General features: G+C 47.7%; 1 protein-coding gene across 4 annotated transcripts; it reads left to right on the forward strand.

Annotated features, from left to right (window-relative positions):
• The first annotated feature begins 9,181 nt into the window (after nt 1-9,181).
• Nucleotides 9,182-240,587, forward strand: FSTL4 (follistatin like 4). Of its 4 annotated transcripts, XM_071570400.1 has the most exons (19): nt 9,182-9,288; nt 10,320-10,475; nt 45,037-45,130; nt 45,803-45,979; nt 51,217-51,352; nt 59,768-59,801; nt 102,947-103,174; nt 133,840-134,030; nt 139,301-139,421; nt 196,743-196,909; nt 208,202-208,322; nt 217,518-217,679; nt 219,573-219,707; nt 221,236-221,262; nt 225,954-226,072; nt 229,462-229,611; nt 230,152-230,259; nt 233,169-233,278; nt 237,151-240,587. In XM_071570400.1, the coding sequence occupies exons 5-19, from the start codon at nt 51,224-51,226 to the stop codon at nt 237,845-237,847; spliced, it is 2,499 nt and encodes an 832-aa protein (XP_071426501.1). In that variant the 5' UTR covers nt 9,182-9,288; nt 10,320-10,475; nt 45,037-45,130; nt 45,803-45,979; nt 51,217-51,223; the 3' UTR covers nt 237,848-240,587. The 4 variants fall into 4 exon arrangements, with proteins under 4 accessions (XP_071426501.1, XP_071426505.1, XP_071426504.1 ...); XM_071570404.1 differs by lacking the exon at nt 221,236-221,262; XM_071570403.1 differs by lacking the exon at nt 45,803-45,979.
• The last annotated feature ends 46,109 nt before the right edge of the window (nt 240,588-286,696 follow it).

Consider the following 286,696-nt stretch of genomic DNA (forward strand, 5'->3'; position numbering starts at 1 on the left):
AGCAGCCCATGTCACTGAGTGCACTGTCCCTCTTGGTTTTCATCAGGGCATTGAAATGACCCAGTTTCCTCCTGCCTTGCATTATCCTCCCTCACTTACAGGAATGGGTGACACTTAAAGTCATCCTCCTTTGAGGAATGTCAACTGCTAAGACATCAGGACAGGTAGTGGAAATTTCTGATAGGGAAAAGCATCCAAAAAAGGGTTTCTGGGCTGAGGGATGGAGGTTTGTGTGGGCAGGTTCCTTGGCTCTGCCCCTGCCATGGTGCCCAGGGCTCGCAGCTTTCCAGGACAGCCAAAGGCTCTGGGAAGGTGGCAGCAAAATAAAGGTGTGGGCAACAGCAGAGGTGTCACCATTTCATCTTCAGACCTCATCCAATACAGGGAAAAAACACTGATATTAATATTGCATAAAAATACCATATAACCAGCTGCTATTTTAGTCTATTTCTGCTTGAAATTCAAATGTTTGGGGCTGAAATTCACTCCATATATGCTTTTAAATAAAGTTAATGTGTTCCCTCCTTCCCTCTCCCCTTACTCTCTACTGTATCTTAATGAATAACAGGCTTAATCACTGTAGTATCAGGATAGGTTTTTACAGCCCTGCAAATGTTCTTTGGTGTATAATTTGTACATGCTTCACTCATCTATTATCATTGTTCTTCCTAAATGAGAAAATGCAAATGTTACACCAAGGGCCCATCTTCCCAGCTTACCCAATATAATTCCTGACAGCAACATGAAATTGTTTAGCATAATTTTCCTGTTAATAAACTGCCAATTACAGTAATTTAGTTCTTCATTTCTGAAGACCAAAAGGTATAGGATGATTTCCAACACTCTCCCAATTAATGTCTCACTTTATTATTTTGGTGTGTCTGAGAAAACAAAAAAAAATGAGGAGGACTCAGTTGTTTAAAGATAATACCAGTGCAATTTCCTTCCAAAAATTCAGCAGCTTTTCACATCTGAGAAGCAAACTGTGATTTGGTGGGTGTGCACTCCCCCTGGGACCTGCCCATTCCTCCCTCTAAAAGACTCAGAGCAGCATCAGAGGTATCTGCATTACACAGGAATGGGAGTCAGCTTGAAAAACTACCAAATTAAACTTGGTAAAAGCTCTCACAAACACCTGCCAGCAATGAAAAACTTTTTTTTCTTCTGCCTGTAACTTCTGTTTGTTGTTCAAACTCAGATGGTTGTGCAGCACTTTAATAAAGTCAGTGGGAAACACTGCGAGGGAGGGAGGGGGGAGAATATTTAAAGAAATGTTTATAGTTGCTGGAGAAGATTGAGAGGGATTATGTTTAGAAGCAATTATGTTTCGAGCAGCTCTTCACACACAGTGTTTTCTGTTCTCATCTCTTCCCAACTTTTCTTATTAAACAGAATTTGCATGAAAACAGAATCCTTGTTTCTTAAGGAGGTGATCTGCTCCTCCTGCTCATTTCCCATCTGCTCCTGAAATCATCATTCTCTGTGATACAACTGAACAGTTTCTGAGGCAAGTCAGGCTGATTTTTAATCGAGGATAAGCAATAGAGGGTGTCTTGGGAATTAAAATCCTACTTTCAGTGCAAGTATCTCAGTGGGTAAATGTGGGAAACGAATGGTTTGGTTTGGGGAGAAGCTGAAGGAAATAAGTGAGATGGATGGAGCCCTTTGGATGTCTTGGTTTGGGTACTGACTTTTTCCCCCTCCTATCTGCAAGCATTTAAAAACATGTCTTTTATTTTCTGATCTAATACTTTTTTCAAGAACACATCACAGACTCTGTGAAAGAATTTAGCAAATTTTGTAGCAGGTAATTACACCTCAATTAAAGAAAAAACAAACCAAAAAAAAAACCCACCAAAAAATCACTCCTAAAAAAATAAAAAAAATCTCTCCTGAGAGTCCCCTCTCGGTGCTGCTGAATGGTCACCCAGGACCTTCAGCACCTGGACCCAACAGCCCCTGTGCAGAAATAGCTGCTGGGCCCAGCAGAGCAGCCTGCAGGGCCCCCAGAGCTGAGGGAGCTGTTGCAGAGGGGATGGCTCTGTCCAGGGTCCTGCAGCACCTGGACGGGACAGAGAGCTGGGGTTGCTCAACCGGGAGAGGAGAAAGCTCTCTGGAGAGCTCAGAGCCCCTTCCAGAGCCTAAAGGGGCTCCAGGAGAGCTGAGAGAGACTTGGGACAAGGGATGGAGGGAAAGAACACAGGGAATGGCTTCCCACTGCCAGAGGGCAGGGATAGATTTGATCTTAGGAAGTAAGACCAGCAGAGCAGCCTGCAGGGCCCCCAGAGCTGAGGGAGCTGTTGCAGAGGGGATGGCTCTGTCCAGGGTCCTGCAGCACCTGCACAGGCACAAAGGGCTGGGGCTGCTCAGCTGGGAGAGGAGAAAGCTCTCTGGAGAGCTCAGAGCCCCTTCCAGAGCCTAAATGGGGCTCCAGAAGAGCTGAGAGGGACTTGGGACAAGGGATGGAGGGAAAGAACACAGGGAATGGCTTCCCACTGCCAGAGGGCAGGGATAGATTTGATCTTAGGAAGTAAGACCTGCAGGGCAGCCTGCAGGGCCCCCAGAGCTGAGGGAGCTCTTTCATGCAGAGGGGATGGCTCTGTCCAGGGTCCTGCAGCACCTGCACGGGCACAGAGGGCTGGGGCTGCTCAGCTGGGAGAGGAGAAAGCTCTCTGGAGAGCTCAGAGCCCCTTCCAGAGCCTGAAGGGGCTCCAGGAGAGCTGAGAGGGACTTGGGACAAGGGATGGCGGGACATAACACAGGGAATGGCTTCCCACTGCCAGAGGGCAGGGATAGATTTGATCTTAGGAAGTAAGACCTGCAGGGCAGCCTGCAGGGCCCCCAGAGCTGAGGGAGCTCTTTCATGCAGAGGGGATGGCTCTGTCCAGGGTCCTGCAGCACCTGCACGGGCACAGAGGGCTGGGGCTGCTCAGCTGGGAGAGGAGAAAGCTCTCTGGAGAGCTCAGAGCCCCTTCCGGAGCCTAAAGGGGCTCCAGGAGAGCTGAGAGGGACTTTGTGCAAGGGGTGGAGGGACAAAATACAGGGAATGGCTTCCCTCTGCCAGAGGGCAGGGATAGATGGAATATTAGGAACTAATTCTTGACTATGCAGGGTGGGCAGGCCCTGGCACAGGTTGGGTAGAGAAGCTGTGGCTGCCCCATCCCTGGGAGTGTCCAAGGCCAGGTTGGTCGGGGCTTGGAGCAACCTGGGCTGGTGGAAAGTGTCCCTGCCCATGGCAGGGGGTGGAATAAGATGAGGTTTAAGATCTCTTTGCAAAGAAATCATGTTGGCTTTGAGGAAAAATCCAAGGGAGCTTCTCTGGAGACTTCACTCCAACATGGAGATCACTGCTGAGCTGATGTTGATGGGGTTCACCTGCTCAGCCAACACCTCCACAGGGCAAGGGCTCCAAGAGAGGTTCCTCCAAGGCTCTGACAGCTAAATTGGAACTCAGCTCTTGAAGTTAAGAGACTTTGAGAAGGTGCAAGTGTGTGTGCCCGTGAGGTGCCTTTTGATAAGTACATACTATTAATAGCACTTTAAAAACCCAACTCAAGATCTGCAGTTATAGGTATTTTTCAAGATACTCTTGACTATTATGAGATTAATGGAGATGGGGCAGTTTGTAACTGGTCCATTAATTTGAATCTCTTGGCTCGTTTGTATTAATGAGGGAGAAGTGGGTGAATCCTACAGAAAGAGGTGAGAATATGCACCTTCAAGGCATGTGTGGTGATTATGCATTTTGTGTTCAAAAATCATTGCTAAGCACTGGAAATTACTGAGAACTGGATGTCTGAGATGGACACACCAACACACAGGGCAGAGCAGGATATCTGGAACCACAGAAGTGCCACTTCTCTATCAGGTTAAGCAAGTTCTGAAATAAATCTGGGGAGTGAAATAATTGTATTTCTTCCCCCAGAAGACCTTCCTCTGTGCATGTAGGAGAGTGCAGGGATAGATTTGCCTGTGCTTTTACCATGAGTGTGGGTTTATGAGCATGTTATGGGGTTTTTTCATACACTTGAGTGTTTGGACAGAGCTGAATGAATCAGATCAATCATATCCCTTTTCAAGTGCCTTTGGTATAATTTTTTATTTTTAAATTTATAGACTTGAGACTTGGAGCTCTGTGCTGTTTCCTCCTGGTCTTGAAACCAGCAAGGGCTCTTCTTTTCCAGCCTGACTTCCCTCTCCTGCTCTCCCTGGAAGCTCTTTGCCACAGCCCCAGGCTGGAAAAGGCTGCCAAGGGGCTGCCCTGGCACTGGTGTCAGAATATTAAAGGGAACAAGGAGAGAGCTTTCAATGGGAGTGACACCCCGAGAATCTGACCTGGGGCACCACCTCTGTGCCCACCCATCCATCCCCCCTGAGTCACTGCTGAGGATGCAGCCAGGGCAGGGCAGGCAGAGGGGCTCCTGCCACCCCCAGGGTGGGTGCTGTGCCAGCCCAGAGGTGATTGAACATGATGGCATGGCACAGGATGAGCTCTCACCACTGGGAAGCCTCCAAATGTTTGTAGTTATAATTAGGAAATGTTCTAACACTCCTATTAACCTGATTGATGTGAAGTCTTGGTTAGGTAGAAAACTGATTTTTCCCCAAGTGGCTGCAATAGAAGATCCATTTAGTTTGAAATGGAACTTAAAAGGAGTGCAAATTACTGATGATCCCTGTAAAAGCCACGAACAAATGATTAGGTGGAAGAATGATTAGATGGAAGAAACCCCCAAAGAGAGTGTGTGTTAGGAGAGGGTGACAGTTTTTGTCCTGTGGGTAGGACCACAAGAGGGTCTGGGTGGAGTGTAGAACCACACCAGGCTGTGCCACTGGTCCAGAGCAAAACTTGCTGACATTGTCCCACCATCACCCTCTACCAAATTCAGGACATGTCTGCCCTGAAAGGATGAGATTGTTCCAGAGTTGTGAGCAGAAAAACCACATCAAATCCAGGCTGGTTTCCCAGTGCCCTGCCATGGGTGTGGAACTGAGGACCAGGCTGGTTCCCCAGTGCCCTGCCATGGGTGTGGAACCGAGGACCAGGCTGGTTTCACAGTGCCCTGCCATGGATGTGGAACTGAGGACCAGGCTGGTTTCCCAGTGCCCATGGGTTGGAACTGAGGACCAGGCTGGTTTCCCAGTGCCCATGGGTTGGAACTGAGGACCAGGCTGGTTTCCCAGTGCCCTGCCATGGGTGTGGAACTGAGGACCAGGCTGGTTTCCCAGTGCCCTGCCATGGGTGTGGAACTGAGGACCAGGCTGGTTTCACAGTGCCCATGGATGTGGAACTGAGGACCAGGCTGGTTTCCCAGTGCCCTGCCATGGATGTGGAACTGAGGACCAGGCTGGTTTCCCAGTGCCCTGCCATGGGTGTGGAACTGAGGACCAGGCTGGTTCCCCAGTGCCCTGCCATGGGTGTGGAACTGAGGACCAGGCTGGTTTCCCAGTGCCCTGCCATGGGTGTGGAACTGAGGACCAGGCTGGTTTCACAGTGCCCATGGATGTGGAACTGAGGACCAGGCTGGTTTCCCAGTGCCCTGCCATGGATGTGGAACTGAGGACCAGGCTGGTTTCCCAGTGCCCTGCCATGGGTGTGGAACTGAGGACCAGGCTGGTTCCCCAGTGCCCTGCCATGGGTGTGGAACTGAGGACCAGGCTGGTTTCCCAGTGCCCTGCCATGGGTGTGGAACTGAGGACCAGGCTGGTTTCCCAGTGCCCACGGGTGTGGAACTGAGGACCAGGCTGGTTCCCCAGTGCCCTGCCATGGGTGTGGAACTGAGGACCAGGCTGGTTCCCCAGTGCCCTGCCATGGGTGTGGAACTGAGGACCAGGCTGGTTCCCCAGTGCCCTGCCATGGGTGTGGAACTGAGGACCAGGCTGGTGTTTGTGTGGTCGAGCTGTCTGTGCCACCCTGGGTCAGTGCTGTTTCCAACACTCTGCACCTGCCATGGCACCACAAAGCTGTGCCCTCACTGACCTAACAGAGCAATAAAATCTGCTCTCTTTGGAATGGAATTCTGGGGGGAAACAGCTGCTTTTCAGAACTGAAATGGTTTCTGTTTGAGGTTTCCCTGGCACAAATGCCCCAGTGATGCAGCCCTGGCTGGGCACTCTGGCACACAAGGCCAAGTTGATCACTTAAAGAAGAGCTTGAGTGCCCACAATGCCAAGTTTCTGACTTAAAGAAGAGCCTTTGTGCCCCAAAGCTTTGCTGTTCTTCAGGTGTATTCATTGGTTTAATAAGAGCTTGGAGCTCTCTGTGCAATCCTTGCTGCCTGTGCCATGAATTAAACTCCTGCATTCCAAAGGATTTGGTGCTGACCTTGAAAACCTTGAAACCTGTAAGATGAGGAGGACACAGAGCCAGGGTGGGTCGTGCTTTACCTGTACACAGGCAAACAAAGTTCTGTAATATAATCAAAGGATAAAAATGAGCTCTAAGTAGATGCAATAAAGCCACAATGACAGTTATTGGACAGCAATTTGTCCCGTGATTATTTATGTATTAGTTGAAGCCACAATAGTATTAAAGTCACCCTCACTAAACATACAACACTTTGTATTTTGACAGCACTTCATAAACATTAATGAATTAAGCTGAAGTAAACACTTCTCTAATATCAACCTTTCCTGAACTGATGTGCAAAGGCAGATTAAAGGCAATGAGGAGCACATTGCAGTTCAAGCACATAAAACCCATCAGCACCTGTTCAGGACTTGAGGGGAAAAAAACTTGGACCTTCTATTGACTACACACCCACTAATGAAGTATCAGAAGTGACTTTTATGTGCCCTGTCATTTGAACATTATACTATGTAGGGTAAGAAGGTTCAGGATAACAATATGGGTCAAAAGCTCAGGGAGTTTGGACTAACAGTGACAGAGAAAATCTGTGGTTTTGTGCAGGGAAGGAAAAAAAGGAAATTTTAGCCCAAGCAAATCTCATATCTCTCTGGTTGTTGTCAAAATGCAGGTGATGCCACACTCAGGGTCTGTAGTCTTGTAAAAATAACCCAAGGTGTGAACTAAAAGCACAAGCAGCAAAGGATGTGGGGACAGTCAGCAGGGCCAGTGAGTGCTCAGCAGGGGGGTTGGTGTCTGGGGGAAGGTGCAGAACCACTTGCTGTCCGTGTGAGGTTTGGCAGCAGCTGGTTTGGGGTGATCCCCATGCCCAGCAGGAGCAATGTGCCCTTTGCTGGGAGCTGGGGGTGCCACTCTGTGCCAGGGAGCACCAGGCTGAACACAGGAGGGCCCAATTGTTGGAGAGTCCTTCACACAAAAGTACAACTTGCCTGAGTTTTGGCCAAGCAAAACTCAGATATCTGAAAGTTGGGGTTTTTTGCTGAACACACAGAAACTCCTGAGAGCAGACTTAATTCCCCCCAAAATACAGACAAAAGACTTTCTTAGCATCTTAATGATCCCTTTGGGAAAGCTGGCCAAGTCAGACAGTAACATTCTGTAAATCCTTGTTATCTGTGCTTGCTTTACTAATGAGCCTGAGTATCATATTTAAATCCCTGTAGCTGCCTCTCTTATATTGGCTGCCATGAAAACAAAATATTTCCATTCAGTATTTGCTGTAAATCATGGGCTGTGCTCCCAAAATGCCTCTCCTGTTATTTGGGTGTTGTGGGCCTTGGAATGGTCACTGTGATGGATGGGCTGGTGGAGCCCATCAGAGGGCAACAATTCAAACCCCAAATGTTACAGCTGTTGGAGGGTAATCGAGATACTCTGTATTTACACAGGTCTGCCTTGGAAATATTCCTTGAGCAAAGGCTACTTTTGATTAAGGGCTTTGTTCCTCAGATCAGGGCAAAGGCAAACTCAAAGAGCAAGAGGAAAGAAATAGAAAGGGGAGCTGGCAAAATAAAATGGGCCATTTCCAGCATAGCCCAGCTCATGAGTGTGGGTATTGTTTGGAAGCAGATGGATGAGATTCCATTCTGGAGGGGATTTTTCAGTGATAAGGCCAATTTTCTTTTGATCAGATTGATCAAGCAACATTTTCCTAAAGGATTATTTATGGTAGGTTCAAACTCTAGGAATGAGCATTTGTTGGGTAAGGCTCCCATTCCCTGATGTGTTTTGCTGCTTTTTCAAGCTGAATTAAGAGCACCAAATAATTATTTGTAGCTTTATGTGGGTCTGGGTCCCCTCAGGTCATCAGCAAAGCCAACAGGCTCAAAGCTGTGCTGAGGTTGTGTTTGGGGAGCTGTGCCTGGTCCCCCTGCCCCAGGCAGGGGAAGGAAACAGGATTTTAGAGGCAGAACACCCAGACATCCAGCAGATAATCACATTTTTAACTTGCAGCCTCTGGGAATGCTCCTCAGGGAGCCAGAGGAAGCAGCATGGGCGGTTATGGAGAGGCTCCCAGGGAGGGTGGTGTGTCCAAGGGAATTGTTGGCTGGGAGAGCACAGACTGTCTTTGTGTGCAGGAGTTTTTATGTCCTGCTGCCTCATTATCTCAGCGACTTATTAGAGTTTTATGTCTGTGTTGTGCTGCAAATGGACTGCCCATAATCCCCTTTTTATGGACTTAATCTGGTGGGTGAGAAACACCTCTGGAGTCAGCTCAGCATCTTCCTCCTGGTGCTGGGGTCACAGTGTGGGCAGTTCCTGGGCAAGCTGCAAACACCCCTCCTGGCTGGGTGTTAAACCCCCCTCTCTTCCAATCTCACCTTGAAGGGGAGTTGGTGCTGACACCTCTGAGTGAAATACAGGGCTGTGTTTGCTCCTGGAAAGATCCTCACCAGCTGTCCCAGCTGCAGGGCTCTGTGTGCACACTGATAATCTAATTAACAGCCCCTTTGGAACCTCCAAGTTACCTTTGGACAAGACTCTCCAGCTGGTTTTTGAAGATTTTGGGAGCTCAGGTGCTTACTGAGACAGGCTGGATGAATTCAAGCAACTGCCTTCTCAAACATTCAGTGAAATAACTATTAGGATCTCACATTACCTGTACACACAAGGCAGTTAATTTGTTTCCAGTGAACATTTGTACAAGTGAATTATTCACCCATCTGCAATATTTATCTTTAAAATGACTAGACAATTCAGCTCTGTGTGGAGATGTGCCTGTGTATGAATTCATAAATCCACGGGCGCTGGCAGGGCATTTTCTGCAGCAGCTGATCATCTATTTATTCTCCCTTTTCTTCTCTCCAAGGGTTAGCCCAGGCCCTCCTGCTTTGACATGAACTGCAAGCAGACAACTTGTGGAATATTTAACCCTTGCTGGTTGGAATGTGAAGCTCCAGGAGTGCTCCCCAGCTTGGCAGGTGAGCAGCCCCCAGATCATTACAGAGCAGCAATTTGGGGCTAATTTTTTTCCTTTCACAGAGAAGGCATAATGAGCAGAAGGGATTATGTGAGGAGCTGAAATTCCTGAGCTAAATGTGGAATTGCAAATGCAAATATGGAGCCTTTGCTACTATGAATGGTCAGCTCTGAGCCCTCTAGAAGAGGGAGCACTTCTGGGAAAAGGTGTTTCTTTCTGTCAGAGGTGCTTGGAGCTCCCACGCTCTGGGACAGCACAAAGAGGATGCAAAAGGACATAAAATCACTGGCCTTGGTATGGAAAATAACCCCACCAATACTGCCTTTACTGGGATTGACCCAGACCTGGCATTGCCCAGGGCTGGCACTGCCCCTGGCAGGGAAACAACTGGAATTGCTGTGTATGGACAGCAAATGCCTTTCCAGGAGGAAAAATGGGAAAAGTGGTGCTGGCAATTGATAGTTGGTTAAACTAATGATTCAGAAAGTTGTTTCAACAGCTTTACCCTGAAAGAGTCTGGGCTTTAAAGAGCAGGGAGAATCTTTTCTGAATGGCTTTGCTGTGGGGTCATTAATAAAGCCCTTCTTGGCCAGGGAAGATCCTGTGCTTGAGGGACCACCCCATGAACCTGGAGAGCTGGGGCTTGATCTCAGCTTGGATGAACCAGAGCAGTTCCAGCCAAGCAAACAGCAATTTCCAAATCCTCAGGAGGTAATCCTGAATTTCCAGTGCCCTGAGCTGTCTGAGCTTTTACCAGCAGTTGGGAAGTGTTACAGTGACACTCCAGTCTAGTGGCTGACACGCAGCAGACAAAGAACTGGGCCTGAATTTCTCTCCAAGGAGTCCCTTTCCTGAAAAAAAAAAAAAAAAAGAGAGAGTATTTTCTTCATCTGCAAAGCTGGATTTTTCCCAGCTTTAAATTATCCTGGAATGACTCATGGATCTTACCTTGAAAGTGAAGTGGTTCTCCACATTAAAGAGACGTGTGAAGGAGGCAGCTAAAACGCTGTAACCCATTTCCACCCATTGCAGGACTCGAGTTCTGCTCATGCCTGTGTAGCCTCTGTTAATGTCTACATGGAGGAGAGAGTGTTTTACACTTGAACTTCAGTACCTGGAAGTGAGAGCAGTGCAGCTGCAGCTGTAGGCACACAGCAGAAATGATCATACCCACCCTGGCTCTGGCTGGTAAGTACCCAAAAAATCCCCTGCTGGGGAGAAGGGAAGTCTTACACCGTGACAGGGAGGATGTGCCTGGTAAGGGAGAGTCTAAATTAAAATAGTCCTGGATTAAGCAGCCCCCAGTTTTCTAACCTGCATGGTGGTGTTACCTGAGCTGTTCCCTCTCCTGTGCCCCATCCATGCTGCTCTAATTAGAGGCATAACTAACGAAGCAGCGTGACATTGTTAACGGGGATGGGCAAGTTGAGCCAATCATTCAAATGAGCTTTGAAGTTTCCTGCAGTCCTAAAGATTTTATGGTAATTTTCCATCTCTGCACGGGCATATTTGCATTTTGCAAGACAGTTTAGCTGGAATCCTCTGTCAGGTGTTGCCAGTCTGTTGTCAGTCGGGTAGAGCCACCACCTCAGACAGGGTTTAATATCACTGTGCTTGTTGTCTTCATTGGGCATCTGGAATTTGGCTCCTGGGCACTGATCATGGGTATTCCAGAGCAGAAAGGGCATCAGGGCATCAGTGTGACCTAGTGGACCTCCCAGACCCAGTCTGCAAAATGCCATGGGCAGGCCAGCAGCGGATGGAATGTGAGTGACCACTGCCCTGTGGAGCATCCCTCACCTCCTCCAGCTCTCCACCTCTGAGGCTTCTCCTTCTGTCCCATCCCTCTGCAGCCCCACAGTGCAAACCCCTCTTTCTAGAGCTGTGGGCACCACCTGCCCCCTGCAGACACCACAGCCAGCCCAGCTGTGTCCCCAGCCCTGCTCCTCTGGCCTCCTCTCCCTGCTGCTCAGCAGGATGGTCCCTCCAGCCCCTTCTCGTGGCTCTGGCACATTTTCCTGCCTCACTGCCCAGTGCATTTTTAGATCATGCAAAAATTCACATCAACTCAGAGCTCCTCCTCCCAGAGCCCCAGCTGAGCTGTGACCAGGTGCCAGCCAGCCCAGCCCTCATTTGTTAATCAGTGCCTTGTCCAATTGATTATTTCTCCAGCTTTGCTGTTTGAAAGCTCTACTGAAGTTCATGTAAATCCTTCTCCAGTCTCACTCTTACCCTCTCCTTCTGTCCCTTCCTCAGGCACACAAATCAAAGATTATTATTGGCCAGCATTTAATGCCAGGGAAAAAGAAAGTCTGCTTTCATGTAATATGAAATATTAACAAAACGTTAATGAGGGCAAAGGAGAAGGTTGCAAACATCATGGGCAGCTCTTTCCTCCTGCTCCAACACAGGACTGAGACATCCCTGCACTAGGCAGGGCTTTCAGCTGCATTGAAATCTGAATTTGACTTCTAAATCCAGATTTGGAAAATCAAGGGACTTACAACTCAAAAGAACTGACTGAGAGCCCTCAGGTGCTTTTATCCTCTGTATACACAGGGTGGTCTCTCAAACAGCAGTGCTGAGAATTTGAATATCAATCATTTGATCAAAGTTGGGCAGGTGAAGCACTTCTAAATGCTGTGCCTCGTTTAGCCAGACATTCACTCCTGCTCTGCTGTGAGTTCCCCATGAAAGGAGAGTCAGATTTCTCATGGCATAGGCTGGTGCTCAGAAAGCAGCAGCTGAGCTCAACTGGTCAAGGGGGCTTTGACAGGTGAGTGCCCATCTGGTTTCAGAGAGACCTGGCCTTGCTGCAAGTTGTTCCTCAGGAAACCCTCAGGGTGGAACTCACATGCTAAAAGAGCCTTCCTGTTATTCTCCTATTAGCTTAGGAACATGGTGAGGGAGAAAATAAGGAATTCAGGTGTAAAGAAAAGAACTAGAAAGTTAAAGCAGTGAAATCTGTTTGGGGGATTTTGGAATAAATCAGATCATTTTGGCTTCCTCATAACCACAGCAGAGAGATCCCACCTGAGCTGCAGTGAGACAAACAGTCCCACTCTGCTTGAAAAGGGGATGCAGAAACAGAGCCAAGAGAACACAGAAGGGCAGGAAAAAGTGAAAAATGGAAGAGAGATGCATGATGAGCAGAACAAAGAACACAAACATAATGAGAATTGCATCTGTAAAATCAAAAGACCCAAGAGTAGTCAGTTGTGAAATGAGTTCTTTGTTGGGAGATTGTGGAGTGGCTCCACCAGACACATCAGCTCCTCTGGCTCCACAGGGCCCTGCTGAATGAACTCCTGGTGCCCCGGGTTTGATGCTCCCCTGGGTTGCACCTGCCTTTGATGTGGTTTATGTGGGGTGTGTGAAGGAAGATGATGCACTCTGAGAGTCATTGTCAGCTAATGACAGTGTACAGGAAAAATAGAGCTAAGAAGGTTATGGGAGTGCCCAACCTGAAGATGTGTCACTACACTTGAAACATCAGATCATGCTTGGAAAAAAAAAAAGAAAAATCCACTCTTGGCTTTTTTTTTATCATGAACTTTGAAGAAGCTTCAGTGTTTACCAGTACCTGCTGATTGTTTGATCTTCAAGTTAAGTGTAGCCCCTGATAGATTTATGAGCTGCTGAGAGAGAGAGAAGCAGAGTTATGTTTCCACCACACTCTGGAGCACCCAGAGATGCTGCAGACTTTTAAATCATTATTGCTTGTTGGGGAAGCTTTTGTTTGCTCTGCTGCTGCCCGACAGTTCATCCTCATTTTGCTGTCTGAGGATCCTCTCCAACCATGACCCACACTCTGTGTAAGGGGAAATGTAAAGCAAAGGACACAAAATCAATATCAATTCAGGAGTGTGTTGGATTTTTTCCTCCTTTTGTGACGGGTGTTCCTCAGGGTGTCACAGAGGCTGAGGAGCTTCCCAAGGCAGACTCTGGGACTCAGAGGGATGTTCCTGAGAGGGCACAGGCAGTGCCTTTTGGGCCACAGTTGTGTTCTGGGCTAAGACACATGATGAGATGAGATGAGATGCCAGGTTTGTGTTCTTGATTTTCATCAGAACTGGTTGCTGCAGTTGTTTCCAAGACTTAGAGAAACCAGTCTAAGTTTCAGAGCTGTTTCACCCAGAAATCTGTTGAGCAACTGCTTGGCTTGGTTAGTGTTTGAGTAGGATGGGTCTGGGCTGGGTTTATTTTGTTTCATTTTTGGTGGAAGGAAAGGTAGAGAAAAATATAAGTTTGTTTTGTTGCTGGGTCTCTTTTGGTGGAGCTTTTTAGGCAGGTCTAAAGTTTGGCACTTGTGAACTTAAAATCAAGACTAGACTTTCCAATAGTCATAGCAGAGATATCAGAGCAAATTTGAAAGGAAAATCAAGCAGATATTCTGAGATTTTATTGAAATTTCTCCTCCTATGTAAGAGGTGAAGTGGGAGGAACCCCAGGGATTTGGGAAAGAAAAGCTGAGGGGTCACTGTGGCACTGAAGTCCCTGCAGGATGCCAGATATATTCACATGAACAGTTTCCTATTTAAAGACAAGAATTCACTATTTAATGTAGATTTGAGCAGGTAACACTGGGAGGACTCTGAGAGGAACTGGCTGTGCAAAGAGCAACGAGCCAAGATGGTTTTAGGGGCAACAACTCAGGAGACTGAGGGGGGAAATGCTGAAATGCAGATAAAAGGGGGAAAGCTTCCAGTCTTTGATCAAGCACTCACCTAAACAGCCCTGACAACAGAGGTTTGAGCTCAGGAGAGTTGGGGTTTATTTCTGGCTTTGCAACTCTGAACCTTGAGCAAGTTGGTTCTTTGCCCTCAGCCTGTTTGCTGTGCTGGACAAAGGGATTTGTGGCACCCCCTCCTTCCCTGCACACTTTGCCACCCGTTTCATGGAGGGGTGTCATGGAAGTTGAGCACTCTTTGCTGCACCCAGACAGTGCTTTTCCAGCAGCAATGGCCACGGGGGAGAGAAGGCCCCTCATCCAAGGAGGGTGAGGATGGAGCACCTCCCTCAGAAGTGAGAGGAGGGTGAGGCTGAAGGCTCCTGTGCAGGTCTGCCCTCTGAGAGGGATGGAGGAATTCAGTTGCCAGCACTGTTAACTTGGCACCTTTAACCAGGTATCTATAAAAAGTGGAGGGGAAAATGATGAATCATCAGTCTGAGGTGCTTGGCAAGGGCTCTTGGTGGAGCCTGTTTGCAATGGCCCGTGGCTTTCCCTGCTCAGAGCAATTCTGCTCGTCCTCTTGGCTGCCCAGCAGATGAGCAGAATTACTGACAGCAGAAATTGTCCAAACCAGGGGATATTAAGCAAGCCCACTGATGACTGATGTCTGCTCTGCTCCCAGTGCAGTTATCACTCATGGGATTTAAGTTCACTTCAGTGACATTTCTGCCCTTGAGGATTTCTCTCCTCCTCTGCAGAACTGTGTGCACTTTACCTGAAGGTTTGGGAAGAGCCAGGCAGGGAGGACCTTCCCCCTGCAGGGCTGCCCATCCATCAGTGCCACAGGCAGGAGCCAAGCAGGGTTTGGCAGTGACAGCAAATGTCACAGGTACCCCAATGTTTGAGTTCATTCTCTGCTGGCCACTTGGCCAAAGCTCAGTCTGATGTCACTGCAGAGTCCTCATTGCCCTGTTGGGGTGTCCAAACTGAACCAGCAGGTTTGGGCAAAGGGGAGTCAGAGAGACCACCCAGAAAAAGGCAGTGGGAGAGGCTGGGGAGGATCTTTAGCTCCAAACTGGGTTTTCCTCCCACAGCTTGGTGGCTTTCAGGACACACTGTCTGGAGTGGCATTAGGGGGGTTGCCACAGCAGGAACAAGGAGAGAGAGGAGCTATTCCTGCTATCTCGGCCAAGGGAAGGAAAAAAGGGCCTCTTCTGACATCAGCCTGTGCATCAGAGCCTATAAATAGATGAATCAAGGAAGCTCTTACAGTATCAAACTAGGAAAATGTGATGTAACAGCTTCATTATCATATTTATGTCCTCCTAATCACTCTCTGCTGGGATGACTGCAAGCCCAGGATGGATTTCTCTCTAATAGGATCAAGTGTATTTGATCTTAAGCCATTTTGAACATGAAGCTGAAATGAAAGGTGAGAATCAGGAAAAATCATTAAAATTATTGCCTAAAGTTAATACCAAAAGTATTTTCTTTTAACAGAATTTTCTTGTTGTAAATGTGAGACCCATTTTCTACCCCATGTTTTAGAGTCCATCTGTAAATTTATCACCTTCTGTGGGAGCTGGGACTGAAGACCAAGGGTCTCACAGGTTGGGGTGGCCACGTGCTAAGAAAAGCAGCAGGTTTTGGGGGAAGTGACCTGTGGCAAAGGGGAAAATATGGAAAATATGCCTCCTGCATAAGCTGTAATATTGACTGATATCATGCCAGGATCTGGACTCAGGGTCATCTCCAGCCTTGAAGTAATTTTGCCTTCTATGCTCAGTATTGGTTTTAGTCACTGGTGATTGTGAGTGACAGTTCTCAGAAAAAATACATAGAATTCCTTATTTATGGGTGATCAGCTGTTGTAGCAAACAGCCCAGGAAAAGGAGCTGCTCTCTATCACAACATGACAAAGTGACACACAGAGTTTAGGAAAGGATTGTTTCAAACTTCTCCTTGCCCTCCTGTGCTTGCCAGAGGCATGTCTTGGAGGCTCAAAGTGCTGCTGACAAGATTGAAGGTGTATTAAGGGAGCTGACTCTCCTGGGCATGAAATTATTCTGACAGTCACCAAGGAAATGTATCCCAGTAATCTACAGCTGCAAAGAACTGGAGATTGCCCCAGCACAAGTAACATCTGCATTAATCCTGGGCAAATTGGTCAAAAATTACCTACTTGCCTTGTGCAGCACTCAGGAAATGGAACCTCTGTAATTAGTGGATGCCCTTTTTTTTCAGTGTGGGCATATTATTATTTTCCCCCTTTCACAGATGCAAACACTGAGCTCACAAAAGAAGAGACAACTCAAGAAATCTTTATTTCTGTTGTGTGCTCATCCTTTGGTGTGCACTTTGGGCTCTCACCCCAGCAGGGTCTCAGGCCCTCAGCCACCCCCCTGGGTGACTGTCCCTGTGTGGGCAGCAGTTGGGGTTGGCACACAGGCTGGTGAGGAGGGTGTGCCCTGCAGGATGAGAGAGCTCCAGGCTGGCACCACTGCAGCGGGATGTGCAGGACAGCAGCTCCAAGGGGTCCTGCTGCCAGAGGGGCTTGTGTTTGGGACAGTCAGTGAGGACTGGAGAAAATGAGTAGGAGGAGTTAGAGGAGCCACACTGAAGAGTCTTATGGAGGTTTTTTTATTCAGTTTTAGTCTTACTCAAGGCTGCAGTAAGCATGAGCATTGCTGGGAAGATGGGCAGAGTTCTGGCTTTGGGAGCCATCACTCAGGGTTAGAAAACAGTCCATTGGCTGGATCAAAACAAGCTGAGAGAGAGAAGGGACATTTGGATTAGATGTCTGAAAAAAATTCTTCCCTGTGGGGATGGGCAGGCCCTGGCACAGGTGCCCAGAGAAGCTGTGGCTGCCCCAGCCCTGGGAGTGTCCAAGGCCGGGTGGGACAGGGCTTGGAGCACCCTGGGCTGGTGGGAGGTGTCCCTGCCCATGGCAGGGGTGGAATTAGAGGAGACTGAAGGTCCCTTCCAACCCAAACCATTCCAGGATTCCCTGATTCCATCCCCTGCCATTGGTGCCCACCCAGCTCACCGTGGGCAGCCACGGGCTGTGCCCACCAGGGGTGCTGAGGGATTCCTTCAGCCCAGCTGTGCCAGCTGTGCCCCCTGTGCAGCACCCCAAAGTGCTGCCAGCGTGGTTGACAAAGCTCAAAACCCCTTGGCATAAAACTTTACCAAGCTTTATCCTGCCCATAAATTCATCCAAGGACTGGGAGTGTTTTAAGGCACATCAACCTAAGGAAGTTTTAGAGAGCTCTGGAAAAAGAGCTTTAGAGCTGCAATTTACAGCCAGGAACATTCACCTGGACAATAAGAATCCTGGTGCACTGAGCTGAAAAATATGCTGCAGTGGATGGTATTGGCTTGTTTGCAATAAACCACTGGCCCAGTAGATTTTATTGGGTTTACAGCCATTTACTGTTTTGTTTGCAGAAATACAGTATGTAAGCAAAAACTGATAAAAGGGTTTATTGCATAGCCATTGTTCCAGAAGGGAAAGACCTATCACAAGAGGTTTTCTCTTAAAAAGTATTCAGTGGGTCTCATGTTTCAGGAGACAAATTGGAGGGGGTGGTTGGAGACCATCATGAGATGCCACTGTCTCTAGTGGGGCTGGATGGAGAGTTTTTCACAGGCCAGTTGCCTTGGGAGCTTTGTTGGTGGGAGCTCAGAGCACAAAGCAGAAGCACAACATTTGCTATTGGTTGTTTATTAGGCTTTGTTTAAAAGGTTTCAACTACCCAGTGAGAGAGCAGAGGGAGTCACAGGACACCCAGGAGAGCAGCAATTTGGTAACACCTGTTGCTGTGGTTCCCCTACCCCTTCCCTGGGCATTTTTCTCTCATAATATTAGACCTGCTTGTTTACAATCAGTTCTAGGCTCTCCAGAACCTCCTCTGCTTGCTCCTCTCCTTCCCTGGGCAGATGTGTTATGACAGGGCATTTTATGTTTGTGTGATGAGGCTCTTGGATTTCAGTGTCTGTACAGAGAGACTTGTTAATGACAAAGGAGTAATTAATGTCAGCCTTACAGGACCAAGTCTGAGGAGATGCTGAAAGCAAATCAGAGATTTTAGGGTATATCAGATTATTTAGGGTAGAGTTGTTTACCATAGTTTATGCAGGGAATTTAACCAGAAACCTCCAGAAATGGGCAAAAGACCAGATAGTCTTGGAATCTTTTTTTTTCTCTCCTTTGTCCCTGGTTAAATAATTTATGTCAGTCTCCAGGTGCTCCAGAGCAGCTCAGCACCAGTGTCTGTGTATTTGCAAGAGAAGTGTCTCCCACTCTGCCTCCTCCAGCTCAGGTTCTGGGCACAGCAGCACTCAGGGAGGACCTTTCCCAGGGCACAGCAGAGTTTTGGGAGGTGTCCATCCTTCCAGCCCCATTGGACAAGACTCTCCTTCTTTATATTTCCATGTAGGTCAGAACAATCAGAATAAAAGATGGTGCAAACAAACAGCCCCAGCATTTCCTGACCTCCCAAAGGTGCAGGTGGTTTTGGTTTTGGAGATACAGAACAGTCATGAACCACAATCCCCAGCTTTGGACATGCAAGTTTGGACTATCAGCCATGGAAAGAATATCCCCCAAATATTTGGGAAACCAAATTCCTTCCGGACATGTCAAGAGCCTTAATTAACTTCCATCCTGAGCTGGGTCAGGGAGGAGTGTTTGGTGCTCCCTGGGTTCCACCTGCAGCCTTTCAGCAGCTTGAAAAGTGTGTCCTGGGCAGCTTTTCTGCTCAGCTGTTTGAATTTGAGCAGCTTTCCCAGCCCTGCCTCCACAAGCTCATCCTCCTGCTGCAGGAACCATCCCAGGCTGTTACTGCCCTGCTTAATGACCCTGTGCAGGCTGCTGTGGAAGAGCAGCCCTGGCGTCTCACCCCAGGGATTAAATGGGCTCGTTCATCAAAGCCAAGCCCTGGTAATTCCTTTATTTCTGGTGGCATTTTAAATCACACAGAAACCAGGGGCTTGTGAGCAGGGAAATGACTTCCTGCCATCAGGCAGCGCCTCTGGCCGACCAGGAACGCTCTGGAAATGTGGATTCTCACTCAGAACTGATGGCTTGGGCTGGGACAAACAAAGCACCGTTTCAAATGTTGTTTCCCATCAAAGGAGCTGCTTTCAACAGTGTGTTTCAACAGTAAGAAGTTGGGGTTTTCTTCTTTTCTTTTCTGGGTTTGCTGAGTTTCCAAGCCCACATGCAATTCCATATTGCTATTTCTGTGTCTCTGGGACCTCTCACACCAAACCTTTGCTTTACTACACTCTTCCCTCTGTGCCCACATACTCTGGGTTCTTCTGTCTTTTTTTTCTTTATCCTGTGAGTCAAAGATTCATTGTAGTGAGTTCTCATTTTCAAATCAAAATGAGAACTTCTCATTTGAAGAAACAATCTGCATCATGGCAATGATGGGCATTTCTGAGAAGCTGAGAGCATTTCAGTAACAGCACTGCCATGGTTTGTCTCAATAGATGTTAGTTCATATTTCAGAGAACTCCTTTCCACACTCCTCAGACCATCCTTGTTAAAATGACAGATTTTCTGACCTGTTTCCCCTTGGAAGGATTTTCACTGAGCACTCTTGTTCTGCAGAATAATTGTTGGTGGCACCCCTGAACTCCAGGTACTTTCAGCAGAACCTCTTGCAGAGTGAACCTCCTTGTTTCCACAACGTGAAAATCTCTTGACCCTCGTTGAGTGCCATCAGAAACTGCTATAGATGCATTTCTTTCTAAATATTGTTGTATAAATAGAAGTTTATTGGAAAGGCAGGAGAGGATGATACAGCTCTTTCCTTGGGATGATCTTTATGGGGTTCAGAGTTTCCCATGCAGAAGGGCAGGAGGATGGAGCCTGGAGAATAAAGTTGTCTTCTGAAAAGAGAGAGGTCAAAAGCAGTAGGGGGAAGAATTATTGTCCAAAAGTTCTTATTCAAGCAAAAAATCAGGCCTGGGTTTTATTTAGGATACAAGCAAAAGCTGGCAGGAGACTAAACATGGATGGAGTGTTAACATGAGGCTTGTTGCACAATGAATATATTCCAGCATGTTCACTGCTCAGTACTATTAATGTATTGGAAATTAACTCACTGATGTAACTTCTTTACAAAAGTCTGTTAAAATTTCTCAGCATCAGACCCACAAAAACTTGTGCTGTGTTTGGTCCTGATGGGAAAATATTTGTAAATTTTTTTGCTCCTTGATCAAACTCTGCAACTGATGAATTCATTGTGTGTGTTTTGGATTCTGCTGTTTTGAGACCTAGAAAAAAAAACCCCCAAATGGGTCATTATAAAGTGTTGAAATATAATCACCCAAATGGGTCATTATAAAGTGTTGAAATATAATCACCCAAATGGGTCATTATAAAGTGTTGAAAAAATCATGTTTTTAGGACAGTGAGATTAAGGGTTGAAGGCAAAACAGCAGCAGCCCCTGCCTGGCTACAAATATTGATTTTCTTGGTTCATGTTGATGGGGCTTTGCCCCTCCTTGGTGCTGCCTCGTGCCAGGAGTGCATTGAGCCACTTGTGCAGTTTATTGGCCTGCATTTAATCTCAGCTTAGAGCACAGCATTGTCCTGGGGGCACCCCCAGACCAGGCAGATGTCACAGACTGGGCTCAGTGGGGCCACGAGATCCTCCTCTGAGAGCTGGAGACCTCCTGAGGATTTCAGAGCACAGACCAACCCAGAGATGGCAGGGCCCCACAGGGACATGCACCTAAACTTTGGGCACCTGCCAGGGATGTGGGTGAGCAGCTGAAGGTCTCACTGGGTGCTTCCTCCTCATGAGGAGCTTTCTGGACCACAGACATGAGTGAGGGTGGCAGTGCCACGCTCTGCTGGTGTGGCAGTTCCTGGGGCAGCCCTGGTGCTCCCATGGCAGTCTCAGGGCTCTGAGCAGGGGCTCTGTGTGTGTCCTGAGCCTGAACTTCCCTGCTGTGGTCATTGCAGTGTCCAGGCCATGAGGACACAAAGCAGTTTCCCACCCAACACTGGTGCAAGCAGAGCAGCAGCTCCCAGAGCCTTCCCTGTGAGAGCATCAGCCACATCAATTTTCCCCACCATTTTCTCCATGATATGTCCTGCTGCCAGGTCATCTCCCTCTGTGCCCACACCTTCTCCATGGTGGCTCCTTCCCCCTGGCCAGCAGAGAGGTGGCCGTGGTTGCCACATGTCCCTGCAGGAGTTTGGCCATGGACACACAGGGATGGACAACACCCTGAACTCCTCCACTGGTGCTTCCACTCCTGGTGCCTTGAAATCCACCATGGCTCTGGTCTTTCTTTGTGCTCAGGTTGATTGAGAGGGTTGAATCACATACAATATTCAAATTGCTTTTATGCATGAAGAGATTTCCAAGAAATCAATGCACTCATTGAGTGACATAATTAATACATGAACTGGCTGCCCTTTAAAGACAGGAGGAATGTTCCTCCCCAAGCCCAGTGCACTAATAGTACATTCAGTAATGTACTTCCTCAAAGCTAAATTCTTCATTGTTGGTATTTGAGTAGGACACAGAATTAGGCATGCTGAGCTGTATTTATTAGCAAAAAAATGATTATTATTACTGACCAATCTGCTTTTTAATGATTCACTGAGCATGTGTGGGTTTTATAGTAATGAGGACGGGGCTCTTCATCAGGTGATCTGACAAGGGTGCAGTTTGCCTGGAAAATTATGCTGGACTGAGAGTGGTTTTATGAAGAAGAAAAAATGGAAAAGAGCCTATAAAATGCTGGCATTTAGAGGAGAAAGAGCCAGGGAATGCTGGAGGAACAACAGTGCAATTTGTTGTGTCTCTCATCTACATGCAGATATTTGGCCAGAATTCCCAGTCAGGATCAGGGTTATTTCGTGCCAAGGTGATTTTCAGGTCTGGCTTTGCTGTTTTCCACTGGAGGCCAAAGGAGCAGGAGCAAAATGTTCTTTACAAGCAGGAGGGTAATGTGATACAAAGAAAAGCTCCTGTAAAATCAGATGTTTTCAGCTCCCTTGGGCTCTGGGGGCACATTTACCTTCTTTTAGTTAAAAAAAAGAAATATTTGTTTTTACTTTGAGTGCATATTTGTCTCATTTTAACCCCCTCATGTGCCCCTAAGGCACATTGGTCTTTCTGCCAACCTGCTCTGTTTTCTGATCCTGCCCTTCTCTTGCTCCACATTCCTTGTCCTCCACCCTGAAGGATGTTGGTGGGTCTTGGGGGCTGCTGCTCCCTCTCCTCGGTCTGGGCAGGTTTTCTCTGAGAATTCTGTGAAATGAAACCACTGACTGACACCTGACAACAACAGGATCAATGAGGCTCCTTGGAGACCTTGATGGCCTTTGATCAGCCAACAAGGAGTCACTGTCACCAGTGACCTCTATCAAGGTATAACCTGAAAAATGAATGTATTACTAAAAAATACATCAAACCTCTCTTCTTTTTTTATTTGCCTTTATTTAGCAATCCCTGTCCCTGTTCTGCTCTCTGTGATTGACTGGGGAGCACATTGTAGTTCCTTCTGGTGAGCCACTTGTAAGTGGGTGCCCAGTTCTCATGTTCTTTCCATTCTCCTTTGTAAAGAGAGCAAGCAAAGCCCATTTTTAAAAGATTGATCCAAATAATTCATCCATGGAAGACCCAAAGTGGTAAGAAGTGACAAGAAACTCTCCAGGGAGCAAATTTTAGGATGAATAGTCCTGTTTTTCAAATCCTGGTGAAACACCAGAACTAACACCCCAGTTTTGCCATGTGTCCTTCACCTCCTACAGCATTTGGATAATGGATATCAGTCTGTGGCTGTTGTTTCCCAGGTCACTCAGCTCCAAAAGGCTGAGCAAAGGCTCAGGAGTCAGAGTGAGGAGCCCCATGGACTCCAGGGTGCTCTGTAAGCTCTAACTCAGCACTGGTTATTGTGCACAACTTCATCTCAGCAGTGAGCTACCTTTGATTTATAAACTTTCTTCTGAGTCTTAGGCATCATAATTTAGGGGAATGTCCACCAAAGCCATTGCAAACTGTTTATAAATAAAACTGTTGGAAACCAGTTGCCTGTTGCATACAAGGCCAGGTATATCCATCCCTTTCTCTCCTTCCCCGTTTTCTCCTCATCCTCTCCTTCCTCCTGGTTTCTCCTCATCCTCTCCTTCCTCCTGGTTTCTCCTCACCCTCTCCTTCCTTCTGGTTTCTCCTCACCCTCTCCTCCCTCCTGGTTTCTCCTCACCCTCTTCTTCCCCCTGTTTTTTCCTCATCTTCTCCTTCCCCCTGGTTTCTCCTCATCCTCTCCTCCCTCCTGGTTTCTCCTCATCCTCTCCTTCCCCCTGTTTTCTCCTCATCCTCTCCTTCCCCCTGGTTTCTCCTCATCCTCTCCTCCCTCCTGGTTTCTCCTCATCCTCTCCTTCCCCCTGGTTTCTCCTCATCCTCTCCTTCCCCCTGTTTTCTCCTCATCCTCTCCTCCCTCCTGGTTTCTCCTCATCCTCTCCTTCCCCCTGTTTTCTCCTCATCCTCTCCTCCCTCCTGGTTTCTCCTCATCCTCTCCTCCCTCCTGGTTTCTCCTCATCCTCTCCTCCCTCCTGGTTTCTCCTCATCCTCTCCTCCCTCCTGTTTTCTCTTCATCCTCTCCTTCCCCCTGGTTTCTCCTCATCCTCTCCTCCCTCCTGGTTTCTCCTCATCCTCTCCTCCCTCCTGGTTTCTCCTCATCCTCTCCTCCCTCCTGGTTTCTCCTCATCCTCTCCTCCCTCCTGGTTTCTCCTCATCCTCTCCTTCCCCCTGGTTTCTCCTCATCCTCTCCTTCCTCCTGGTTTCTCCTCATCCTCTCCTTCCCCCTGGTTTCTCCTCATCCTCTCCTTCCCCCTGGTTTCTCCTCATCCTCTCCTTCCTCCTGGTTTCTCCTCATCCTCTCCTTCCCCCTGGTTTCTCCTCATCCTCTCCTTCCCCCTGGTTTCTCCTCATCCTCTCCTTCCTCCTGGTTTCTCCTCATCCTCTCCTTCCTCCTGGTTTCTCCTCATCCTCTCCTTCCCCCTGGTTTCTCCTCATCCTCTCCTTCCCCCTGGTTTCTCCTCATCCTCTCCTTCCTCCTGGTTTCTCCTCATCCTCTCCTCCCTCCTGGTTTCTCCTCATCCTCTCCTTCCTCCTGGTTTCTCCTCATCCTCTCCTTCCCCCTGGTTTCTCCTCTTCCCCAGCCCACATGCAGAACACTTGATTGGGACTTTAAGGTAACAGGTGTATTTTCTTCATTTGCTTTGGAAAAAAGGTCATCAAAAGTGGCAGAGAATGGACACAAAGCATGAAAAGATTCTGCTCTTAAAGAACTAAATGGAGCAAAGAGGCAATTTCCACTCCAGTCTCACAAATGCCCTCACTCTTTTCCCTCCCAGGTTCAGTATTATTTTTATATTGTGCACTGACCTCATCCAAAGGGGGTGTGTGGAGCTGGTAGAGAATAAGCACCATCAGTGAATCAATATAGTTGAACTAACTCCAGAAGTAAAAGTGCATTGGAGAGAAGCAATATTACATTTCTTTTGTATTGTCTGCAACACCTGAGCCTTGAGCATCATTTGGAAACACAAAAATGTCCTTTTATCTGTACTGTGAACCTGAATGGGCTCCCTGTCTATTTGCTCTTTGTCATCCCGAGCTGCTGTCCAGGATTGCAGAGGAGTTTGTATTGTCTTCTGTGAAACTCTAAAATGCCTCTTTAGATTGAATGGCTCAAATGAGCAGCAGGTCAATCAGGGCACGTTGTGTTTCCTTCCAAGCCCCAGGGGGCAGATGCATCACTCAATACCATCTTTTCCCTATATTTCAATTACAAGGTGCTTTAGTGTTTGTGTTCCACCATAATGAAAACTGCTCTTTTTTTTTTTATTTTATTTTCCCATCTCTCTTGAGAGCCACTTGGTGGTGTGAAATTTGGTGTAGGGATACTATAAAGCTCAAGCTGATAGTTCTGTGTGAGTCAGTCACTGATGTCACCCACAGTGGCCCTTCCCAAGGAGTAAATAGCCCAAACCCTTCACTGTGACCTCCATCCCCACAGGCCAAGCTCCCTCTGCTGCTGCAGTTACTCAGTGTGGTAGAACTTGTGTCACTGCCAAAAACTGGGCTGAGTTGGCCCCAAACTAAATCCACCCAGGAGAGTGCTCTGAGAACTCCAAAAAGACAAGGCAGCCTTGGGTGGTTTTCAATCATCTCACATCAACCTATGCCTTTGTAATTGTTTCTTTAGAGAGTGATAGAACAGAGTCTTCAAGTGTTATGATTCCCTGTTGTTATTGGTTCCCCCAGGTGGGCCTAGATTTGGGCTCTGAAGTCTGGACTAGGCTAAAGCTGTCAGCTGACTTGAGCTGGGCTGAGCTGACAGCTGACCTCTTCTAGCCAGTAATTTTGTATTCCATACCACATTATGGCATCATCTCCAGGGAAGCAGGAACCAGTGTGGGAGTGGTTAAGGCAGTCGCTTCTCAGCCCTCCTCTTGGGAGGACACACGATGCTGTCCCAGGGGGGATGGAGAGGACCAGGCCCACCACTGGCTCACAGGGTACCTCAGGAAAGTAAATTGTGTTGTTCTGGCTCTCTCCTTTCTGCTTGGGTTTGTCTCCCTGGGGAATAAGCTTCTTCTTAACTAATGTGTAGTTAAGACAGTAGAATTTGTGTGTTCGTTAAGAAGTTGAGGTGGGGAACTTGTTGTTGCAGACTTGTGTGAGTGTATATTTGTACTCTCTTCCAATTGTCTCTTTCTTTCTGTGAAAAATATATGTAGATTTAGTATAAATGCAGTTTGAAGTGGTTTTTTTTCTTTCCCCTCTCTTTTTCTCCCTTTCCCTGGTGTTAGGAGGGAGGCTTTTCTCTCTGTGCTTGGGGGGGTTGGCAGTTGCTTATCTCAAACCAAGACACCTGCACATCTTAATATCTTTATGGTCTTCAAAACCATCTGGGTTGGAACTACAAGACCTTAAAGTCCCTTCCTAACCATTCTATGATTCTAGAACACTATTTTCTAGAGAGACATCAGTGGTGCTCTGAGCATTTCTACACTTACAGCCCAGGAAACACCAGCTCAGCTCCTCTGAGCCCCCTGGGCTGACCCACAGCCATGGCCTGAGCTGCTGCCCTGGAGCTTCCCAGCACAGCTGTCAAACACCCCCCAAAGCCCTGCCTGGCCCTTGCAGGAAATGTTCCAAGTGTTTACAGCTGCAGGAGGTGTGTGCTTTGACTCTAAAACTGATTTTGAGGTGCCTTTAATAGTGTAAAACACACAAAAAGACGTTACTTAAAAATAGAGCACTTTGAGCCCTGGGGAGTGAAAGATTCCAAATGAATCTTTATCTAGGCTGGGCCTAATGAACTCATGGTTTGCATTATTTATTTTGAAGGTCAGCTTTCCTTCTTTCCAGTGTGAGATTTTAGGCATTCATTGTTTGCACACAAAGGAATAACTTTCCAGTAGTGACAAATTGGGAACCAGGAAAGAGTCTCACCAGCAAAGGTGTTTTGGTGTTTGTTTTTTTTTTTTTACAACATTGTGTGATTATTTGGATGTTTTGTAGTGAAAACCAGTAGGAAATACAAATGGGGAACTGGAGAGCTAATAATTCTTTTAATGTAGGTTTGGTAACAGGAATATTGTGGGAATGATTTATTTTAGCAGGATGTTTGTGTTGCTTTCCCTGTGGAGCCCATGGATGGTGCTGCTCCTGGAGGTGCTTTGCAGCCCTCTGGATTTTGGTCCATATTTCAGTTGTACTTGGAAAACTTTTCTCTGCAGTTCATGGTTTTGTCCCAAGGTACATATTCCCTTTTCTTTGCCAACCTTCCTGTTCCCTCCTGAGTAAGAGACTATTATGGCAATTAAGTAGCCATGAAAATAATCCCTTTTCTTGGCCAGGCAAAGGTTCTGCTCTCCTGCCTCTGGACTTTTGGGATAATGTACATGTTGCCAACGTGGATGATGCAATGCTGTTCTTGCCTTCTGGAAAGTACAGGGCATAAATCAGGGGGGTTCTGTCACAGCCAGAGGTGGCCCTTGGCACACCCAGCACCCCCTGGGTGAAAGCAGAGCTGCTTTGCCCACCTCAGCAACAGCTGAAAAAACTGAGCTGCCAAAGAAACAAAGGGACAAAAAGCTTGATCTCCTCTGCCACAAAAAATCAACCGTGCAAAGTTCATAATTTAAAGCTGCCCCAGGTCAAAAATAAATAATTCAGTCCTGATTTACATGCAATTTCTCCTTAATGTAGAGCCAGCCCACCAGATTTTTGCAACAATCAGTCCACAGACCCTTATTTTATATACCTGTGTGCACGTAGAGATAAACACACACAGATACATAACATGTAAATACACAGAGATATATGAAATCTCCTGTCACAGTCGTGATTTACTTTGATTTCTCAGGGTTTGCCTTTTGCCCACAAATGGTTCTCTTGGGGGCTCTTTGTCCTACATGATCTCCACCAACCCCAGCAGTAAAATGGGATTTCCAAGAGTGCCTGGGCTGGATTTACTCCCATATTCTGGGTGTGTGGAACAGCAGCAGGAAGCAGTGAGAGTTATCTGGAACAATAAAGCTGAAAAGCATCCTCTGCCAGGAGCCTTAATTCCCCCTCCCTTTCCCTTCCCAGGACTGCCACTAACAGGCAATGACTACTTCTTAATTATTATTTAAGCTTAAGAGCTGATTATTATTGCTAAATTATATTGATGCTTTTAGCTGCGGTGGGACAGAGAAATCACTCTGAATTTCAGGTTCCTGAATGGAGGTGTTTGCAAACATTTTGCCTGGAATGTTTTTATTTAGGAAGGGTTGAAATCGACATTTCCGAGTCCTTTAAATTCCTTTTCTGCAAACAACGTCAATTGCTCCAGGAAAGGCAGTAAACAATCCTCAGATATGAGCAAAAATAATTTCAAATTTGGATGTATATAGGCTCATTTCTCTGCTTCGTGGCTTCTTCAGTTTTATTTGAAATAGAGGAGTGTATATTGAATTAGGTAATAGCTTTGTTGGGAAGCCTTTGTCACTCAGCAGCTCAAGCTCAGACTGTGTGGTTTGGCTCATCCCCCTCACGTGGGGATTTAACTGAGGCTCACAACAAACCCTTGGGTTTGGCATTTGCCAGAATTGCCCTCCTAGGACAGAAAAAGGCATGTTATTGTCTGAAAAAAACATCTCCTTCCCAAGTGTCCATGACCTAAAATGCTCATTTTCCTTTTCCACAAACCAGAAAATTCACCTCTCTGGACCCAAAATCCTGTATTAGCCAACCAGCCTCAGCCTTGTCTGAGGAAATAGTGGATTTGGCTCCTCCAGAGAGGCTCAGGCCATTAATCTGGGAGCTCTTCCACAGGAGAACCACAACACTCAGATTTGCTTCTTGTCCCTGCCCCAGCTGGACTTCGGTGACCCCCAGACAGGCAGGACTGACTCCCACCCACCCACGGGGTCTCTGGGCTGCCACTGGCCTTGCTCAGCTGGGATAACAACTCTGGGGCTGTTGGCCACCCCTTGGTTATGAAATGAAGTAACTCTTCATCTGAGCTGTCAGACAGAAATTACTTGAAGTCCCAAAATTTCAACCCTAAATTTCAACTGGAAGGTTCAAGGTGAAGGCTGAGAACTTCCTCACCCATGAAATGCCTCCTGAAGCCATCCAAGCTTATTCATTTTCAGCTAGGACAGTGTTTCTGCACTCCTGTGCTGGAGAAAGTGTTGTTTGAATGTCAAAGCTCCACGGCATTCAATGCAATAAATCCTGTATTTTAGGAGGTTACCTCCATCAAAGTCAAGGCTTCATTTCTTTAGGCCAAATTCTGCTCTCCCTTCCTCCTCCTGTTCAAGGCAATAAATGCTTTAAATAAACTCAGGGCAAACTTTCTGGCCCCAGGGCAGTAAAACTGAGAAAAGGGATCAAAACTTGATGCATTTCTAACATTTCATTAGGCTTAAAATTACCTCCGTTCTTCTCATGTGAACGTTCAGGATTTATTAAGCAAAGGGAAGTCTTGTCATGCTCATTATAACATATTCCCCCTTAAACCAGTGGAGTGCTGAGCCCATGAACTTTGAGGGGTTTAAAGAGGTGTGGAAGGAGCTGGAACAAGACACTGAATGTCCACGGGCTCTGCACAGTCACACACTTGAGGATCTTGGCACTGGGATATTTCCCTTCAGTGCCTTTTGCTTACACTTCAGTTTTAGTCAAGCATGTTGAGTGCAACCCAAAACAAGAACCTTCCCTAATGCTGAGTTTAATGGCCCTTTTAATGCCAGCAGAACTGGCCTCCTTCACTCCCTGAGCTCTTCCCTCCCAGCTGTGGAGCGTTAAAGGTGTCATAAAAATGCCTTCTTGGTACGGTCCACAAATTCCCTGAGAGGCACAGAGAGGCAGTGGAGTCACCCAGCATGAAATCAAAATCTAATCAAGGCAGATTATGTTAGATTAGCTAAGCAAGTAAACAATTAGCCAGGTTAATGTTACCTACCATGTCCTTCAGCACTGAGCAGTTAAAGAATTTGTCTTCCCAGACGTGTTCAGTTCCAGCTCTTGGTGACATTGTGGGTTGGGTGCATTTTTCTAACTCCTTTCTCCTGTCAGTGCTTTATTTTTATCCTGTTGGGAGTCTTGAACAAAAAGGGAGGAAATGTTGGTGGGAAAAGGGGAGTTCCCAAGAGCTGCTTGGGCATGAATTGTGGGGTTTGGTGGGACCCCAGGATGCAGAGTGAGGAACTGTGCTCAGCTCACACACAGCATTTTGTGGGATCATGTGGGGTTGTGGAAGATGGTGATGCTGCTCACTCCTGGTGGGGCTGAGCAGTCCCCATGAGCCACCACCCCACTGTCCCACGGGCAGAACTGCTCTGACCTCACAGGAAAGATTTTTGGCAAATATGAAGACAAAAATAAGCAGTTGGGTTTGGTTTTTATAAAATCTGGAATGGTTTGGATTGAAGGGATCTTGAAGCCCATCCAGTGCCACCCCTGCCATGGCAGGGACACCTCCCACTGTCCCAGGCTGCTCCAAGTCCTGTCCAGCCTGGCCTGGGACACTCCCAGGGCTGGGGCAGCCACAGCTTCTCTGGGCAATGAGGCTTGTCTGGGATTGTTGGGGTGGGTTATTATCATTTTTGTTCACGTGTGTGTGCAAGTGTCTGACTCCTCCCTCTGAACTCCCCACACTATTCAGACCAACTTTGCTCATTAAGGTCACAGAGAAAACGAATTTAGCAGCTGGACTTCTGGTCCAGCCAAACCTGCCCCAGCACTTGCCCTTTCCTTCAGGTCTCCTGGCACTCACTGATGGGCTTTGGTGTTGGGTATGCACAGGCCTTTCCACCACACTGCACTTCACCTCTGATTTGCTTTCATTTCTCTTTGGATTAACACAAGCACACCAACCAAAATAATTAATTTAACAATCTTAGAACAGTGTCAGAACATCTGTTTGCAAATATTGTTACCAAACTACAGAAGAACTGTGAGTCTGACTTTAAAGTTCTCACAGTGATGTAGGAATTAAATCCAGTGAATTTGCACAATTAATTCCCTAAAAACAAACATGATCAGTTTTTAGCTGCTGTTTCTACAGTATTGTTAATGAAATGGAATTCATCCAGTGGTCATATGTAAAATATGAACAGAAGCTGTTTCAATTCTTTCATGGAGCAGAGAGGAGCAGAGCAGCTTCTGGTCTGGAGCAGGTGCCTTTTGCACCCTGAAGGTCAGAGGACTCTGCAGGCTGGGAAGTGACTGTGAAGTTTGTGTGCTCTGATTCACTTCAAACAATGTGTTGTGCAATGACTGCAAAGAACAAAAGCCTATCAATAATCAGGGGGTTGTGGTTAAAAGAATTAATGGCTCTCAATATAAAACGGGCTCTCCAGGTCCTCACTCATCCCCTTCAGCACCAGTTTGAAGCCATCTGAGGTAATAAAAGACCTTGCTGAAATAAAAGACCTATCCAAGCTAATAAAAAAGCTGACAGAGTTACTGGGTGTCATCTTGCAGGGAGCTGTAAGTAGTGCCTTGTAGGAGCTGAGAGGGAGCTCAGCAGAGCCCAGCCCTGCCAGAGCCTGGGCCAGGCACTGAATCACAGGGACCAGACCAGGCACAAAAGGCTGTGCTGGAGGTTAAACCCATGCCAGGAGCTCAAAGCCTCTGCTCTGTGGAAAAGGATGGCACAGACAATGAGTTTCATTGAGAGACTGAATTCATTAGCCAAGGGAACAATGAGGTTTTGCTTTTTTAATCAAAATGCAGACAAGTAATTTCTTAGGCAAGCAGAGCTCTGAGTTATGCTGGGGAAGATCCAACGTGAGTAAACAGTCCTTTCTGTAATACAGCCATAAAATATTATATTATACATATACATGAAATAAAGAAGTGATTGAACTTGTCATGTAATTGTATTATCAGATTTGTGGCTTGTGAAAATGTCAAGGAAAATAACACAGCACATAGGATGGGTCAATTTATTAATTGTGGATAATTTTTGAGCCCACTCCAGTCAGTGCCATTGTATTTCTTATTTATAACTATTCACCAAGTTGCTTGGATAAATAATTTTCAACCAGCACAAGAGTTTTTTATAGTCCTCCCATTTTCTTGTGCCCTGGTGGTTTAGCAGGATCAGTAACTGGTCTCTGGGGTCCCACAGCATCTTTTCCACCTGGATATCTGTTACTTTTCCAGTGGGAGATTTGCCTTCAGCACTTGACCAGCTTGAGCCTTTTGATAATGTAATATTTGTGTCACTCTGAATATTTGCAACCTCCCAAAGAGCAGAAGAAAGGGGGTCATTCATTAATCCAATTTTTTGCAAGTCTTGCCCATTTCCTCCCAGCTCTGGTGGCTTCATTTGCTCCTTAAAACTCAATCACAGAGTAATTCCAGTTAGACCAGTTGAACTGGGGGCTCAATCTTGGTCCAGTTATTAATTTTCACTCCTGCAAAAATTGGGAGCTTTATATTAATAAGAACTTAAGGATTCAAACCTCTTAACTGACAAAGCAAAAATCCCAGTTGAAGCTTGAACTGGGATTTGCTGATCTTGTCACATCATTAAGTGATGAGAGCAAATTGGGGGAGCTAATTGGGAATTCTTCATTATTGCCAGGAGAGCAGCTCCCCACGAGGGTCTGACAGCTCCCCACAAACTCATCCATCCAGGATGGAGCAAATAATCTCTTTTGTGAGGTGGAAAGACATTTGGGGGCATGGAGAGCAGAGCAGGAGGTGCATGGGCAGCTCCATCCACTTCACATGGGAATGATGGTGTAAAAAGAGGCTTTGTCCTGGTTGTAGAAGTTGTGTCTTTGTCCTGGTTGTAGAAGTTGTGTCTTTGTCCTGGTTGTAGAAGTTGTGTCTTTGTCCTGGTTGTAGAAGTTGTGTCTTTGTCCTGGTTGTAGAAGTTGTGTCTTTGTCCTGGTTGTAGAAGTTGTGTCTTTGTCCTGGTTGTAGAAGTTGTGTCTTTGTCCTGGTTGTAGGAGTTGTGTCTTTGTCCTGGTTGTAAAGTTGTGTCTTTGTCCTGGATGTAGAAGTTGTGTCTTTGTCCTGGTTGTAAAGTTGTGTCTTTGTCCTGGTTGTAGAAGTCGTTTCTGAGTTTCATGAGGTTCATGCCTTGACTCCAGCACCCCTAGAAAGGTAAAGACCTCTAAGCTTGGCCGTATTTCCTCTTTATGTGGCTTTTTTTTTAAAGCTTAAAGCTCGAGTTATTTGCAAAAACTTGTTGCTTGATGAGCCTGGAGTGAACAATTTTCCTGCTTTTCAGATTTCAGTTTGGGGCCCGAGGCAGGGAGAGAATATTTAAATGCAGATATTTGATGGTTCCCATTGCCCCAGGGGTGACAGGGTTGCAACATCTTCATTAAGGCCGTGTGAGAGGTAAAAAAAGACAAAAGGTTTCATTTCTCCCTGTTATTCATAGACAGGAATACATTGTCTTGCATATTAGCTGTGGGTCTTGTCCCTTGAGGTTGAACAGGCTGCCAATGAGGAGTTTGGAGCAGGTTCCCAGCCAAGAGGGAGTTACACAATACATGAAGGAGGTGAGATGAGAACAGGGACTACACCTGTCCCCTTTCTCTATTTCTTCCTGTTTAAAATGCATTGATATTAACAAAGAATAAAAAAAGGAAGAAAAGACAAAAAAACCAGAATAGCAGCAGATTTTGTAACCTGTCAGAGGAAGAGGAGAAACAAGATCTCCACAGCCTGCACTTGACACTAAGTTTTCCTTTTCCACCTGAATCTGAGCTAATAGGAATAGTAACTATTTCTTCTGCCCACTGACCCAAAGTTGTGTGTTATTGTGCTAACCCACTCCTGGCATGGACTGCTGGTCTCCATGGCTTGCCTGGCAGTGCCAGGAATGAGTTACCCACGGGCACCAATGAACCCCTGCCATGGTTTGCCCAGATGGAGCTCTGCCACCCTGGCACTCATCAGTGCTCACAGGGGACTTTCACACTTCCCTTTTGAGGGTGGAAGGACATGCAGTTCCCCCCTGGAAGAAACCCCCTGCTCAGCCTGCAGCACCTTCTGGGCTGTTGCTCTTGCTTTGCAGTTCTTTGGGGTTACACAAATTAAAGCCTGTTCAAAGCCAGCTTTGCTTTTGCTCCTTGCTATGGAAACAAAGCCAGAAGTTAATTGAGGGTCGTGGTGCTGATGCCTTGGTGACACTGAGGTTGTTGCACTCCCTCAAAGCTCAAATTAAACTGAGACAGCACAGCTCCTTCCCAGCCTGTTTTGTGCTGCTCCTCCTTGATTTTCAGATGGATTAGTTCATTATTTATGAGCTGCCAGATGGAGAGAGTTCGCTGACTGCAGGATTTGTGTCGGGAGTGAAAGAAGAACTAAGTCACCTGTCAGGCAACTTCCTCAGGATTAGAGAGACCCCGTGGTGCCATTAAAATCCACAAAAGAGGGATGGATGTGCCGAGGGTGCTGCTGAATTGTGGAAGTGAGTCAAGAATTCAACGGCAGCACAAGTGGCATTTAGAGCCGAGTCAAGAACTCTCAGGGTGAAGGGAGCTCTGAGAGAAAATTCTTGAGGATGTTGGGTCTGCAGGTGGAAATCTCTGCTGCAGCCAGTGGAGCAGCATCACCCAGAGCACCCACGAGCACAAGAGAGCAAACAGTGCAGGGGAAAGAGCTCAGCTCAGACCTGGTCAGGAGCCACCCCAGGGCTGAGAGGGAAGGAGGGGATTTTTCACCTGTGTTCATCTTGTTTAATGCCACAGCAGCAGCTGTTCATCCTGGTGTCCTGTGTGTGATTTCAGCAGAACTTCTGCTTCTAGACAGAAATCCAGACTTTCTAGATCAGTGTTCACTATTGATTTAGAACCTGAGCCTCTGTTTTGCTCCTTTAGAAGTCAGCTGGGGCTTGTTACTGTCAGTTCAGATGAGCCTTTATTCCTTCACTGAGGGAGCTACAGTGCAGCAACTGTCATTAGCACAGCATAACTATACAGAAGTTGGTTTTATTTTAATTATTGTAGTATTTTCTCCATCTGTGTTTGTAAGGAGCCAGGATAGGAAGCAGTAATTGTGCTGTTTGCTTTTATACAAAACTTCTGTTGGGTCTGTACAAGCTGTACACTTACAGTTAAGGTGGCCTGTCATGTTTTGGCTTTGGCTGTGACCCATTTGGGTTCCTTCCACTCTGGAATAACCCCCAGCAGTGTGACCCTGCCCCTCCTAAAGGCAGAAGAAGCTGAAGCTGAGGTTTATCCTGAGGAGCTGACAGAGAGGCAGGAGAAAGCTGAAAGGATGCTGAGAGAAGGAGTCTCTGTCCCAGCACTTCACCTCAGACTGTGAAGCAGCCCCTGCTTTGGGTGGTGCACCGAGGGGGCACGTGGGACTGTGCAGCTCCCTCAGCTGTGCCAGCACAGGCACCCCCATCCCAGTGCCCCCACTGAGCTGTGCTCATGGCACAGGGGCTGTGGCAGCACAAGGTCATGGTGCAAACAGAATAACAGAATGTGCTGAGCTGGAAGGGACCCACAGGGACCATCCAACCCAACCCTCAGCCCTGCCCAGGACCATCCCCAGGAGTCACTCCCTGTGCCCCAGAGCATCATCCAAACCCTCCTGGAGCTCTGGCAGCCTCGGGGCTGTGCCCACTGCCCTGGGGAGCCTGGTCAGTGCCCACCACCCTCTGGGGAAGAACCTTGTCCTGAGATCCAACCTGACCCTGCCCTGGCACAGCTCCAGCCATTCCCTGTGCCCTGTCCCTGCCCTGGCACAGCTCCAGCCCTTCCCTGGGTGCTGTCCCTGCCCTGACACAGCTCCAGCCCTTCCCTGGGGGCTGTCCCTGCCCTGGCACAGCTCCAGCCATTCCCTGGGTGCTGTCCCTGCCCTGGCACAGCCCCAGCCATTCCCTGGGGGCTGTGCCTGCCCTGGCACAGCTCCAGCCATTCCCTGGGTGCTGTCCCTGCCCTGGCACAGCTCCAGCCGTTCCCTGGGTGCTGTCCCTGCCCTGGCACAGCTCCAGCCGTTCCCTGGGTGCTGTCCCTGCCCTGGCACAGCTCCAGCCATTCCCTGGGTGCTGTCCCTGCCCTGACACAGCTCCAGCCATTCCCTGGGGGCTGTCCCTGCCCTGGCACAGCTCCAGCCATTCCCTGGGTGCTGTCCCTGCCCTGGTGCAGCTCCAGCCATTCCCTGGGTGCTGTCCCTGCCCTGACACAGCTCCAGCCATTCCCTGGGTGCTGTCCCTGCCCTGGCACAGCTCCAGCCATTCCCTGGGTGCTGTCCCTGCCCTGGCTCCAGCCTAAGTACCAACCTGTGAGCTGTGGTGGCACATTGGCATTACAGCACAGATGTACCCAGTGGAACAGCACATCCAACTCTGCAAACATCTGGGCCCATTAGATGCGGTAGAAATGTTGTTATTGGATCCACCGGTCCTTTATTTCTTTATTTTGCATTATTTTCTAGAGAAAATAAAAGTCACTCCTGTGATGGAGTGACCTGTCTGAGCCAGTCCCAGCTCTGACCCACAGGTTGGTGGCTGAGCAATGACAAGGCTGCTCCTGTGACTTTCCCAGATTTTATGCTCTCTCCAGGTCACCATTTATCATTTTCAGAATGGGAAATTCAAACATCTGAAAGCACCTAATAGGTTGAGAGAGACAAAGCCTTATAAAAATGTTATTGCTATTGACTTTGTGGAAGATTTGATTACATGGAATTGGCAGGGAAATGATTTAATACTAAACATTGACAACTGTAATATCCAAGAGTAATTCTCAACAATAAGAGACAAGAGGAAAAAAAATGCTTTTCCTTTTATTGCAGGAGAGGTTGTTGCTAAAGGGATAACAGAGACTCAGTGCAGTAACTGTTGAGAGTGATGTGTTTGTGTTGGAAGAATCACAGTAGAATTTTGGTCAAAACAAGAAAAATGTATTAGGAGAAAATAATTCTATAAGCAGCTGAAACAAATCTAAAAATATCTTTTTACTACTTAAAACATTTTATCAACAACTGCTGCAAGTGAGTTGCCACAAATAAGGCAAAACAACCAAAAATGAGTTGTCTGCACAAGGTTCCAAGATGGATTTGTTGGAGCCTTTTAACTCCTTACTTTCTCATTGGTGTGTGCTTGAGCCTTAAGCATGAGGAATTTCGACTACTGGCTCAAACTCTGGTCCCAAAAATTCTCTGTCAAGCTCCATTATTCTCCCACTTTCTCTCTCCTCCCTTGCTTTTCATCCCAGCCAGAGATTTCTAAGCTGTTGTTCCAGTTCAGCTGAGGATTGTGCCACAGCACAGCCAAATGCTGCCCACAGCAAAGGGGAAGGCTCAGCACTACCCCAGCCTGAGACTCTTCATCTTCAAAATGCAGCATTTGAAGCCTGATGTGCTCTGCTTTTAGTAGCTGTTGATGGAGGGTGCTCAGCTGGCAAGTGCAGCACCTGCCACGAGCTCCTTGAACAGCCTGAGTGCAACTCTCCCAGCCTGGGCACCAGTGCCATCTCCCAGGGCACCAATGCCATCTGCCAGGGCACCAATGCCATCTCCCAGGGCACCAATGCCGTCTCCCAGGGCACCAATGCCATCTGCCAGGGCACCAATGCCATCTCCCAGGGCACCAATGCCATCTGCCAGGGCACCAATGCCATCTCCCAGGGCACCAATGCCATCTCCCAGGGTACAACTGCCATCTCCCAGGGCACCAATGCCATCTCCCAGGGCACAAATACCATCTCCCAGGGCACCAATGCCATCTCCCAGGGCACAAATGCCATTTCCCAGGGCACCAATGCCACCTCCCAGGGTACAAATGCCTTTTCCCAGGCCACCAATGCCGTCTCCCAGGGCACCAATGCCATCTCCCAGGGCACAAATAGCATCTCCCAGGGCACCAATGCCATCTTCCAGGGCACAAATGCCATCTCCCAGGGCACAAATAGCATCTCCCAGGGCACCAATGCCATTTCCCAGGGTACAACTGCCATCTCCCAGGGCACCAATGCCACCTCCCAGGGTACCAGTGCCATCTCCCAGGGCACAAATACCATCTCCCAAGGCACAAATAGCATCTCCCAGGGCACCAATGCCATCTTCCAGGGCACAAATGCCATCTCCCAAGGCACAAATAGCATCTCCCAGGGCACCAATGCCATTTCCCAGGGTACAACTGCCATCTCCCAGGACACAAATACCATCTCCCAAGGCACAAATAGCATCTCCCAGGGTACAACTGCCATCTCCCAGGGCACAAATGCCTTTTCCCAGGCCACCAATGCCATCTCCCAGGGCACAACAGGTGGTGCTGGAAGTGGCTTTGCTGTTCCCAAACTTCCAGCTCCTCCAGGATCCGAGCACAGGATGCCACCCTTTCCTGGGCAGAGGGGCAGATGGCACCCTGGGCACTGCAGAGGGCAGTGGGCCCTGCCCTTCTCTGGCAGCCCCCCCATTTTCCAGGTCAATCATCCTTTGCCCCCCCTTTCAAGGGGAGAGGAGGGGCTGCTCTGGTGGTTCAGAGCCAATCCTTCAGGTGGGCACAGCAGGTACAACCCCTGCCCAGGAGGTGACTCTGCATGGCCAGTGACACTAATTTATCATGAGAGGAACACTCCAGCCTGAGTGGTGCCCACTGAGTATAAAACACTCAGTACCACTGACATTTGCTCCTTCTCTTAGTGGTAAAATATATTTATTTCTGAAGACAATCTTAATCCATCTCAGAACAGTGTTTTTGGCTTTTCCCAGTAGCACTTACAGTGATTGAAAGTGTAGGCTGGAGAGGACATCTTTCCATAGCAATGAACAAAAATAAGAATAACTTTTCAGCATTACCATTTATCAATAGCCAATTATTTTTGTAAGGATGGGTTCTGGCTGGCTGCTAATGGACTGACAATGAGATAAGTCTTGCAGGAGAGAAACCAGCCTTTTAAAGATGGACTGGCTGGCCTTTTAATTTTAAGGTATTACCAAAATCACACCTTTCACCTTTAAAAATTGTAAATGATCTCAGCCTCGTTCTAAATCATTTAATTGCTGTTTGAATTGAGCCTGGCTCGTTCTTTGCAGGGGTTTGTCTTTCTTAGCACTGATGGTGCCACTTAATTTCTTAATTTTTCTTGAAGAAGGACACCCTCCTTGCTTGTGCTCTGCCTCCCAGCTGCTTGCTGGCCATCTGTCTGCAAAGGCAATTTTAGGAGCCCACAGACAATTCCCCCCTGCTCATACGTATTTCTGGAACCTGATACACAGCCCAGATATGCACAGGCACAAAGTAAAACCCATTAAACGATGAGATAAAATGCAAAATGCTTTAGAGAACTTTTCCCAGCCTTTCAGATAAAGCAGGCTCACATTTCTTGTTGGTTTTTTTCTTCTGCTTTGGTGCATACTCTTTTATCTTCACCTGTTTCATCCATCTGCCTCTTTCTCTCCGGCACAGGGAGTTTTGATGACTTGGATTAGGAGTCTCGTGTCTTTCTCAAACTCTGCTACAGCTCCTCACTTTAAACTTCCTCTTGAAAACAAGGTTGAAAGAAAACCCACCAGATGCTCCAGAATATGCACCAAGTCTTGCCTGTGACTTGGCTGTTGGTGCAAATAGCCAAGGAGCTTGGGAACAATCTAAACACCTCCTTGTTATCCCTGCCCATGGATCAAAGAGCTTTCTTGTCTTCAGATAAACCCTGCCCACTGCCTTTGGTGATGCCTGGGAGAAGAGGCCAAGGAAATAGTCAAAAATGGGTAAAATGAGGCAAATTGGTGCCATTCCCAAAGCCACAAGTTGGAGCAATGGCCATGGGAGCTGTTCCTGCTGGTCCCACCATCACTCATGTGGTTCCCAGGGCGATGGAGACAGAGGGAGCTGCTCAAAACAGCCCCATCAATTTGAGTTCAGGTCTCTGGGGCTATTTCTGTGCACACTCCACTTGTCCCCTACACAGCCCCAAGGCAGCTGCTCTGACAACCCCCAGAAATAAGAAACGTGCCCTGAGTCGCTGTGACATTTTCTATTCCAAACTTTGCCCGGCAGCTGCTGGTCCCTCCCCCAGGTGACATATCGACTGTGGGTGCACAGAGGGTGACTCTGATTGTCTGCAGAGTCTTGAGCTCATCATCTGTTATCCCATTGCCATTGTCAGCCCAGGCCCAGGCACTGTCAAATTGGAAGCAGCAGCGGAGAAAATTACGAACAAATCAAAAAAGAGCAGAGCTGTGAAATGAATCCAACCACCAGTTCCACCTCTCGGATTTCCTTGGGTAGGAAACAGCTTTTCCAGTGGTTTTTTTGATTATTCTGCACTCACAAAGGCAGGGAGGAAGCCCTTCAATCCAAACACAGCAATCCCTTCCTAACACAGCATGAGGACACAGAAGGAGCTCCTTACCCAGACCCATTCTCACCACCCAAAGGACATTCCACCACAGAGGCTCATCCATGGGCATTCCAGCTGGGAATGACGTGGGAGTGCAGCACCCAGAGAAACCTCCTGCACCTTTGCAGCTCTTGACCTTGGTCCTCTCCATTTGCTGCATCTCAAATGGGGTGATGTGAGCAGAGAAGCTGCTCAAGTCCAAGCTCCATGTCAGCTTTTCAGAGCAGCCCCTTGGTGAGCAGGCTCTGGGGGTGTGTGTTTGTATGAAGATGCCCACATTAAATTTAAGCAGAAATAAATGGTAATTTTACTGGCACAGATACACAAGGCTGACATAATCTCTAAAGGTTTGAGGCTGCTATTAAATTTGTTCTCCTTATTAATTTGTGAGCAAGAGGATAATGAAAAACTGGCAGCTCTAGAGTTGACATAAAAAGTAGGAGATATACAGTTGGCAGGAGAATTTTATGTGCTGTCAAAGTGAAAAGGCTCTGCTAAATGTGTGTAGGCAAAGATACACACTGTCATCCTAATGAGCAATTAAAAGATGGACTTCTAATAATTGAATCATGACTCTCGTCACATTTGTATTTGTTTAATATCTCTAGTTTGGGTTGGATCTGGGTTTGAGTTCCAATCTTAATCAGGTCTGCTTTAGGCTCTTGGTTCAAACAACTCAAAGTGCTGAGCATGAATCTTGTTGTCCTGTTCCCTCCTCAGCCCCTCGTTTCCAGTGAATCCAATGTTCTCATCTTTAATTACTGCATTGAGCAACACAACTGGACAAGGAGGGCAGGTGGGTGCTTTGCTGCCATTCAAGGTCTGAATATCCACAGAGGAAACTTCCTCTCCCTCTTCTGAACATCACTTACTAGACTTTGGAGGTACTTCAGGTGGCTCAGATGGTTACCAGTGAATTCCTTTGGTGGTAGAGCTCAGGGAGTCTTGTTCTGCTGGGCTGTTTTTTCCTAAATTAAAAAATAAAAGCCCTATAAGAGAATCACAGAATCACAGAATGGATTGGGTTGGAAGAGACCTCCAAGATCATCGAGTCCAAACCTTGGTCCAACTCCAGTCCCTTTACCAGATCATGGCACTCAGTGCCATGGCCAAGCTCAGCTGAAAAACCTCCAGGGATGGGGAATCCACCCCCTCTCTGGGCAGCCCATTCCAATCCCTGAGCACTCTCTCTGTAAAGAATTTTTTTCTGCTCTCCAACTTCAATTTCCCCTGGCAGAGCTTGAGCCCATCGTGCCCCCTTGTCCTATTGCTGAGTGCCTGGGAGAAGAGACCAACCCCCAGCTGGCCAGAACTTCCCTTCAGGCAGTTCCAGACAGTGCTGAGGTCACCTCTGAGCCTCCTCTTCTCCAGGCTGAACACCCCCAGCTCCCTCAGCCTCTCCCCACAGCACTTGTGCTCCAGTCCCTTCTCCAGCCTCGTTGCTCTTCTCAGTTGGATTGGAAGAGACCTCTGAGATCACCAAGTCCAACCCTTGATCCAACCCCACTGTGATCACCAGCCCAGGGCACTCTGTGCCCTGGGCTGGTGATCACAGTGGGGTTGGATCAAGACATGTTGGATTCTCTGTCCCTGGAGGTGTTTCAGAGGACACTCAGAGCCACATCCAGTCCCTTCTCCAGCCTCGTTGCTCTTCTCTGGTCTCGCTCCAGCCCCTCAATATCCTTTCTGTTCTTCCAAACTCTTTTCCTTAAACTGACTGCCATGGTCACCCCTGAATGGGATTGTGTCTTCAGTGACACCAAGCTCTGCCTCACCAGTCTGTTCAAAAATTCTCCTCAGATTCCTGAAGTCCCATCAGTCAAAGCTGACAGGAGGTTCCACATTTCCAGCTCCTCTCACTGAAGTGCACGAGACTGAGACTGGTCCAAGCCTCTCCTTCTTCACAGTCCTCAGATTTGCCCACATCAGACTAATCTATTGTCATTTACAGCTTCAACTCCTCAAAACTTTCAGAGTTTGCTGGTTCTAATATATATATATATATATATATTTAACAGTAGGAAGGGGAAGATGCTTAATTCTCATTACAGTGAACAGGTTTTCCTGTGTTTCCATGAAAAAAAAATTACGTTTTTTCTGCACAAGAGTCTTTCTTTACTCAAGTCTGTCTTTAAAATCATCCATTTTTCTCTTTTTTCTAACTCCAATCACTGTTTTTGGGTCTCTTCAATTCCCAGTTGAACAGAAAGCAACAATTATTTTGCTTCAAACTCCCCCAGCCCCGAAGATGAAGAATTTATCGGGGTTTTATTGCCAACCTGCTCACTTTATTTCTCACTTCTATCAGAAAGTTGTTTGCTCTGCCCAATTTTGCTGGTGAGGGAACCAGTACAGGGAGAGAGCAGAATCTGCACCCAAAACCTCCCACAACATCCTTTCAAACACACCTCTTGGGATGCAGAAATATTCCACAGGCTTTTAAAGGTCTCAGGATGGACTGAGAGTGTTTGAGGAAGAGGAGGCTGGAGCTGGCTGGGGTTGAGGGTGCAACAGAGGTGCCTGTGGCCACTTTTATAAACAAGATTTTCAAAAGGTTGGAAAACATCAAAAGATTTTGAACCAAAATATCAGAGAAATGCGAAGGACCCAAGTGGGCAAGAGAAGACACTAAAAATGCCTCTTGGTTTCTGTTTGTGCCAGTGGTGGGTAAGGGAAATCTGGGCATCCTGAGGTACCTGGGAACTGATGGAGGAGCAGACAGTCCCTTTACCTGGGCAGAGCTGCCCAATGCAGGGTGAATATGCTCCTTATTTCACTGGTGAGATGCTCAGGGGGCTTCTTAGGGGTTCAGGAGCAGGTGTGGGAGCAGCAGGACCAGCATGGACAGTGCAGGGGGTGGGTGAGCCCCAAGAACTCCACACAGGGACCCCACAGCCCCTCACTGGGGTTGAGGAGGGGGCACCCAGCTCTTAGGGAGGGTCCAGAGGAGGGCAAGGAAGATGGGGAAGGGCTGGAGGGGAAGTGTGTGAGGACACTGAGGGCACTTGGTGTGTTCAGCTGGAGAACAGGAGACTGAGAGGAGACCTCAGTGCAGGGACAACTCCCTGGGGAGGGGCAGAGCAGGGGCAGGCACTGATCTCTGCTCTGTAGGACCAGGGACAGCTCCCAGGGAATGGCTGGAGCTGTGTCAGGGCACGGACAGCACCCAGGGAATGGCTGGAGCTGTGCCAGGGCACGGACAGCACCCAGGGAATGGCTGGAGCTGTTCCAGGGCACGGACAGCACCCAGGGAATGGCTGGAGCTGTGCCAGGGCAGGGACAGCACCCAGGGAATGGCTGGAGCTGTGCCAGGGCAGGGACAGCACCCAGGGAATAGCTGGAGCTGTGCCAGGGCAGGGACAGCCCCCAGGGAAGGGCTGGAGCTGTGCCAGGGCAGGGACAGCACCCAGGGAATGGCTGGAGCTGTGTCAGGGCACGGACAGCACCCAGGGAAGGGCTGGAGCTGTGTCAGGGCAGGGACAGGGCACAGGGAATGGCTGGAGCTGTGCCAGGGCAGGGACAGCCCCCAGGGAATGGCTGGAGCTGTGCCAGGGCAGGGACAGCCCCCAGGGAATGGCTGGAGCTGTGCCAGGGCAGGGACAGCACCCAGGGAATGGCTGGAGCTGTGCCAGGGCAGGGTTAGGTTGAATATTAGAAAGATGTTCTTCCCCCAGAGGGTGGTGGGCACTGACCAGGCTCCCCAGGGCAGTGGGCACAGCCCCGAGGCTGCCAGAGCTCCAGGAGGGTTTGGATGATGCTTTGGGGCACAGGGAGTGACTCCTGGGGATGGTCCTGGGCAGGGCTGAGGGTTGGGTTGGATGATCTGTGTGGGTCCCCTCCAGCTCAGCACATTTGGTGGCAGGGGGAGGTCATGTCGGGCTCATGGCACTGCCACCCCACGCCCTCCCACTCACCCTGGCACCAGGTGGGTGCAGGAACACGGCAGCTCCTGTCTGTGCATCCAAAGCTGCATCAGCTGATGTAAAATGAGCAAAATGTGCCTCCTGCTCCAGCAGGGTGGTAGCAAGTGTCACCCAGGCAAGCTGGTGGTGGGGAAGAAGCTCCGTGCCCTGCAGTAGGTGTGGATATAAATAAACACAGGCTGTGCAGATCCTTCAGATGTCTCCTAATGCATCTTGTATTTATGTCTGTCTTGAAGAGATACAGAGAGATTAGTAAATACTTCAAATTGACAGCATAGACATATTTTCATAGAATAAATGATGTTGGTAAGTGGTGAGGCTTTTCTTCCTTCCCTTCAGGAAATGGGGAAGGGTTGTTTCCAGTGATATTATTTCCAATTTTTTCCCTGAGGAAAGAGAAAAGATTTCACTGACAATAACATATTTGTCACTGATTAGATTTCAGTGTTATTTTTTTAAAAGTTCAGATCTATTAAACCTATAGGGCACCTTTGAAATACACACTCATTTCTTTAGGACACTCTGCAAGGACCTGTTACATTGCCCAGGTACAATTCATGGTGCAAACTCCCTTCCTTTATTACATTTTTGATTTCTTTTTAAACCCCAAACTTAAATCAGCAATTTCAGATCATCCTAAAGAAGGAAACCATAAAAAACCAAGAGTCCCTCCAACCCTTTGTGCATCGTTTGGGTGGAATGAGCTCCAATATTTGTAAACACTGAAAACATTTCGGTGATGTTGGTTTTAACAGGCCAGAACTAAAGTTGTGAAAACTTCTGGAAAACCAGTGAGTCTGATCATTTGGTATTTCCTGAAAAAAATTTGCAAATAAAAAAGGAAAAATAAAAAACCCCAAAACTTATTCATGAAATAACCTCTTCTGCAACTGTGTGAATGAGTTTTTACTAAGCAGATTTTCTCCTGGACCCAGACCCAGTTTCCCAGAGTAGTCCATGTCTCTTTAGCTGTCAGAACCAGGGGGTCCTGTCCTGTTCACACTGAAGCCAATGGCAAATCCAATTTAATTCTACAGGATCCAGTTGTAAGATTCTTCATAGGAAGAACCACAAAAATGACAAGTTTTATCAGGTCTTTTAGACTGCCCCTGTCCTGTTCACTCTGGGGGTTCCATTCCTTGCAGCCTTTGGAAGAAACACCCCAAACCCTCTGGTTCTGCAGTCCTGCCATGCCTTCTGCTCCTGCAAACATCCAGCTCTTTCTAAAAAATAGATGAGAAATTACTATATTGATCTTTCTTTTATTTCTTTTTTATTTTTTCTGGAAACCAGATGTGCTGGTGAAGAGGAGAATGAGTGAATTTCGACGTTCACCTCTCTGTGTCAACATGGAGCCGTGGGAATAGAAGGAGCAGCTCCCGAACAGGTCTGTGCCGTGCTGTGCCTGCTGGGGCGGGTCACGGTGCCCCACGATGTCCCCTCCTTTGAGGGGCACGTGGAGGGGGGTCAGTGGTCCCGTCTCGCCCAGCTCCGAGACCCTCGCCCAGCATCTCCCCTGCGCTGCCCGGGGGTACCAAAGCGGGGGCTCCGCAGCAGCGCCCCGAGGCACTGCCCACCCCGCGGGCTGTTCCTGCCCACCGACGGTGCCGCGGCTCAAGGGATGCTCCCGCACGGCTGCCCTTGGCCCCGCAGCCCCGAGGGGGGTCCCCTCTGCCCCCGCAGCCCCGATGGGGGTCCCCTCTGCCCCTGCAGCCCCAAGGAGTGTCCCCTCTGCCTCCGCAGCCCCGAGGAGGATTCCCGCTGCCCCCGCAGCCCCGAGGGGGTCCCCTCTGCCCCTGCAGCCCCAAGGAGTGTCCCCTCTGCCTCCGTAGCCCCGAGGGGTATCCCCGCTGCCTCCCAGCCCCGAGGTGGGTCCTCTCTGCCCCCCCAGCCCCGGGGGCGGCTCCGCAGCCCCGATGTGGGTCCCCACTGCCCCGCAGCCCCGATGGGGGTCCCCTCTGCCCCCGCAGCCCCGATGTGGGTCCCCACTGCCCCGCAGCCCCGATGGGGGTCCCCGCTGCCCCCCAGCCCCGATGGCGGTCCCCTCTGCCCCCCCTAGCCCCGGGGGCGGTCCCGCAGCCCCGCACAGGTGCCGGCATTGGGCGGAACATGCAAATGCAGCGCTGACGTCAAGGCTGCTCCGGCCCGAAGAGCACAAATAGGGCCGGGCTGGCCCGCGCCCCGCACTGCCCGCACCGCCCCGCAGAGCCCGCATCGCCGCCGCGCACCTGCGCAGGTGAGTGCCGCCGGCAGCGCCCCGCGGGGGCCCGCACGGTTCCGCACAGCCCCCGCACGGCTCCGCGTCCCCATCCCCGCCGCTGCCCGTGCCGCCCGCACCCCCGAGCGCTCGCTGCGGTAACAGGTGGGCGCCCGGCGCGGGGCCGGCGGAGCGGGTCGGGCTCGGAGGGCTCACCCCTTGCTGGCCACGCGTGTCACACCGCGGATGTGCCGCCCGCGCGGCGGGGGCTGCGCGGCCGTGCCGCTGGAGCGGGGGGTCCGAGGAGCCCGCCCGGGTGTGCGGAGCTCCGCGATGCCCACCCCGGTCCGCAGTTCCCCCCCGGTGCCCGCCTGGGTTCGCGGTTCCCCCCGGTGCCCACCCGGGTGTGCGGGGCCGCCGCGGACGCGCGTGGGGCGGGCGGTTCCCCCCGAGGCCACCTGGGGGCGCCGCGCGCCGGCCGAGAGCGCCCGTCGGGGCTGGAGCGGGACCGGGACCCACCGGGAATGGGGATGGAGCGGGACCGGGACCCACCGGGAATGGGGCTGGGGATGAAGTGGGGCCTGGACTCATCGGGGCTGGGGATGGAGCGAGGCCGAGACTGACCGGGAATGGGGATAGGAATGGAGCGGGACCGGGACCCACCGGGAATGGGGCTGGGGATGGAGCGAGGCCGAGACCGACCGGGAATGGGGATAGGAATGGAGCGGGACCGGGACCCACCGGGAATGAGGATGGAGCGGGACCGGGACCCACCGGGAATGAGGATGGAGCGGGACCGGGACCCACCGGGAATGAGGATGGAGCGGGACCGGGACCCACCGGGAATGAGGATGGAGCGGGACCGGGACCCACCGGGAATGAGGATGGAGCGGGACCGGGACCCACCGGGAATGGGGATGGAGATGAAGCGGGGCTGGAACCCAGTGGGGATGGGATGGGGCTGAAGCGGGGCCGGGATCCACTGGGCATGGAGATGGAGCTGAAACGGGGCTGGGACCCACCGGGGATGCGGATGGAGCGGGACCCAGCGGGAATGGGGCTGGAGCGGGGCAGCTCCGCCGGGAACGGAGGTATTGCTCGGTCGTGAGATCCTTGGATGGCTTCCCAAATCCCCGAAATGCTGCAGCTCCATCGCTTCCCGGCGGCGCTGGCCGCTGTGTGCTCACAGGAGGGTCACGGGAGGGATGGAACGGGACTTCTCCGAGTGTAACCTCGGAGCAAAACCGTGTCTGAAACGTATTCTGGTGTCGCGGGGAGAGCCGTGAGCACCACGGTTAAATCACTGCGAGGTTCGGGAGGTTTCTGTTAGTCCTGCATCCCTGCTGGGATTGATGCTCCCAAGGTTTCTGCTGGGAGCACTCAAGTGTTGTGGAGAATTCCGCAATCAAATGAAATATTTTTAAGTAGCTTTTGCTCAAATGAAAAGTCGGGTTTGTACTTAAACATCACAGCTGATTCCAATGAGTACATCCAGACTTTCGAGTATTTAATTGCAAACAGCTGACCAAAATCGTTATTTGGCTTCACCATGTCTTGCTGAAAGGTTACCTTAGAGTGGATTTCCCCCTTCATTTTGTAGCACTTAACAAGAAATTATGGATGTTAAAATTATTTTGCCAGCCCTAGAAATGCTGTTTAGATAAGGCTGGAGCAATTGGGAAGGTGGATGATAGGAACTAAGGACCAGATTCTTATCTGGTGTTAATAGAGCCAGTTTGTATAGAAGGAACAGTTATGTCCAACACTTTCCTTTTGCTATAGCAACCGTCAGAACTCCAGGTAATTAAGTTTAACCTCTTTCTTTCTAATGTGAAGCTTGTTGGAAATGATTGAAAGCCATTGCAAACCACTGATTTCTCAAATAAGCTGCAATATAAGTAGCCCTGAAAACAAAACCAATAACTGCTTTTGGCCAATTCCTTAATCTTATTACAGCCCCCATAATTGAATTCTTAGAGCTTTTGTGTTGTGGAGGGAAAAGTTGTGGGATCTCTGCAGTGATTTGGATGTCAGGCAGCTCGTGTTGCATGGCACAGAAGTGCTTTGAACAGTTCAGGTTGGTCTCCGCTCCATGTGCTCAGTCCCTGTCCTTTTTCAAGGTGACCTTTTTTTGCTTGAATAGCTCCCAAACCTGTCCCCTGAACCCTGTGCTTGTCTTTGGCTTGCACCTGATTGCTGTTTCTCTTCTTGGAGTGGAGACATTGCACCCATCTCCTGTGACTGAGGCTCTCCCTGTGTGTTGGTGCCTGTCCAAACCCACCTGACCTTGGGCTGGGTGTTGTGCCATCGCTGGTGCCACCGTGTTTGAGTCTCCAGGTGACAGGGTGTGTGTCCTGGTGCTGCTGTGCTTGGGAGTGTTTCTTGCTAGAGCTCCAAGGAAAGCTGTGAGGCTCTTCTAGCTCAGGGGAAGAAACCACAACCTTCAGGTAAACTTTTTGGCTTTACATAGTATATTCTTTATCATAAGAGCCAAAATTGCTTTGGAAGCAACTCCCCTAAATCAAAGGAAATGTGTCACAAGGGAATGTGATGCTCAACTTCATTGACTTTAATACAATCTAGTTTAATTCTAGTATCAGCATTAAAAATGAGAATTCCTGCATTATGGAGCAGATTAAAATCTGTCTCTGCTCACATGCATTGGCAAGAGCAGATGTGTGATACATTCCCCCTCCACCCCCAGCTCTTGAGAATCTGCTGGTGTTTAGCCACAACTGCATGTTTATTTTTTTATTTTGAGTACAACTGCCTGTTTTATGCAGACATTTCCCTGTGTGAGCTTTGATTTATCTGGGCAGTGATGTCCATCCAGGCTCACATCCTGCAAATCTGTCCCTCCCTCAAGCATAGAGAAGACACTGGTAGCAAAATTTTTCTGTGTTTACCGTGGTGGTCCAGATCTGTTCAAGCAATTTGAGTGTTTTGTTGACTTGAGGGAGCTGCAGTCCAGTATCTGAATTGTGGGCTGCAGCTGCAGGGTGGGTTCTGCAAGGAGCCTTCCCCTCTGCTCAGGGTGATGCTGAGCTGTGGTTTAGGATGCCAAGGGACATGAAAATGCTTTGGGAGTGCAGAGTTAGCCTTCACTTGATATTTATGGTGCATATTTGTTGCTTGGTTGAGGCTATTAAGATCTATAATGTATATTAGTGTGTCCTCCTCTTACTGTGAGTGAGAGCAATTAGTGTCCTGTCAGTCAGCCTGCAATAAAAATAAGTGATTTCTAAACTGACTGGAGAAAGATGTGCTACAAATTCTATTTATAAAACAGGCAGAGTTTCTAGCAGGTGGAGGCTGCCCTTTCAGTTTCATCAGTGGTACAGATCCTAATCCAAGCACCTTCATGTTTTCTGGCTCTCAGTTATTTGCTAAATATACATTAAACTCGGGAGTGCCCTGTTTTGCTCCAGGATTGTGATTTCCAGCAGGATATGAGTCAGAGGTCTCTAGAGCTGTGAAGTTGTGTTTGTTATGATGGTATCAACTGAGCATACAAAATGCCTCTATAAAAGCACAAACACACCAAAAACCATGTGAGGAACAGTCTTGCTGTGCAAGAGCAATTCATAAAGTAACAATGGGCTTGTCGCTTATTGATAGAGTGACTTGGGGTTATTAAACATTTATTTGTAACCCTGGTAGCATTACATCTGAGCTTTGTAATTGGAATTTAGAAAGCCTAATAAATTGTGATTTCATCCTGAATGCTCTTCATTCAGGGTGTTTGCATTAGGCTGAGAAAAGGCAGTGCCTGAGCTCTGTAGGGCTGTGCTTGACCCAGTGATGGGGTGTCTTTGGGCAAACAGAGGGCTGGGGCTGAGCCAGTGCTGGTGGAAATGGTTGTGGCTCCAAAATGAGGAGTGATGCACCAGGGCTTGGATTTACCCAGCAGCAAATAAACAGCATAAAAACACTGTAAAATGGGTCCTGTCAAGGCAAGGTGTGTCATGGTGAGTTAATTCAGCTCGGCTTAATTTTGCCATTAGCAGGTGACCCTCCTGATTGGGGTGTGCTGCTCAGAGCAGGCAGCAGCCTGTGCCTGCAGAAATGCCATGGCTTGCTTCATTAAGTGTCATTATACTTCGTTAAGGCGTCTGTGTTTGCATCTCAGCTGCTGTTGGGAAAGGTCACAACTCCCCTCAGCCCCCACAGAAAGGGTTCCAGCCTGAAGACTCCTTTGGTGTTTTAACTGGAGAAAGTAGTGGCACAATCCTGTGTTCTTTTGCCCACCAAGTTCAGAGGGAGCAGCTCCTGGCTTGGCTTTCAGGGCACCAGCACAGGGTTGGGATGTGCAGAGCACCAGAGTTCCATCTCACACCAGCTGGAGTGACTGCACTGGCTTTGCTTCCAAATTCATTAAAAAAACTGCACAGGACAAGACCCACTGCTTGGGGTGGATGAGTTGTGGTGGAAATCCCTGCTGGAATCTTCCCAGTTCCTCCCAGCTGATGTGGGGCTGTGGTGGGGCACTGCCAGGGAGATGCTGCTGCTCTTGTGTGGGGTGACCATGGGAAGGATTGGAAATGTCTCTGCCTGGGACAGAGGCAAATGAGTGGAGAAACCACAGCCCTGGGTGGGACTCAGCTCTGTCGTGGCTGGAGGAACAGGTCAGCCCTCTTCAGCACTGAGTTTGATTTGTCTTTCAGTTTGTGATTTGTCTTTCTTTTGGGTGGGTTTGGTGGCCATCTGGGCAGGTGTCCTCCTCTGGAGGAAGGGTGGCTGTCCCTGCACACCTGATTGTGCCAGGGGGGGTGGCAGTGGCTGTGTCTGCTCGAGGCAGCGTCACCCCCTGAATCGGGGGGGAAGAATGATATTTTCTGTCACATTGTTGGGAATCTTCAGTGGTCAGAGAAGCAAAGGGAGTGTCTGGGGTTTCCTGAAGATCTGCTGAAGATACAGGTGTGAGTCCCTGACTGTGAGAGACCTTGTGCTGCTGGGGGCCTCTGGAGAAGGGATGAAAGTCACCCTTTGGCTTCTGCAGTTCCACAATATCACACTTGGATGTGGTTTGCTTTTGGCCACAGTGGTTACAGAAATCCCAGGACTGCAGTTTGCAGGAGCTGTGTGGGAACAACATGTCCTGAGGAGGACAGTTTTGGGGTAAAACTGCAGTGATGTGGGGCTGTGTTGCTCCATGGGCACTGACCAAGCGTGGATGGCCCCCCTCAGCTGGACCTTCTGCCAAGTTACTGAACCTGAGCTGGGTTTTGCTCTGAGATGATTGTTTTCTGAATGTTCTCTTTTTTTTCTTTCAACAGACTTGAAATGATGACATCCAGAAGCTTTTGGTGCTCTCTGATGTTGCTTGGGGTGTTCCCTCTGGCCACGTGGGGATGGATGGACATGGACAGGAGCAGAAGGCTGTTTGCAGACACGGGGAGGTTGCATCAAGAGGTACAGGACCCCCACTGCTGCTGCAGCTCTTGGCTTTGTTCTGTGCTGGGCTCAGGCTCTCCATGCTGGAAACAGAAAACAAATGTGGACTAACTGTTGTGTGTTTGTATTAAACACCTGCTGAGGAGGTCAGGGAGGAACAGGGAAGCAGAAGCTCTTACACTTATTGAATAGACTGACAAGGGCTGGGAGTGAAATTGGGCATCTGCCTCTTGTGGAGATGCTGCCTTGGCCCCAAAGACTTTAATGTGCTCTGTGCTGGGGCTAATGAAACTAAATTTAATCAGCAAGCTTTGCCCTGGGTTTTTGCTCACTGGGCTTTTAGGTGAAACCTGAAAAAGGCTCTTTTGCTGCTTAAAAAAGGCAACAGCCATAGGTAGTTCTGAGGGAATCAGCAAAGTTACTTCCCAGAGTGTTTCCCTCCTGACTTTGTGATGTGAACCTCCTGTGAAGCACAAAATCCACAGAAAAGGGGCTGGGGACAGTGACTGAAGAAAGGGATGACCTTCCTCCACCCCTCACTAGGGTCTCCATGGGCTGGTGGGACTCCTCATGCATGAGGGTGTGGTGCCCTTCCCAGCTTCACTCCTGGGCTTGTGGGGCAGGAGAAGCAGCTGGGCTTGTTCTCAGTGCTGGGGGTGATGACAGTGGTGGCTCTGGCTGTGGTGCTGGGGGGGGCAGCAGGTGCCCATCCCGGGGACCAGCAGGTGCCCGTCCCAGGGGGCAGCAGGTGCCCGTCCTGCCCGTGCTGGGGGGGGGCAGCAGGTGCCCGTCCTGCCCGTGCTGGGGGGGGGCAGCAGGTGCCCGTCCTGCCCGTGCTGGGGGGGGGCAGCAGGTGCCCGTCCTGCCCGTGCTGGGGGGGGGCAGCAGGTGCCCGTCCTGCCCGTGCTGGGGGGGGCCAGCAGGTGCCCGTCCTGGGGGCCAGCAGGTGCCCGTCCTGCCCGTGCTGGGGGCAGCAGGTGCCCGTCCTGCCCGTGCTGGGGGCAGCAGGTGCCCGTCCTGCCCGTGCTGGGGGCAGCAGGTGCCCGTCCTGCCCGTGCTGGGGGCAGCAGGTGCCCGTCCTGCCCGTGCTGGGGGCAGCAGGTGCCCGTCCTGCCCGTGCTGGGGGCAGCAGGTGCCCGTCCTGCCCGTGCTGGGGGGCAGCAGGAGTCCTATCCTGGGGGCAGCAGGTGCCCGTCCTGCCCGTGCTGGGGGGCAGCAGGAGTCCTATCCTGGGGGCAGCAGGTGCCCATCCTGGGGACCAGCAGGTGCCCGTCCTGCCCGTGCTGGGGGGCAGCAGGAGTCCTATCCTGGGGGCAGCAGGTGCCCATCCTGGGGACCAGCAGGTGCCCGTCCTGCCCGTGCTGGGGGGCAGCAGGAGTCCTATCCTGGGGGCAGCAGGTGCCCATGCTGGGGGGCAGCAGGTGCCCGTCCTGCCCGTGCTGGGGCCAGGCTGTCCCAGCAGGGTGGGGGCTCTGCCCCACAGCTCAGTGCTGCTTGCTGAAGGATGCAGGCTCAGATTTTCACATGTCTCATGGATAAAGCTGTAAAAATGTAGAACTCTGAGTTTCATGAGCAGTAAGTGATGGATGCTGAAACAATTTCAGTTACTTAATTAGTTCCTGGTGATGATGATGTGTTTCTAGCTGGTTGCTGTGGAAGTGGGAGGTGGTGGGGGAGGCCAGGGAAGGAGACTTGGCTGCTTTTGAAGTGCCAGTACCTCCAACTCTGCTGTCCTGGCAGCTCATCCCTCAGTGCCTGGCTAAGGATGGGCCCCTGATGGATTCGTGTTGCAGTTGGGTCTATTTAAGCCTCAGCATTTGGGTCTGGCTGGAGAGAGCCATTTCTCCCAGTCCCATCCCATCACCCCCAGTTGTCTGCATTAGAGTTGAAGCCAATTAGAAAGCTGCTTTTTGCTGCTTAGCAGAGCTCCAGAGTCATCTCAGTGCTCTGGGAGGTTCTGCATCCTGACTCCTGTCCCAGGTGTACTCGATCCATCCTCTGATCTGTAGAAGTGGAGAAAAGCAGTTCCTGTCCACACCTCCACTGTTGCTTTGCTGCTCTGTAGGGTCAGGGAGTGCACTGGCACTCTGATAAACATGTTCCTCTAAAGTCTCAGATCATTTTTGCTTTTTTTATTGAAAATAATTAAATATTTTGTATGCTCTTGCAGTCAGAAAAAATCTCATTCTTCACTAATGCACATTAGTTTTGATTTTTTAAAAAAAGTTTCTCTGAGGAATTAAATTCATTACTCAAATAATTTACTTTAACATAAATCACAGAACTATTATACTACTTGAAAGACATAATTCATTTGATCTTTCTCTAAAAACCGTGACTTTATTGTACCAATTACTTGATCTTGCTTGAGGTGGAAGAATCTCAGCCAGAAATGTATTTGCTCAGGTTTGCACAGAATTTAACAGGTGTGAATATTCAAATTTTGAATGCACAGGGAGTGCAATTAAAAGATCTTCGAGGGATGGAAGATATAAATCAGGTTTTTGAAAGAACAGCTGTGTGAAGAACTCATTTCCACAAGAAATAGCTTTTATTCAGTGTGGCACCAGACACCAGGATGAATCTGAAAGCCCTGAGCAAACTCTTGGGTAGGTCAGGGACAGAGTTAAACACCTTTTGAGAGGGAAGAGCAGATATTTTTCTCTTGCAGAAAACAGTTGAGCCATAACAAAAATCACCTGAAATCCTTTAGTAGAGCTGTTGGACTTTGTTCAGTTTGTGGAGCTCTTTATCCACGAGAAATTTGTGAGGTGCCAAATTTTATGGCTTGATTAATATGCAGAGCCATTACCAGGCATTTAAAAACATTGAATCACAAACAGAAACGCTCCTGGCAATCCACTAAAATTGCCTGAAAAATGAGTAAAGGGTTAATTTACAGGTCAAGTAATTTGAAGTGTGCTCTGATGGAAAATGCCTGTGAACTTCATCAAAGCAAACACTTGGGTATGGGTCACTGACCCTCACTAATACTTGTTCTGATCTACACAGGAACAAGTTGACTGAATCAAAAACATTGTTTAATTTATGTTCCCGTTGCTAAATCGATTTCTTCATGGTTTGTGGTGGAATTATTGCAGCTGTGCTTTGCATTTATACAGGAAAATAAGGCTGCAATATACAGACCTGCTGATGAGGAATTAACTCTCTAACAGAGCAGTGGTGGTGGGTTTTTTTGGCTTTTCATCCCTCCAGTTTTTGGGGTGTTCCTGGGAAGATGTGTGGGTTTTGGAATATTCTTAGTCTTGATTAGAATAATTAATAACTCTGTGCATGCAGTATGAAATTCCAGTGGTGTGGAATGAGCTACAATAGAAAACCTAATTTAAAAAAATGGCAGCAATGGTATTTAAGTGGAAAGCTCCAACTTGTCTGATTTGTCTTAATTTTGGAGAATTTTACACTGTGAAACTTCTCCCAGGCTGGTTCCAGAGGGTGCTGGGAAGTTACTGAAGTTTCTGGGCATTGCACATGGACTTGGGTGCAGCTTCTCAGGGCTGAACCATCCCGGGACTAAACCTGCTGAGTGGAAGATGTGCCAGAATCCTTAAATATATCCAGGTCACCACTCTGGGGGGTGGGTTTGGGCAGGTTTCTGCCTCTGCCTTCAGCAGGGCTGATTCCATGGTCAAGTTGGATGTTTTGGGGGTGACCAGGATTCGTGGGCAGTTCTGTGCTGGCTTCCCAGGGCTTTGAGATGCCCTTGAAACACCAGGTGTGGGACTGGGGTCACCTCTTCCTTCTGGGAAGGAATTTTTTAAAAATGGAGCTCTGTGAGTCCTTGCCAGTGGCAGTGGAGGGAGTTTCATGAGCAGAAAGGACACAAACAACTTAGATCTGAAGTAACCCTGGAGTTTGGTTTTGGAGGAGAACTTGGCCAGGAGACTGATGGAAAGCCAGGGCTGCTGGTCCTCCCAGGCTCTCCTTGGAACTCCACCCCAGTAGCTCAGGCTGATTTTCAACCTTCTGGGTACTTTTCAAAGGTTTGCAAGTCCATATTGAGATTGGACATCCAGCTGCCCTTCTCCCTCTGGAGTGCCCCCACAGCCCCAGCTGTGCCTGTCTGAGTATCAGTTACTGCCAAAATCCCTCATTATATTCAGATGCTTAAATGTTGCATCACTTTCTGCAGCATCTGAGGAGCACAGAGGGTTTTCTGGGCAGCAGGGGAGTCATAGGGATGATTTTGTGCTCCTTCCCCCTGCAAAGTCATCTTTCCTAATCTGACAGACTGGAAGGGAATGTTTTGCAAAGCAAGCTACAAAATTGCAAAGACTTTTATCAAAAGCTTCTGCTTCTAATTCAAGTAGAGACATAATTTCAGAGCACAAGTTTCGAGTAAGACAGGCAGAGTACATCATATAAGCAGCTGAAAATCTACTATTCTGGTATTTATTTCAATCATTATTATTATTAGTAATGTGTTCTTTGCCATGTCAATGCTCCTTCTGCTTTTCAGTCAGTTTGTAGAAAGGAAAGAATCAGATTTTATTTAAATTTGTATTGGGCTATAGACAGCTCCTGTTTTAAGCACTAATGAAGGTACAGGGAGACAAGACCCAAGTTTATTTCTGTACCACTTTGGTATGTAGTGATCATTCAGTCCTTGTTACCTGCATTCAGGTGGTATCTCTAACAAGCTGTGGTTGCATTCTAGACCTTGACTGGTGTATTATCCCTGTGCAGATGAGGGGCTTTTGCTCTGAGTGCTGGTTATCAGAGCACTTCAAGGTGCTGTGGGATGTTTTAGGAGTGTTTGTATCCTGATTATTGGTTATATAGATTTGTTGGGGTCCTTTCTCTGCATCCCCAAACCCCACCTACCTTTTTCTGTGTACTCAGAGGGTTTATAAAAGCTGTATCTTATGGGAAATAAAAGCTGTATCTTATGGGAAATAAAAGCTGTATCTTATGGGATGGCACCCAGAGGGTTTATAAATGCTGTATCTTAAGGAATGGCACCCAGAGGGTTTAATAAAAGCTGTATCTTATGGGATAGCACCCAGAGGGTTTATAAATGCTGTATCTTATGGGAAATAAAAGCTGTATCTTATGGGATAGCACCCAGAGGGTTTATAAATGCTGTATCTTATGGGAAATAAATGCTGTATCTTATGGGATAGCACCCACAGGGTTTATAAAAGCTGTATCTTATGGGATAGCACCCACAGGGTTTACCAAATGCTGTATCTTAGGGGATGCTCTTATGCTTGAAGTACTAAAAATGTGAAGGTTGTGCTCCTTGGAGCAGAGCAGTTATTCTATAGTAGAGTAACTGCACAGAATTTGAAGAAATGTGATTTACATAAATGGGTTTGGGTCAGGGATTGTCAAGATGCAACTGTGAAAAATCAGACCTAGATGGGGAAATGCTGGTGTGTTTCTGGAGAATAAAACCAGAGTAAAACATGTTGCAAATAAAAGGGCATATCCAAGGCAGTCTTGTGTTGTGGCAGGGGGTTACACTTTCTGATATTCTGTTCAGAAGCCACTTAACCTTAAAAGGCTAAATATTGACTAATTTTCTTGCATATTCTCCCTTTAGAAAAAGGCTGTGGCTGTAGTTTTTAGAGGAAGACAGTTCTACTTAAAGTAGAATTATCAGGTTTTTTATTAGCCAGACACATCTGCAAATTTTGGGTTTCTATAAACAGCCATCCCATGAGTTTTCCCCATGTGGCAATTTATGGAGCTGTACCTGGGCCTCTCATGTGAAGTCCAGAGATAGTGGTGAGTGAAATCAGAGCTGCCTCCTGGCTGAGCTGATGGTGTGTGTGATGTGAGACATCAGAGCTGCTCTGAGTTTGCACCAGACAGGACAGGGAGTTGGTCTCCACACTGGCTGGCACTGGCTGGGTTGGGCTGCAGGAGATGGAGTTTTTCAGCATGTCTGGAGAGAGGCAGAGCTGGAGCAAACATCATCCCACATTGATTTCCACATAACAATGATGAGGCACTTCACCTGCAGAGCAGAAGGACCTTTTATTCTGTACTCAATTGACTAAACATTAAAAAGTAGGAAAATAGGTGCTAAAAGTGAACCTTGACAAATAAAACTGTTGTGTTGCATTAATGAAGTGCTGTTTGAAGCAGTACATGAAGAAGCTCTTTGGAAGGAATGGAAAATCCAAACCAAATTTCTCCCTTCAAAGCATATGATTTATGCTCTGATAAAATTAGATTTTTAGTTAAAGGAATTTGCAGTCATTAAATGGTGCCCATGAAATAAGTCTCATTTATAACCATCTGCTTTATGGCTTCTGCAGAAGAGTATTCCTCAGGCAATGCATTCGAGAGCTTTAGTGTCATTTTTATCAAAATAGTTTTGGTTCTCTGCTGGTAACACTGTTAAAACCTCAGTGTGATCTTCTCTTATCTGGAGCTGTGTCTGACAGTGAGGGCCAGGTCTCTGCCTGGGGCTCCTGCTTTTCTGTGCTGTTCTCCAAGCCCTGCTGGGCCTGCCAGGTGTTTTCCCATTTTTCTGTGTGCTGTCCTGGAATCTCGAGGGTTCTCAGTGTCATTGGTGTGTTCTCCATGGAAGGGACATTTCGGGGACACACCAAGTGCTTCTGTTTGCCCAGGAATGAGAAGGGATGGCTTGAACTGACCTTTTGTTCTCCTCTTGCAGTTCTAACAAGCTTTTCCTCTGAATCCTGGGTCTGTTTTGGGGGGAGTTTATATTCATTAGAGCTTATGATTGTAATTATAGAGTAAAAGAAGGGAAACTTTGAAGACCATCCTTTGGTTTTCACACTGCCTGTGCAGACATGGAAATACCAAAAGGGCATTTAATAGCAGTGAGCTGACACTGGGATTTTTTTTATGGAGTCTGATTGTCTGTTTTCTTTTGATCAATATAATAGTTATAATTAGTTTTAGTGGTTTTAAGCTTTTGAACTGCAGAGAATTCAAACAGCTTGTTAAAGTGAGGGACTCTGGGGAGCTTTAAAAGGACTCTTCCCTTGTTCACATACTCCATGTACTCAGGATTAACCACAGCAGTTGGGGCTGAGGTTGTTTTATCCCCTGCCCCACCTCTCAAAATAATATTTTGAAAAGCTCTGAGAGGTCCCTGGAGTAAAACTGCCTGCCCAGCTCAGGAGCTTTGCTGCCTAAAGAGGATAAATGCTTTGAAGTCTCTCCTAATCCTGAGTGCCAGTGTACATGTTGCTCCAGATCACTGAGGTGGTGGCATCCTACAGGGAATAATGACAGGAGTTTGAGAAGCAAATCCCCAGTTTTTGTGTCTCCCCCTCAGCTGCCTTGGAGGGAGCTGAGGAGACCATTTCTGATCCTTCTCAGGTTTGGTGAAGGCTCTGTGTTTGAGAAGGACAGCTTGGGGTTGCCTGGAGGAAGGAGGAGAGCAGCATTTGAGACTGGATGTGGCACTGAGTGCCATGGGCTGGTAATCAAAGTGGGGTTGGATCTGGGGTTGGACTTGATGATCTCCGAGGTCTCTTCCAGCCCAACTGATTCTGTGATTCTTGCCTGCAGAGGTGATGCCAAAGGACACGGGATGAGCTGTCACTGCTTTTGGAGGAGCAGGGACAGGAGGGGGGTGATGTGGGAGGGGCTCTGGGACCCCCCAGGGCTCAGAGGGAACATCTCAGAGGCAGTAAAAGTGGGGTTTGTGTCTCCCCAGAGCCTTCTCTCCTCCAGGCTGAACCAGCCCAGCTCTCCCAGCCTGTCCCCACAGCAAAGGGGCTCCAGAGGGTTTTCCAGCAGTCCTTCATGATTCCACTATTGCCAATACTCATTGCAAGAAGTAACTCCAACGATGGAAATTGGACATACTTGTAATTAACCCATAAATAATGTCACTGCTCAGAATTAAGTATTTATTCCCCTCAAGTCTCCCCATTAGGATAAGCAGATAGTGTTGTCTGGGAGTGCAGCACCATTTGAGACTTTATGCAGTGGCTTTTTAACAGGGGTTTCTATATTAGAGGTGGTTGGGATGCAAATCCTGTAGTTGGGCATGTGTTGAAATCAACCCTTGTCCCGTTGCTTTAAAATTATTCAGGTATTTGAACAAGTCTCTGCTAAAAATATCTGCAATTGCTCCTCCCTCCTCAACCCCAAATCTTTGGTGTAGTAATAATAATAATCCTCCTCACTGCTCCCTTTTAGTGTCAATAGAGGGAAAAAAATCCATTTGAAAGAAAAATGTTGTGTTTTACAATGTCACTTATCCCCCAGTGATGAATCATTTTAGGTGTTCTATTTATCCATCAAATATCTGTGGACAAACTGAAGTGTATCCTTGTAATTACTCTCAGTTATTGTATCAAGCTTCAAAGATGCTTCCCTGGGTCAGTGACTGATGTTTTTAGGGGGTTTTGCTCATCCTGCCTTTGAACAATTCTTTTATTTAATAAAAAAAGCCACAAAAATTTCTCTTTTTCCTTGTAGGACTCCAGAAGGTTTGAAGTCACAAGAAGAAAAGGTAAGAGACCCAGTTTTCTTTGTGTGTGTGTGTTGGTGTGGAGTGTTCTTGCAGTTATGTTTTAAAACAAGCCTGAGTTTCCCCACTTGGCAGGTTGTGCTGCTGGAGGTTTTCAACAGTCTCTGCTCATCTCTCAGCTCTTGGTGTCACAAATTGTACTGATTTTTTTCAGTGATAATTTTTTCAATGATATTTTGCTGGTAATTGTTTTTACCTGAGGAAATGAGATGATTGGGAAAAAAATCGAAGGTGGAAGTTTCTTTTTTTGTTGTTGTTCCCTTAGTGGAAGTTTTGGCCTTTTTCTCCAAAAGCTGAAAACCTTTAAATCTTAAAAATATCTGATAGAAACCCCCAGAAGGGTGAGAGCTCAGCAGACTTACCCTGTGCCTGCTTTTATTATCCCCTGCTCAAAAATGATCCAAGATGATTAAAAAAGGAGCTTTTGGTGAAAGGAGGGGCAGTCCTGGTTTACATTCTTCAAAGTTTCCCTTTATTTTGGGACAAAAGGGTTGAGTTCTTTAGATTTAAAGCAGACCCTTTTCAAAGGGAACAAAGCCTTGGTTGTTGTCAGGTGTGCAAACACTTTCTTCCTATTTTAGCTGAACTTTCTTCCTATTTTAGCTGAGCTTGAGTGCAGCTCAACCAGGTTTTTGCTTTCCCAAGTGTCAGGATTGCATTTGCTGGGGAGATCCTGAACCTGCTCCAAAGCCCATTCCAGCCAAGGGAGGGTTTCCCTTTGACTTCCACGGGCTCGAGATCAGCTGTAATTACATGATCTTTTAATTGCTGTGCTGTGGAGGGGAGATGCCCCTGCCTGTTTGGAGCCTGATTTCCTCCTGGATTGCCATGGGAATGCTGGAGAACTGTTCTGTTCCTGGGCTGTGTCTCTGGGGTGCAAATATTCACCTTTTTTTGGCTGTTCTGGTGGCAAGAACTGATGGTGCAGCTTGTGGAGCTGAGAAAATTCCCATTTCTGCTGGCAATGAGGGGCTGAAGGATGCTCAGAACAGAATAAAGTGCTCAGTGTAACTCCACCCCAGCACACCAAGCCCTGAGTCAGGTCTTCAGACACAAATCCAAATAAGCAAAGCTCTGCTGGATTAATGGCCACCTTTGCTTTTTGCTGTGTGAGGGTCTAACCTGAGCACTTAAAAGTTTGAATTTGTTTTTGTGTTGCTTCCCACCATCCATTCCACAAATTAGTGTCAAAAGATGCTTTGGAAACCATTCAGCCAAGAAATGCTCAAGCAAATTGCTTCTGCTCTGACCATCTAATATTATTAAATGAGATGCAGCTCCAGATTTATTCAGACAGGTGACATCACACTGCCATAAAGTACAAACTTTAACTACCTGGTTTGAATTAAAAGGGTGACACCTCTCTGAATTTTCACAGGCTCCGTGTTGTGGGTGCCCTGTGAGTGTTTTTGTATATTTATTGTTATTGTTACACCCTGTTTTCCAATCACAATGAGGAGAAATAGAATGGAGCACACCCTGAGCCTTCCCAGGTTGCCACAGTTTTACTGAAAATCAGTTTTATTGAAAATCAGTCAGCAGTGGTGGAAGGTCCAGCCAACACTAAAGAAGTTGTTCCCCTCAGACTCTTCAGGAGCACAACATGATTGGCTGTAATGACTTTTGTACTTAATCACCTATTAATTTCCCATGCTGGAGGCTTTTTTCCCTATTGATGGAGTCCAAGAAACTCGGGTTTGTTCCTTAAAAGTTGGTCAAATCCCACCCAAATCAGCAGCTGTGTCTTTGTTGCTCTTTGGAAGCTGCTGTACCCCCATGGCCTTGGTATTTATATGTATGTGCTGTGCCCTCAGGGCAGGACTCAGAAGGTCAAAGGACAGGTTTTACACTAAAATTACCTGTTTTGTTTTGTAGGGTCACAGGTTGGAATATTTTCCATGTTTATTATACTGATTTTAACAATTAGTCAAAATTTCATTTCTGTTCATCTCAATTGCTTTATTTTTGTGGACATTTTTATTATATCTGTCTCTTCAGGGCATGTGTTGTCAGTGAATACCAATCTGTTACCTAAGGAAGGATATTTGAGTCAAAATATTAATCTGAAGTTTGACTCCTGTAGTTTCTGAGCTTGAGAAACTGCAGACTTTGCTTTGGCTGCATCTTCCCCCCCTCCAAAGCACTTTCCTCCAGCTGACCCAGTGCAGCAAAGCAGGACTGGTTTGCACTGGTCTACCACAGCCTGTCTTTAAGAGGAGATATTTTCAGACAAATGGGCTTTTTTTAAGCCTCCCTTGCAGGGACCAAGTTGAAATCCACAGTGAGATCTGAAGGCATGTTGGGTGTTGTTCTGGGTGCTGTGTTGCTCTTTCTATGAAAGGCATTTTTTGTTGTCCAGGCCCAGAATGGAGCTGAAATGCTGCTGTTACACAGCACGTGGTGTGATGTGGGAGCCCCTGAGACACACTGAGGGTGTGCAGGGCTTGCTCATGGAGAGGTGAAGGTGCCCTGGAAACCCTGAGTTTGCAGAGCAGCTGTAAAATAAAGTGATTTGTAAGGGGTGAATAAAAGCTGGCAGCAGATGTTTGTGATGAAGTCAATATGATGCAATATGCAAACACTCTTCAACAAATCAGTTTATCCAGCATGTCTCAGAAATAAGCAAAAAATCTCTGAGTCCAGGATCCCTTATGGGTCCAGTCAGGTTTCTGAGTCGTGATTTTTGAACAGGGTTCTGGTCTAGTTAATGTATCAGACCATGGTGCATTTTCAATTTCAGACCTATTAGGTTTCAATGTGCCATTTCCTCCTCAACTGAGCTCTTGGGTTAATATTTTCAGAGCTTCATCTCACTGCTCAAGTAGGAGATAAAAAAGAGAGAGAACTGACCCTGTTGGTGCTGTCTTAGTCCAGGTGCTCACACCCAGTGGCCGTGGGCTCTGCCTGAGGGTGGTGAAGGGTGCTGAGCTGCTGAGCCTGGCTTAGCCCAGCTAGAGGGGTGGTTTAGAGGCTCCACCAGGGCTCTGGTGTCATCTCCTGGAGGTGAGCAGGACACTGAAGTCACATCAGTGGTCCTTGCAGTGCTTGCCTGTGGGTCTGTCATTTATTCATCCACCACATTTTCTGGATTCACATCCAGAGAATCCCAGAATGGATTGGGTTGGAAGGGACCTTAAAGATGATCTCATCCCACCCCCTGCCATGTGCAGGGACACCTCCCACCAGCCCAGGGTGCTCCAAGCCCTGTCCAGCCTGGCCTTGGGCACTCTCAGGGATGTATCAGCCACAGCTTCTCTGGGCACCTGTGCCAGGGCCTGCCCACCCTCCCAGGGAGGAATTCCTTCCTAACAGGCTGTGGAGAAGGAACTGTTCAGGTGGTTGGTGCCATGGCCATGCCCACGTCCCTGGGCCATGCCCACATCACTGGCTGCTGCCAGAGCAAGTGCTCTGCTTAAATTAGTGGCTTTCAGGGGGCCCTGCTCTGTTTGTAAATGTTTCCTTTGGACTTCACATTTCTGAGCAGGATTTCAGCTCAGTAATTAGCAGGTGTCAGTGTATTTTTTAATAAGAGCTCAGGAGCCTGTGAAATGCTCCAGTTGTTCTTGGTGCTTGGGAAAGGAAAATCTACTGTGTGTGAGGTAATGTAATTACTTTTCTAAAGGAGTTTTTATTATGCAGCTAACTGCACATTTACTGTACTTGATAGACCCAAATAAAACCAAAACAGGATGAATAAGCCAGTTTGGTCCATTGGGTAAATAAAACAGCTAAAGCATTTATAAATATGTATTTAGTCAGGAGAGCTGATTGGCCACTCTGCAACTGCTCTGGTGGCTCAGTAATCCAAGTTTAATAGCCTGCCATAAATATTTCCTTGTTTGTCACAAGGCAGGAGTTATTTATCCATGCCATGCTGCTTGTTGTGTTTGATGACATCTGGGGAAGGATATTAGAGAAGTTTGTTGGTTTGCATACAGCAGGCAGTGGGCAGTGTGTGTGTGAAGTGGCCTGAGGGTGATGCTCCTGTTTTGTCCCTTCTCCTCCTTATCCTTTCCTCTCCCTCTCAGGGGGGGTGTCTTTGTCATCCCTTTGACTCTTTCAGTGTTGGTGAGGTTGAGATGAGCTGCTGAGCTGCTGAGCTCTGGCTGGTGCATCCCCCTGATGGGGCTGAATCTCAGCCCAGCTGCTTCTTCTGATGGAGAGTAAAACTCCTGCACATTTATCATGGAACTCACCCAGTAACACGTTTTACCAGGAGGAATTCAGCACATGTGAAAGGTGATTCTGGGCCTGGAGACTTCAGAGCTGGTTCCTTCCCAAGGCATGAGTTGGACTGTGGGCTTTGAATTTGTTCAGCACTTTGGTCCAGCTCTGTCAGAGTTATCTCTGTGTCTGTTCCTGTGCTTTGTGTGCTCAGAAGTTATTGTTGCAAAGGCCAATTCCACCTTGTGCAGCCAGCAGATAAATAGCTGGAAGTTGAGCTCCAGCTTGGAAAAGAAAATATGCAAGAGAAAAAAAGTGTGTTGTGTGTTCCATCTGCAGAGGTGGAAGTTTTTCCAAATGTCACTTAGAAGATTTCCCTTTAGTTTCTCATTGCAGCTGCAAAGCAGGTGACAGTGGCAGAAGTGCCCCTGCCTTGGGTTGGAATTCTGTGCTGTGAATGGCCTGGAACAGGATCATTTTCTTTGCTTTTCATAGCTGAGCTTTTTCGTATTATTTTAGAGAATAACTTCTCTCTGTTTTATTTGTTATATTTTTTTGTTATCCTTTCTAAGCTTCCTGGTTTGTTTTCCATAGAATTCTTTCTTAGTTAGCCTTTTTCATTTTTCCAAAATTATTTCCTTCTTTTTAGGTATATAATAGTTATATTTAGCTTTTAACTCTTATTGTCCATTAAATACCAAAGTTCCTCAGCTGCTTTTAGCAGAATCAGTGTGGTGGCAACACTCATTCCCTGGGAATAGTGTCAGTGAAGCCAGAAATTGGAAGCAGCTTCTCTGCTCTTCCCAGCTCTGTTGGCACCCCTGGCAGGGAGGGCTGAGCCACTGCCAGGATGTTTTTATGGGGAAACACCAGTTTGTGGCCAAAAGGGGTGGCTGTGACTGGAGCAGATGTCCCAGTGTGAGAGGAATAAGCCAAAGCCCTTAGAACAGGTGCATTAATTTATCCTGGAAGCCCTGACTGCTCCTCAGTGCTACAAGGGGTCTGAGTTAGAGGGAGGTCTCACACAGGGGCTGCAATAAAGAATGAGAATCAGCAGAGCCTCTCCTTTGCTTTTGGAAATACAAGAATTGCTTCCTGTGTGGGGAGCTCTGCATTTGGTTGGCATCTCTAAATATATTCCAAGCAGGTCAGCAGTAGAGACAGTGCCAACTGAGCATTGGATTTGATGATCTCAGAGGTCTCTTCCAACCCAGTTCATTCTACTATTTTTGATAAGTCACAGTTTGTTGTCACTGAGCCATCCCAATGTGTCCTGGGAGGAGTGGAGATGCTGGTGAAGTAACAGAGCTCTGAGTGAACTTTGGAAAGATTCCTGAGTGTGAGACAATGCTGAGAATGGCTCTTCACCCCCTTTGAATATTCTCCCAGCACAAAGAACACCCCCAGACCAACCCCTGCCTGATCTGTGTCTCAGGCATTGCAATTCCCTCTTCAAGAGGGGTTGTGTTCCTCAGGCCCTGTTTGTGGGAGCTGAGCTGTGTTCCCTCTGAGGTGACCCCATCATGGTCCAGGCACCTCCAGCTGAGCACCCTGTACTATTCTAGAACAGAACTAATAACTGCAGCCCCCTGCCCTGCCCTTGCTCCCCCCCCCCAGCCCCCCTGCCCTTGCTCCCCCCCCCCAGCCCCCCTGCCCTTGCTCCCCCCCCCCAGCCCCCCTGCCCTTGCTCCCCCCCCCAGCCCCCGTGCCCTTGCCCCCCCCCCAGCCCCCCGTGCCCTTGCCCCCCCCCCAGCCCCCCGTGCCCTTGCCCCCCCCCCAGCCCCCCGTGCCCTTGCTCCCCCCCCAGCCCCCCGTGCCCTTGCTCCCCCTCCCCAGCCCCCCGTGCCCTTGCTCCCCCTCCCCAGCCCCCCGTGCCCTTGCTCCCCCTCCCCAGCCCCCCTGCCCTTGCTCCCCCTCCCCAGCCCCCCTGCCCTTGCTCCCCCTCCCCAGCCCCCCTGCCCTTGCTCCCCCTCCCCAGCCCCCCTGCCCTTGCTCCCCCTCCCCAGCCCCCCTGCCCTTGCTCCCCCTGCCCTTGCTCCCCCTCCCCAGCCCCCCTGCCCTTGCTCCCCCTCCCCAGCCCCCCTGCCCTTGCTCCCCCTCCCCAGCCCCCCTGCCCTTGCTCCCCCTCCCCAGCCCCCCTGCCCTTGCTCCCCCTCCCCAGCCCCCCTGCCCTTGCTCCCCCTCCCCAGCCCCCCTGCCCTTGCTCCCCCTCCCCAGCCCCCCTGCCCTTGCTCCCCCCCCCCAGCCCCCCTGCCTTTCCCAGCAGGCAGGAGCTCTCATGGGATTGTTGTGCAGGATGGAGTTTGTTCAGAGGAGGGTGATGCTGCTCTCACTGACAGTGGCACTGCTGCACCTCTGACAAACAGAGGTTTCTCTGTTTGGGGATCCCGTGGGGTTATTTTCAGTTCCAAATGTCACAGCAATTAATAGTGGGAATGATACAAGCAAAACACATTTTATTGTATTCATTTAACAACAGGAACATGATGAAAATCATTAAGAGCATCCAACTCATTTTCCTGTGTACGGAGGAGCCAACATTGATTCGGTCCTGGAGGAGTTTCCATTTCACTTCCCTGTTTTGCAGCAATAATTTCCAGACCTTCCTTAAACTGAACTTGCTGTTGATTCTTGCAGTGTGTGGCTGTCAGAGCAGCAGTGCCAGCCCTGCCAGGGGGCAGGAGGAGTGTGTGGCTGTCAGAGCAGCAGTGCCAGCCCTGCCAGGGGGCAGGAGGAGTGTGTGGCTGTCAGAGCAGCAGTGCCAGCCCTGCCAGGGGGCAGGAGGAGTGTGTGGCTGTCAGAGCAGCAGTGCCAGCCCTGCCAGGGGGCAGGAGGAGTGTGTGGCTGTCAGAGCAGCAGTGCCAGCCCTGCCAGGGGGCAGGAGGAGTGTGTGGCTGTCAGAGCAGCAGTGCCAGCCCAGTCAGGGGGCAGGAGGAGTGTGTGGCTGTCAGAGCAGCAGTGCCAGCCCTGCCAGGGGGCAGGAGGAGTGTGTGGCTGTCAGAGCAGCAGTGCCAGCCCTGCCAGGGGGCAGGAGGAGTGTGTGGCTGTCAGAGCAGCAGTGCCAGCCCAGTCAGGGGGCAGGAGGAGTGTGTGGCTGTCAGAGCAGCAGTGCCAGCCCTGCCAGGGGGCAGGAGGAGTGTGTGGCTGTCAGAGCAGCAGTGCCAGCCCTGCCAGGGGGCAGGAGGAGTGTGTGGCTGTCAGAGCAGCAGTGCCAGCCCAGTCAGGGGGCAGGAGGAGTGTGTGGCTGTCAGAGCAGCAGTGCCAGCCCTGCCAGGGGGCAGGAGGAGTGTGTGGCTGTCAGAGCAGCAGTGCCAGCCCTGCCAGGGGGCAGGAGGAGTGTGTGGCTGTCAGAGCAGCAGTGCCAGCCCTGCCAGGGGGCAGGAGGAGTGTGTGGCTGTCAGAGCAGCAGTGCCAGCCCTGCCAGGGGGCAGGAGGAGTGTGTGGCTGTCAGAGCAGCAGTGCCAGCCCTGCCAGGGGGCAGGAGGAGTGTGTGGCTGTCAGAGCAGCAGTGCCAGCCCTGCCAGGGGGCAGGAGGAGTGTGTGGCTGTCAGAGCAGCAGTGCCAGCCCAGTCAGGGGGCAGGAGGAGTGTGTGCCCCCCGTGCTGATGGGGTTGGAGAGCCCCTCTGGAGACCTCCAGCTCCAGCAGGAGAGCCATTAATACCCCCCTGCTCTGGCAGGGAGAGCTAAACACAGTGCACTTATTTAATTTAGACATTAAATCTTTTCCTTAGCACAAACAAACACTCCTCTGCAGGCTCAAAATTCCCCTCAGCAGCTTTGGGGCTGGAGGTTTGTCTGTGAGTTTGGCTTGGAGAGGGAGATGATGCTACAAAAGTGGAGATGGTGAGGCTGGAAAGGCCTCCAAGGTCCTGGAGTGCAGTCACTGATCCAGCACGTGGGAGCTCTGCCAGGCCCTGTGCTGGCTGGGCCCTGCTGGGCAGAGGGCTCTGTGTGTCTGTGCCATCTCCAGGGGCTTTGGGTTGTTGAGTAGTGGGAGGGAGTTGGTCAGAACTGCTCTGCTGAGATGACCAGGCAAAAACCCAACCCCAAGCAGATAACCAGATGTTTTCAGCTCACTTGCAAAATCCCATCTCCAGCATGGAAAGGGCACCCCATAGATCAGTTACAGCTGAAGTCCATATGAGCAAGGATTAGATGAGTTAATATTATTAAAACTGGGGTTTGTGCTGACTTCAATACAACAAAGTGGGGTTTTGTTTTGGGGTTTTTTGGTTTTCTTTTACTTCTGCTGAGAAGGGATGAGTTCAGACTTTGCTTCTTCATGAACAGGGATGAAGCCAAGCTCTGTCTAGATCTACAGTGAAATAAATTCCTCACCAGTTGGTACTGTAAGAATAAATGTTACAACCCACAGACCACCTATACCAGTATTTGTTTTTAATTACTGGAAACATTTCTGGTGCTGCCACTGTTTTCTTACAGGCAATGCCATGTGACGAAAAGATCTGAGGTCTCCAGGAGCTACAGGGAATGATTTTTGAGAGCCAAAGGGTTGGGTTTGTTTAACAAGGTTGTTAGTCCTTGAGAGAACACACCAACTTCCTTCTTTAAATTCAGATAAAAATCAGTTTTCTGTGTTGATTCTTTATCAGGCAGTAGAACATGAAGGTCAGGGTTTGTAGGGAGAAGAATTATCTTTTCCTGGGCCAGCTGAAAGAGGGAAGGAAATTTGGGAAGCTGTTGAGCACGGCAACTGTTCATCAGGTCTGGAACATTAATGGCAGTTGTCAGGTGGTGGATTCACTCCCTTTATTCTTGAACAGAATTTGCTGGTTTAGAAGTTCCTGTAAACAGTCTTTTTACTTGCTATCAGAACCTAATGATGTGTGTTTGGCAGCTATTAGGATAAAAATCGCTTTCAGGTCTCCCATCCTTATCTTTTTTGTCTGTCTTTTTCTTTTTTACTCTTTCCTTTTTTGGATAAAAAAATTAAAGATAACTTTGGTGGAGAGTGTTTGATGTGCTGCTGAGTGTAGGACTTAGATAAGGGTTGGATGTGGCAGCAGAAGCTTTGGGGGGACACTGATGGGGGGCAGAGCAGTCTGAGATGGGCATGTTTGTTTTCTACTTTATTTGCTTTATAGTTTGGAATTTAGACTTGTTGGGTTGAAATTTTGGTTTTGTGTTGGCAGGGACGTGTCCACCTTTCTGTGTAGGGGTGAGCTGTGCCCCAAGGAGTGCTGCTGCTTCCTGCTCTCCCAGGAGGTGCTTTAGGTTGGATATCAGGGAACATTTCTGCACTGAAAGGGTTGGCACACCCTGGCACAGCTGCCCAGGGCAGTGGTGGAGCCCAAACCCCCCCTGGAGGGATTTAAAAGATGTGTAGATGTGGCACCTGGGGAGATGATTTAGTGGTGGGGAAACAGTTGGAGTTGATGTTCTCAGAGATGTTTTCCACCCTCAACACTTCTCTGTTTCTCCACCTTGTGTGCAGGGCAATGTGGGGCTGCAGCTGAGTGCCCAGTGCCAGGCACCATCTCTGCATTTGCTGCCTGGGGGACTGTTCTGCCCAGAGTTAGATCTTATTTGGGAGTTGGGTTGTTGGGAATTAAAATTCCTGGAGCAGCTCCTCAGCCTGGGTGATGTTTGCCAGGGTGTGGTGCTGCATCCCCAGGTCTCTGCCCATGGGTGGGTGCTGTGGGTGCAGCTGGCACTGAGAGCTGAGGGGCTTAGTTTCAATTCCCTATTTATTTCTTGCCCCAAGATCTCATTCAGGATTTAGTAGGAATTAATTCTGATAGAAGTTCAAAAGTAATAATCACTTCTGCAGATTTCCTTCTGCATCCTCTGATAGGAAAAAGCCCATGACAACAGAGTTCACTGGAGTGCAAACATCACCAAAGCTGCTCTGATTTGTGAGATAAAATCAGCTGAAAACTAATTATGATCATATTTAACTTCATAATGCTATCACAAATGTCAATATCCTGTAATCTGATAGTCAGGACGTGCCTTTTCCATTGCAGAGGGCAGTGAATCCTTTAGGTCTTGCTGCCTGCCAGGGCCAGTCTGTCATCCTTGCTGATCCAGCCCCACTGGCTCAGAGTTCTAAATAATTAAAATTGGGTGCATACATTAGGAAAAAAGGCAAGAAACTGAAGTAGCAGAATATTCTGCAACACTTGGGTGTAGCTTTTAGTATTTTCCCTGTAATTGGGGTCAATTAATTTGCAGGCAAGATGTGAGTCCTGGAGTGAGAGGGGCTGCTGTGAGTGAGAGCTGCAGTCCCACAATTATTTGTGTAATGGCATCATTATTTGTCTGGAAAAGGGATGTTTTTTCACATGGTGAGAAGAAAGCTCTTCCCTCTAGGTGGGACTGGTGTGTGGTGTGTTTTCAGTGCACCTCCTGGAGGGGTAAAATGCACAGGAAGGAGCCCCTGCTGCTCTTTCTTGCTGTTGTTTGTGTTTTGTTTGAGATTCAGGAGCACAGCAAAGTGGCTGAGCTGTGCAGGGCTGAGAGCCATGACCCTGTCCCTGCCAGGTTGTGCTAAACCTCTGGAGGAACAACCCCAAACCCCATGAACTCCACTCTGTTGGTGCCCAAGAGGCTCCATCTGTTCTGGTCCTTCCAGCAGCAGAAGCAAAGAAGAAATTTATGAGAGTGGTTCAAAACACTCCTCTTGATTGCTGGAGCTCTGCTGGGCTGATTCCTCTCCACACAACCCTCCCTGGGTTGCTGTTTGGGGCCTCTGTCCTGGTTTCAGGGAGGGTGATGCCCATTGATGTGTTCCAAGCTGTGGGTGGGAGGCAGCCTGGCTTTGGAGGGAGGTGCTGCTGCTGCTCTGCTCAGTCTGGGTCAGCACTGCTTGTGCTGCTGAACATATGGATTTACTGTGTTTGTGTGTGTTAATTCAGCAACAAATTGCTTTACTTTGCCAAGTCAGGGTGTAACCAATAACCCTTAATAGGTTTGGAGGCCCCAAGCTGATCTTGTCTATTGTGAGTCTGACAAACACAGCTGAGTGACCCAGATCCAGAAATGATTTAATTCCTATTTGAAAATAGCAGAATTTTTTCATGTATTTATGTTGACTATATACCTGTTCTCAGATGCATTTCAGGCTGGTGAAGGGACTGGAGCACAAGTCCTATGGGGAGAGTCTGAGAGAGGTGGGGATGTTCAGGCTGGAGAAGAGGAGGCTCAGGGGAGACCTCATCACTCTCCACAACTCCCTGACAGGAGGGTGTACCCAGGTGGGGGTTGGTCTCTTCTCTCAGGCAACCAACAGTAGAACAAGAGGGGCTGAAGCTCTGCCAGGGGAGGTTTAGGCTGGATATTGGAAAGAAATTCTTTCCAGAGAGAGTGGTCAGACATTGGAATGGGCTGCCCAGAGAGGGGGTGAATTCCCCATCCCTGGAGGTTTTTAAGATAAGGCTGGATGTGGCACTGAGTGCCATGATCTGGTGATCACAGTGGGGTTGGATCAAGGGTTGGACTCGATGATCTCGGAGGTCTTTTCCAACCCAACTGATTCTGTGATTTTTATATTGAATTTTATCAACTGGGTTTTTTTTTACCCTAAAAGCCACTGAGTTATCTTAATCAAGGCAGGGACCTGTCTCATGTGTGAAATGGGGATAACACTGAGCAAACTTAGAAACACTGCGTGGGGTGGGTGGAGTATTTTGGTCTCTGAAACAGAGCTCTGTGTGTGCCAGGGATGTACTTTGCTTTCTGCTCAGGTTCAGTCAGTGCCACTCTGTGGGTTGGTGACTGGGGCAGGTACAGCAAAATTCCTGCTGCTTGGGGAGCTGGGGCAGAGCTTGGCTGAGGTCCATGTGTGGGGTTTGGATGTTCCTCAAGGTCTGCAGGACACCTGTGCCTTATTGAAGCTATTGGAACAGGCAGAGAAACAAAGGTGCTGGAGGTGGAGTATCTTTGGAGCAGAACTTGCTGTCAGGCTGGGTCTGACTTTTGTGCTTAGCTGTGCTGAATTCCCTGGGATGGATGTTCCTGTGGCACAGAACAGCCTCCAATGGCTTTGTACCTTGTTGTGATACACAGCTCTGCAGAAGAACCTCCTGCAGCTCTCTCTGGGGAGGGCAGTGCTTTCCACCCAGCCAGAGATGAGATTGCAAGGGCTGCACTTGCCTTCTTTAAAAACAAATAAAAACCATTTCAGTGCCCTGAGGTAACTCAGTGTTATCCTGGTATTTTGTAAAATAGAGAGAGGCTCTGTTAGTACCACAGGACTGGAGCAATACTCTGCAGCTGACATTTGCAAAATCTCTTCAGTTTTGTATTTCATTATTTCAACAGAACTTACTTATCCCTCAAGGTTTTGCTTTAGTTTGAAGCCAAGGCAGGTGTGTGTGTGTGATCAGAGTCCTGAAAGAACAACATGGGTGTGCACACTTGGTTTTTTTCTTAAAATAGCAGGTTCAGACAGAAAAAAAAGCCTAATTTCATGACCATCTGTGCTGTTCCATTCAGTTAAACCAGGAGAGCCCAAATCCTGGGGGTGCAGGAAGCAGGGGATGGGAGCTCGTGCTGCATCCAGAGTCAGTGTGTAAGAGCAGTGATGCCTGAGCCAGAAGATGTGGCAGAAACCCACCTGCTCACCACCTTTTCAGTGCTGCCTGTCCTGGATTTTCCTCCTGGTTCCTTCCCTGTAGGAGGTGGGAGAAAACTGAATGCTTTACAGATCTGTCTGTGGTCGGGGGAACACGGGAGAGGGCAGGTGGTGGCATTGGCAGGCACAGCTCACGGGCACAGCTCCTTTTCTGGGGCTGGGCGAGATTCTGCCTCCAATAACTCATCCTGCTCTGGCCTCCTCATCTCTCCCTCAGCCCTGCAAAATGTGTATCATGGACACAGGGTCTCCCTGCTTGAGCCACTTATCTGCCTCTCAACAGCTACTTGTGTTTCCAAAGCACTCTATTACTGCTTGGATTTGATTTTTATATATATCCAATTATGTTGCTGTTGTGCTGCTTGTGTGTGGATGCAAAACTGCCTTAAGCTCCATCTCTCTGCAGTATTGATATTTCTATACATGATGGTAAAAATAATTATGTTCTCTATTTATGAACTAGTTTATTACTCTAATTACTTATTGCCACTATAGGTAGATTGATTTGGGCAATATTTAGTTCTGTTTCAGTAACTTTTCATTTTAAAAGCAAACTGCTGGTTTGGGTTCATTGGCATTAATGACCTGGTATTGATCAGTTTGGCCTCAGATTGTGTGATGAGGGAAGAGTGGCTGTGTGCCAGGCCAAGCCTCCAGAGCAGAGTGTTCCCAGAGAGCTGCAGTTATTTCCCTGGGAATATGTCTTTGGAAAATGCATCAAGACTTAGAGGTGTGTGAGGAAGGTCAAAGCCCCTCAACAAGTTCTGTGGCTTGAGCTTGTCTTTGGAGAACAGAATAAATCCTGCAAAACTGGGAAACTGCAAACCCCTCCCATTTTGTACCTCCCTCAGAACATTCACATGTGCCCTTTGCTGCAGAGTGTTCTGGTGGGGATTGATAATATGTGTAGTGGTGACATGGCATCTCCTGCTCTGCTCTCCAGGCTGAAGAGCTTAATTGCAAACCTACTAAAACCAATTGGATGTTTTCCTCTTTCATTGTACCTATTTCATGCCATAGCTCCAGTAATGACTGAATGGCTTTTCTCCCTGTCCTTGCTTTGTGCTGACTGTTCATGAGTTAAAGACCATCATCTTGGAAGTAGTTCCTCCCTGTGAGGGGGTGTGAGGCACTGGGAGGGTTCCCAGAGAAGCTGTGGCTTCCCCACCCCTGGAAGTGTCCAAGGCCAGGCTGGATGGGGCTTTTGGAGCACCCTGGGACAGTGGGAGGTGTCCCTGCCCATGGAAGAGGGTTGGAACTGGGTGAGCTTTAATGCCCCTTCCAACCCAAACCATTCTGTCATCTTGGAGACTTTAATGCCAGTTCCTTTGGTGTACAGTAACTTCTCTGGTCACAGTCCTTCTCTTTGGAAGTGAAGAAGGTCAAGATGGTCTAAAGGTTGGGGGTCTTGCCAGGTGGTCATCACAGTCACAGGAATGGGGTTGTTTCCAGCCAGTTTGAACTTGTGCCAAGCTCAGACCTCTCCTGAGGCTGAGCCATGGTGGGGGGAGTGCAGTGCTGCCCACCCTGTGGCTGGGGCTCTGCTCCACTCCAAGGTCCTTGTGTTGGGTGTGGGCACAGCCATGGTGGGGGGAGTGCAGTGCTGCCCACCCTGGGACTGGGGCTCTGCTCCACTCCAAGGTCCTTGTGTTGGGTGTGGGCATAGCCATGGTAGGGTGAGTGCAGTGCTGCCCACCCTGGGGTCTGCTCCTCTCCAGGGTCCTGTGCTGGGTCTGGGCACAGCCATGGTGGGGGGAGTGCAGTGCTGCCCACCCTGGGGCTCTGCTCCTCTCCAAGGTCCTTGTGCTGGGTCTGGGCACAGCCATGGTGGGGGGAGTGCAGTGCTGCCCACCCTGGGGCTCTGCTCCTCTCCAAGGTCCTGTGCTGGGTCTGGGCACAGCCATGGTGGGGGGAGTGCAGTGCTGCCCACCCTGGGGCTGGGGCTCTGCTCCTCTCCAGGGTCCTGTGCTGGGTCTGGGCACAGCCATGGTGGGGGGAGTGCAGCGCTGCCCACCCTGGGGCTCTGCTTCTCTCCAAGGTCCTTGTGTTGGGTCTGGGCAGCTGCACTTTCATCTCAAGTGCAGCACTTGCTTCTCCTCAGATATAAAATGCTGTAGCTCCCTGTGGCTCTCCTGCCTTCCAGAGGTGCAGGTTACCCTTTCTTCTGTTCTTGAGCTCTTTCATGGAGAAGTGAAGGGTTGAGGGAGGCTTTTGTAACCTTCTCCTTCCTTCCTCTGCTGAGTATCCTCCCTTTATTCCCTCCCCCAGTGGGTTGTTTCCAGCATGTGCTGGATGCTGAGCAGCTGCTGCCTCTCCAGCCAGAGGTGGCTGCAGCAATCCTGGAGTGCCTGTGCAAGCTCCCAGCAAATCCCCAGGGATGAAGGGCTCTATTAAAAATGTAAGATCATTAGCACTAATCTTGAAAGTGGACCAATGCATTTAACATATATGATTATAAACTTTGCAAGGAGATGATTTCATCTGGAGGAGCATCTGGGAATTGGTTTTTCATTATCACGTTTCAGAGAGTGAAAAATCTTCCTATTTTCTCGGAGGATTTTGTGGGATTAGTTGCTGCTGTTTGCTGTTGTGTATTCCTGCAAATGTTTGTGTAATTATGCACATCTCTAATTCTCTCTGCCTCCTTCTGGGCCTTTTGCAGGGCCTTCCCCAGTGATGTGCTGGGCTGGTTCTCTCCAGAAGGCAGGGAAAATAAAATAAGGAGAGGCTTTTCCCGTGATCAGTTGGAAAAACGGTCTGGCAACGTGTGCAGGAGTTTATTGATGTGGCAAAGTACTTGTTGTGCAATCAGCGTGGGAATAACCCTACAGACTCAGAGAATGGCCTGATAAAGTGATGTGCATGAGGGTATTTTCAGTATGAAATACAGTAGTAACTACACACTGACACCTTCACCAAAGGGCTGCCTGAGGTCCCTCCTCAGCCCCTGACAGCAGGTCCTGCTGTCCAGGCAGCAGCTCTGACCACACATTTGCAGAGGTCTCTGGTCCTGGCCATTGAAAATGTTGCTTCATGAAGGAAATGCTTCCTCAGTTGGATTTCAAGTGGTACAGACAGTCAAAAGTCTCTCTGAGATTGTGGTTTTACCTGTTAAGAACAGCTGGTCCCATTTTGGATTTTCAAAGTGTGAGACTGTTTCTGTTGGAGCAACTGATCTGTTAGAATAAAACCCAGTAAAGGCAAAACCAAAGCATCTACATTTGAAATGAGGAAAGGCATAATTTCATCAATAGCCTTAATTCCTTCTCTTTGATACTGACTTTAATGGGGTTGTTTTATTCTCTGTTTATCTGCCTGGTTGTCACTCCTTATTTTCAGAGCTTAACTAGAAAGGAGAAGAGGAAGAAGTCAATAGTCTGGGAAGGGGAAGGAAAGGGAGAGACTGGTGCAAATTCCACACTTGGCTGAGATACTGAGCTGGTGTCTTGCCCAGTTTTTTGGGAGTGTGGGACCACTCCCAGAGTGGTGGAAACACATAATGAAAAATGCTCAAGTTCCTACTGAGGATGGACCATGGTAGGTTCACCTTTTTATTTTTCCAAAAATAGTCCACTTCTGGCCAGCCAAGCGTGTTTGAATTAGATCAGTGCATAAGGCTCTTAAATCACATTCTTTTATTGGATGTTTTAAGGGTATTACATATTTTTCTGGTGAAATTGCTTTCCTGCTTGCAGAGATGCTGCTGGAGGAGGAGGCAGAGCGAGGTTTCTTGGGAATGGGGATATTCCTGAGAGTCTTAGAAGATGAAAGTTCCTTGGGAAGTTTCTCCTCACTCTTGCTGGGGAAGGGAGGTGGGTCCCAGCTGCCTGGCACTGGGGGAGCTCCAGTTTCTGTTCAGGAGGTCAGAGAAACCTCTGCCCCCCTCTGGGGGCCTGAGGACCTGGTGAGAGAGAGGATGGAACAACTTTTCTGCTGGTGCAGACTTTGTGGGAAACAGCTTTAAGTCTGTCTGTCTTTTGGGTGTCCCCTCTTACTCTCTGATAAGATCATGCCAGTGAGGATTTTCATTGGGATTTATTGTCCTTTTTGGATAGAAATGCTGCAGAACCCAAAGCAAAAACAGTGGCAGAGAAATTTGTAAATAATCTGAGCAATTTGAGTGTGTGACCTCTGAGTGTTTTGCCCACATTTCAGACACCAAAATGCTGCTGCTTTACTGCAATGGCTCTGCCAGCCTCGGGTCTTGGTGTCTTGAGCATTAATGATCTTTTCCCAAAGAAGATATGAGCAAAATAGGGTCTCTCCATAGACTTTTAAAACATCATTATTTTACAAAGGTAAACTTAATTAATAGACTCAATTCACACTTGCAGTTGAACTGGCTAACACATTACCTTTCCTCAGATGTTTAACCTCTAGTAATTAATGCTGTTTTACTAAAGCATCCCTGAGTTAGTTCAGCCAGGGGGTTTCTTTTGTGAGATCTCAGAATCTGGACTTGACCCTGGAGGTTTTGTCCAACATAAATAGTTCTGTGATTTAACTATAACATCAATTCCAGAGGCCAAATCTGCCCTTTCACTGGGAGTTGCCCAAATTGCAGAGAAGAAAAAGTGTTTAAGGAGCATTTCTAAGGTTTTAGTGGGAGGCCTAAGTTGCCAAGTTACTGATTACTCAGCCTGATTGCACTGAGCTGTCTCTGTGGCTCCACATGGAGCTCCTTCATTCCTCCACAAAAACCCTTTCCAATCATGTCAAAGGCAGAAATTTGGGAGCAGATACAACATATGAAGCAGTGCAGTGATTGAACACTATTTAAAACAGAGGAACTCCTGTTATGCCTCTCACTTCCCTTTAAGCAATTCCATCAAGAGCATTTGAAATCAATGACTTGAAACTCCCCAGTGCACCTGCAGGTCTCAAGGAAGGAGTGAGGATGTTGCTGCAAATTTAAATAATGACTTTGGAAACTAATAGAACCCTGGAATGGCTCCATCTGCCAGTGCCTGCAGTGCCTGTGTGCACAAGCCTTTAAAAGACACCTGGCAAGAGTCCCCTTGGTGGCTCTGCACGTTGAGTTGTGCTTGTCTTGATACAGGTAATTTTTAGGGTTTCTTTTCCTGTAAGCACAAACAGGTGGTTGAAGTCAGGTGAGGTTTTGTGCTTGTACAGTGGCTTGGTTTTAACTTTAAAACGTGATGGTTAATGAAAAAGCTCAGAAGTAAAAGGGGATATTAATTTTAGTTGGTCTGCAATATTGTGGTAGTTATGGTCAATCATTTGTTAGACAGAAGGCTGTAAAATACAACCTGTGATGAGGTTACAGTAAAACCCAACATCCTCATAAATAACAAATCCCTCTCTTTATTTACTGATCTCTAAATAGGGTGTGATTGGAGTAAATATGAAGGGAGACATTTAATTAAACTGAATGAAGGAGTGTTGTAAACATCACAGCACTGCAAGGAAACCAGAGCATGAATGTGCTGGCAGACCAGTAGCTGGGACTCTGAAATGCATCTCTAGCTCTGTCCTTTTGATAAATGTTTCAGTGCCTCTGTGAGTGCCTTCCAGTTGATTCAAGGACATCCAAGTGCCACAGTACCTGGCCCAGCCTCTGTCAGGGCTGTTGTGCTGCTTCTTTTCAGTGGGAAAATTGCAAGTGAGGAATGTTTTCCATAAGGAGCAAATTGGCCAATACCCACAAGTCCATAAAATGAAAATACAGTTTGCATTGGAAGGATTGATGAGTGTGTTGCACAGGTGTCAAACTGGTATGGTCTTGGTGGCAGTAAACCTTTTTCTGAGGATTGCTTCTTTTCTCTCTTTGATATTTTCAGTAAAAACATCCCAGTACATTTTAATTGATCCTCTGTTTGCTGATACAGTTCTGCTCTGTGCTCTTGTTTTATTTTGGTATTGCTGGATTCAGAAATGAGGGAGGATTCCTCCTGTGCCACAGAGAGGAAACCTGGTCTAGGATGCAGCTCTTCCTACAGACATTATGTGGAAGGGCTGATGAAACTCAGCCCAAAATCTTCTGCTTTGCTGCAGGAGAGTTTATTTCTTGTATCCACAATGTGAAACTCCTCTGTTGCCTCTCTGCAGATCCCCCCTCCCTTTTTGTGTCTTTTTTCACTTTTTCCAGGGTGATCTGCTCAGTCATGCCCAGGTTCCAGTTCCCCACTGGACAAGCTGTTGATGCCTCGTGATTTGTGGTCCCCACGAGGAGCTGCTGTGGGTTCACTGAGTCCAGCTCTCAAATACCTTTCACATGGGGACAAAAGCTTTGAGTTTCTTTGCTGCTTTCCCAACCAGACCAATCCCCAGTTAATGGGAAGCCCATGTGCAATCTACAGATGTTTGTTCCCCCAAAAGACCAAAGGTCCCTGTTGCACACAAGATACAGGGATTGGGATTCATAGGAGGTGTCAGAGCCTCAAGCATTCCAGGCTGGAGAGTCCTGACCTTGTGCTTTTGGAGGACTTTCTCCATAAAACCAGGTGGAGGGGAGCTGAGGTTGGAGCACCAAGTACACTGCAGAGACAGGTGAAACCAGAGGCCATGGAGGGCCCTCTCTTGGAGTGCTCTTTGTGAGAGCAGCACATGGAATCCCCCACTGCAGGTCCCTATTTGGTGCTGATGGAGCTTTGAGCACCACAGGGCAGCATTCCTGCAGTCTCAGGGCTTTATCATCCTTTTCTCAGTATTTCCACTCCTTCTGTGGGAACCAGATTCATCCTCTCCAGTATTTCTAATTTTTTTTTGGCCACAGAGCATGTGGATTTTGTGCCCAGCAATTAATTTCCGTTTCTTTGCTCCCTTCTTACCATCTCCCCTGACCTGGACCAAGAGAGATGTGCCAGATGCCCCCCAGGGGAAGCTGAGAAGCACAACTATCTACTCGTTTGTCTCTCCATGTGTATTGAAATGAGTTGGGAGCAGAGCCCTTGCACTTGACATTTCATCAATAGTGCCTTCATTAACAGTTCCTGTCTGTTCTCTGAAGTTCCCTTTTCAGATGTGTCACTGCCCAAGTGGGAAGGGTGTCTGGAGGGGTGGGGTGTCTGCATTAGCTCTTGATGTTGGAGATCCACAAAGAAGTGAGTGACACCAGTTGACTGATGTTCCCCTCCCACTGCTGGAGTTGGTTCAGGGCCAGGTTAAAGCTCTGCAAGTTAAGACCCATCAGCAGTTTTGACAGGTACCCATCAGCTGAGCTTGAAACAGTGGGTTTCATGGAGCCCCAGCCTTCTTCTCTCCCCTCCCCACATCTTCCTTTTCACTGGCTGGAGGGCAGGCAGGGCCATCACCCCACCAGGGCCAGTTTAATTCAGGATGTGTTTGTTCAGAGTCCTGTTCTTTGCTTAAATCCTGTCTGTGAAACTTCATCTGATGATTCCTGGATCTCATCAGTGTGATGACCCAAAGGTTACTGAACTACTAAGGCCACTCCTAGGAAGACATTCAGGCTTCTTTAAATACTTTAAAAGATTCTTTTAGCTATGAAAGAAGTCATAGTTGCCTTCCCCTAAAACATAAAGCAGTGAAGTTGAATGTGGAATATTGGCTGAAAGCCTCTTACCCATGAGAACTTCCCTATTTGCAGCACTGTAAGACTTCCCATCCTGTGCAAAAATGAGCTGTTGGGGGTAGGTGGTTGCTCACCCCAACATGCAGAGCTGAAGTGCCAGGGCCAAGGTGCTGGTGTGATGTGTGCACATGCTTGAGGGAAGGACCCAGATTCCCCTCCCTCTGAAGTGACTCTGCCTTGATTCACATTTATTAAGCTGTGATAGAAATTCCTGGTGGCTTCTTGAGAACCAAATATAATATTAATGTTGGCAATTAACCCAGTTGTTCTACCATGCAAAAAGGTGCAATTTTCCTCTTAATGAAAAATTTAGGTCTGCTTTGATCATTTGGAAAGTGTAAAGTCAACTAATGAAGCAACTTGAGGACGTGAATTCCAACGTTCTCAGTAGGTGAATACACAACATCACTCCTTGTGGGCCCAGAAGATCCAACTCCAGCCTCAAAAGAGAACAGCCCAGAAGAAACTGCAGTTAAATTGCAGTGCACTCAGAGAGCTGGAAGAGGACAATGTCAGGCTTGAAAGTGTTTCATTTATTCCCTGTGCTGGCACACACAGTCTCCTTGCCCTCCATCAGAGGTGGCACCAGCTCTGTGAGTAGAGAAGGTGGCACAAAGGAGTTTTCTTGTGCACTGGTGGAGTCGGGCACAGGTTCAAGAGGCTGATAAAACAAACTGCAGCTTGTGCAGGAGGGTGTCTGGGGGTGCAGCAGGGGAAGCACAGGGGGGTGGTGGGACAATACCATGGCCAGGGTGTGGGTGCATCTGGTGAGGAGAAAAGCCTGGGGGCTGTCCCAGGGGCACCTGAGACAGGGCAGGAGTTGGAGGCTAAACCTGCACATTGGTTTGCTGTAAAAATTACTGCCTTTGAAAGGAAAAGGGGGATTTGCTATAAAAATTAATGCCTTTGAAAGGAAAAGGGGGATTTTGGTGCAAGGAGTCTGGCAGGGTGTTGCTCGTGGTGCTGGCACAGAGCTGTGGCTCAGGCAGCCTGAGAGCAGCCTCAGCAGGCCCTTCTGGGCAAGGGACTGCAGGTTGCCCAAATCCCTGATGCCACAGCCTGGCTCTGCCTCATTGGGGTTTAAGTGGCTCCTTCAGGAATGTTCCTGCTCCATCTGTTCAGGGGAAAGGGCTGGCAAATCACAGCAGTGCTCACTCATGGCTGTGGGAAAAGTTGGTGTCACTTTTTGGTGAGGTTGGAAAAGACCTTTGAGATCATCAAGCCCAACTGTCAACCCACACACCACGATGTCCACCATTAAACCATGTCCCCAAGGGCCACATCCACCTGTTCTTTGAACACTTCAGAGGTGGGGACTCCCCCACTTCCCTGGGGAATCTGTTCCAAGGCATTGATATGTGTAATTGAAGGAGAAAAGTGTGGATTACACTCAGAGAAAAGTGCCAAGGTGTACTTGGAAAAGCATTCAAATATTTTGATAAGTTCTGGAGCACCTCAAGGGGTGGCTTGGGTTTCTTTCACAGCTTGACTTGATGTGAAAAGTGTCTCTGCAACGTGAAAGGAAGTTGTGTCTCAGAAAGGCATCTAAGCTGATGTCGACTGTCATTTTCATGCTAATGGGTTATTAGAGCCTGAGTTAAATTGCAGACAGAAAACCTTTAGGGTCTGTTTAAGGCATTATGAATATGAATACTGCTGTCTCTTCATGCAACTCTATTTTTATTAAGGAAAAAAAAGTAGAGCCATCATTTATCTTTTAAAGACCTTACTAAGAAGAATGCTTAGTATGTTCTTTTATTTTGTGTTGGTTTTTTGCCTTCTCAGTGATGTGGTCCCACTTTGTGCCCTTGCTTTGCCCCAAGGCTGCTGATACAAACCTGGTTGTGGCTCCTGTGCCACAGGAGGGCCTGGCTGTGCCCTGAGCCCTTGGAGCAGGGAGGGCTCTTGCCAGAAAAGCAGCAGGGAAGCTCTGCCCACCTTCTGCAGGAGGTTTCAGTTGTCCCCCCTTGCTCTGCAGTGTCAGGACCCAGCAGTGTCAGTGATGTGACATCTGCCATCCTGTCAGTGGGCAGAGTGGGACTGGAAAGCAGGAAAACACCTCTAGAGACAGATGAGTCCTACAGGATTGACAGAAAGTGAGGTATGGACACCTGTTCTTTCAGCTGGCAAGGACAGTGGTTCTGTTTACTTGTGGTCTTTTTTTTTACTTATGGTCTTTGGGTTTTTTTACTTATGATCTTTACTTTGTTTTTCTCTTGTTCAACATGGAAAAAAGCTCCAAGTCTGGGCACTGGACTAGTTTGGGAAGAGGAGAAGCAATCCACATGTGGTGCTTGAGATCTCTGACCTCATCACTGTGCCAAGAACCCCCTTGCCATTAGTGGTGCATTTTGATGAGGTGTTTGTGCATTGTCTGAAAAACTCAGCCCTCCTGGCTGTTGTCAGAGCCTTCCTCCTCCACCCTCTGCTGGCACAGTGTGGGAGATGGGACTGGAAAGTGTAAAGGGCCCAGAAGGGTTTGTTCACTTTGGCTGCCCATGGAAACTCCTCCATTTCCTGACACCCTCCATGCAGTGGTTAAAGGGAGTTCATATTTACGTGGTGTTTGGAAGGGGCATGGTGAGAAATTCCTGCATGATTTCCCAGAGATAAATTCAATATGGAATCCAGGAACAAACAACAACCCCCAAGCAAGACAAAGTGAATGGATATCAGCATTTTGCATCCCTGCCCCTCCTGCCATCCACCCTTCTTGCTCCTGCTGTTTGGGAAAGCAAAGGGAGTGGAAGTTGGGATTCTCCATCAAAGGAAGCTCCTTACTCTTTACTCTGATTTCTTTACTTTGTGCTGACCACTCTGCTAGACTTTAGCTCTGTATTAATGGATGTTTGCTCATCCTTCCAGAAATAGATCCTGGAGGTGATAAGTAGTTCTTTCAGAGTGCAGGTCGACACACTCAGCAAAGCTCCACACTGAGACTTGCCAGGAGCAAAATCAATTGGTTAAACTTTGAATATTTCAAAGAACTTCAGTGCTGCAGGTGAACAAACATGCTGGAAGGCACTCAGGCCATTTCTCTGGGTGTGAAAGCACATCTGCTGGGGAACAGAGTTGCTCAAACGTGCAGCATGAAGGATGCCACCCAAAAATTAACTGTGAAAGGGGCTGCTCTCAGCCCTCCAATAATCCAGCTCAGATGCAGGGCTTTGATTGTCTGTAAACTTGGAACGTGACTGGGCTGCAGAGCTGGGAGGGGTGGATAATCTGGAGCACATTCCCAGCTGGAATTGGCATTGGCAGGGTCCTGGTGGTGCCAGTGCCAGGGTTGCTGCCAGGGTGGCCAAACTCTGCAGGGACCTCCAGCCTGTGCCAGGGCAGGGAATCTGCACGTTCCTGCTGTGGCACCACTGAAGCTGCTGCTGCCAAGGTGGCTCAGCCCCCTCAGGGCTGTGGACTGGCTGGATTCAGCAGGAGCAGGACCCAGGAGTGTCTCTTGGATGCCCATCCCATGGGGATGAAGTTCCACCTGGTGGCCCAAGGGATTCCCCTCAGTGCACAGCCAAGCTGATGTGCTGTAAATCTGGGGAAATCTCAAGGAACTTCTTTTATTATTGGTTTCATAAAGGCCCTTTAGGAGGGTCTTTTTTAAGGATTGTTTTATGTTTTTTACTGGTCCCTCTGGTTTGTTACATATCAGCATCTGGAAGGTCCACAATGCACTCCTGTCCTCCAGCAAAGCACTTTCTGTTGTAGCTGAAGATCCATCTCTTTCCCTCTCCACATTCTATTCCAGTGTAACCTGGTTGGGGTTTTAGGAGAGCTAAAGGGAGAATACCCTGCCCTGGGTTTGTATTTTAATTTAGGTCTGACAGAGGACCTTGGTTTGTCCACTGTCTTCTTATTGTGTGTGTCTTGTTCACTGCTCTTCATGAACAGTCTTTTCAATCTTTACTACAAGTTCTTAGCTGTGGTAGAATGTATTTAAATAATTTTTTGTCAAAGGCATTAATTTTATTCCTTATATTCTACCAATTTTTTATTGGAGGAGACATAAAATAATCTTGCAGCCTTTTCTGAGTTTCAGGGGGATGACATTTGCTTCCCAAATGCCCTGAGTTTGGAGCCTTTCCATCCTCTTTGCATACAGCTGTAAACATCTTCTCTCCTGTATCCAGTTAGTTTTCAGCAGCAGGAGATTAAATCTTTCCACTCACATGGATTCTGCTGCTGCTGCCCACAAACCCTTGGCTGGAACCCTCTGCCTTGTCCCTTTGGATGTCAGGATTCCCAGGGAGCCCAGCAGGGACCAGCACACAGAGCTGCAATTAAAAGCAGTTTCAAATGCAACCAAACACATCAGGAAAAGCATTTTCACTGTCTGGTTTTTGGCATTTGCTTCTAAGTGCAGTTGTGTTCTTCTGAACTGAGCTAACCTGACCATGAAAATGCTGCAAAAAAAAGTCTCCCCCATTACCCAGAGCTGATTACAGAGTGGCAAATGGATGCCACAGGCTATCAGGTTTCTGAAGGCCGTGGGGAGGTGGTTGCTGCACTTGTGAGAGTTTTCTTTGACAGCACAATGTGGAGTTGTGGCTCAGTATTATTGCTTGGAAACCTCCTGTTCTGGTGCAGAAAGCAGAGTGTCCCAGCTGGGATCATCCTCACTGATGAGGAAACTAATTCTCCATCCACCAGTTGTGCTGTGAGGACATCCCTGTTCTCAGAGAGGAAACAGTCATGGAATGGTTTGGGTTAGAAGGGACCTCAAAAATCATCCTGTCCCACCCCCCTGCCATGGACAGGGACACCTCCCACTAGCCCAGGCTGCTCCAAGCCCCATCCAACCTGGCCTTGGACACTTCCAGGGATGGGGCAGCCACAGCTTGTCTCTCCTAGTTCTTATTTCTTGCCCAAATCACAGAGGAATTACAGCAACACTGTCCTGGGCAATTAATTTTTCTCTCATCCCTCTTTTCTGTTTCCCTTTTTCTTTGAGCAAATGCAACAGTTCTGGCAGAGGCTGGTGCTGCCTCTTGTGATGCTGATGGTGTCTGACACGACATTAATGTGGACTCAGACATGAAAAACAATGCAAGGAACATTGATTTGTTGTTTTCCAGGTTGGTTAAGTTCCTTCTGATTGAGGAAAGGCATTTAAATACAGCTTGGCAGGCTGGAGGCAATAAATGCAACCAGGAATTCTTGTTCCCACTGATATTAAATGATGAAGCTCCCACTGCTTGTGTGGGATTCTGGATGGGACCCTGAAATGCTTCCAGAAAAAAAAAAGGAGGGGGTTTGGAGCCCCCACTCACACCTAAATCCCCACCAGGAGCTGATGCTCACTCAGTGTGGCAGGGGAAGGTGGCTGGGGATTCCTCACTGAGATTCTTCTCTGGGTCCTGGAATAAAGCAGATAAACCATAAAAAAACATAGATCACAATCTGCCTCCTTTGCAGATTCCTCTCCCCACCTCGGGTGAGGCCACACCTTGAGTGTTGTGTTCAGTTCTGGGCCCCTCAGTTGAGGAAAGAGATTGAGGGGCTGGAGCGGGACCAGAGAAGAGCAAGGAGGCTGGAGAAGGGACTGGATGTGGCTCTGAGTGTCCTCTGAAACACCTCCAGGGACGGAGAATCCAACATGTCTTGATCCAACCCCACTGTGATCACCAGCCCAGGGCACGGAGTGCCCTGGGCTGGTGATCACAGTAGGGTTGGATCAAGGGTTGGACTTGGTGATCTCAGAGGTCTCTTCCAACCCAACTGAGAAGAGCAACGAGGCTGGAGAAGGGCCTGGAGCACAAGTGCTGTGGGGAGAGGCTGAGGGAGCTGGGGGTGTTCAGCCTGGAGAAGAGGAGGCTCAGAGGTGACCTCAGCACTGTCTGGAACTGCCTGAAGGGAAGTTCTGGCCAGCTGGGGGTTGGTCTCTTCTCCCAGGCACTCAGCAATAGGACAAGGGGGCACGATGGGCTCAAGCTCTGCCAGGGGAAATTGAAGTTGGAGAGCAGAAAGAAATTCTTTACAGAGAGAGTGCTCAGGGATTGGAATGGGCTGCCCAGAGAGGGGGTGGATTCCCCATCCCTGGAGGTTTTTAAGGTGAGCTTGGCCGTGGCACTGAGTGCCATGATCTGGTAAAGGGACTGGAGTTGGACCAAGGGTTGGACTTGATGATCTCAGAGGTCTTTTCCAACCCAATCCATTCTGTGATTCTAAAAGTCCATGTTGTAAATGATGACCTAGAAAAGAGGAAAAAAAAAGATAAAATTCCCCCCTAACTCAGGGGTCCTTTATCCATGGGATGATACAGAGGGAGCACTCTCAGCTCACTTGGGCAGGGAGACCCCCCCTATCTCCTGGGCACAGAGACCCCCTCCTGGGCATGGAGAACCCCCTCCTGGGGAGCCCTGGAATGAAAAAGTGCTGATGCTGCTGAGGACAAAAAAGAGAGATTGAGGCGTTTGGGGTTTTCTTCAGTGCCTGGTTTCTGAGGCTTCAGCTCTGCCTGGCTTTGATATTCAGTGTAAAAGAGAGCAGGAACCAGCTCTGTCTGTTACCTGTGCCCACCAAACCTGCTCCACTTTGCTGCTGACACTGTCAGCTGAGTCAGAGGAGGAAAAACACCTTTTCTTGTTGCTTTCTGCTTACCACGTTGTGTTGCAAGATTAAATAGGGATGTGTCTCTTCATCTTTGTGCCATGGACGTGCTGAATCTGCAGAGGGATGTAAAAAAAGGGCTTCTTGAGTGAAGATTCAGTGCTCATCCTTTGGTTTTTTTTAATCACAGCTTAGCTAGACTTGCCAGCTGAACCCAACAGGAAGGAAGGAAAAACCCCAAAGCCTCAGAAAATCTGGAATTGCAGCATTAACTGCAGGAAAGTAGTCCTTGGACTGGTGATGGTGCCCTGATCTGTGCAGGGTGCTGTGAAACCAGGGGATTTTTCATTAACTCCTTTGACTTCAGGGATTCCTGTTTTCAAGTTCTCACTTAATGTCTGCCAAATTCCTCTGCTTGGCTTGGGCTTTCTTCAGGTCTAATTCTGAGGTTTAAACTTCACCAAGTTTAATTCTGCACTTGTGGGTGGTATCAGTGATATGAGGCCCCTTCAGAGTCATCCTCTGACTAATTGCAGAGGGGCTGATGACACAGAGAATGAATCAGTTGTAAAAGCTCATTTACATGTGCCCCCTTCCCAGTGCCTGACCCAACTCCCTGATCCTTCATTCCTGTGAAATTTAAGTTTTCCACTGAAAATAATAATCTGTGGATGGTGGGGGAAAGCAGTCACTGCTCCAGCTTCCTTTTGTTCCCTTAAGGAATATTGACTGAAAGCTGGTTTAGGTTGAGTGATCAATTAATACCCCTCAGCGTGCACACACTCACTGAATTAATGTGATAATCCCTCGTGTAAAGAAGAATATTTTTTGTTAGTTTACAACAAGAATAAATTATATCCTACAATGGTAAATGTCATGATATTGATCAGGATTGGCAACAGCATCTCTAAAACTTGATACTTGTTTTTTCCTTTCTTTCCAACCAACTCCATCAGGAAACTTTTCACGGTGTGGGGTTTTGGTTGGGTTTTTTCCTTTTGTTTTTTTTTTTTTCCTTGCTGTTTGTGCTTGGCTGCTCCTTGCTGGTGGAATCCTTCTGCTGGTGGGGCAGTGTGGGGGCTCCCAGCTGGGGCAGGGGCTGCTCCCTCAGTCATGGAGCTAATGGCAATACAGCTGTGGCTGCAGCTGATGTTAAACCACCCTTAGTTGAGCTTTATGATGCCAGAGACTGGCAGCTCTCCCACTTGCAGCCTATAAATTATGTCAGTTGTTCATGGACTTTTTTTAACCCTGGTTTCTCTTGAATTATGGATGACAGACAGGGCCAGAATTTGCTTTTAGTGCTCCCAGGTGGCTGCGTGTGTGCTGAGTGCGCCGAGCACTCGTGATCTCAGGGTGTGCAGTCAGGGCATGTGGAACATCATTTGGGGCTGGGACCACATCATAGTTTGAATCCCAACCACTGAGGGAGCTCAGGGGAAATTGAAGTTGGAGATCAGGAAAAAATTCTTTGCAGAGAGAGTGCTCAGGCATTGGAATGGGCTGCCCAGAGAGGGGGTGGATTCCCCATCCCTGGAGGTTTTTAAGATAAGGCTGGATGTGGCACTGAGTGCCATGATCTGGTAAAGGGACTGGAGTTGGACCAAGGGTTGGACTCGATGATCTCAGAGGTCTTTTCCAACCCAATCCATTTTGTGATTCTATGGATGTGGCACTGAGTGAGAATCCATGTCTTGATCCAGCCCTACTGTGATCACCAGCCCAGGGCACGGAGTGCCCTGGGCTGGTGATCACAGTGGGATTGGATCAAGGGTTGGACTTGATGATCTTGGAGGTCTTTTCCAACCCAATCAATTCTATGGTCTCTAACCCAGAGCTATTTCAGGGCAGGGTGGGTGTTTTGCTGCCAGGTTTGACCTGCTGAGGCCAGAAGGTTTCACTGCTGTGAACTCTGTCCCAGATGGGTTTTTGAAAGCCACTGTGATGTCCCCATTGAGGAGAACCCTTCAGTGTGGGGATTGGAGCCTGTGTGCCATTGTGGGAAGGGACAATAGCCATGCCTGCAATGGAAACATTATGATTGCCATGCTTTGAAGTTCCCCAGCCCAAGTGAGTGCTGGTGAAGAGCATTCAACAAGCCACTCACTGAGCTGCCTGAACTCCCTTGTGTGGGTAGGGATGGGTTTGAATTAAAGCAACTCACTGCAGGGGCACTGGCACCTGCCAGGCTGCTGGGCTGGCTCTGCTGTGCCTCTTGTCCTGCTCCTCACCAAGGGAAGCCTTTTCAAAGGCTCTGTGTGGACACTGTGCTGCTTTTGTAGAAGGGAGTCAAGGCACTGCTGCTTTTAAGATTATTTTTAAGATCATGAAGGGAAGTTCTGGCCAGGTGGGGGTTGGTCTCTTCTCCCAGGCACTCAGCAATAGGACAAGGGGGCACGATGGGCTCAAGCTCTGCCAGGGGAAATTGAAGTTGGAGAGCAGAAAGAAATTCTTTGCAGAGAGAGTGCTCAGGGATTGGAATGGGCTGCCCAGAGAGGGGGTGGATTCCCCATCCCTGGAGGTTTTTCAGCTGAGCTTGGCCGTGGCACTGAGTGCCATGATCTGGTAAAGGGACTGGAGTTGGACCAAGGGTTGGACTTGATGATCTCAGAGGGTTTTTCCAACCCAATCCATTTTGTGATTCTATGGATGTGGCACTGAGTGAGAATCCATGTCTTGATCCAACCCTACTGTGATCACCAGCCCAGGGCACTCCGTGCCCTGGGCTGGTGATCACAGTGGGGTTGGATCAAGGGTTGGACTTGATGATCTTGGAGGTCTTTTCCAACCCATCAATTCTATGATTCTGTGATTTCCACAGCCTTTATTGAATAATGTGTGTTTGAAGGTGTACCAACAGCAGGTGTTTGTAAGTCATGTGAAGCAGCTACAAACGGTGTGTCTGCACTCCCAGTCCTGCCTTTGGGTCCTCCATAAAATTTGAGAGTTTTTTTCTTGCTTAAATATGAAGAAAGCTTTGCTCTCTGGCATATTGATTTTACAAACATTAGCACTTTAATCAAACAGCTCTGAAGTTTGGCACTTCATTAACTGATCTTTAGGAGTAAAGTGCAAACTGTTTGCACGGGGTGAAGCCTGTCCTGACCGATGGCACTGGAGATGCCCAGAGCTGGAAAGGGTTGGGCAGGAGCTGAAGCCAACAGAGGTGTTGGACCAAGGGTTGGATTTGATGATCTCAGAGGTCTCTTCCAACCCAACTGATTCTATGATTCTTTGATTCTAAGGGGCTGGGTGCAAGAAAGGAGTGTGGTCAGGAGCCATGGCAGGTGTTGCTACAGGAGAAGCCACAGCACTGCCTGGCACAGCTGCCCAGGGCACTCCCAGCCCTGGGGGGATTTAAAACCTGTGGATGTGGCACTTGGGGACATGTGCTGGGGGAACATGATGGCCTTGGAGGGCTTTTCCAACCTTAATGTTTCTTTGATTCTGTAGTCTCATAGGAAAAGACTTCCAGGCTTGTGAAGTTGTTTGGAAGCAAATCTTAGTTTGGCTCTGGGGAGATGGGATGGAAAAGCCTCTCCTGTGGCCAAAGAAATCCTCCTGCAGGTCCTGTGGCAGAGGGAGGTGCTGCAGCAGGACTGCAGGCTGGACACTGCTCCCAGCCCTGCTGTATTTGTAATTATTGTATTTATAATACTCTTTACAGCCATAATTATGAGGCCTTATTAATACTAAGCATTGTACAACAAACATGTCTTCATAATGTTGCCTAAATCATTGCTTTGAGTGGCTCCAACATTACCTTATTGCAGTAATGTTTAAAATTTAAATTGTGCCACCAAAGCTTTATTTTCTTCTATATTTCTTTTATTTCCTGTTTTCCTATTTTGCTTTCTGCACTGCTGTTTTGACATTTAGGCCTGTGCAGACAGTCCCAGTAAGATACACCTGCTAAAAATACTCTGGAAACACTTTGGAATTGTTGAGCTGTGCCTCCTCACAGCTGCACTGTCCCTGCCACACAAACATGTAAACCACGGTGTTCTGAGGCCATTTAATGGCTGTAGTTCATTAAGAGTGTCCAGAGAGGTGCCTGCCATGAGGTCCCAGAGATGCTTTTGAGCTCAGAGCTCTCCAGAGGAAATCCCTTAATCCTTGGGTGAGCAAATATGCTGAGACTGTGCCGTGCTGTGTTGTGTGCTATGATCTAATTGAGATTTAATGCATTCTGCCCTGGCCCTGCTGTGGACTCCCTTTGGACCCTCCACTACAAAGCTTGGTGTTAGCAGCTTTTTCTTCTGCATCCCAATTTATGTCTTCCAGGATTTTTGGGCATTTTCAGAGTTTGAGAGCATGGAGTGGTTGTGCTGGGGAAGATGCACAAGGCAAGGAACGAGATCCTCAGTTTTCCTTTCCAAATGCAGTATTTGCTTTAGGAGTTTTGAACTGGGATTCTTTCATACTCCCACCCCTCTGTTCAGTAACTGTGTATTTGCTGCTGGTTGTGTTGAGTCTGGTGTCTGATCCCACAGCAATATTTCAGTACAAATGCATGTAACCAATCCAGTGGGAGGAAGTTGTGGACAGTTTTTGGGGAACAGGAGCTCCATAATCCTTTCTGGAGCCACAAAGCTGCCTGAGCCAGGTTGGGCACACCAAGCCCCTGTCCCAGGTGGTTGCCTTTTCCTTGCTGATCAAGGGCATACATTGAGTTTCCACATAAAAAATACAAGAATTGTCTTTCCCCTCTGCCCTAAACTCCATTCCTGAGAGTCTCAGTCCTGTTTCTAATGGAGAGACATTTAAATGGAAAGAGATGCTGCAATTTTGAACTTTTAATGTTTTACCCACTCAGGTGGGCACTGTTGAAGCAATTATGGCTTTAAGTGGAAACTACTGGGAGACTGGACTGTGGTTCAAGATCACTCCTGCCATCACAGAGAGCACTTTGCCTTTTCCTCCTTTTCCCTGTTTCCCCTCTCCCCTCCTTGCTGGCTGTTCATTCACTCCATTTCACAGGGAGAGCTGAGGGATTTTTTTATTGTTTTTATTGACAGTTTCAGACGTTTTTCCCCCCAAAATGGGCACTGTGCATGTTCTTCCACCTGAGTAACCTGGAGGCACCACTCAGTGCCTGCAGGTCGTGTTGGAGTCAGTAAATCACCCTGTGGGGACCTGCTCTGCCAGTGCAGCTCCCACTGGCATCAGTGAGGATTGTGAACATGAGTAGTTGGCAGCTCTGGGTTGTGCTTTAGGTGGAGACAAATATTCCCATTAAGAAGTGCAGGTTTGGAAGTCAGAGCTGTGCTACATTATTTAGTGTGGAAACCCTTAAAATTAAATAACACCTTTGTTGTTGTTTGGGTTTTTTTTTAAACCATTTGCTCTGTCTGCTGGACACCCCCAGTCTGCAGGAGTTGTTTGAGTCTCCCATGCTGGGTGTTAATGGGAACAGGAGCAGTTGAACACATGCACATCAATAGCAGAGTGGGAAGCATAAAAATTGAATTCTCTGCTGCCTTTTCCTTCCCTATAGAGAAAATAGGCCCATTAGTCCAGCAGGCTTTGGCAAGGTGGTGTTTGCAGTGCAGGGCTGGAAAGCAGCTCCATCCCCAGCGTGTTGTTCAGCAAAGGGCTTCACTTTTCACTGCTGCCACTGATCCTGTTTGCAGTGGGCACAAAGGCCCAGCTGGGTTTGGCTGCTGGCTCTGCCCCCGTGCCAGGGATGGACTGCCCCAGGTCTGTGCCACGCTCCATGCCATGGAGCTGCCACGGGCACACCTTGGGGACCACCCACCCTTTCCAGGCCACTCTGTGGGGTGAACAGCCAGGCTGGAGGGCTTCTAACACCACTTTGTCTCTAAAGCAAATGTTTTTGGAAGTGAACTTTCCCCCAGGCACATCCTCTCACGCTGCTCATGTATTTCCCTTGCAAGCTTTGGGCTCCCCAAGCTGAGCTGGAGAATATTCCAGCCCCCCAGGCCCATGGGATGGCACTGGAGGGTCCTGTCTGAAGGGTGGAGGGACCTGGGTGCCTTGTCAGGGACAGTACCAGCTTCTTCTGTACTTTATAAACTCCTGACTTGAGCTTGATGCACTGAGGGAAAAGGGCTGTTTCCTGAGCACAGGATGTTCCTATTTACTATGACTATTAATATTTATTTATTCCCTCTACTCTTCTGGTGTCAAATAGAGTGACTCTCTCTCACTGCTTTTTCCCTTTCTGGTCAGTTGTCCAAAGTGACTGGAGGGAACTCTGCCCCTCTTGCCCCTCTTTTGATCTGATTCCCCATTGCCTCGTTCCCCCAAAGCTGCCCGAGAGCTCCATGTCCTGATCCAAAGGGACAAGTGGGGCAGAACCTGGAGAGACAGACCAGGGAGTGTCTTGAATTGTCCCTCCACTTTACCATGAGTAGATTTGCTTCCTTTTTCTAAGGCACCAGGGAATGGGCAGGTAGGAAAGCCCAGTTCCAGCCTCCAGTCCGAAATATGGTGCCTGCCTGTTCCTGGTTTGGGATGGGCACCTCATGTCCCTGCTGTAAACTGGTGGCACTGGTTTTCTGGGGCCTTCATGGGGCTCATCTAAGCTGTGTTCAGATGTAGCCCCTGCCTTGGCCTCCCAGGTGTCTGTGCACACCTTGTGCTCCTCCATGGTGTGGCTGTGCCATATCCAGGTGGGTCAGCCCAACACGTGCCACAACCCTGCACCCAAATGCCTTTTGTTCCACTCCCTTTGTTTAAAGAATAAAAAGCCCCATAATGCTGCCTTTGCCCAACATGCTGTGATGTTGATGGCTGATGATTGCTGCTCATTCCTGCTTTTCATCCCAGGCTTTTCCTCTCCTGCTCTTAACTGTGACCCTCTTGTTTTCGTTGGGTGCTTTGTACTCGTCCTGTTGGTTTGAGCAGTGGCTGCTGGTTTGATTCTGTGTGCAGAGCACTTTCAAAGGGAAGGGAGGGAATACATGCACTTATTTTATTATATCCACCCTTTCAGGTCCAGCTCTGCCCAAGCTTTGTTTGGCACCAGGATGAGCCCTGGGTGGACTCTCTGCATGGCTGTGGGCCAGCACTGATGCCACAAAAAGCTCATTTCCCCCCCAAGAAAGAAAGAAAAAAGGCAATTTCCTGGACCAGATACCCAGCTGTACAGATTAAGAAAATTCAGATTAAATTAAGAGTATTTGAAACAAAAATGCACCCACTGCAGGAATCCTTAATTGGCTGCAGATTTTTCTCTGTTTTTCACCTCTTCTGTTTTTTTCTTTTTAGCTTGTGCCAACCTGAGAAACCAGTGATAAATTCTACTCCTCAGAATAATAATAATAATAAAAAAGGCAGCTAATGTTAACATTTTGGTGCTAATGCTCCATTTCTGCACTGATACCCTTCGAGCCAGTTTGAACATTATGTGAAGTTTAAAGGCTTTTCACTTTCAAAATAGCTTTTTAGTAGATTTTTTCATCCTCCTGCGTTGTCCTTTCAGTAGCCTGTAACTCTTCCATCAGGTAAATGCAGTTTAAAATGCCTCCTTCAGCACAGAGCAAAGGCAGAGGGAGGAAAAGGTTTGTAATGCAGGAGAAATGGCATTAATTCTGCCACCCTCCTTTGTAGGAGAGCACGGGGAGAAGTAACTGCTGGAGGGTAAGTGGGGATAAAAAGGATGACTCTTTGTTGAATTTAGAAACTTAAGATGTCGATTCATACACTTAACACAGCTTGGTGCAGGTTGGGGTGACGTGGCAGGACTGGGGAAAGGGAGTGGAGGTGCTCTGGAGGTATGAAAAGATCCTGAAATCTGATATTCAGGGGAGATAAATCTTCAATCACAGTCAGGACAATTTCCTTCATTGCTGCAAAAGTGAAATCCTGAGGAAGGGGGTGAGAAACAGAAATGTCCTGGGGGCAGAGCCTCAGAGGGGAGGGTGTTCTCCCTGGGCTGCTTTTGCTGACACAATCCAGGGGGTTCTGACACACTCAGGGCTTGGTGCTGTATCAGGTGAAGGTTTCTGTGTGTCAACATTGGAGTTAAACAAAGTGTGGCTGTGCTGGAGTGTTTTGGTGTCCTGGATTAGCCAATAAATAGAAAATTAGAGCAGTGGAGAACCACAAACTTAGCAGTAGGTGTAGAAGAGCTGCATGCCATTGCTTTAAAAACAGAGTTTCTCCTTATTTCTTAGTCTTGGAATAGGAATTCCTGAAAGGGGATTGCCAGTTGCTGCTGCCCTGTGGTGTCTGGGGAGATGTTCCAGCCTGGTTTCAGCTCCCAGAGCATTTGCTGCTCCCTGGCACTGCCCAGCTCTGAACTAAAGCTTGGGGCACTGCAGGTTCCTGTGCCAGAGCCCAAGGAGCTGCTGGGGCACAGCTGGGGGCAGGAGTTGGGAGGATGGTGTACTTCTGGTGTGTGTTGGAAACACTGGAGTTAGAAGTGACTCCCTTCCCTGGCCACACACACCTCTGGAGGCTCCATGGAGTGGCCTGAGCAGGGTCTGAGAACACCCTCGGAGCTGCTTAACTCCAGTGAGGGGATCAAGCAAAGAGGGGGGACTTTAAAGAGTCATTGGGAAGAAATTCTTCCCTGTGAGGATGAGGAGGCCCAGAGAAGCTGTGGCTGCCCCATCATCCCTGGAAGTGTCCAAGGCCAGGCTAGACAGGGCTTGGAGCACCCTGGGACAGTGGGAGGTGTCCCTGCCCATGGCAGGGGGTGGAACAAGATGCTCTCTGAGGTTCCTTCCAGCCCAAACCATTCTCTGATCCTGTGCTTTAATTGCTGTATGTTTAGGTTGTACCCACTAACAACCTTCAGCTTTTTCTGGTCTGGTGTTTCTACCTCTGAGACATTTTTGAGCTGTTTTTTAACCTACTTTAAAGATGTTTGTCAAGACTGTGCCTTCATTTGGGAGGTTGAAGGGTGGGAGGTGCATCTCTGAGAGCAAAGGAAGTGCTGACACTGCCATTGCTGTGCCAACACTCACTGAGGGTTCTCCTCCATCACCTTGAAGCCTCAGCAGTGGCACCTGCACAGTTTGGTGCAAGTCAGATGGTTGTTTTTCTTTACTTAGAGCTGAATTCAAGAGTAATGTAATAAGGAAGCTGAGTGGATATTAATTATAGAAGCTTTTTATCTGTTCCTCTTCCAACCAAAAAAACATAATCAGAATAATGTTCTTTTTTTTTTTGAAACAAACACAATGATGGGCTTTCTGTTTCTGTTCTTTTTCCTCAATGAGCCTTAAAAACTGAATGAGAAAACAAATAGGAAACTGAAACCATTTTTCTCTCCAGTCTGCAATGACATTGTGTTTGTGCATGAGTAAGGGGCAAAGAGGCACACAGTAAACAATTGGATTTATTTGCTGATAAATGGTCTTATTACAAAGCAATGAGTTGAAAAAATAGCAAAAGAAGAGGTTTCTGTGAGGCTGTGGATGCTCCTCTGGTGGGAACTGGGTGCTTTTTCCCTTTGACCCCTTGTTAATCCTGCAGGATGCTTTTAGAGGTGAGCCAAGTGCTGGCTGTGCACGTCCCCTGCCACTGCAGCCCAGCCCAGCACACTTGGGGCATGGATTTCACCCTCCTCCAGGTGGGAATGATCCAAGTGAGGGTGAAATTGTGGAAATTTCGGAATGAGATGTTGAAAAATAGGTGGAAGTGAGAGCCTTGTGCTGAGGAGCTCTGAGGGCAGAGCTGTGCAGAGGGTGGGGGAGCCAGGGGAGGTCTGAGCATCTCTGGGGGGAATTTCATGGAAGGAGCAGCACAAAGAGATGTGACACAAAGGATAAAAGCCCTCTGAAAACAAGGAAGGGAAGCAAGGCTGGTCCTGAGAGGAGGAGTGAGGAAATGGGGCAGGCTGAAGATTCAGAGCAAGATTAAAGGCAACAGGAGGGAATTTGAGCAGTGACCTTATGGGAATTTCATTGCCTTCATTCAGAAGAGTCTGTTCTTCTGATATGGAGTTGTACCAAAGAAACCAAAGTATTAATGTCATCTGTTCCCTCCAGAGCTGAGGCTCTGAAGTTCCAGCAATTCTGGGGGCTGTGGAGTGCTGAGAACATTTAAAACCATGAGGAAGGTGTGCAGATGGGAGTCTGCACTTTGCTACTGCACTCAGGGCTTGCTCACAGCACTGCAAACACACATGGCCAAGGAAACATTGAATTAAATCACAGAATCATGGAGTGCTTTGGGTTGGAAGGCACCTCAAAGCTCACCTTGTTCCCCCTGATGGCGTGAGTGACCCCCCCCGGGCAGGACTCTGAGCCACGTTAGTGCAGGGTAAGATAAAAAGTAAAGGTCCTTTAATAACACAGGGCCTACAGCCCACAGGAATACAGGATGACATCCATGTGCCCCAGTTCTTGTTTCCATGGCTTTTATAATAAGATCCCTCCAATCATTGCTTTACACATTTCTCAGTCCAGCCCCAGTCCCACCCCTGGTCCAACCCCCTGGAATTGGGTCTGGGGTCATCAGGACCCTCTGTCTTCATCAGCTCTTCTTCCTCAGGCACACAAAGGTCCCTTGGAGTTCATCCAGTTCTGGCTTTTGGGTCACTCTGACCTGTGTTTATGTTTCATTCTGTGGGCCTCTGATATCCTTCAGCTCTACCTTGGAAAGGAGTCTAAACAAGATTATTTAACTAAAGGAATTTGAGCTCCCTGTTCTGGGACAGGGGTAGTGATAGAAAGGCATTAAACTTAAACTGTTAGAAATAGTAACCCTCTAAAAATCTACAACTACTGTGTTCCTAAAATCTACAAAATGTGAAAATCAGAACAAAAACCCCTTTGGCATCACCCCCTTGCCATGGGCAGGGACACCTCCCACTGTCCCAGGTTGCTCCAAACCCTGTCCAGCCTGGCCTGGGACACTTAATCCTTTTGATTAATGCAGGAAATAGATGAAATTTCTGCTGAGCTGGGGCTGTTTCTGGGCTGGCTGGTTGTGGCACTTGGCAGACTCAGCCTGGGGGTGATGCCAAGGGGAGTTGCTCAGGTTCAGGTTTGTGTCTGTACTTGCTGCTCAGGAGTAATGCAGTAAAATTGCCTTCAATATGCAGCACCTCTCTGAGATAACTTTGGATAAACATTTAATAAAGAGCAATTTTATGAATTGTCTCTTTAGCAGCTCTTCCAAGAAGAGAACAATCAAACAAATTGTGCATGGTGGAGTTTCATGGCAAGGATCTAAATATATATGGGCTCATATCTGGGTTGGTGTTTCTTCCTCAGTAATCTCTGTATTTGCTTTACAGAGTTGGGATCTTTTGATCTGTTTGTGTCTTTTGTCTCTTTTTTCCTCTTAGTACCCCCACAGACCACCATACCATCAAAACAGTATTTGATGAAGCTTTTGATCTCACTGTGGTTAAATGGCTTTGAAATGGGGCAAAATGGGGCTAATTACACTAAAAATAACATAGTTACCTGTGATTTTCAACAGCCTTTTCGTGGTATGACCTCTGATGGGTTCTGTGGTTCTGACAGATACAGAGAAAACACTCATCCTGTTTCCAGATGTAAAGATTGATACAGAAAATGTTCCTGTAGCCCTGAGTGCTTCCTTGGGGTTGTTTGCAGAATAACTGCTTGTGCTGAGCAATTCCAGTTTGTTTTCATTAGATATTAAACTGCAGACACACATTGAGCAGTTCCCTTTGTTCTGTTTGTCACAACTCTCCTTTTCAGGGTACATTTTCCTTTCCTTGTGGTGTTGGGTTTGTTTTTCAAACCCTGCACCTGAAATAATGTGACTGCCTGGGAATTCTTGCTGGTTTTGCTTCCAGGGAGCTTTCCACATCATCTGCCTTTTCTTTAATGTGGGGCATCTAAATTGGGAAAAATGATTGATTTTCCATCCTCCTCTTCCAAGGCTGATGTGTCTCTCTCCATCCTGCTCCAAGATGTGCACACTCAGTCACACACTCAGAGTTGTCTCCTGGACCTTGAAGGAAAATGGTTTGCATCTACAGCAAATCATCTGCTTGATTCTCTGTGTTATTCTCCAGGACAAGTCACCCTTTTTGCTTTATAAAAATAAATTATGACAACAAAGGCTTGTAATGGAGACAAAGAATGTTAGAAGGGTTTCAAAGATGTTTAATGTGGGAAAGCAAAAAGCTGTTGGAAAACTCATGTCAGGATGTTGGATGAACAGCTGGTGACCTCTTTATCACCAGGTAAACTGAGTTTAGAGAGTGAATATTTTTATCATGTCATAGAGGGTTTGATTTTATTTTTATTTTAATGCACCATTTGCAAGGTGCAGCCTTGCCTTGGAAGGACTTGGTGCAAAGCTTCCAGTTTCAGTTATAATCTTTATAATTAAAGTTTCTAGTTTTGGCTCCAGCCCTGATGTAAAGTCCAAACTCTTTCCTTCCTGAATGCCCAGCAATAAACCTGGATGTCCAGCTGGAGCTCACAGGGGCCAAACTTGCTTTTTCCATGTAAATACAGCAATTTCCAGTTCTGGGGTGTGTGAGCCACTTTCCATGAGCAGAGATATGTCAGAGCTGGGTTTGGTTTCCTGTCTCTGCTGGGTTTCTCTGGTCCATTCTAATTGGAGCTTGTCCTGAATCCAGCCTTGCTTGGAACTCCTTGGGAATTTTGCTGAAGGAATAGGATTATATTTGGGAGTGGAAAAAAAGAGAAAGCATGTGAGGGTTAGTCTGATCTGTACCATCTTTAGTGGAGTGCAAAAGGAAGATGAGGGCTGTGTCTTTATGAATTAATGAGTGTGGCAGGAACATCTTAATTGTCTGATTTAAGGCTTGCTTTGAATGCAGGCAGCCTGTTAAGCAGCCCTGTGAAATTCCTGAACTCAGGTATTTTCTGCCTGCACCAAACTCTATTTGGTTTTCCACTGGAATTCCAAATTTCTCAGGGGCAACCAGGAGCCAATTTGGGAAGCCAAGTGTGCTCCTGGTGTGAGCCCCTGAACTGCCTCCCTCCCTCCCTCCATCCTCTGGCTCTGGGGCAACACAACCCCTCAGACTCTCCCCATGTTGAGTGAGCTTAATTAGCATTGAAAAGTGCCTTGTATTGCAAGATAATAAATTTTTAACCTAAGTAAATGACTTTGTTTGCAACTAATGAATGGACTCAATGCTGCCCGTTCCGTGCAGCTCAGCGAGGGTCACAAACACTGCTGGGGGTTTCACTGGATTACCCTCCCCATTTCTGAGTCTAATAACACTTGTAAGAGTGAGGAGTGCAGTCACCTCTAATGATGTGTCCAGAAAAAGCAGTGGAAGGCACGTCTGGGTGTCCTGCCCATGGCACCCACCTGGATGGCACTGGGGAAAAATCCCTTTGCATGGCAGGTGCTGCTGCTCCACATAAATGAGTTATCTGGGTAAAGACAATAGAGCTTTTATATCCAGCTGCTTCCTTTGCTCTCTGTTTGTTCTGCTCTGTCTCACACCCCTCACTGTCCCGGGGTCTCACTCAAGCTGAGGGGGCTTTGGTGCTTTAGTTCTTCAGAGGATTATGCAAATAATAATTGAATTAAAGAGCTGCTGTCAACATTACAAGATTCTGGCAGAGACATCCCTTGTTAACACTCTGCTTGCAAACACAGATTTCAGAGGACTTGGATCAGGACTCCCAAATACTTGAATCTTTCCTTTCTGGCTGTTTGCCTGCCCTTACCACACTAAGCTGTGTTTAACCAGGAGTTGTCCATCTGGGAGCACAGAATAAATTAAGCTCTGAACAAAATGAATGAGGCATAAACACAGCCAGGCTTTGTGGGGTTTCTCCATGGATGGAGGAAAGATTAAGGATTTTATCTTTTTTTTTAATAAGCTGGTGCTTAACCAAATCTTGGATGTATCATTAAAAAATTTCAACACTCTGTTCTAATAAGAATAGTGTTTGTGTTCAGTAATATGAATTCTCTATTAAAAATTAAAATACCACAAAGACTTGAGGCTCTGGAGAGGGTTGTTGCTGCTGTCAGGGCAGGGGCAGCTGTGCCCTGCCCAGATGGGACCTGCTGCAGGAAATCAGAGCAGCCCACCCTGAAGGAGGAGGCAGAAATAACTTCCAGTGCCCTGCAGCCCTTGGCTGGGGTGAGCTCTGAAAGATCAATTTTCAGCCATCAAGACAGCCCAGGATGGGCTTGGCTGTACTTGTAGCTGTATTACATTGATATAGAAAATAAGAGCTCCTAAATCTTGATTTTTGAATGCCTTTAGTAGCAGGAGAAGCCTCCAAAGCATTGTCTGTTGAGGCACGTGGTGATGGAGAAGCCAAGTGGCTGGTTGGATGCAGGTCCTGCCACCAGAGGAGGAGGAAGAGGAGGAGGATGCTTGACCAGAGCTTTTTCAAGCCCTCATCCTTTGTGCTGCTCTGATTTACAACAGGCACTATAAATAATATCACCTCGCCAATGAGGTCTCCCTGAGGTCACAAAATCTGAATTTCTGAGGATAATTTGCAAAAATTCTGCAACAATTAATAAAGTAAGTAAAGGATAGGCAGATGCTCCTTCCAGGGGCTGTACTTCTTGCATTGCTCAGAGATGCTTTGACCTTCTAGTTTATTACAAGTCAGGAAAAGTCAATATTTCTGAGCTTGCCAAGTTGGAGGAATTTTAATGAGTTATTGAGTCAAATAGTTAATCCTCCAATAACAGCCTTTTTTCCCTTTCAGATTTACAGTGATAAAAACAAAGGCTTAATTGGCACCAGGAAAATGGGGTTTTGTTAGGAACTTGTGCTTGTCTTTGTGCCCATGGTTTAACCCCTTGATCACGTGGAGATGAAATGGAGCTTCAACACTGGGGAATTTGGTGTTGGCATGAAATGCTGGGCAGGGGCTGTGTTGGTGTTAGTGGGGAGTTCAGCAGCACAAAAAAGGATTGATGGGTTGAAGTAGCTGGTGCTGCTGCTCCTCACACCTCTGTTACCTGTTACCTTTGGGTGAGCTCTGCTCTGTGCTCTTTGTCTGAACTGAAAAACCCTTGAACACGAGAGCCCTGGGTGCATTTGGGGCACCTCTGAAAGCTGGTGCCCACCAAACCCTTGCCAAGAGCCAAACCTCCTTGTGGTACTTGGAGAGAACAGGGATTTGCTTCCAAAGCATCTTGCTGGTCCAGACCGAGTCCCTGGCACGGGTGCAGCTGGAGGCTGTGGTGGCTGGAAGGCTGTGCCAGCCTGGCAGCAGGGTGGGCACTGGGAAATGCTTATTCCTGCTGTAATGATGCCTTCTGCAGCCTCCCTTTGTAATGCTCGACTCTGTGTGCTCCAATTAGCATGGAATAATCTAATTTCCTGAAACTCTCTTTGCTGAGTGTAATGCTAATTATTGCTCTGAGTAGTGGCTTGTTTGCAAGTGCCCTGTCCTGTGTGAGTTATAGTAACACTCTGTGTGAGCCTTTCAGTGAGGAAACTCCTGAAGCAGAAAATGCCATAGCCCAGGGCAGCTTCCTTGCCCCTTCAGTAGCATCAAACAGCAGACAGTGCAGAATATTCAGGATATCATACCCAGTGAATGCCTAAAAGCAGCAGTAGAAAGTTATTTTTCACCATGTGCCATTATTCAGAGTGTAGGGATAGGTACTAATGGTTGATTTTCCAATGAGGAGCATTTCCTGTAACATTCCCTTGACTTCAGTGAGGGTCTTTCTGGGGATCTCCCTGTGCCTTGGCTGTCATTGTGCCTTGGATGTCATTGTGCCTTGGCTGTCACTGTGCTCTCTCTCCCCATGCCATGCCCCTCACTGTGCTCACTCTCCCTGTGCCATGCCTCTCACTGTGCTCTCTCTCCTCGTGCCATGTCCCTCACTGTGCCATATCTCTCCCCATGCCATGTCTCTCACCATGCCATGCCCCTCACTGTGCCATGTCTCTCCCCATGCCATATCTCTCCCCATGCCATGTCTCCCTGTGCCATGCCCCTCCCCATGCCATGCCCCTCACTGTGCTGTGTCTCTCCCCATGCCATGCCTCTCACTGTGCCGTGCCCCTCCCCATGCCATGCCCCTCACTGTGCCGTGTCTCTCCCCATGCCATGTCTCCCTGTGCCATGTCTCCCCCCATGCCATGCCCCTCACTGTGCCGTGTCTCTCCCCATGCCATGTCTCTCCCCATGCCCTGTCTCCCCCCATGCCATGCCATGCCCCTCACTGTGCCATGTCTCTCCCCATGCCCTGTCTCCCCCCATGCCATGCCATGCCCCTCACTGTGCTGTGTCTCTCCCCATGCCATGCCCCTCACTGTGCCGTGTCTCTCCCCATGCCCTGTCTCCCCCCATGCCATGCCTCGCCTCTCACTGTGCTGTGTCTCTCCGCAGCGCCCGTGCCCTGCGAGCAGAGCCCGTGTGCCCGAGGCAGCAGGTGTGTGCTCAGCGAGGACACTGGCCAGCCCCAGTGCAGGTGTGTGGAGCACTGCAGTGCCACCTTCCTGCCCGTGTGTGGCTCAGATGGCAGGTTCTACGAGAACCACTGCCAGCTGCACCGAGCCGCCTGCCTGCAGGGGAAGAGCATCGACATCGTCCACACCAAGGACTGTTTCTTCAGAGGTAGGTCCAAAAGAAATGCTCTTGTGGAGCTCTCATGGCTCGTTGTAATCCTGGTAAACAGCTGAATTTAATGTTTTATTTCTAAGAGCTGCATTTTTTCAGGGATGATTTATGGCAGGACAGCACAGAACACACACAATGTTTTCTGCAGCTGTTAAACCCCCAAGTGTCATCACTGTGCACAATGTAATCAAACTGGGAGCTGGTAAATAATTAACATCACTGTGTGCCTTGTGTGCACTGTAGTTGTGCTGCTCAGTGCTTTCAGCTGCCAGTGCAGTAACTTTTTACAATCCAATTCATTTGAGAAGGCTTTGAATGAGATAAAGACATTAAGAAAAAGTGGTAGATAATAATAACAGGAAGTTGTTTGCTGCAGCAGTGAGGAACAGCATCAGACACAGGGAAGGAAAGGAGCTGTTAAATGAAGTAAGAGGAGCGAGGAGAGAGTTTTAACTAATTTTAGGGACAGCTCTGGTTGCCAGTGGGATGCACACACTTCTGCTGCTCTTTTACTGGTTCAGCAGCAAACTTCATTATCATCATTGCACCAAATCACCAGGCCTGTGTCTGTCCTTGTCCCTTCCTGTCACCAAGGGACACTGCAGGAGCAGAAGTGTGTGATGAAATGCCAGGGAATGGAAGAACTCATAAATTCTTTTTCTTCTAATGAGAGGTCTCATAAAGGCCTCACTGGAGTAAATCTGGAAAGCTCATTGTCAAAGATGACTCCATATACCTACAGGAAGATTTGAGTGGGTTGTTGCAAATACATCCAGTGACATTTACGTGATCAAATATGAAAATAATTCCTTTATCTTCAGCTCCCTTGAGCCCCCAGGAGATTGGTTGTATACAGAGCTATCCATCATGGGCTCTTGTTTACTAACATGATGCTGGAAGAGCCTATTAAAGAAACAGGATTCCATGTGAAGAGTCTTATTAATATATCCTTGTGATACCCTTTGGAGATAGAAAAGCATTACCCTTCTTGTGTCTCACAGGAAGCCTGGAGGGTTAAGATCCAGCCCCAGATTTTTCCAGAGGTGTGGAGGCACCGCTTTGCATTGTGTCCCCATTTTTTGGAGGTCTGGCCATGGAGGGGACAGCAGAGCTGGCCAGAGCACTGGCCAACACCAGCAGAGCTGGGGAGGTTTGTCACAGGCAGCCTCTGCATTTTCCAAAGCAGGGAATTAGGTCTGGGATCAACAGACCTTGGACAAGTTAATCACAGAAAGGGGTCACCCGTATCTTGAGGGACAGCACATGAGCAGAGCAAGGCAAGGAGGGATTTTTGCTTGTGGTGTTAAAAAGAAGCAGCTAAAAAGGGCACTTGTGCCTTGCTCCTGGTGCTGGTGCTTCTGCCTGTGGGTGTTGAGTCAGGTCAGGGTGTGGGTGAGGCTGGAAAGTGCCTCCATCCCTGGGTGAGAGGCAGGTGGGACTCTGCAGTGTGAGGAACCTCCCAAAGGAAGGGCAAGCCTTGATCTCAGAGATGCTCAGCACTCAATTCAGGGATTTTCTTCCCCTGACTGCCAAAAAGTGTCTTCAGCTTTTTCAGTCTTGACATCACCCACCTTTTTAACAACAATGCTCCTGGCCTGGGTTTTTATCCCTTCCTTATCACATACAGTGTTAGAGAAAATGAGTTCTCATTGCAGTAATCAGCCCCTGCAGTGGCTGTATTATACCTAATGATACAATGTCACGCTTCAACACTTCCCTGAACCATGAAATTATGGCAGAAAAGTAGGAGTTTGGTGTCCCAGTTTAAAGTAACCCTCCAACTCTTGCCATGGAGCACTGCTCAAATCTGCTTTTCAGCAGAATAACAGCTTTATGGAAGGCAAGAAAGAACCAAGCTCCCTTCTCTTCCCACGTGAATAAATAAAAATGTGCTTCCCAGCACTGTCTGCAGAGATAACACAGAGAGAAAAGTTACCTTAAGGGGGAATAATCCCACAGAGTGGGACTCCATGGGAATATTGGGCTTCAGCCCCTTTTTCTGTCATGCAGTTCCTGAGTAGCCTTCTGTGTATCCCTCTGTTTCTTGGTGGTTTAATCTCCTGTTTGTAAATTGAGAGTGATGGTGGTTTCTTTTTAAATCACAATTTTCAGTAAGGAATTAAGCTACAGGTTTTTAAGCACCGTTATAACATGAAGTGTAAGGCTTTGACTGGAGAAAAATCTTAAAGGTGCAAAATGACACAATCCCAGAGTGGTTTGGTGTGGAAGGAGCCTCTCAATCCAACCCCTGCCACGGGCAGGGACACCCTCCCCTAGAGCAGGTTGCTCAATGTGCCTCTGTTTGCTTTCTGTCAAGGAGAGAATTTAATTATTTGAGTTCAGCCAGGCTGAGGAGTGGCTGTTCCGTGGGGTTTTCTCCCAGTTCATTTGTTCAAGGAAGATTCTAATTCCTGTTTGGAGCATTGCCTTGTGTGCTCTGCCCCTTTGCCCAGTTAGCACCGACAAGCTGGATGGCCCCAAGGTGTGACAGAGACCTGAGACCCTGAGCTTGGTCTGTCCCCAGTCAACTGATAATAAGGCAGACTGCAAAGATTTGTTTTCTGTTGTGTATTTTAGGACAGGATTCTTTGGTCCTTCAGCATATTTGTCAGTGCTGGTGGTGGCAGAGCCTCCTGGGTGAGCAGAGCCATTCTGTGTGACCAGAAGCACAGCTTGGTTGGTGCTGCCTCAGCCCTCTGCATTCTGGACCAGCAGTGGTGTTAGGAAGAGCAGAAGAGAAATTATTTTCTGGACAGATCAGTGATTTCTCCTTGGCCCAGCCTGGAATGAAATGACTCCTTGAAATCTTGAGAGTCCAAAATGTCAAAGGAACTTGTGGGAATGTGGGTGAAGCAAAGAGAGCTCAGCAGGAGTGACCCCCCCAGGCTCCATCCTGCAGCCTCTTCCAGTTCCCCAGACACTAAACTGTAAATGCCATTCCTTTTCCTCAGATGAAAAAGCAAATGATAAATGGGTGGAAAACTTCCCTTGGGAGGCTGAAGCCCCAAGGGAAATACCATAAAACACAAGTCCTACATCCAGAGGTCTCAGGAGAAATGTCAGAGCTGTTCATCCTCCCTGATCTGGTTGTCTCCCCTGGTAGGAAATACAGTTTGGTTTTCCCCCAGGAAAATGTTCTGTTTAGGACTTGTCTATGTGGTGGAATTTTTCATTTTTTTATTTTCACAGCTCTGTGACTTTGCACAGTCATTTGACTGGAGTGTTGGTCATTTGTACTGGGAAGCAAAATCCAGGAGGATAAAGTGCTTTTGCTCCGTGCCAAAGTGGGGAGGATAGAAGGTTTTCTTCTCCAAAAGCCATCCCAATACCCCTGAAAAGTGGAAGGATCTCTGTGCCCCTAATGACAATTGTCCCACAGATGTCCAGAATGAGCAGTTGGCCTGGAAATGTTCCTATTTGAATAAATGCCTGGATAATGCAGTAATCTCATTTTAGCACAGTGATTTGGACTGGGCTTTGCTTTCCCATAGCAATGGTCCTTTTTTTTTTCCAATTCATTTTTCTTTCCTTTTGACTCTTTACACCCACTCTGTCTCTTCCCTCATTTTCTCTCATTATTTTTGCCCAGCAGAAGCTGTTCAATAGTTTTCCTTCCCTCCTCCAGAAACATCAGAGCAATGCCCTTCCCTGGCAGTTTCCACACATTAGTGGAATTCTGGTTAGAGCTGTGCTTTTCCATTTCCAGCATTTAGGAGTCATTTTCCCCCTTCTCATTTTCCCATCCTGCTGGTTTTCTGCCTGGTCAGCAGTCCCAGACCTGCAGCAGGAAGGCAGCCACGTTGCTTGCCCAAGCTCATGCCTTATTTTTGTGGTTCTGGCACCTTCCCTTTATCCAGGTGAATTTTTTTAATAAAAAACTCAGTTTTCCTGTCTGGGCTCTGGAGCAGTTTGAGCTGCAGCTGCTCAGGTGGACTTTGTGCTCTGGCATGAATTGAACCCAACTTGGTTGACCAAACCCTTGAACTCCCATTATGTAATTTCACTGTACCTGTACCTGTGCCTTAATTAATTCTTTCTGTCCATTCAGTCCAACTTGTACTAAAGCTCCAATTTTGAGATCTGACAGAGTTTTATGCAGAGAGATGGGGCACTGTAAAAGCCTGTTCATGTCTGGTATTCCAGTCCCATTCTCCTCCTTCCTCCCTTCTCTCCTGAAATGTCAGCACTATTTTTTTCAATAATTTGGTCCCACTGCTTAAAATATATACCTTTTTTTTTCTTTTAAGCAAGTATCTGATGGTAATTTTCCTCCTCATACTAAGTCAATTCTTTTCCCATAATAAATGATAATTTTGTACAGATTTTGTACAGAATTTCAAAAGAAATCCCTGTGGAAACCCACCTGCCTCTGTCACACACAGTCTTTCATTTTTACCTCTATCTTCCCTCCAGTTCTCAAGAAGTTTCTTTCTAATCAGGGAAAATGATAATCTGCACGTTGGCAGAACATTTTCTGTGCTTGAATGTAAATAAATTACAAACTTGGTGGAAAAAAAACCCTCAACCAACCAGGGGAGGCTGATAACTCCTATCACTGCAGGAATCTCAAACAGGTACAAATTCAGCCTCAGGTGGTGGGGCTTTATTTCCTCTGTACTTTATTTGTTGTCCACGTGTTATTTCTGTGCTTTGTTACTTTTCAGGCTGAATCCTCTTAAATGTGATGGATAAATTGCCAGTTTATAAACAGACTGCATCAATCTTTGGGGTAAATTATGGAAATGCCATTGATTTATGGCAAACACGGGGCAATCTACTCCTAGATTTGCTAAAAGGAATGTGCAGGAATATGTTTAAGGTCTTGTTTGAGGAACTGTTCACACACTGAAACAGAAAATCTCTCTGTGTCCACCTCACTTTTCGTTGCAAATCAGATTAATGTGTCTTGTAAGTTCATTTGGGAGCTTAAGCCAGGCTTAAATGTTGATGAGCCTCATGTAGGACATAGTAAAGACAATTTTTGCTTTTTCAGTGTGTTGAATTTAATAATAGCTCCCATCATTCCATCAGCAATTTTCCAAACCACTCTGGGTGGTGTAAACGTGGAGAAATGCCAGCAAAGTGGGGCATGGTGTTGGCATGATTAAAAAGTGACACATTCCTGACCCTCTGCACTGCTGGACTCTCACAGCCCTGGAAAGAGCTGGGATGCAGCAGAGGTGGCCTGAGGTCAGGGGAATGTGGGTTCCAGTGAGCACTCCACATGTGCCAGTTTTGCATGTGGCACTGAAGCTGTGCCCTTCCAGGTGCCAGGGTGAGGGTATCTGCCTGCCATGAAAACACTCCCACAAATACAAGCTGGCACAGGGAGGTGAGGAGTGATCTGCACATTAGGGCTGTGTGATCATTGCTTGAAAGCTCTTCAGGTAGGAACTTTTTTTCTTGGTGAAAACCTGATTAATGGAGGTGAATTTCTGTCCTTGTTAATTATCATTGCAGCTGTGGGGATGGGGGTTGTGTAGGAGCATCAGAGAATCATCATCTCCTTCCAACCCCCTGCCATGGGCAGGGACACCTCCCACTGTCCCAGGCCACTCCAAGCCCTGTCCAACCTGGCCTTGGACAGTCCCGGGGCTGGGGCAGCCACAGCTTCTCTGGGCACCTGTGCCAGGGCCTGCCCACCCTCCCAGCCAGGAATTCCTTCCCCATTTCTGATCTAAATCTGCCCTCTGTCAGTTTAAAGCCATTCCCCCGTGTCCTGGGGGATTTGTGTAGGGCTGGGGTGTGGGATGGGTTCTCTGGGGGTGGGCTCAGTGCCCCATCCCTTCGCCCAGGGCAGGTTCAGGTGCTCCTGGTGCAGTTCGGGGATGCAGATCCAGTCCTGGCTCCTTCCTGGGAATCAGCACTGCTGCTCTTGCTGGCACCTTCCTGTGGGGTCTGCTCTGCTGCTGGAGCCTCCCTGTAAATCCCATTACTTCTAATTGAGTGGGGATCAATCACAAATTAAGGAGTAAGAGGAAGGTTTCCAGGTGAGATTTAAATGCAAGGCTTTTACTGATAATATTTTGCATTTTCCATCAAAGTGTCCTGGAATGCTTTACAAAGATTAATGAATTAGACCTCACAACACCTTTGCATGCCAGGAACATGGTAATCCACCCATTAAAGGGGAGGAATTGCAGTCTGGAGGAGACACAGTGACTTCCTCAAGGTCACAGACAAAAATAGCAGAGCTCTTGTGGAATCATCCCAGTTGCAGACTCCCTGACCCTGCAGGCACAGGTCAGTCTTGGGGACAGGTCATTCCAACACCAGCCAGTCTCCTCCCCAGAGGTTTGCCATGAAGCCACGATGCTGAATGCCAGCCATCACTGGAGTTGTGGTTTTTTTTATTTAATCTAGAGCCAGCCAAATACTGCAAACATTTATGGTGACATTTAGTTGCATTGTCGTAGTGAGCATTTGGCTGCATCCATGGCCCTGGAGTTTGCTATTCATGAATATTTTAGCAAATTGGTTTACTAACAGGAATGTTGCCAGGAAGCCAATGTTCCTGAATATTTGTGGAAAAGCAGATTTAGCTCTGTGTTTGCAGTCCCTTGCAGTGGGAGTGTTATCTAAGCCCCATCTTAACGCTCCTCTGGGAGCACCAGCAGAGCCAATTAAAGCAAATCTCCTTGGGAAATGTGATTCTCAGAACCCACCCACCCATAAATAAACCCTGATATAAAGAGTTCTGTCTCAGAATAAAGACTGGCAGGCAGCAGGGCCAGCTGTGTGCAGCTCACCCTTGGCACAGCACCTGGCAGGTGCACTGGGAGCCGTGGGATGCTCCAGGAACCTCAGATATTTGGGATGCTCCTGCATGGAGAGGAGAGGTTTTGGTCCACTCAGTGTGGAACAGCATCTCTGCCTCAAAGACTCCTTGATTTGAGCTGTACAGACACATCCCTTGAGTGCCAGGGGGGTGCTCAATGCCAGCAGTGGGGGCAGGGATTGGATATTGGGCAGAAATGCTCCCTGTGAAGGTGGGCAGGCCCTGGCACAGGTTGGGCAGAGAAGCTGTGGCTGCCCCAGCCCTGGGAGTGTCCAAGGCCAGGCTGGAGCAACCAGGGACAGTGGAAGGTGTCCCTGCCCATGGAGGGCGTGGGTTTGAATGAGCTTTAAGGTCCCTTCCACCCCAAATGATGATTCTGTGAAGTCACAGCACCGTCCCTGTGCATCCACAGCTTCCCATTCCTGTCCCATTTGTTCCCTTCTGGTTATCATCAGACTTCCTCCTTCCCCTGCTGGAGGTGTGAGAGATGCAGGCGTTTTGGGGATTAATTTATTCATAAGCACAGCTTCCCATAAGCAGGAACTCAGGGGTCAGCCCATCTGAATGCAGCTGGTACAGCCCTTCCAGCGTTTGGAAGAGCTGCTCAGCCAGCACTGAAGAGCTCAGCACATCTGGAAAACATCTGTCTTGGACTCGTAATACAGCATTGTCATTCTTGGAGTGACTGCAAAGCAGGGCCTCGTGGAAAATGTTTAATACTCCTGGACACATTGTGGTTTGTGTTAATGGTGAAATAGCTTGTTAGGTCCAGCCTAAGTGGCAGAAAATCCTGCTGAAGCTGAACAGCACTGAGCAAGGAAAAGGCTGTTAAGGCAAAAACCTCAGCCCCTGAACCCAGGAGACTTTGGCTGGGTTTTTACTGGAACAGAACTGAAGGCTAATGAAGGCATTTTGTGGCCCCACACTGGCTTTCAGCTGCCTTTTATTTTACATAATGAGTCGGGGAAAATTGGAGTGCAGTTACTTTGGGCTCACTTCAGACAAGTGAGCAGGTTGCAGGCAGCTCTTGTGGGCTCATCACCTACAGCCAGTCCCTTTGGCTCCTCTCACAGGGAAATGCTGTGTCTTCTTACCCAGGGCTGCTCCACCACAGCCAGCCCAGGAAAACCATGGGAGTGGGAGCCCTGCTCTCCTGGCAGCTGCCCCACAAATCCAGCTCCTTTCTGGCCTGGGGGGATTTTTGGCAGGGTTTTTAACGTCAGGTTTTGCCACTTTGTTAAATTGATGGAGGTTTTTTAATGGGTAGAAATTGTTCAAATGGCTCCTCTTTGTGTTTTCAGAAGCAGTGGGGTTTTTTTAAAAAATACTCATTTATTTTCTTCATTCTCAACCCAAGACAAGCTGAGATGTTTTTCATGTTATTATATGAACAGACATCTGGCTCTTTTTTATTCTTCTTTTCCTTTTCAATCTTAGTGTTTTTATCTACTTAACACTTCCTTGCTGTCACCTTTGTTTTGGAGGCTTCAAAAGAGATCAAGATTTGGAGAAGTGTTGAAGAAATCCTTCATTATGCTGTTTGATACTGTTACACCCATGAGAGTGGATCCAGTTTGCTCTGACATCTCACCTGTGCTGCCTTGTCTGCACAAGTGAAAGTCTTTGCTAACCTCAGCTCTGGGATTTTTATCCTTCTTAAGATAAATTCCCATTGGCATTTGGGGTAAATTGTAGTGTTTTTTGAGGTGAACTTTATTGACATTGATACATAAAATTCTATCAGTTATCCCCAAAGAACACTTGCCAGTGGCAACCTACCTAAGGAAAGGGGCAGTCCTGAATCCCCAAATCTTGGCTCCTTCCTCCTCAGAAAGGCTCCAGACAAAGCCCATCATCCCCAACAAGGAGCTGGGGAACTCTGACATTTCAGGGTAATCAGGTAGAATTACTGCATCTCTGGATATCTTTAACCTGTTTACTGACATTTCCCTCACATCATTTCCTGATGTTCATTGGATCAGAAAACAGCCTGGAGCCACATGTGCAAAATGCTTCTTGGAGTGTTTTGATCTGGGCACGTGAAGTCCTTGTATAAAATAAGATCTATCCTGTGTCAAGATAATCCATTGGGATATTGTAGTTCTTGACTTTTTTTTTAAGCTTCCGTGGTTTTCCCCATTTATTTATTACTTTAATTTTCTCCCCCTGCCTCTTCCCAAGTTCAGAATTGTGCCCAGTGGCAAAAGGCATCTGCAAGCAATGAGTTCAGAGGGAATGGGAATAGGATTTTGTTGGTTTTGAAAAAAGGAACACCAATCTTTAGTTAAAATGAAGGAGGAGCATTGTGGGGGCACTGGAAGTTCTGCTGGAGCTCTGCAGGTGGCTGTGGCTCTCTGAGTCCTTGGGCAGGACTGCTGTGGCTTTTGCATGATGAAGTTGGAAAACCTTCCAAAAACTTGTCCTGAGGAAGGTAAGAAAATAATCTCGCTTAGTGTGTTGAAGAAAATACTTCAAAGTGTTGTAAAAATAATGTTGGGATTTGCAGTCTGGGTCTGAATGAGCTTTTGAGTGAGAAGGTGCTGTCTAAAGCCAAGCCAGGTGAGGTCTGTCACTGCTGAGGGAGTTCAAATGCTGAGCAAACAGGAGGTTTATTCAGGAATTACTTTCTGTGGCAGGTCCTGCTTTTCTGTACTGCAGGAAGTTGTGTGTGTTTCTAAGGTACATTGGCAGCACCTGAATTAATCTTCTTTTAAAGGTTTAGAACAAAGGAAAGCTGAGTATTCACATGTCTCTTCCACTCTGAGATGAGTGGGAGATACTCTGGAGTGATCTTGGAGGTTTGTTCTGACCTTTCTGATTCCATGTGAGGAAATTCCTGAGATGTTGGTCTTAATTTTTCTTTCATTGCTGCATTTGCCTTGATGCTTTTTACAGTAGGAAAAAGCAAACCCCTGAATGTTTCAGGACAGAGAGCACAGAATAAGTAAAATATCAGCTATGGGTTTATTGCTATTACATTTTCAGTCTCAGTTCACAGTTGTGGCTGATGAGAAAAGCATGAGCTCAGTGATGGAAAAAGCTGTTTGGCACTAAGAGCTGTTTGTAGGAATTTCCCACCTGTGGCAGGTACAAACTGGAAGGGTTTCCCCCCCTCTGTGCCTTAGTGCTGTGAATTCTCCCCAAATTTTCCTGGCAGTGAGGAGCTGAGAGGGTGAGGGATGCCCCAAGCAGGTTTTTGTCAAGCCAGTGCCGTGCGTGTTCTGGTTCCTGCTCCCCCAACTTCCATAAAAACTCTGATGGATAACAGCAAAATGGAAAAACAAGGTTTTGTCAGTGTGAAACAGGGCTGAGAATTGACATGTTGCCTTTTTTAGGCCAGTTTCTTCCCCCTTTCTGTGTATTTTTTTTGTGATAAGGGATCAGCACTTCTGATCCAAAGTTTTGATCTGAGGGATCCAGGACCCAGTTCAGGGGTCTGAGGTGACTCCAGGACCCAGCCCAGGGGTCTGAGGTGGCTCCATGACCCAGCCCAGGGGTCTGAGGTGGCTCCAGGACCCAGTCCAGAGGTCTGAGGTGGCTGCAGGAGACCCAGTCCAGAGGTCTGAGGTGGATCTGGGACCCAGTCCAGAGGTCTGAGGTGGATCTGGGACCCAGTACAGGGGTCTGAGGTGGCTCCAGGACCCAGTCCAGGGGTCTGAGGTGGCTCCAGGACCCAGTCCAGGGGTCTGAGGTGGCTCCAGGACCCAGTCCAGGGGTCTGAGGTGGCTCCAGGACCCAGTCCAGGGGTCTGAGGTGGCTCCAGGACCCAGTCCAGGGGTCTGAGGTGGCTCCAGGACCCAGTCCAGGGGTCTGAGGTGGCTCCAGGACCCAGTCCAGGGGTCTGAGGTAGCTCCAGGATCCAGTCCAGGGATCTCAGGTGGATCCAGGATAGAGCCCAGGGATCTGAGGAGGATCTGGGATCCAGCCCAGGGATCTGAGGAGGATCCGGGATCCAGTCCTGGGGTCTCAGGTGGATCCAGCTGAGATGGGCACCTTGGCAGGCAGGAGGCATTGGGTGTGCAGTGGAAGGACCAAATAAGGACAAAACAGGCTATTTCTTGTCTGCTTGGGCATTATTGACCCATTTTTAGCAGCTTGTCTTGAGGAAATGATGATTAATTGTGCATTTTAATGAGCTGCCAAATAGTTCCTTAGTTGATTAATTAATATTTCTTTATTGATGCTGTCTCCATCCACTGTGTCAGTGCTGGTTGCAGCCTCCCAGCTCTGGAGAAACTCTGGGGAATGGGCTCTCCCTTCTGCTCCCTTCCTTTTATTTTCAATTCTTCATGTGGGTTTATGCTCTATAACTTTTTTCTTTATAAACTGACTTGTAAACATCAGGCTGAGTGATGGAGACTCTGCCCACTAAACCAAGGCCCTTCTGTGCAGGTTTTTACTCCCGTTGCTCTCTGGTGAAAGGCCTGAGGGCACCCAGGGCTTTTGTCCTGCTTTTCTGTGGATGCTCTTCCCAGGTGTGGCCCTGCCTGTCTCTGGCAAAAGGGATGAGCTCAGGGAGGGAGGAATTCCTGAAGGCACTTGCTGTTATGTGAGGAAACACAGAGGGCAGGAGTGGAGTGTTACAGAAGATGCTGCTTCAGTTCTTCCTCAAGAGGAGTGGTTTTTTCTGTGCCCACCCTCTCTTGCACCACAAACTCTTTGCACCCAAAATGTTTTATATAAATAACCCCTGTAGGAAACTCAGGTGCTGGTTTGGAGCACTTGTTTTAAAGACACCATAGAGTAAGATGGGAAGGAGGCAACATGAATAAATATATATTTACATGTTCTAATGATGTAGGGGTTTCATTAGGCTTGGGCTTTGGGGGCCTTGTACAACTGTAGCAAAAGTTGGGGTTTAATTTTTTGCTTTGGAGTTTTATTATGGCTGGAAGAAACCCTGATTGTTGAGGCTTTTCAAAATTGCACTGCAATAAATACCTGAAAAAGTGAATGTAAATAGAGCACAGTGAATGAAATGTGAATATGTGTATTTATGTAAAACATGCTCATATCTTGTAGGCAAATGTACATTATTGAGGAGCTGCTTTGAAACACCACCTGCAGAAATCCCTTAATATTAAATAGATAAATCTTATCTTCAAACTGGATTCATGTGTAGAAACAGCCAAATATATTCTTAGTGCCAAGTAACTGCAGGGTCGTGCCCTCTGTCCAAGGCCTTGTCATTTTAATGGGTCAGGTTTAATTGCTCATTCCCCACACCTGGAGCCACTTTGTCCTTGTTCTTCTGAGGATTTGTTGCTGCCATGAGATATTGGTGGGGTTTGTAGCCTGAGCTAGGACACATTTGCTGAGTGTTCTCCCTACATTTGGAGCAGTTCAGCTCCAGCAAACTGAGCTGCAGGTTGGTGCCTGTGGAGGAGCCCCCCGGGTTTCCCACCCCAAGTCCTGCAACCTGAAAAAAAGCAGCTGATGTGTCATTTTTTGTCCTGGAAATCGATGCCACATGCACAGTGAGCTCAGGCAGAATGCTGGTGATTCCTGATATCTCTGTAAGCCTCAGTATAACAACAGGCTTTGCCACTTGATCTGTGGGCTTAGCCCAAATCAGCCTCTCTTAAAATGGAATTATTTGGCAGGAGTAAGTCGTGCTGGAGGGAGCTCAGTGGAGGGAGGTGGGTGGTCTGGACACCTGTTGGCTTTTCAATACCCTCATGAGTCCTGGGAGCTGTTCCCAAATTCTGGCACACACTCAGCTGGGGTATCTGTTACTCTTCCATTGGCCAAGGGTTGCCACGTGGAGAAAGGTTTGGGTCTGCATGTCCTCAGTGCAGTGAAGGCTCCTCTGGGTTTGCCCATTGAACAGCCCGAGCTTGGGGTTGTTCTGCTGAGTTTGGGTTTCCCTCAGTGCCCCAGTAATGGCTCTGCAGACAGATGGGGGGATTTGGAAGTGGTTGTGCTCACTGGGAGCGTGAGCTGGTGGGGGTGAAGATGACAGCAAGATATAGATGGTGTCTGCTTAAGGCTTTGATAGCTTGTAGTAAAACCTTTCCAGCAACTCAGCTCCCGTCATGTCTTAAACTGCTTGTGAAATAAATAGAAGTGACAGCTCTGCACGCAGCACTGCACCCTTTGTGCCCAGAATGGTTTTCATCTGGAGCAACCCAGAGGCAGAAAGATGAAAGGCTGGGAGCAGTGGCCTGCATACCCACAGTGTGTGTCACATGAGTGACACATGTCCTGATGCATTCTGGATGGCACTGGCTCAGGTGCTTCTCTGTGTGATAATGAAAGCAGTGCCCGAATCTGATTTGAGATCTGCAAATGGGAAAAGTGGCCTGGCAGCTGCAGAGTATCATTTACCCTGGGAAGCCTCCTCGCTTGGACTGCCAGGGGGAAATTAGGAGGGAACACCTCCCAGTCCCCAGCTGCACCCCCGTGGTGTGGAAGGTGCCAGGATGTGACCAGAGCTGGGTGTTTGCAGGGTGGTTTGCCTTTAATTTGCCTTTAATTTGCACCAGCATGGCATAAATTGGTCTGGGGGAATCCCCCTGTTTACACAACTCCCAGTGACAAACTCGTTGGCCATTGGGGTTTTTGACCCTTCTCTTTCTGGCATATTTTCTTTAAAGAGACCTGAAGGCATCACCCATTCCCAGCTGTCCTTTTGCTCTGCTGGGTTGCAATGGTGTGTTATTGCACAGAACTGTTCAGGCTGGAAAAGCCCTCCAAGATCATCAAGTCCAACCATTCCCCAGCACTGCCAAGGCCACCACTAACCCATGTCCCCAAGTGCCACATCCTCACATTTGTTAAATGCCTCCAGCAGGGCTGGTGACCCCACCACTGCCCTGGGCAGGCTGTGCCAGGGCTGGACAACCCTTTTGGTTAAAACTGGGTTGTAATAATGCCAAGGTCATGGGTCAATTCCCTGTGTGGGCCATTGACTTAAGAGTTGAACTTGATGATCCTTGTGGGTCCCTCCCAACTCAGAATAGTCTGGGATTCTGTGAATTGTCTCCAGAATCCAACCTAAACCTCTGCTGGTGCAACTTGAGGCCATTTCCTCTTGTCCTTCCCATTTCCATGGTGGGGGGCTCGTTCTCCATCCTGTGGGTTGGAGCTGAATTTGCTTCTGTGGATCTGTTAATCCCCTTGTTGGAGGCTGGGCTGAAATCAGTGTCTGTCAGTGAGAACTTGTCATCAGTGCTGACATTATTAGATGCCTCATTCCTATATGAGTAGGTGTTATTTGAGATACATAATAGAAAAAGGGAATCTGTAGGATGGCTAAAAATACTGCAGAACGGTGTATTTATGGCTCCTGTTACACTTTGACACTCGTGGGTTGGTTTTGCTGGGAAAAAAATGTTCTTTCTTTTGTATTTTATGAAGAATTGGTGACATCTGGTGCTCTCTTATAAGGAGCCCTCTCAAGACTGCCGACTGAAATAAACCTTTGAGTGAGGAAGATTTGTCTTGCAGCGTGTCTGGGAGAGAGGCTGCAATTAGCACCTGATCCCTGCCCAGCTCAGCTGGGTCAGGCAAACACCCTGTTTGGAGCATATTGTGAAACAAAAAAGGTTGTTCCTGGCTCGGGTGTAATTGAATAAAGACCTATCCAAGTGAAAGGGGCAGTGGAGGGGTCTGTTCCCCGGGAGATGGGCATGGGGAGCAACCAGGAATGTCACAGGGGGATGTTTGCAGGGTCCCCAGAGCTCTGTCTTCAGTGAAATGCCTTTGTATTTGTGGCAGGGCGTGGAGGCTCCTTAAATTCAGAGTTTTGACATTTGTGTTTAATGTCTAATAAGGGAAAGTGGACAGAAGGGGAAGCTGGTTTGGAGTGCAGGGTGTTGCTGAGGGATGGGGAGGTGCTGTAGCTGCTCCAGCCACGGATCACACCGTGCTGGGCTTCCCAGCTGGAATTGCAGCACTAAGAGTGACCTGAACGTGCCAGGTGGGATGTTTAGTTCTCCCATGAGGAAAGGCTGAGAAAATTGAGGTTGTTCAGCTTGGAGAGGAGAAGGCTCCAGGGAGCACCTTCCAGTTCTAAACAAGCCACTGGAGAGCCAGAGAGGGACTGTGGATAAGAGCCTGGAGGGGCAGGACCAGAGGAATGGGTTCAACCTGCCAGAGGGCAGGGTTAGATGGGTATTGGGAAGAAATTCCTCCCTGGGAGGGTGGGCAGGCCCTGGCACAGGTTGGGCAGAGCAGCTGTGGCTGCCCCAGCCCTGGGAGTGTCCAAGGGCAGGTTGGACAGGGCTTGGAGCAACCTGGGCTGGTGGGAGGTGTCCCTGCCCATGGCAGGAGGTGGAACCAGGTGCCCTTTGAAGTCCCTTCCAGCCCAAACCATTCTGTGATTTTATAGATGGAATGATCTTTTCTTAATGAACATCCAAACTGCCAATACTTGTCTTGGTGCTCTGTGATGTGGGGAGGGTTGGGTTGCAGTGGGTTGTTCTGTGAATCTGAACAGAGAGGGAGCCTTGAACATCTTCAAAGAGGCAAGAAGTGTGTGTTGGCCTCATTGCAGAATCTTGCCTGGTTTTACTGATGGTGAAACCATCTCCAGTCACAGTGTTGCCTTTGTTTGCAAAACAAAGTAAAGTTGCAAAATGCTTTCCATTTTAGAGCACTTGAAGTTGCTTTGACCTTGTAAAATGTTTTGTGCTAACTTGAGAATTTTACGACTTTATTTTTATTTTTTAATTTGAAGCTGTTTTTATTTGGTGAAATTCATGCATGTGCCATGTCTGATGATATTCTTGTTTTTTAAATAGGAACTTTGCTGATAAAGAGCTGTTGTATTTTAAAAAAACTTTGAAGAGAATTACTATCCATGGGTTAATTAAAATGCTTCATTGAAAATTCAGAGCCTGCTCTGAATGACTCTTTGTCTCTCACTGTGCTCTGCCTTGGAGCTGTCTTATGTTTTTAAACAAACAAAAATTAGCATTCAGGAAAAGGGAAAGTGCCCCTCAAGTAAATCCCGTTCTGTGCAAAGCTGGTTTTATTGAAGAGATTTGGGCTCTTCAATTCATTGAATGCAAGGGCTAAATTTGGGTAAAAACATCTATTTTATGCATATGGTGCAGCTTTTAATCATAGAATCCTGGAATGGTTTGGATGGGATGGGATCTGTAAAGACCATCTGGTTGCAAACTCCCTGCCCTGGGCAGGGACAACTTCCACTGTCCCAGGTTGCTCCAAGCCCCATCCAGCCTGTCCTTGGACACTTCCAGAGATGGAGCTTCTCTGGGCAACCTGGCCCAGTCTGAAGACCTCGGTCCTCACTGGGAACATGGAGCTTCATCAGCCTGTGAGAGGGGCAGTTCTTCATGACATTGAGATGTTGCTCTGTCTCCTCTCAAACCCAAGATGTCATCTTTGGGTTTTTTCTTGGGGAGATCATCTGCCTGTAGTGGAGATCTTGTCTGCTTGGTTCTTGTTTGAGGAGTGTGAGCCCCAGAGAAACAGTCGTGTCATTGCATTTTACTTCTCTATTTACAACACAGAAATAGAGTAAAACTAAAATTTTTAGATTCTGTCTTTCTATGACTTTTTCTGCCCATAAAAGAGAGAGATGCCAGGCCCTCTGGGAGCTGTGACTGCCTGGAGCATGTTTCTCTGGGGGTGCCGTGGTGGTCCTGGGAAGTCATGTGTGAGTTACTGGCCTTGGTTCCCCCTTGGGCTCAGTGTTTGCTGCCTGTGCCTGTGCCAGCAGCCTCAGTGCAGTGAGAGGGTCATTGCAAAGCTTGCCAGGTTCTGGGGCCTTCATCCTTCCCCTCTAACAAGCTCTTGCTTTGTGCCCTGGCAGCCAGCAGCTGGTTTCCTCTGCTGGCTGATTTGTTGCAGAGGTCGGGAGGGGCAGCTCTGAGTTACTGTGTGGCTCCTTTTTCATTGTCCCCATAAAAGAGATGCTCTCGATTTGGAAATAAAGGTGGAAGAACAACAGACTGTCCTGAACACTTTTTCTGGATCCTCCTGATCGTGCTTTGCTTCAATAAAACCTTTCTGGCTCCTGTCAAACCCTCTGCTCTAACAGGAAGGTTCCCCCAGCACAGGGGAGCAGATGCTGGGCCAGGCCAGGGGGATGCTCAAGCTTTTGATGGTGGCTGTTGCACCAGGGAAAGCTCAGCATCCCTGGGGACAACTGGCAGGAAAAAACTCTGGATAGGAAGACTGTTGGAAGTTTCTTACTTTCCAGACTGAGGCATTTCTTTTAATAAATTTTATTCCAGTTCCTGGGCTGGGAAATATCTGTCTTGGTCCACACAGATCATCTGAATCCACATGAGTCTTATCTCCCTGGATTTATTTGAGCAGACATTTAATTGAACTGTGTGTTTTTCTTCTTCTGTTAATTTAATGTTTTATATTGTGAGCAATGGGAAAAAGCCTTTCAGGAGGTATCAGCTCTTTCTGTCATGTGTCTTCCTGTAGCCCCAAGCATGTTTTCCAAAACCTTGTTATCTTACCTGCAGTTTTGTCTTTCCTGAGGTTCCTGTTTATCCATCCTGTTTCCTGCAGACCAGATTATGACCTTGAGTCATCTCTATTTGTTTCTCAGTGAGCCCAGTGTGGTCTGGGGGCTGTGGGACAGAAAGTTTGGCTCTAACATGTCAGGCACCCAGTTTGACCCTGAAGCTTGTCAGGAGCCATCACTACAGGAAGGTCTGGCTTTTTTCCTGGGAGTTATTTTGACTTGTTTTATGCTCTCCCCATCTTCAACACCCTGAGGACAGGATCACACCTTTCTCCTGAGCCCCCAGGACTGGCTCAACCCATGAGTGGTGTTTCTTCCACTCCATAAAATCACGTTCACCTCAGACCAAAGGCAGCTCTCTGAGAAGGTCCTGCTGACTTGGAGGTCCCCCAGGGCTGAAGCTGGGGGTGGCAGGGGTGGTCTGTGTGGACATGAATGTGGTGGTGGGTCCCAGTGCCATGTCATGACACTCATCTCATCCTCCTCCTCCTCCTCCTCCTGAGCCCACGAGTTGTGTTGAGGAGGGTGGTGGTGAAGCAGCTCATTCCTGCTTACCTGAGTGCCAGAGATGGGCATGGGGGTCCTGGCAAGCAGCACCCCTTGAGTATCAGATAAAATCCTGTTTTGTGTGCTGGGGCTGGGCAGAGGCCATTGCCTGTGATCCAAGCACAGCTCTCCAGACTGCACTTACAGTTTGCTGTGACTGAGTAATTGCACTTAGGGGGAATCAATAACCTATAGATGGTACAGAATGACAGTGTGTTCTCTGTCTGCTCCAAGCAGCCATGACTTGGGTGGACACTGAAGTATTGCACCTCTCACAGGTAGGCTGGATGGCTCCTCACTGAAGTCTTTATACTTAGTTTTAATTTAAGTCTGATTCTGTTATCTCTTAACTCCTTGAAGTTTTTCATGAGTATTTTGGTCAGAAGATCCAGACAGTAAGCATGGTATGAATAAGGCCATTTCTCATTATTTCTGTCTACTTTGATATGCTTATATTGTCATTTCAAGATGCTGATTTGAATTTAATACTGTTTAGAAAACAAATACGTGTCCAAATTGGCTCCAGATGTGATTCATTTCATTTGGTGCCTTTCAGGATGTTTTGAACAGCTGATGGGTGAGTGGGGTGGAGATTGCCAAACCAGATGCTTTTTGTTTCAAGTCAAAGAAGCAAAAACTCTGCATCTAAAACAAGACAGGATTTTTCCCCAGTGTTTAAAAAGAACCCCTAATTACATATTTTAATGAAAGGAAACTTCTTTCAGCTCTGCATTGAAAACAAGTGTCAAACATAAATAGTTTGTCTGCCAAGACATGTCCATTGCCAGGAATTGCCTGGGTTGGGAGGGTTTGAGGCTGGAAGGTGCCAGTGGGACCATCTCTCCATGGCATGGGTACAGCTGCCTGCTTGAATGAGCTGCAAAGAGATGGATCCCTGCTTAAAAACACCATAAACACACTGCAAAGGGAAAGAAAATAATTAAGCAACTTAGTCCAAACCAGGTGCTGGGGATGTTTTGAAAGCTCTTGGTTCTGATTCCTTAGATACTTTTTTTTTCTGCAGAAAATACTGATATGGAATTTAATATCTGCATGGTCTGAATCATCATATGAGGAGTTAAAAAATTAAAACTGGGATAAAAAATTATTTCAGTGAGCTTCTGATAATGTGTGGGTTTTGTTTTTTTTTTTTTAAGTTCAGTTCTTAAAACATCTTTTAACCAAAAATCACAGAATGGGTTTGGTTGGAAGGGACCTTAAAGATGGTCTTGTTCCAAACCCCCTGTCATGGGTTGGGAACCTGAAAGAGCTGACAGGAAAATTTTAATTCTTTTGTAAGACTAATGAATAGAAGTTTTGACATTTGAATATCAATAACAAAGCCAGAATATGCCCCAAAGCTCCCAGGACAGAAGATCTTGATCCAGCATTGCAGGGAAAGGCTGTTCAGGAGCAGGAGGAGACCATGTGTGGCTTTCCTGGGTCAGGGCATAGCTTGGAAACCTCTGGGGTTGGATTTTGGTGGAGCTCCAAATGCTCAGGGTTTCCTAGAGCAGCTTCCTCCAGCCTGGCTGTGTGGAGGGGACAGCAAACAGCAAGAGATCTTTTTTTTCACAGCTGAAAATAAATTTATCTCACAGCCATAGGTGTATTTTCTGCTGGAGTGACTGCAGCTCAAAACACTTTGTGGTATTACAAATCCTGGCATGGGAAGCATAAAATGTCAGAGTATTAGTTTTAAAAGTTTTCAGATGTTTGGCTGCAATTGCATTTAAAAGAACAAAACTCAAAAGGTTCCTCAACTTGTTTGGAAGAACTGGAGCTGGGAGGTTTCTCCCATTAATGGGACTGGCCACTGCTTCTCAGAGGGCACCAACCCACAGAGAAAAGGGGGCATTTATTCTCATTCTGTGGGTGTGGGTGCAGACAAAGCTATCAAAGGGTGGGCTGAGTCTTGTGTTGTTTTCTCAGAGAGGTCCTTCCAGCCCAGGGAGATGAAATTACCCAACGTGTATCTCACAGGGATTGGAAATTAAACACAGAAATTGTGTTTGTTTGTTTATTTATTTATTTCTGTGCTGGCTGCAGGGAAGGGATGTTGAAATAAATAAGCACAGACCTTGATTCCAGTCGACTTTTCTGTGCTGCAAATGGAGAATCAGTTCAGGAAAGTCATTGGTCCACCGTGGTGAAAGTGGGGTGAGGACAGTGGGAGCAAAAAGGGCAGACCAGGAGGAAAATGTGATCACCCTGTAACTGCAGCATCAATGTGTGAACTTTAATTTCCTTTAAAGGTGAAATCATAAAGCCATGGGAGACTTGGGTGGTGTTTTGGTTGCCTGGCTGTGGTTTGGAGATGGATGGAATCTGTAGGATGACAAGAGGCTATGGGGGCACGAGCTGTTTTCCTTGTCTCCAGGTGGTTTTGCTAAATTTTTAATTAAAGCTTAAACACTGAGTCTTACTTTTGTCACTTTTACTTTTTTTCAAGGGGTTCAGCAGAAGTCTGGAGTGATGCAGCTTAGTTTGGACATCCCAAACCCACGTGGTGTATGAGAAAGCCTGGCAGGACTGAGGGCCTGACCCAGCTTCTAAGAAATAACATTAAATTCCTTGGCTCCCCTTCCAGATCAGGGACTTTGACTCGTTTTGTGTGTGGTGCTGAAGACAAGGAGAAAAGCGTCGGTGTGAGATCATTTGCAAACTGATTTGACTCTCATTATCATCGAGGCTTTGCAGGTGCTTTAGTGAGACCCGAATGCTTAGAGAAGGTCCCACTGGGGCAATGGGTGTGTTATCAGCAAACCTTGTTATCTTCCAGAGCCTGAGTGTGGGAAGGGCTTCCTTACACTGAATTCAGTCACATCCCTTCCTTACAGCCTCGGTATCCAGACCTTTGTGTGACTGTAATGCCAACACAGCCACTGGTGATGCAGAGAGTTATCCCTGCCTTGAGCTGCAGGTTAAGCTGCATTAGTGTCCTGAAAAAGGAAGAGAATCACTGTGGGTACCCTGTCCCTGGGAGTGCAAAACATGAGCATCACTTCTCTCACAGCCCTCAACAAGTAGAATTTATGTCAATAAAACTGTGTTAAACCCGACTTACTGTTATCAAACTGCCTCTGTGAGCAAAGAGCAGCTAAATCTGGGCAGCATTTGAACATCCTGCTCTGCTGCAATATTGAATTTTAATCTCCACTGTAATAATCCTCAGAGTCTTTATCCTCTTCAGTGCCTGAGTGTCATTCGTGTCCTGTGCTGTTTGGGCACAGCTGGGTGTGTTTGGAGGCTCAGTGGGGGGGTGAAGGCTGGCTGGAAGTTGGGAATAAACCCAAACCCTTGTGACAGTTCAGGGTTACTGTGAGTGAAGTCACAGAATTCATCCGAGCCCTGGGAGCCAAGGGGAGCATTGTTTGGATCCAAACTTGTGTTGTGGTTAATGCACTTGAAATCCATACTGAGTGTGACAAATGGGAAGCACAGAATGAAATGAAAACATTTTCTGGGCTGTGAAGCAAATTCATAGTTGGGGGTCTCTTAAAGTGAAGTTTGGGCAGGAAGGGGTTAAGATGATAAATATGTTTTCAAGGCTGTCCTGTAAATGGCTTTAACTCCTCCTTTGGGGAGAGTCCAGAGATGTGCTTTCATCATCTTCCTCCTTTTGTCTCTAACCCCAAACCCCTGTGTGATGCTGCTGGGGTGGGTTTGTCCTGGGAGGGGCAGTCCCTGCCCATGTGAGAGATGGAAATCTGGGGAGCCCCTTCCTTTGGGGAGCTCTGCAGGGTCTGTGGAGTCAGAGAGGAGCTGAAGCCCTGCAGGACAGGGACAGAAGTGGCAGCAGGAGCTGTGCCAGGGCAGGCAACTCCCCTGGGCATATTTCTCCCTGCAAACTGTGCTAATTCCCTCTCAGTGGAGTGCTCTCGTGGATCAAACCACAGTGATTCCTCATTCATGCTCTACCCTGGAATATGTCACTCTTGGTGCCGAAAATCTTCAGGAAAAACATGTTTTCATCGCCTTATTTCTGTGCTAAGAAGCTTCTCCCTGTACTTCAGGGATATATATGATGAAAAATCCCTCTGCTGATGGTTGGTGTGGGGATATTGTTATCTTGACAGGCCTCCAGCAGATCTGCTCCAGCCCTGGTACCCTGAACCACAGAAAGGTTATTTGCCTTGTCAGGAGCAAAGCACTTGCAGTGCTCAGATAACTGTCCCATTCATCACCCATCATTATAGTGCTTAAGAGGAATTATAAAAAAAATCCCACAAAGAAAAGAGGAGAGGAATTCATCCCCGAAATTCAGCCTGTAGCCTCAGTGAGCTTTTATTTATGTATTCTGTTTCTTGATCTGCTGCATTTGCTGCTCATAACGTGGCTTTGGAGTAGAAATAAAAATCCTGCTGTTTTCTCTTGTCTGGGCCAGGAGGATCGGGGGGGGGGGGTTTGTGCTGTAAATGGGAAGTTAGAGGAGATGTGTTTGTGGTTTTCCCTCTGTGGGAGCCCCGAGAGCTGTAAATGCTGCAGGTGCCTTGTGCAGGCAGGGCAGGGTGTGCTCAGAGGTGTGGGTGGGCTCAGTGTTGTGCTCAGTGGGGCAGGAGGAATTGGAGGCCTCTTTGCAGTCTTTGTCACATGGAAAGGGTTCCTTTTATGGCTTTATGTGGCTGGCACATTCTGGCATTGAGTGGCCAAATTTGACTCTCCATCAAGGAGGTTCTGTTAGTTTCTGGAGTGGCATTTATTGTGTAGGAAATATGATAGATAGATATATATATATATATTTTTATATATATATATTTATATATTTATATATTTATATATGTATTTATATATATGTATTTATATATATGAATATATATATGAATATATACACACATATATGTATATATATTTATATATATGCATATATACACACATATATGTGTATATCTATTCATATATATTTATATATATGAATATATACACACATACATGTATATATATTTTTATATATGTATATATACACACATATATGTGTATATCTATTTATATATATATATATACACACACACACACACACACACATATATATATAAATTGTGTGATTGTACTAACAAAAATCCATCTATCCTTTACAAACCTTTCTATCTTCTGCAATGGAGTAGTTTTGACCTCACCAGGTTCTGGAGGAGAAGATGGACTTTCATGCACACGTGTCCATGTTGTACATGTTTCCCTTTAATCCTCTCTTATTTTCTTCTTTTTCCTAACCTTTACAAAAGCCTCACTGTCTTCCCAGGCTATTTCAATACAGTGTTTCTCAGTCATTGAGTCAATTCAGTTTTGGGTTTGGATCTTAAGTAATTAGATATAGACTCATAGAATCAGCTGGGTTGGAAGAGACCTCTGAGATCAACAAGTCCAACCCCACATTCTTAAGCTCATTTTGTTGTGACTGTTAAAACAGCTGCCAATGGGACATTTCCCTCCCTCCTCCCTCCAGCTTAGGATGAGGCATCACTGAATTCAGCTTAATAGTTTTTACAAAGGAAAACAATACAATCTGAAGACAAAACATAATTCAGAGAGAGTCACACCGGGCCCAGAGGGTTGAGTGTGTGTGAGTGTCTGTGAGATCCTGACTCTGTGTGGAGTAGTAGATTTACAGCAGAGTGGGCTGTGTTGTGAATAAATTAATCATTAGAAAGAGGCAGCTTTGGGTACAGGGCTCATGCATAATTCACTGGGGATTTCTGTTGTGTTTACACTCACCAATAGCTGAGATGAGCAGTGCAGGAGATACTCACCAGCTGTTTGCTTTGACTGTGTTGTGTTCCTTCTTCCTCTGCACTGATGTTCCTGACGTTGTTTCTTCCCTCTGGTTTGACAAACATTTTTAATGTTTTAGCACTCAAATAACAGCAAATACTCAGCAGGCAGCAAATATAAACCCAGCAATAGGAACAGCCTTGTTTGCTTCTGGGATCACACAAAAAGCTTTCCCAGCTTTGCTGTTACATCTTCATTATGCTAAAACAGCATTTTGGGAATGTTTCCTGAGGGATGTCCTGGTGGGATGAGAGCATCTTCCAGGAATCCCTGGCTTGGGAATGGGTTTGGGCTCTCTGCAGGTAGTGCAGCATCACCTGGTAGTGCCAGGGAGGGTCTGAGCAGCCCAGGTGGTGGGTACTGAATGGTGGAAAAGCCACCCATTGCTGACTGAAAGCCAAAGGTTCTTGGTCATTTTGTTGCCCACTGTGGGATGATAAAATTCCCAGGGAAGAGATTAAAAAAACTCCAGTCATAAAGATAAAAAACCCCATCATTTAGAATTTGAGCTGCCTCAGTGAGAGCCTTTGTATCCCACAGCTCATCAGAGGGGACAGGCAGGACATGAGGTGACCCCACAGCTGTGCAGACCTGGGAGGTGACAGTGGCATCCAGGACTTGGTTTGATGCACCAGATAAATGTGTAACAAAATCCAGTAGAGGGAAATGGAAAGTAAACAAATTAAAGATAAAATATGTTTGCCCACTGAGACTAAGTAATCATTTGAAAAATTGCTCTTAGGTGTTTAAATCAGGGCTGGGAGCCTTTGCTGGGAGGTGAGTCCAGAGCAAACACATCACGGAGCTGCTGCAGGGAAAATCTCCTCCAGTTTGGTGCAGGAGGTCAGAGTGTGCACAGAATCCCTCCTGGCTTTAAAAATCCATAAATCTGGGGCACACTGCCTGGCTGGTGATAGGCACTTGATAAATTACATTTATTGTGTGTTTTCCCACCTGCAAACTTGCTCCTGCCTCCCTCCCCAGGGCTGCTCCTGCTCCCTCCCAGGCAGGACACAAATCTGGAACTTGCCTTTGGACTTGGCAAACCAAGTTGTAATTCTTGGGCTTCCCAAGAAAGGCTGCAAATCCATCCATCTCTTCCTGTGCACTCGGGGCTGGGGCATGTGATTCATTTTGGTTTCTGCACTTTGGAAGGTAATTGTTTGAGGTAGGAATAGAGTTCTTGTTTATAGAACTGGGAATTAATATTCTCTTGCTGTAAGTTTTTAATATGTTTTTAAAACTCACAGAGTAATAGATGGGGGCTTTTTCTTGTAATAAAATGAAATATTGAAATAAATATACACTAAGGCAAGCTTTAACTCTTCCAGGTTGTAAATGTCTGTTGTTTAATGGTATCTACTTCATGGCACGTGTTCCATTCCATTTCTGTGATAAATTCAGTGAGCTCCCAGTTGCTGCTAAATTATATATGGATGGCTGATAAATGTACATCTTATTAGTTGAAACACATCCCTGGGATAAGCAAGTTAAGTTTGGGGGTTTATTGTTAATTGAATTCTTTCAGCAGGGGCAGCTGAAGGATGTTGATGAATTTGCAGGTGTTAAACATCTGCTCCCCTTAGCAGGAACTTCCCCAGCGTTTCCCTTAACCTGGTTATTCAGAGCAGGACTAAAACAGGCACTCAGGTGGTGCTGGTGATGCCGTGAATGACCTTCCCCCAAAAAACAGGACTCTGAGCCACGTTAGTGCAGGGTAAGATAAAAAGTAAAGGTCCTTTAATATCACAGGGCCTACAGCCCACAGGAATACAGGATGACATCCATGTGTCCCAGTTCTTGTTTCCATGGCTTTTATAATAAGATCTCTCCAATCATTGCTTTACACATTTCTCAGTTCAGCCCCAGTCCCACCCCTGGTCCAACCCCCTGGAATTGGGTCTGGGGTCATCAGGACCCTCTGTCTTCATCAGCTCTTCTTCCTCAGGCACACAAAGGTCTCTTGGAGCTCATCCAGTCCTGGCTTTTGGGTCACTGACCTGTGTTTATGTTTCATTCTGTGGGCCTTCTGATATCCTTCAGCTCTACCTTGGAAAGGAGTCTAACCAAGATTAATTAACTAAAGGAATTTGAGCTCCCTGTTCTGGGACAGGGGTAGTGATAGAAAGGCATTAAACTGTTAGAAATATTAACCCTCTAAAAATCTACAACTACTGTGTTCCTAAAATCTACAAAATGTGAAAATCAGAACAAAAACCCTTTGGCATCACTGGGATGGGAGCAGGAGGCAATTAGAGCTGCCTGAGCATCTCCTCCCTCCCTCCCTCTGAGCACAGAGAGGCTGTTCAGAGGGGCTGGAGGAGCAGAACTCAGAACTCTCCCTGTGGTGCTGTCGGGGTTGCAGGAGCTTTGCAGGGAAGTGGCTGCACAACACGGTGTTCTGTGGGGAGCTCTCTCAAGTGACGTGCTGGATCCTGTGAATTTTTATAGATTAAGATCTGGGTTGATTTCTCTTCATCCCAAATCAATGTGCTTAGACCCATCACAGAATCATTAAGGTTGGGAAAGACCTCTGAGGTCATCAAGTCTAACCTTCCACTGAATACACCCATGCCCAACAAACCACCTGGTGAAGGGCCATGTCTGCTTGTTCTTTGAGCACTTCCTGGGGTGGTGACTCCACCACTCCCTGGGCAGCCCCTTCCAATGCTCAGCCACTCTTTCAGTGAAGGGTTTTATCCTCATATCCAACCTGTAGTATTTACAGCCTGTAAAAATCAGAGTTGAGAAGGTTCAAACTCAGAATGTCTCTAAATTGCAAAAAATATGTGAATTTCACAAAGGTTTCTTGATGGTCTTTCCTTTCTCCAGCTCCCCTTGCTCAGTGGGGTCTGTTCATGGAAATTGTTGAGAAAAGCAGTTGTTTTCTTCTTCTTTCCAAGCACATAGGAAAACTGGGAGGGAATTCCATCCAACCTCTCCGTGCATGTGCAGAAACAAGCAATTAAAGGAAGAGGAAGATAAATAGAAAGAGACAGAAAAAAAATGTGCCTGGTGGGGTGGGGATTTGCAGGGAGACCCCTGAAGAACTGAAGTCATCTTTAATTTTCCTGTCCCATGTAAACCTGCTCTGTGGAGCCACCAGGCCACGAGGCAGTGGATCATTGGGGTAAAGAGATCACAGATGTCTCACTCAGGTTCAGCAGGCTGAGGTTTGGGGACCTCAATTCCACTCTGCAGATGTGCCAGCACTTCATTGTGGATGCAGGAAAATGGGCTGGTGCTGATGAGCAATTTGGCTGTAAATGGCACAAGAATTAAGGAGTCACAGTCAGAAATAAATTTGTATCCTGTAACATTTTAATTTAGTAATTTTCTGATGCTTCTACCAGTGCCAGATAAAGCCTGAGTGAAACACAGCAAAGGATGGGCTGTTTGAAAACAGAACTTGTCTCCAATCCCCTTCATTTTGTCTAGAAATGTTATTTTCAGTAAGCACATCTTTTTTGCCCTGTGGATACGGATCAGAAAACAAAGCTTAGTGCTCTCATCTCCTGCTCTGAATTTCTTCCTGGAGCTTGCAAACTGCCACAGGAGCAGCTGAAATAAGCCAGCACAGTCTGAGAGGAGCTGTCAAATCAAATGATACCCCCAATACCTCCTGCCTTAGAAATGACACTCTCCAGCCTGCTCTGTGTGACCACATTGGGTGGTGGTGGGGGGTTGCTTTGGAAATCTGTGCCACTGGAGTTCCCCTTGGGTGGTGGGTTATTTGTACTGGATGCTTGTTGTCCCCCCTCTGGTGACAGTGACAGGAGCTCTGTTCTGCCATGGGGCTGGGCTCAGGCAGGTGGTGGCATGGTGGGATCCCAGGAGCCAAAGGGACTGGCAGCAATCCTGGGATGCCTGGTTGGTACATCCCATCTGCCCTGCTGGGATAACTGAGCCTGACCCTGAGCTGGGATCTGGGCAGGTTTGCACAGAGTCACAGAATATGGACCCACATTCCAAGGGCTGGAGCCCAGAGCTGAGAGCAGTGGGTACCTGTGCCCAGGTGTGCAGAGATGCCACCCAGGGGCACCTCCTCCAGAGCTTTTGATGGGTCACATGAAGTTTGAGTCTCCTTGTGTGGATAATCACAGACTGATGGGCCACAAGGAGTTTGAGTCTTCTTGGGTGGATAATCACACACTCCTGCACTTGGCTGGGTGCTCCTGTGGCTGCTCAGCTTCTCCCAGGGGTTTGAGGAGGAGCTGCAGGTGCCACCTGCCATTCTTCAGCCCATGGAGCTGTGCTGGAAAACAGCTCAGGAACCACCAGTGGGGCTCAGACCCTGCACAGACTTGGGTGTGTTTGGGCTCCCAGCTGCTCTCAGGGTGGCTGCACACCAAGGCTGAGGGATTGGTGCTCAGTAGGTGTTATCAGATCATTTTTGATATTTAAGGAAGTCCTGACACTTGTAGTAATCATTGCATTGTAAGGCACCTTGCATGGTGATACTCCACTGGGAGATGAGTTTTCCCATCAAAGCAAGGCCTGCACTTGCTCAGTTTGTTTTTATTTTGTACCTGCATTCCTTTGAAGGACACTTTCATCCCCAGCCTGGCTGCTCCTCCTTCAGCAGCTTCTGGTTGAAGATTGCTCAGGGATCCCACTGTAAGAACCTGCAGCAATTCACAGAATCCAGGAGTAAAATTTTTAAAGAGGGCAATTATTGAGGGAGCTGGATTAATGATCTGTCATCACAATTTAGCCACATTCACCACTGACCTTTCACAGGGAGGATGCTCTTGATGAATGTAGTTCATTACGGAATTCTGACATGAAAACAGAATGGCATTCTGTGTTTCTTGGCAGGCTGATCAATATTTTATCTGCCAAAGCATGCAGAGGTGCTAAACAGGATGAGTTATGGCCCTGCTGCAGAGCAGAGCAAGGAGCAGCTTTGCTCAGAGAGAGCAGAGCATGCAAGTGGGACACTTGGTGGCCACACTTTACCAATCAGACCTTCAAGTGCTGCCTTTTTCTTTTCCTCTGTTGCATTGTTTTTCTTTGCCTGTCTTTGGGTTGGTTGGTTGGTTTGTTTTTAATTCAAACAGTGCTGGGCTTCACTGCTTTCCTAAGTGCTGTAAAAGCAAAAGAAGGGCTTGTTTCTTTGCAGATCTTCCCCAGCATGGGGTGGGAAATCAGGGATTTCTTTGGCTGGGGTGTTGCAATGTGGCTCCTCACTTTGGGCTCCCTCCTACATCAGGCAGGGGAGGGCTTGGGGTTGGGGAGCCACTGCAGGCTGGTGCTGCAGCATAGATTTAATTTCTGAAATTAAAAAAACCTTCAAAAATCCAGAAATGCCTGTCTGTTGAGCATGGCCAGTATAGTGAAGTTCAAACCAAAGAGCACTAAAAGCTGCTCCTTCTGTGCTGGTTGTTTGAAAGGCAGCAGCATTTTCCTCTGGGGGCTGTAAATCAGATGTAGGGCTGTCCCTCAAAGAGGGACACACTGACTTCCTCCAGCAGTGGGGTGGGAACAAGGGCTGGAAACCACCAAGCACACACAGAGGTGGAAGCAAACTAATTTTCCCTGTCTTCATTAACCTTAGATACATCTCTGGGATTAAGATTGGACTGAAAAGAAAACTCCAGCTCAGAGAAAAATATTACTGCAGTAGCTCAAACAGTATTTACAGCAGAACTGCTTGATCACACTGGATACAGCAATCAGGTTTTCTCTTAAATAAGCTGGTGATGATTGAATGAAAGAAATTTTTTCATTCTGCCTTGACAAACCATTAAATTACATGATTGGGGAAGAAGAAAGCAAGAATAATAAACTAATAGCAGCTGAACAGCCTTGTTTTTTCTGTAAAACAAAACTGATCCCATGTGGGACCAAGTGCTCTTTGGAGGTTGTTCAGAGCAAAGGAAAAATGTATCAGCTGCTAAACATCCCCGAGCAGTGAGAAACTCCAAACCAGAAGGGTCTGAGTTCAGGGTGGGAAATAAGCCTTGTCTTGCAGTTCTTGCTCATGTAGCAGGAGGGCACTGACCTGAGTGGTGAGCACATGTCAGCCTCAGTGTCCTCTCTCACCTTCTCATGTCATGGTGCTTTTGAAGTTGGGAGCACAAAATATGAAGGGTAAAAAAATATCTTGACAGTAGATGGGTTTGCTCTCAGAGAAATGCCTCCCACCTGGAATTTTAATTGGGTTTGGGTTGGAGTGGGACCAAGAGGTCCAAAATGTTGCAGCTCAGCAAGAAAAGGGGAGGATCATTAGTTGTCAGTGTGCCAGAGCTGTCTGTGATTTTTCAGAGGAACAATGTTTGGGGTCTTTGGGGAGCTGATCTACAGGGGTATTGTCCCTGCAGTGAGACCACGTTGTCTTAGAGTTAGTGCAACAGGATCAGTGATGGGATTTAAAATAAAAGTTTGTTTTAAAGGCAACATGACATAGAATTTATGTTAGAGAAATTACACTGTGGAGAGAAGGGCATCTGAGGGGGAAGGTGGGTTTGTTGGTGGGAGATGGTTGATGCCCAGCAGCTGGCACCTGCAAATTCCCTTTTGGTTGGAGTGGCAATGCATTCTCAAGACATGGCTTGGAGGATGTCATGCCAGAAATGGATGGATGAGGAAAATCCACCAGCCACTGAGAATGCTTCAACAACTGATGGTGTTAATGTGGTTTAAATGTACTAAATGTAAAAAGTGCATAGTCATTGCCTTTTCTTCCCATAAACCCCTGCCAGGCCAGGGGGCTGGGAGAGGGACAGTGACCTCACATTTCCTGTCACCCCCTCCCATTGAATGTAAATCCCCTTACTCCTATTGGCACAAATCCAGACTGCCCCCTTGTCCCTTATTAGTGAGTTTGTGGCCCTCCAAAGTCCATATAAACCTGTACCCCTGATTAAACTTCCTCTGTGTTCCTGCCTTGCCAGTGGTCCCTGCGTGTCCTTCCTGGGGGCTCTCAGAGACCACATGGTTGGGGTGAGCAGAGAGCACACACTTCTCCTGGGTTAATGGACTGATAATCCAGGACCAGGAGAAGTTCCATATCGTTGCAGATTCCTTCAGCACGCAGCAGAACGAGGCTGCAAGAAGCCAACCCTCCTAGGTTGGTTTGAGCAGGCCCATGTTCCTGACCACTGTGTTGCCCTGCAGGTGGCACGTGCACCATGGCCGAGTACGGCCGGCTGAAGAGCATCCTGCTGGACCTGCAGGCGCGGCGCCAGAGCCCCCCCAGCAGCCTGGCACGGGACAGGGCGGCCCAGAAGCGCTTCCTCATCCAAGAGCTCTTCAAGCACTTGGATCTCAACAGCGATGGGCACCTCAGCAGCTCCGAACTGGCTCAGGTGGGTCTCTTGGGCAGTGCAATGGAATTGGGAAGTGGGGTTTGGTTCAGAGCATGAACTGAATGGAAAGCAGCAGAGCTGGGGTGGGAGCTGGTCCCTGTCCAGCTGCAGCAGGAGAGGGAGGGAGGGAGGACAACCCACCACAGCCACTGAGTCCCTCTGTGCATCTCCTGGCAGTCAGGGTTGTCTCTTGGCCCTGTCCAGCTCCAGCAGGGGAGGGAGAAAAACCCACCACAGCCACTGAGTCTGTCTCTGCATCTCCTGGAGACAGTGTTGTCTCTTGGCTCTGTCCAGCTCCAGCAGGGAGGGAGGGAGGACAACCCACCACAGCCACTGAGTCTCTCTCTGCATCTCCTGGAGTCAGTGTTGTCTCATGGCTCTGTCCAGCTCCAGCAGGTGAGGGAGAAAAACCCACCACAGCCACTGAGTCTCTCTCTGCATCTCCTGGAGTCAGTGTTGTCTCTTGGCTCTGTCCAGCTCCAGCAGGGGAGGGAGAAAAACCCACCACAGCCACTGAGTCTCTCTCTGCAAATCCTGGAGTCAGTGTTGTCTCTTGGCTCTGTCCAGCTCCAGCAGGTGAGGGAGGGAGGACAACCCACCACAGCCACTGAGTCTCTCTCTGCATCTCCTGGAGTCAGTGTTGTCCCAAAGATTTGAAGCTGCTCTTCAAGCATTCTTTCAGCCCCATCCATGCTCCTGGAAACAGATACTAATCTTTCCTGCTACCCATTGTCTTCTGAAGTATTTCCAACAGCCAGCTGGGTCAGAATTAATTTGGTTTTTTGAGGTGCATGTAAGTTAGGCAGAAATCTCTTAATTCTTCCTCCCTGCCTTCTGGACTGGGCATTAGCATGTAGTCATGTGTCAGCAAAGTTAGAATGTTTTTCCAGAGGGTTATTGTCCCAAAATCCCTGGGCAGATGCTCAAATGTTGATTAGCAGAACTTGATAGAAAAGGTGAGAGCTTGAAAAAAACTGTTATTTCTAATTATGGGCAGTCTGTGCTGTTGGAATTCATCTCCTTGGGAAAGTGAACCAAACTGACAGCCCAGGCACTGGATCCAAGTGCTCTGTGTCCTCAACTTGCTCTTTGCACATGCAGACCTGGGAGAACAGTCCTGTCAAATGTCTTTTCCATTTATTATGTCATCCATTAGAAGAATTAGAGGCAAATGCTTTTTAAGAGCCTTTTGGAAGCCACTTCCTGCCTGGGACCTGTTCCCATTTCCAAAAGTGGCCCTTCGTACACTCAAAGAATGGTTTGGGTTGGAAGGGACCTTAAAGCTCATGTTGTCCCAACTCTCCTGCCATGATGGGCAGGGACACCTTCCCCCAGAGCAGGTTGCTCAGGCTGAGTTCAGCCCTTGCTCTGCAGGAGTGTCTGCTCTGTGCTCTCCCTTCCCAGGGAGCACAGAGGGTGTTGCAGCCACGAGGCTGCACCTCCCTGAGCTCCCTCCTCTCTGGGACAGGTGACATTTCAGTCCCCAGACTGTTGACAATCCCTTCCACAATGCAAAGTGTTGCTGTAAATTCCCTGAGACCTCAGGGCTATCAGTGTCTGCAACACTTCACCTGAAGGCCATGATTTTTTCCTAAAGACATGGTAGGGATAAGAAAACACTTTAATCTGAATTCAAAACCACCTTTTGCATAGTGGCATCCAAGTGTCTGCCCTACTCTCCAATTTTTTTGCCCTTTTAACATGAAACTTATTTTGTTGAGTATTAAAACTCCACTCAGATGGAGTTTTAGGTCTGGCAGCCTGCAAGGCATTGCCCTGAGGAAGCAGCAGTGACCTGCAGTGCAGAGCAGGAGCATGGTCCAGTTCTGCAAGGTCTGCCTCAGAGTTCTGAGGGCTTTGCAGATGTGCTGGAGCCCAGGTCTGTCTCCCAGGAAGAAGCACAGACCTTGGCTGGTGTTATTTTAATTCTTCTTTTCTCATTGTTACCCAAATCAATGTGCTGACCCCCTGGAGCCCAGTTCAGTTTGGTGGAGCAGGGCAGGTTCAGCCTCAGCCAGGAGCCCTCTCATCAGGCTGAGCACCAGCGTGGCCCAGCTGGGACTGGGGTCACCTCTCCAAAGACAAAATAATGCCTATTAATGCAGAATTTAAATAAGTCAGGAGTGCTTTTAATCCTGAGCTGAGTGTCCCTGGCCCTGAGCCCCTTGGTGGGAGCGTGGCTGAGTCCTGGCTGGGCTGGGGACTCTGGGGGGCAGCTCTGGGCTCTGCCAGCAGCCCTGGCACAGTTGGTGAGCACCATGGCAGTTCTTTAGTTCTCTCTTTAACTCTGACAAGATGATTTTCATGTCCTCTTACAAGACCAGTTTATCCACTCGGGTTTCAAGGGACTTTTTCTTAGGTAATAAGCAATTTTTAGGTGTCCAGATTAGAGTCTAAGCAGAGCTTTTCTTGCTTCGTTAGGTAGATTTGTGATTGATTTGCATTAGCTCTTTAATTAGAAGCTCTCTGTGACCTGAAAATTCCCCCAAAGAAAGAATTTCACTGCCCATGGGCAGAGCAAGCTGAGCCCAACGTGGTGCTGTGGGATCTTGTTCTCTCTGGCTGCTGGATGAGCTGGTGCTGTGCATTTGCTGTGTTTTATTTAAAAGAAAAATAGTCTCTTGAGCACCATAACCTTGTCTGCAAGGTAAAAAAAATGAGGCAGGTAACGTGCAGTGCTGCAGAAAAAAGTCATTTGCAAGTCCTGAAGGTGGATCCTTGGGAGACTCATTGCAGAGGGATCCAGCCCAGAGGAGAAACTGGAAGCAGAGACTCTCCAGGGTGATGGTCCTGCAGCAGAGCAACACCCACTTGTGTGTTCTCAACATCAGAATTGCTCTGAGCAAAAGAAGTGGCAGCAGATGGTCCATCCCCCTCTGTTTGAGCAGTTTGGCCTGGCTGCTGGCACACCCTGTCCAGTATCATCCCTCTGGACACAGCACTGAAATTCCCATGGAGTTTTACAGGGCTATTAACAGTGGTGGTAACTGGGTTGTTATTTTCATGCAAATCTTCAATGCATTTTAAAGTCGGAGTCATGAACCTGCTGGATGTGTTGCAGCTGAAGTGGTTTGCATTGGGTTTCTTCTTTCCTGACATTAAATCAAAACTTGTCAATCTTAGGAAAAGTTAATCAATTTTCAATACAAACATAGACAAAGGGAAATTTCCATCTTTAGGACATTGATCTTGGAAGTTATGGTTGATCTCTCTTGTATTGAATGTTTTTACTCGCTGGGTGAAGGGTCATTTTTTTAGCATTATTACTTTAAATTGCTTCAATATAATGGGCCAAGACTAGAATAGTAAATAAAGAGTCCCTGGGCTACAGCAAAAAGCCTTCCTGCCTGGAAGATGCAGCATTTCAGCAGTTTCCTTCACGTTCTACAATAAATTCCGAGGACCCAAATGAAATGTGGAAAACACAAAAGAAACAAACTGTCATGGGCTGGCAAAGCACATTAATGTTGAGTGCACCATCCACTCCTCCCCACCCTGGTCCTAAAAGCAGGGAACACAATTTTGTCCTTCCTTACAGAGGAGAAAGGAAAAGCAGACTTTCCTTTTTCCCTGTTGAATATTTATTTTTCCATACATTTGCAAAGTGAAAATACATTTCTGTGCTGCAGCTGCTGAAGGAAGAGTCTCCCCTTCCCCAGTCCATGAAGTGCTGCAGGAATAGGAGCATCAGTTGTATCTTGATACAAAGCAAATGGGCAATGCCAGATATGATATATCTGTGGAGCTGTATAGATCTCTCTCTCTGTAGATATGTCTAGATATGGGTATTTATACAGATATTTATAGATATATAGATACAGATATTGATAGATAGATATAGATACAGATATTGATAGATAGATATAGATACAGATATTTATAGATATATAGATACAGATATTTATAGATAGGTATAGATACAGATATTTATAGATATGTAGATACAGATATTTATAGATAGATATAGATACAGATATTGATAGATAGATATAGATACAGGTATTGATAGATAGATATACTGATATTTATAGATAGATATAGATACAGAGATTTATAGATAGATATAGATACAGATATTGATAGATAGATATAGATACAGATATTGATAGATAGATATACTGATATTTATAGATAGATATAGATACAGATATATATAGATATAGATATTTATAGATATATAGATACAGATATTGATAGATAGATATAGATACAGATATTGATAGATAGATATACTGATATTTATAGATAGATATAGATACAGATATATATAGATATAGATATTTATAGATATATAGATACAGATATTGATAGATAGATATAGATACAGATATTTATAGATATATAGATATAGATACAGATATTGATAGATAGATATAGATACAGATATTGATAGATATATAGATACAGATATTTATAGATAGATACAGATATTGATAGATAGATATAGATACAGATATTTATAGATATATAGATATAGATATTTATAGATAGATATAGATACAGATATTGATAGATAGATATAGATACAGATATTGATAGATAGATACAGATATTGATAGATAGATATAGATACAGATATTTATAGATATATAGATATAGATATTTATAGATAGGTATAGATACAGATATTTATAGATAGATATAGATACAGATATTGATAGATATATAGATACAGATATTTATAGATATAGATATTTATAGATATATAGATACAGATATTGATAGATAGATATAGATACAGATATTTATAGATATATAGATATAGATACAGATATTGATAGATAGATATAGATACAGATATTGATAGATATATAGATACAGATATTTATAGATAGATACAGATATTGATAGATAGATATAGATACAGATATTTATAGATATATAGATATAGATATTTATAGATAGATATAGATACAGATATTGATAGATAGATATAGATACAGATATTGATAGATAGATACAGATATTGATAGATAGATATAGATACAGATATTTATAGATATATAGATATAGATATTTATAGATAGGTATAGATACAGATATTTATAGATAGATATAGATACAGATATTGATAGATATATAGATACAGATATATATAGATATTTATAGATATGTAGATACAGATATTTACAGATAGATATAGATACAGATATAGATTAGATGTAGATACAGATACACGTCCCCAAAGGTCATTTAATGGACAGTCTGCTGGGTGAGCAGCCTGTACCTTCCCATGGCATCTAAGGTTGCCTGTTGCCTTTGCCCCACAGCTGCTGAAGAAGGAGGCTCTGGAAGATGCTTTGTTGGGTTGTACCCTGGAGGACCTTCTGCGCTTCGATGACTACGACAGCGACGGGCGCCTGAGCCTGCAGGAGCTCTACACGGCCTTCCGTGAGTCCCCCTGGCTGCCCCGGGGCTTCCCAGCTGGGAATCCCTGCCAGGGCACTGCTGCCTGCCCAGCTGTGGGCAGCACAGGTGCCTTTTGGTCTGTAATGCCATGAGAATGCCAGGGAAGGCTCGTTCTGAAGGTGACTGTGCTCCAAAGGGTGAGGTTGGTGCAGGTGTGTCGGGTTTGATGTCTTCTCCTGTGGTTTGTGTTGGTTCTTGGTTCTTGCTTCTGGCAGTGGGGAGATGGTGGTGGACTGGCCAGGTCTGTGGACCTGAGTGTGTGGTTTGAGGAACCTGAGGATTGAAACCTGGCTGAAGCTGCTTTGGTGATGTGAGTCAGTTTGCTGTGGGGAAGGTGATTAAGGGAATGTTCTGCCTGGGAATGATGTTCTCTGCATGTTGTAAGTGTGTTACAGTGTGGAACCCTCATACATCTCTCAGCACCATCTGTGGATCACAGAGCTGTGTAAAAATGTGATAAAATAATTCCTTGTGTGCCATTTCTCTTCATAACTTTATGTTCATGCTTTAAATTAAGCATTTGTTGAAGTCCTTCCCTGGGAAAGGTCCACATTGTCTCCTTCACCTGAGTGGTGGAGAGTTCTGTTGATGCTGGTTCCTTTGGGATACCAAAGAACAAAGACAGAAAATATTCAGGGTTATGGTGAGCTACAGAGTATCTGGATGTGGTTTACAAACTGTGGCCATAAAGTGAATCAACCCAGCTATAAAGGCTGGACATGCAGTTCTTTGGGAGCATATTTGGGTCTCAGAGTCACAGCAACTCAAACCTGAATTCCAAGAGTTATTTCAAGCAGATTTTGGTTCAGTGAATTTTAAGCAGGCAGTGAAAATAAGACAAGTACAAAATATTAGTCAATGAATAGAGATAGTGTGAATAAACTGCAAAACTCTTGCAACAAAACCCAAGGTGTAACAATGGCCATCTGTCAAAGGGATATTATATCTGAAGGGAACTGAAAAGCTCCATTTTCAATTTTCCCAGAACCTCTGCTTTTATCAAGAGCTCATCAGCTTTTAATTTAAACCCAAAGTTCATTGCTTGCAACTTTCCAGATTTGGGGGATTCGAGGAGCAAACTTAGTGCCTGTTGACAGTGTGTTTTTTCCCTTTATTAAGCATTGCAGAAACCAAATCTCAGAAATACTTCTCACACTTTTTCCTTCATTAAATTCAGTTTATGAACTGTCTGCTTTGTTTTGAGCCAGGATCTGGTTGCAGCAGCAGTTTGAAGGTACAGCATCCTGCACATTTCTCCGATTTTTGGCCCTTTGGAGTGATCCTTTTATTGCTTGAAGTTGCCCCAAGCCCTGCCTTGTGGGCATGGCTGGCAGCAGGCTGTGGGCAGGGCTGGCAGCAGGCTGTGGGCATGGCTGAAAGCAGGCTGTGGGCACGGCTGGCAGCAGGCTGTGGGCATGGCTGGCACCAGGCTGTGGGCATGGCTGAAAGCAGGCTGTGGGCACGGCTGGCAGCAGGCTGTGGGCATGGCTGGCAGCAGGCTGTGGGCATGCTTGGCAGCAGGGTGTGGGCACGGCTGCCCAGCAGGCTGTGGGCACAGCTGGCAGCAGGCTGTGGGCACGGCTGCCCAGCAGGCTGTGGGCATGGCTGCCCAGCAGGCTGTGGGTATGGCTGGCAGCAGGCTGTGGGCATGGCTGCCCAGCAGACTGTGGGCACGGCTGCCCAGCAGGCTGTGGGCACAGCTGGCAGCAGGCTGTGGGCATGGCTGCCCAGCAGACTGTGGGCACGGCTGCCCAGCAGGCTGTGGGCACGGCTGGCAGCAGGCTGTGGGCATGGCTGGCAGCAGGCTGTGGGCATGGCTGGCAGCAGGCTGTGGGCACGGCTGGCAGCAGGCTGTGGGCATGGCTGCACAGCAGGCTGTTGGCATGGCTGAAAGCAGGCTGTGGGCATGGCTGGCAGCAGGCTGTGGGCATGACTGAAAGCAGGCTGTGGGCACGGCTGGCAGCAGGCTGTGGGCACGGCTGGCACCAGACTGTGGGCACGGCTGGCACCAGGCTGTGGGCACGGCTGGCAGCAGGCTGTGGGCAGGGCTGGCACCAGGCTGTGGGCACGGCTGGCAGCAGGCTGTGGGCATGACTGGCAGCAGGCTGTGGGCATGACTGGCAGCAGGCTGTGGGCACGGCTGGCACCAGGCTGTGGGCACGGTTGGCAGCAGGCTGTGGGCACGGCTGGCAGCAGGCTGTGGGCATGGTTGGCACCAGGCTGTGGGCACGGCTGGCACCAGGCTGTGGGCATGGTTGGCAGCAGGCTGTGGGCACGGCTGGCAGCAGGCTGTGGGCATGGCTGGCACCAGGCTGTGGGCACGGCTGGCACCAGGCTGTGGGCACGGCTGTCACCAGGCTGTGGGCATGGCTGGCATCAGGCTGTGGGCACAGCTGGCATCAGGCTGTGGGTATGGCTGGCAGCAGGCTGTGGGCACGGCTGGCAGCAGGCTGTGGGCATGGCTGGCAGCAGGCTGTGGGCACGGCTGGCACCAGGCTGTGGGCACAGCTGGCATCAGGCTGTGGGCATGGCTGCCCAGCAAGCTGAGGAACTTAATTCCCAGCATTGAGTGGCCTCCGAGAGTCTCAGTGTCATTTCTCCTCTCAGAAGCTCCGTCCCATCTGTCTCGGAGCCCCGAGCTCCGGTGGTGTCGCAGTGTTGGAAAGCTTTGAAGATGACCTTGATAATGGGAAGAGCTGCCCAATTTGTCATTCTCGTGCTGCTTTGGAAGTTGCATTTCATTTCAGAGAGTCTGCTGGCCTTGCTGTGCCCCCCAGAGCCACAAACAGGCTCTTCCTCCCCCTCTGGGTGTCTCTTCTTTCCCTTGACTCCTCCTCTCTCCAAGACCCTCAGGGACTCAAAGGGTTTTTTTCATCCCCATCATGTTGATTGTCTGTAAATGAATGAAAAGTGCCTGGATGAGAAAAATCCAACGTTTTACCTTTCCTGAAATGTGGTTTCACCTTTACAAGCCCCACAACTCATAGGTGCTATTTTAGTCACAATTTCTAATCATGCTAATCCTTTCCATACACATTCTACTGCACAGGTTTGGATTATGGACAGAAATATTGCCCTTTCCACTAAAGCTTTCATCTTTCTTCTGATTTTCTGGGAGTTTTTTTGTTCCTTAATCCCAAGAATAGAACTGTTAGGAGTCTGTGAGGGTGACTAGAAATGTTAAAGTGTCACTCCTCAAATTGCCTTCATCATACATGAGTAGCACATGGGACAGATGAAACCCCCTCCTGGCAGCTCACACTTGTAGGTGTCTTCTATTTCTTGTGACTAAATTTTTATTAGCTAAGGAGTCTCAGGATCATAATTAAAAAAATCATTTTTAATGTGATGATCTGGAGATTTTTCACATGCCAAAAATAGAGCACTGGCAAATGTGTCTGTCTGTTGTCTTTTCTTTGCCACAAAGATTCAGTGAATGAGCAAGAAATGAAGGATTTAGTTGTCCTGAGAGCTATAGCAGAACATACATCTAATTAATCAGCACAGAGATGGTCTGGTGAGTTGGCAAGCACAGCCCCAGCTGAGTCATGCCTTGAGGATGCTCAGATGGGTGGGGTTTGGATAGAATTTCTGGAGCTGTGGCTGACTGGAGGTCACTGGAATTAGCCATGTCACTTCTGGCATTCCTGTTGTCTTCCCTAACGGGCAAGTGGCAGGTTGGCAGATGGGCAAGCCCAGCTGAAGGAAGAAAATCAGTGTAGTCCTCTAGATCTCTGTCATCATCACCGTGGCCAGGGCAATTTGTCACACAGATATGTCAGAGAGAGGGAAATCCTGCATTCCATCCAAGTGCCTTTACCCTGTCAGCACAGTTTGCTAATGAGGAGTTATTAAAGCTGCAGTGAGATCCCCTTTAACTGCAGCTCAGGGCCCATCTGAGTGCTCTCCTGATGCAGAGCTGGACCAAAGCAACCCACAAAGGAAGTCTGAAAGGAAAATACTGAATTGTTGTTTTTCAGTCCAATGATTTATGCATAAAAGTTACACGTAGACAGAAAATTGCTGTTTCTCTGAGACGAGAGGCATCTTCTCATCTGTGGAGGTATTTTTATCTAAAGAACACAAATATTGTTTAGTAGGGGCATATTTCATGCAGGAATGAATGTAGAAGAGGCTGCAGGTTCCTCCTCTTTACAAGGAGTTTTCTTCCCTCCCTGATTTTGTTCTGGGTCAGATTTTCCTTCTTTTTTTCCTGTCTGGGCTGGCCGTGGGTGTTGGGTTTAATCACTGCCAGTACAGAGGAGCAGCACTGAGCTGGCCCCAGCCTTAGTGCACTGATCCTTAAATCCCCAGGACTGTATTCCCACAGCCACAGGGTGTGGAGCAGGGATTCATCCATCCCCAACCCCTCCAGAGGCTCACTGGAAGTGTGGAGTACAAAACAGATTTATTTTTGATTTGTGCATGTTTCTGATTCACTGGGAGCTACTTTGGGGCTTTGTCATTGTCCCAGAATTGTGGGGATTGGTGCTGGCCTGGCAAAAGCAAAGCCCTGCATTGGGAAGGAGGGAATAAACCCTAAAAAGGGACTTGTTGGGTCACATGGGAGATGTTGAGTGAGGAAACTTTCAGCAGTGTGTCTGTTCTTGATAGAGATTTCAGGGCATCCAACTCATGAGGTTGTACAATCTCATCATAAATGAGGTGATAATGATAAAAAATACTGTTTGAGGAGAATGAATACCCACATTTGCTATCTTTGTGTACATATATTTATATATTTACACACACACACACATATATGTGTGTATATAAATATATATTTATGCAGTCCATGTACATGTTGTGAGCCCCAGCAGCAATTGCACCTTTAAAAGGCCACGTTCACATGGAGTGTTTGCTCCCATCCCAGCTTCCTGAGGCTGCTCTCCATGGCATTTGTTGCTGTTTCCTCCCAGCTGGATTGGTCAAGCCCAGATAATTATATTGGACAAGTATATTGTGAGATAAAGTGTTTTGCTTGCAGTGTTCTCTTTAGCAGTGTGGGAGCAACACTTATCTCCAGGATCAAATCACAGCCCTGAAATATTGACAGGTGGTGCCCCATGCTGGAATCTCCCTGCTATGTGATTTTCCTTTCATGTTGCTGCAGATATTGGTGCAAAGTTGGCAATAATTCATTAGCTGAGCAGCATTGATTGCTCCTCCTGTGAGTGATGTGATCCCCAAACTTCAAATGCAGCCTCTGCTTCTGCTCCAGGGCAGGGCTGGAGGAGGGCTGAGCTCCTGGGCCAGGAATGAGCTCCCCTCCAGCTGCCCAGAGCTGCCCATACCTGCTGGCCTTGAGGAGTGGTGGGATAAAGGCAACTTGTTGGGCACTTGAACTTAATTTCATACTATTATTATCATCATCGTTATTAGTTATCTTTATTAGCAAGAATTTAATTGTGCAATCCCGTAGCAGAAACAAAATTAAAGGTTATAAAAAAATCAAGCCAAAAAGCAGAAATTGCAAACCATTCAGCTTTGATTTCTGCAGCAGGTGATGGGGTTCTAACATGAATTGTTTCACCCAGAGTTGCTCCTTAGCTTTGCTCTCTGCTCAGATTAGAGATGTTGCTGTTATGACTTAATTAAGAGAGTCCTGAAATACAATTTTGGCAGAATTAATGGAAAATGTAGATATGGTTAGAGTGGTTGTGGGTTCATGCTTTTTGGTCAAGAATTGCTGTCCAGATTTCTTCGTGGACAGTCAGGGAGGGCTCCTGACTCTGGTTTGGCTGTTCCTGATGTCCCAGTTCCCTGTCAGAACCAGGACACTCACATGGGAATGGCCAAACTCCAGGATTTCTTCACATGTAGAATCACAGAGTGGTTTGGGTTGGAAGGGACCTTAAAGCTCATCCAGTGCCACCCCTGCCATGGGCAGGGACACCTCCCACTGTCCCAGGGTGCTCCAGCCTGGCCTTGGACACTCCCAGGGCTGGGGCAGCCACAGCTGCTCTGCCCAACCTGTGCCAGGGCCTGCCCACCCTCCCAGGGCAGAACTTCTCCCTCCCCCCTCACCAAACATCCTTCAGTTCAAAGCCATTTCTCTTGTTCCCATCTCTCATTTCCACAGACACCACCTGCAAAATGTCAACAGGCTCAAAAGTGTAACGACTGACTGAGAGAAAGTGATTTAATTACAGGTTGTTATTGGAAATCCATTGCCTACAAATTGCAGAGAAGGCTCACCAGAAGCCAATGTGCTGGAGATCTGACACTGCTGCTCAGGGTGCATCAATTTGTTAATCCTGGTTTTCAGTGCAGGACAAGGCAGAGCTTCAGAGGGATGTAGTGCAGCCCATGTCCAGTGGCCACACACACTCTGGCAGGAGGAGGAGATTTAAATATTTATAAGCACTTAGGAGTGACTCAGTGGTGCATAAAAACAGGCAAATACCATTTCTCAAAACTGTTATTTGATTGTACCTGCAGTGTGCAGGGGGAGCAGTTTCACATGCACAAATCACAGTGGTTTGGGGCACTTGCAGGCACAAAATGATGTCAGTTGAGAGCAGATACAGCTGGTGGTGAAGTCACAGCCCTGGACGTGCATGTTGAGTGCCAGTCCCTGGGGGGTTTGACAGCCAGGTGGCCCTTGGGGACATGGCTCTGTGGTGGCCTTGGCAGTGCTGGGGGATGGTTGGACTTGGGGGCTTTTAGCACCTCCACAATTCTGTGTGCACCTTCAGATCATGCAGTTAGGGATGTGAAAAGTGGGATTTCCATTTTCTCTGAGCTGGGAATGAGGAATTTCAGGCACTCCTATGGCTTCCTTATGGCCTTGCAGAACCAGAGGCCATTTCTGAAGGAAAATTGGACCCAGACCTTCTGTGTTGCATTTCTTTTTCATTTTCACTCCTGGTCTGTCTTTCTGAGGAGTTTTTGAAGCAAACACATGAAGCAAAAATGTCTTTTCACCAAAAATGGGGAAAGTCATGGTTAAAATGAGACTAAGACTACATGAAATCTCATCCTGGGCAAACTTTCCTAAATCTTGTTTTCTTTTACACAGCCCAGAATATTTTAGCTGCTGTTTTCCTCTTCTTTCTTGTTTTCTGCTCCTGCTTTTCCAAGTGTGGAGTTTCTGGAGTGGCCTTTTCCTTTTGAATCTGGGGAGAGCTGCTCTGAGTGGTCTCTCTGCCCTTTCAGGCATCCCATGGATGCTTTGAATTGCTTCTCCATTTACATGTTCTTCATCTTTTCCTTGTCTGGTTGAGCAGATTCAAAACTTTTAAGGCCAAAAATGTTCCATATTACATGAAAAAAAATATCTAAGGCAGGCTCAGTCCCACTAGAGTTGGTGCAGAGGGTGAAACCTCCCATATTACCCTTCCCCTCTGATATTCCCATTCCTCACCATCCAGGCCAGGGTCCTGCTGGTCCTTAGCTGCTCTCAGGTGTTTTGTCATTTTTGAGAAATGTGTGTGTGGAGATCTGCCCATCAGGCAGTTCCTCATTCATTTAGGGTGTCCTTTCTTGGCACTGAGAGCCCCCCAGAGCTGCAGTGCTAATTATGCAATCACAACACCAGGGCAGCCATCAGGAACTCCCCAGGCACGGTGCATATCCCCAGGGCAGTGAGAGAATCTGTGGAGAGCCACAGCTGAGATGGTTTTATTTCATGTTCTTCACAGGAGAAAATCTCCTTGACAAATCCAGGATGGCCAGATAGAAACTTGGGAAAAAAAAAAAAGCCAGCAGTGGGAAGCTGAATAAGCTGAACTCAAAGGTTGGTTCTGCTTTAATACTTCCAAAAAGAATTAAAAAAAAAAGTGCCAGCCTGTAGAGAGAAGTAAAAAGCTTTGGAGCTGCTTCAGTGGCATCAGGATTTGAGACAAAATTCAGCTTTTGCCACTGTTTGTCTTCAGCACCACCATAAAAAGCTCGTTCTTGAGTTTCTTGATGATCAAAACTTCAGAAGGGGCAAACTCTGCTGCACAATTTTAGTTTCTCTTGGTGCCAACCATTGCTGAACTCCTGCTTGTGCCACACTCAGCCCCTGTGGCTTTCCCCACCCATGGCCCAGCAGAGTTCTTAGGAAATTGCTGCTTAGAGAAGTAATTTGTGGTGATTTAACAAAAAAAAAAAAAAAAGGTGTGCTGAGTTTGTCTCTTGAATTTGTCATTCTGTTCATCCCACAGTCCTGAGTGATGTGTCAATAAGGATCCCAATCCCTCCTGGACACCGAAGCACTTGGAACAGGGTCCTGCTGAAACCCTGCAGGGATTTGGAGCCCCCAAAACTGCTGGAATGGGATGAAGTGCAGAGGGGATGGAACAGGGAGAGGGAATGCTGAGATTTCACAGCAGAGCACCAAGAAATGAGCAGAGGGAAAAAGAGAGAATGAAATATCCTCACTTTGGGGTGTCACAGGGTGTCTGTACACCTTCTAAATATGAAATTAAATGAGGGAATTGAGTCTGGAAGATCAGGGTAACACTTCAAATACCCTTTCAGGCTGTATTTTGCCCTGAACTGTGTTCCACAGGGTTTTCCCACATCCTGGTTTCCTGCAGTGTCAGGGCAGGGCTCTGGTGTGATGTGGTGGCTGCTGCAATTGCTGCTTTCAGGCACTGCCTGATTGTGAAGTTCTTTCTGAGAGATGCTGCCCAGACAGACTCTTCCTGTGGTTTTGTTCTCCTGTCTGGCTCTGTGACCTGCTTTTCCACGTCATTCAGCCTTCATTTTAATCAGGGAGAAAAATTCAGCCTTCCCAGGGTTTGGAGCTGCCACCACCAGTGGAGTCTTCCCTCCCCTCCCCTTGCTGGAGCTGCACATGCAGCCTGGGTTGCTGTCCTGCTGTCCTCACTTTGGAGCAAAATACCCCAGATTAGTTTGCCCCTGGTCTGTGGCAACCCAAGAGCCATCACCAGGTTCAGGCAGAGTCACTGCACTGTTTGTCTCCCAGAGAATCACAGAATTGTTAAGGCTGGAAAAGACCCCCAAGATCATCAAGTCTAACCTTTGGAGCAATACATGCTTATATTTAATATGCACATGTTCCTATTTCAGTCTGAAGTCTCACAGCTGTTATTTGATAGCTGCTACAGGGAGATTTGCTGCACAAATGTCCCTTTTGCATCCTGCTCACCCTCAAGATCCAAGGAACCCATTGCTGGTGGGGGTTAAAAAACATCATTTCTGCCAGGAAAATTCAGGAGCAGTGCATGGAGCCCTAAGAATCTGCTGAGGGGAAGGGCACACCCTGCTGCTGATACAGGCTGAGGTTGTGGGTATCTCACCTGCCCTTGGCACAGCCCTCTGCAATGCCCTGAGCACAACTGGCAGTTGGAGGAAAGGCATTTCCATGACTGTGTGGTGAACCAGAGAATGAGCTGCTGTGTCCCTGCCACTCAGCACCTCCCCAAACCTGGGGGTTGGGTGCCCAGGGGAGGGTTCCTGTGCAGGGGGACTCTTGTGGCTGTAAGCCCACGTGGGATGTTACAATTTCCTGCAGTTTACAGCAGTGACCTTCAAAATGAACCATTGGCCAGGGCCTGATGGGCAGGATGGGAATCTCATGTCTTTATTACTCTTAGAATGCTGATGTGTTTCTCTCTAACCTTCTGCTTCTGCAGCAAGGAGCTTTGGTTCCTGTTGAGGACACCTTGGCAGGGGTGGGAGGCACAGACCTCCCATCCTGCTCATCTTCTGCTCCAGGGCAACCCAGATCCATCAACAGACTAAACCAGCTGGAACCAAACCTCCTTTTTCTGCCCTAAAAACTCAGACAAGAGCTTGTCAGTAGCTGACATCTGTAGCTGATATGCAAGCACCACTAGGTAGGGTTTATGTTCCTGTAGGACCTGGAGGCAAAGTTCTTTCAGGAGGAGTGATAGCATCTGGCTGCATTTGGTCATTACTGAGAGCAGAGGCTGTTGCCTTCAATCTCTTCCCTTCAGGGAGCTGCTGTTTATTGCAGCAACAGAGCGAGCTCTGTGCCAGATTCTCCTGCAGGAAAGAGTGGAAAAGTCTGCCCTGTCCCTCCTTAATTCTTGTAGCTCTGTGGTAGCCACCAAACTCATCCCCAGCCTTTGGACCAGCCCATGTGGTAATTTACAGGCTTAAGAAGGTATAAAATAGATCTGTGTTCTGGCTGTTTTAGCACATCTCCACTTAGTTTGATGCTAATTATTATTGGGTTTTTTCACCACTGTTATATATTCAGTGCACGTGTGTCCCAGGTAGACTGGCTTGGAGTCTGCTCAGAGCTGTAATGCATCTTCTGGCAGGTCTAATGGAGTTCTGTGGCTTTTAATGCAATTTGCTAACCAATCATCTGCTAAAATATGAGATGTATATGAGGCTAAATTTGTTACAGAATTGCTATTATCCTCCTTATTTTGTTTTAAGATGTATTTTTATGAACCCATTCACTCCAAGATGCATTCATGGAAAGCCTCCAATATGTTAATGGGTATTTATTGAATACCTCAGTGGAATGGGATGAACAGGCACTGTGGATTGTAATTAATCCATTGACATCCAGTGGCTGCAGCTGAATGGGAGATGAAGGCAGTTTGTAATGGGCAGAGTGTGGTTTGCCTCGTGGTGCTCTGTGGGCACCCACCGAGTCAGAGAGCTTCAGGAAAGGATGGAAGTGCATTTTCTTTGCCAGGCAGGAGTATTTTGGCAACAGCCAAACATCCTGACGTGGCAGAAATACAGAGTGTGGGCGCTGGAGGGGCTGCTGGTGCACCAAGTGCTCCGAGAGCGGCTCATCCCTCTGGCACCGGCCGTGGAGGAGAGCCATGCTCAGGGCATGGTGAGCAAACCTGGCTGCTGCCATGCAGGTGGGCACAGCTGGTGCCTCCTCCTCCTCTCCCCTCCCACCTCTCCCTGATCCTGCACCCTCCCTGACTCCATCTCGGCACTGAGGGAGGGATTTGGCTCCGAGAAGCGGCTTTTCCTCTCTGGGACGTGGTGAGAGTCTCACCCACTGCTGTGATGCACTGGCACAGGTGGGCCCTGAGCAGAAGGCACTAAACCAGTGGGGTGAACTGCAGATAAGGTGCTTTGTATTCCAGCACATCAACAGCAAACAGGGAAACCCACGGCAAAGGGCTGCTTTGCCCATTTCCCTTCCCAAGCCCTGCAGTGAGGCACTGCCATGGTTATGTCAGGAGGCTGTTGAGCAGACAGAGGCAATGAAGTGTTGGATTCCTGTTCTGTGAGAGCTCCTTAGCAGCAGACACTGGGGAGTAAAAGATTTCCCCTGCACCAGGCATCACGTGTCCAAGAGCTTTGCAAGTGAAGAAAAGGAGTGGCAGGTTACTCCATTCTTCTGGCCCTTGGGAGTGGCCCAGCAGCTCTGAGCCAGCACTGAGCAGAATCACAGAATCTGCTGAGCTGGAAGGGACCCACAAGGACCATCGAGTCCAACTCTTGTCTCCAGAAGTGACACCATGTGCCTGAATCACTGCAATATTTTATATTGTGTTGAGATTAATATTAGTTTTTATTTTTATGCCTAACAGTTCAACTTGTTTGCAGTTTATGTGTAAAAGGTCAGTCTTTCATTCCCCACATACCTATTTTTTTTTAATACCCATATTGTGAGCCTTCAATACATCAGCTCCCTTTCTGTTTAACATTAGGCAAGGGGAGACCTGGCAGGTGTAATTTCCTTTAAGGAGAAGGGAAGAGGAAAGCAGAGGGATTGGTGCCACACTGTACAGAGCCATCACCTTCCCCTCCTGTGCAGCCCCTGCAGATCTTCCACCAGGCTTTGCAACCACCCCACGAAACAAAAACTGCCCCAAGAAGTGTTAGTTGGTCCACTAATTTCCTGTAATGAAAGAAACTTGGAAGAAATCAACAGGGCCAGTGGCAAAGCAATTTCATTAGGTGTCTCATGTCAGCCCAGTGGATAATTTACTCTGAGGATTAGGTACAAGTTGCTCATAGAAGAGGTTGAAATCTCTTCTGAAGCAGTTAGAGGACTTGTGGGGATGTTTGACTTCTATGGTTATTATTGCTGTAGTGATTAGTTTTTGTGGCCAATGCCCCTTAGGAACTGGGCTGAGAGGCCCAGCTAATTTCACATTCCAGCATCCAAAGCTGTCAGAGAAAGGCCATTTGAAGTTGTTTGAAATAACAGATGTGTTGCAGGGTGGTGGAGGTGAGGGGTGCTGGGCTCTGGCAGTGGTCCAGGGAATGCTGCAGGTGTTGTTACACCTGTATGGAGGCAGCAGAAGAGCTGTCTGAGCCTCACTGTTCCTCTTGCAATTACCTTGAAGAATTACCTAATAATCAGGCAGAGTAACCAAGAGGATTTTGCTGTGCTGAAGTTTCATTTAATTGGTCTCCTGGGTGGATTTGGTGAGTCCCAGGTTGTTACAGAGGGGCTGTGCTGCTGCTCCCAGCTGACCTGCCCAGCACCGAGTCCAGCAAACTGACTTGGAAGTGTGTTATTTCTTGTAAATCTTTTATCTCTTGGATCAGGTTTGTGTTTGAAACACAAATTCTGCACACTCTGAGTCTGCCTGCCCCAGTTTTAAGCTGGGAGTAACAGGTTGCCCAGAGAAGCTGTGGCTGCCCCATCCCTGGAAGTGTCCAAGGCCAGGTTGGATGGGGCTTGGAGCAACCTGGGCTGGTGGGAGGTGTCCCTGCCCATGGCAGGGGGTTGGAACTGAATGGTCTTTAAGGTCCCTTCCAACCCAAGGCAGTCTGTGGTTCTGTGACCTCTGGTGCTCTCATTCCCCTCACATATGCCTGTAACTTTAATCATTTTTAGAAAGCTCCTTTACTTGTAAGTGGAATTCCTCCTGTGTCACAGCTCACCCATCTCTGAATATTTGCAGTCTCAGGTGCTGAGGAACCTCCTTTCCCCCCATTTCTTTTGCCCACTCCATAAAATCAACAGCCTTAGATGTGGAACTAACAGTGGGATTCTGTCCAGGTGAATTCAGTGTTGCAAACTCTGCTGGTTTCTGAGAAGGGATTGTGATGGGAGATATCTGTGCTCCAGTGGATGGGCAGCATCCCCTGCTGTGGTAGCACTTCAGGAGTTCCTCCTCTCTGCATGTGGTGGGCAGTAAATAAAGAACTGTAGCCAGATTTCACATGGTGGAATTTGCTCCTGACACTGGGAGCTGGACCCTTGCTGGTGGGACTGGTGGCAAGATGACTGTGATGCTGAGAAGAGATTTACAAAGTGGATAAAGGACATGCTCTGGATTTTTCAAAGCCATGTGTTTGCTGTGGGTGATCTCTCTCAAATCCTCCCTTTCACCAGACACAGAAAGAAACCACAGGACAGAGGTGCCAGATTTTCCAGTTATTTAAATGCCATTGTTTCATTGCAATACCTAAAGATAACCTAATTGTGATCATGAGAGTTGGAGGACCTTGGACCATGAAAGATAATTTTTTTAAGGGAAGATATTTTTCATTTTTATGGAAAAGAATAAGCCATTCCCCAGGTATTGGGGGCACAGCAGCTCTGGTGCTGGGGGAGGATACAGGTTAAGTTCATGACCACCTTCTGAGCAGGCAGGAGGATCAGGAGTGTTTGGTCTTGGGTGGTGGACACCAAGAGTTAGGGCACATCTCTGTGATTGGGAGCATTGGGGAGGACATGGGGCTGCTGCCTCCAGACTCAGGAGCCAGGACAGGGCTGGAGCAGGGAGAGGGTGGATGGCCATGTGGGGCAAGGCTAAGAGGCAGGTCCTGCTTTTCCTGACTGCCCAAGCCTGTTGGGCCAGAGCTGTGGGCACACAGGTGAGCTGGTGGCACAGCTGCACTGGGTACTCCTGGCACACCTGAGTGCAGCCACACAGGAGTTCCTGGGTCCCCAACTGTTGCAGGGTGATATTTGTGGTGTCTGGGAACAGCTGTATCAGCCTCCTCTGCACTGAATCTGCTCTAGAAGATGGAGAAAGGATCTGTGGAAAAACCCTCCAAGGCAGAATTGAGTAACTGTGCCCTGCAGAATATGGGACTGGCCAGCCTGACTATCTCCCAGGAAAATAACATCTCTTGTAGAACAAGAGAGGGAATGTGGTATTGTCTGTGCTCCAGGGCTGTGTCCTGATATCAGTGAACCTGAATTTATAGGAATGAACCACCTGTCACTGGCCTTGTAGGGGAGTTTTTTCAAAAGCAGCAGCGTTGCTTTACATCACCTGCCTTGTCAGGGCAGTGCAAACAATGGCTCTTTTTCCATCATGTTCCCTGGCTGGAAACAGCAAATAAGGACATGTGCAAGGATTCTTTTATTTGTGAGCAAGCTCTCCTGCAGGAGGGTGGGGAGGAGCCCTCACCTCCAACCTGCTGGGCTGTCTGGAAAGGTTCAGGCTGGGATGTGGTGGCAGTATTTCAGTATGGAGCATGTTCCTGCATTTGGCAGGGAGTATTTGCTTCATCTCCCCTTCCCACTCCCTTAAAATTGCTGGGACTGTGTAGTAGTTTCAGCCACCTTTGATGAGAGGCAAAAGTTTTAAACCTGACAAATGTCATTAAAAGCAACTGAAAAGGAAACAAAGATACCCTTTTTGTCCCAGCTGAGGGAAGCACTGGAGGAGAAGCTCAGTGCCTGGAGACACGAGGGGGGTCACACCAAGGAGAAGGTCCTGCCCAACCTCTGCAGGCAGAGGGACATCCCTGGGAGCTCACATGCCTTGGATGCCCAAGTCAACCCACCCTGGACACTGCTGGACAAAACAAACCTGCTTCAGTTGCAGTGCTGAGAGCTGCTCCTTCACCAGCACAGGCAGAGGCTCAGATGGTTGTTGTTCCCTTCTCACTGTACTGATTTGTCATAACAGTAAGAGCAGAATGACTGTGCTGTGACCCACGTTTTACTTCCCCTGGTCAGTCACAGGATAGTTACTGCTCATCTGTTCTTATTGCTTGAAAGATTTTAAAGAATAAGAGTTCAAGCAGTTCACCCAGTGCAGCTGAAACACTTCCCAGCACAGCTGTGTTTCCATCCCTGCTTTGCTCAGCCTTGAGGTTTGGATTCCAAGAGGTTAAATCAGTGTAATCCAGGGAGGACAATTCATCTCCCTCTAAGCTGTCTCTTCACTTACAGGAGCCAATAGCCTGAACAGCATCCTTGCTGGCTGAAAACATAAAATCCCATTTAATTCTTTTGCTCTCCTTACTCCCAGACATTGTAATATAAAATAATTAATCCTGCTGCAGCTTACGTGGCACTTTGCAGCCTGGTTGCTGTTGCTCTGTGGCTCCAAGTGGAGGGAACTTACATCATTGCTTAACAAATTGACTGCTTAGAATTATTTAGAGCACTCATTTCTCTTTGAGTCTATTCTTTTCTTGGAGGGATGAAAAGCTTTCAGTAGTCAGCTTTTTATTCCATCTATGGGCAAGCAAAATATGTTAGGAGAGGACACGGAGTTTATCTTTACTTTATTTGCATAAAAATACAATTCAAACCCTTTTCTTTTTCCAACACTGTTTTCCATGTTCTTCTCTCCTCAAAGATAGCAGGTGGAAAATAAAACAAGCAGAGTGGTGTTGAGTTGGTGGTTGTCATAACATGGCAAGGTCTTTCTGAGGGCAGGAACTGTGCCCTGGTTGTTCAGGTGCTTTACAGAATACTGGGAGTTGGAAAAACCAGTTGACTTTGGGTATTGTTGTTTTAAAATGAGCTGCACACTGCAGTGAGATGCTGCCCTGTGCTCTTGGAAGTCAATGGAAGTTCTCTGAATTTGTTCAGTGTTAGTGCTGGGTAACAACACACTCACATTCTCTTGTGCAGAAAAGAAGGAAAAGGCTGAGTTGGAAACCTGGTTCCCTGAACCTTTTGGATAGATTTAGTCTGGCTGAACTAGTTGAAATGTTTACAAAAGAGTTGTTATTTAATTGTTTGGGGGTTTTTTGTTAATATGATTCTTGCAGAGGGATCTGGATAGACTGGAGGGATGGGCTGATTCCAATGGGATGAAGTTCAATAAGGTCAAGTGCAGGTCCTGCCCTTTGGCCACCCCAACCCCTACAGCGCTCCAGGCTGGGCACAGAGTGGCTGGAGAGCAGCCAGGCAGAGGGACCTGGGGGGACTGAGGGACAGGAAGCTCAACAGGAGCCACCAGTGTGCCCAGGTGGGCAAGAAGGCCAAGGGGATCCTGGCCTGGATCCAAACTAGCCTGGCCAGCAGGCCCAGGGCAGTGACCCTTCCCCTGGACTCTGCCTTGGGGAGGCCACACCTTGAGTGTTGTGTTCAGTTCTGGGCCCCTCAGTTGAGGCAAGAGATTGAGGGGCTGGAGTGGGGCCAGAGAAGAGCAACGAGGCTGGAGAAGGGACTGGATGTGGCTCTGAGTGTCCTCTGAAACACCTCCAGGGACAGAGAATCCACCATGTCTTGATCCAACCCCACTGTGATCACCAGCCCAGGGCACTCTGTGCCCCACTCTGTGCCCTGGGCTGGTGATCACAGTGGGGTTGGATCAAGGGTTGATGATCTCAGAGGTCTCTTCCAACCCAACTGAGAAGAGAAGAGCAACGAGGCTGGAGAAGGGACTGGAGCACAAGTGCTGTGGGGAGAGGCTGAGGGAGCTGGGGGTGTTCAGCCTGGAGAAGAGGAGGCTCAGAGGTGACCTCAGCACTGTCTGGAACTGCCTGAAGGGAAGTTCTGGCCAGGTGGGGGTTGGTCTCTTCTCCCAGGCACTCAGCAATAGGACAAGGGGGCACGATGGGCTCAAGCTCTGCCAGGGGAAATTGAAGTTGGAGAGCAGAAAGAAATTCTTTGCAGAGAGAGTGCTCAGGCATTGGAATGGGCTGCCCAGAGAGGGGGTGGATTCCCCATCCCTGGAGGTTTTTAAGGTGAGCTTGGCCGTGGCACTGAGTGCCATGATCTGGTAAAGGGACTGGAGTTGGACCAAGGGTTGCACTTGATGATCTTGGAGGTCTTTTCCAACCCAATCCATTCTATGATTCTGTGATTCTATGAAATACAAGTGTATGATATTCTTTCTTAATTACATCATTTCTAGCAATTCCAACAACAGGAGACAGTAAGGAATTATTGTTTCCTCTCTCTTTTGTTTCCCTTTGCCCATTATCCCTTTTATAAACATTGCAGCTTTCCCATCTGGGCTTTGTGGCCTTTACTCATCTTTTACCAAAACAATGAATAGTTACTGGTTGTGCTTGGACATCCAAGGCTGGTAAGAACCTGCAGGGTGTGACGTGTCCTGGGGCTGAGGTGGCTTTTCCATTGCCATGTCCTTCCTCACAGGTTCCAGATGAGCCATCCTGCTCTGCTGGCAGGTACAAGTGACCTCTGGGGCCTGTGCAGCTTTTTTTTTTTGTGGATTTTTATATTTCTAATCAATGTTTTGCAGCTTTTTTTTTTGTGGATTTTTATATTTCTAATCAATGTTTGCAGTTGCTTCAGTCAGAGGACTGAAAGATTAAGGATTGTTTGTGTCTGCCTAAAGACCAGAGAGAATAACCACATAGAATTGTTTTGAACATGCCTTTGGTGACAATGTAATTACCATTCAGGCCACTGTTGCTGTTTGATATTTACTTATTTTGGGTCTATCATCCCTTTTGAAAGCCTCAGTTCTTTACTGCTTCATTAAATGCTGTGGTCCCCTCCCAGCTCCCTCCCATCTCTATTTAGATAGATTGGACAGACCCTGTCAGCTCTCTCCTGGTGATGATGGCACCACAAAGTCATTTAAACATATTTGGCAGGCCATACATCTTAATGCTACCCAGTAATAATTCAACAGAAAAAAAGCCTTGTGACTGCAGGCTACATGAAATGAAATTAGGGCTCTGGGCTCCCTGGGGACCACCATCCCCTTGTCCTGCCTGATGTAAATGAGATGGGCATTTGAGCTGTGTAATCAAGATGGAGCAATGATGGTCAGGGTTCTCTGCTGGTCTGAATGCCCCCAGGCTGGCAGAGATGCCCAAAGCCTTGCAGAGAGGAGAGGAACTCAGTGCCCCAGAGTGCTGGTGGTGATGGACAAACCCTCTGGGACGTGCCAGCAAACTCCAAATCTGCTGTGCCAGCAGTAAAAGGAGAGGAAAGAAACCAAGAGCAAATAGGGATGACAGGAAGGATGTTCCCACCGCTGGATACATCAAAGGTGCTGTTCATCACTGCTGCTGCAGGGGAGGCACCTGAGGCATAAACAGGGCACAGCCGCTTTTATTGCTGTGCCATCAAAGCCTGCCCGGGGAGATTTAAGGCATTATTGCTGCAGGTGGCACTCAGGGTAGGCAAAGAAGCATCGAACCTCAGTGAGGAAATTATCTCAGCTTCTTGCTCCAATAAAGTTGATTTTGCCAGCATTAAATAAAAGGGGAGGGTTTGTGTCTGGAGTGGGAGCCACACCACTCCTGGCATGCTCCGTGCTGCTCCCTGCTGTCACCAAGCTCTGCTTTGGGCTGGAAACTCCCCAGAGCAGCGGCTTCTGCTGGGCTGAACTTATTCACAGCAGCCACACAAGGCCTGGGGTTTATTACCCAGCCTGTGGCTTCTGCACAGCTGAGGCTGGATGGGCTGCCCAGCCCCAAACACAGCAGAGAAGCAGCTGCCCAAAGCACTGGGGCCTCCTGGCCACATGTAGTAAATGGTGAGAACCTGCATCAGAATCTTAGCTTGGAGCCCCAGTTTTGTGTGTCAGGTGTGTTATGGGAAGCCCAGCAGCAGAGTGGACATCAGGGGCTTGGGTGCTCTGGGATCCCATCCCTCCTATCCCTCCCTCCCTCCCTCCCCTCCCACCCCTCCATGCCATCCCTCCCTCCCTCCATCCCTCCCTCCCTCCCACCCTCCCTCCCTCCCTCCCTCCCTCCAGCCTCCAGCCCCAGGAGCATCACTTGATGTGCTGATGCTGTTTAGAGGTGTTTAAATGCAAAGGGCCGTGTGACATCAGGGGCCAGGTGGTGCTGTTGGAGTCAGTGGGTTTTGCTAATGGTGTCTGTCTGTCTGGAGCACGGGGCTGCTCTGCTCCCTGTGAGGAGGAGCTGGGAGCACCCCTGGGCACCAGGAGCTGTCATGGAAGGTGATGCCAAGTAGTTTCTTCTTGCTGTTGTGAACTAATTTCTAGGCTTGTGTTGCCAGTATTTGTTCTCCTCCTTCCACCAAACTCTCTCTCCCTCGCCCTGTTCTCTTGGCTTCTGCAATGATTTGGTTGCTGTTTAAGGATTTGATCCATGACAGAAAATCTGATGTCAGATTTTGCAGGAGTCCTTTTACAAGTGTTTGTGTGGTTGTAGAAAACTCCCAGCAAAAGCAACATGAAAAACCCCCAGAAGCAGAGCCCTGAAATTAAAATGGCAGCAGAAGAAAACAAGGGTGTAAAGAGAAGAGATCTCAGCTCTGTTGTCATTTTAGAAACTTCATTATCCAGTTATGTGGTTTGATATTGCTATTGATTTCTCATAGAAGATACTCATGTGCTACAGGGATGCCAATGGTATAAAACCCAAAGACAGAGCACTGCAGAAATAGAATCAGGTGGTCACAGCTCATATTTGCAGTCAAAACTGCCACTAATAGATAGAATTCTGTAATGAAATTGCTCCTTAAATGAATTATTATTCCAGAATTTTCTGATTAATATAAATCCCCTATTATGTCATACTCCAATTAAATTAGACAGGGTATTATTTTATGTGAGATTGTAATTAACTAAGCTGGAATTTGGCCAAGTAGCCATAATTTATACCTGGACAGTGAAAAGATAGATGAGGATTTTAATATTTATAGTTGACTGAGAACTGCCCAAGTTTCCCATTCATCCAGAAGACGAAAGTTTCTTTCATTCACTGTTGATACTGTGGGACTGATTTAGGACTTTCCTGTCAGAAAGAGCAAGAGATACCTGGAATCAATACTTTTCCAATTAGATTTCTATTTTATAAGATTAAAAATGTTTCATGAGTGACGCAGAGGAAAAACGTAGACTGGAGGCAAAGTAGAAATTGTTACTGTACCTGATAACTGGCCAGCAGAATTTTGAGTAAAACGAGGAAGTTCCAGTTCCCAAGAATTATATATTATCAGTTTCAAAGTGGGGGGTTGGTTTTGGTTGGTTGCTTGATTGTGATTTTTTTTAATTGATGCAAACACAGCCTTTGGTGGAGAACTCTCAAAATATCTGCCCTTTTCCTTAGAGATTAATAAGCTTGTAAAGAGGATTTTTAGTAGTTACAAAGTGGGAAGAACAGGGTGTATTTCCTGATGTAGTTTTAAGTCATTCTAGTCACGGGTTTAACACTTACACCAACCAAATCTGTTACAGAGGAGCATAAATTACTGCACAAGGCAGTGGGACCATGGTCTGTTCTTCCAGGCTGGAAAGCCATTTATGGAGCTTTGCAGGACTTAATAGATTTGTCACAGACTTAACGTTAATAACAGCCTCGTGTAGCTCATCCTCGTGGTGTCTGATTCCTTTGCTGGCTCTGCAGGAATTTGCTGGGCACTTTCAGCTGCTCAGAGGAGGGAGAAAAATTCTTGGACTCTAAAGTTTGCATGAGTTTTCTGGTTGTATAAAAACAGCCCTTTGTGTAGGCCTGGAATGGGATTTCCTGTGTGGACATGCCTATAGTTTCATTTTAAGAGAGTATTAAATATGACAGGACAAAGTCATGGGATCTGTTGTGAACAGCAACTCATCACTGTCACCAGCAGAGTGAGAGAACCATGGAATGGCTGGGGTGGAAGTGACCTTTAAAGTTCATCCAGTGCCACCCGTGCCATGGGCAGGGACACCTCCCACTGGAACAGGTTGCTCCAAGCCCTGTCCAACCTGCACTTGTCATTACAGGAAAAAAAAAATAACCAAGACAATACTCAAAGATTAGCAAAAAACTCCCCCCAAATGTTAAACTTGTCAGCATGTATTTGTTTAGATGCCAGTGAATAAAACCCTCTTGGTTCTTTGTCTGTCTTTAATAAAAGCAAATCCCTTCCTCACCTGGCAGCTGTCAGCAACAGGAACTTCAGCCTTCAGATTATGGTTTATTGAATCTTGAAGAAATTGAATTGTTCATTGTGTGTGTCAGCTGTGGTTTACTAGAACACTTCTGTCCCCCCAGGAAGGGGCTGATTGCTGTGAACACAGAACTGATTTAGCCTTCAATTTTAGAGATTCAGGTGCAGTTCCAGAGCTTGTGTCTTCCTCCTTTCCCTCAAACAGTATCCTAGAATATTTATTAGGATGAGTGTGTGGCATTGACTGCCCATCACCCATAAACCAGAGCTAATTTAAAAGATGAAAATATATGTTTAATTTTAAAAAAGTTCCTCATTTTTAGTTTGCTTTTTTCTCTCCTCTTATCCGTATCTCTTTATGTCAGTGTACAGTTCATGTCTCCTCGTTTCTATGTGCAACCCAAACATCAAGTTCTTCTCAAACTAAAAGGTCAAAGATCTTTCAGAAGAGGCAGATTTAATTCTTACATGACTTAACACCCATATAAAGGCTCGTCCACCTCTGGTTTCTGTGAGACTCTACTGGGGCTTCCCTGAGCTCCACATCTGGGTGCTGGTACCAGCAGTGGGGTTTATTTCTGATATGCAGCAGAATTCACGTGGGCTGGGCATTGCTCTGCCTCCTGGCACAGCCTTCCTGGGCACTGTGCCACCCACCCTGGGAGCTGGTGTGGGCAGGAACTCACCCCAGGCAGATCCCTTGGTGTGGGCAGGAACTCACCCCTGGGCAGATCCCTTGGTGTGGGCAGGATCTCACCCCTGGGCAGATCCCTTGGTGTGGGCAGGATCTCACCCCGGGCAGATCCCTTGGTGTGGGCAGGATCTCACCCCTGGGCAGATCCCTTGGTCACTTCCCAGATTCTGCAGGCTGGATGATGCCAGGGTTCCCAGGAATGCAGGGGTGCTCTCTCCTCCCACCTGATCTGGCCTGCAGAAAGCACCACAGTGCACAACTTCAACTATCCTAAAATTAACCACCTGCTTTGCAGTGGGGTTTTTAGGTCCTTCCCTGGTTGGCATCAGTGTGACCTGTTCCAGACCTGCTGATCACTGCACACCCCACGGGGCTCATTGCAATGCCTCGATTCAGGGGGTGACCATATTTTGTAAGCAGCACGTGAGGTTCTTGTGCAAATATTTCAGGTGGAAGAACGTGCCTGTGAAGCTACGGGAAAGGAAACTTAGAAGGATTCATATATCAGAGCTGAAAACCAGATAAAGATTCAAATCCTTTCCCATTCAACATGACACCATCCTTTTTTTACACTTTAATGATTGTGGGAGATGAATGTTGTGGCAGTGGCCTGTGTATGTGAGAAATCCTGTAAGAGCAGGGGAAGGTGGTTAGTGGAAATCCCAGCAGGAACATATTCCTCCCAAGGTGCAAAGGATTTAGGAGGCTGAGGGGAAGGAGCAGAGCTGGATGTTCTGTGCATCAATTACAGGGCTCTGTGCCTGTTGCTGGGAGCTGCCAAGGGACCAGCTGGTGCCCCCAGGACACTGGCAGAGACTTCTTTCTTGGAGAATGAGGATTTTTACACATTTCTTTCACAAAACTTCAGCCTGTGGCTTTCAGAAGGAGTCTGAGCAGGGGATTGATGGTTTAGGAAGGATCCTTTGTGATACCTGAGAACAGGTGATGGGCAGGGAGCCTCTGGTTGGGGAGAGGCATCATGTGTGGGGCTGTGCCAGCCTGAGCCTGGTGAGCAGGGAGGCAGAAACAGTCAGGGTGTGTCACTGCCTTTGCCTCACAGCCACTCTGGGGTTTGTTTGCCTGGGCAGGAGTATCTAACAGAGGGCTGAGCAGTGCAGAGAGCAAACAGAATCCTGAGATGAGGTTAAATGATAGTGGCAGGCACTGGACAGGGGATTTGAGACTAACACTCCCCTTGGGGTGTTTTGGGATAGTGTTGTTTGCTTTATTGGTGTGTGCTGAATTGTGCTGCTCTGTATTCCCCACTGGCACAGGGCTGGAGACCAAAAGCTCCTGCTGTGATATGATCTCAGCTCTTCTGAGATTTCTTTTTCCATTTCCCAATTTTGTTTTTTTCCCCCCTGTCCTCCTTTGGATGCCAAAAATAATTACTGTGATAGGAAAAAAAATGGTTTAAGCCTCTTGTCTGTTGAATCAGCAAACAGATTGATTGTGTTGTGTGAGGATCAGCAATGGAAGTGGTAAGTTCTGTGTTCCTCATACCTGAATAACTCAGAATGCTCCCTGGCCAGCTGCATTATCTGTATTTCTGTGTATTTGTGAGTGTACAGGGTTTGTAGGACTTTAAGAATGCCCAGTGTTAATCCAGCACTTCTCCATATTCTTCCAAGCCATTCTGATTAGACCTTCTACACAAACATGGGTAAGTTTATTTGCAGGTCTCCATGTCCCATGTGTTCTGTGGAAGACATTTGGTGGTGTAGAAGCAAGAGCTGTGCAAGCAGAGCAGCTGCCCCCAGGGACTCTGAAGTTGTAGGAAAAATTAGGGTTTTTTCTCTGGGAAGGAATTCTCTGCCAGGTATGGATTTCCAGCTGTTTGCTCCTTGCCATGCCAGTGCCAGTGGTGAGAACCTGCAGTGGAACCTCAGCTGCCTCCTCCCTGCTCAGTCATTCCACATTCCAGGACAGAACTGCTGCCGTGGGACCCTGTGTGTTTTCCTTATCTCATGAGAAACACTGTCATTTGGGGTAAATATTATGCTGTTGCTAATGGGTTTAAAATTCATTTCAAGTTTTCCAATTACATCTTTCATTTATTTCCTGAATGTGAAATGACACTGCAGAGAGCAGAGCTGGGCACAGGCACGTGCTGAGCTGGGGAAGGTTCTGCTTTCCATTTTCCATTTAAACCCGCAAATTTTTAATTAATGAGGTGGAAGTTGTTCTTATTTCCTGCAAGGCTGAGATCATGGTGTGTGCCTCCAACTCCTGTTTTATGTGCAAGGGGGAAAAAGATGCTCCCTGATGGCCTAATGCACGTTCTGCTGGTGGCTGGGGATGTGTTTGGGGGTTGGTTTGGGAACAGGAGTCCTCTGCCATGAACAGCCCTTGTGTCCTTCTCAACATCATGGCTTTATATCCTTTTTTATTTGCAACATGCTTGGCTCTGCCTGCCAAGCTGCTTCTCTTACCACACAGTTAATAGGTTGGAAAAACACAACTTCTGGCTGGTGCTCACCCTTTGCTCCAGGGAGGGTCAGAGGAGAACACCAGGTGACACAGGTCCTGTTCTCAGGTGCATTTAAGTACCAGAAAAATGACACAAAGGGCTGGGGGGAGTTCAGAAGCACAAGGGCAGATTTTCAGTGGCTTCTCAGTGGGAGAGGGAGTTCTGCTTGGGCATCCCTGAAGGTCATAAAAGGTGTTTTTCCAAATATTTAAAAGTCTGAATGATGTTGAAAAAAGAAGAAAGAAAGAATAATGAATAAATATTAATAAATAGCCAAATCTAGGGGGAAAAAACCAGCAAAGAAAGGTTAGACCATCCTGGTTGACCATTCTGCACCAAGTGAAGCCACAAAATCCTGCCCCTTTTTTAGCTGTTGTTGAGTTGTGGTACATCTGCCAGATCCTCTGTAGGGCCTTAATATACAGATCTTGTGCTGTGGGGACAGACCTGAAGTGGGTGAGTGCTGTCCATGTATTCAGTGTGCAAATCAAGTGTAAGTTCTGGGGGTGCCACCCTGGGGGCTGGCAGGGGGATGCCCAGAGTATCTTTATCCCTGCCCAGCATAGAGAGCTGTGCCCTCTTCAAATGAGGTCAGGGGTTTATTCTGCAGAGAAATCAGAGTTCTTTGCTCAGTGATCAGGAGGGGAAAAATGCACATGTCAGAAAAATGCATTCACATCTTTATTTTTCATTTGTGCATGAAAAGGATCGATGAGAACAAATGCTTGGTGCAAACATTAGGGATGACAAATGGGTTTGGATCTCTTTCCCCAAGGCACAGAAAATGCTCAAGTGCAGCAAACCATCCCAGTGTCTCAGGCACTAATAAAATCTCAGCACAATTCCTAAACTCCTGGTTCTTTCCCAGGCTAAGATACATAGAAAGACAGATCATTTAAGTTATTTAAGCTCAAGCTGAGAGTTTTACCTTTTAAAAAATGGCAAAACTGATTTACAAGGTGTCTCCTCTAAGTCCCTTAAAGTAAATTACCTGTCACAAGGGTCATGGATCCCTGTCTGCATGTTTGAATAAAATGTGGAGCAGATTTACAGCATTAATAATGGGCTGTCGTGGAAAGCTCTCAATTTGCAACAGGAGGAGTGCAAGGATGGCACTCTGGTTATTTAACACCCTGCTTGTCTTTCCTCTGAAGTTCTGAGAGGAACTCAGCTGCTGATTATTTGAGTTGTGCTCAGGAGTGTTGACCTTTGCTGGAAGGCCTGAAAATCCCATTACCTCAGTGGGGAGAGGAAAGAGGAGAGAGCTCAGAGGAACTGGGGGGTCTTGGAAAGCAGGGCCTCAGCATTAGATTTTATTATTTTTTCCTCTTGGTCAGAGAAAATCACAGGGTGGTTTGGGTTGGAAGAGACCTTAAAGCTCATACAGAATATCCTACAATCCCAGAATGGTTTGAGTTGTCAGGGACCTTAAAGCTCAAGCCATTCCACCCCCTGCCATGGACAGGGACACCTTCCACTGTCCCAGGTTGTTCCATCCTGGCCTTGGACATCCCAGGGATGGGGCAGCCTCTCTGAGCAACCTGGTGCTCAGGAAAAGTGTGCCATGAAAGCTCCACTTTTTTGTGCCCCTCACATCTGTTCTGCTGAGCTGAATAATTTTATCAGGAAAGTGTAGAAAGAAAGATTTGTTCCCATCTCCAACTTTCCCCGTGCAGGAGACAACAGTCCATCTCCCAGGGGTTGCTTTGGTGGCATCACCATGCAGGAAAGTGGGTGTGCCATGACAGAACTATGGGAAATTCTTCATCCCTGATGGATTTCTGATAAATTCAGATTATCCTCTCTAGCCCTGTCTGGCTGCCCTCCCAGTAGCCTGGTTTCTGATGGCACCTCCATCCTATCATTGTGTCTCTGCAGAAGTTCAGATACCCCTGTGAGAAGGAACATCCTTTGTTCCATTTTTGGCAATTCTCTTTGCTCGACTTCCTGAAGTTCCTGGTGGTCCATTTCTGCAGAGGGTTGAGGTCCCTCTGTAAATCCCATAAAATCTCTTCTAACCCCTTTCTTTGGGTGAAGTGTGGCTTGTAATAATTGGAAATTCCACACCCTTCAGGGGGTGGCAGGGACACACCTGGAGGACACAGCAGAGCCAAGATGACCTTTCCAACGTTCTTTGCTGCAGTGAGGAATGAAGAGCTGCTGCTGCTGCTGCTACCAGGCTGTTCTGGCACCAAATGGGGCAGGAAGGCACTGTGGGGAGTGAAGGCAAGTGCTGTCCCTCAGAATCTGTGATTTTTATACCACTATAGATGCTCTAAACTTGAGAGAGTTTTGCCAGTATGGGCAAAAATGAAAAAAAAATTAAAAGAGAAAAGGGATAAAAAATGACAGTCTGAACTGGATAGTCCAGGCCAGGCTGTGGGTGCTCCTGTGCCCTCCTGCTCCTTTTGCTGTCTAAGGAAAATTCAGTTCTGTGTGAACTCTGCAACATCTTGCTGTGCCAGGCAGTGGCTTTATCAGAGCCTCACACGTGGATCACCTGCCTTGTGCAGAGCTGTAGTCAACCAAAAGAAGAGCAAGATAAAACCACAGACAACCTGGAAATTGTTAATGCATTCTAGAAAAATGTCATGGAATACCAACACTAATATTTTTGTTTCAACACTGTGAATAGTCCCAAAGTAGCATTTCTGTGTGATGCTGTTTAATGAAATACCAGTGCTGGCTTTATTTGCAAACCCTCCCTGTGCCACCTGGATCTGAGTCAAAACAACCCCCTGGCAGAGGAGTAAGAAGTAAGGCATGCCTGGAATATTGAATCTCCACAACCATTCCTGTTGCACTATTTTTAATTACATTAGCTTTTTCTGCCACATAATTGGTCTGCAAATGTATTCCTGAGTCAAAGATGTGTGGATGTGTTTGCAGTGCTGCCTTCCAGCCCAGAGTCTAACGGTGCTTTTGCTTTTTGGGACGTTTTATATGTGCATAATTTAACTGAGAGATGTGTTCAAACTTGAAATGCAAAGCATAATTTGAATTTTACCCTGTGTGGTTTTGGCCCACTGACATTGCTGTGCTGCTGCTGTGCTGCAGATTTCACATGGCCTGACAGGAAACTTCTGTTTTCCTAAGAAAATAAACAAACAGGACTTGAATCCAATAGGCAGGTCACCTCCCCTGCTGTTGTAAAGGGGGAGTCAGTGAGGGGAGTGATGATGGACCTCAATTAAAAGGGCAAAACTATAGGGAAGGATCCCCCTGACACAGACTTGGCCTTGTGTACAGTCAATCTCCTGATTTATTTTCTCAGTTCCTCCAGCTCAGCACGTGGTTGTTGTGGTGGGGTTTTATTCAAATATCATGTTTTATGTGGGTAACATCTATGCATGGTACCTTCAGTAACTTGTAATGAAGAGATAACTATACAATGTGAAGCTTGCTTGGTTAATGTGTAGGATAAATGATTATAATTTGAGACTGTTCTGGTCTGAGAGCCACATGCAGAGCTGTCAGTTGAGCTTCATTCCAGTGGCAGGTACAATCCCTTCCAGGGAGTGTGACACCAACACTGTAACTACAGTGAGAAAGGGAATTATTGCTCAGATTTGGTGTGGTTTTCCTAGTGCTCCTTCATTTGCTGTTTTCAGGGCTCTGCTGCCAGCCCAGGTGCAAGTCCTGGGCACAGGAAATGAGCTGCTCAGGCTCTGGGAAATCAAGACCACGTGGAGCATCCCTGGAGCTTCAGGAGATTCTGAGCAACCTTTTCCTTCTGTTCCCAGTGGTCTTATACATGGCATTGTGTTGTAGAGAAAGAGGTGAGCTGGTCCCTGGGTCAGTGCTCAGCCAGGATTCCATGATTTTGATGGAAAAGTGGATGTTTAGGACTATGAAGTGCCTTGGAACATGAAGCAGTGAGAGGTGGTGTCCTCCTGCAAGAGGGACCTTGCCCACGTTTGATGGCAAACGTTTCCTTTAATAATTGTGGAGTCCTAATGCTGCAGAGTTAATCATTAATATTAATCCCCCTGCTGTGTTAATTTGGGTCTTGATACTCTGCTGTCAAGGTAACACCAGGCTTTGTCCTCTTTTCCTCATGGGAGAGGATTTGGAGATGTTTTCCTTGCTGAACCACTGGGTGTTCCCCACCCTGTGCTGCCCCTTGGTGCAATTTTCCTGCTGTTCATTTGGAGGTTTACTCCCTTTTTCCTCAGTGTGCACTTTTCCCAGCCTTTCTTGGGCTGTGCAAGGCCAGGTCTGGCTTTTTGGTGTGCAGGGAACTGGCAAGGGTTTGTCTTTCTCTGCTGTGGGATGAGGATGTCCATAGGAAACCTCCACATCCCTCCTGTGGGATGCAAAGCCTCAGTGCACTGTCCTGGCAGAATCAGCATCACTCAAGTGCTGTGGGATCTTGGATCCCTTTTTGTTGCAAACCATTTCATTTGTGGCTGTGCAATTAGAAAAAAAAACCCTCCAAAATCTGTAATTTACCTACCAGGTAATGTAAATTCTTGGATTTGGAGCTTCTCTGTGTTCGTGGAAACTAAATGAAAATAGAGCTGTAATATCCAGCAGGGCATTAATGCTGAATTGCTGCTTTATGTGTATTGCTGGAATTTAAACACGGTGCAAGAACCATAACCTGGAAGTTGGAGGCAAGCTCTGCTCAAACAGCAGCTGCTAATTAGATCTCTGAGCCTTGGGGTAACCTTGTCTGGGGTTTGTGGCAGTTTTTACAAGGAGAGTCTTTAAAACCTTCTTTTGTAATGCAAGTGTTGAATTTGCTTCAGAGGGCTCTGACACAGCAGTAAAACCCACACCATAATATTTGTAATATTAAATTTCCCGTGTTCAGTAACATTTAGCACTGTCAGAGTGATTATGTGCCTCTAATTAGGAAAGAGCAGAGACATCTCTCAGCCCTGGTCACCAAGGCAGTCAGGGGGGCTGGTGAACCTTCTGTCTAAGCCCCAGCAGCAGAAATAATGCAGTTCTGCTCCATCCATGTGCCTCTCTCCTGACACCTGCAAGACTCCAGCTCAGAGAAACTCATTAAAATGCATTTTTTTAATTTCTGATGCAAATTACTGTGAAGTGTGCTTCATCAGTTAGGAACAGTGAGTGTGTGCATCCTGTTGCTCAAGCTGTGCAACATCCTCACCCTCCAGAACAGGTTGGGATGCAGCTGCTCAGGCTCAGCTCCCCAACCCCAGTGAGCTGCACGAGGCACCATCCCAGAATATCAGAATGTGCTGAGCTGGAAGGGACCCACAGGGACCATCGAGTCCAACCCTCAGCCCTGCCCAGGACCATCCCCAGGAGTCATCCCCTGTGCCCCAGAGTATCATCCAAACCCTCCTGGAGCTCTGGCAGCCTTGGGGCTGTGCCCACTGCCCTGGGGAGCCTGGTCAGTGCCCACCACCCTCTGGGGGAAAAGCCTTTTGCTGAGATCCAACCTGTCCCTGCCCTGGCACAGCTCCAGCTGTTCCCTGGGTGCTGTCCCTGCCCTGGCACAGCCCCAGCCATTCCCTGGGTGCTGTCCCTGCCCTGGCACAGCCCCAGCCATTCCCTGGGTGCTGTCCCTGCCCTGGCACAGCCCCAGCCCTTCCCTGAGTGCTGTCCCTGCCCTGGCACAGCTCCAGCCATTCCCTGGGTGCTGTCCCTGCCCTGGCACGGCTCCAGCCTATCCCTGGGAGCTGTCCCTGCCCTGGCACAGCTCCAGCCATTCTCTGGGAGCTGTCCCTGCCCTAGCACAGCTCCAGCCATTCCCTGGGTGCTGTCCCTGCCCTGACACAGCTCCAGCCATTCCCTGGGAGCTGTCCCTGGTCCCACAGAGCAGAGCTCAGTGCCTGCCCCTGCTCTGCCCCTCCCCAGGGAGTTGTCCCTGCACTGAGGTCTCCCCTCAGTCTCCTGTTCTCCAGCTGAACACACCAAGTGCCCTCAGTGCCCTCACATGCTGCCCCTCCAAACCCTGAACCATCTTTGTTGCCTCTTATGGACACTCTCCAGTGGCTCAATCTCTCCCTTCCATTGTGTCCCCCCAAGCTGCCCCCCCATTGCAGGTGAGGCCACCCCAGTGCAGAGCAGAGCGGGACAATCCCCCCCCTCACCCAGCAATGCTGGGCCTGATGTCCCCCAGGACAGGGATGTCCCTCCTGGCTCCAGGGCACTGCTGGCACTTGCTGTTGTGAGGAGGAGGAGGTGATGGGCACTGCTGATGCATAAGTGCAAATCTGGGGGGATTGCAGCCTTTTGTTCTTGAGATCCACCTGGGCCAAGGAGCTGAGTGACCCTCTGTGTGACCTGTGGGTGGTCCAGCCAGCAGTGAGTGACACTGCAAGGCACTGACTGACTGAGGAGAATCAGAAACAACACTTTGCTTTCTTCTACCTGTATTTTCCCCCAGTTCCTCAGGCCCAGGAGCCATTGCTGGTTGAGTTTTCCTTGCAGTCAGTGAGAACCCTGAGCAGGGCAGGTTCCCCCTCCTGGGTGCAAGGTTTGCTGTGCTAATTCTGTACCTGAACTGACCCCAGCATCGATGCCTGGGACTCAGCACGTTGGTGTTTTGCCAGGGCAGAGCTTTCACTGAGGGCTGGGTTGAGCTGTAGCAGCAAAGCTCATTTTATGCCCCTATAAATGGCATGCAGAGCAGGCAGATTTGCTGCTGGAGCTTATCACTGCTGCCCACTCTGAGCAGCCTTTTCCTGGCAATTCAATTTAGACTTTGTCCCTCAGCCCCCCGGATAACCTCTGAAAATCTTGGAATAACTTACTGAAAGCCTTTTATCCATCACTGCTTTTAAGTATTTAATATTTAAATACTGTTTTATCCTGCTAATATCCTTATTAGTGCCTGCACACCCTGCTGTTCCCTGGGGTTGTTGTGGGCCCCGTGTCCAGCCCTGGTGCTGGTCCTGGGGGCATCACCCTGCACTGGGCTGGTGATACATTAACAGGCAAACCCCAGTTTCATGTTCCCTCAGCACAGGGTGGAGCAGACACAAAGCACAGGATATATTCAGCTTTTCCAGTGACTGCCAAGGGGTGAAATATCATTGGTATTTTTCTGGAGTAGTCCAGCAAGTTGCATTGCTGTATGGAAATGCCAACAAAGCTACAATATTCCACCAGTAATGAGAATGGAACAAATTATCTCCAGATGAAAATTTTTAATTGAATTGCAATCTAATATCTCACTAATATATTGCAATAATATGAATATTAGGGTGATTAAAATGTACTTAAAACCTGAGTCAAGCTCAATGCTGAGATCTGGTGCTGGGTAAAAGGCCTGGGGTGTGTATGTGTCTGCTTGATTGTCAAAAATGGGCTGGTAATTTGGTGGTCCTTGGCTCTGCAGTGCCATAAAGCTCCTCTGTGATGTGTGCTTGGAAGTGTTTGTTGTCAGTTTTAAATGTTTCCTCCCAACAACAGCAGCACTGGAGGCTTCCTTAAGTGCAGCCAGAAGCTGTAATCTATTTTGCATAAATCTGCCAGGATACATAGGGATGATCACATGGAAAACCCTTCATTCCTTCCCTGACTGAGGACAGAGTCCTCTGGGGGCAGTGAGAGCTTTGGTTGCTGTTGGTGAATTAGTTAAACTTGTTGGTGAATTCATTAAACTTGTTGGTATTCATTTAGGGTTGATGACTCTCCCTGGGACACCTGCCTGAGCAGGGGATGTAGTTTTGGGGCAGGTTCACTCCAGTGTGATGGAGATGACTTTTGTTTGCCCTGGAGATCTGTGGCTCACTCAGACAGCCCTGTCCTGTGCTCTTGTAGAGCTCCCACAGCTCCATCACCCATGGTGCTAATTACTGCCTCATAGAGCATTGACTGGGAGAGCTCAGGTAGGAACCAGAACCTGCTTTGTGTTAGTTCCCTTTCAGCTTGCTGCTTGTTAGCAGAAATGCAGCTGTGAAGTCAGAGGCATCTAAAATATGTCATTTGATATGTAAGTCCTGAAATGCACTTTCTTGCTTGACTTCCAATAGGAGTAAAAGGCACCAATTTCAGTGTATCCCTCAGGAATCTCAAGGACGGTGGGAGGAACAGTGGTCTCTTCCCACCCTCCTTCTTCCTTGTTTCCTCCTCTCCTCCTCCCTGGATACAAACAGAGCATGTTCCAGTGAGCAATCCAGGACAACAGTTTATCATTTATCTTTTCCAGTGTTGTGAGTTCAGTCCTTGGGCTGAGAAGCACAACCACCTTCTGTTGCCACAGCCTATTATAAAATTTATTGTGGCTTAATTGATCTTTAATTGTCCTGGCTTGGTTAGTGCTTATTTATTACTGAGTAACACGTACTCCAGAACCCATAGAAATAAACCCATTCCAGGAGTGGAATTGCTGACTGCAGACTCCTCTTCCCAGCCACAGGGAAGCAGCACAGGCAGAATCCCATTAGATGGATGCCTGTGAAGGAAGAGCCTTCTGTGAATGGGAAGATAAAATGCAGGCATAATTTAAGCTGTTTGATATAGTAAACAGTTAGAATGTGTTTGGCAAATTCTCTGCTGTAGGAGTGAATCACTCCCAATTCACTCACTGCATAAATACCAGGCTGGTTGAAGGAAAAGTGTTTATTGTGCATTTCCACTGGGGAATTAAAGGTGTTTAAGGGGCAGTGCCTCTACTGACCTGTGCTTTAGGGGGGTATAACCAGCTGGGCATCTGTACATGCAGAAATTCACCCATTCACATACTGGGAACACCTGGAAGGCTATTCCAGAGGCTGCCACTTCCACAGCTTGAGAATCATCATATGCTGGGGCAGCCACAGCCTCTCTGGGCAGCTGTGCCAGGGCCTGCCCACCCTCCCAGGAAGGATTTCTTCCTAACATCTCAGTCTCCCCTCCTTCAGCTTAAAGCCATTCCCCTTGTTCTGCCCCTCCATCCCTTGTCCACAGTCCCTCTGCAGCTCTCTTGGACCCCCCTTAGGCACTGGAAGGGGCTCTCAGGTCTCTCCAGAGCCTTCCCTTCTCCAGGCTCAACATCCCCAACTCTCTCAGCCTGTGATGGGTTTAGTGGAAGGCAGAGAGGGTTGGTCATGGAGAGGAGGAGAGATGTGGGGCTGGAGATGGGAGGAGAGGACTTCCCAGGAGGTGGGTTATAGAGAGAAGGCTTTGAGATTGCAAAATTATTTCTGAAGGAGCTTGTGAAAGGGCAAACAAGGCAAGAGAAGAAAGTCTGGGAAAAGCTGGAGCTTTCCACCCCTGTGCAGCCACCACGGGGCTGTGGGTGCCCATGTGCCCTGGGCAGTGTGGTGGCAGGGAGCAGAGTCCCACAGAGGGTTTATGGTGCCCATGTGCCCTGGGCAGTGTGGTGGCAGGGAGCAGAGTCCCACAGGGGGTTTATGGTGCCCATGTGCCCTGGGCAGTGTGGTGGCAGGGAGCAGAATCCCACGGGGGGATTGTGGTGCCCACGTGCCCTGGGCAGTGTGGTGGCAGGGAGCAGAGTCCCCTCAGTGCTGCCCACAGAGGGTTTATGGTGCCCACGTGCCCTGGGCAGTGTGGTGGCAGGGAGCAGAGTCCCCTCAGTGCTGCCCACAGAGGGTTTGTGGTGCCCACGTGCCCTGGGCAGTGTGGTGGCGGGGAGCAGAGTCCCACAGGGGGGTTGTGGTGCCCACATGCCCTGGGCAGTGTGGTGGCAGGGAGCAGAATCCCACAGGGGGATTGTGGTGCCCACGTGCCCTGGGCAGTGTGGTGGCAGGAGCAGAGTCCCACAGGGGGTTTATGGTGCCCACATGCCCTGGGCAGTGTGGTGGCAGGGAGCAGAGTGCCACAGAGGGTTTATGGTGCCCACGTGCCCTGGGCAGTGTGGTGGCAGGGAGCAGAGTCCCACAGGGGGATTGTGGTGCCCACGTGCCCTGGGCAGTGTGGTGGCAGGGAGCAGAGTCCCACAGGGGGATTGTGGTGCCCACGTGCCCTGGGCAGTGTGGTGGCAGGAGCAGAGTCCCACAGGGGGATTGTGGTGCCCACGTGCCCTGGGCAGTGTGGTGGCAGGGAGCAGAATCCCACAGGGGGATTGTGGTGCCCACGTGCCCTGGGCAGTGTGGTGGCAGGAGCAGAGTCCCACAGGGGGATTGTGGTGCCCACGTGCCCTGGGCAGTGTGGTGGCAGGGAGCAGAATCCCACAGGGGGATTGTGGTGCCCACGTGCCCTGGGCAGTGTGGTGGCAGGAGCAGAGTCCCCTCAGTGCTGCCCACAGAGAGGTTATTCCAGTTCTGCCACCTTTGCCAAAGCCAAATGCTCCATGCCAGGAACCTGCTGGAAATGAATCTGTCTTTTTTATTTGCTCTCTCCAAACAGCCTGAGAATTGCTCAGCAGCTTTTGGTAACAAGATTAGAGAAATGTCCAGTGTCTAGTCCCTGCTACAGGAAAAAATCTTGTTATTACTACTACAGTGTGGAGGTTTAATACTGGATGTTTTGCAGTATTGGATTTAAACCTGGCAGTGGAGCTCCACTTAGAGTCAGGATTTTTCTTTTTTCTGAATTTCTTATATATATAAAAAGATAACCCAAATTTGAGAAAATTACGAGTCTTTGACAATGTTACTTTGTGTGTGCAGGGCAAGATGGTCAGTAGAGAGAACCTAATGGGGATGTATCCTGAGCAGCTGTTAGCCCCTAATTCCTGCAATCATACAGATTTCCAGAAGGCTTCACTTCACCAAATTTTATTGCAGTCACTAAACAGTGTTGTTTGCTTATTCCTCTCACCATTTTTGAATTTCTTTTATTTTATTTTCCACACAGAATTATTTTGATGGTTAATTCCCACCTAGAACACTTCCAGGGATGTGTGTTTGGGTCATGGCACTTTTTAAGACCAGGATACTGAGGTTGGATCATGCTTTGGGTTACTGGGAATTCCTGTGCCACTGCCAATGGGAGCAGCTCAGGCTGGTTGGCAAATCCCCTCTGTCCTTCTTCCCAGCGTGTAATAAATAGCTGTCCAGTTCTTGAGGTGCTCACACATTACAGCAGAGGGAAGTTTCTGGTCTCTGCTGGATGTAAATAGCCAGATTTGCTGACACTGTGTGTTTGAGTCAGTGGGTTTGGTCTCCAGGAATGCAAACCCACTGGTTGGCAGGTGCAGTGAGAGCCAGAAGGAGTCCTGGCATTGCCACAGATGTGGATGTCTGATGGATCCCACCATGGCAGTGCCAGCCTGCTGTGCTCTAGGAGATCACACTGACACTTTTTCCTTGTGGCTCCACTCAGAACCTCTCAGATTCCCTCCAACAGCACTCAGAGCCCTGACATCCTCCTCGAGATGTTTCTGTGCCTGGTGGCGATTCCAAGGGATTTAACTCCATTTACAGTCTCAGCTTAAAGCTGCAGAGTTAGAACTGAGCTGGAGGACTCACTTTTGTGCTGTCCTGCCTTGCATGGGCTCAGAGAGCCCTGCTGGCTGCACAGCCCAACCCTTGGGGTTACAATGAACTCCCTGCCCCTCTGCCATTTCAGCTTTTCTGGGGAGCAAAAATTTTCCAGGCTTTAATTTGTAAAATGCTTTGGAGCTGAAAAGCACAAGAGGGAAGGAAAGAGGGAATTGTGGCTTTGTCCTCTGAGGGGGAGGCTGACCCTTGTGTCCTATCAAGTTTAGTCCTAAATAAGTTTTACCTTATTTTTAAATGCCCTTCAGCAGGCACAGGAGCTCCTGGTGCCCTGAGCTAATGCATTCAGCAACACAGGCTCTTCAAGGTGAGAATTGCATCTTGTTGCCCCTTGACAGAGATGGAATAATAGTGTAATGCAACAGAACATTTTTGAAATGCTAATACTTGCCACCTGCAACTTAATTTTATTTTTTTTCTTACTGCCTTTTTTTATGACATTTCACAGTCCCATGGTCTCAATAGATGGATCTGCATCATAAAAGTGACAGAGAGATGATTTAAGGAGGATAGTCAGGCTGAGTGAAACGGATGGAGTGCTTTAAGAGTGGCAGTTTAGCACCTATTACAGAGGGTCAATGTTCATTTTCAATACATCATTAAAGCATCCTGCTAAATCACTCAGAAAATGTTCATGTTCTCCTTTTGAGCCCCCATGTTAGATTACAGGGATAATGAAGTGTAACTGCACATAAAGGGCAGTATTGCACAAGCATATTTTATTGTTTTCAGGGCCCCTGTTTTAGGTTGTTCTGAATATGAAACATTAAAAAATCCACAATGAAATAGTGAGTGCCTCCTTAGGTGATAGTTCCCACACTTAGGGTTGCAGTCAGCTCCCAGCTCCATCAAATTTGATATCCAGTGAAGTCATTTTCCCACTCTATCAGTTTTACAATATACAGTGTTCACTAAACTAATATCAATAAAATCAGAACTACCCTCAGCCTGGTAGCTGGTTCTTAAATTACATTACAGAAGATGCATTTCTGTTACTTTGAGGAGAACCTGGGCAGGTGGGTTATTCCAATAGAAGTCCCTTTGCCAAAGTCATGCCAAGGGCAGGGTGATTTTTGCACTCTCCAGGTCAGAGCAGAGTCTCAGGGATACCTCTGGCACAATTAAAATTTTGATTATCGAGTTAAAAATCAGGCTATGGAAGACAGGGATCATGACTTAGAGCCATAAAATGTCAAATCTTTAAATAAGTCATTGTAATCTGTGCTGAACACTGACCCTTCCCACAGTGTGTGCCCCTGCATTCCACGGGCAGCAGATACAAATACTGCAAATATTCCCTTCTCTGGTGCTGAAACAGGGAGCACGGGGCTGGCTTCACCCCAGCAGGGAAAAAGAATGTCAGAGTCCCTCAGGGCTATAAAATATTTATTTGCCTTTATTGCATTTTGTAATGGAAAACATGGCTTTTATTTACAGAAAGGTGATGTGAGTATGTCCTGAGGCAGCCGCTCCTCATCTCACCTAATCCACCTGACTGAGGGGCTTAAATTAATGCCTTGATTACTCTGGGCTTTCAGTGCCTGCACTGGGGAGACACAGGTACCTCTGACTTCTCCTGTGGTGGTTTTGGAGGGCAGCCCCAGTTTCCAGGTCCTGCCTTGGGGGCCACATCTCTCAGGATTCCCCTGCTCTGTTGGGGTGGGTGGTGCTGGTTTGGTGCATTATAAGGTGAGCTGTGATGTGAACAGGGGGGGTTTGAGGATGTTGTTCTGGGGAGCTGCTGAAGCAGCCTGGGGAGGCACTGGAGGACATCCTGAGGCACAGCTATCCCAGAGGGTGGGCACAGGCTGGGACAAGATCTGGCAGGTAATTGGGCAGTATTTTCAGGAGAGTGTCGGTTTATCCAGGGTTTTTTCTGCTTCAGTTGTGGGGACTGTATAATTTTTCTACCATTCTCCTCCACTCCAGGGCAGTGCAAAGGTTCTCTTTGTCTGCAGACAGAAAGGGCTCACACACACAGAGCCTTGGGGGGCTTTGCAGGGAGCAGGAATCACGGTGGGAAGGGCTCCAGGGTGGAGGTGGAGCAGAAGGTGGCACTGATCCATGGGGCAGGGGAGGGCAGAGGAGCCTTCTGAGGCAGCTCATGGTGCAGCACTGCAGGATTTTTAATGCCTCAGTTGGGAAATTCCTGCCATTAACGAGACATTTGTCTTAATGACAGGCTTACTTTAGAAAACGTTCAAAGCTAATAACTATACTCAATAATGATAGTGAACATCACTGAGTTTTCCCCATTCACCTGTAAAGGATTGTAAAAGACTTCTACCCAACTGCCAATAAAGCCTTCAGCAGGCTCTGTGCTCCACTGCTCAGCTCCTCCAGGCCCTTCCTCACAGGACTTGCAGGGAAATGTTCCTTGAGAAGCTGCTGGTTTGCAAAACAAGAGTTATAGAGAGAAAAGATACTTAAGGAGAAGGTTTTCCCCATTACAAATGAAGCCCGTGTGATGTGCAGTGGGAACTGTTATGTGGAGAGCAGGGTCATATTCCTCGTCTTTTTTCTCAAGAGCTGTGGGTATTTGAGCATTTGGTGTTTGTTCTTTTTCCATGGGTTGGAGCATCCTTTGAGGAAGGGGACCAGAGTTCTGCTGTTCTTCTGTAGGATCAGCTCCCAGCCATGGTTCAAGGTTGGCACAAATCCCCTGTGCCCCCTCCCCTGCCTTCTGAGCTGTGGGGAATAAGCCCCTTGAGCACAAACTGGGGTTGGGCAGCTCCCTGCAATCCAGGTAAGGAGAGACCTTCATTTGGTTCCAGGGAAGGACATTCACATTTGAATTTGTGGAGCAAATTACTTTCCACGAAGGCAGCAGAAATGGTCCCCTGAGCTGGGGTGTGTGGCCCCGAGTCAGAGGCAATTTTCTTGTCCTTTTAATTTATTTTCTAGCCTTCCCTTTGGAAACAAGGCAGTGTTCCTTCCATACTCTTGCCTTCAGTTAATTGCCTGAAAAATATTTTTGAAGATCTGTTTGTTTTATTTTATGGAGCTGCTCTGAGTTCTGAAGTCAGCCCATATTTCCTTATTATAGCCCTCTCTTACTCTTTGGAAGTGTGGCAATATATCAGGTCTCCAATTCTTTCACTTTTTGAAAGCTTCAGTGGGCAATTCCAGTATTTTCCTCTTAAAGTAAGAAGAAATGTCCTTTATTTATGCCCTGCCTTCAACCTTTGTGGTCCTGGGCAGGTTCTGGGGCTGCAGTGCCTGTTCCCCAGAGCACTGTCACTGCTGCCTGCCTTGACCACGCAGAGACTGTGAGCAAGAGGAGAAGTCACAATGCTGTGTTTGTTTTCTTATGGCACAAGAGCTTTGCTGTGATGTTCTTGCTGTGCACTGAATGGTGGTCTCACAGCTCTCTGTTCAAATTAAATTAATAAATTAACACTCAGGTCCTGCCAGCAGTTGCACATGAGTGTCTCAGTCAGCAGCTGCTCCCTCCTGGGCTGGTTATTCCACCTTTGCCTGATTTCTGTACCTGCAGGTTCTTCTGGCAGACAGCTCCAGCCTTCTTCATGGTTTCATCTCCTCCTGGACTTCAGGGGACCCCGTGATCTCAATGACCTTGAGTTGTGCCAGGGGACATTTGGGTTAGTTAATCAGGAGAAATTTCTCCATGGAAAGGGTTGTCAAGCCCTGGGACAGGCTGCCCAGGAAAGTGGTGGGGTCACCACCCCCGAAAGGGTTCAAAAATCCATGAATGTGGCACTTGCAGATACGATTTAGTGGTGACTGTGATGGTGGTGCTGGGTTGGTCGTTGGTCTTGATGATCTTGGAGGTCTTTTCCAACCTTGAGGATTCTGTGATTCCATGACTTCTGTGGGTTTCTGTTGCATGGAAAAGGTACATCACTTGTCCCAACTCCAGCAACTCCAGCTACTCCAGCTCCAGATGCCCCCCCTATGCCAAGGATGGCTGTCCCCAGGATGCCAGCCCTGGCCATGGCCCAGTTCAGGATTTATGAAGCCAAGGAGCCCAGGGGAGCTGCAGCACCTCTGTGGTGATGGGCACAGCCATGAGGGTGCTGTGTCCTGCCAGAGTGGTCAGGAGAGCACCTGAGCACAGGAGCTCCTGGGACAAACACAGGCAAAGAATTGAAGTATTGCCTTGAGACTTCTGTGCCACCTGATTTCAGTCTTTTGCAATTCTAGGGACAGGTCAGAGCCAAAAGGGGTTCTGTAAAGCAGCACTGCACTGGCTCAGAAATGTTGCAGCTGAAGTTTCTAAAGGATTATCATTCAACCTCTTGTAGGCAACACTACACACATCATACCCTCCAGCAGCTCCCCCTTGAACATCTCCAGACCTTTGCACCAATGATTTGTAGGATGTGCTTTGTCATTTCTACAGAAAAGCTTGTTCCAAAAATGTCATAAAAAACCACTGCACCTCATGTGGTGCAAGAACAGGAGCCTGAGCATTGGCATAATTTCATTGCAGAGGCTTAGACAAGGTCTGATGGCTTGGAAAAAACAGCCCCTGGAGCTGTGGGTCAGCTCAGCCCTCCTCCAGTGAAACCCAAGCGAGCCAAAATGTTTTGGCCTGATTCATGTACATCCCTGTGTCTGAATGTTATGCCACTGTAAAACAAGATACTAGGGGATAAAACTTTAAAGGTTGGTAATAAAAAGGTAATAAATGGGGATATACAATAGGCTGATGGGAAACTTCATTTATTTCCCTGAGTTATGGGTGACCCCATAACTCAGGAGTGGTGGAGCGAGGAGGAGTTAGGAAAGTCAGCAGAGGTCATCAATAACAAGTGGAAATAAATGAGTTAGTCTATTGTATGTTCTGTTTGCCTGCATCACCCAGTGATAAATGGGACAGTGAGGTTGGCGTGGGGATGGGGAGGGGGCCCAGGAGGAGCAGAGCCCCCACAGCAGTGCTGCCCTGACCTGCAGGAGGGACACACCCCCTGGGACACCCAGGGAGAAATGGGGGTGAAGAAAAGCTTCTGGCTGAAGTAGAAAACAGGCAAGAAATGTGTCAGCAGAGCCAAGGAGGTGACTTACAGGCAGTGTTGCTGTGGGGTAGCAAACCCTGTTTTTCTCTTGAAAGGGGGAGGTCCTGCAGGTCTGCAGAGCACAAGCCACAGCTGAGCAGGGATCAGAATACTCCAGCAATACCAGCTCAGGTGGCTTCCAGGGCAAGGTAACAGCATGAAAGTGCAGAAAGGCTGAAGGTGACATTTCTTGGGGTGTCAGGCTGTTAGTTCAGCAGGTGTTTGTTTGAACCCAGCCCCCAGACTCCTCTCAGCCTGGATTTTTGGGTTCCATGTGACTGTCCCCACTCTGCCCTTCTGCAAACCCTCCCAGGGGCCATGGCCAAGACAGGGCATGGCAACCACAGGGGACTCCCCCCCTGCTCCTGCTTTAACACGAGCACTCCGAGGAGGCAGCTGAGTGTACACAGCTATTCCAGCCATAATGGGATTAGAAAGCAATCTCAGAGAGGCTGCAAAAGTAACCTTGGGAAATAAGGCACATGTCTGGTTGTGGGTCAGATGCACCGAGTAACTGCAGCTAAATCACGGCTGGCTCTGCTTCCCCTCACCATCTGCAAAGCAAGGATTTTTATGTTCTTTCCATAAAGGAATATTACTGAGGAGAGGCAAAAAAACCAGCTCTGAATTGTGCAGATATTCTTGTCCTGGGGAGCCTGGCACAGAGCAGTACTCAGAGGGAAAGTCACTGGAGGAAACTAAAAGCACAGTGTTTTGATGAGTCAGTCAGAGAGCCAACACTCTTCCTGCTGACAGAGGATTGAACTTCAGAATTTGGTTAGAAGGCACTGTTTTGCTGACAGCACTGTCTTTCAAAGGACACACAAAATCAACACCTGACCATCTGTAGTCATTTAAGATTCACCCATAACATATTTTGTAATAGAAGGGTTGTTGTTAACCTTGACATCCTGGAGAAATGCCAGTTTCTCCCGCTCTGTAATTCATCAAACACAAACTACTTGCATCCTTTTCTGTCAGGAAATACTCTTTTGAGTTCCTGGACATTGATGTAGTTCATGCCTCGAGCAAGTGCAGGTTTGTGCCTCCCACTGCAAGCAAACCATCAGCTCCAGTGGTAGGAGCCACTTCACCAAAGAAGCCAGACCTCTCTGGGATGGTCTTCAAGGAGGTGCTTGGCTGATGTGCAGGCCCCTTGTGCCTTATATGTATGGGACATCAGGAAGAAGGGATCTCCTGCTTCTTCCTTCCAACCTCTGTAACCCTGAGAGTGCTTTCCCCTTAAACTTGTAGCATAAATTTTAATGAGCAGTTCATCCCCTCAGGTATTGCCAAGAGAGGAAGGGAGGAAAAAACAAATAGTTGAATCAAGTGTCCACACCACAACAGGCAGCATCACAAAGGACCAACCTGAAGTGTTTCTGTGCCTCCCTGCTTCAAAATACAGGGGAGAACTGCTGTCCCTGCTTTGGTGTCCTTGGCTTTTCTCCTTCCTGCAATTCCTATTAAATGCAAGTGGAGAATAAAGGCCCCATTCAGCCTGAAAGGAGCAGTTCTGCTGCAGTTTATGAATGCTTTGTTTGCTCAAACATCTGAAATCTATTACTCTGACTCATTAAGAGCCTTTTTTCAGAGCATGTCCCTGACTTTGGTACTTCATCCTTGATGTTTCCTGTCTCTGCCTTGCTCTTGATTTACACTGAGAGTTGCTGTTTTGCAGTGCATGAAATACAGTGAAATAGTCATGTCTTTGGCAGGGGGATTTCAAATCACATGGGACAATGGCCAGGGCTCCCTGTGGAAGTCAGCCCTTGGTGCACACCTTGGGCACCACTGATGCTCCTCGTTTTCAGGAACAGGCGCAGGACCTGGTCCTACAGTTCTGTCCCAGTTGTCTGGTGAGGTTTATCCAGCACTCACACAGCCCTGCTGTGCCCTGAGCCTGTGGAATCCCAGCAGCTCCCTGCAGAAGCTCTGAGGGGTTTCTCCTGGAAGGTTCATCCTGCCCATGGCTGGGGGGAGGTTTGCCTGGCCCATGGCAAGCTGAGCCCTGGCATCTTGTAATGAAACAGGGGTGGGAAATTACATCCTCCTCTATCTGACCCAGACTAAGGAGCAGTGACTCTCAGCTTTTAGCACTAGTTGGAGGCATTTTCACTTACAGGATGCCCTTTCTGTAGGATCAGAGGCAATCTTCTCAATTCCACATGTTGGCATTTTGCTGCCTTGCTCAATACAGCCTTAGGAAGGGGAAGGGAGAGGATAATAGAAAAGATAGAAAAATTAGAGTTTTTGGCAAAAGATGAAGCATTAGTGTAAGACAAATGAAAGAATATATTCATGTCACCTGTTTAAATAGAATAATTTAGCTAATGCTTGTTAAATCCCTTCCACCTGGGGTTAACCACTGCCAGAAACAGTCACTCATGCACCCAGGGTCTTGCCAGAGACAGGGAAGTCCCAGATGGTTGTGGCTGAGTTGGTCACCACAGTGAGATGACCCAGAAGCAGAATTCAGGGAGAAGATGCAAACAATTGTCCCCCAGTGACATTTTTGGGGGTTTGGCAGTACAGCTCATGAGCAGGGGGATGAGGTTTGCTCTGCTCAACCCAACTGTGCCCTGGTTTCCCGTGCCATCTTCTGGCTTTGTTGCATGTTTCCATTTCAGCTCTCCAGGGCATGAACCATGTTTTTGATGTATTTTGGATATCTATTTGAACACAGCTTTGCCCTGTGATCATAGCTGGGCCCTTTTGATGTGTGTATGTCACATGTGGAATCCAACCCAAACCTTGTCAGGCACTGCAACAGCATTGGCAGTAATAAAATAATAGCTCCATAAATTACCATTAATTGTTTATCTTAATTAATAATAACGCAGTTGAGCCAATTAAGACTGTAGGATTTCAGATTCCTTTGAAGGGATATAAGCCACAAAGGACTCTACATCAATGAAAGCCCAGCAGAAGGCTTTGCACAGCATGCCCTGCAGGTGAGTGTTGTGTCTTGGTAAATGAATGTCATGTTGTGTTTGTGGAAATCATTTCATTAGCAGAGCCATGATTTACACAAGGGATAATAAATACTGGCACCAGTAATCATGGGGGTGGCTGCAGATTTTGCCTTGGAAAGTTTTACCTTTGGCATTACCATCATGAGCAATGAACAAACTCGAATGTTGGTTTCGGTGGGTTTCTTATCACCAAGGTATTAATTAGGTAAGATATTGGGAACAGCAGCTGAGCCATCAGTGCTGGTGTTCTGTGCAAGGGAGTGGCTCTTTTTGATGGACTAATCTGTACCCAACCTTTGGTGAGTGAATGAACTTATTGTGGGGGTTGTCTCTGTGTTGCTGCATAAAACAGAGGTGGAGGAAGGTCTGGCTGGAGCAGGTGAGGAAGGCTCCTATTCAGGGAGGGACCAGCAGGAGGAGATTCACCACTTAGTTGGTTAAAGCTTGGTTGTAATAACGCCAAGGTCGTGGGTTCAATCCCCTGTGTGGGTCCTTGACTTGAGAGCTGGACTCAACGTGGGTCTCTTCCAACTCAGAGTGGTCTGTGATTCTGTGATTCTCCTTTAACCATTTCTGTGAGGTGGTGGTTGGGATGTGCTCATGGACATCCGTTCTGAGAGAATTTCTGAGCTTTTCTTCACATTGGGAGCGAGTTGTTTCCTGGAAGAACAGAGCATCTGCCTGGCAATATTTGTGATGAGTGCTGTGCTAAAGATCTTAAAAAGAAGCTATCCCCAGACTCTTGATGTGATGAATATAGTTATTTGTGGTGTTTGGCATATGGTGGCTGTGCTGGCAAATAACTTAGCATTAAACAAGCTTTTGTTTGGCCCACCAGGTTTCTGGGCTGTTGTAAATTAAGTGTATGTTCAAAGATTGTGTTTGTATTTAAGTTATAGACTTCATCAGCAGTAATTCATTCTATATAGGGCACTGTGCATTCCTCAAATGTTCAGTTCATTGAGCTGATTTTAATTTGTGATCATTAAATGTAAACAAGGCATGTACCTACTGCAGTCAGCCTGGAAAGTCAATACTAACAGCCATCCCCACCATGGTGAGCTCTAGGGTTGTGTTCTGTTGGCACAAGAGAAATCCCAGTGCTGGGCTCTGTAAGTGCCTGTAGGGAGGAGGTGGTGCCTTGCACAGTCACAGTTAATGATGCATATGAAGAAATAATGAGATACAGTTGGTGGCAATTGAGAATGGAACAACTGAAAAATAGGGGGAAAATAGGCCATTTTCATAGGAAGAAGGAAGGGAAATGTGCCCATTAGAGAGAAGCTGTGGCTGCCCCATCCCTGGGAGTGTCCAAGGCCAGGTTGGATAGGGCTTGGAGCACCCTGGGACAGTGGGAGGTGTCCCTGCCCATGGCACAGGGAGGGACTGGATGAGCTTTAAGGTCCTTCCAACCCAAACCATTCTGGGATTCCACCGCCAACTGTTGTATGATTTTTTATGATTCTGTGATGTTTGAATGCTGTTGGTTGGAGCAGGAAGCACATGTTGAAGGAGGCTGGTGATCTGGACAGGAGGTGTGAGCTGAGGGCTGGAGGGGTTGGAGCAGCCCAAGCAGGGCTGAGGTTTAAGACGGAAACACAGGTGGAGATGTCTCAGATTTGGAAAAGCTTCTCGGGTTTTGGCAGAGAAATCCCTTTGGTGAGAAGCAGCAGAGGCAGGAGCAGGACCAGGCCATGCATTGCCCCATCAGTCTCTGCTGGACCTGGGAGGTGTGAAGGTGGCAAAGCCAGGGGTGATGGTGGGAGAGCTGTGTGTGGCTGCAGGGCAGGGACATGGGCACCGACCCTCCATGGGTGTCTGGGGAGGGCTGTCAGTGGCAGGAGTGGCAGGGGTGGCAGGAGGTCCTGCACAGGTCAGAGTTGGGAGCAGGCTGAGCAGAACGGAGGCAGAGGGGCTGAAAAGTCCTCTGTGTGGAACAATCCCTCTCTGGGGCCGCATAACTCAGTTAAAGCAAACATGTCAAAGGTGCTCACGAGCGTTTCTGAAGCGGATTTAACGGTGGAGAGTGTTACAGGAAAATCCAGGGAGCAATGAATCATTTCTGCCTTCAGAGCTGCATTTGAATAGTTGAAAATAAGGGTGAGGATCTAAGATAAGGAAAAGCAAACTGGTGAATAGCTGCTCTCTAAACAAGTGCTGTCAGAATGGAAGGGTGCTGTGTGACCCAGGTGATGGAGGCTGTCACTGCTCTCTCCTACAATCAGGATGTGCTTCTGGTGCCAGGGGGTTTTATGTGACATAAGACTTATAAGCCTGAGTGATAAAGAACAGCTTCTATAAATCATTTTGCTCTGCAGATGTGGAAGGTTTGAAATGCTGATGCCGGTCGGTACACGAAGTACAACTGGCCACAGTGGGGTTTGCCAGCATATCTTGCTTTTCAATATGCTTTTTAATATGGTAGTCTGGGTGATTTGTTTTTCCTGTTACTTTCAAGGATGCAGCATTTATCATTCTCTTATTGCTGGAATTTCAGTTTCTCACAGCAGAAGCTGCAAATCTCGGCTTCAAAGTGTTTTTGTGTAATTAAATTTCAGTTTCATATGTGGATTTTATCTGTGAACCTCAGAGGGGCTTTAATGAGAAATCCAACAACACAACATGCTCGTGGGTATTTGTGTGACCCCTATTATTGTGGTTCAAATATTTTATCCTAGAATGGCCTAGGAATTCCTTCCCATGGGGGAAACTGAGGCAAGAACCTAAATCTGCTTTTCCTGCCATCCCCACAGCTTGGCAATATCCCTGGAGCTCTTTGCAGAGCTTTCCACTCCACTGGAAAAGCCCCCCTGGTGGCTGGACTTACCCCTTCCAAACCTTCTGTTGTCCACCCTGATTCCAAATCTGTACCAAAGTCCCATCTGCCTGCCCAGCATTGCACTGGAGCACCAGTGAATCCCCCAGTTAAAGGCTCTGATCTGCAGGGGAAAGGTTTAACCAGGACCAAACCTGCCCACAGCAAACAATGTGTTGGTAGCAGGGGATTTTCTGTGGGTTCTGGTCTTTGCCCTGAGCTTTCCCTGCACCAGAGAGAAACAGTATTGAGTTACCCAGTTCTTCACAACTCACTGCTGTTCATCTGCTCATTCCTTTCTCCTAAACTTCAGTTCTGCAGTTCTGAGTATGGGAAGGACATGGTGAGAGTGCTGGTGCCAAAGGTTTTATCACCTAATGTATTTTGAAAATGCAAGATGTTATCTGGAGGAAAGTTGCTGCAGAACAACCTTGCTGTGACCTTGCAGGGTCCCCTCCAGCTCGTGCCATCTCCAGATCTCTGCATCACTGCAGCTCCCACTGAACTGCTCCAAAGCCTCCCCTTCCAGGGCAGGACCAGCAGATGAGAAGAAATGCCCAAGGGTCCCAGAATGGTTTGGGTTGGAAGGGACCCCTCACCACTACACCAGGTTTCTCCAAGCCCTGTCCAAGCTGAAGCCCCTCAGGTGGTGTCTTGGGATGGTGTGAGCACAGGGGAGAAGAGTCCTTGCTTTTGTTAAGGCTCCTGAGCATAGGCAGGAAAGGTGAAAATCCACAGTCAAGGCAGCTGGATTTGCAATCAACCATAGAAAGCAATGAAATCTCCATGAAAACCATTCAAATCATGTCACAGAATCCCAGACTATTCTGAGTTGGGAGGGACCCACAAGGACCATCAAGTCCAACTCTTCAGTCAATGGCCCACACAGGGGATTGAACCCATGACCTTGGCATTGTTACAACCAAGTTTAACCAACTGAGCTGATCTCAGATAATTCCTAATGCTTGTTTACAACTCCAGAGATGGGCTCTCACTGATTGGGTTGGTTATGAGCACAGTAATTGTGGGAATATGAAATACATAAGCCTATAAATTGTTTTACAAACCCTTAATCTGAGGTTCAGCAGAAACACAGAGATTTTTTTCTGGGCTCCTTGTTTCCTGGCCCATCTGGTTTTCTGTGTCACATCCATGGGGTGGTGCTGGCCAGGAATTCCAAGGACAATGGACAGAGAGGGGAAGGTTGGAGCAGTTCAGTGCAGCCACTTTTGATGACTCAGGAATGTTTAAGCTGTGTGTGAACCCCAAATATCCCCTGGCCTCTTTTTTTGAAGTAATTTCCAGACACATTTTAGTGGTTCCCACAAGTCATGCTGAACTTCATGTTCTGACAGTGTTTCCATGATAAACCCTAAAGGTTTATGAAGCATCCATAAAAATTCACTCCAGGGAGAAACTTGGCATGTCACACCCTCCACAGAAACTTATCCTTTGCTGTCTGAAGTCAGGTATAAATCAGTTCAGCTGCTGTAACTTAGAAAAGTTACAAAAACAAGTTGAGTGGTTTCAATGGTTTTTTGGCTCTGAAACTCTGAAATGCTGTAGTTTAAATACAGAGAGTGGCTGTTGGTGAAAGTCTTGTTGCTTTGGAAGACCCTGCCCATGCCAATTGCTCCCAGTCTCAAAGCTGAGGAATTTCTGGAGTGGGAAAAACATTTTAAGTAAAACTTTCAGAAGAGACAACTTTTGTGGCAGTAAAACACCTGTTGCTAATTGTGTCTTACAGTTCCAGTAGGACAGAGAGTGTGAAACTCAGAGGGCATCTGCAACACCACATACCTGTCCTTCAAACCCCATAATTTATTTATGGGTTCTTTATTTGTCAGTGGGTCAGTGAGAGATTTTGATTCTGCTCTCCCATAGTTGCTTGGAGAGAGGCAGAGAAGGAACTATGGTGGGATTTTTGCTTTACTTAAGACAAATACAGGTCTTTGGAGTATCATGTTCAACTGGCATGGACAGGGTGCCCAGAGGAGCTGTGGGTGCCCATCCCTGAAGTGTCCCAGGCCAGGTTGGACAGGGCTTGGAGCAACCTGGGACAGTGGGAGGTGTCCCTGCCCATGGCAGGAGGTGGGACAAGATGATTCTTTAAGTCCCTTCCAAGCCAAACCATTCTGTGATTCTGTGACTCCCAGAAGGAATTCTGAGAGCCTGTTGGACCATTAGCAATTCTATTTTTCAGGTGCATAAGTTGGCTGGGGAAATGTGTGGCTGTTGCAATCTCAGCAGGACACTGTTGGTACAACATGGGAATGTTTTATCAGAAATTAATCACATCAACGCTGCTCTCTATCTGTGGGAAATAGGAATTTAAAATAAAAACAAATGCATTTATGTAAACTCTTCTCTAAAATAGACTACTTATGCCTATTTACATAATGAATCCATCACCACCCTCAGGAGATTAGATAATTAAGCAGTGAACAACTTATATTTATTCATGTACTTTCAAGAATGAATGAATTATCCCTTCCTGCACAAACACAATGTTCTCCCTCTGATTAGTAACAGGAGGACAGTGATGGGACTTTGTGATGGAAAGTTGTTGCTTGTTTTCTTTAGGAAAAAAAGAAGAAAACAAATTGATCTTTGGGATAAAGTACTTGAAGAAGCTGTGCTTGGTTAAAAGTCAATATAAGTGATTTTTAGCAAATTTATTAGCTATGTGAATGTGCTTGATACAAATTCCTGTGGGAGAGCTGGACCTCTTCTCCAAACATGTGTGATTTTTGGAAGGGTTTTGTGTGTAATTGAGGTAACTGAGCAGCTGTTTGGACAGTTTGGCTCTCCAGATGTGACATTTCCAGTGCAGGTGGTTCTGCTGGAATTGCCCACCTGAAGTTCCTCTGTAGTCAGTGTGGGAACTGCCCTTCCCTGGGAGCAGATGCTCAAGGCAGGCAGGTGACCCAGGGCCCTGGTGGGCTTTGAGGGCACTGAGACTCTGTCTCAGGGTGGTACCAGCCCCCAGATCTGGGGAGTTCAGGAGACCTGAATAAATCCTGGGCTGCTCTCAAATCCAGCTGCTGGAAATCACAGAATCATAGAATGGATTGGGTTGGAAAAGACCTCTGAGATCATCAAGTCCAACCCTTGGTCCAACTCCAGTCCCTTTACCAGATCATGGCACTCAGTGCCACGGCCAAGCTCACCTTAAAAACCTCCAGGGATGGGGAATCCACCCCCTCTCTGGGCAGCCCATTCCAATCCCTGAGCACTCTCTCTGCAAAGAATTTCTTTCTGCTCTCCAACTTCAATTTCCCCTGGCAGAGCTTGAGCCCATCGTGCCCCCTTGTCCTATTGCTGAGTGCCTGGGAGAAGAGACCAACCCCCACCTGGCCAGAACTTCCCTTCAGGGAGTTCCAGACAGTGCTGAGGTCACCTCTGAGCCTCCTCTTCTCCAGGCTGAACACCCCCAGCTCCCTCAGCCTCTCCCCACAGCACTTGTGCTCCAGTCCCTTCTCCAGCCTCGTTGCTCTTCTCAGTTGGGTTGGAAGAGACCTCTGAGATCACCAAGTCCAACCCTTGATCCAACCCTACTGTGATCACCAGCCCAGGGCACAGAGTGCCCTGGGCTGGTGATCACAGTGGGGTTGGATCAAGACATGTTGGATTCTGTGTCCCTGGAGGTGTTTCAGAGGACACTCAGAGCCACATCCAGTCCCTTCTCCAGCCTCGTTGCTCTTCTCTGGCCCCGCTCCAGCCCCTCAATCTCTTTCCTCAACTGAGGGAAATGCTGCTCCTCCCACCCTGGGGCATTTCCTCACTGCCACAGGGGCACAGGCAGCTGTTTCCCAGGAGCAAGGATGGTGTGGCTGCATGTGGAGTCCTAATCCCTCTTACTGAGGAGCTGCACCAGAGTCTGCCATCAGATTTCTTTTTCCTCTTCATGTTTTGCTTTGTTTAGTTCTGCGTGGTCTCATTCACTAAATAATCAGGTACTTTGAGCAGCCTGGGCTGGTGGAAGGTGTCCCTGCCCCTGGCAGGAGGTTGAACAGGATGATCTCTGAAGGTCTATTCCAACCCAAACCACTCTATGATATATCACTGATGGCACATTATGGGCACTGCTGCTGAAGAAAAGCAAAAAGTGACATAATATTTCATTATTTCAGTGTCTGCTTTTCTCTTCCGTTTGCTGTAGGTCATGGTGACATGGATTTAAAGAGCTGTTCAGCCTGACAGGGTGAGGGGCAGGGTCTTGTCTTGCAGTTCCACAGCAGAGCTGATTGTTGAGGGTGACTTGCACACATTGGTTATGAATTCCACAACACCCCAGGTCTGAGCTCCAGTGTGAGGTTGGGACCTGCCTCGGGGAGTCATAACCTGTGGCCATGAGGAGTAATGACAGAAGAGGGCTTGAGGTTCTAAATTCTGCTAGAAATATAATTATGCCTTTTTATGACTTAGAAAACAGCATTAAACTAATTTAGTGAAGAATTTACAATAAAATTCTCTCTGAAGTAGCACACATGAGGTCCTGAGGATTTATAAATTACATTAAGAACCTGAATTATTGCAGTTACAAAATAAAGCTGAGATACGAACATTTCCACTTGGCTTTAGGAATCATTTTATTGTTCCCATTAATTAAGCTTACAATCCTTAGAAGTACCTCCTTTTGAGGGACACAGAGTTCCTGAGGTGCCTCATGGCAGCCTTGGGTCACACCGGGGGTGGCCAGAGACAGAGCCAGCTCTGGGTGGGCTTTTTCACAGGTTATAAAACCAGAAACCTCTTCCCAGTCCCCTGCACTGAACTGCTGTGGGAGCTGCAGGAATTCTCTGGGTTCATTAGTTGTGAAGAACTTTAATCATGTTCATTAACAGCTGTGATGTTGCTAATTAATAACATAAACAATTTTAGGAGCGTGACTGGCTCTCCTGTCATTCAGAGTTGGGTTCAGAGTTCTGAGTGATGGATGAGCCTTTTCCTGGCTCTGGGCAGGGAGAGCACAGGAATTGTCTGGGTGAGAACCTTTGGACCTTAACCAGCAGACTGTGATGGGATGGCAATGCTTCTGCTGGAGATGGGCCTGAAAACAGCCAGTGGGACAGGTTTGCCAGGACATACCAGGGGGATTTGTGTTCTGAGGCTGTTATTAATTCATTTATTTGGCCTATAGGATAAGGTAGAAACTAAATCAAATGCTAATCTGAGTAATTTATAAGCATATTATACAGTGCTTTGCAGATGCAGACCCACTGTGACTTGCTTTTCATTGCTTTTAACCTCTGGCAGCTGTGACTAAGCAGGTGACACCTCACCCCAGTGTCTCCCCAACAGCAGCACCAGAGTCCCTCTGTCTGGCCAAGCTTCATCCCCAGTTGCATTTTTAGCCAGACATCTCACGTTTAACACGGTCAGTTTAAAACCAATTAGCTGCAGTTGGCTCAGCTTTAAGAGGGACTAAAATTTCTCCCAACTCCATGCAATGCCATCAAATTTATTGGGGAAAAATAATTATAAAGGGTATATTGTGTTTTTAACTATGATCCATTAATTGTTTTTATTTTCTTGATCCAGTTCTCTCCTCACCTGAGAGTGTGTTCAGCGAGAGAGCCCTTTTATCTTTGGAAACAAATGTTAAAATCAGCACTGACCTTCATGGCCACAAGGCAATAAACAGATTTTACTAATGCATAAACAGCTGCAGGACTTGGGGAATTAAGTAGACACTAAAGTTTCCATGCCATTAAATCAACCCTGACTTGAAGCATTGCTGGAGAAACACGATGTGTTTCGGGCTGTGTTACCCACGGTTGAGTTCACAAACAACAGGTCTCTCTGCTCAGGAGCATCAATTTGGGGGCAAGAACCAGTGCTGGAGACTTGCTTTGAAAGTCACTCTCCTGTTACATCAAAGGGGGCTGAGTTTTAGTTCCTTGTCTCCCCACTGAGAACGAGTTACAGGATGAAAAAAGCATTGCCTTGTCTCATAAGCAGGACCTGAGCAATAGAGCCAGAGTGGATTATTGGGTGGTAGGAGGGAATTCAGCCCTGTGAGGGTGGGCAGGACCTGAGCAATAGAGCCAGAGTGGATTATTGGGTGGTAGGAGGGAATTCAGCCCTGTGAGGGTGGGCAGGACCTGAGCAATAGAGCCAGAGTGGATTATTGGGTGGTAGGAAGGAATTCAGCCCTGTGAGGGTGGGCAGGACCTGAGCAATAGAGCCAGAGTGGATTATTGGGTGGTAGGAGGGAATTCAGCCCTGTGAGGGTGGGCAGGACCTGAGCAATAGAGCCAGAGTGGATTATTGGGTGGTAGGAAGGAATTCAGCCCTGTGAGGGTGGGCAGGACCTGAGCAATAGAGCCAGAGTGGATTATTGGGTGGTAGGAGGGAATTCAGCCCTGTGAGGGTGGGCAGGACCTGAGCAATAGAGCCAGAGTGGATTATTGGGTGGTAGGAGGGAATTCAGCCCTGTGAGGGTGGGCAGGACCTGAGCAATAGAGCCAGAGTGGATTATTGGGTGGTAGGAGGGAATTCAGCCCTGTGAGGGTGGGCAGGACCTGAGCAATAGAGCCAGAGTGGATTATTGGGTGGTAGGAAGGAATTCAGCCCTGTGAGGGTGGGCAGGACCTGAGCAATAGAGCCAGAGTGGATTATTGGGTGGTAGGAGGGAATTCAGCCCTGTGAGGGTGGGCAGGCCCTGGCACAGGTGCCCAGAAAACCTGTGGCTGCCCCATCCCTGGGAGTGTCCAAGGCCACATTGGATGGGGCTCTGAGCAATGTGGGCTGGTGGGAGGTGTCCCTGCCCAGGGCAGGGGGGTGGAATGAGATGAACTTTAAGGTCCCTTCCAACCCCCACCATTCTGTGACTGTGGGATATTCTGTATTAGCGAGGCAGGATATCCATGAACAGCTGTAACAATGACTAAAGGTGGCAACAACGCATTAAAAATGTATTTTCTTTAGATGTAAGGGAAGAGATCTAATTAGTGATATGAAGCACTTTGGAAGGTGTGAATCTGTGTCTGCAGGGAGTGCAGCACAAGCCAAGGCGGGCGCCTGACACCGCTCTGGAAATTCTCTCCACGCAGCGCCGCATCCCTGAGCTTTCCCCCGTGGATCTTGGCTTCAGGTCACTCCCTGGAATGACCTCAGTTATCCATGTCTTCATTGGGAAATTCCGATTGCCTTTGGTGTGCTGCAGATGAGAGCAGAGAGAAGGATTTCCACGATAAGGCAGCGCAACAAGCATTACCTGCTGATTGGTATGCAGAGCCTGTGGAGGAGCAGCGACTCCAGCTCGGCACCTCAGGTGGCACTGGGGGGCAGGAGGGACACAGGGATGTGTTCAGCAGCATCTCCACATCTTTTTACAAGGAAAGGAATTAGTAAAATTCACATTTTCACTTTGGGACGTGGCATTGCAAGGAATTGAATGTCAGAACATCAGGGAGGGATCCCTCACCCCACTGAACGGGGCACACGGGCTGGAAGGTGGCACTGCCCTGGTTGCTGGACCACACAGTGCTCAGGCACTGAGCTGCTGCCATCACCAAAGAGTTTGTTATGTTCTGGCCACCTTTCATTGACCTGGATTTTGGGCCACATTTGGTGTCTCTCCTCTGCCTGGTTAAAGCCTCCTCCCAGTCCTGTGATACACAGAGATGTGCTGACACCAATTCCTTCTTAAAGGGGTCCTTACAAAGGCTTTACCCCTGTCTGGAACCAATAAAAGGTGAGTGAAAAATGACAGCAGCCCCTTCTCTGATGAAGGCATCGCTCTCTGATGGCAGGAGACAGGAAGGTTTTTATTTCCAGCTGGAATAAGCTGAGGAGTTACTTCAGCTAAAAGCCCAGAGGGGAGTACCAGCTCTGACATGACTTGATCACTGTGGTCAGTGGGGACTGATCCTGGTTGAACCTGTGCAATCAGAGAGCTGCTTTCCATGCATCATCCATCCTGCAGAATTTCCAAATGAACATGAAATTGCTTAATTTTAGGACCAAATTCCATTCTGACTTGTGTTCTGCTTGTGAGCACCCTTTGATTATTGTCCATTTGTTATGTTCAGTTTTACACACAGGGTAAAATCCTCTTATCTCCTGAAGGTTTTTAAAATTAAAATGAACCATGTCCCATACTTCATCTAGAAGCTCTACACAAAATCAATAGGGTGACTTGAATAATTTGTACACATAAACCAGTGTGTCTGAGCTCTATAACTTAGGTACAAGACTGAGGTTTTTTAAAGATTTTTAGAAAGCTCAGCCTCCCCCAATCCTTGAGAATCCTGTTTCCTCCCCAGTACACCTGCTTCAATAAGGAGATCTTTTCTATTGGTAACAACAAAGCAATAACTGAAACCACACAAAATAATTCTGTAGTAGAAAGGCTTTTAGATGTTAATAAGAGTCCCTCAATGTACTGGTAATAAGATGCTCTCAAATATACTCCATAGAAACCCTCTACAAAGGAGTGTTTGTATTGGTAAAGTGCTCTCTGCTAATTACATGCTTTAACATAAAAAAGTCATCTCCTGGCCTCCTAGGGTTCATCCAAGAAGGGCAGCTGTGCAAGGTGTCTTCTTAATTAAAAGTTAATGTATTTTTCATTACTGTGCTTCTAAAAGGAAAAGCCAAAGCCTCTTTAGCAGCCCTTTGGAGGATGGGCAGGGAGCTCTACCTTCTGCTGCAACAAAGCACTGGAAAATGTGGCTGAAGAGGGAGCTTCTGGGAGCCCAGCACGAGCCAGGGAGCTCAAGGCAGCATGAAAAAGAGCAGAGGGAATTAAGGAAAGCAGCAGTGAGATGAAAAAACAATTCTCTTGTAAACGAATGGCCCTCTATTTCATTTCCTCCAGAAAAGATGTCCTCATTAGCCCTACTCCGTGCTACAAATTATCGTAATTATCAGTTCTTTATCCTGTCAAGTGCACTCCAAATATTTTATTCATTAAAAGGACTTATTATGCAGAAAATAACTATATTATCAGCCCCTGTGTGCAGGATGGTGGTGGTGGGATGGACATACCATCTCTGGAAGTGTCCAAGGGCAGGTTGGACAGGGCTGGGAGCACCCTGGGACAGTGGAAGGTGTCCTTGCCCATGGCAGGGGGTGGAATGAGGGGATCTTTATGGCCCCTTCCAACCCAAACATTAATGAGGTGTTTTCTCTTCCTGACTTGGCCACAAATCCCAGCCCAGTGACCTTGGGTGGGTAATGTTCTCCTTCCCAATCTCAATGCATCTCCCCTTTTGATTTTTAAGGTTTAAAGCATAGAAACTTGCAGGTTGGACTGTGTCAGTCTCTCTTCTCCTGTAATGCCTCTGGGAGCCAATATAACACAAATACTAGCACCAAGTTGGTCAAAAATTGCTATTTTTCCCATCAAAACTATAGCTACCTTTTATTTAAAACAGCTTGTACTCTTCCTACAACAGCACTGGGAATTTTCAGTAGGATAAATGCTCACTGCAGGCAGACTGGGATGTGTCTGGGTGGATCTCTGCAGCTCTGTGGATCTCAGATCCACAGTGGTGAACACACTTCGTGGCACTTCAGCCCCTCTCTTAGGTGGGAGAAGCAGAGGAGAAGGGGGGCAGAGCTGTTGGGGTGTGTCTGCACGAGCAGCTTTGGCACTGATTCCTCTCCATCAGTGGCCAGCCCAGAGCACTGAGGCTGTCCAGGCTGCCAAGGCTGCTGCAATGAGCTGAGTATTTTAGTGAACAGATTTCAGAGATTTGCTCCTCAGGAGATGTTAAAGCAATTTTTCCATTAGACAGTCTGTGAGGAGATGGAAGGTGGTGCTTGCAAACGTGGATCCCTTTTTTGTTTCCATTTTTATTCCATGCATTTCCATTGTGCAAGGCCCATCAAGCAATGCAAGATTTTCCCAACGAAGCTGTCAACTTTTAAGGCAAAATCACATCTTAATCTGGGAACTGACATGATAAAAATGAGTGTTCAGATTCACTGAAAGTCAGGGCTTCTTCAGAGGGCTGGAAGAAGGTGCACATGGCATTGAGATCTTCCCAAGAAGTGACATGATCTTGTGTGGGGTGTAATGATGGAGGTGTGGTCTCAAAGAGGTGGTGTGGATTTCAGTAGGGTCTGTCTCAGGAGTTTCTTTTGTGTGGGACATGCAAGTCAAAATAAAACTGAGGGGTTTTAAATTCAAATAAAATATAGGAAAGCTTTGGTTTTTAGGACATCTGTATCTCAGATGCCATTACGTGGCTGGTTTTGGTGAAGAAGATTCCATGCTTGGTGACTTCCAGTATTAGGACAATTTAAAAACTGGATTTATCTCTATTTCGGTGAATTCTTCTTCAGGGAACAAACATGACTCATTTTTGTGCCCTTTCAAAGGACCTTGGCAGGAATGATCTAGAGAAGCAAACCCAGCTGATCTCAGGCCAGAGAGCTTGTCCTCCTGTTGCTGACAGCTTTGTATAAACTGTTGCAGCCAGGCTGGCCAGGGGACCATCCCAGGGCCCTTGTGCCACTAAGATGCTTCAGTGTGGGGGTTAAAGCAGGTCTGCAGACCCCCTGATGTCTGAGGTAATTGATGAAGAGATTGATAGGGAGCAGTTCAGAGTGTGTCCTTGAAGGAAAGCAGTTTGGAGTGCACCCTTAAGGGGGAAGGAACCACCTGCAGAATGCAGGAGATCTTTTGGCCTATAGTATGTGTCCAGCTGTGCTTGGGGAAGCTGAATGATGCTGTGGAAGAAAGTAGATAAAAGTAAAGCTGTAACTAAAAATAGTTTGTCTTCAGTGCAAGCCTTCTGATCAAACTGCTGCCTGAGTCTGTCTCTGCCTCCTCTGCCACCACAAACCAACCTTAGCCCGACCCTTCAGCAAAGGGATGGAGTCATAGTGGCAGATTCCATTTGTCCCTTGCTTGGCTTTATGGTTTATGGGAGGTTTTCATAGCATTGATACCCCACCCCCTCACCCAAATCCTTCAGGGTTGCTCCTGGAAGGAGAAAGAAGGCAGGCAGCGGGTGGGGAGAAGCAGGCTGGGTTCTCTGTGTGGTGTGTGACTCTCTGTGGCTTTGCCTTCGCAGAGGTGGTGCGGCTGAGCCTGGCGGAGGAGCAGCGTGTCACCGTCAGCACCGTGCCCGTGGGGCTCAGCGCCGTGCTGAGCTGTGCCATCCGCGGTGCCCTGCGCCCGCCCATCCTCTGGAAGCGCAACGGCGTCGTCCTCAACGCCCTCGACCTGGAGGACATCAACGTAAGTGTCCCCAGCTGGGCAGGGCCCTGAGTGTCACCTCACGTGGGGGGTCACAGCCATGGGTTGGATCTTGTTGTTGTGGAAGCTTGTGTGATACTCAGGTTTTGTATGGCTGGGCTTCCTGAAGGAAGATTTGGGAAGGGCTCTGCCCACATAGGTGTGTCCTACCAGCCTGTGCAGTGGATTTTTTGGGTAACTGGCACCACCCTTTAACTCCTAAGGTTCATCTGCCACAGCTGAGCAAGGTTGGACAGTGACAGGGAAGTCCTCGGGAGTAGAACCTGCAGCCCCCAGTATGGTATTGCCAGGAAGTGTCCCATCCAAGTACTAGCGAGCTTGGATGGTGACAGTGAAGTCCTCAGGCTTGGACAGTGTCAGTGAAGTCCTTAGGCTTGGATGGTGACAGTGCAGTCCTTGGGACTAGAACCTGCAGCCCCCAGTATGGTATTGCCAGGAAGTGTCCCATCCAAGTACTAGTGAGCTTGGATGGTGACGGTGCAGTCCTCAGGCTTGGAGGGTGACAGTGCAGTCCTCAGGCTTGGAGGGTGACAGTGCAGTCCTCAGGCTTGGACAGTGGCAGTGCAGTCCTCAGGCTTTGGATGGTGACAGTGCAGTCCTCAGGCTTGGATAGTGACAGTGCAGTCCTCAGGCTTGGATGGTGACAGTGAAGTCCTCAGGCTTGGATAGTGACAGTGCAGTCCTCAGGCTTGGATGGTGACAGGGAAGTCCTCGGGACTAGAACCTGCAGCCCCCGGTATGGTATTGCCAGGAAGTGTCCCATCCAAGTACCAACCAGGGCTGCCCCTGCTGAGCTTCCCAGATCTGACAGGATCAGGTGTCAGGGTGTCATTTCACTGCCTATTCAGGTTTTAGTCACATCAATAAAAGCAAAGGGACTCACGTGCAGTGGAGAGCAGTACTTGGATATGTGACATGGAATTAAAGCTCAGTGCTGCAGGAACCCAGCACTGTACTGGTTGCTCATTGCATTGGTGCAACCTGGTGCCCAGCCCTGGCACTCAGGGCAGAGCAGCTCTGCACACCCTCAGCTCCTCAGAGGTGCCTTTCCCAGTGCAAAGAAACAGGTTCAGCAGGAGCATGAAATACATTTATGGCTGGCCATGAATCTCTGCTCTCTCCAAGTCAAATAATGCATTTTTATCTCTGTTCCTCCTCTTTCACTTGCCTTTCAGCCAGTTCTTCTCTCTCACTCCTTGGCTGCTGCTTCTGATGAGCAGCTTAAAAATGGGATTGTTCAGCAGGGTGTGGCAGTGCCCTCGCAGGAGGGAAGATGGATCTCTTCATTCACGGTGCTGGTCTGATCTGTGAGTCATAGCTGGTAGTAAAGACAATACCTGAGTGATGGTATAAACTTACTCATTTATTTAATAACATTTAATTACGGAGAGAGTGGAAAGTAGTGTACAAAAAATGTGGTCTGTATTTCATTTCTCTTTGCATTCAAGTACACGGTAAATCAGGTTTTATTTTAATTACACTACAGCAAGAGCTGATTTATATTTTTGCTCAGCTCTTGTTAATTTGATAACCACTCAGTTCTGAGTTGTTCCAGTCAGGACTGTAGGTCCCTAAATTGTTGTGCATCCCAGATTGCTGAAATGGGAAAAATCTTTGGTTTATTCATTAAAACCTGAAAATTCCAGCACATGGGACAGAAATACACACAGGATCCCAGTATTTTATTTGTTGACTTTTCCTTAGCAGGAAAATCATGTGCACTGTGTAGGTGATTACTGTGTGCACAAACTCAGTAACTGAAACCATTGAAACATCTTTTTCTTTTGATCAAAGCAAATATTATCCTTTTAAAATGCATTTCTTGTCACTGCTTTGAGCAGGACATTGAAATGCAGCAGAGCCTCTGCAGGCTCAGGAGTGCTCTTAGAATTTGTTAGCTAAAAATACTGAAAATTCCAGGTATTTATCTTACATTAATGAATTTTTGGTTATGGTGACATTAATCTTAAAGGATGAAAGCTCATGTGTGAACTGGACACCAAATGGAAGAACTGGAGTAGAAACACATCCTTGAGGGACAGACAGCACTTGGCTCCGAGGGTTCATTCACAACTCCTACTATTTTGAATAGAATGCTGAGTACATTTGCAGGCTGAAATGCCAGTTCCTCCCATCATTTTGTGCCAGTCCAAGTGGGTTTCTGGTTTGCTGATAAGGGATTCTCTTTCTCACTGGTTGTTCTGTGTTGGGAGGCAGAGTTATGTCCTTGCACATCAGCTCAGTGGTTCCTGAATGATTCAACACCTCCATGGAGTGTAATGGAGCAGGAAAAAAAATCCCTTTTTGATCTGTTTGAACTGGAACATCACTGAGAAACTGTATCAAAGGAGCACTCTGAGATTCCTACAAGGGGAAAAAACAGGATTTATGCTTCAGCTTTAATGTTTCTCGTGTCAGTTTATGACCTCTGTCACCTTGTCATACAACACCTGCTACTACTGCTCATCAGCTTCTTGTAGTCTGATGAAAGCTGTGTATATTCTGTATATATCACTGCCATCTGTGTTCTGGTCTGGTTGCTTGAGGTGGCACAATTTGGGGATTGCCCTTTTTTATTTTCCCTCTTGCCCCATGGGCATTGTGTGGGATGCCTGAGCTCAGGCCTGTCCCCTCTCTGGCTGCCAAGGATGGGCACCTGCATGGCTGAAGGACCTGTTGGTAGCAGGGATGGTCCTTCAGCTGGTAAATCCAGTCTTTTTATTTATCACAGAGTCATAGAATGGTTTGGGTTGGAAAGGACCTTAAAGCTCATCCAGTGCCACCCCCTGCCATGGACAGGGACACCTCCCACCAGCCCAGGCTGCTCCAAGCCCTGTCCAGCCTGCCCTTGAACACTTCCAGGGAAGTGTCTGCCTTGAGAAGAAGAAGACACACAAGTGCTCAAACTACAGCAGAATCCACCTAACCCAAAAGTGCTGAGCTCTGCAGCAAAGCAGCCAGATAAGCACAGGGTGTTCATCACCTTTATTTTATGAATTTCAATATAAAATAATTCTGCACATTCTGAAAGAAAATTCAGAAACCTCACGAGGTTCCCCTGGGCCACTTCTCGAGCTTGTCCAGCTTTAATCCAAGTTCTTGAAGTCCTGTAGCTGTGAAAGCTGAGCCACGTTCCTCTGGAGCACAGGAACCCTTGTGCTTGGGGTTGCTGCTTGTCTGTGGCACAGAGGATGAAATGGGAAAATGCAACATGAAAATAGTGCAGCAGCTTCAGGGCAGGGCTGGCAGCAGACACTCCAGAGCTTCAGCATTTCCTGGGTGCAGAAACTCACCTTAAACAATAACCTATTCAAAGGCATTGGCAGCAGGGAAGTCAAGGCAGTGTGTGTCTCTTAATGCACTTGAAGGCAGTTAATTAAATTACTCCAGTTTTCCTTTAGCACCCCTCAAGCAGAAACTCGATTGCATTTCTGCTTTTCACAATAAGGTTGGCAATTTGGCTAATTGGAAGTGCAACAGGAGATTAATTGTACCTTTTTAACTTCAAGAAAATCCTCTCTGCTCTTGGCACAATGGTAATCACACACAGACCTACGGGATAGTCACACACTTGGAAAAATCCTGGTATTATATTTCAATTAAGCTCTTTCTCTTCTAAATGCTAATTCGAGAAATCTGATGAAAGGAGAAGCTCAAGTCTGGAAAAAGCAGAATCCTTCCAGCCAGGTGTGAGAACAGCACAGGAGAGGCACTTGATGGCTTTATTCTTTCTGGATTCATGACAAATGTGACCTGAGAGGGATGAGGGTGTTCCAAATTAATACTGGAAGTGGCAAAGACAGCCCAAGAAACCCCTGGATAATCCTAAATTTGTGCAGAACTGGAAGATTGAAGATGAGTATAAAGCCTGATTGTTTGAGTGCATTAGTTAAATCATTTTTATGGGATATCTTGATTGGCAACAAAATATTATTATTTTTTTCATTGCTCTCTTAATCAGAAACTTTCCTAAGCAATGAGTAATGATTTGTCTTGTCCTGGCTGCAAGGGGCTCTGTTAATGAGTTGTCACACAGCTATTGCAGAGGGGCCATCCTAATGGCACATGTAATTAAGCAATTTCTCTGGCAAACATTTAAGATTGCTTTTAGCATAAAAATATTATTTCTCTATAAATTACCCCTCCATATTATTTACCCATTAGAGGTCCCTGTGCAGTTCTGCTTTAAAAAGTCACATCAACTTTCCTCATGCAGAAAATAACTACAATGTAGCTGAAAGTGATGAGATTGTCATAGCTATAAATTGATTTCTGATTACAGATGGTGAAATGGTTCAAATGTGTCGTCTTTCAAAATAATACACTTTTGCCTCAGAGGAACAGGCAATGTGTTTGCCCAAAGATGTGATTATGGAAGCATTCCTCAATTGGAAAATGTAATAAACTCCTCGTGGAGTCAAAGGTATTTCTATTGTATTTACAGGGCATTGTTTCACAGGGTCTGACATTTTCTCCAGAGAGAAATACGTAAATTGATAAAATTTATAAACATCATTTATTCCTTCAGACCTGATGAAAGCAACACAAACAGCAGAGGGGAGAGGATTACCCTAAGAAAACAAATACTGTGTACAGGTATATAAGAATTTGGGGGATTGCCAAGTGCAGGTGGCAGGAGCAGAAGCTCTTTGGTGTCTTTCATCCCTCAGTCCGATTTTATCTGTACATTTTAACTTGAGGTGGTTTTAATGCAAACCCACTGTTAAATAATACAAAGAATACAATCCAATACATACATATCTGGAGCACAAGTGCTGTGGGGAGAGGCTGAGGGAGCTGGGGGTGTTCAGCCTGGAGAAGAGGAGGCTCAGAGGTGACCTCAGCACTGTCTGGAACTGCCTGAAGGGAAGTTCTGGCCAGGTGGGGGTTGGTCTCTTCTCCCAGGCACTCAGCAATAGGACAAGGGGGCACGATGGGCTCAAGCTCTGCCAGGGGAAACTGAAGTTGGAGAGCAGAAAAAAATTCTTTGCAGAGAGAGTGCTCAGGGATTGGAATGGGCTGCCCAGAGAGGGGGTGGATTCCCCATCCCTGGAGGTTTTTCAGCTGAGCTTGGCCGTGGCACTGAGTGCCATGATCTGGTAAAGGGACTGGAGTTGGACCAAGGGTTGGACTTGATGATCTCAGAGGGCTTTTCCAACCCAGTCCATTTTGTGATTCTATGGATGTGGCACTGAGTGAGAATCCATGTCTTGATCCAACCCCACTGTGATCACCAGCCCAGGGCACTCTGTGCCCTGGGCTGGTGATCACAGTGGGGTTGGATCAAGGGTTGGACTTGATGATCTCAGAGGTCTTTTCCAACCCAATCAATTCTATGATTCTGTAATAATAAAAATAATACAATCCATGTGTGAATAACCCCCTTGAGACCCTTCTCATGGAATTTGGGCTGTCACTGATCCAACCCTGGCCCAGCCCAGATGCTCCAATGTGGGAGCAAATCACACAAAATTGCCTCTTTAAAGTCAAATTGTTTTGCTTTCCAATGAAAGTTTACCAAATTTCTTACAGTTTCTTAAGGTCTTTGCAGGCTCTAAAGTGGAGGTTAAGTGGAAAATCACCCCTGACAGTATTTTGAGAATATACAGTCTCACATTTTGCCATAAGGACGATCACAGAAATTGTATCCACTTGCATTTTTAGAGACATGTCCCTACCGTTGATTTTCCTTGTCATGTTGTCTCAGTTTCTCAGGATATAAAACTCACCCATTTTTATCTATATTATAATTACACAACTATCAAGACAGTTCATTTCCATATGTTCAAGCTAAAAAACTTTTTTTTTTTTGGTCTCACCAGCAAAGTCTTATGTTGTGTTAAATTCCTTGAGCAGAAAAACAAGAAAAGATAAATGAATGCCCCATCAGGCTGTGCTTGCAATAGTTCTTTGGCATTTGCTTAAGGCTGAATATTTCAACATGTAAATGACTGAAGTGATAGCATGTGTAAAACCAAGAACAAATAATATTAATGAAGCATAAGTTCTCAGCTTGTCTCTGGAAATGAATTATTAAAAATGCCAAAGAAAGTGATTTAAGAGCCCATGACTAATTTAGTTTTTATTATTTTTATATGAATCACTCATGAATCTATTGTAAAAAAAGATCAGAGACATTTGATTAGTGGGGAGAAATCATTTCCAAAGTGATAGCCATTGTTGTGGATTTTGAATAATAATAATCTCATTAAATGCTTGGGTACACTTCATTTTAAAATCCTGTAAACATTATCAGAGAGAGATTTCTAGGACTCTTGAGGATCAGTCAGGCTTTTTAATGGGAAGTGGTTGCTGCATCTCAGTGGCTGTGCTGGTGCCTGTGGAATCAGGATGGTGCTTTCTTCATTTGGAGTGTCCCAGGCCAGGCTGGGCAGGGCTTGGAGCAGCCTGGGCTGGTGGGAGCTGTCCCTGCCCAGGGCAGCAGTTCCACATTGCATTGGAATGGGAATGGGAGAAATAAATGGGGAACAGCCTCTGTTTGGAGAGACCATTGCCTTGGGTAATCAGTAGTGATGGAAAGGAAATAAAATACCAAAAGAATGTATATCCATTTTCTGGTATCTGCTTTGTGGTGTTTTGAAATGGACTCTGTGAATAGCAACTTTTCTTTTGATATTTTATAGCTGACTGAGCTGTTACCAATGTAAAATGCAGGGTGGTGCATTGTTTTAGTCTGGAAAAGTTAAAACACGTTCTGAGGTCATTTGATCAGTCCTTTAGTTGAAGGGTAACTGCAAGCCATGGAAGTATCTCATGAAGGACAGAGAACTTTTTGTTTGATAAAAGGAGAGAAGACATGAGACAAACTGCTGGAGAAGTCAATTTATCAGCTGTCACTTGTGCCCCTTATCAATTATGAGAAATTATAGGCATAGATTTCTGAATGTTCTTTATCAGAATGTGTAGAATTATTTTATAATGAAATTCATAAAATAGAGGTGATGAACACCCTGTGCTTATCTGGCTGCTTTGCTGCAGAGCTCAGCACTTTTGGGTTAGGTGGATTCTGCTCTAGTTTCAGTAGTTGTGTGTCTTCCTCATCTCAAGGCAGACACTTCCCTGGAAGTGTCCAAGGCCAGGTTGGACAGGGCTTGGAGCAGCCTGGGCTGATGGGAGCTGTCCCTGCCCATGGCAGGGGGTGGGACTGGATGAGCTTTAAGGTCCCTTCCAACCCAAACAACTCCATGATTTTGTGAAAAATCACCTTTAAATGAGGAAAACCATGTCTCAGGTTGGGTTTTTTGCTTTGCTCCTGTTTGCCTGTTCTTTTCCATGGGATGATACATTTAAAGTCCTGTTCAGTTCACTGTGGGACATGACTGGGGACAGAGTAGGGCAGTCACAGAATCACAGAATATCTTGAGTTATCAGGATATTTTTTAATGATCCTCAAGTCCAACTCCTGGCCCTGCCCAGGGCCACTCCCCAGAGTCCCACCATGTTCCTCCCTGGGGTTTGCAGCACTTGCTGGGCTTCCTGGACAGCTCTGAAATGCTCAGCTTTAAAGGTGGGATCGTTCTGGGGAGAGATGAATTACCTTGAATCAGCTTTGTAAGTGTTTGTGCTTCACTCTGGCTGCTCTCAGGCTCATAGTGACTTGGAAAACTGGCTTTACAAGCAAAAGCCTTCTGAAGTAAAGCTTTAAAATGTTTCCTCTGCATTTTTCCACCGTGAATTCTTCCTGTTGGCTCTGCCCAGCCCAGCCCAGCAAACAGGAGCAGCTCCCAGTGCCAACTCTCACCCTGCTGGTGCAGGGGCAGCAGCCAGAGATGAGCTGAGCAGCCTCTCAGAGCTCCCAGGGCAGCCTGGAGGGAGCTGGACCCATCCCAACCATCTCCCACAGCTTCCCACTGTGCCACAGCACTCCCAGATGGGATGAGGAGAGATGGAAAGTTAGAGGCTATTAAGGAATCAAAGACTCATCATTTCTTAATGCTCTGGGGCTTGGCTTTTACAGCACTGCCAAATATACCCTTATGAAATACACCCAGAAAGTGCTTGTGCATAAGGATGCAGCCACTGATCTAAAAAGGAGCTGTGAAATCCTAATGTACTAATTATATCCACAGGGAAACACAGGGAGAAACCAAGAGCTGCAATAAACACACAGAAAGAGCCATTAATTTGGCAGAGAATTCAGTCTCCTTTTTGCAGCAACAAGAGGTTCAGTATCAAACCTTTAATCTCTTAATCACTTTTTCCTTCCCACATCCAACACTTTTCATTCTTAATAATATTGTGTCTTACATGAATTTCCTGTGTGTGCAGGTTCTAATAGAGGGCTGATAATCCCTTCCATGCCTGACAGAAATGATATCATGTTAACCTAAATCACCCTTGATAACTTTCTTTAAGCACTAGAGATCAGAAAATATTTTTTATAAGTCATAAACCGTGTTTTTACCAGTATAAGCCCCTCTTTTCAAGAAAAACACATTTGGAGAGGAAGAGAATAATCCCCTAGCCTTGCATCTGTTTGTTTTGCAAAGGTCTTTACTTGTATTCATACATTTGTATGCATTGGAAAAAACAGATTGTCCATAAAAAGACAATTACAGAGCACAAACCAAGCACTCAGAATATTTTTCTGAGATGTCTTAAAGGAAGCAACATACTTAAATAGAGAAGATTTTATTGTCCTGTTTTTCCACAGCTTTATATAAATCATTCCATAAAAGTAGCCATCCTGCTTTTATTGATCTCAACTCAATCTGAGTTTCTTTTAACCTTTAAAACCTGTTATGAAGTCCCCTCCAGTGCAAGCATTTCCTCGATTTGGTGCAGATACCTTTTGAACAGGGCAGAAATCTTTTCTCTTTGCAGTTACTCATGCATTTTTTGCTTTCTATCAGGGCAGATCTAACAGACCAGGAAACAGGCAAATGCTTGAGATGGGGATTCTGGAGGAGATATTTGTAATAATGTAGTGGGTGGCTTGACCAGCTTATCCTATAATGTAGATGCCAAATCTGCCTTACCCCAAGGTGGCAATGATATCTGAGATGCTTTTGATTGTAGAGAATGGATTGCAGACCATCCATGGATTTACTCTGATTGTAAATGTATTTACCCCTGAGAGCAGCACAGCAGGACCAGGTGATGGGATGTCTGTGCCTGCTCAGGTGAAGGTCTGTGCTCTGGGGAGGGTTGTTGTGCTGCTGGTGAGGTCCATGTTTCTCAGTGCTTACTCTCCATCTGTCTGAAAACATGTCTAAACACCAGGCAAGTTCTCCAGATTCCCTCCCCCTGGCAGTGCTGACCTGCCACTGAGAGGAGAGGCAGGAAGACACTTCAGTGCCAGACAGAAGGGTTTGGAGCAGATTCAGGAGTGGCAGAAGTAGTGCCAGATCAATCTGTCCTGCAAGAGATGGGTGACTTTGTACTTGTGCTGCAGGTGCCAGCTGGCACTGCCCACCTTCTGCAGAACCACAGCCCCCTTCAAACCTGTTCAAAGGGTGCTGGCTGGAAAGGAGAGCTTCAAACTGCAGAGCAGATGCCCCCTGAGGAGGCAGGAAATGTGGGATGTGAGGAGTCCCAAACGGTTCAGAAATCAGCCCATCCCATGATCAAACAACTGCAGCTTGTTATTTCTGAGCACCTGGCAGGGGTTGGCAGCAGTGGGTGAGGGTGGTCCCTCACACAGCCCCACGAGGGGAAGCTGAGGGGCAGGCACAGGTCTCTTCACTCATGACCAGTGACAGGACTTGAGGAAGTGGCTGGAATTGTGTCAGGGCAGGGTTAGGTTGGGCATCAGCAAAAGGTTCTTCCCCCAGAGGGTGGTGGGCACTGACCAGGCTCCCCAGGGCAGTGGGCACAGCCCCAAGGCTGCCAGAGCTCCAGGAGTGTTTGGACAACACTCCTCAGGCACAGAATGGGGTTCTTGGGGCTGTCCTGTGCAGGGTCAGGAGTTGGACTCTGTGATCTTGATGGATCCCTTCCAACTCAGCCTGTTGTGTGATTCTGGTGCTGGAGCTGCCCTGGGTGCAGCAGGGAATGGAGTGGCATTTGCACCTCTGGGCTTGGATTCCCTTTCTCCAGCTCAAAGAAATTAGGACCAGGTTCTTGACTCCCAACCAGCAGAGCAAAGTGCCCTCCCTGTTTGTCAGCCCACCCTGGTGTGTTCAGCCAGGCCGTGGTGGCAGTCACAGAGCTGAGCTGTCACCTCCTCATTCACTGCTGCATGTCCCTGTCACCAGGGTGGCAGCTGGCAGGACCTCAGGAGGGGCTTCCCCACCGCCCAGGCTGCCTTCCAGCTGGCACTGGAGCTTTGAGAACCCCTTGGGTTTCCAGCACCAAACCCACTCCCCAGCACTCAGCCCCTTGTACTGGGCTTGTGTCACCCTGATGCCAAGTGGGATTTGCCCATAATATTGCAGTGAAAGTGGGTAAAGAGGTCAGTTTAGATGGTGGTGGTTGCAGAAAAAGCATTCTTGAAGCTCAGGAATTGTTTATAAATGTATCCTCCAGGGTTTGCATAGAAACCCAAACACTGTGGAGCTGCAGAAGGGTGAATGTTGGTGAAGTGCACCCTTCAGTGCTGTGGTTCTGTTAGCTGTAATTTGATAAATAAATATTGAAGCGTATAAATAAATAATGAATTGAAATAAATTCCTAAGCAGAGCATTTGTACAACATAGTCAAGTGCCCAAACATCTCTACTAACTCCTGTCCTCCCCATCTATAATCAAAAGTGGAAGTAACGCAAGAGATGAAAGGGATGAAGAAAGATACTTGTTAAACATTTACTGATCTAAACAGGTTTGTTTGAAAGAGGGCTTTTGTCTTCTTCCTTGTCTCGTGCCTGGGATATTGGTGAAGTGACAAACAGCCTCAGTTCTTTCTCATCAAGTCTCAAGGCTGCAGTGCATTTTCTAAGCACCAGCACAGACAAAGGAAACCTGAACCCACCCAAACATTAGTGCTTTATACACCTGGGGTTAACAGGGAGACATTAAACTCCCCCATAAATTAAACAGCTGGAGATTGCCATCTTTTTTATGTGCAGAGAGCACCTTGTTAGCAACCAGCACAAAAGTTCATGTTCTCAGCTGAGTTGCTTTGCCTTCCTCTTAAATTGCTGCTCATTTCCTCCCTGCCTGTTGATTTATGAACTTTAAAACCTGCTGCTCAACATTCCAGCTGCATCCCCAGGCTGTGATACCATCAAACCCACTGGACAGGTGCTCTCCATTCGTGTGGTGTTTCAACTATTCCTAACTAATAAGGCCCCTTTCCTGTCTTTTGTTCCTGCAGGATTTCGGAGAGGACGATTCCCTCTACATCACCAAGGTGACAACGGTGCACATGGGCAATTACACCTGCCACGCCTCGGGCTACGAGGAGCTGTACCAGACCCACGTCCTTCAGGTGAATGGTTAGTAAATGGCACCTATGGCATTCCATGACAATGTTCCCTGAGGAAAGGGGTGTGTTGTGTTGGCCTCGCTCACACAGGGATGTGCAAAGCCCACGGGGTGTGTGCTCGGGGCTCACTCGCTCTGCTGTCACCCAGGGGTGACAAACAGTGCCAGGGGGGCTGTGTGGAAGCCCCTGGGCTTCTGCAGGTGTCCTCCCTGTGAAATGAGCTGTCACTGCCACTGCCACAGACTCACAAGCTGCATTGCAAAGCATCTCTTGAACTAATTATCACTTTGGTCAACAGAATGTTGCCTCAATAATTTCTTCTTGCAGAAAATCATTTCTGTTGCACAAAATAGCTCAGAGTATTGAAATAAATCCAGCAGTGTTTCCCAAAGCAGCCACCCAACTGCCAGCTCTGTAGCAGATGATTGCCTGGCTGTGCTCAGGGTGGCTCACTGAGGGCTGTTTCCACTGGCCCACTGGGCTGAAAAACGAGGGCAAACCATTCCATGGGTGAGAGCATCACATGGACCATATTCCAGCAGCATTTCCATTCCTCTCCATCCCCTGGACCTCATTTGGGCCTGGTGGAACTTAGTCAGGCACTCCCCATCTTTGTCCTGACCTCAGACTCAGTTGGATTTAGTTTAAAATTACATTGGATTAAACCAGCATTTCTTCATCAGGGGACCAGCCCGTGGACTGCCCACCTCCCCAGCACCAACACTGGTTTCCAACCTTAAATCTGTATTTCCATGTGCTGATAAGCCCAGCAGGATCTCCAGAACAGCAAACAGGGTCAGCCATTGCTAACTAGGGGTAGATTTTTACATACTCTGCTATGAAAGCACCTATTTTTAATTTTTAAGGGCGATTCAGTAACTTTATTACAGGAAATAAATTATAAGGAGAATTACTGTGTAATCCTTTCTGCAGATCTGTGCAGACTTTCACCAAGGAGAGCTTTCAACTGGTAAGAAGAGCAGGTTAATACACAGGTTAATAGCAGGAGGAGAAGGAGTGAAAGGGATATTTGTGCATTTTAAGGAGGACTCTGGTGGATGGGTCAGGTCTGCTGGATGATGTAGGTGCTCCCCCACCACAGCAGGAACCTGGAGGGGAGCACGAAACATCCCACTGATTGCAACGAGAACTGACTTAATGTCTCTACATAATAATTTGTCATCTTTTGAGAGAGGAAACTGTAAATCTCAGCAATGTGGATAACTAAATTGTGCATGCTGCAGCTGGGAAAATGGGTTTCCTTCCTCAAAGTGCTATTTGTTTGATGGATGGCAGCTGAAAGAAAAGCCAGCTAACAACTTAATCCCGTGTCTATTATGTGATGTATTATGAGGCCTGAATGGAGTTCAGTTGGCAGACAACAATGTAGACTTTATCATCACTGAGAATAGAAGGCCCAAAGGCTTTGAAACTCAGACCAGAATGGGAGGAGAGCTGGATGGAGTGTGGGGAGAGGGGGATCCCTTCCATCCTCACGCCTGCCATTCAGATTTAACTTGTTGTTGGAAGATCACATGTTCCTTTTAAGTGGAAGTTTCTCCCCACAGATGCACAGGGGTTTTCCTACTCACAGAAAAAGTGTTACACAAAACCCCACTATCCATGTTGGCTTTTTAGTGTTGCTGTGGAGTCACTAAATACTGAATAAAATGCATTCTGGCATCAACCCAGGCTTGCTAGAAAGCACTGCAGGGCCTGGAAACCTTTGTCTTCCAGCATCTTGAATTAAAAAAAAAACATTCAATAGAACAAAATCCTTCCTTTTATTCAGCACTGGGAACATGAGGGATAACTCCACCAAAGACATGGCCAACTAGACTTTGGTGTTTCCAGGTTTATATGCTTGGTTACAACTGAAAACCCCTCCCCAAAGTTAAGCAGGATATTTGGGGTGACTCTTAACAGATCTAATGGGCTGCTCTTATCTCTGCAGCCCCATATTTCCTTTTAACTAAGCAATGTTACAGCTTCAAGCCTCAACCCAGACAGGTTTTTTGATTTATTTCTCATAGCTCAGCCTCTAATTTGAACAAGGTTTGGGGTTATTTCTTAAAGTTCATCTTTCAGCTCCAGGGTTAAATTCCTCTTTGTCTAAAGCTCTGCTTGGTTAAGATCACTGACAGACTTAGGTACAAGCTAAAATCAAAAATTGATATAAAATATAAAGTTAGTCCAGGTCTGATTAAAAATTAGTAAAGCCCATATGATTTTATGGAGAAGGGATAAAATCCTTTTTCTTGAGGGGTGCCTGAATCACTCTGATATTCCTGTGTGAGCCACGAGGCTTTGCAGAGCTGGGTGTTTGCAGGTTTTGGTGTGGCTGGTTGGCTCTCTCATCATCCCTGAATTCTCTGCTTTTCTGCCTGTGTCCAGCAGCTGCAGCTGGGGCTGATGGCAGAACAGCATCACTTGATTTCAGAGTCCTGGGGGGTTCCCAGGGCAGAGCTCCCTGCAGGGAAATCTTTGGTTCCACTGACTTAAAGCACAAAAGGAGAGATTGTTCTTGACAGGAGAAGGAAGAAGAAATGGAGCCAACCTGAATAGAGTGAAGATGCTGAGACTCTGAGTGTGGTTGATGGGCTCTGTTCAGTGCTGGGGCTGCCTCTGGCTGGCTGTGTCAAACTAAAAGCTCCATCTCCAGCTCAGGAGGGGTTTTTGCCTCTCTGTGCTGGACTAAAATGGTAAGAGAATGTGACAGAGCTAAGTCAGTCAGAGCTGGGGTGGATCTGCTCTCCTGTCTCCTCTGGGGAGACACTGAGCTATTTTAAAACATGTGGGGATTTTTATTCTATGAAAATTACCAGAATTCTGTTTTTACTGCTCCCAAGTTTGTCTGTTGGGAAAGAGCAGAGAAAGAAGAGCCAACTGGAAGTAAAGGGTTTGTCCCCACCCCTTCCCAAGCTCTCTGTGTCTGTCTGCACTCAGGTTCCAACTTTTAGGCTGTTTTTCAGTTAATTCAGTGTTTTCAAAGCTGCAGGAACTCTCCCAGCATCCTTGGATCCTTTTTGAACCACCTGGGCCTTGTCTTACTGTTCCCACTGAGACCCACCAGTCCAGCTGATCCTGGTTCTCACTTCATATCAAACATGTTCTGTTCTCTTTATCTTGCTTTCTGCTTTGCCTCTTTTTAGGACATAGCCCTGCCTTTTACACTGATTAGGTGATGTAGAAAACTAGGAAATATAATCTGAAATTGAAATTTTGCAGCCCAGTTTTGACAGCACTGGAAGTTTGTGGGATTTGGAGCTCTATTACTGCCCAACTGCTGAATGCTGTGCAGAATTTCCCTTTGGATCTGCTGGTTCAGGATATCCCAAATAACATGGGGACATCCAGATGCTCATTTAGACAAGCAGAGAGGAGAATCCTGTTAGGCAGGAAATGTGAAGACCACCAGGTGAATGCCTCAGACCACTGGCTCACATCTGGATGGGAGGCACAAAGCCCCCCTGAAATGCAGCCTGTCTGATGGGGGAGCTCTGAGTTGAGCTCCCCAATCCTGGGATTCCCAGTTAGCACTAAAAGTGAAGCCCTTAAGATCTCTGGAAGAGAAGAGAGTGCTGAAAGGCAGTGTTTAAACAGTTTGAGAATGAAACATTCATCTTGCATGCTGCTATCTTTGATCAGGAGAAGCCAAGAACAGGAGGAAAATGATGTTCTCTCCTGCGTGTGGATATTGCTGGGGAAATGTGTACAGCATACACTAACTGCAGGGAGGAAAAGCAATTTATCACTTTCAAGAGGAAAAAAGAGTTGCTGAGGATAAAGAATCTCATAAAATTGTAATCAACTATGAAAATTGATAGTTTGCAAATCAAGAGACTGCTGAGTGTGGGGCATCATTTTCCTTGGTCCTTGCACTCAGGAAAACATCAGCATAAATCAGAATATTGTATTCCTTGAAAACAGTTTTAAAAAGCCATTTGATCCTCAGCCCAATTATAAGGGTCCAATAGGAGAAATTTTGCAGTGGCAGAGGGAGGTGATGAGCAGGGATGTTTTGGTAATGTGGCTTTGAAGAGAAAACACTTCATTCTGCAACCCCCTTTCAAATCATAAACACCAAGAGTAAAACACCTCGAGTAAATGATTAATCTGTTAATTATTACTACCCCCTGGAGCATTCAGCTCCTGCAGCAGCAGTGGATGTCCCTGGGCCTCCCTGCCACCAGCTGTGCTCATCCTGTGCTTTATCACCTGGGCTGGTTTGTGGCAATGAATGGGCTGCTCCCAACTGAGGGGCTGCTCAGAATGCAGCAGGAGCCAACCCACCCCAGCTCCTGCTTCTTTCACTGCCTCTCCCTTCCTGCTTTGCTTAAGATAATGGCATTTTTATATTGCCCTGGGCTGCAGACACAGTAATGGTTAGCAATGATATATATTCACCAGGGGAAAAAGCAAAGGGTAATCCATATATCCCAAAGTCTGGAGCTGAAATCTTTGCGAGTTTAAAGGAAAAAGTGCTTACTTGGAATGTATTAATTTGTAGCAGGGACAATAAAAATGCATTCTGCAGTTTGCTGTTATCACAAGGCATTTGCATGCAATAATTTACCTGTGCAGTGAAATATGTAAGACAAGGGAGAAAAAGTAAAAAGTTTAAAAATGGAAGGAGCAGGAAAGTGATAAGAGAGCAGGAATGGAGGTGCAGCACATCTTTTTTGTAGGTGGAAAGAAATGATTTCCTTATTGATCACTCTTGAAAAGATACCTTGTGTAATTGTAAATTAAGCTGATTTCCATGCAGAGCGTTGATTCAGTGTCTGGGACCTCTGAGCTTCCTTGCCCAGTACAAATCCATTGAGTTTTCAGGCCTGCAGGGGAAACAGGTGGGTAACTCCATGCAGATGGCAAGGTGTGAGGCACAAACCTGAGGGGTGGAGGCACAGTCTGTTTGGGGAAGGGGTGCCCTGGTTGGGGGGGTTAGGGTTGTTGTGGCCACCTGGTTGTGGGGTCAGGGTGGTTGTGGGGGTCAGGGTGGGTGTGACCACCTGGTTGGGGGGTCAGGGTGGTTGTGACCACCTGGTTGGGGGGGTCACAGTGGTTGTGACTACTTGGTTGTGGGGTCAGGGTGGTTGTGGGGGTCAGGGTGGTTGTGACCACCTGGTTGTGGGGTCAGGGTGGTTGTGGGGGTCAGGGTGGTTGTGACCACCTGGTTGGGGGGGGTCAGGGTGGGTGTGACCACCTGGTTGGAGAGGTCAGGGTGGTTGTGACCACTTGGTTGGGGGGGGTCAGGGTGGGTGTGACCACCTGGTTGGGGGGGGTCAGGGTGGTTGTGACCACTTGGTTGTGGGGTCAGGGTGGGTGTGACCACCTGGTTGGGGGGGTCAGGGTGGGTGTGACCACCTGGTTGGGGGGGTGTCAGGGTGGTTGTGACCACTTGGTTGTGGGGTCAGGGTGGTTGTGACCACCTGGTTGGGGGGGGGTCAGAGTGGGTGTGACCACCTTGTTGGGGGGGGGTCAGAGTGGGTGTGACCACCTGGTTGGGGGGGTCAGGGTGGTTGTGACCACCTGATTGTGGGGTCAGGGTGGTTGTGACCACCTGGCTGTGGGGGTCAGGGTGGGTGTGACCACCTGGCTGGGGGGGGGGGGGGGGTCAGAGTGGTTGTGACCACCTGGCTGGGAGGGGTCAGGGTGGTTGTGACCACCTGGTTGGGGGGGTCAGGGTGGTTGTGACCACCTTGGGCAGCGCTGGCACAAGTGCCCAGGGGAACAGGAGAGCCTAAAGCAAAAGATGACAAGAAAATCTCAGCTCACAGTGGTTTTGAGAGCACTGAGGTGGTGCTGACTGGGGTGGGCTCTGTCCCTGAGAGGTGGCAGGTGAGAGGTGAACACCAGACTTGGGGTAAAATTTCTCTGGTGCCTCTGGCCATGTGGGAGCTCAGCCAAGTGAGTGGATTTCACCAGGATTTGGGCATCTGACCTCCTTGGATGGTGTAAACCTTTTCCTCTGGGTTTGCAAGAGTCACAGCACCTTCAGGCTGTGAGTCTGAGTGAATCCCATGGGCGTTCAATAGACCTCAGTTACTAAATCATTTCATTCAAAAAGTGTTACTAGCAGCAAGCAAATAATAGGTGAGACAACTCTGAGTGCAGGACATTCATAAAAGTCTGTCAAAGTGGACAAAAATTACTGTCTTTATCCTATCATGCCTGGAGACACTGACTCAGAGAAGTTTAAGTTAATTTTTAAGGTACTGATGACAAGAGGAGCTCCTGACTCTCAGTCTTGTTGCCCTGAATTGCTTGGGCACTGTCTCTTGAATAAACCCAGGGATGGCTCCAGCAGCCTCCAGCATCTCCAGCAGCAGGTCCCTTCCCCGGGTCTGGCACCTCCTGGAGGCAGGAGGAGCTGCACACCCCACAGTAACGTGAGGAAGAGGAGATAAAAGGGTAGGAAATGCTTTTATTCAGAAGTTGGAAAGTCAGTAAGAGAAACCTTGTCTTTTTGGTAACCCCCTGATTAAAAAGCTCTGGGATGGTGTTTCCCTCACTGGCCTGCACCTTCCAACACATTTTCCTCTCAAGTAAAGGAAATAGAAAACAGGGAACTAACCCCAGAGGTCCAGAGCAGAGGTGGAGTTCAAAGCCATTCCTTTGCTAGAAAGTCCCCTTTTTTCCCCCTCCAGTTGGCCACAGGCATTTGCTCTCACATTACACTTGAACAAGGTCTGGCTTTAAAGCTGTGAAACCCAAGTAGACTGGAGGGCTTTCTGTCCTGGCTGATCTCCTGCCAAGCTGACAACTCAGCTCTGGTTAGTGCTTGGCAGTTGGAGCAGAAACAGAAGTGAAATGCATCTTTTTCTGGTAAGGCCCATAAAAAATAGAAATAGAAAGATGGAAAGTGTGTGCCAGTGAATGTATTTATGTGAACTGTCCCCATATGGATGTATAGACACAGAGCAAGCTGCAAACCCAGATTGCATTTTAATCTAAAGCAACTGGTAAGACAATTTAATGTTTATAATCCTGGTTTACTATATACAAACAGAGCAGTGAGTTCAATGCCTTAAGCAAGTGGTTTCCAGAAGTTTGTTATTAACTCATTCAGGCCTTTTAAAAAAAACCCAACAAACAAAAACAGCCCACAAATTTTCCTGTGTCCTCCACCAGTGCCAGCAGCAGTTGTTCATTTTCCTGGGGGCAGAAATTGGGCACCCAAAATGTCACATCCACATGGGACTCTGGCCATGGGTTTACAAAACTGTACAGCTTTCAACAGCTCCTTCCTGGGTCCCAAAATCACCTAATCTGGTGGAAAAGCTGACCCCTTCAGCAGGAAACACAAATGGCCCATCCTCACATTTCCTTTTATTGTCCCTTGAGGTAAAAGAGTCTCACTGGTATCTTTGGGTGATGTTGAAATATTGCAGATTCTTTTGGAAGCGAGTAAATTGGTAAGAAATAGTTAATGGGTGGCATTAAGCCTTGTTGGTTTGAGCAGTGAAGGCAACATGATTGAAAATCAATGAACATCTCTGAAATTGTAATATAATTAGTAGTTCTGCCAATTGAGTGTATTAAATAGTTCAGAGGGGCCTTCCTGAAATGAGGTAAGTCACATTTTGAAAACCTCTCAGTGAAAAGAAGTAATTGATAAACACTTTATTTGTTCAGAATAAGAGGCAGTAAATATATAGGCTTCTTCCCTATGGATATTCAATTAAAATACTGAATATTAAGCTAATTCTAATAGGCAAGAACTCTAATTCCTTCCTTGCTAGACTCAGTGAAGATTTGGAGTGTATAATTTTTAAATATGTCAGTACCCAGCTTAGGTTTTCATGCAGCTGTTGAGTTCAATCAGTCACTGAATGAAAGCAAGAACAAGCAAGAGTGGGCTAAATTCAAAACTGGATCTCGAGGCTGCTCCCTGGCATTGCTGTGTTAGTTTATTCTTTTGTGTTACTGTATTGTGAGATCTCAGAATGGTTTGGGCTGGAAGGGACCTTAGAGCCCAGCCCAGCCCAGCCCATCCCATCCCACCCCACCCCATCCCACCCCACCCCCTGCCCTGGGCAGGGACACCTCCCACCAGCCCAGGATGCTCCAAGCCCTGTCCAGCCTTGGGCACATCCAGGGATGGGGCAGCCACAGCTTCTCTGGGCATCCTGTGCCAGGGCCTGGAAAGTTCCTATTTCCTACTTGCTGCCCCCCAAGATGAGCTGCAGAGAAATCATTGCTGTAGGGGCACTGAAGGGCAGAGTGTTGCTCCTCTGCCCAGCTCTGGGCTCAGAGCTCTCTGCAGCTCCGTGGGGTGGCAGCAGCTCGGGGGGTGGGTTGGAATCCCCATCCCTTATTTCCACATTGTCTGTGGGTTGAATGCCCATCCCTGTCCCCCACAATGCCCGCCCCTGTCCCCCACAGTGCCTCTGGTGGGTTTGTATCCCCATTCCATGTTTCCCACAGTGCCTTTGGGTTGAATGCCCATCCCAGTTCCCCACAGTGCCCATCCCAGTTCCCCACAGTGCCCTTGGGTTGAATGCCCATCCCTGTCCACACAGTGCCCATCCCAGTTCCCCAGAGTGCCCTTGGGTTGAATGCCCACCCCTGCCACCACAATGCCCATCCCTGTCCCCACAGTGCCCTTGGGTTGAATGCCCACCCCTGTTCCCCACAGTGTCCATCCCTGTCCCCACAGTGCCCTTGGGTTGAATGCCCACCCCTGTTCCCCACAGTGCCCATCCCTGTCCCCACAGTGCCCTTGGGTTGAATGCCCATCCCTGTCCCCCACAGTGCCCTTGGGTTGAATGCCCACCCCTGTCCCCACAATGCCCATCCCTGTCCCCCACAGTGCCCACCCATGTCCCCCCAGTGCCCTTGGGTTGAACGCCCACCCCTGTCCTCTGCAGTGCCCACCCCTGTCCCCCCAGTGCCCTTGGGTTGAACGCCCACCCCTGTCCCCGCAGTGCCCTTGGGTTGAACGCCCACCCCTGTCCCCGCAGTGCCCTTGGGTTGAACGCCTGCCCCTGCCCCCCCCAGTGCCCTTGGGTTGAACGCCCACCCCTGTCCCCGCAGTGCCCTTGGGTTGAACGCCCGCCCCTGTCCCCGCAGTGCCCTTGGGTTGAACGCCCGCCCCTCTTCCCCCAGTGCCCTTGGGTTGAACGCCCACCCCTGTCCCCCGCAGTGCCCACCCCTGTCCCCGCAGTGCCCTTGGGTTGAACGCCCACCCCTGTCCCCGCAGTGCCCCCCGTGATCCGCGTGTACCCCGAGACGCAGGCACAGGAGCCGGGTGTTGCTGCCAGCCTGCGGTGCCACGCCGAGGGCATCCCTAATCCCCGAATTTCGTGGCTGAAGAACGGCCTGGAGATCGTGCCAGAACTATCCAAACAACTGTCGCTGCTCGGTAAGAACAGAATTCTGATTAATTAAAGCATTGTAGACGGGGATTAAGGAGGATTAGTTTGCACTTTAAACCAGAAGTTCTTGTGCTCTGCTAAGCCACAGTTGTTGGAAATCGTGTTACAAACGCCCTGGTCTTTCTTTTTATCTCTTTCTCCTGTGAATGTCTCGGGAAATCCAGTATTGATTGATGTAAGTGGTGAAGGCTCTCTGTTCAAACCAGCCTGCCTGCTCCTCCACTGCCTCCCTTCTTGGGTGCAGCACATCAGAAGAGACATGTATTCAATTATTGGAAGAGAAATCCATTACATTATTTGTTCAGGGCTAAGCCCACGCTGGGTGCAAGTCAGCTGAGGGTGAGGCTCACACAGCTCTGCTGAAGGGATTGGGCTCTTCACTCCTGTCAGTCCCTGTGCAACTGAGGGTGCAACACACACAGCAAAAGCTGAAAATGCTTATTTGCAATTCTCTGTGTAAAAATATTAACACCCTCCCCAGTGCCCAGCCCAGCGTGGCTGTGGGGGTAACACCCTCCCCAGTGCCCAACCCTGTGTGGCTGTGGGGGTAACACCCTCCCCAGTGCCCAGCCCAGTGTGGCTGTGGGGGTAACACCCTCCCCAGTGCCCAACCCTGTGTGGCTGTGGGGGTAACACCCTCCCCAGTGCCCAGCCCAGCGTGGCTGTGGGGGCAACACCCTCCCCAGTGCCCAGCCCAGCGTGGCTGTGGGGGTAACACCCTCCCCAGTGCCCAGCCCAGCGTGGCTGTGGGGGTAACACCCTCCCCAGTGCCCAGCCCAGCGTGGCTGTGGGGGTAACACCCTCCCCAGTGCCCAGCCCAGCGTGGCTGTGGGGGTAACACCCTCCCCAGTGCCCAACCCTGTGTGGCTGTGGGGGTAACACCCTCCCCAGTGCCCAGCCCAGCGTGGCTGTGGGGGCAACACCCTCCCCAGTGCCCAGCCCAGTGTGGCTGTGGGGGTAACACCCTCCCCAGTGCCCAGCCCAGCGTGGCTGTGGGGGCAACACCCTCCCCAGTGCCCAGCCCAGCGTGGCTGTGGGGGTAACACCCTCCCCAGTGCCCAGCCCAGCGTGGCTGTGGGGGCAACACCCTCCCCAGTGCCCAACCCTGTGTGGCTGTGGGGGTAACACCCTCCCCAGTGCCCAACCCTGTGTGGCTGTGGGGGCGACACCCTCCCCAGTGCACAGCCCAGCGTGGCTGTGGGGGTAACACCCTCCCCAGTGCCCAGCCCAGTGTGGCTGTGGGGGTAACACCCTCCCCAGTGCCCAGCCCAGCGTGGCTGTGGGGGTGACGCCCTCCCCAGTGCCCAACCCTGTGTGGCTGTGGGGGTGACACCGTCCCCAGTGCCCAACCCTGTGTGGCTGTGGGGGTAACACCGTCCCCAGTGCCCAGCCCAGTGTGGCTGTGGGGGTAACACCTTCCCCAGTGCCCAGCCCAGTGTGGCTGTGGGGAATCACAGCCCTCAGGCAGTGTTGGTGTCCCTGCATGTTGGGTGTGGTATCTCAACATCTTCTAAAGGTCTTGGTGCCTCTCCAGAAAGCAAAATAGTAGGAGGGACTGCAGAGAGATCCCTCCCAAAGCAAAGGTGACCTGATAAGAAACAGTTTGCAAATTTGAAGTCAATTTTTCTTCCCTAAAGCCAAAGCATTCTTTGAACAGGAAGAAGAAATGAATGAAATGCAATTTATTGTTGACTCTCGGGGTCGTTCTTTGTTCTTTTCTGGTGCGGAGTGTGTGGGTGCTCATGGGAAGCAGCAAAGCATCAGGTCCCAGGAGAACCCCCAAAAATCTATAGTTCCAGGGGGAACCTGGGAGGGCAGTGAGGGGCAGGGGAGCTCTGAGGAGCACTGAGGAGCAGCGTTTACGGGAGTGTTTCCCGCAGCAAACGGCAGCGAGCTGCACATCGGCAGCGTCCGCTACGAGGACACCGGCGCCTACACCTGCATCGCCAGGAACGAGGTGGGCGTGGACGAGGACATCTCCTCCCTCTTCATCGAAGACTCGGCCAGAAAGACCCGTAAGCCTCATTTGGCAGGCATTGATTTATTTAAAGGAGACTCAGATGGGATGGGATACGTGTGATTTGGTAGCTCAGGCCGTTGCATGCAATTGGTTGGACTCCTCCATAAAGAAATGACAGTTCTGGCTGTACTTGATTGGAGGATTGGATACATTTTTGGGTAGGAATTGTGCAGGGAAGATAAAATCTTGTCCAGGACAACAGTGCCTTTCATGTGCCAGAAGTATAGTGAGTGTGGGATGGGGAGCAACTTTATTAGAGTAACAAACTGGCAATAATTTTAGATATCAGAGAATCCAAAATGTAATATTTTGTCAAATTCTATAAATCTCATTGATTTCTGGAGAAGACTTACTCTTTTGAAGCCAGTTACCAGTCGAAGTTCTCAAATACTTAGATGTTTGAAAAATGTTGTGAGTAAATTACTTATTTTTACCTGCTTTTCCATCACTGACTAGCAAATTAGGCTTCCCTCAGAGTGAAATTATGGACACTTCAAAGACAGATAATTCTCCTGGCCACTCTCCCCACACATGTCCCAGAGGAGCAGGGCAGTGTTTCCATGTCCACACTGTCCCCAAAACACACCTACTGAAGGAGGTGAGGAGTTGTCCCAGTGGAAAAGCTCCCAGAGGCCTTATCCTTCCTAATTCTGGCATCTTAACTGCCTGGGAGATTGCCTGGGTTTATGGTGATACTAAAAGACTGGGTGCAAATGGAATTTTTGCTGCTTTTCTGGCTGTTAATGCAGAGCAAGAATTGAAAACAAAGTTACCCATAAATATGAGCCCTGGTGGAGAATCTTTGGCAAAGATATTCTGTTCCTCACTAACGAGATTTATGCACTCCTGTTAATATTGGTCGTTTTCCCTTGAATACTCGAGCAAGGGAAATTACAGTGTGTTGAGGAATAATTGGATCTGTCTTAACCAGAAATTCAAATGCAGGTGTACTTTCAAAGCGTATCTGAATCCTAAAAGGGAATGTAGTTGGACAAAGATCCAAGAAAAAATGAAGCCAAGTGTGTAGCTGCTGTAGCTGCCAGTCTCAGGCTTCTTCTGAAGGATGCTGGTGGCCCTGGCAGGGCTGGGTTAGTGGCTGGACTCGATGATCTTAGAGGTCTTCTCCAGCCTTTATTGATTCTCTAATTCCATGTCATGTTTCCTGATTGGACCTGCACAGAAATCAGGGCCTGTGCTGCTCCCCCAGCTGCATCTGAAGGAGCAGCTGCTCCTTGGTGGGTCATTGAGCTTTGCACAGGGAAAGTTGCCTTCATTTCAGGGAGGATTTTTGCCAAGTCAAAGTTTCTGAATTGTCTCTAGAGGAGCAAATGTATTTAGAACTCTCTGTCTGTCCTGGTATTTTATTTGAATGAATGTTACAAAGTTTTCACCAGTTCAACAGTTCATGTAAACGTGAGTGTTTATTCCATTACTTGCTACAATGAAAGTTTTGACCTTGTTTTATTGCTTTTTTTTTCTTCTCCTGGTTATTTTCTGGCTTTCCCAATGTCCTGATGCTGCAGTTGCAAACATACTGTGGCGAGAGGAAGGTACTGCAGTAAAGTTCTTTTGTTGTAGTGATAATGTGCTTGTCTGCTTTAGTAATTCCATGATGGGCCATTCTCCCCTGACTTGCCACTAACCTGTCAACTTGCACAGTTACCAGATTAAGTGCACACCAGACATTTGAAAGCTGAATTATTCAAATAAGAGATGTCACTCTCATACCTCTAATTTCCTGCATTTTCCCACTATGAAATAACAGATGACCATAAAATATATAAAATCATGAATTTTATATGTACTGCCACAAATGTGAGTAGCCTGAGATTCCAAAGCTGCATCAACAATCCCACAAGTGTCAGAAGTGCTCCCAAATTACCATAATTGAACAAGTAAGGCATAAATTCAATACACTGCATTTTTAAGCAAGCAATTCAAGCTCTTCCTTTTCGGTAGCACATATTGATGTTTTCCAGGTGAGCCACAGAAATTGTGTTCTTGACTGTTAGGCAAAAAAACCCCAAACCACAACAGGTTTTCTTCCTTCTCTCCGTTGAATCTATGCAGGGTGAAGGTTGCCTCATTTCTCCTTGTTTTAATTGGCAATTAAGATCTCTAGTTTGATCAAATTTATGGTGGGCCCTGCACAAGGTCAACATCTGTGCATCCTGGAAGCCAAATTAGAAAAAAACCATCCTAAGCAGGTACTTGACCCAAAGATATTATGGAGGCACTTGAAATGAAAAATTACTTGACTTGTGCATGTTTGTGCTGTCATGATTTCCAAACCCTGCAGGAAGGTGCCTTGTGCTGTGGTCCCAGGGGGTTTTCAGAGGTTGTCCACCTGCCTGTGTGGGTGTGGAGCCCAAGTGTGGGATGGAGACCCTCCTGGAGGGCTGCAGGCAGAGTGTGCACCCACTGCAGGAAGGTTCTGGGCTTGAGCTCCAGGTGTAAGCCAGTTCTTTCTCCTGCCAGCTGCATATGAGGCAGCTGGGACCTTGTTGTCCCTCCAGCTGGGTGGGAAAGGCCTTTGTGCAGGGATGGGCTCCCTCCTGGTGCTCCTTGGAGAAGGGCTGCACACTCACTCTGCCTTTGGAGGGGGCAAAGGTCCCTCACAAGCAGCACCTCCAGGTACCCACAATGCCAGCTGGGCTTCCTGCCCTCAGCATGGAGCTTTCTGAGTGGCTTGGGCTTGGCACAGAGGGTTTCAGGGGCAGGAGGAAGGTGGCTGGTGCTTGGGGAGTGGTGCAGCCTGGCCAGGGGTGCAAGCCCTGCTGCACACCAGGGGTCTCTGCTGGCTGCAGACACACCCAGGGCAAACACACGGGCTGGTCTCCAGGGGCCCTTCCAAGGCAAGGCAAGGGCAGCTGGCTGGAGGTCAGAGAGGTGGCACAGCCACCTCAGACAGCTCCCCAGCACGTCTTCCCAGGTGCCCCACCTGCAAGTGCCTGGAGCGTGTCCATGAGGAGTCTCCCCCCTGCTGATGCTCCTGTAAGTGGCATCACTGGCACCAAAAACTATTTCCATTCTGCTTGGAATGGAGATCTCATGGGCTTCTAATCAGCCCAACTCCTTCTGCACAACCCTGTGTGGCTGTTCATGCACAGCATCCCTTGTGCTCCTCTGTAGAGGCAGTTGGGTAACCCCACCAGGGGCAGAACTTCAGCAATATTTAAAGCACAGCTAAGAGGTTGGTTGCAGAAAGTCTTAGTGTAGTTTTGCTGAACAATATGGGCTTACTGCTTATCAGCCTTTCTCTATTTTAAATAGAAGACTGAGCAATGCAGAGGCAAAACATGGGCAGTAAAAGCACATTTGCAATTGATGTTCCTCAACAATTCAGTATCTGTAGAGCAGTTCATTGCCCTGCCTGTTTTGTTCTGTAGTATTTGATGGGCATGTTCATTCCAGGCAAAGAATCCATGGAACATTCTTTAGCTTGGGAAATCTTGGCATGGAGAAAGTTGGAAGAAAAGAATGGTATTTTTGTTTTTACATTTTAAGGTATTTCAATTCCATTCAAAAGGAAGACTTACTTGTAGGTAGCAATAGTAGCAAGTGGATTGGGAGATTGGAGCTCCTCTAAAATGATCACCTCCTCATGCCCACCAGCTCTGTGGTAACTGAAGCTGTGGGAAAATACCTAAAAAATATGGTGTATACTGAGGAAAATTACTCAAAGATCAGATCAGAGCACAGGGAAAAATGTGCTCTTTGATCTGAAAGGAGAGAGGTACAAATGGACACTGATGGAGACACTGTATTTTTCAACTTAACTCTTGTTGTCTTCAGGTGTCCTCCTGAAGTTTTATAAAAATAAAGATATTAGAGTCAACTTCCTCTGGAATGGATCAAATAAGAACTGTTCTGTTTAGGAGGCCCTCTCCATTCTCAATAGGGTTTGTTTTATCAGGTTTTTTTGCCATACAGGTGAGGTGTGTTGCCTTTATTATCATTTAGTATTTTAACTATTCATCCAACCTGAAAAACAGAAACCTTCTCCTCATTGGTGCCCCAGGTCCCAATCTAGTACCTGCCTCCCTGGTATAAATAAAACAAAATACCCCTTTGCCCACCTCTGTACTGAAATAACTCCCTGGACTGAGGAATTGCAGCAGTGTAGGAGAGTGGAATCTGTTTTACTGATGATGTCCATGAGGTTGCTCAGGATGTGCCCCAGTCAAGATTTGGAAAATGCTTCATAAGTCACAGTAAAGCACCTACTTGGTCTAGTGAAAACCTACTTGGTGTAAAATTCAGTGTGAAGATCAATCTCTGAAAAAAAAAGTGGTTTAATTTAAATTGATAAACTTTTTCAAATGAGTAGCTGAATGCTCTCAGTAATTTGTAGCATGTTTTAATCAGTCAGCAGAAAAACTTGCACTCATTTTATTGTAAAATAAGTGGTGGGACTTGCCAAGTCACTGAGTCTAAACCTGCTGGGGTAGAATTATTATCAAAGTATTTTTGTGGGTAATTAGGGTCTTATTTCTTAAATACACCCTCATTGTCACGGGATCATCAGACAAAATCACGCTACTGTTGTGCATGAAATTAATAATAAGCATCTTCACAGTGGTCATAATTGGTTGCCTGCCTGTTGCCACTTCTTAGGATTGCAATCCTTTGCTCGTGGAATGTGTGCACTCACTCCAGGCCAGGGGCAAACTCTGCCCTCTGCTGTGTTCACTCAAATCCCACTGAGCCAGGTGGGAGCTGAGTGTGTGCTGGGAGGGCAGGGGTTGGTCCAAAGTGCCTGAATGAAATGTTTTCCCACTATACCCGGGAAGAATTAACCCTTAGTCCATAAAATAACTCCATTCTCAGTGGAATTTTGGTAGGTTTTTTCCTACCTGCATGAGCCCTCACTGTGGCATCACATTTAAGGTCACAGCTCCTGTAGCCACCTGATGCCCCAACTGGGGGATTTCTGTGCTGTGCTTTAGAGAGACCCAACCTGAGCGTTGTAGGTACAGCAAACACCCCATGCTGAGACATTTGCACTCTGAAGCCACTAATTTGGCACAAAACAAGGGCATTTTAGCACCAAAAAACCCTTCAAGCCTTACTAGATACTATTTTACAACATTCTCCAGAAAAGTGTTTATCCAAACTCTCCATGTGAAGTTCCCTGTGATGACTTAGATCTCAATCCTGCAAACAGTTAAGAAATGTGAGAGACTCTGTCACTGGGAGCAGTTTAGAGCTGCCCCCACAGGACCAGCCAAGGGGGTTTTCAACATTGATCCACAGAACCAGGACCTTATTTCTCCATGGGAAAACCAGAATTAATTAGAAATCACAAATTAGAGCATCCCCATTTTATTGGCAGATAAGTACAATATCAGCAGTATTGGGGTGGCCACTGCAAACACTTACCAGTGGTGGTGTGAAAAGATGGAATAATGCTTGGATCTTTGGAACTGGAGTGCTGGAAAAGATCCTGGAGATTTCTTACAGATATTTGTTGCTGCAATTGCATGTAGCTGAAGAACAACCAAATTATCAGTGTTTTAAGGCATTTCTGCACAACAGAAATGATAAAATACCATCTCCTAACAGCAAAGCAGTGACAATCAGCCAATTTCCCAAACCTCCTGGAATGCCCCAGTTGGATAAATGGGTCCTATTGTGATGCTGAACTACTCCACATTTGTGAATTGCAGTTTGCAAGATTTCAAAAATGTGTTTATTTTGGTGGCTGTAGTTAGTTCATCCAGAGTGTTGAAGAAAATAGAGAAATCTATATATTTTCATTCATGGAACTGATGCTAAGAGTCCATTTTGCATCACAGTTACAAGAGGTCGAGTTGCCTGTAACAGGATGACCTTCAGATTAATTTCAACAAAAGCTTTTCTGTCAGTTCTCAAATTATTGTCAGTCTGGTTTTGATGAAATCATTGGAAAACCCCCAAATTTTGATCTGAGGGGGTTAGCAGTGCAGTAGAGGGGCTGCTTGTGATCAACCCCTGCTTTGGCACCTGTTCACAAGAGCTGGGCACAGTTACTTGGGCACAAGCAGGGCCACCAAGGCAATGCATTTTTGAACCCGTCTGCACCTTTCCCTCCTTGAAGCCTCGTTGTGACTGAACTTTGGTTTTGTGAATGCACCAACTGCATCCAAGTGACCAGCTGTTGTGTCAGGCAGATTTGTGTGCTGGGGGAGGAGGGTGAGAAGCCCTGGCAGCTCTGGATCCATCCCATAACCCCTCCTCCTTTTGCTTTATCCCCACCAAGGCCTGAGTGTGGGGAACATGTTCTATGTCTTCTCCGAGGATGGGATCACAGTCCTGCAGCCCAACGAGTGTGAAATCCGGAGGCACATCAGGCCCCAAGAGAGGATTTTCACCAGTTATGTAAGTGCCAAACCCTCCAGCTGCAGCTGGGAAATTCCTCTTAATCTCTTCAAAGGTTCTCCTGGCCAAAGGACCCCTTTGCCACGGGGGGGTCGGAGCTTGGTGGGCTTCATGTGGCACCTGATGGCGTGAGTGACCCCCCCCAGGCAGGACTCTGAGCCACGTTAGTGCAGGGTAAGATAAAAAGTAAAGGTCCTTTAATAACACAGGGCCTACAGCCCACAGGAATACAGGATGACATCCATGTGTCCCAGTTCTTGTTTCCATGGCTTTTATAATAAGATCCCTCCAATCATTGCTTTACACATTTCTCAGTCCAGCCCCAGTCCCACCCCTGGTCCAACCCCCTGGAATTGGGTCTGGGGTCATCAAGACCCTCTGTCTTCATCAGCTCTTCTTCCTCAGGCACACAAACGTCCCTTGGAGTTCATCCAGTTCTGGCTTTTGGGTCACTCTGACCTGTGTTTATGTTTCATTCTGTGGGCCTTCTGATATCCTTCAGCTCTACCTTGGAAAGGAGTCTAAACAAGATTAATTAACTAAAGGAATTTGAGCTCCCTGTTCTGGGACAGGGGTAGTGATAGAAAGGCATTAAACTGTTAGAAATATTAACCCTCTAAAAATCTACAACTACTGTGTTCCTAAAATCTACAAAATGTGAAAATCAGAACAAAAACTCCTTTGGCATCACACCCCTGAGGTGTAACATCTCTTGAAAATCCGGGATCCACGTGAGTTCTAAGGCTGACATGGAGGATTACTGACTGTGCAGAGAATTTCACTGCTTTTCCTGTAAGCAAAGGCTTTGATTTGTCCTGTTTGATCTGTTTACTTCTCAAAAGTTGTCCCTGGGCTTTGGGGAAGGTACAGGAGTCGGTGGCAGAGAGATGCACACACCTCTCACTGTGCTCCTTTCTCTGGGGGCTCCCTGGGCAGAGAATGGGCTACTTTGGGCTGGTTTCTGCTGTGCAGAATTAGTTTCTCGTGTTAAACCACAGCAGGGGGTGAAGAAGAATGCCCAGAAGATGGTTGTGCCCTGCAGGTCCTCTGCACCCTCTGCCACAGAAACAGGGAGCTGCACCCAGTGCTGGCACTGCTCTGGCAGCACTGAGCTTACCCAAGCCTGGCTTTAGGAAACCACAGGGAGAACTTGTTCAGGTGGCAGAGGATGGCAAGCACTGGCTGGTACCTCGTGGGGCTCAGCATGGCCAGGGGCATCACACGTCAGCCAGAGCTGGCAGTGCCCTGTGCCCTCTGTGAGTGCCACACAGCACGTGTGCCCTGATGGATCTGTCAGTTCTGATCAAGCACAGGTGCTGAAATCCAACCAGAAATGCTTTGTTAGTCACTCCTTCATTCAGTTTTTATTTTTTAAAAGGGGAAGCTCAGATTGTGGCTCCATTCCCAAGAAAAGGACTCGGCCTTGCTTTCAGTTTTTGGGAGGAATAGAAGGGGACAATCACCTGCAGGCTGGGTCAGGCTCTACTGCTATGGGTCAAGATCTTCTTGTCAGTTTGTATTTAGTATTTTCTAAATCTCAAGAAATTTTTGGCTGATAGTGATTTTTTTAATTGGATTTTAAAACACCTTGGAAGAAATCCAGACTGAGGCCCACCCCAGGGCTGCTCCTTCATTGATAACATTATTAAACCACACTTGAGCTGTTGCTTCTCAAATACAGAACTCTTGTGTTCCTTTTCCAAGGGGTTGTAAATATTGAAGAGGTGGTCCTGGAGAAGCAGCTTGAAAAGAATAAAGGAGAGAGGGCACTTAAGGAAATAATGTCAGCACAGTGGTGAGCTTCAAAGGGGTTTGTAACAGCATCACTTGGCTGCCTGTCAGAGACTCCTCTGAGGGTTTCCTGCAGATATCAGAGCCCCCTTTCCCTTGGTCTGGAGAGAACTGGCCTTTTTTTCCTCCCTTTTGCCTTTTACTGTCTTAAGTGTTTGTTCCACAGTGAGAGCAGCCTGCAACTTTAGGAGGGGTTCTACAACAAAGGTTTCAGGGGCTACCAGAGGGCACAAGAGCAGGTAGAGCAGCTGAGCACTGGAGCAGAGAGCCTGGTGACCTTTCCCTGCTGCTGTTGGCCTGGATGGATATTTTGTTGGGAGACCTGAGGATGAGGAGAGCAGGTTGGAGGCTGTCATGTGTTTGGCTGTGTGAGTGGTTCTGGAACCCAAATTTGAGCTGTTGCAGCATCTTTTAGTTTGCTGTGGTGCAGATTCCCAGCCTGGCTGGAGAGAAGGAAAGGAAAATGCAGCCAAGCTCTTGGGTCTTGTATCTTCTCAACCCTTACTCATGGTCTCCACCAAGGCACCTACCAACAGAGCTGTGCTGTGTCCAGGTGACACCTTTTCATCTGTAATTGCTGCACATGGTGTGATTTTGGGGGTTATCCTGTGAAGAGCCAGAAGTTGGACTGAATGATCCTTGTGGGTCCCTTCCAACTCAGGATCTTCCCTCTCCTCTCCCTCTCCCCCTCCCTCTCCCTCTCCTCCCCTCTTCCCTCCCTTCTCCCCTGCTGTTCCCATCACATTCTCACGTTCCCTTTCGACAGATTGTGCCATTATTTAAAATGACCCAAAACCAGAGCTGAAACCAACAGTTGTGCTCACTGAAATATCTGTGTATTCATTTCAGTTTTGCCCTCATTTCCTCCCCACAGGCTGGTTCCACACAAATGCCCTTTCAAACAAAGCACCTCCACAGAAGGAAGAGTGATGAGGAGTAACCAAAGTGAAGAGGGGTGTTGGTGGGGTCAACTCAGGGTACCAGTGAGCTCCCACTGAGGTTCTGCACAGGACTCAGAGTGGAGGATCAGAGACAAAACCCAGCATTGGGCAGCTGTGAACAGGGTTTGGTCCAAAGCAGCAGCATTTGGTTCCTTTTGAACAGGGGAAGTTTCTGGAGCTGCAGGATCCTGCCTGTTCTGCTGCCATTGCCCTGGGCACAAGTGTTTCAGGGCATGCTCTCCTGCACAGAGAATGAAGACTTTATGGAAAATATAAAGCAGTGATTCAATGAATATAAATCACTGTTTTTTCAAAGCACAGTGATATTTCTGTTGCTAATAAAAGCTGACAGCACTGCAAGCCTTGATGAAGCTCAGTGTGCTTCAGAAGATCGATCCATGGGCTGTGTGGTTATTTAAATTCAATATAAGTTTGCAGGAGGTCCAGCTGTTTAATGTCACTGCCCAGAGCCAGCTGCAGCGTGGGACGTGATAAACTAATTATTTCATGTTTTCCAGGAAAGAAAGGGGGAAAACACCATCCTAACAGAATCCCCAGGGATTTTTTCCAATGGTTTTCAAGGCTAATCTTCTTACTGCTCCAGGCCCTGAATTTGTAGAAATTAAACCTTTTCTTTTCTTTTTTTTTCTCCCTCAGGAGGAGATCTGTCCTAAAGTGGAAGGTGAAGACACTCAGTCCTGCCTCTGGGCTTCAGCAGTCAATGTCAGAGACAAGTACATTTATGTGTCACAGCCTAAGCAGAACAGAGTCTTGATCATTGATATCCAGACTCAGAAAGCCATACAGGTACCTAAAGGGAATGTGTTATTCACTGATGGCAAAAGATTTGATAGAAAACAAAAAGATTTTCTCTTTGCCCAGTGGATGTGCTGACTAAAAAGCTGGGCCTGTGTCGCTCCCACCTGTGGGCTCCCACTGTCACTCCTTGTCCTGTAACCTGGCAGGGAAGGCTCCTCTGTGGGTTGAGATCATTGTCTGGGGGCTGAGTGTGCAGCTGAGCTTGCAGTGAGTCCGGGCAAATAATGCTGAATTTCTGCCTTGGCTGCCTGGCCTGGCTCAGGGGAGGTTGGGAAGAATGAGCTTGTGTGGGTTCAGTTTCAGTTTTGGCTCCTGATCTACTGGCTCAGGTTTGAGATGGGAGTGATGACCCCCAGGAAATGGCCCCAAACAGCCCAGTTTTGTCCTGCTGCTGCTCCCCAGGTGATTTGCAGGCAGAGCTGCCCAGGAGTGTAACAGGGGGCATGGCAGTGCCTGCAGGGAACTGATGGGATGTTCCACACCTGCATTTGGTCACTGTGTAAATAACTGTCTCTGGGTTTCTTTAAGTCCTTGGATGTGGACCCACTACCAACCAAATTGCATTATGACAAGTCCCACGACCAAGTGTGGGTGCTCAGCTGGGGGGACATGAGGAAATCCTCAACCACCCTGCAGGTAAGTCCTCCCCTGCTGCAGCCTTTGCTCTTCCTGGGCTTGGCAGCACTTACAGCATGTTGGTGACTGCTGGGTTGCAGGTAATTAACAGCATTTAATGGTCTGGACATAAAGCTGCTGTTTCATTTGCATATCCAGTGTGTTTTATCGATGCCTCCTCCGTCCATCCTCACATATTTTTCCTGCTGTTTAATTTGTTTCTGAGCAGTGTTTGTGCTGCAGGCTGGCAGCAGGATCTGCTCTGATTTGAGGCTGGTGACAGGGCCAAGTGCCATAAAGGCAGACAGGAGGGGCTGGCAGCAGGATGAGCCTGCTGTGCTCCATGGCACTGCTGGGGCACCTCGAATCCTGGGCTTGGGTTTGGGTCCCTCACTCCAAGACAGACTCTGAGGGACTGCAGAGTGTCCAGGGAAGGGAACAGAGCTGGGAAGGGGCTGGAGCAGCAGGAGAGGCTGAGGGAGCTGAGGGGGCTCAGCCTGGAGAAAAGGAGGCTCAGGGGGGACCTTCTTGCTCCCTGAAGGGAGGTTGGAGCCAGGTGAGGGTTGGTCTCATCTCCCAGGTAACAAGTGATAGGACAAGAGGAAACAGCCTCAGTTCATGCCAGGGGAGGTTTAGGTTGGATTGTTAGCAAGAATTTCTTCACTGAAAGGGTTGTCAAGCCCTGGCACAGGCTGCCCAGGGCAGAGTGGAGTCACAGTCCCTGGAAGGATTGAAAAGACACGTGGATGTGGCACTTGGGGATATGGGATAGTGGTGGCCTTGGCAGTGCTGGGGGAATGTTTGGACCTAATGAAATTACAGGGCTTTTCCAACCTCAGTCATTCTGTGATTCCAAGATTCTCTCACAGTAAAATGCAAAAGAAAAAGGATCTCTCTCTAGAGCATGAAAAAAAACCCAACCAAACAGCAGAAGTAAAACCTCAGGGAGAAATTCCATTACTGGGTGGTAGGGCTCCACTGGAAGGTGCCAGTGAGGTCCCTGGAGCTCCTCCAAGCTCAGCACTGTCAGACCCACAGTGACCCTGGGACACAGCACTGACAGGACTTGGGACAGCTAAACCAGCTGCTGTTTCTGGATCACCTTGATGGATTCACCCTTCCGTTGGCAGTACAGGAACATGGAGAGCATCTAACTGGACATTTGGCTGCTGTGTGTGTTGACACCAGAGCTGATTTGATCCATCCAGACACCTCCTTCTCTAGCAGTTGTTTTCTGGCCTTTGCTGCCCAGCCTTTCTGGAAACACAGTTGTCATGTGAATACTCCTTCTGCCAGGAGTGTTTGCTGCTAAATCTACATTAAAGCATTCCCCAGCAGGCAGAGAAGAGTTTCTGTGCTTTCTGACCTAACAACCTACACATCTGGAGTCTACAGTGGTCATGGGGTTGCCCAAGGCTTTGCTGGAGATGCTGCTCCATGAAGATGGGATGGGCCCACCAGCCACCTCTCCCATCCAGGACAATGACAATGGCAATGACTGTCAATAATAAAACTGGACCAGCTACTCATCATGGGCAGTTTCTGGAAAAGACACCAAAACCAGAATGGAGGCAAATCAATGGAGGTTTCCAAGGCAATACCACCAGGTTGCCTCACCTGGGTGTGAGAAGTTTCCTGTGTAGGGTATAAGGAGACAAAATGGGCTCTCTTTACCCTTTCTGACTTAATTTCTTCCATCCAACTGTGAGAGATTTCTGTAATTAAAGTAAAGATGGCCCAAGCATGTCATTATTAAGAAGAACACACCATCTGCACAGTTGGAAACTTGTTAGAAGGCTCCAGCTCTCAGATGGTGTTTCTGTTACCTTTATGAAGTGCAGTTACACACCTAGAGATGAGATGAGCATCAGCATCAGCAGATCCCCTCTCATTTTGGTGGGCAGTGACTCATTTGGCAAAGTCCCTTCCTGAAACCTGCAGTGATTAGTTGCAGACATGCAATAAAATACCTTTTTTAACACAGATGCTGCTGCTGGGGTTGATCTGCATTTCCACTCATTCTCTGGGATTTATCAAGCTGCCCATGCAACCAACTAATGGGATGCTGTTGTTTAGCCATTAGTGGCTTGTGGGAAGCAAATGTCTGGCCTCCTGAAAGCACTGTGCAAGGGTGGGCATCCTTCTTGAGCAATCTAATTGGAAGAACTCTAAATGGCATGACCAGAACAGCTGTCTGAATGAAACCTTTTAGGGATTTAGCACCTCCTTAATGAATTATGTAGCTATAAATTCAAAGCAACAACTGTTGCACATTAGAGCAGCAGAAGGTCCTAATGAATGGACTAAAATGATCTCGAACCCAGTAATCAATCTGAGGATTTAACATTTTAATTATTGAAAACTTCTCCTTTCTGGAGTAGAGGAGGAGCTGAGTTCCTCTGGCCATGGAGGTGTGTCCTGTGCTGGAGGACAGGACCAGGGGGCAGCCAAAGGGCCCTGCTCTGCTCCTCCCTGAACTTCACAAGGTGCTGTGGATGAATGAACAGTTTGTCTCCTTCAAAGTCACACTTGGCTGCTGTGAGTGGGTGTTTGGTCCTTCAAGCTGGTAAATGATCACCGTGCATTAAGTGGGATTAATAAATATGACCATGAAACGAATGTTTACTTTAGACAGTGAGGGATAAATTATTATAGTCCTGGTGTTGTCACACTGCCTCAGCTCCTGCTCTTTGTGGAGATGTAAACCACTTAGGAAAGTCAAGCTGTGTACTTACCTTACTAATGTCAAGCCTCCAATGCTGTTTATTAGCACTCTTTTTCAAGACAGTGTTCTGAAGTCATTGATCAGTCTGTGTGTGCTGCCTCCCTGGAAGGAGCCACTCAGCCCTGTGCTTGTCTCCAGCCTGTGTTTCCCCTCCTGCTTTGCTCACTGCCCACCCTGAGCTCATTCTGGTGTGTGTTTGCTGCAGGTGATCCCCGAGGCGAGCGCGGCCGAGGAGCCGCACGTTGTCCGGGCGCCCTTCCACGGGGTGGAGGACTTCTTCATACCACCCACCAACCTCATCATCAACCATGTCAGGTAAGGAATTGTCTTCGTGAACAGTAGCAGTGACCAGGCTCCTCCTTTCCCATAACCTGACAGCACTTCACAAATGTGAATGAATGAACGAATGAACGAACGAACGAACGAATGAAGGAATGAATGAATGAATGAATGAATGAATGAATGAATGAATGAATGAATGAATGAACAAACAAATGGATGAATGAATGAATGAACGAACGAACGAATGAACAAATGAATGAATGAACGAATGAATGAATGAACGAATAAATGAATGAACGAATGAACAAATGAATGAATGAACGAATGAATGAATGAATGAACGAATGAACAAATGAATGAATGAAGAAATGAATGAACGAACGAACAAATGAACAAATGAATGAATGAACAAATGAACAAACGAATGAACGAACAAATGAATGAATGAACGAAGGAATGAACGAACAAACAAACGTATGAACGAATGAGTGAATGAATAAACGAATGAACGAACGAATGAATGAACGAACGAACGAATGAACAAACAAATGGATGGATGAATGAATGAATGAATAAACGAATGAATGAACGAACAAATGAATGAACGAACGAACAAACAAACATATGAATGAATGAATGAATGAATGAATGAATGAATGAATGAATGAAGCTGACTGCTTTTAGCCCCATTCTCACATGTGAAATGGAGAAGTGGTTGAGCAAATTGCCAATAGTTGTTCAGCTAATCAATAAAAGAGCAAGGAACAAGCCTGGATTTCCCTTAGACATTCAAACTTCACCCTTGGTCAGCCATCCTTCCTTGCAGCTTATGACACACTGCCCTGGCTTGCTTGTGCCAGGAATTCAATGGCCCCAAAATCACCTTTCTTGCCTCCAAACCATTTTATGGATCTGGGCAGAAACCTCTGTCAAGGATTTATTGCTTGGAGTGGTACAAGTGTACTCTGCCTGAAGCATAAGGTTCTTCCGTGTGTTTCCAACTTGGATCTCCACGTGGCTTGAGCAGAAAAATGGTATGCACTGCACATTAACAAAAAAGCCTCCATGAACCATCAGTTCTGAATGTTAATGTGATGTGGTGGTTAATGAGGTTGTGTAACTAACATACTAATAACTTGGAGTAATACTGGCTGCTTCCCAGCAGGCACAGGGAGCCTCCCATTAACATTATCAAAATTGATGATAACTGCACAGCAATTTATACTGTTCTTTCCACATTGCAACATAACAACTGTTTAGCCATCATCTGTCCCCTGTATAGTTTAACTTAAGTTAAACACTCCAAAAACCATCATGGAACTCCTTGCATTAATCTTAGGTTTCCTGCAGGGAACACTGGGATGAGGGGGGTCACACTTAAGTGATTATATATTGAATCTGTTCCAAAATAAATAACTGTGCTTCCTGAAACACAAAATAATGATCCATACCTCATGGCTGTCACTCCTGATTTCTCTCTACTTCATTTTTCCAGTTTTCTTTCAAAATTTCTTTATGACTAATGGTAGTGCCAGCAGTAAATGACTCTGCTGAATGTTAAAGCCTGAGCTGGGAAGGCAAGGATTGGGTTCAAAGACAGGAAGGTGAAACAGTTACTTCTTTTGTTTGTTTGTTTAATTGTCCTTTTGCTACAGTGTGATTAGTTGGCTGTATACAGATGATCTTCCATAAGAAATATTAAATGCAGGTTATTGTCTATAGTTTTCCACATGCAAAGCTGCAAATGCTGTGCCTGATTTCCTCTTGCATTTGTTCAGGGCCAGATCTTTGTCTCTTCTCATTCACCCTCAGCACAGAAAAATAATTAATTGCTTGCAGTCTAATGAGACTCACTGAGATCATGTTCTAAATTTTCCACTCAGAAACAAAAAATGGCAATACCAGCATTTCCCAGGAAGGTGAATGTTTAAGCAATCTTTTCCACGAGCCAAAAAATATTTGTATGCAAATGTTCCTGCATATGTATTTCAGCTGCCTCTTATTTCAGATGGATATCTGGAAATGTATCCGCTTTTATTACTTCCCAGGGTAGATTGTTGTCTATTAAAAACTCTCTAAATGAAAGGTTTGCTTGGAGATTTCAGATCACAGATTTCATGCAAGGGCTGTGCCTCTTCTGCAGCTGTGGGCACATAAAATACATCCTGACCCACTTCTTTAAGTGAAAGTTTATGATGAGAACCATTTCTTAACTTCTTCAGGCGTTTGGCCAAGTGTTAAGGAAGTCTTGGGGAAAAAAAAAACCTGCTGTAAGGGAAAGCAGTTTTTAAAGTGTACTTAAAATGCACTCATGCAGGAGAAATACGAGTGTCATATCCAATTTCCCCACACAGAGCCTGCTACGACTCTCCACTGCAGATATTTTGTGAAGGCTCTAATGGATGGGAGTATAATGGGGAAATGAAAGGCTTAGCCCAGTGATTTTCATGGGATCATTCACTACATTGGCTCCTTTTGCAGAAGTGAAATCATTGCTGAGTGTCTCCTTGACAGATGGGTTAAGAATAAAGGAATAAACCCAGTTGTTTCAAGCAAAATATACATTTTCTGCACACAAGCACGTTGTCCTCCACATTTCACAAGGCAATTTTACATCTTTTGGGGGAGAGATACAACACTGAGCACTCCCTTCATTTCCTTCTGTCTGCACTGAACGGATGAAAAGGTACTGGATGTAAAATTAGTTTTTGTAAGGCAGTGCCAGTGACCTGTGAATCCCGAGGAACACAAGCTGGCTGTTTCCATGGGCTCCCTCTCAAATTAAGCAGAAACCTTTCTTGGCTATTCTTGACCTTTTCTTGTCTTCAGCAAAGGTCAGATGTGCTGCAGCGTGGATCTTTTACAGAACATTTATTCCCTGCTCACTGTTTTCTGCCCTGTCTGGAGACAGAAAATCAAGACCCCTCGTCTTCAGGGCACCCTGGTTCTGTTCCTCAGGAAATGTTTGACACCTTCCCTGGGCTGGCAGGGTGGTGTTTGGCACAGTCTGCTCTGCACCTCAGCCCTGCCAGCTCCTGCAGTGGCTCCACATCACAGCTGGTGTCATTGAAGAGATGAACTTAAACATTATATATATCTATTCTATATATAGTTGCTCTCTGGCCCCAGCTGGCAGCAATATGTTTATTTTGAATGCTTTTCTATTTTGGGATTGAAGGCTTGAATATATATTGAATTATGTCACTGTAGACCTCAGAAAGATTAAACACAAACCTGATCAATAGTAGCCTACAGAACATCCACCCCTTGGTATCATTCCTGTAGTAAATTGGTGTTACCTCTAAAATATTTCAGCTGTTGAAGATTTAAATACCTGAGCATGTATTTAAACTTCCAGGTGCAGATTGGAACTGAAATATCTCCCTCATTTTAGGGTGTTTTAGAAGCACTAAAACAAGAGATTTCTTGCAGAAAAGAGGATTATTCCACGGTGTAAGGGTCAAGTGCATGCAGGTACCCCCAAAATACCAGGCAGTGGGAGGGTTTAGGAGAATTTATTTCCATAATCAAGAACAGTGAACATCTGGGCACAAATCTGCACCAGGCATGAGAAGGAGACACCTCTCCTGCTCTTCCCAGGGCTTTTATCATCCCTGTCTCCTCCTTCAGACACGTCTGTGAGAACTTCCCTTTTCTCCTACCCAAGAGGTGGCTCCTCTGGAATGCAGGAGAAAACATCTACGCTGTCCCTGAGCAAGATGCCCTTTTCCAGGCAGGGAAGCTTCCTTAAGTGAAAAACCCAGGTGTCCTCGTGGTAAAATCTTCTGGAAGGGTCTTCTTCACTTCCAAACCTGACAGGACAGAACCTCCCCGTTCTGCTCCTTTCCTCTTTGCGTGTCCCCGCGTCCCCAGAGGTGACTCCGGTGTCTCATTTCCCGTTTCAGGTTTGGCTTCATCTTCAACACCTCAAGACCTGCAGTTCACAAGATCGACCTGGAGACGGTGACGGTGCTGAAGACGCTGAGCCTGCGGCCGCACGGCTGTGCCCCTCGGGCCATGGCATACACCCACCTGGGCGGCTACTACGTGGTGCAGTGCCGGGGGGGTGGCCCCGGGGCCGTGTCCCCGCAGCTCCTGCTCGACAGTGTCACCGATGCCATCATCGGCCCCAACGGCGCCGTGGCGGGCGCCCCGCACGTGTCCCCCGACGGGCGGTTCGTGGTCAGCGCCGCCGGGCACCGGCTGCGGGTGCAGGCGCTGAGCGACCGGGGGGAGCTCACCTTGCTTTATGACTTACAGACACACATCCAGGTGGCTGATGTGACTTTCCAGCCCTCCTTTGCTGAAGGCAATCAGTACTATATATACGCCACTTCCCAGCTGCAGACAGATGTGCTCTGTGTGGAGCTGGCAACGGGGAGGATGAAGGTACTGAAGAATTTAAAGGACCCCATCGCCCCCAAAGACTGGCCCTGGAGCAGCTCCAACAGAATTATAAGAGACAGTGGATTATTTGGACAGTATCTCATTACACCAGCTAAAGAGTCACTGTTTGTTATAAACGGGAGGCAAAACACGCTACGCTGTGAGGTGTCGGGTGTGAGGAGGGGCAACACAGTGCTCTGGGTTGGGGAGGTATGAAAGGGCAGCAGCAGTGGAGCCTTCAGCAGGCAAGGACCAGGTGGACCTTCACACTGCCACAAAGGAGCAGTAGCATTGTATATTTTTACACTGGGAAAACAAAAAGGAAAAAAACAAAAAAAACCCTGTATAGGCTTCATGGTACAACACTGGTCTACTTGCAAGTTTTAGGATATAAGGTGTGCCCTGCTAGTAGGAAGTGGTTTTGAAGGGATATTTTTTATTTGTGGGTATGATTTGTGGTTATGAGAAAAATGCTGGGGAAGCAAATAATATCTCCACTGAGATATCTATAAGCCACGAAACGTAGTGATTCTGTAGAACAAACCAGATCCTGCCTTTCCATACTGAGGAGCTTTTGTGTTCTGTCCAAGCCATGGGTTTCCCTCCCTGCATCCCTTGCCCATTGGCTGCACTGGTGACCCCAGCCCAGCCCAGGGCACCCACAGCAGTCAGGAGAGATGAGGGAAACCATCAGAGCAGTTTGCAGCCCAGAGAAACAAACCCAGGAGAGCAGTTTAATGAAAGCTGATGGGTTTTCTCTGCAGGAGGATTCGCAGATGTGGTTTCAGAGGGAAGCAGCACAGGAACAGGAACTGTCAGCTCGCTCCCTTCTGCGCCCTGTTCTGCTCGTGGTCCTACCGGAGGCAACGGGATGAGTCCCCCCCTCTTCCAATGCCTATTTGTGTCATTGTGCTTGAGAAATCTGCCATGAAATATCCAGGCCATTCCCCATCCAAGCCTGGGTAAAATCCAGGAAACACTGAGGGGGTGTTTGTGTTTGTTGAGAAGGGGAGCATTGGTCTTTCAGCAGCTTGTGGGTGCTGTCAGTTTGGGCACAATATGCAAAATCTGCTCTCTTGGGGGGCAGAGAATTAGTTACAGTTATTCCCATAGGAGACAGCAACACTTCTAGAAATCCTTGGTTTCTCTCATTAAATATTTAGGACACTGAAGTCACTTAGTTCTTCATAAAACAGCAGTTAAAATGACAGAGGTTATTTTAACAGAAACCTCACTCATTTTCTAGTCATAGCCTTAATTTGCCTATTTCTTTTCAGAAATACCAGGAAACAAATTTTCTTCATGTTTTTTTTCCCTTCATGTTTACAGTACACTTGTTTGTAGTCAATTATCTTTTAGTTACGAGCAAAGACATTCACACAGAAGCAGCTGAACCACCCGAGAGTGCAACAGCTGGCACTGAGGAATTGCAGCTGAGTTCCCATAAAAACACACAGCCATTTGCACACTTGGAAGATGTAAAAACTTTTCTAGGTGCATTTTTGTAACTTTTCTGTGTCCATCAGCTTGAAGTAAGGAGGGCAAGGGCAGCTGTGGCTCGGGGGGCAGGTGGGCAGTGAGGGGTTTTATCCCATGTGCCACTGGGGAAATGTGATCTTGCAGTGGGTGAAAACTCCCTCCAGGTAAATTTTGGTGGCTTTGGAGCTCCCTGTTGGCCTTTGGAAAGACCCAGGTTGTTTTGCCAGTGAACTTGTTGCCCAGAGTTTGTGCAGGAGCTGCTGCTGAGCACGTCCAGGGACAGGCAGTGGCGTGGTAATTATTTTCCTCCACAGATGTGTCAAGTCTCCCATTTCACTACACACACACAGAGGGATTTTAAGCAAGAAGGATGCTTAGCACTGGTAATCTTTGCTGTAAATGTTAAACTTGAGCAGAAGAGCAGCATTTGAGCGTGGCTGTAGGGCCTGAAGCACTTGAAACCATTTCAGTTCTGTAGAGAACATAAAATCTGTTCCGACAGACGAAGAAGGGGAGCTGAATCCTATGAATTCATTAAACAAGGAGTCCTTGAAATTGCCCTCCAACCCCCCCAGGCTGAATGCTCCATCTCCTTCACTTATGAGCCATAGGGGTTAAAGAGACTCTGCCATCTTTGCAGCACAGACATGAGACAGATGGGCATAGCCTTCCTTTAGCAATGCATGGTGTCCATGATTTTCTACTCATCCCATTGGAAACATGCCCATGTCAAGGAAAGGAGAAGACCAGCTTTGTAAGTACCTTTAAATATGCACAACTCCTTTCTTGAACAAAGCTGTATCCATCCATTGCAGCCATCCTAACTGTGGTTTACCAAGGCCAAACACTGCTCTCGTGTTACCTTTGATGACTTCTTGAGTATTTTGTTATGCCTCTGGTAAGTTTTCCCTGTAGAGACGTTCATTGTGTCATAGATCAAGCAAATATTACTTTTTTAAGAATATTTAAAGAGAAAAATCTGTATATATCTGTTCAGGTAAATATTCTTGAGGCTGGTTTATATATAGGCTGTGACAGATGTGTAACAGACCTCACTTCTTCCTCTTTGTCTCAAAAGATTGGAATAGCGTTCACTTGACAAATCCCACTTGGACCTTCCAAAGATGTTCCCTTTCTTCCCTCTTCAGCCCAAGTTCTGGTGATGTGTTTTTCTAAATGATCCTGATGGTTATATATCATACTTAGAAGATGAAGTACCACTTAGAGTGTCCACACTACTTGTGAACAGTTCCAATGACAGTCAAATCTGACATTAAAGTGCTGCACATTTGTTACTCCGATTTTATTTTTTTTTATGACACAGAGATTTTATATATACTCAAAAAAATGTTTCATTTTTGCCTTTCAACTCTGTCAGAAAAAAGAGTACATTTCCTTGTGGGCAGTTTCTTTCCCACTCCCTTTGTGTTCTCCTCCAGTTCACACTTAATTCCTAGTTAATAAATTATTAATTAATCATGGTGATTTATTGAAATTAATTGAGATTGAACTAATGACTTTTTCATTATCCTAATACCCTCATGTGTCAGTGGAGTGTTCTGACACTGGAGTCATGGGGAAAACAGTCCTGGTTGCTGCAAAGACTCTGATGCCAAGATGAGATGCATTTCCCATTCATCACTGTGTGACAGAAATACTGTTTTGTCTCAGTGTTTCCCTCAATATTTTCACTTTGTGAATGAGTGAGAATTTTGCTGACCATCTTAGCTGTGCACTGTAGTGCCTGTTTAGAAACCATCCTCTTTTAATTTGGAAAAGACCCTCACGAGTGACGTAATTTGGGATCTGTGACAATTAACATTTTGTTAAATATTTTGATGATTTTTTTTTTACCACTGCAAACAAATCAACAGAAGTCCCCAAATAGGTGGTGGGCTGGCCTGGAGGAGGGGTGGGAGATGGGAACAGGGGGGTCTTGGTGCCAGTGGGGCAGCTGAGACTGCTCTGCCCTGAAGGATTTGGCTCTCTGGCTGCTCTGACCTCCACGAGCTCAGCTCTGCCCAAGGGAGCACCAGCCCTGACCACCTGCTGGCAGGTACTTATTTACTTGATTTATACCATGATTAGGCCTTAATTACCAGAGTGGCTGGCACTGTGCTGGGTGCTGTGTAAAAGGGATGGAAAGGTCAGGATCTCAGTTCTGGAAGGAGATAATGGCTAATTCCCTGTCTGACCCTACACCAGGTCAACAAATGCAAGGAGCACAGGAATGGAGGCTGGGGGGGACTTGGGCCATAGCCTGGTTGTTCATGACAGATTGGGCCATGCCCTGATGCCTTTTTGTGTATTTTTTCCCTAAGACCCCCTTTGTCCCTCCCTGTCCAGGGCTCTGTTTTAAGGGAACATCCCTCAGGTCTCAGGGACTCCTCTCCTCTCAAAAGCTCTTGCAAGTGTCACCCTGAGTTAGGAAACACGGGAGGGTTGTGGGTCATATTTTCCAAATGCTTGTAGTTGAAAACAAAAAGCAAAGAAAAAAACAATCTTTTTTTGGGGGGGGAGAAAAAAAGAAAAATAGAAAGACCCTGGTGTGGTGCTGCTGCCATGCAAATTGCCACAGCCCAGAGGCTGTTTAATTAAGCACTCCAGCACCCCCCCGGGCAGTCTGTGGTGTCCCTGACACTTGTCCAAAGCCATCAGCTGAAGGCAGGGAGCACAGCCAGAGCACAGAGGCAGCTGTGCCTCGGGAGCAAGGCAAGCACTAAACCAAAGGAGCAGCCCATGCCAGGCTGCAAAGGTCAGAGCACTGGCATGTCCAGGGGTGCAGCTCCAGTTCCTGGGTCGATGCCCAGCACAGCCCCACGGCGTTCCCAGTGCTCTCCAGGGACTCTTTGGTTGGAAGAAGAGGGTGTGGGCACAGCTGGCACTGTAGGCACAGCTGGCACTTCACCCACCTGTAGCCACAGCAGAGCAGGGAGTGCAGAGTTACCTGGAAAGGAGTTTTCTTCTTTTCTGCAAGGAGCATTGCAGAAGGAGAGTCTTTAATGTTTTATTTAAGGCTACAGTAAACTCGATGTTAATGGACTTCCAGGAGGTGGAGGGAAGTTTCTGCAGAGGAAAGTTCATCATTTGTGCAGAGGATTTGCCCTGAGGGCTGGCAAAGCCTCATCTGAGCTGGGTCAGAGGGGAACCAGCCTGGCAGCTTCCTTTTCTTTAAGCAGGTCCAGCCAAGATAGAAAAGAGTAATAAGGCTTTGATTAGTAATTTGGGGAGGGTGGTTTTCCTAAACTACTGTATTATTTTCTACTTTTAACCCTCATCCTTTTCAGCACAGCTGCTCCTGCATGCCAGTACCTCCTGCACCTGCTGAGACTGTTCTGGGCTTTAAGGATGTGGAATTGCCCTAAGCTGGACATCAGCCCTGCTGTGCAGACAGTTCCCTATGAGCAGCTGGATCATATCCCTCTGTATTTGGAATGTTGCACTGGGCTCCAGCCTTATTTTTACAGGGAGTCCAGTATAATTACTTCAAAATATAGTGTCAAAAATATTGGTGGACAACAAACAGAGGCTAAAAACTGGGTTATTATCACAGAATCACAGGATGGTTTGAGTGGGAAGGAGTTTTAAAGCTCATCTCATTCCACCCCCTGCCACGGGCAGGGACACCTTCCCCTACCCCAGGGGTTCCACAAGGCCTGTCCAGCCTGGCTTTGAGCAATTCCCTGGGCAACCCTTTCCCCCATCCCTTTCTTTCCAGAGTCTGATCTGAGACAGTCCATGCCCTGCCAGAGAGCTGAGCTTCAGCCTGTGCTCTCTCTGCAGCCCACGGGCACGTCCATCCTCGTGCCAACAGCATCGCGTGCCATGCCCAGCCCAGCCCACCTCCTCAGGAGGGTGTCCCACACTGATACAGACAGCAGTGCCAGTCAGCCCCACTCCCTCAGCAGTTTTGCAGGTCCCAGGCTTGCTCAGCACAAAGTCAGCTCTGTGTAAAACACAACCTCAGCTTTGAAGCTGGCTGGCTCTGGCATCCCTCCATTGGCACACAGGATGCCAGTGTTGTCCCACTGCCAAAATTACTCAGTGTTTTCTCTCTGTAAAATTATTTCAATCCACTGGATGCATCAGCTTCTTTCTGATTTCCTAAGGGGCTTTTATTCTCTCAGGCCAAGGCATTTTCTTGAGCCTGAAAACTCTTTATGTGATTTTTTTTTAATTTATTTTTCATATGATTGTTTTTTCACATCTTCATATCTTCTGTTGTTAAGTGGAGGAAGGGGAGGCATTCACATTGGTGTGGCATTGCCCTTTCTCCACTCATACATGAATGGCATTGGCAAAACTCCCAGTGGGTACTGGCAGTTTCTAAACCCAACAGGACAGGTAGAACATTGAGCCCAGCACTGCTGTCACAGGTTTGGCCTTGCTGTTGCCAACCCCCCTTTCCCCTCACAGAACCTTCCCAGCAAAGGAAAGGGAAAAAAAAAACACTGAAAAGAAACACACTCTAAAGAAACTGAACTGAATAAAAAGAATAAATTATATTTACTAACATTTACAAACCACACTGTATACACAATACATAGGATCCCACCCCCAGGGGAGAGGGGAAGGGAGAAAAGGGGATTGATTAGCCGGAAAATAGGGAAGACACCAACCCAACCCAAAGAAACTGAATGAATCAGAACAAACACAATTTTCCTACACAAAGCCACCACTAAATCATGTCCCCAAATGCCACACCTGTTAAATCCCTCCAGGAATGGTGACTCCACCACTGCCTTGGGCAGCTGTGCCAGGGCAACCCTTTCCATGGAGAAATTTTCCCTGACATCCAATTTTATCTTCCCCTGGTGAAACCAGTCACCGTCATGCCTGGTACTGGTCCCACCACAGCTTGTTCTGGTGTCAGACCTTCTCCTAAAAGCCACAGGTTTGCACTGGGGGAGCTCCCAGTGTTCTCATGCACATTGTACGACTGCTCTATAGTTCAGATTAGCCCAACGTGTCCGTGTGTTTAATTTATAATTATAATTTTGGCCTGGGAAAAATCAGTCTGTCTTTACATGGAGCTGTTGTAATGCTGGGACACAGATGGCCAATTATCGACATGTCTAAGAGCATCTTTGTAGAAGTCCTAAGGCAAAAAAAGAAACCAAAATACTTTAGACAAGCATTATTTGCTGAAACAAATTCTGTTTAATTAAGACATGAGGTCTGGGCTGAAAGACAGCCCAGCTTGTCAACAATATTAACTGCAGCAGACACTGCTAGAGGTTATGCTTTGCATCGAGGCTAAATGGTAAAGGACAGGAGCTTTTTACAGATTTTTTGATGTTTTCCTGTATAACAGAGCTAAGCTGGTTAATTTTCTTGAACAATATTTTATTTTAGAAGCTCAAATCAATGCTGTTGAAAACACCCAACCTGACAGCTTTGGAGGCTCAAATCCTCTCTGTACCCTAAAACCTCCTCTCAGCAGCACAGGCTGCTCTCTGTGCCCTGCCCCGAGGTCTGCAGAGCCCCCACATGGTGCCTGTGGGAGCACAGGGGCTGTGTCAGCAGGACCATCACCACCCACGAGAGCTCCTCATGGGGGTTAGGAGACCATCCCTGCTTCAACCACATCAGCAGAAACCACAGGCTCCAGCCCAGGGCTATGGAGGTTGCTGTTCTGTGCTCATCAAGGGAGGCTCAGAGGGCTCGGGGTCTGCTCTGTCCCACATGGCAGCGAAATTATTCAAGGAGAAATTATGCAGATAGTCAACATGTTCAAGCTGCAATGAATTATGCTGAAAACATCAGCACAAGCAGCAGGCAGTTTGTGTTCCGGTCAGCGAGCGCCGTTCCCTTGTCCTCTCCTCTTGGAGGCCCTTGGAGCTCAGGAGGTCAGGAATGCCCTGATGGACACCCCAAAGCCAGGGCTCTTCCCTCCCTGTGGGACAGCAGGGAAAAAACACTGAGCAGCAACAGCTACCATGCAGGGGATACAGCACTGCATCCACTGGCACTGCATCCACTGGCACTGCACCCACTGGCACTGCATCCACTGGCACTGCATCCACTGGCTCTTCATCCACTGGCTCTTCATCCACTGGCACTGCACCCACTGGCACTGCACCCACTGGCACTGCACCCGCTGGCACTGCACCCACTGGCACTGCATCCACTGGCACTGCACCCACTGGCACTTCATCCACTGGCTCTTCATCCACTGGCTCTTCATCCACTGGCACTGCACCCACTGGCACTGCACCCACTGGCACTGCACCCGCTGGCACTTCATCCACTGGCACTGCACCCACTGGCACTGCACCCGCTGGCTCTTCATCCACTGGCACTGCACCCACTGGCACTGCACCCACTGGCACTGCACCCACTGGCTCTTCATCCACTGGCACTGCATCCACTGGCACTGCACCCACTGGCACTGCACCCACTGGCACTGCATCCACTGGCGCTGCACCCACTGGCACTGCACCCACTGGCACTGCACCCACTGGCACTGCATCCACTGGCACTGCACCCGCTGGCACTTCATCCACTGGCACTGCACCCACTGGCACTGCATCCTCCAGTCTTCTGGGTGGAGCAGAGGGCGAGTGTGGGAGCAATCAGGGCAGCTGAGAAGGTCTGGGTTTGTTTGCTGTGGTTCCAGCTGCAGGATGACTCCTAGCACAGGACCAGGAGAGTGGTTCAAACTGACAGAGGGCAGGGCTAGACTGGATATGGATATTAGAAAGAAAATCACTGTGAGGGTGGGCAGGTCTGGCACAGGTGCCCAGAGAAGCTGTGGCTGCCCCATCCCTGGGAGTGTTCAAGGCCAGGTTGGACAGGGCTTGGAGCACCCTGGGCTGGTGGGAGGTGTCCCTGCCCATGGCAGGGGTGACACTGGGTGGGCTTTGAGGTTCCTTCCAACCCAAACCATTCTGGGATTCTGTGATTCCCTGAACTCTTGCTGCTCACTGGTGGTTTCCCTGGAAGCAACGGGAGCTGCAGGACATCAGCTGCTTTGCAGGACCTGCCTCTCCTGGGCAAGACCACTGGTCCATGTTGTCATTACAGAGGGGAAAGAGGACAATTAGATGCATTTAACTGGCATTGCATGGAAAGGAAGAGCACAGAACTCTTCAAAGCAAACTGGCCACTGTCTCTCCCACATGGATTGGTAACTTCTACTGACACCTTATGAGTGAGAGCACCAGGGAAAGGTCTCCTGGAGCAGAGTCCATTGGCCACAGTATCAGATAAAAGGGACTCAGATAAAATTTCTTCCCTGAAATGGTTTTCTAGCCCTGGGACACCTGCCCAGGGCAGTGGTGGAGTCACCATCCCTGGAGGGATTGAAAAGGTGTGTAAATGTGGCACCTGAGGACATGGTTTAGTGGTGGCCTTGGCAGTGCTTGATGATCTTTGAGGTCTTTTTTCAGCCTAAATGTTTCTGTGGTTCTCTGACTCTGCGTAGGGCCCAGGTTTTGGGAGCTACGACCAGGTTTGTGTCAAACATCACCAAGGCAGGAGGGAGGCTGATACAGTCACACACAACAGCAGGTGATGATACAGAATCAATTTGTTCCAGCAATAAAGGCAAACCCACTGGCTGGGGTTTCCAAGTGTTTCTTGAAGTCAGCCAAACAAATCCCTGAATTACCATCTGCAGCAAACAGAAAACAGACACACTATTAAGCCAGGCTGTAAATACCAATAAAAAGCACACCCTGCCCCATAAATCCGGGGCTGTGGTGGCAACAGTGTTAATGCAAGCTGGGAAGGAGAGGCTCAGTAGGGGCAAGCAATGCATTTGGGTGTAGCAGGAGAGAGGCAGTTAATGGATTCTGGTTGTGTAGCTCACATTGCTCATGGAACCCTCTGGAGTGGTGCCAAGCACCTCAGACTGATGGTGAGTGAGAGGCAGGAAGATTTACACTCCCTTTCCCACCCCCTCGGCAAGGCTGGGATGCTCCAGAGCATGGTGTGAGTTTGCTGTAAGCTCTGTCCTACAAGCTGTGGGACCCCCAGCCCCGGGACCAGGCTGCCACCCCCCACACCAGCACCAGAGTCATCTGCAGGAGTTTGCTGTCCTTTCCCCTCAGAGGGAAAAATGAAGTTTAAGGATGGCTGTAGCTGTTCTGGAGCTGGGAGCTGAAGGAGCACAGGAGCTCTGGCACCAAGGGGGGAATGGGGGGTCCAGCTCTGCAGGAGGCATGAGGGGGTTCTGGAGCCACATCAGTCACTGGGCAGGTGATGGAACCCAAAGGTGCTCCACAGGCACCCCAGGGCAGGAAAACTGGTTCCAGCTCAGCAGAGCCAGTGTCACTACAGTGATGTGATACACAAGGACATGAAAAGGAGTGGGAAAAAATAAAGTTTAGTAGAGAATTTACAGAATTTAGTAGAATTCACAATGCTGTCACAACTCTAGCATATTGGCATTTCAATTCATTAAAAGTCCAGACAAATTAGATGTTTGTGCTCATTTAAAATAATTTCTCCTCTTTGACCAGGCTTAATTTATCATATTCCCTCTTTCTGCAGAGCTTGGGGAGTTGCTGTTTGAAGGAACCCAGAGGAACAGACGAGTAAAATATTAAGTGGTTGTCATTAACAACAGGGCCCATTAAAACCCAGCACCAGAGCTTGCCTACAGCTATTTTTGCCAAGCCAAACACAAACTCTTCTCCTACAGATGTAGGATTTGTGTTTCGTGCTGTATTAAAGCCCAGACACCCTGTGACAGCCTTTTCAAAAATGCCACTTGTACCTCAGGATTTGAATTGTGGTCACTGCAGAGAAAAAGAAGCAGCAAAAGGGAAATCCTGCACCTCAGTTTAAACTAATCCTTATTCAAACAATAATTCATTTTTTTCCTAATAAAAACCTCTCTTGTTTCTGCCATTTTGTATATGTTTTTTCAGGATTACATGTGTTTTTATGAATAGCTCTTTTTGTTGATAATCAACAAGCATCTCCCCAGACATTCATAGTTTCACTTTTGGGAAGGAATTTTTGTTTACATCAGCCCTGGGTCTCCTCTGACAAATCCAGGTGCAGAGCAGCACTGATGGGCTCCTCAGAGTTACAGACACCCAGAGTAAGCTCCTCTCAGAACTGCATTACTCATTTCTCCATCATCAGAAACAGACAGTGCCAATGAAGGCTGCATTAATTATATTTATCCACCAGGCTTAAACACAGACATAAGGAATCCTGCTAAGGGTCTGGTGTCTTCTTTTTAAACAACATCTATTAATGGGGCTGTCAGGTGGGGAGAGGGTAAGGGAAAGATACAGGACTCCCCCAACAGCTGGAGCAAACCAAGGACAGAATGGAATAAAGTGCTGAAGACAATACAAATATTAACCAACATCATCTCAAGAGATCCTTTCCAGGACACTCCTCAGGGAGATGCCAGAAAAAGCCACCACTGGAGTTTATTAATAGCAGAGCACAGACACACATGTATCCTGCACTGGAAAATGGTGTGGATGGATGGATGGATGGATGGGTGGATGGATGGATGGATGGATGGATGGATGGATGGATGGATGGATGGATGATGGAAGGAGGGATGGATGGATGGATGGATGGATGGATGGATGGATGGATGGATGGATGGAAGGAGGGTGAGAGAGAGAACCAAGTGACACTCTGGAAATGATGTGGATTTTCATGACATTTAGCAGGCAGGGCATGGCATGCAGCATGGTGTGTCCTTTCCTCTATTTCTCCTACAGCACCAAAGTCTGTGGTGTGGAATTTCTGCTGTTTCAGCCCTTCCTTATTAAAAGCTTTTTACAGAAGACTTAATTTCAATGTGCACTTCTTCTGCTCCTGGCCATGGCTTCCCAGCTGAGCAGGTGGACTCATAATGTCACGACTACCATCTGTTGACTGTCTGGGGTGTTCAGGGGGATCTTTCCATGTGGTCTGATTTGATTTCTGCCTGAAAACCTTCCTTTGGATGACAGCCAGGAAACACCTGTGATTTTTCATTTTGAAATACTGTTTGCAGCTTGCTACATGCTGGCTGGAGAGCCAAGAGATCCCTGTGGAAATGAGTGACATCAGCAGGAGCCATTTGTCATGGTGACTCAGAAAGTTACAGGAGAAGATGTTTGTGTCATCATTGCAATAGGAAAGCTCAATTTTTTTCCCCATCAAACCTTTCTGTCCCAAACCAAGTCCCCTCTCACCCTGTGCTGAGCACTCTTTGAGGAGCAACCCCAGCTGGTGGACTCAGCCTCCTGCACCCCAACCCTGTGAGACTGAGGTCAACAATGTTGGTCAATGAGGTCAACCAAGAGCTGAGAGAAGGAGAGGTGGCATTTTGTCAGGCTTGGAGACAGAATGGTCTGTTAAGTGTGAAGAGGAGAATTAGTTAAATATTAGTAAAGAACTACTGTTTTAGCCATCAGCTAAGGCTGGGAGGGCTGGACTCTGCTTGGAGCATCCCTGTTTGCTGAGCTGCCACATCTCTGCAGGGACCTGGCAGAAGATGAACCCTGTGGTGAGGGGCACGTTGGAGGTGCCCCAGCAGAGGAGTCTCCAGGGCCAGCTGGACCCTGCCCAGTGACAGGTGGGCAGGCAGAGGGACAGGGATGCACAGCAAGATATCTATCAATAAAAACCACAGCCCAGTGAGTTCTCCCTGGTAAGGCCATTGCAGCCCAGCTCTAGACGTGCCTGTGTGTGAGGAGAAGATTCTCTTCATGTTCAGTAGCAGCTCAGAGCTCAGATAGGGACCTCTGCCATACTGCCTTGTAATATAATAATATATGTGTAATATCTGAAGATCAAGACCATCTCTCTATTAAATGAGATAACAAATAATTAGATAATTTTAATTTACTCTATGAATCTTCCAGAGAGTAAACTGCTTACAGGCAGCTAATGCAATAAACTTCCTTTATAAGCAGAGAGCAACATCTGTTACCACAAAGAGTCTGCAGCACTCGTTGGGATTCTGAGCACACTCAGCCATAGTTAGAGTAAATGTATCATTAAGTTGCTCTCCTTTCCTATTCAAAGCACACTTTGCAAGATTTATGTACTGCAGACCATGAGAGAGCAGGAGAATCAACTTGTGCTCGGCTCCTCTTGCATTCAGCCCCTGTCCCATGGTGAGATAACATTATCAAAAAGGGTAAGAGAGAGCATGGAAGTTGAGTCCCTCCTGCACATGGCAAGGGAAACACAACCCCAATCCCACACTCTTCCCAAGGCACAGCCAGATGGGAACTGTGCTGAGAGAGTACTGGTAAAGTCACAAAGTCAAGCCCTACAAAATCAATCCACGTCATCAAACAGCCTTTCCCCTCCCACCCCCCCATCATTGCAGGGAGCACCCCAGGCCTGCAGGCAACAATTAATATGGATTAATATGAGTTCTGGAAGTTCTTCATTGTCTCAGCTGAGTTTGTGCAAACTGCACTGTTTCTGAAGGTTTGGAAGCTCAACCAACTGGGCAAATAGAAGTGCCAGAAAGGGATGTTCTTTGGAAACAAAGCTACTCTGCCATGGCTGTGCCATCCCTGTTCCAGACCCAAAGGGTGCTGGGAAAGGGCAACAAAGATATTTTCAGCTGGGCCAAACCCTGTGTTTAAGGAGACATATCAATCCAAACACTTGACCTTTTTCAAAGCTACAACGACACCACATTTGCAGGAGTGAGCAGTGATTTCTCAGTTGCCCTCCCTGCCTGGGTGGGGAGAAACCTGATTTTTGGAGGATGGATGTCTCATTGCCACTGAGCTGAACTGGCAGCACGACATAAAAATCAACCCAAACCAACCAAGCAGTGCTATTGTGCATCTCAGCAGCAATAGAAAACCACATTGTCCCTTCAGGCAGAGGAGCAGAGCACTGAAGAGATCTCCTGATGTCATTTCTGTGAAAGTTGCATTTTGATTATAAATGAATGTGCCGTGGCAGTCCCACATGCAAGCCCTGCCAGTGGTCATGGCACACACCAGGAAAACAAGCCCTGCTTGTTTCTCCATTCTGCAGTTGCTGACCTGCCCTGGTTAGGGGGGGCTCAACAAGGTGGGATTAATGGGCAGGAGTTTGGGGATAAGCAGAGTTTATCTGCCTTAGTGTGACAGAGGGACAGCCCCTGCAGGAACACAGGGCTGCACCATCCCTGTGCTTGCTGTGGGTGAAACTGCTGGAAGGCCCATGGCAGGTGAGCTGGGAAGAAAGACTGTTGTATCTGTGCTTTCACTTGCCATCATGGGCTCTTATAATCCCTCTTTTCTTCTTTTTAGGGTGAGGGGCAAGTCACAGTGAGGGTCACTGAGTGTATGGATGGTTTGTGTCAATTCCTTCAGCTTTGTGCCAACATCTTCCCTCCAGGAAGATTAAAGGCTTTGGGAAGGATGAACTTGAACATCATGAAGCAACTAAATAAATCCACACAGGAGCCACATCATGGACACCTACACAGCAAAGTCCCCTCCTAAGATGTATGTGGTGGAAAAATCCAGCAGAGAGTTGATTTATCCCTCAAGACAGGACTACCAGAGAGCAACCCTCTGTGACAGGCTCTAGATAAGACAATCCAAGTTCCTGGGCTGCTGGAAGGTGACACTTGGTCTGTGTAAGGACACAGAGACAGTGACATGATGAATGGCCAAGGAATGATGGTGGCAATGCTGGTACAAGGTCACTGTATGAATTGCTCTACCCCAGCACTGGAGCTCACTGCTCCTCAAACATCAGCACGGGGCCTGCAGTGGCCAAGGGAGCAGGAAATGATGCACTGAAACCTTGGAAGGTGCAGCCCTGATTGTGGACCAGAGCCCTTGGTTATATTTCAAGGCTATACCCAGCTATGAGCTATAAAAAGACTCTTTCTTGACCTTCTGAGGATTATTCCATGCCAGACCAGAAGTCAGTAAAAGCTCCTGGGGCTTTCAGCACCAAAGAGCCAATCCCAGGATATTCCCTGCCCTTTACCTGGTGGATGGGAAGAGCCTGTGGTGTCCTGTGTCCCTCTCCAGGCAGGTACCCAGAGAAGCAGGTGGAGCAACTGCACACAATTCACTCGGACTCTGACCATGAGTTTTCCAAGTGAAATTCAGTTCATGTCTCAAGGTCAGCATTTGTCAATGTGCTTTATAGGAAACAGCCTATTTTTAATCTCATTCACCTCATCCCAAAAGTCTTAGAATCATGGAATGGTTTGGGTTGCAAAGGACCTTGAAGACCATCTCATTCCAACACCTCTGCCACAGGCAGGGACATCTTCCACTAGACCAGGTTGCTCCAACACCCATCCAGCCTGGCCTTGGACAATTTTTAGGGATGGGGCATCCACAGCTTCTCTGGGCAAAATATGACCCTTCTCCAAAAAAGAATTCACAACCAAACTAAATTCACAGCAAACCTCTCTGGGGGATGGCAACACTTCTGTTACTGTGTGTGTGGCTCATGCACAGACAATGAGCTCTACTTTGCCTGAATGACCCAGAAACAACCATGAGGAAACACACAGCAGTGTGTGAGTCTTGCTGGGAGAGTGTTGGAGAAGATGTTCCTGCACAGCCCTAAGCAGTGTCTGCACTCAACTGGACCTGAACTTGTTCAGCCTTAAATAGTCCCCACATTAACTCTGTGATCATAATGCCCTGACTGTGACTGTTGGGTCCAATATGGGGCTCCACGCTCCAGATTTGGCTCCTTTATATGTGGTTGGTCCAACTGGTGTAGAAACATATATAAAAGAGCTGCCTCACAACAACTTTCAGCCTCCTGAGCCATTCAGAACAACACACACAATTCCTGTATGTACAGAACCCCCTGTCTGAGCTGCTCTGTGGGGGGAAGGAGGGAGCAGCTTTAAATGCTCTGAAAATTTGATAACTGGATTAGGCACAAGAAAGCATTTCCTGAGGGGGAAAAATCCACATCTTCCCTCCTGAGAAAGATTTCTAGCCCAATCTCATTTATCATGCATTCATTTGTTGAGTAAATATTCATAATATATAAGTGCTGGTGTCACTTTAATATTCTGATTAGCCTGGAACATCGTTTCTTCTGTCTGGATAATGGGCAAAGTCACACTAATCGAAGTAATGTTGTGTGTCAAATGATACAGAGCTGATTTACTTAAGACTTGGATGTCTGCTCCAATTAACTTCCAAAGTAAATTGCACTGAAGTTCCTTTTTCTGTCTTTTATGAAATAGAATACATAAAAAGTATGAGTTGCAGAGCAAGTCTGCCAGAATTCTCTCATATTACCCCTGGATACATCCACTGACCTCCAGCCATTTCCAAAGCAGAGGGAAGCTGCAAAACTCCTGAGTTATCTCCTGCTCCTGCAATGATTTGATGTCTGTGTGCAAAGGAGCTGAGTGAGCTGCCCAGCTCAGCTCAGGCTTTCTGGGCACTGCCCAGCTGTGGCAGCAGCAGCCCTTCAGCACAGCAAGAAGCTGCACAAGGAATAAAAGATGGGAGAGACACAAAGTCCATATGGCTGAACGAAATCAGATCATTGTGTCTAAATTGCTGCTTTAACTGTTGCAGGATGTGTTTATAATCCCCCTTTACAAGGCACACAAAAAACACCAGTGAAAGGCTGACCTTATTAACACCCACTCCAGCTTGTCATGTGCACCAACAGTACTGGAAAATCTTGTACCAACCACTCCAATATTTTTGCACTTCACAAGTGCATCTGAAAAGTAGTTTACATGACAATCAAGTATCCATTTCAGGCCAAGTGAATGGAATGAATAATGAAGTACAAGGAAACAGTAGCTGGGCTCACTAAAGACAGAATTATTTTGGCCACATTAGTTTCAAATGAGCTGAAATCAAACCAAATATTCAATGGTTGCAAAGACATTTCTTGAGACTAAGGCAGGGAAGAATGAAAGGCTGGAACCCCAATTCATTTGAGTTTTAAATAGCAAAATGACCAGTTCAGTTGCCAACACAGGGCTCGTGTCTCAAGTCTATAAAAGGAACTGTGGGAAACCTTCCTCAGGCTCTGACTCAAAGCACTTGGGCCCAAGGTATAACTCCATGCTCCAACCTAAATCCACTCACACTCAAACCACATGAGCTCCCAGACACATTGCAGTGGTTTTTAGGGAGAATTTCCATCCAGGCTCCAGCACTTCACTGAGTCAGCTCTCAGCAGCTCCCCTGGAGTTGCACAGTCTGTGGTGTCACATCCCAGGAAAGGGTTTGGGCAGGACCTGCACAGTCTGAGTGCAAAGAGGGGACGAGAGGATGCTCAGGGGACCACCCCTGTGCCCACACCCCTGTCCTGGGCACTCTCCTGCTGCTGCCCAGCTGCTCCTCAGTGTTTAGGACCACTTTAGATTCTCCTGATGAACCAGAAGTACCTGAGAAGGAAGAGGTAAATATTTAATCTACTGTCTGAGTTTTAACAGGTAGTTCTGTGGAGAGCTATTGAATTTTTATTTGGAAAGATGATTTGTGCTCAGAATGTTAGAATGTGGTGCTCACTCAGGGGTGTTCAGAGCAGCAAAGTCTCCCCAGAAATACTTGAATTACCAACATTTCAGCTGGGTTTTAATGACTCTTGCCTAAACTGAGGGGACTTTATCAGTATTCATGCAACGGGCTGGTTGGCGAAGGTGCAACCAAACCAGGGCCTCTCCAAAGCCAGGGATGAAGGAGATTTGCACCCCTCAGTCACCAATGGCAATATCCAGCAGAGCCTGATCAATAGTGGGTGGCCAGAGCCTGATCAATAGTGGGTGGCAGCCCTGGGGTGGCTGTGGTGCTGCAGGTGTGCCCCCTGCCACAGCACTGGGTACCACCCAGGGACCAGCCCCAGCATCCAGAGAGGACAGAGGGAGAGTCCTGCCTCAGCTTCCTTGGGTTTAATTAGCTGAATTCCTCAGGTTCCTTTAATTAAGTAATTTGATTTTAATTTCCTGCTCAAGGTGGGGAAAGGATCAGGAGGAACAGATGTTGCCCCTGCAGTCTGGAGAGCAAAGAGAGCTGTGAAAACTCCTCGGTCCATCTGATTGCTTTTTTATTAAGTGGCACAGATGTTGGGAAGGTGGTGAGAACTGAGGTATGGCACAACATTCACTTCTGCTTCGGGTTTTTTTTCCCATTCTGCTGTGAATTAGCAAGTAAAAAACACCGTGGAAAATAAGGTAGTAAACCTGCTTTCTCTCCCAGCACAAACATCTGGTTTTGTGGGTTTTTCTAACCTATGAGAGAGGAGTGCAATGGGGACTTTCTGCAATAACACCCTGGTTTTTCTAGAGGGTGTTTAGGCAAAGCTCAGTTTATGTGCTTTATTGGTAAAGGGCTTGTGTTTCTATTTCTTGTGGAAGTTCAAAGTCATAACAGCTGAAAGAGGGGCAGGGCTGATTTAATACAGGCTGCCATAAATGTGGGGTTTGGCCACAATATTCAAAAGCTTGTCAAATGCTGCAGTGGTGTGTCCTCAGTGCAGCTTGGGAGGGGCTGCAAGGGCAAGAATTGCCTTGGGTTGCAAGGTAGAAGGAACAGGCTTGATTCTGCAGGAGATGGGGCAGGGAGGGAGGAAGGAAAGAGAAGGGGAACTCTTCAGATTTCTTTGGGTTTAACCATTTTGTCATATTTGTCAAAAACAATAATAGCTTCAAAATATACAGCAACAGATACAGAGGTTACATGGGGAATGACATTAATACATGTGAAAATGTATTTATCCATTCCTAGAGTTCTCTGGCTGTGGTCAGGTGAGTGTGAGATGATCCAAAGGAGGTGGATGTGAAGCTCCTTTGGGTGCAAGTGCAGTCACTGTGGAAGGAAGGAGGGGAGCTGAGAGCCTGCAGGGAGCACTGAGGGCTGAGCCTGGGGCAAAGCCTTGGCCATTGCTTTGGGCTGGGGAAAATCAAGTTTGGTAGAGACCCTCATCATGGAATCATTTAGGATGGAAAAGACCTTTAAGATCATCAAGTCCATCCATTAAGATCTCTTGACTGAACCATTTACACTGAGAAATAATCTGACTATTCTGCTGCACTTTTGCAGCTGGAGGACACGTCAGTCCTACCCTTGTCTGTGTAAAGATCTTTTCATCTCCTTGGCTTTAACCAGGCTGGGAGCAGAGTGGGCTGAGCTTCCCCCCAGCTCCAGGGGCTCAGGGCTACTCAGCCCCAGAGGCTGCAGGGGATTTGTGGGTGTGAGAGGAGAGAGCAGTTTGCAGGCATTAATGGAGGGAGTAAAGCCATAACCTTGCCCCAGGAAAGTGTGCAAGCATCACATTGTTTTAGGGAAGAAATCATTCTGCTGGAAGAAAATGACACTCTTTTCTTCAATAAAAAGTGTATTTCAAATTACTAAAATATGTGAGCCATTCTCTTATATTCTACTGGCTCCAAACCATAAAAATTTACAGCTGAAACCAACATTGTACTGAGCTGAAGCCGGTAAAGGAGAGCAGACCATGACTTGTTATGTAAATAAGCCTATAAAAGTCTGGAGATTTTACGTGAAAATCAGACCTGCAGCAGCCATTCTGCCTTAGCTCCGTGGCTTGTTTAATTGGGATGTTCATGATTACAGCGTTATTATACAGAGAAGGCAGTTTACAAACCTTTAAGTGATCAATCAGTTAAATAAATAAAGCATCGCTGGTGGGGCTGTACTGACTTTTTAGGAAGTGCCTCATCCTCCTGTCATTAACATAATCAGCTTGAATAATGTTTTCAGGGCAATTACCCCCCCAGGGCCAATGCCTGCCACCAGCAACCTTTCCTCCACGGAGCAGGAGCACGATAAATCGTGACAGCCCCAGCAGACACGAGTGCCAGGAGACTTTCCCTGGTGTCAGTGCCACACTCCTCAGTGTGGCACATCCTGGGACAACACATTGTCGAGGATCACTCAATGCAACAACAATTTACTGTCCCAGTGGGAGTTTTCCTGTTTCAAGAAGTTCAGCAAGTGTCAGAAATCCCTAAATTACATCAGATGGAAGAGGAAAGGACAAAGTGCCGAAGTGGTTTGTAACAAATAAAAGTTGGGTGGGCTCAGAAACTGCTTTTCCAACCTGCATTTCCTTTCCCTGTGTTGTTACCTCTTGGCATTAATTCCCATGGGGTTAAGCTGGCACCAACAGTCAGGGTTTAAAGCTTTTTGCAGCAGAAGAAATGCCAGTAAAATGTTTTAGGAAAAGTAGTACTTGGCCAGTAAACTTAATTAAAAGCAGTGGGATGTAAGCCCAGCACCCTGGGGTTATCTGGGGGATTGTCCAGGTTAATTGCAATTGTTACTTCCCAAAATCTGATTTTTCATTTCTTGGTGCAATAAATCCTGCAAAGTCAGGGCACAAAACTCTACAGGTGTCACATTCTAATAGAGGAAAGTGATCTACAGGCACTCAACACCTTTGCAGAGCTGGAAAACAAGCACTCCTTAGGCTGGTGGAACTGCTGGTGCAGATTTCATGCCACACCTTCAGGGACAGCAGGACAAGCAGAACCCACCTGGCACTCCCAAGATGCTTCCAGAGCCCTCCCTGGTCCAGCAGAGGTGTCAGAGCAAGGGGGTGACTGGGGGATGCAACACTGCAGAACCTTCTGTTCAACTAAAATAGACATTTTTTCATAAGTACATTGATGGGGGTTTGTTTTCTTATGCAGAATTCGTGTAGAAGTAAATCTGTCCACAGAAGTAAAATAAATAAATTAAAACAAAAGAAGCCAACAAAAAACCCCACACCCCCCAAAATCCCCAAACTTCCTAATTTTTACAGGCATGGGTTGGTCTTACATCCAGACTGGGGATTTGGATTCTCAGTTGGGTGCTTTGGAATAATTTCCTCATTTCTTTCCCCACCAGCCCTTGCAGAGTGGAGCCAACAGGTTTTCCAGGCTGGGAAAGGGATCTGGTGCCTCCTGTATGGGAAAGGACAGTGAGAGTCCCTCAGCCTTCAGTGCTCCCTGGGTAAGCAACAAGGTCAGACATCCTGCAAAATGGGATTTTTCTGAATAAGCTAAAAAAACAAAACAAAAAAACCCCAAACAAGCCCCTACAAGCACAGGGGTAACACTTATAGTCCTGATTTGAAAAGATATTTTTGCTTTATTTTTGAAATTCTTTTATGCTGCTGTTTTGAAGTAACAACAGTGCAAGTGCCATGTTTGGGGTTGTAACATACAGTAAATTATCCTGTTTACCATACAGTAAATTATCCTATTTAACATACAGTAAATTATCCTGTTTAACATACAGAATTTAACATGATTTATGGGATCAGGAGCTTGAAAAGCAAACCCCACCTCTGTCTTTTCTTGGAAGCATTTCATCTATCCCCACTCTCAATTATTTTCAACTCCCCCAGTGTGATCAGCATATTTAAAATCCAATCACCCTCCTCATTTCAGACATTCCGTGTGTGTGTCACACTCACAATCAACAACAGTCCCCAATTTACCATCTGGTCCTAACAGTAAAGGGGTTTAATTTGAGAAATGAAAAAATATATAAGGTAATTACCAGGCATTCAATCAGAGTGAATAATGTGTTTGCTCCCAGCGTTCTGTCCTGTCAGCAGAAACCCTGGAGAGGCAGGAAAGGGAAACTGCTTGAAACTGGGGGGAAAATCCCACCAAAGCACTGGGATGGGAGAGAGATGCTGCTGTGCCTTCCCTCTGGAGCACAGGGGGCACTGCTGGGGGGACCAGGGATGTTCTGCTGGGTTTTTAGGCTGGATATCAGAAAGAAATTCTTTGCAGAGAGTGCTCAGGGATTGGAATGGGCTGCCCAGAGAGGGGGTGGATTCCCCATCCCTGGAGGTTTTTAAGGTGAGCTTGGCCGTGGCACTGAGTGCCATGATCTGGTAAAGGGACTGGAGTTGGACCAAGGGTTGGACTTGATGATCTCAGAGGTCTTTTTGATTCTGTGTTTCTATGGATGTGGCACTGAGTGAGAATCCACCACATCTTGATCCAACCCTACTGTGATCACCAGCACGGAGTGCCCTGGGCTGGTGATCACAGTGGGGTTGGATCAAGGGTTGGACTTGATGATCTCAGAGGTCTCTTCCAACCCAACTGATTCTGTGATTCTTTTGCACCTCATCACACCATCCCTCTGCCCTCCTGTCCTCTGCCTCTGTCTCTTGTCTTCTGGTTGGATTTGCTGCCACAGAGGTTGATGTTGTGTGTCCACCCCTGCAACCAAATTTTAAAAACCAGCAGTAAATATCCACCATCTAACTTGAAAAAAACCCCTTTGTTGAGTCTGGATGGTCTCCTGTTACTCTGGTTGGGTATTAGGAAATATTTCTTCAGCTGAAGGAGTGGGGAAGAATTGGAACAGTCTGCCCAGGGTTCAGAGATGAGCAGGGGTGGCACTTTGTGGCAGGTTCAGTGGGCAGGGGGGTATTTGGGCAAAGGTTGGACTCCGTGGTCTTGGAGGTCTTTTCCAGCTTAAGGATTCTATGAGTCAGAACACCATTCTTTCAAATATCTAATCTAACCCTGTCAGGTTTTGGTGCTTAGGGAATAAACTTCCCCTTGCCTGGAGGAGCAGAGGTCCCTGGGCAGAGGTTTGTGGTGTTTATCTGGGACCTGCAACTCCTCTCCCCTCATCCTGTTAAATCCCAGCAGGGCCTGGATCCTCCTGGGAGCATCAGCCACCAGGGCAGAGATCCTGACACCCTCCAGGATCAGGACCTGGATTTTAGGGCCTTTTCAGCCACAGGGGGACAAATGGAAACAAAATGGAAATTACTTTGAGATATGATGTGATGTAGAAAATACATATTCACTCCTTTTTGCCTCAGAAGTGAGAAAAGTCCTTCACTTCTCATCTTTTGGGGCGATGCTCCATTTGGTTCATAATTTAGATGTACGAGTTGGTATCTGGGATCTGCTCAGTCAGATGCACAGCACAATTTTAATTATTTCCAAATGATTTAAATGGAATAATAAATCTGGTGTTTGATGTAACATGGCTGCCTGACCCAAAGAAACATGTGGGTAATTATCATGTTTCCCAAGTGGATTGTTTTGTTCCCCAAATCAGTCACTAATTAGTGGCTACACTCACGATGATCACTCAGAGTAATTGTGATGTTTTGCTGCATTGTTTTGGACAAGAACAAAATAATCCTCTTAATGAAAACAAATTTATAGATTTTACTCTGAGGCCAAAATGCAAATGTAGTTGGTCTGATTGTTATGAGCATAATAAACAGAAGTGACTTAAAAAAATACAAAGGTTGGGAACTTGCAATACTTATTTTCTAAACAGGAGAACTTGGTATGAGCTCTGGGTGCAGAGAGTTTGGGCAGGCCCTGGAGAGACCACCACACTCCTCCTCATGGAAAACCAAAGGGACTCAGCTTGGGCTGCCCCACAGAGATGTACCAGGTTAATTTTTCAATAATTAATTAGCTATCTTTGAATTAATGTTGTCCTTGAAAGTATCTGCAATTTCGTTATCATTGCAGAGCCCTTAGCAAGGTCACAGCCAGGGGAGATAAATGGAGATCAGGGTCTAGCCAGGGATGGGGATGTTTGGTTAGAAGAGCAAAGATCAGTGTCCCTCAGGGATGCTTTGGAAAATTTCTGTATAATAATTCCTGTGTGGAATTACTGGACACCACCATTATTATCCACCACCATTCCAAAACCCATTTTCTCAGAGCAGCCAAACCTTCCCAAATCCAACTTGAGGTAGCAAAGTCCTCTTTAAAGGCCAACGACCTAAATTAATAATAACCAGCAGTAATAATGTGGATTTATCATCTCTGGAGCTGCATTTTTCACAGTTACTTCGAGCAATCTCCTCCGTCAGGGCATTTTTACTCTCAGTGCAGGTACCCAAGTCCAGGTTTCAGCTGCATTTAAAGTTGCTCTCAGGGCTCTAATCTGTGTTTTGTCTTTGGCTGGTGAGGGAAAATTAAATAAAAAATAGGTTGCTGAGGCATGAACAAGGATGGAGAGAGCCAAGGAGGAGGCACGAAACAAAAGCTCTGCCCCCAGTCCTGCTTCAGTTCATAAATCCTTCATCATATGTGGAGAGGTTGACAAAACCCAAAAAAAACTCCTCAGTCTTCTACAGCTTGGTCCTGCCTGTCCCTCAGGGCATCATCTCTCCCTTGGTGGAGGAGGCTCCTGGTCAGAATGACACATCCAGCAACAAACCCACATCTCCACGTCATCATTTAAATGAGTTTATTAAACACACTCCCCTTCAGTTCCCACCTCGGTGCTCCGTGAGGTGTCAGCGCTTTATTGTCACTCCAAGGGGCTTGGACACCCCCAGCCCCATCCCCAGCCCCTGCCTGCACATCCCACTCATGGAACAGAGGGCAGAGACCACACCAGATCTCTCTTTCACACTGCCATATTTTGATGGGAATGGCAGGTTCTTTAATTAATCCCCCATTATGTGATGCAGCACCACTTGTGTCCAGGCTGGTCCAGCTGGTGTGACTTTGCTGTGGAGAAGGTGAGAGGAGGCTCCATTAATGGGTTTGCCTTGAACAGCCCCCACAGGACCAGGAACAAACCAAATGACTCCTTCCCCCAGCTCTCATTGATGCACTTTCCATCCAGGGGCCCAGAAATCACATTTCATTTTAAATCCCAGCCACGCCACGGACACAAATTTACACAAAAGCATTAAATTGTTTCTATTTCCAAAGTGATTCTGGCTGAGATTACAGATTCCTGGCTTGGACTAACTGCAGATTCACCATCCTTGTGGAAGGAGCTGGCAGGCAGGCAGTTCCCAGGCAGCAGAGGAGATCCAGCTCACCCTGCTGAACGTCCCCAAAGCTGCTGCTTTAGCACACAAATGCATCTTTGCTGCATGCTCAGATAAGCCCAGCTCCAGAGTGCCACATTTCCATTTAAAATTCCTCTTTCATATGCTATTCTGAGGCCAGTTACTTGCAATCTGGATCTTAATGCAAATATTTAAAGCTTAAGATAGAGGCAGGAATAGGGAGCTCGGAACTGATAAAGCAGCAGAAAGTCTTTTATCTCCCCAAGTTACCATTTCACTTTTGATTCACCACCTGGGCCCAGATCTGTGTCTTCATCAATGAAAATAAGGACAATAACAGCAAAAAACAGCTGAAATGAAAGGCAGATAATTTTAGTGAATGAGAATATTCCCCTGTGCTGAGCCCAGAGCAGTGTGAGCAGCAGGCAGGGCTGAGATGAAGGTCAGGGCTGTGGGGACCCCCAGCTTGTCCCAGGGCCAGTGGGACATGGGGAGGGGGACATGAAACCCCCAGTAGTGACACCACCACCAAATAGATACGATTTTTTGTGTGTGTGTATATACTTTATATAGGTATCTATATAACTTACCTGTATATACTGTCAAATCTGATCCAACTCAAGATTTCTCCTCCTTCTATTGTAGCTGAGAGTGTTGGGACCTTGGTGACCCCCCACCTGACCTCCTGCTATTTAACTGAAAACCAAAGCACATCCTTCAATCCTTTCCCAAGTGTTTTCCTCCATCCCTTGTAAAGGTGGCCATTCCTTGTGGCTGTGTGGATAGCTCATCTTCCTGGAGCTGTAAATAAACTATTTCAGCTCTATAAGACAATTCCAAGAGGGCATTCCTGTGTTCTATTTCCCATTTCACCCTCCCTTGCAGAGTTAATGGCAAAGTGCCCTCACTGTCCCTTTGCAGGGCTAAGCAGAGACACAGCAAACCTTCCTCCAATAACATGAAATGTCTGAATTGAATTAAAGGAGATTCTGTTGATATCTGGAAATTCACCATCTCTATTCTTAAATTGACCTGTCCTTCAGTCTCTTAACACCTAATTGGTACTTCCCTGATGTCTGTTAATGGGTTTGGAATCAAAGGAACATGAACGATAATTGCAAGGGTTTAAATTCCCTCACATTGATTTTTTTTTTCAGTCCTCCCTGGCTCCTTTGCAAGTCCCTGCACACACACTGTGGCTGCTGGGTTGGTGTTCATGCAGCACATGAAACCCAGCTTTGAAAAGGCAAAACCACACTGATGTTCCTCCAGCCAGGGCTACATTTCAGTTTGGTGGTTGTACTCTCCAGCTCTGTGAAAAATATTATCTGAACATGGCATTTCCTTGGGATTCAACCCTTTCAGGACTAGAAGACTCTGATTTTTCCTGGCAGGAGGTTGTGCTGTGGGGGAGCTGAACTCTTGTGCCTGTTCTGAGGTGTGATTTGGGGTCTGGAGCAGCTCCAAAAATCACCCCGTGCTGTTCTTTATCTGCCCATGTGTAACCCCTGGTGCCAAAAGGTCCCTTCCTTCCAAGCTGTCACTACTACAACAAGAACAACCTTTACCAGTGTCCTTCCCCCTCCCCTTTGGCCTCTTCAGATCTTCCTAAATAAATCCTAACAAAATGACTTTAACATTCCAGTCATACCCATCTCCTCATCTGGTTTCAGCAATGCCATCGAGGTGGAATTTATGCTCACTGCAATCAGTTCAGAGAGTTTCCTCCTTGATTAATCCTCCACCTGGTATTTTGATGTGGTGTTAATTTTGCTCCCTCTTTTTTTACTGGGAGGTGACCACTGGGCCAGCTCATATCCCAGGCTGTGCCCCTGGGGGTGAGTGCCAGTCCTGTGCCCGGTGCCCTCCCCAGACAACACTGGCTCAGGGGTCCCACCATCCTGGCTGTGAGTTCTTCTCCTTTCCCAATATTGGACATTGCCTCCCAGCAGGACCCCCCAGTCCCTCCTCTCCTCTGCTCATTGCCTGCACTGCATGTTTAAATTCAGATTTTCTCCTCAGAGGAAAGCAGAGATCAGGTATTACAGGGGAAGAGAAGGCTCCAGCACCACCAGCACCTCCCAGCCCCACACACTGCCAGGAAACAGAGGGTTTATCTCTGCACAATGGGATGTGGGAAATATTTCTCAGCTCAAATGAAGAGATAGAGCTGAAAACCAGAAGATACAAAGAAGGGAGCACTTGTAACCCCCAGTGAGATAACAGCAGTGCCACTCATGCTCACGGATATATTGAAAGGATTTGAAACAATCCTGGAATTTGTGTCTCCCTCTGCCAAGCAGAGGGTGCTCAGCACCAGCTGCAGCTCTGGGTGTTGCTGTGGCTGTCCCAGCACAGCTTCAGACCTGCTCAGAGGGCAGGACACCCCAGAGGGGGGTTGGACACCCCAGAGGGGGGTTGGACACCCCAGAGGGGGGTTGGACCTTTGCAGGGAAAACACCTTCCTCCATTTCTTCCTGTAGAGCACAATCTGCTACAAAACCTTTAATTGTTCCACCCTGGGCTTCTTGGTCACAATTTCCAGAAATCCAAAGAAAAAAACCCCAAACATCCCTGTTGTTCCTCAGCATTATCCTCCACATACATGAAGATACACTACAGGTACTGCCATGGCTCCAATATTCACTGAAGGTTCAAACAGTCCCAGGGGGATGTGCAGCCTGACACTCCCACTGTGCAGCACCTCAGCAGAGTGTGATGGGCCAGCTCAGGGCTCCTGAAGAGCTTCCAGAGGTTCCCACCCACTCTGGGCTCAGGATGCCTCAGGAATGTCTCTCTGAGCTGCTCCTTCCCAGGCAGCTGTACCAGAGCACTGTCCCTCAGGGGAGGGACGAATTTACACAGTGTTTACATAACAGGAGTTGGGCTCATTTCTACCAAACAAACGAGACAAATATTGAAACAAATAAACAGTCTGTGGCTCTATGAAAACACAGTGAGTGCACAATGAAACCTTTCCCAGGCACTGCCAGTTCCTGCAGGGTTTAAATCAATGTTTTCAGAGTGGGACATTTTTAAAAAGCACTGGGGCAAGGCTGGGGTGTCTTTCATGGTGAGGCTGCCTGGGCACTGTGGGCAGCCACGAGCTGGGTGGGCTCCTACCCCATTCCTGGCACTGTCCACAGCCCACAGTGCCCACCAGGAGGGAAAGGCTCCTACCCCATTTCTGGCACTGTCCACAGCCCACAGTGCCCACCAGGAGGGAAAGGCTCCTATGCCACCCCTGGCACTGTCCACAGCCCACAGTGCCCACCAGGAGGGAAAGGCTCCTACCCCATTCCTGGCACTGTCCACAGCCCACAGTGCCCACCAGGAGGGAAAGGCTCCTACCCCCTTCCTGGCACTGTCCACAGCCCACAGTGCCCACCAGGAGGGAAAGGCTCCTATCCCATTCCTGGCACTGTCCACAGCCCACAGTGCCCACCAGGAGGGAAAGGCTTCCCAATTCAGAGGCCAAAGGCTGAGACACCCCCAGCATCACAGCTGGAGCATCTCCTCTGCTGTCTCCCACTTCCTCATCCCCCTGGAACACTAAGATTAATGACTTCGCAAAGTCTGCCCAAGTGCTCCCCTCCAGATTTTCCACTTGAAGACTCTGTTTCCTCAGCCACTTCCACACAACCCACTCACTGAGACACAGAGCCCCTTTCTGATCTGAAATTCTTCATATTAATAATGCCATACATTACATTTGACAGCCTCCACCTGATTCTCTGACTTCTCTGTGGCAAAAACTTCTGGCTTTCCCTTTTTTATGAACTTCCCTGACTGGCAGTGAAATCCCCAGAAGAAACCAAAGCTCCCAGGGGAGTGTTTCAAAGGTTAGATCCTCTCATGCTGGTGCAACGTTTCTGTCATCATTCAGGCAGACAGATTAATCACTTAGGCCTGGATCCTAATCACAGGAGGGGAGGGAAAGTCAGACAGGTGCTTAAAAAAGGTTTAAGCATTTAAATACACTTCAGAAATTTAGTCCCTGGTAATCAAGCACTGAAAGAGAGAGAACAGCAAAGGGGGAGAAGGAGACAAAGGAACAGATGCTCATTACAAGCTCAAAGAGAATGAAGCAATGTGGCATCAGGAGTGGAAAACCTTGCTGGTGAGATGTAAGAAAGTGGGGAGGTTTCTTAATAAGAAGTAGAGAACAGGACACAAAGTATCAACCCTTCAAGTGCAGGAAGAAAGGTGATAACTCACAGCTTTTGAGGACAATGAGGCTACAAGCCCAAGTGACTCACAGGTGAGTGACTCTGCCAAGAGCTCCACAGCTTCTCCAAAAACACATTGTGTGCTGTATTCCTGCAGTGCAAACACCCAGGGGAAAACACCTGGAGCAAGAGAAAACAACATACCATTCTCCATGTCTTTGCTCTAAGCTTGGGGCTGCATGACAAATCTGCCACATGGAATGAAACCTCATGGGTTCAAACCTGCAGTGACATCCCTCAGGTGGACAGGGAGGGAACAGGACTCTCAGGACAGACTCTGCCAAACATCTCTCTCCTCCAGCAGGTTACAGTGTCCAAAGGTGTTTGTCCTCCTCACCTCCTGCTGTCAAAGGGCAAGTCCTCCTTCCCCTCACTCCCTGCTCCACAAGGCCAGTTGGAGGAGTCCATCCCCTTCCCTCAGTTCCCTTCCAACCCAGCAAAGCTCCACTTGGCTGAGCTGTAACAAGTTTTTCTCTCAGCCCAGAAACTGTGCAAAGGTGTGTTTGGACAGGTGAAGTGCTTTGCCTTTTGCTGAGTCAGGAGGAGCTCAAAGCAGCTCCCAGATTGTTTACACCCCCATGACAGTCTCCTGTTCATCAGGAAGTCAGTGTGAGGTCTGGTTATTATGGTCAAGCACCTCAGCCCTTCAGGCAGCTCAAACATTGGTCCCTGCACCCCCCTGATGCTCCTTGACTCCCAGGTGAGTGAGCAGAGCCGTCCCCCCAGGGCTTGCAGCTTCATGGCTGGGCACAATTCCCAAATACCTTGGCTTTATCCAGCTTTATCCACCCCATTCTTGTTGCAAGACTTTGTTCAAATGACCTTTGGCTGAAAAATTATATTCCAGCTCATGCACACAAATGCTCAAGGGCTGTAATAAGTTAAATCATAGGATATTAAAGTTGGAAAAGAGCTCCAAGATCAAGTCCAGCCTTCAGCCAAACACTCCCATGCCCACTAAACCATATGGCAAAGTGTCACTTCCTTTTTTTTAACACTTGAATAAAATAAATAAAAGTAATAAATAAATTTAAAAATAAACAAAGTCATTCTCCTCAGTGCCCCTGCTCAGAGTGGCAGTGCTGAGGAAGGATGGCTTTTCTCCTGTACTCACATCCATCTGCAGACAGACAGGAGGGGAGTTCTTTGTAAACTTCAAAAACTCACCACAGAAGTGTTGGAACTTTGCTTGAATTCCAGTGCTTTAATTCCATTACAAAGCAAAGCTGCCGTGGTTTGTCTTCCTTCCACACATCACAGCAGCAGCCAGTGATTTAGAGCAGATCCTTCAGTACTCATCAGATTAGTGTAAATCCCTTCCTAACAGGCTGGACAGAACAAGCTTAAATTAATAAAAATAAGTCAGAGATTGCCCCAAGTTGAAATGTTCTTATTAACTTGGTATCTCCCTCTTGCACTGCTGCAAAACTCTGTCCAAAAACGGGCACAAAGGAGCAGCTCACCTGTCTCTGCTCTCTGCACATCGTGGGGAGATGGGAGTTTTAGAGGAATTCATAAACCTTTCCAATTTATAGGTTATTTCTTAGAAAGAGGAATTTATCACATTCAATTGAAAGTGAAAATCTTAGTACCTTTTCATCCCAAGTAATGAGAAAATGCATTTGCTCTTTATTCTGCAAATCTCCTCCTTTCAGCAGCCAGCCCTTTGCAAGAGCTGCTGGGCATTTGTCATGGGCAAGGCATTTCTGTCTCAGGTTCCCAAGTCTCTGCTCTCCTTTTGTCCCAGGAATATTTTGTGCTGGGGACAATGGGAAATGCATTTCCACTGCCCCAGAGGAAGGGAAGGGATTAGGCTTCAATGTTAATTCTTTCCCTTCCCAAAGCACACTCTGTGCCTGTGCAGACTCGCTCTGAGGTGCAGAATTTGGGGAGCAGAATCTGCCCCTCACTGTGCTGAAAACTTACCCTGGGAACTCCCAGAGCCAGAGATTTAAGTGTAAGATCCAGCCAAGTATTCAGACTAACCAATAATTCATTTGCCTAAATGTTCAAGGGAAAGTGTTGAATTCATTCTTGCCATCCCCCCCATGGACAGTGGCTCAGATTAACACGTCATGAATATTCAATGTCCAAGCCTTAAGATTTGGGCTGTCAGTGAGTTACATAAATCGTGCAATATTATTGCTTTTCCTTCATGACATGTGTAACTAAGCAACAAATCATGGATTCAAACACTAAATTTCTTCCATTCTGCCCCTTTCTCAGGGCTAAGTGATCCAGAGATCTCAGCTCAGCAGGAGGTGGGTCATGCTGTCCTGAGGGCAGAGAATCAGAGGAAATTGTCAGCTCACAACCCAAATGGTGCTGCCTGTTCTGGATTAGAATTTACATAATGAGCATTATTGTCCTGCTAAGGCTCAATTTGTCACTTATTCCCCCAAATTAACTCAAAATATCAAGAACAGGGTCAAGCCTGGACTTGTCCTTGAATTTTGATGAAGAATTTTGATGTCCTTGGCCACCACCCACTGCCAGTTAGCAGAGCACCTAAAGAATTGGTAATAATTGCTACAGTTAATTGTAATCAGAAACGGGGTGTGGTAACACAGCTGGAAAAGCACTGGGAAAGGAGGAGCTCTCTTCCAAAGTGCTGCAAGAGACTTTTGTCATTTAAAACAAAAATTGAAGACTTCTAAAGGAAAAAATGGCAGAATAACCTTCGAGGAAGAGGCATTAAGGCACTGAAGGGAGTAACCTTTAAAACCTGCCTCCAAAAGGGATCTCTGAAGTCCTGAATCATCAGAGCAGGGGGAAGGGAGAGAGCATTGAAATCCATGAGCATTAGCCCAGAAATTTCCCAGACATGAGGGGGAGTGCAGAAGTTTCTTGCTCAACTCTTCCTTTTTTAAACTTCTAAATAGCACAAATTGCAAGAGGAAAGAAGAAAAGAAGGATAATAGGAGGGGAAATAAATCTCTTCCTTTAAATACATTCAGTGGTGTAGCAATAGGGGTAGGATTACACTCAATTTTATCTGAATGGATAACACAGACCAGGATATTACCTGTAGTTTTCTTAAAATCTCCTCTGAAAAGCAGCTCTGGCATTTCTCGCTGCAGCAGCTTCGCCCCAGGGGTGCCCTTGCCCACAGCCCTCTGCTGGTCAGGTGAGCCCTCAGCAAAAGGGGCCTCCTGGCACAGCACAGAAAACACTGCTGTGATTCAAGGCAGAAATGGAGCTGGGGAATAGGGTGGCAGAGTCCTGAGCTGGTTCAGTTGGGGAAATTATCTGAACCACTCGTGAAAAGCAGCGTGGAGGCCCCAGAAACCCTCCTGAGCTGAGGATGTTGGTCACCAGGCAGAAGAGACAGAAAGGACTGCAGGAAGATGTACCTAAAAACTCAGCTCTTGGCATTGCCCTGCTCAGTGCAGCCCCTGGGAGGCTGAGGAACCACCAGCACTTTGCAGTGACAGGTTCATGTGCAGTCCTGCAGAGCAGCACACCTGGAGCTGGGGAGTCCAGGCTGGAGCTCCTGCTTGGTGTCCTGATCAAAATCCACACCACCCACCACCACAGGAGTGCAGGAGTGGGTGAGCCCATGAAGTTCTGGAGCTGTTTGATCTGAATGTGCCACCCCCTCACCTCAGTGACTGCCCCAGGGCAGGGTTACCCCTCCCAAATCTCACCTTGCTGCACGTTCCCATCTTTTTGCAAAGTCATTGCCCAAAGACTGAGACTATTTTGTGTGATCTGGTAACACAGGGCCAAACATGGGAGAGACAATAGATGAAGATTAGTTCTATTTTTATGGCAAACTTCCTACTGGTACTTAATTACCAATATCAGAACAGCTAATCACTTGGTGGCTCCAACCTCCTCTCATTTTCTCAGAGACACGAGGGGCACACGATGGGTGAGTGGCTGTGCCACTCTGCAGTAATCCCTCACCCCACCAAGGGCTGTGGTGCCATTAACTGGGTTAATTGGGTTCAGAATTGTTGCCAATCCAGACATCTGTGCTCAGCTGCTGCCACTTAAGAAGCAAAAAGAGCAAACCACAAGTTCCCTGAAATGCTGCTGATGGGAAAGTTGCCCCCAGAGAGCTTTTACAACCCAAGAGATTCCTGCAGAGACAGGGGGTGTGCTGGGGAGAACCCTCCTTCCTGCCAAGATGTTCCTGCTTCCAGAAGTTCTCTCCTGAAACACAATCTCCAGAACATGAACCCCAAATTTCCTGCAACAGATGTGGGAAGATTTCTAGTTAAATAAGACTGAAAATGCAAACAGGGTTTGGCAAAGGGAGAATCTCAAGGGAATAATTTTTGGCCAGCAAAACATTTATTTTCAAGTAATCTTCAATACTGGAGTTGTCTCAATTCCTCTGTAGTTCCTTTCTCAAAAAAAAAAAAAAGAAAGAAATACTGGGAGGAGGAAATCTTGGAGGACATGGAATGTTATCCCCCAGTTCCCAGCTGAGGAATCCTTAACATGGTGGGTGCCAAGGAGTGACAGGGAAATGGTCAAGTTTAGGGTATTGGATGTACTGAATTGGACAATGTTTTGTGACAACTCACAACTCAAGAGATTTTTATGAATGAAATGGAGAGGTTTGGGTTTTTCCTCCCCTGCAGCCAACACTTAACGTGTCCCTGTTCCCTGTGATTGACGTTACAGTTTAGGTGAGTTTGGTTTGGGGTTTTTAACACACTCTGGAGAGTGACATGAGCTATTCATGGCATGAGTGATTTCAGTAATGTGAGTGGGTTGGTGGTTGTGCTCAGCAGAAGCTGAAGCAGAGCAGCATTTGCAAACTGCAGAGATTCCAGAGGATGGAGCAGCCTCAGCAGCTTGTTGGGAGCACAAAAGGCTCAGGAAACCTGCAAAAGGAATAAAAATTGTGTACTGCAGAGAAGAAAAATTCCTGAGCACCATCACAGTCCTGTGAGACTCTGGGCTGACATGAGATTATTATGAAGATTTAGTGAAGAGAATTCTAATTGAACACAGGAGTACAGGAAAAATGTGTTTTTCTGAGAGGAGTTTCGAAGTTTGGCCAAACCCTGCCAGTCATGGTGGCACTGCCATTCCCTCTGCTGAATCCCCACGGTGGCACTGCCATTCCCTCTGCTGAATCCCTATTGTGGCACTGCCATTCCCTCTGCTGAATCCCCACGGTGGCACTGCCACTCCCTCTGCTGAATCCCCACGGTGGCACTGCCACTCCCTCTGCTGAACCCCCACGGTGGCACTGCCACTCCCTCTGCTGAACCCCCACGGTGGCACTGCCACTCCCTCTGCTGAACCCCCACGGTGGCACTGCCACTCCCTCTGCTGAACCCCCACGGTGGCACTGCCATTCCCTCTGCTGAATCCCCACGGTGGCACTGCCATTCCCTCTGCTGAATCCCCATGGTGGCACTGCCATTCCCTCTGCTGAATCCCCACGGTGGCACTGCCATTCCCTCTGCTGAATCCCCATGGTGGCACTGCCATTCCCTCTGCTGAGCTGGGACTCAGCCTCTCTTCTTCCATCACAGCCCCTGTTCTTCTTCCATCCCAGCCCCTGTTCTTCTTCCATCCCAGCCCCTGTTCTTCTTCCATCCCAGCCCCTGTTCTTCTTCCATCCCAGCCCCTGTTCTTCTTCCATCCCAGCCCCCGTTCTTCTTCCATCACAGCCCCCGTTCTTCTTCCATCACAGCCCCCGTTCTTCTTCCATCACAGCCCCTGTTCTTCTTCCATCACAGCCCCCGTTCTTCTTCCATCACAGCCCCTGTTCTTCTTCCATCACAGCCCCTGTTCTCCAGTCACTAAAGCTGCACCATTTGAACCTGCCCATTGTTTCTGGAGATCTTTTTTGGCTTTCCTATACTTAAATTGCCCCAGCACCAAAATAGCCCCACTTTAATCAGACCCTGTTTGATTTCAGACCTCCAAGATCATCAAGTCCAAGCTGTGACTGAACACCACCAAACCCATTACTCCACACCACAAAGTGCCACCTCTACCCACTTTTTGAGCCCTTCAGAGATGGTGCCACTTCCCTGGGCTGCCTGTCCCAGTGTTTGATCACTCTTCCAGTGAGGAAATATTTTCTAGGATCCAACCTGAACATCCCCTGGTGCCACCTGAGGCTGTTCCCAAACCATTGGGAGTCTCCTCTCAGCCAGGGGTCAGGGGGCACACGAGGAACACGAGGCACCACCAAAGGTGCCAGAGCGGGGCACGCAGGAGGGGAGGGCAGCACAGGGACCAACAGGGAAGGGCACGAAGCGTGAAACTTGCACTGACTGTTAGCAAAGTTTGGGGATCTGCCTCCATTCCACCCTTTGAATATCTTCCAAAGTTGCATCCCTGATGAAATTCCTGTGCTGGAATCGAGGGGGGTCTGCAAGGAAAAGGAAAACAGCATTTTAGCCCCGAGTCCCCAGCATTGGGCTTATTAAGCACTTTTCTATTTGGGGGCTTATGTGCCATCTCAGAGGGTGTTCAACCATTTTTCTCCAACAGCAAGAGGAAAGTTTTTTCATTTCCTTTTGTGGAGAAATAAATACAAGCTGGGCAAGAGGAAGGGCTCTGCTCATGTAAAATGTAGGAAGATATAATGGAAGTTTCACAATACCCTTTCAAAGTACCTTAATACACATCAGGCAGACCATTGCAGCTCCTGAATTCATTCCACATTTCCCTGCTTTCTGTTCAAAACTTGTGAAATATGGTGGGTTTATTATGAGGGTGCTGTCATTTATAGGTTTGGCTTCAGTCATTCGTTTAGCAAAAAAACTCTTTGTCCAGGCAAAGAGAATAATTTCACCTCTGCCCAGCTGGGGAATATCTCTTGATGCTCTTTGGCCACAGCAGAAACTCGGGGCACAGCATGCCACTCATCTTTTATTTTCATCTTATTCCTCCCAACCCACAGAGTTAGAGAAATTATTTTAAAATAACCAACCTAAAGAGCTCGTTCACTGGCAGAAAGTGGAAGGAAATCTCCTGCTTGCACAGGACATCTTATTCCAGAGGGGAAGTGGCAAAGGAGACATTTCCCAATCAATTATAGACCCAAGGAAGGCACTGCGAAATGTGGGCTTGGATTTGCATGTGAAAGGAGTGCCTGAGTGCTTGGGGGGCTGCAGATAAAACACAGAACACTCACCACACCCTGTCCCCGGATTCACAGGGTGTTTGAACAAAATCTTACACACTCTGGTTTGTAGTGAGGATGAACTTCCATTCTCTTGCTCTGAACACACAGGTCAGGCTGCAGGAGCATCCCTGGAACAAGGGGCAGGCTTTGATTTGCTTCCCCAGAGGGTTTGTCTTTCCACACACTGCAGTTGAATATACACATGACTTTAAAAGAGACCATTTGGTTTAAGCTGAAAAGAAAAAATAATATTTGGGTTAATAATTTTGGGCTCTTTCTCACTGCAAACTCTCTACTCAGAGGAAAAAAAAATTACAGTCAAAAGGGAGTGGATTATCTGGAAAGGGCAGATTTTGACCTGATAAAATTGGTGTGGCTATTTAGGGAGTAAGATTTCATTAGAGTTGCTATAGCAATTGGAGCAGTTGGACAAAACCTAATGAAGGATTATGACAGAAATAAAGAAAGATATAAACCCTCCAAAGCCACAGGAACAGAAGCTTCTCAGGTTTCAGAGCAAGATCCCTCTGGAAGTCCCCTGATCTCCCTGGGGGATACCACAATCCTTTCAAACCTGTCTCCGGGGTGTTCAGTGAGCAGTGACAGCAACTCCAAACCGAGTGCCCCCTCCAGTCACTCACAGATTCTCCCCTCTGAGGGGAACAGCCAGTCCTGAAGTGCTTTGCACAGAAATGCTCAGCACTTGCCTGGCAGGGGTGGCACTGGATGATCCTCAAGGTCCCTTCCAAGCCACCCTTTACAGAACTCTGTGTTTTCTCACCCCAGACCTGGAGAAATGCTGGTTTAAATTCAGAAACACAAGTTTTAATCTCCCTCCAGAAAGTTTTTCTTCCTGTTAACTGGAATAACCCTGGCTATTTCTCTCGGTCATATCAGATGCCTGATCCCTCTATCAGGTTCAAGTCCTCAGTCTAAATGCTGGGCCACAGCACTCCCACTTAGCATTTAGCCCAAGGACTCTGCTCTGATAGAGGGATTAGACATTTAATATTGCCATGTTCCATATTCCACTATATTTGAGTTCAGAAAGTGATTTCTTTGCACACTCTGGGGTTGCTGCCTCTCAGTTTCAGTGTGAGGTGCCCAGGGCTTGCACAGAGATGGGAGAGGGGCATTTCCCAGCCAAGGGGAGCACATGATGTGCTCCTGAGCAGAAGGTGGAGGAGAAAAGACACAATTTCCTTTGTGCATTATTCCCTCAGCTCCAGCTCTTGCTCTTGATACCCTTTCCAAGCTCATGCAGGGATGGGAGGGAGCTCCTCTTAATCTCTTTTTCTTAGAATCACAGAATGGATTGGGTTGGAAAAGACCTCGGAGATCATCAAGTCCAACCCTTGGTCCAACTCCAGTCCCTTTACCAGATCATGGCACTCAGTGCCACGGCCAAGCTCACTTTAAAAACCTCCAGGGATGGGGAATCCACCCCCTCTCTGGGCAGCCCATTCCAATCCCTGAGCACTCTCTCTGCAAAGAATTTCTTCCTGATCTCCAACTTCAATTTCCCCTGGCAGAGCTTGAGCCCATCGTGCCCCCTTGTCCTATTGCTGAGTGCCTGGGAGAAGAGACCAACCCCCACCTGGCCAGAACTTCCCTTCAGGCAGTTCCAGACAGTGCTGAGGTCACCTCTGAGCCTCCTCTTCTCCAGCCTGAACACCCCCAGCTCCCTCAGCCTCTCCCCACAGCACTTGTGCTCCAGTCCCTTCTCCAGCCTCGTTGCTCTTCTCAGTTGGATTGGAAGAGACCTCTGAGATCACCAAGTCCAACCCTTGATCCAACCCTACTGTGATCACCAGCCCAGGGCACAGAGTGCCCTGGGCTGGTGATCACAGTGGGGTTGGATCAAGACATGTTGGATTCTGTGTCCCTGGAGGTGTTTCAGAGGACACTCAGAGCCACATCCAGTCCCTTCTCCAGCCTTCTTGCAGCTGGTCTTTCAGTGAATGCCACTTTGGAAGTGACCATTGATCATTTATGAGTTCCAGCTCAAATCTCCCTTGTTCAAAAGGAAGGTGATAACCTTAAAAGAGGTCCCCAATCTAATAATTTCTACAGAAAAAGACTTAACACCTGCAAGGGCATGAGCAAGTCCTAAATATGAAAATATAAAATTAAAGTGGTGTGCATAAGAAGAGGGTTGTGTGCTGATGATCTGCAACTCTTTGTACAGAGATTCCAGGCTGGTTCTCAGTTATATTTGTTCTTCCTGAGCAAATGAAAATTCCTGCACAAGGATTACCCAGAAAAGAGAAAGGAACCTCTTAGTCTGGATGGGCTACAGTGATGCATTGAATTATTATTATTCTATATATAATAAAGTCCTGCATTGTAACCTGCGTCACTTTTCACTTCTTAAATGACTTTATTTTGGGTTAAAAGCCTTCACAGGACATTGGCAGAGTCTCACACCCACCACAGAGTTATCCTGAGAGCACAAACACATCTCTCTGACAGCATGAGGCAATTTGGAGAAACAAAAGAGAAAACCAAGAAAATCAGTGGTGAGGAGAAAGATCTTGGTTTCACTCCTTCAAAGAAATGGGAAAAGGAACCTCCCCAATGCTGGAGGGAACTAAACTCAGCAGGTGAAGGTTTCAGGTTGTTCCAGGCACGTCAGTGAGAGAAGAGTGAAACAAATACGTGTGCACTGACTTCTCTGTGGGAGAGGAAAAATCCACAGAGCTTGTCCCAGGTCTGCCCTAAGCTCTTGGTGGGGAAAAGTGAGGCCCCAACCTGCCTGGAGAGGGGCTGAGTGGGTTGGTAATGATGAAAACTATGAATCCTCCTGCAGGGGATCATTCAAACTTCAGTACAAAACATGTGCATCCTTTAGGGTTCAAATCTGAGCACAACTTTTCACTTGATTATTAAACTCAAAATTTGTGATTTTAAAGTAACAAGGACCAGATTTTCTGGAGGAAAAAAACTGAAAAAAAAAATAAATAAAATAAAAGTTTTCTGCGTTTTGAGTTGAGAGCAAATTTAAATGAGGATTTTTTTCAAAGTGATTATCCAAAAAAAAAAAACCAGGTTGGAAAAATGAAAAAGAGCAAATGAGTCTGAACACACAGAGCTGACAGACAGCTCTGCTCTGGCCATGGGAACACCCCATTCTGTGCCCTCTGAGCCCCCAGCAAAGGGAGTGGCTCAGAAAACAGGAGGGAACAGCAGCAACAACAGGAAACAAAGCAGGAAACTTTGATTCACTTAAAAGGTAACAGCCCCAGCATCTCCCAAACCCTTGTGGGCATTTTCCTCCCTGCACTCTCTTGCCAAGCCTCTCTCTGCTATTAATGTTCCCTCCTACACTGCCCACTTCTTCAGGGTCAGCACAGAGTACCCACAATATGTTTGCAGTAACAGGTCACAACATTAGACTGGCATTTTTCTAGAACTTCACAACAGCCAAAAATAAGAAGGATCACCATTTGGGGAAGTTTTCAGCATATGGGCAAATTTTAACATATGGGCTATCAAAGCATTCAAGATGTGCTGAGGCCCATCCTGTGATCCCCAGGCAGTTGTTACACAGATTTCATAAGATGAAGGGCAGAGCTGCCCTTTCCAGTCTCCCAGCCAGCCCAGGGGCACTTCAGCCACAGGAGAGAGACTGGAATTCACCTCATTTAAAGGGTATTCATTCATTTATTGCCTGGGAATTTGTACAGTAGGAAACTCACCCTCGGGATTTCTCACCTTTGGTTCTCACACTGAATAATATCCATTTGTTGTGAAAGAAAATATAACAATCAAAATATGTATTTAACTTCCTAAGGACATGGAGATGAGCTGGTTCATCCATCCCCTCTTAAAAGTGAAAGCAACAGTAGGTACTGGGGTTATATTATCCCACTGGGAGACAGAAATAAACCTGAATGCAGAAACTTAAACCACAACTCACAATTTACTAAAACAGAAGAAAATCAGAAAGAAATATTGTGTCTTCTCTTTCTACAGCAACATCTAATGCAAAACTGACAACAGCAGCAATCCATAACCATGAAGAAGTAACTGATGAAAGTGGATCTTTTGTGGTGCCAAAAATATCTTACACAAAGCTGTAACAGTTTTTCCCCTAAGAACTAAAGGTTTCCTGTTGTCTGAAGTACTCTAATGAATCAAGAAAATTATTTTTTGAACAGTTGAACCAATGGGTGGCCTGTAAAAGCACAGCCCTACCTATAACACAACTCCAAATAAACACCTCTGTCAACCTATGCAACAGATGCTCATCTGGAGAGCTGCAAGCAGTGTCAATTAGCTGTCATTTGTAGATTATTAATTACTAACTCAGAGAAGATTTTGGCCTCAGCATTTCAGTGATTGACTTCAAAAGAGAGAGATTTTCCCTTCCAGTTTCACCCCATTCCTCTGCCTTTCCTTTGCCTTTGTCCTGGCCCTTGCCATCCTCCCCTGGCACCAGGTGGCACCGGCAGCAGGGGGTGTTGGCCTTGCCCTCCAGCTCAGCTCAGCTCCAAGTGCTCTCTGGTCACTCCAAAATTGTCAGCTCTGGTGCTTGTGCCAGTCTGGGGAGAGAACAAACTCCTGAGTTCCTCCAAAGGGCACCTGAAAGGCACTGCTTGAAACCTGATTCTGCCCCAGTGGGGACTCCCAAACTGGTTCACAAACCTGACTGTGCGGAGAGAGGTGGTGGAGTCTCCCTCAGGGGAGACATTCCAGAAGAATCCCGATGAAATCCTGTACAATGTGCTCTAGGAAGACCCTGCTTGAGCAGATGACCCACCCTGGCCCCTTCCAACCTGACCCACTCTGTGTTTCTGTGAGTACCTCTGTGGAGTGGATAAAAATGTGTTCCCCTCCCAAAAATCGGAAGAAGGAGAATTAGGGACAGTGACAGGGATGGTGGTTGAAAAAAAAAAAAAGAGAGAGAGAGAGAAAAGTAAATTTTTAAAAGGAATCACCACTGTGTTGGCAGGAGCCTCGTGTTCCAAGGGCAGCAATCCCTTTGGAAGCATCTCCCTTTGCAGGCACCTCCTGTTCATCCACACCAAGTGCAGCAAGGAAAGCATCTCTCAGCACACAGGCTGCAGTTTCTGCAGGTTCCCTGCCCTGGGGAGAACAGCTGGGGCTCCTCACCCTTCAGTGCTTTGCAAGGCTCATTAACACTTACAGACACTGCATAAAAGTTTGGGGTTCTCCTCTGGCAACCTGCTCATGGGCACTGCTGGGCACGGCCAGGCTGGGGAGGGGGCACGGCCAGGCTGGGGAAAGGGGGGGGCACAGACAGGCTGGGGGAAAGGGGGGGGCACGGACAGGCTGGGGGAAAGGGGGGGGGCACGGACAGGCTGGGGGAAAGGGGGGGGGCACGGCCAGGCTGGGGGAAAGGGGGGGGGCACGGCCAGGCTGGGGGAAAGGGGGGGGCACGGCCAGGCTGGGGGAAAGGGGGGGCACGGCCAGGCTGGGGGAAGGGGGGGGCACGGACAGGCTGGGGGAAAGGGGGGGGCACGGACAGGCTGGGGGAAAGGGGGGGGGCACGGACAGGCTGGGGGAAAGGGGGGGGCACGGACAGGCTGGGGGAAAGGGGGGGGGCACGGACAGGCTGGGGGAAAGGGGGGGGCACGGCCAGCCTGGGGGAAAGGGGGGGGCACGGCCAACCTGGGGGAAAGGGGGGGGCACGGCCAGCCTGGGGGAAAGGAGAGGGGCACGGCCAGCCTGGGGGAAAGGAGAGGGGCACGGCCAGGCTGGGGGAAAGGGGGGGGGCACAGCCAGGATGGGGAAAGGGGGGGGCACAGCCAGGCTGGGGAAAGGGGGGGGGCACAGCCAGGCTGGGGAAAGGGGGGGGCACGGACAGGCTGGGGAAAGGGGGGGGCACGGCCAGGCTGGGGAAAGGGGGGGGCACGGCCAGGCTGGGGGAAAGGGGGGGGCACGGCCAGGCTGGGGGAAAGGGGGGGGGCACAGCCAGGCTGGGGAAAGGGGGGGGCACGGCCAGGCTGGGGGAAAGGGGGGGGGGCACGGCCAGCCTGGGGGAAAGGGGGGGGCACGGCCAGCCTGGGGAAAGAGGGGGGCACGGCCAGCCTGGGGAAAGAGGGGGGCACGGCCAGCCTGGGGGAAAGGGGGGGGCACGGCCAGCCTGGGGAAAGAGGGGGGCACGGTCAGGCTGGGGGAAAGGGGGGGGCACAGCCAGGCTGGGGGAAGGGGGGGGCACAGCCAGGCTGGGGAAAGGGGGGGGACACAGCCAGGCTGGGGAAAGGGGGGGGCACGGCCAGGCTGGGGAAAGGGGGGGGCACGGCCAGGCTGGTGGCCAAAGACTCTGCAGTGCTCCCAGGAAGGGGCTGAGCAGCACAGACAGAGCAGGAGGCACATGTGGCCCTTCCAACACCCCCTGAAGGACAAAGGGAATTCAGACTGTCTGAAGAGGAAGAGGAAAAGAGAAAAGTCATTGGGACAGTGAGATAAACATGAGACAATGTTCAAATTAAATAGGGAGGGAGAAAGCCTGGGAAGCAGCAGCACCTTGGAATGGAATGCCATGGATGTGTTGGGAGAAACAGCATTAGGAAGTGCTGGGCAGAGCTCACTGGTGTTCCTTCAGTAACATATTCAGCCTATCCCTGAGGTTCAAACCCTTTGATTTATCTGCATTTTTAAGCCATGGCTTAGGAGTGACATTGGCTGGGCACAATGCCTCTGGCACAGCTGGGCATCCCTACTTGCCTTCTGCCTGTGGGCACAGCTGGAGCTCCTCGGAGGTGCCATCAGCATCATCCCCACAGGGTGGGTTCTGTGTGTGCCACGCTGGTCCCTGGAGCCACAGTCCAGCTCTGTGTCCTGCTCTGTGTCCCCAAAAGGGGCATCCCTGCTGGCCCAGGCCTGCCCTGCCACTCCATGGCCAGAGTGTCCCACTTGTGAAGAGAGACCGGAGCTGTTCTGTCCCTTGCCCTTCATGCAACAAAATGCACTGATTGAAATCTGAGCACTGGCTGAATTTAAACTTGTTATTTTTGTCTGCTTATTTAGCCTGTCCTTCCCTTATCCATTCACCATCTTTTCTCCTTCCCTGCTGTGTGTGAGAGAGGGAGGTTTGGCTGAAGGTCACACACAGGAGCTGCCAGGCACATCTGAGCCCTCACTCTGTCCCCAGCCAGCAGCTGTGACATCCCCATCACAGCCCTGGGCAGAGCCACACAGGGAAACTCCCCCTCCATCCAGTGAGGTCAGTCCCCAGTTTGCATCAACCTGGAACAGGAAAATAATCTATGGAGGAGATATTTGTAAGGGAAACATGACAACTGTCACATCAGTGAGGCAGTTCTGTCCCAGCAAACTCTCCACTGAGGAGAGGCTGAGGAGGCCAAGGGAGGACGTGACCCTCAGCAGAGGAGACTCTTCAGAAAGTCAGAGTTAATTGAAGCCCTTGGAAGCCCTTCATTTTTGAGAAGTGGGCCACAGTCCCCTAACACTGCAAACAAGAGCTGTGTGGTGGAAGCATGGAATTTAAAGCTCAAAGGAAGGACTATAACACACAGCAAGTGCAAGCAGCCATTGAACTCTGTGGCAAAGCAGAACCAGAAGGATGGTTTTCTCTGGGAGCACCTTTTCCAGACTGCCTGATTGATCTGATACTTATGATTTAAACAGCTACAGCTTCTGCACATTACTACAACTCACACTGAGTGATTCAAGCACCACATGGTTCACAAATAAATCTGAAATACTCAGCTGGACTGAGGCTTTTTTCTTTTTTTCTTGTGAAACCAGGCAGACAAATAAAATGCTTAAGGCAGAAAAGCCACAGAGTGTAGGAGGATAAGAAAGACATACCTGGCCCCAGGATTTCCATGTCACAAAGTCATTGTTGGCCAGATTAGAGATGGGACCCCTTTGGTTAAAGCATTTGAGGGAGCTGTTCCTCCTGCTCAGCCCCAGTGAGCTCCACACCACCCCTAGTGCAATCAAAACTGGCTTCTTATGTCATTAGTTAGATTAGTTAATGATTCCACCTGAGTGATGAACAAAAGCAAGGATGGCTGCCCCAAGCACTCCCAAAGCATTTTCTTGTCCCTGCTGGGAACAGGCTCTGTCTGGGCATGGCACAGCAGGATCTCACCCAGTGCACCTGCCCAGCTGCTCTGTCTGCCCTCACCTGTATGCAAAGCAATTTATCCCCCATCTCCCCATTGCTACCCCTCTTTGGACTCTTGGCCCCTTGAGGCAAGGATGTTTCCCACGTGCCCAGCATGCCAGGGCCCAGCCTGGCTGTGCTCCAGCCTCTGACAAAGCACAGAGCTGTTCAGTCAAACCCACCAGGCTGCAGGGAAACGTCACCACCCCTGAGCACCCCAGCGAGTCACTGCACAGCAAACAGGCAGAACACAAACCCAAACCCAAACCAAGAGCTCTGGGGCAGCACAAACCACGTCCTGCACTCTTTGAACATGCTTCATGTTATAAATCAGCCATGAAGGTGATAAATGTGTGCACTTCAAACAAACTCCATGCTCTGCTCAGCGGGGCTGTTCAGCATAACCAGAGGGCAGCCCAGCTCAAACCAGTGCATTGCTCTCAGGGACACCCTTGGGGGCCTGGAGGAGTGGGCAGCAGGAGGGTTTCCCAGCCCACCACGTGCTCTCTGCTCTACCCTGCAAAGGCCACGTTGACCTGAAGGAGTGCAGAGGGCAAAGGGCAGGGCAGGTGCCAGGCTGGTACCCCAACAGTGACAGCCACGGGGTGGGGGGTTGGCTTTGGCAGTCAAGGTTGTTCCAGGAGTGGGTGACACTTGTCATTCTGCCACACCAGCTCCCTTCCTGACACCCTCATCTCATTACCAGGAAGGTTATGTTTTACAGGGAAGATCATTATCTGGTTCTGTCAGCTGCTGTTTGATTTCTGTGTTCTATTCCCGAGAGATTTTTCTTACAACAATGACTGTGCTAATGGATGTCCCTCCACACTGCCCATCTATAACACCTTCCCTATTACATGAGGGCTGACACTCCCAACAAACACTGCTGAATTAAACCTCAGCTGTAAAGTAAGCAAGCCTTATTATACCCAATTTTACAGTTGGGTAAACTTACATACTGGGGACATTTAAATGACTTTCCACAGCATTACAGAAAGAGCCAGTGAAGGCAGAGAGCCCGGAAAAGTCCAGCTCTCAGTCACTCACCACAGGCCCCACTTTGAGAAGATAAATTTATTAAGCATGTGTTTAATGTTAAGCTTATGAGCAAGGGGGCACTAAGCCATTACTAAGCTCTCTTCCTTCACCATGCCAAAACCTGCTGCCAGCCAGCAACAACAGGGGCTCAGTTGTGCCTTCCACTGTCCCCATGGTCAGAAGGTGGCGGTGAGAGAAGGATGTGACATTCATGGCTTGTGACACAGGGTGGAGCTTCGAGGCATGCTGGGTCAGGGCACTTTTGGGGCCCATTGGACCCCAAAACTTACAGGAAAGTTAAAGCAAATGAAGAGATAGTGATGCTGTTGCCAGAAGCAGGACAGGGTGCTTGGCAGGGGTCAGATGTCCCCTGTAGGGGTGTCAGTCACCCCAGGATTTGCTGTCCTTTGAAGAGCATCAGTCCCCAAAGACGAGCCAACTAACCTGGTGTGGCATCAGCAAAATCAGCCCCTCACAGGTGACATGGCCTTGGTGGCCTTGGACACAGAGCAGGCAGAGGCTGCCAGGGACCAGCTCAGTGGTGGAGCCCAGGCTGGACCTGCAGCAGAGGACAGAGACTCACCTGGAGCCGAGCATGGAGCCTCTTCTGTGCTCCTCCCACTGCCAGAGTATTAAAAGTCCAGCTTTTCCATTACCACCCTTTCTTGATTACCTGACTGACCCAGGACAGCTGCCCACCCCTGTGGCACTGACCCAGGACCACTGCCCACCCCGTGGGACTGCCCAAGGACAGCTGCCCACCCCTGTGGCACTGACCCAGGACCACTGCCCACCCCGTGGGACTGCCCCAGGACAGCTGCCCACCCTATGGCACTGACCCAGGAAAGCTGCCCACCCTGTGGCATTGCCCAGGACAGCTGCCCACCCCTGGCCCTGCCCAAGGACAGCTGCCCACCCTGTGGCATTGCCCAGGACAGCTGCCCACCCCTGGCCCTGCCCAAGGACAGCTGCCCACCCCATGGCACTGGCTCTTTCCTCCCTATTCCAGCAGCTGCTGAGGAAGGACAAGCAACAACCTTCTCTTTTCTCACCAGGGAACACTCTCCCTCCTCGCTCCAGATGCCAGTGCAGCCCAGGCAGGGGTTGTGGTCCCAAAGCCCCCTCAGAGCACACCCCACAGATGCAGAGGGATGAGCTGGTATTTCCCCACGTGGATTTTCCAAGCAGAGAAGCAGAGCCTGAGTCGGTGCTGCTGCAGCTCCATCCCCTCCCTGCTCTCCACAGCATATGGTCTGCTGGTGCTATTCCATTTGCAGGCCCTGGGAGAGCAGTTGGAAACACAGAGAAATAGCTTGGTACATTGGAGTTTATGGGGTATTAAAAGGGCTGCAGTGAACAGCAGCCAAGGCACCAGAGTGGATTATTTATAGTGCCATTGCACTTTCTCCTAAACTGCCCTTCAGATGGGTCAGGCCTCGGACACTCACATTAAGGTCTTGTTAAATCCAAATAAGATGAGGTTGTACCCAACAATGCAGATACCCAGTTTTACATTAAATCACTTTCAGGTAAAATTCCTCCAAAGTAGCACTCTGAGAATGACATTACTCTTTCCTTGGGTGAGAGGCACAGGCACACTTTACATCACCCTCCCTTCCTCTGAATTTTTTTGCCTTTTTCAGAGGGTATCTCACAATGTATCCTGATCTCTCTATTTTCAAAATGTTGGGACAAAACCAGCCTCCCTTTCTGCCCATGATAATCCAGAAGAGTTCAGCAGGGGATGTTTTGGAGCTCAGGCACCAACCTGTCCACACAAGCCTGACTTGCACAGAGAAATGGCCCCAGTTCTGCAGTGCAGAGCTCTGCAGTGATTTGCTGCATCACTTTTATGTTGTTGCAATGTAGTCCTCGTGGTCTGCAGGAAGAGGCATTTGCCTTCCCTGCCTGGCAGAGAAGTTTTTCAGCTACAGGAGTTCTCCCTGAAGTGATGTAAATCCCAGACACTGCCCAGCATCCTGTGGAGCCCTCTCTTTTTTTTGTGGGCAGAGTTTGCCTTAGCAGGATGGAAGAAAAAACCAAAATTTAGCCTAACAGATTAGTCAGGGCTCTCTGTGACAAAGGTACTACAGAAAAGGGATCAGAACAAACCCTCAACCACAGCCAGGTCACAATTCTCCAGGGAACACCAATATTAAAGATATACTTCTTTGCACATTTCCTTGCCTTGTACCCCTGAGGCAGGTGGTTCAGATCCTTCCTTTGGGGTGCAGTTCCTTGGTTAGAAGAGGCTGAATTGCATCGTTGGATTTCTGGAAATGAATCACAGAATGGTTTTGGTTGGAAGAAACCTTAAAGCTCATCCAGCTCCAACCTCCAGCCATGGGCAGGGACACCTCCCACCAGCCCAGGCTGCTCCAAGCCCTGTCCAAGCTGGCCTTGGACACTCCCAGGGATGGGGCAGCCACAGCTTCTCTGGGCACCTGTGCCAGGGCCTGCCCACCCTCCCAGGGAAGAATTTCTTCTTAGAATCTAATCTAAAACTCCTCTCCATCACTTTGGAGCCATTCCTCTTGTCCTATTACTCCATGCCCTTTTAGAAGTCCCTCTCCAGCCCAGCCCTGTCCCCCTGCACAGCCCCAGCCTGGCTGGGGGGCTCCCAGCTCAGAGGGGGTGGGCAGGAGGTGGGCACCCAGCTCTTGCCCCACAGAGGGTGGTGCTGAGCAGCCTCTGTGCTGTGCCCTCCTCTCTGCCTTGGCCAAGAGCAAGTGGAGCAGAACTACTGTCTCAGCAGCAAACTAATGGGTACATATTTTTATGAGACTCAATAGCACTTTAATTGATTTTATTGCAATTTATGGCATTTGCATAATGATGTGAGTCAATATGAAGAGAGTGAAGCAGGAGGTTATAAAAAGCATTTCAGAGGCTCATTCTCAGGGAGTTGAGTCCAATCCCAGCATTTTAACACTTCAGTTTTCTTATTTTTGGCAATGCAGCTGCTTTGCATAACCTTCTGAAGGAAGCAGCAGCATTCTGACAACATGCTGACTGGCAATGGCACCTGACAGTGCTACCCAGGAAACACCTGATACCATCAACTGATTGAATTAAACCTCTAATTACAGGACTTTTAAACAAAGAAATCAAATTTCTGTGGTTAAATCCCTCTATTCTATCAAGGACTTCTCCCCAGTGAGAGAAGAGGCACCTGTTCAGGGCAGCTCCTTCACTGCCCATTTGGCCCTGGGGTTTTGTGGTGGCAGCAGCAAAGTCATGTCCCTGTCCTGCTCCAGGACCCTGCTGGGCTTGCAGCTTCATATCATCAAGCTCTTAATTAATTACAGAAACTGAGCAAAGCCCAGGACCAATAGCAGTCAATACTTGGACTTTCTTTCACCTGGCAGTCCCAACCCACTTTAATTTAACAATCCCCACAGCAGCAGAGTGATCCAAATGGGTTTCCTTGCACTCCTTTTACAGGTGAAGTGGGCAAGGACAGGAAAATGAAGTTACAATCCCCCCTAAACCTGAGTACAGGTCATTGGCAGGAAGGTGGCTGGGGTGGAAAGCAGAAACCCTGACCAAGAGAGAGGGAAAATCCAACCCACAGCTCTAACTTCTCCTTCCTCAGAAGGGACAAGAGGCTCCAGTCGTCCCATGCTACAATGGGGTGTGTATTTACTCTGCAAGACAAAATCCCACCTACAGATGGTTTAGACAAAGAGCACTCAGCTAATTTTAGCTTAGACAGAACCTCATGTGTGTATCTGGGGGACTAAAATTAGATGCACTTTACATACTTCCTAAATTCCCAAGAAGAGCTTCCTCCAGAAATAAGGACCACCAAAACCTTATGCTCTGTACAGGGCAGTTCAATATTTAGGTTTTTTTTCAGGAAACACAAGTACCAAACCCCACTCTCTCTTTTTGCACATCTACAGACAATTTAGAGCCGAGTACTTTTTGTCTATCTTGCAAAATCCCATTATCACCCAGTAATGTGTCCCTGGCACCCCATATGGATATGAGGTAATAATATAATAATAAAATAATTAGTGCTAATTGCCCCAAGCAAATGGTTCCCAAGCAACCCAATAGTGGCAGTAAAGCAATTTGTGCTTTTGAGGTGTCCTTGTCTTCATGTTTGTGTCAGCAGAGCCCAGACCAGGACACCAAAATGGGTGTGAGGGCAGGTGGGAGGAGGTTTGGGGCACCCTGGGCTGGTGGGAGGTGGCACTGCCCATGGCAGGGGGTGGCACTGCCCATGGCAGGGGGTGGCACTGCCCATGCCAGGGGGTGGCACTGCCCATAGCAGGGGCTGGTACTGCCCATGGCAGGGGGTGGCACTGCTCATGCCCAGGGGGTGGCACTGCTCATACCAGGGGGTGGCACTGCCCATGCCAGGGGGTGGCACTGCCCATGCCAGGGGGTGGCACTACCCATGCCAGGGGGTGGCACTGCCCATGCCA

This window comes from Pithys albifrons, chromosome 15 (assembly GCF_047495875.1).
Source record: "Pithys albifrons albifrons isolate INPA30051 chromosome 15, PitAlb_v1, whole genome shotgun sequence".
Lineage (NCBI taxonomy): Eukaryota > Metazoa > Chordata > Aves > Passeriformes > Thamnophilidae > Pithys > Pithys albifrons.

Bases quoted from the DNA above. Each gene is read 5' to 3' on its own strand.
- FSTL4 (XM_071570400.1), top strand. From the start codon at position 51,224: ATGATGACATCCAGAAGCTTTTGGTGCTCTCTGATGTTGCTTGGGGTG. The intron at 217,680-219,572 runs GTAAGAACAGAA...TGTTTCCCGCAG, and splicing joins CAAACAACTGTCGCTGCTCG to CAAACGGCAGCGAGCTGCAC. The intron at 229,612-230,151 runs GTACCTAAAGGG...GGTTTCTTTAAG, and splicing joins AGACTCAGAAAGCCATACAG to TCCTTGGATGTGGACCCACT.